Source organism: Melozone crissalis, unplaced genomic scaffold, assembly GCF_028551555.1.
Source record: "Melozone crissalis strain CALT ecotype California unplaced genomic scaffold, PUWL_Pcris_2 ptg000056l_1, whole genome shotgun sequence".
In the NCBI taxonomy this organism is placed as follows: domain Eukaryota; kingdom Metazoa; phylum Chordata; class Aves; order Passeriformes; family Passerellidae; genus Melozone; species Melozone crissalis.
The window spans coordinates 4268489-4556846 of record NW_026535834.1 but is presented as its reverse complement, the minus strand read 5'-3'; the positions used below and the strand labels follow the sequence as shown (position 1 = coordinate 4556846).

Sequence of the window (288358 nt, the reverse complement as noted above, 5' to 3'; positions counted from 1 at the left end):
AGCACAGGGAGAGGGGGAGAGGCCCCAAGTTGTTCTCTGGAAGGCCTTGGGGAGCTTCTCTTGTTGGGAGGGAGCATGGTAGAAGGTGGGGTTTGAAATCATAACCTGACTTCTGGGTAGTTCAGAGCTTTTGATTAACCTGAGAGATAAAAAGGAGAGCAATAATGTGAGTGGCATTGAAACTGAGAAGAGATGATTTAGATTTGGTGAGATTGAGTTGACCTGCACCTAAACTTTTTGTATCAGGTTTTTCCTTAAAAAACAGGCATAATAACACTTTTTTTGTGCTCTTGTCCACCTTTCACTTACCTTTATTTTTAAAGTTTTATGTCAAAACTACCTCACATAAGAATTTCCATTTAGTATAATGGAACATGCATAGCAGTTGAATTTCCTACTGGTGCTGCAATGCCAGGAGTTTATGGCTCACAAAACCATTTTATTTTACATCTCTATAGCAGTATAGAAAAATCAATGAACTTCTAATTAAGACTTAAAAATAAATGTAGGCTAGTACTTTAATCCTAGATCAATTTGCTTTTATTTCGTAACAGCATAAAAATTTATCTTCTGAGACTATTATTAACTACTTCAGCTTTTGGATACCCAGATACAACACTTTGGAAGGAATGCAATCAAATTATTTATTTCACATCCATCCTTCAAAAATTCATTAATAATAATAATATTAAGCAAGAGGACTTAAAACACTGGTTTTGTACTGAAGGAGGGGAAAAAAGGCTCTAGATACAAAAAACATTTGTTGCATGAAGTTGTCTTCTCTGTGGAAATGTAAGTATCACATACTATTGGTGCAAGACTCTGCTCAGGAATGTTGTGAATATTTGTGCAATAACAAATAAATAACAAAAGAGCACCTTTTTGATCATTTAATTTTCAGAACTAAAATCCAGAGATTTATCTAGTGAATATGGACTGGTGACAGACAAATCTCAGTGCTGGTGGTATTTACTCTGGGATGTTCTGTTACAGAAACCAAACTACTGCTTCTCCTCTACTGTACCAAGTTCAGCTCTCAAAAACACAATTAGAAACAACTGCAAAGTGTAGAAATAACACCAATTGTAGAGCTGCAAATGACCTTATCAGGCTTAAAAATACAGCACCTAAAACTGAAAGCAAAACCTTCACATCGCATTCCTGCCAAGTGTTTCTGTGTCTGGTCATTGGACAGAACACACCATGCAGAAGAACCTAGAATTCCCATCCTCTGGTTTCCACCTCTTGCAGGTGCTCATTTCTTCCCCAACCAGAAGACAGGATATGGGATGGCATCTAGAGGGAAAACACCATTCAATGAGTTTCTGTACTCAAAGTCAAGGTTTTGGAACCTTTCCTTTCTATTAGTGAAATGGGTAATTGTTAGAACTATGGGACCCAACGTATTTTGAGATATTGCACTCCTGCAACAAATCGACTGAGGGGCTCAAAACATTTGGAGGAGTTATGTATGTACACACACTGCCAAGTGGCATCTATTGTGCAAGCTTAATTCGGTTTGAAAATGGAGGCAAGAATGGCAATGGTGACAGAAAGATGTTTTTCTTCCAAAAGAGATTGAATGAGGTTTGAATTTGACATAGGAAAATTAAATCACTGCTGGACTAAAGAAGACCTTACTGTCAAGAGCATAAGCTTTGGGACCATGTCTAGAGAAAAATTGGCAGTTTTTGTGAATTCCTGGTTTGTGTTAACAAAGCCAGTCTATAATAGTTGGATTGAACTCCTTTACAAGATGTGCTTTGTGGATGATATAAAACTCTTTGAGATCAGAGAAGGAACAGCACAGGATCCTTGTCCACTCACAAGCAGACAATGTGAGAGCTGCTGTATTCTTAAATTGATTTTCTAGCAAGCAAAAAGTAAAATTATTTCCTTTTTTAATTAGAAACCTATTGAATTATAAAAGAACTTGTGCACTGCATTTAGAGGTGTAATAAGTTTAAATTCCATTGGTGAGAAATTTCCTCCCCTCTTGTTATCTGACATGTCTGGTGATAACCTCTAGTTCTGTGCTGTCTGTGTCAGGATGATGAAATCAGATACTAAACTGCCTGGATCTGCTGTTATTAGGACTGAGAGGATACAGAGTCTGTGAGTAACACAAAGCTTCCATTTGACCTCCAAAGGCAGAGGATCAGATTTAGGAAGGAATCCAATACTCTGCAAACAGGTCCCTTGCAGGGTTGGGGAGGGGATGAAATGGATTCACCTATTGTATTTCCATGCTTGAGCATGGGAGGATCTGGGCTTAAATTCAGCTTTCAAAATCAAAGACTAGAGTTTTACCAGAAAGCTGCTCAGGATCTGATGTGAGCTCACAGTAGGCTCTTTGCTTCACCCATTGCCTTAATGCAGGAATTGTATAATATTTAAGCCACTTCATATGGTTCACATAATAGCAACCACCATGCCAATAATAAAGTCCCTCTGGAATCTGCCAAGCAAAAATGCTATACTTTTTTGTAGGAACTTTCTGTGTTATAAATGATGGTTTATACATCAGAAAAGTAGTTTGAGAGGACTGCTGTCTCCAGCTCTGCTTTAGAGCGCTGGATCCAGAGCTTTTTAAACAATTTATAGTCCACTTTGATTGACTATGCTTCTGGAATGGCCTTTCTGGCATGCCTCAGCATGGGATTGACAGAAGTAAAAACATCCTTTTTTTCCCCCCACAGATTTCAAATGCCTCAGAGCTGCTGATTGCAGCACAGCCTGGACAGCAGACATTTTTTCTGCATGTTGCTTCTGTGCAAGGTTTGTATTTGAAGTGCAAAGAGAAGACAGTAGCTTATACAGGTACAAAAAGCAGAAGTTTGCCCCTGTTTCTCTGCTGTGGGGGAGCAGTTACATTTATGTTTTATTTAACTGGTTCCTAGTAGCACTTCTGACAGAGCCAGAAGTGTAAAAAACATGGTTCAGCAAGTGCAGTGAGCTTTGCTTTGCTGTCTGCCTTGTGCTCCTGCCCAGAGGGTCTCCTGGGAGTCAGCAGAGGTGGCACTAAGGACATTCCAGGTGTTTCTGGGAGGAGAAGCAGTTGCAGCTCCTGGGGTAAGCCAGAGTTAAACAGGGAGAGACAATGCATAGGTGGCTTCAGGACAAGGGAAAGAGCAGTGAAGCTGGGAACTACTGGGAGTGCCCAGAGATGTGTCAGGTCACAAACCTCACTCCAGAGTCCTTGGTATACCCTGCATTCCCATGTTAGCATTGTGTCTGGATTGCAGCTCGGTAGTTGTCAGGATCTCTAGCTGGTCAGAGTGACCCTGAGAAAGGTTAGAAAGTCTCTTTTCCAAGCCTGGTGCTTGAAGACGGAGTCAGAGCTCTTCATTTCTCGGTCTCAAGGTTGTTTATTGTTCCTTATCTATAAAATTCATTCTCCTGTCCAGCCAAGGTCAGCTCAGCAACACAGTCCAGGCACTCTGCCTGCCCCCAGGGCGGTGTTATGTCTTTATACTAAAAACTACGTGTACAATGTTTACAATTACTTCCCAATACCTATCACCTATGTTAGACAGTGAGCTTCTACTCTAAACCAATCTAAAAGTGCCAACATCACAGCAGAAGATGGAGGCCCAGAAGAAGAAGAAGAAAGACTGGACATGCCCAGATTCCTCCATTTTTTTCCCCCCTGAATCCCCATTCTAAAAACCCCAACATCTACTTTTTCACCTCATAATAAATTCACTATCACTCTACTTAATTTGTCACAGCTTGCAGATCTTCATCTAAGGTTGGTAACTTGTTCCATGGGTCATAATCAAAACCACAGGCATTTTGGGCTCTGTGCCAGGGTCTCTGAGCCCCCTGGCAGAGTCTGGGCTGCTCAGGACACCCAGAGGGATGTCCTGGGTCCTGAGAGGTAGTCACATGTATTATCTTCACTTGGGTGCTCGCTGGGGTTGGAAGAGCAGGAGGATTGCTGTTGACAGCCTGACTCAGAGATTATTCCCCTGCAAGATGGCTCAGTCCTGTCAACCACTCCACTGGAGTCCTGCCTTGTCTCTGTGCACAGGGAGCAGGCAGAGGGACTGCAGTTTGTTCAGGAGCGTCTCTGGCCCAGCTGAAAGCCCTGCAGCAAACCTTGGGGATGTACATGCTGCTATTCAACGAGACCAGGCTGCCCCATTTCTGTAAGCCCCATATAAAAAGCAGGTTGCTGAAGGATGTTTCCTCCTCTCACCACTCTCTGCGTGGCTGATCCAGAAAAGGGTAGTTTTGTTGAGACTTGAGTCTTTCTGAAGGTAGGGGTGTGTGTGCATGTGTGGGGAATATAAAAAGAAACATCAGCGCATTCTGACGGAGTCACGTCCCCACTTAACTTAATGACAGACACCCACCCACTTCACAGGGGTCAAGATTTCAGTATCCTGTGTGTGGGGGATCTGTCAGTAATGCTGTCCTTGTTACAGCAGTAGCTGAACTCCTGTTGGCATAGCAGGCTACAGGGAGCTGCCAGTTAGCAGCTCTGTCACTTACTCTCCCTTCATGTGAATGTTCGTGTTTGATTGCTATCTTGATTAGCCAAGAAGGCTTCATGTTCCTGGAATGTCCCTGGAGTTATCTTAGTGCTGAAAGAAAATGAGGGAAGAGTCTCTTAAACTGGACAGTTAAAGTCTTGGGCCACATCTTACATGAAGATCAGCCTTACCTCTGTCACCTCTCCTCTTCCCTCTCCTCTTAAACCCTGTAGGCACAGAGCCACCCCTGACTCATACTGAAATTCAAACCTTTCCAGGCTTGTCTGTGTATTAGGTAGAAGTCTTCTGGGCTCTAGCACACCAGAGGAAAATAAGCATGGGCTGAGAAATTGCTATTGTGACCCTTGGGAAAGAAAGAAAAAGATGGCAACAACCATTTAACACTGACTTCATACCCAATGAATTGAAACTCTAGAGCTGTCAAGGCTCTCTGGTCACTTTACTGTGCTCGAATAATTTTCTGAATATGTCTATTTAAAGAAACCTCTGCAGAGGATGGTTTCACCTGTGCACAGGTGCTCATTTATGACTGTACTCTTCAGAGCTTTGTTGGGTTTATTCCTTCCAGGACCTTCTTTTGCTTGGTGCTATACAGACAAAATTCCCTCTCAGAATTATCCGTAGGGACTGGATCTAGCTCAAGAACAGTTAACCCTCCAAACAACTAGAAAATAAAACATTTTAGAAGCACTGCATCCACTGTGGAAGCATTAGTTCCTCCAGCAGTGGCTCTCTAATTAATGTCTGCATCCCTGTTGTGGTGGGCTGAGTTTGAGTTCTCACAAAAAACAACAAAATCTCTCATGTTTCTCAAATACCTGATCTGTGCACTTGTTTCACAGCCTATTTGAAATACAATGCTGATTTCCTGAGACAATTTGCATCTATTTTCCTACTTTCTGGTCAAGGTCTTGATAAACTTCCAGATAAAATGTGCATGTTGGGACTCAAAGCTGTTCCTTTCCTGCTTACAGGGGGCTCTTGACTAAACTCCTGTGGCACTGCAAGCTTTACATGGACTCTATCCTTTTATTCTCCACACCTGTGCAACTTCTGGCATGGGTAAAATGTTCCCTATTTTACAGCTTCAGTGTGTTGCCAATAAAAAGGTTGTGATTCAAGCTAGAAATAGCAATTTGAAAACTTGCATTTCTTCAGTTGAAAAGTAATGCTGTTTTTGTTGTGAATGCTCTTCAGCTCTATAAATCTGTTTTAAAATCTGGAAAAACTGGAAAAGCTTTTCAGGCAGTGCTTTTTTAGGTCCTACATGCGTTACATTTTGTCTTCCATGTTCTTCTGCATTTCCTGTGGGTTTTTAAACTTTGTATACATAGCAATGCCCCATGTCACTAAATTTGCCAAACATGATGTGCAAGTGCTGCAAAGGTTCCTCACCTCCTACTGAAGCTTTAGATCTACCCTCTAAAGTCACCTTTTCTAGACTCATACAGACCCTTTCCAGCTAAAATCCCTTCCATGTTCTTTCCATTGGGCGTCTCTGGCTGCACCTTGGAGCAGGAGAACACTTCAGATTTCCCCCATCCTGGAGATGTCTGTATTGGCACTGCTGTCTGTGTATATTTGTTGAGGGTTCTCCCTGATCCTCCTTTGTGATATGCAAATGATATGCAAATGATAGGTACTAATAGCAGTGTTTTGATCACAATAGTGTTGAAACTTGGGAGCACATAGCTTTTCTTCATATGAAGAAGGGACCAGAAGCTGATTTTCCAGTTGTAGCTTTGGCTTAATGTAGGGAAGCATGTGAAGAAGAGATTTTTTCTTGAAATTTCATAACGTTAATTTTACTCACTGGAGGTTAGGATTTGTAATTTAAAACTGGCAAAATATTACATGAGCAAACACAGTTGTTTCTCTCAGGAAAGAGATTGATTTATAAGGAGGAATAAGAAGTTGTTCATAGCTCATTATTTTACCCCAAAATCTTGAAGAGGTAAAGAAAAGCAGGGACTTTACATTGGTATGACATGGAATATATGGCAAAAGTAAGTCCCCCTTGATGTAGCTAATGTCTGATAGATTAATTAATGTTAGATTGAGTAATTAGAGAACACAGTAAGAGAGAATATCAAGTGACAGGTCTGGAATTCAGGCATTTCTTCCAAAGGACTAACTTGCTTAATGTGGGATATTTTTAGACTAAATGAAGGATCTTGGTAATATACAAGATATTGTGCAATATTTTTTCATTATAGAATATTGCTGCAATTAAGTAAACATATTTTAATATTACTGTGACACAAACTAATGCACTAATCCTAACCAATTGACTACTCCATATCTGTCAGATTATATGCAAAATACATAGTTAATAAGTAAACATGAAGATGAAAAGGGGATTTTGGAGCTGTTTCTGAAGATGATGTGGCATCTTGCCTGCTGCTAATCATGTTTCTAACACAATGGGGTTTGGGCTTCAGTTAGTTTAAAAACAAATTCTTGTGAGGCTGATTAACTCTGTTTGGTTTATGTGAACACACTTCTGTAACAGCTTTGGTCCAATTTAACAGGCAAGGGGTTATCAGTCTGAGAAATAAGCTAATAAACTGAAGAAATAATTAGATCTTTCTAAGCAGACAGATGGCAGGGTCATGTCCTTTGATACCAAGAATGCCAACAAGCTTGTCTAGTTTTGCAGTTAGATTGTTTCATCTGATAATTAAAAAAAAATACAAAAACAAACGTAAAAATAATAGCTGAAAAAACCCAAACAAAACAGATCACGGTATAAATCTCGGGTTTTTTCCTTTATAGGTGATTTTTATTGTAGCAACATTTTTACCATGATCTAAAGCCCAATAAAGCTATTAGTGGCATCCTAAGTACCAAGCCAGACAGAATACTGGCTTGCTGTTAAAATAAATAAAAATAAAAAGGAAAAAGAAACTTCAGGGTTATGAAAGCTTCCTTCAAAAGCTAAACTGTTTAAGCTTGTCACTTTTAGGAACTAGGTCTGGTGTTGGAAGGCAGGGAGGAGAATATGGACTGGTTGAGAAAACGTGCAAACCACTAGAATAGCAGCAGAAAAACATTTGCATTTGTGCTGGATTTGGGTGTGGGGAGTTCATAAGAGGACACTGGCTGGGAGAGGGCCACAGGAAAATCCAGGGCAGCACTGCTATAAATGAGGAGAGGACAGGAAGGGTCCTGGCCACCTCAGTGTAATCAGAGGTGAGTACAAAGTGGGTTGGAAAGGTCTGAGCAGTACCAAGAAGTGTTACCAATTTGGTTATTGCTGAATGGGTCATATCTTAGCCTTTTAAATGGGATATTGGCCATTTTCTTGCAAGTCATAGAATCATGGAACAGTTTGTGTTGGAAGGAACACCTTAAAGACCTGCTTGTTCCACCCCTCTGCCATGGGCAGGGACACCTTTCACTGCACCAGGTTGCTCTAAGCCCCATCCAACCAGCCTGGAACACAGAGATGGGGCATTCACAGCTTCTCTAGGTAACATCTTCAAGTATCTCACCACCCTCACAGTCAAGAATTTCTTCCTAATCTCTAATGAAAACCTGCCCTCTTTCAGTTTGAAGCCATTCCCCCTCATCCTGTCATTGCATGCCTTTGCCAAAAGTCCCTCTTCTTGTATCCCCTTTAGGTACTGACATGTGCTCTAAGGTCTCCCCAGAGCCTTCTTTTACCCAGAAAAAAAAAACCAACAAAACAAAACCAAACATTAAAAAAGATTCAAAAGAGGAGGTTAAAACTGTAGTACTTAATTTGCAGAGACCTCTTGGTCATTGGACGAGATTCAGAAGGGAGTAAAAGGCTGCCACTGAGAAAGAAACATGGGAATGTTTAATTCTTCATAGCTGCCGTTTATAGCCATAAGAAACAATATTTAGGAGACTTCAAGCTCTTACAGACATGCAATAATGTGATTTTAGAGCTTTATGTACCAAACTGCACCTATTTACAGTCTTTGCCATGCTTTGTTCCCTACATAGCAGTAAATTTCTGTTTGTAGAACAGTTTATCAAACCTTTCAATCATTAAAATAATTCCCTACGTACCTCAGAAATGTTCTATAATGACTTTAAAGAAGCAGAAAATCTTTACTTTCTTAAAATAACTTGGAGTTATTTCAGGAAAGTAAAGAAGGCTTTGAGTTCAGTATTGCAGTCTCTGCCTTACTTTTACTGATTCTGCTATTGACTGGGTGTAATGGATTCACTTGATAGTTTATCCAAATAGATTCAAACAGCAGACTGACTGAAGACTCAGTCTTTTGTTTTACCAGAAATTACATAATTGGATCTCTCATTCTACTTATGGAATATGGGAAGTTATCTTTTTAATTGCTTTGGTCACTACTGTTCTGTGGAAAATTAGTATTTCAATGGATTTCACTCAGTTTAGCACAATGCCTCTTTCCATGTCAGGTTTTGAAATATTAGTGGAGATTCTAAAATCTAGCTTTGGAGGGCTGTGGGTGAGCGCAAAGCCTATTCCCTTTCTGGAAAGGTAGCATTTTTAAGCTCAATTCAGAGTTGATGGTAAGAGATGTGATCCTCTAAGGCTGCATCAGGATGTCTGAACTAGGTCTGTCTCTCTCTCTACAGGAATCTGTTTCTCTTCACTGACTGTGGATGAAGCTTGGGAACCTTTTCTCCTTGTGCTGACACAAGCCTTTGAGTAACTGCTGAAGACTTCATAACTTTTTTCCTCCTAATGAGGTCCATTAGTGCAATTTAAATCTCATTAAGCTAATTGTAGTCTGTTAGACTACACATCTCTGAAAATATGTTTAAAAAACATGAGGGATGTTTAACTCATCAGCGTGTTATATGAAGTACTCAATTAATATTCGAGTAAATTTCCCTTGCAGTTGTGCTTGTATCTGGAGCAGTTGGGCTGAGGGGATACGCACCATAAAACATCAGTGAAGTATTGTGAAGTAATTGCCCTTTTCTATCAAATTTTGCAGTGTTCTTCCTGGAAAATTAACCCCTTAGAGTGGTGGAAAGATTAAATAATGTTCTTGGAATATATTCATTCAGGGGATGGGTCTATATACCCAAGTTTTGCCTTCCATCAAAATACAAATCAAAGTGCCCTGGCTTCTGGGATCCTTCCCAGATGCACTGACATGAATGCTGCTGTCTGCCTGTAAATGAGAGCTTTCCATTTCCATAAAATTGAATTTCTTTAAGAGGTCTCCCAAAGCAGAGGCACCCCAAATCCCTGCTCAGCATAGGAAAAATCTTGGCTGCAGTCTAAGGCTATACCACAGAAATAGAAGTGCTGGCTCTCCTGTGTTAGAAGCTCTTTGACACATTCGTGTTACTGCAAAAGCTTCTCAGATCTTTGTTTCTCCAAAGACATGTCACGCTCGAGCCTTGAGTGAATTCCTGCTGGGAAAGGTTGGATTTGCTGCCTGCAGGCAGCCAGACGTGGTGCAGGACCTGATTCTCACACCAGGGAAGGAAGTGGGGCCCTTCCAGAGATTTTTGCCAGCAATATGCTGGGTTTGGCAGGGCAACCCCAGCCAGCCCTGTTGCTCCTGCGGAATGAAGCAAGCTCTCAGATCTCATTTCATGCAGGTTTTTGTAGGTCAGAGCTCACATGGCTCTGACTGGGAGTGTACTTGGGCTGGGTGTTCACAGCCTTCACCTGGTGAGGAACTGGCTTCTTCCTCCACCACCTTTTTCTTCTGGTGTGTGGCTGTGCTCTGGTCCACTGGGATCAGTACAAAAAATCAATGTCCTCTAGAAATGGCACTGGCTGTAGATCAGGTTAACAAGACACACAAATAAGAATTGATGGGATTTTTTTCCTTGTATAAAACCATTTCATCAGTTTTTCATGTTGAAGTTATCACTTCCCCATCCCAGCTCACCTGCATTGACACAAACCCTTGCAAACACTCATGGAGAACTCAGACCTTAGAAACTTAACTTCTTTCTTCCTTTCTTTTCTCCGTGTTTTGTAGTCACTTGACTTCACAGATCTGAGTCTTGGTCAGGTGTACAAGTCCTCCTTGGGATTGTACCCTATTGAGCTAGTGAAGTCTGTAAGGAATGGAAGCGGTGAGTTACAGGGGAGGATTTTGACATCTGAGAAAGACCTGTGAGAGAAGGCTGTTCTAATTAGTAAAACTTGTGACTAAAGTAAGGATGGAGCAGGGAATGAGAAGAGAGGTTGCTGCAGCAACAAAAGCTGTGCTAGTGCTAAATGTGCTGATTATAAGCTTGAACTCCTTGGAGAAAATGGATCCTAATGGCTTCTTGCTGACAAAAAGGGGTTTTGATGGAGAATTGAAGTGTAACATGTTTGGGTATGTAAGAAGTGTTACTTGTGGCTTTCAAAGTGGGAGAGTCACTCTCCATTCTGCTTAGCAATGGGGGAAATTAATGTTGAATTTGAGGGTTGTAATAGGAGTAGAAATTGGAGAGCAATGAAGCTTCCAAAATCAGGATGATAGATTAGTGTATCACAGCGCCTGAGTGGGATCGCTGCTGGTGAGAGAAACGAGAATCTTGTTTCTTGATCAGAAGGCTGGATTTATTGATATATGATATATTATACATTATAACTATATTAATAAGAATAAAGAGAGAGGCTTGCAGATGCTAGCTAGGCTAAGAATAGAAAAGAAAGAATCTAAAACAAAGTTGTGTCCAGGGACTCGGTCCCCTAGCTTGCACTGGTGATTGGCCCTTAATTATAAACAAGCACATGAGACCACTCACAGAGGCCCCTGTTACATTCCACAGCAGCTGATAACAATTGTTTACATTCATCTTCTGGGGCCCTTTGCTTCCCAGAAGATACAGAAATCTGAAAGAAAGGATTTCTGTGGAAAAATGTCTGCGACATTAGTGCAGTGCTTGGTATCAATTCTTGTAATGATTGGTAAATTTCCAATGGAAAAATGGCTATAAAATAGAGTTGTGTGTTTCCTGTAATGACATAAGACATGTGCAGCTGCTCTCTGAGTTGTGGGAACACTAAGAAATAGGGGTGGGAGGTGACCCCCATCACCACTGATGTGGCTGGAGACCAAAGAGCAGTAACAGGAGGGTTACTGTCAGCCAAAGCTGTTTTCATTTTTAGCACTCCCCCTATTTCAAGAGCAAGGATTTTGTTGTTTTGGTTGTTTATTTAAATCATAAGATGATCCTTGCATCATATCTTTCCAGAGAGGAAGACTGAGAATAAACTATTGACAAAGTCGGTCCGGTTCCTTGGTATGGTACCAGAAAGCATCACAAATGAGCTCCAATAAATGAAAAAAGCAATGAGGGAAAATATGGAGGGCATGGAGAAGAAACACCCTGAAAAGAAGGAGGAGAAACATCAAAGCAGTTCTAATCTGGGAAGACTGCAGGGTAACATGACTAAGATCCAGTAAGAAGATCAGGCAAATATTAGGGAGCATTTTTTGCTCTTTGGGTTTGTTTTCTTGTTTTCTTCTCTTCCATTGAGAAGATGTTTCACCTGAACAAAAATTTTCAGCTTTCATCTTTCAGTCATAATTCAGAGGAGAACTGCATACAGAAGAAATCTTTGTGAAATCTGTTTAAGAACACACTGAGAGAAACATTGAACTATGCCTCTTACAATGCAATCAGGCATATCTTTGAAGCAATAATATTTCCCCATGGAGGTAGGAATTGGTATGCAGATCTGCCTGCTGTCTCTTGACTTCCTGGCACTGAGCAGATGAGTCTCTGTCCTCATTGCTCTTCCTCTGACCTTACAACTCCTAGGTCATTCCCTAGAAAAGGGTTTTTAATTCATGCACTTGTGAAGGCAGAAATCAGGATAGGCATATCAGCTGCTAAGTGCAGAAGGCTTCTCCCTGAATTTTGATTTCCCTGATGCTCTTTTCTGCAATCCCAGGACAGACCTGCGTCCAAGAGGGTGTCAGTTTGATATGTGTCCTCTTGCCTTCAGCAATGGTTGGCTTTGAGCATCGCTCACTCAGCACATCGAGGTGCGAACCTCGCGCAAAGTGTAACTGAGCAGTGAGAATTTTATCCTCTGAACAATGTTTCTATGCACTTGCAGATCTTGCCATCACACGCGTGCTCTTTCAGCTTCTGGCCTCAGAATGCTGGGGCTCTGTCTGATGCAATGTTTGAGCTCAGTTGGGGCATTTCTGAGGCTTTGAAAAATGTGATATGGGTTTTCTCTCAAATATCTTTTGTATTTTATTGGTAGAGTTCTAAAGAAAAATGTCTTATGTAAAAGTTACCCCACTTTGATTGAAAGAACTCAAATGCAGGAGTGAGTTCTGGCATATTTTACCTTGAACTGTGGCTAAACTCACCATACCTTTTGCTCATTTCTTTTTGAACTTCAACTTCCAGTCTTTCCATCTTATTTTGCTCCACTGTCAGGAACTCAGCTGTATCTGAAATCTTGCCCCCAGAAGGATTAGAATAGGTGCAAAGTGCCAGTCTCTAAAGGAGACACTACGTAATGTGGTAAAACACAATAAGCAACCGTTTATTAAAAAAAAAAAAAAACACCAAAAAAGATATGTACATGTGCATCTCACTGCCTGATTTGAAATTTCCAGGTGATAAAAGGACCTGGCACAATGAGGATGTAGTTTTGTTCCTCTATTCCTGTTCTTTAATAATATGAGAATTTGAAAGGCATAAATATGCAAGAATTTTTTTTCCCCAGTTATTTTTATATCACAAGGCACGATAAGAAAAGATACTTTAGGTGAGGTATATTAATAATGGCCCTTTTTCAGTTGTTGATGATTGAAAAACAGCGGCAATAAGGTACAAAACCTGTCCATGAGGCAGCTTCTAAATAATTACTAGGTACAAGCTTTCCAATGCTATATTAAAACATTATTAAAGTTAGGGGAATAAAAACAGCAAGAGTTGTTTATCGGCTTGCTTATGTATCTGGAACAAGTTGAAACAGACTGTTAAGAGGTTTTCACAGCATGTGGGGAAAGGCTACAGTTTTTTCTTTGGGTGGATTGTCCATAGTGGAATTGCTTCAGCATAGCTCTGCAGAACTTTCCCTTCTTCTCTTCTTGTGTACCCTTGTCCCAAAAATCACAAGCAGAATGGGGCAGGCCTTCACAAAAGGGAAAAGGCTTTCTGGTGGGTCCAGCTTTAAAGAACCATTATTCTGCAAAGGTTGCTTCTCTTCTAAGTAAATAAATAAATAATTTTGTCTGGTTGTTTGACTGCAGTAGTCCAGACTTTAATGGATGTGAAAAAGAGAAAGCTCAGCTGGAGAGTGAGGAAATACTGGGAGACAAGGTTTCATGGTTCCTCATGGTTTGGTGCATTTCCTATCCCATGATGAATATTCTATTTATTTAGGTTTAGAAATCTGTAACACATTTAATGTACCTGAATATGTAAGTCAAGCAATCCAAAGCTGAAGTATGGGAGACAGAATTAGATATAATGTGCGGTAGATTTTGTGTATTTCAGTATGTCTTCAATATTCTGTTCACATAATTGTGCTAAATAATCCTTAGAGTGACAGAAATTATACTTTTCGGTTCACATACAGTGAGTAACCTGGTAAGTAACCTCCTGTTTCTCTCCATCTTCCTCCCTTTTCCTTTGGATATCTGGACAGAAAAAAGAACCTGGGAATGCTGCTATAATTAAATATGGGGTATGTAGTGCAGTGGCCTTATCTCCTTGGTTTCTCCCACAAGGAAGGCTCTGGGGTGGGATGTGTTTTTACAGAAAATATTTTACCCTCATGACAGTTAGTTGCTCAGAGATGGCTCTAGACAGCTGATGCTCCCTCAAGAGAGATGGACTGATGTCTCTTATCTCATGTTATTTGCAAAACCAACAGAGTAATTTGTTCATAATGATGTTTTTCTGATTGCTTAGCTGAGAACTAAGCCTTTCCCAATGGGAGCACATAGAATTGATTTGATCAACTGTTCCTTCTGAAATCCTGAGGAAGAGGAGAGGCTCAGTGCAGCACAGGCCAAGAAGGGCCATCCTTATTTGAATGAGTGTTTAGACCTTGCATTACGGGCACAAATGGGAAGGAAATTCTGTTTAAACATATGAAAAGACTTTTGCTGCAAATGTGGTCAAAGAGTGAAACAGATTCCCCACAGGGGTGGTGAAATCTCCATCCTTGGAACTGTTCAAAACCTGACTGGGCACAGTCTGCTCTCCTTGGCTGGGTTCTGAGCAGGGGATTTCAACCAGAGCTTCCTTCCAGCCCCTGCCATGCTGTGATCAGAAACTCCCCCAGACCAGGAGTGGCCAGTCTGCTCTGTGTGCTGTTTCCAGTCTAATGCCCTGTGGATAAAGGAAAGTGGAGTGAGTCAAACACAGTGTGCACAGATAACCTGCAAAATTATATGTACTAAACATTTCTTTCTGCTGAATTCTCCTTTGTCTCTCCTTTAACTATCACTATTCAACCTTGAGTCCTACATCCCAACATCCCAGTATGTTCTGTCTTTTACAGTGGCCCACTCCAAAGCCAGGTGAAGTTTCTATGCTGTTTCCTTCTGATTTTGGCAACCTGGGACTCAGATCCTAATCTAGCTTTGTTCTCTGCTGGTGGCAAATCTGGATTGTAAAGGGGAGGCATTTTCCTCATTAATGACTGAGTCTCGTGCTGCTGCTTGGCTATTCTAAGACAGGATCTGATGGAGACTGCTGTTCTGGGTCTCTCTAAAGGAAAAACCTGGGGGGAAACCTCAGTTTTGAGGCATTGATAGCACTGCTTGGGACACACATATTAATCTGGCTCCAAAGTGATTTGTCTGCAGAAAATACTGCTGTGCTGTGCTCCATGGAGCCTCACTGAGTGTGTGCATGCACACACACTTCCTGCCAGTCCATCCTCTCTGACTGGCAGCTATTTTTGCAGAGCTGCCTTCTGTTTTGTCTCCTGCTTTGCTGCCTTTGCTCACACACGTCTCTCGCTGCTGCCATCCCTCCCTCTCATGGGCAGGGAGCTCTTCCCCCACTTGGAGCTGCTTTGCTTTTCTTCCCACTCCACCATCCTCACCATCATGGGCACTGCTCTGGGAACTCTTTGCCTTTTCATTTGGAAGGACAGATTTCCCGTTTATTATTGCCTATTTATTTTAATTCATACCCATGTGCCACCTGTCTTTTTTTTTTTTTTTTTCCCCACAGAAACTTCCTTTGCTGCAGCCTTTGTCTTGCAGGCACCTGCAAGCTCTTTATTGATTTGTCTTGCCAGCTCTCCCTGCTCAGTCTCCATGCTGTCAGGTCTCTGGCTCTGTTTACTTCCTGCAGCTTTTCTCTCTTCACATAAAGATGAAGGCAGATGCACCTGGGAGGCCTCTATTGTCAGCAAAAATGGACTTCCACTGAGGCCAGAAGTATAAATATCTTTCCTGTGATCTCATACAAAAAAATAAATTTAAACAAAGCCCTTTTATCGGTCTGCACCCACAAAAAGTGCAAAACCACTCTAATAGTGTGTTTTCTATAGCTTTATAAATAGCCAGTTCCTTTCCTTTCCCTGCTTGCTCAGGGCAGCTGAATGAATACCATCCAGGGATATTTAGTGCCCTCCGCCCCCTCAGTAGACATGGCATTAAAAAGGAAACAAAAAAGATAAAAGGGTTTGATGTAAAATGACCATTTGCTTCAAAAGAGCATTGACTGAATAATAGATCAAGCTTCACTTTGGTGCAGTGTTTTTAATAAAGGATGTGCCTTTGCCCACATATTTCTGCTCAGCATTAACTTGAGAGACTGAGATGTTTGAGTATTCTCTCTAATTTAATAATCAGTGGTTAATTCTCCTCTAACCTCTTCTGATCCTTTTGCTAGCATTGGCCACTCAAAATATGAAGCTGAGATTTAAATTGAGCTCAAGCCTCCAAAGCTTTGATCAGCAGACTAGTTTGGGTTTCTTTGGCAGGAACTAAAAGGTGCTGACATTCAAATTCCCATCTAGAGCAAAACCAGAAGGTGCTCCTGCAATCCCTGCAGTGACACGGCCTGGTTTTGGGGACACAGCTGAACTCTGTGGTAGGGGTAGGGCTGACTCAGCCACACTGAAGTTTTAACTTTAGGCTGTTTCATACTTTCCAAGGGGTTTGCCAGTGGTTTAAAATAGAGAATTTGAGGTTGTGCATCTTGGATCTCAGTCCCATGTCGTCACAGGTGACGTGTGACTTGTTCCCAGCCCCACTGCACTGCAGGAGTGCTGCTCCTCCTGTCAGTGCACACAGTGCCACTTTGGCTTTTTCTCTTTGTTCCTGTCCCATGGAAAATTCCTTCTTTCACCCTCCATGTGAGACTTGGTGAAATTCTCAAGCCCCCATCACATAATGACCTCTTCTACTCCTGCCACCATGAGCTGTGCTGCTCCAGGTGCTGTCCCAGCTGAGCTGGATCAATGGCATTTGACCTTCTCAGGCTGAAGGCTGACACTGGTGGCTGCTCTAAACTCAAATTGCACTTCCATGGGCTAATTTCATTCTAAACCTCACTCTGGCTTTGCTGAAAGGAAAAAAATAAGATCATTTGTAACCCATCTTGTGTTGATTTGCTGTGTGTTAGCCTTGACTTTATCAATATTACCTCAAAGACATTGGGGACATTTGTTTGAACCTCTGTGAGATGGGAAAGGATAATTCCAGATTTCCATCTGGTTAATTAAAATCAATCCCTGCTCTTAGGGAAAAACAAAACAAAACAAAAAACAAACAAACAAAAAACCCCAAACAAGCAAACCCAAAACACCAAACTCAACATTTATATTTTTGTAGTTTCCTTGTGACAATCTTCTGTACTTGCTGAGACCCAGATTCTTTAGAACCTAAGATCAGGTTTATTTAAGGTCCCAGCTGCTCTCTATGGAAATTTTGCAATTTACATGAAGGACAGTAAATTCAAATCATCACCATCAGTATAAATAGTTAAACCCTTATTGCTCTCATCCAAATTCAAATTTCTTGCTGATAATTTGAGCAGTACACTGGCTTTGATAAATTCCTTTCCCCACATTATTTTATCATCATAATTATTTGCTGTTCTGCTTTGAATCTGCAAATTATCTCATACAGTCATATTTACATATGCAATAAAACTGGGCACATGATTTATTGTCTTGTCAACAGCAAAATAAATAAAACAGTTTGTCAGAGATTATCCCTGACTTTTGGGCAGAGCTGTAATAAATAAATAAACAAATACCTAGGTGATAGATTTTTAGAAGGGATAAGTATGAAGCAAGTTTGAGGTGCAACACTTTAGCAAATACACATCTGTGGAAGTTTTGTCTGAAGGCTGACTCCGAGGTCCTATTCAGATTAGAGATGGAATTCCAATAGGTTTTTCATTTTGCAACATGTGCTGCTAAAATATTCCTCCGCAAAAGGAGCAAACACAGCCTTTGAGCTGGAGCATTTGTAGCTTAGTCAATAAACCTGTCTGAAAGACACAGTGGATGAAGGTCCATCAATCACATTTTATGATTATGATAGCGATGTGGCAAAGGAGTAATGTACCAAATAAGTGTTGAAATTGATGTCTGTAGCTTTTACAGGTTATAAAGAATAAAAGCTTGGGATATGTATTTTAAGTACTGTTGGTAAATTACTTGGGTATTTTGATTGTAAATATTATAAAATTAGATGTAGAATTATTGGCACGCATTTTCCAAGAATGTGTAAAAAATGCTGATTGAGAAGACCACCAACCACATGCAGAATAAAAATCCATACACAGGCATATTTATACAAAATTGTCTTAGAGCCTTTCTCATGGTTTCTACAATTTTTAAATTATTCTCCTACATTTACTGATAACCCAAACTTTTGGTTAAAAATATTTTAATGAAATCAATTAAGTATCTGAGAGTCTCATCTGAAATTACCAAGGTAAAAATTAACAAAACAAATTTTACTTGCCCTTCATTTTGAAGCTGACCCATGAACCTCCACAGCACCTTCAAGATTTGGTGACAAATCAGTACACTCTATTTATTGAACAATAAATAATGCATGAGCAGTCAGCACCCTGACAGAAGTTGAGAAAGACTGTTGCAGAAATGTAACTGTAAAAAAAACTGAATTAAAATATGATGGTGGAAGTGATTTGTGAAACGGAAATGGGTCAACAATGTCAAATTACCAATTTCTTCTGAATGACTCACCCAGCCATAGTACTTATAGTAGTGTGCAGTCAGCAAGAAGGAATTGGGACAAGAACTGTGGATTTCCTTCCTTTTTCCCTCACATTGACCTAAAATTCAAACTATACCAAGTACCTTGTCCTAAGACAAGGTGTATCTTAATACCTCTCCTAAATTTGTCCATCCTCTCTTCAGTCCCCCAAAATCTAGTAGCAGCCTTCAGGTCAGCAACACCTTTTCTGTAACTTCATGTGAGAACATGAAGATTTCCCTACCTGAGCAGAGCCAGGTTTGGTCCCTGCAGTGGTGAAAGTCTCTTGTGAGGAATTATGGAACAGGCAGGGCCCCTCCTTGCTGGGCTGGAGTTCTGGGTGTGCCAACCCCATGGCCAGGGTGTTTCTGAAGATGCCATCAAACATCAGGTAGGCTGGGAAAGAACTCTGGGATCATTGAGTCCAACCTTTGAGCTTGCCAAGCAGAGAACAGCACCAAGTGCCACATTCAGCATCTCCTTAAACACCTCCAGGGATGAAGACCTTTGGCCATGGACCAAAGGAGGTGGTAAAGTCATCAAGACAAAAATCCTCCTCTAGGCATGTCTCAAACAGACTTTAGATGACCCACCCTGGATATCCAACAGCCTCTGGATGTACTCAGGTGCCATCAAATCTCACCTCACCTTTAGCACTGGCAGGAGCTTGGTCTGCAGAGAGGAAGTTGGGCTCTGTGGAGTCCTGTCTGTCATGGGAAGACCAGACAAAATATACAAAATATCAGTGCTCCTGGAGTCATCTGCTCCAGCCTGCACACTGCTTCCAGCCCAGAGCTGCCCTGTGGCTGAAAGGATGAGGAGATCTGGCTGGTGGCATGCTGTCCCAATGTGTCCTCAGAGCTCCTCAGCTCCCCTCCAGCCTTCTGTGGAATACAAACATCCCTGTCTCTCCCAAACTTGTGGGGTGTTGCTCATGGGGATCTTGGCAGGTCCTGCAACCTTCTGCCTTTCAATGTGAATTAATGATTCTCAGGTACCTGGAATATGGGTGAGTACGAGATTTTTCTCTGTGCTTCTTCTTCTTCTTCTGCTAAGGGTCCTTTGATCTTTCAGGCTAGGAAGCCTTACTCCAATAAGCCAAGGTTTGTTTGTTTTGCTGAAGAAACATCAAAGAAGGTAAAGACCTCTTGGGTTGTGTAAGAACTAACCTGATGATTCTAACCTTGTATATATACAATGGCTGATCTGTTTGTCTGGAAGGAATCAACACAGACTCATCACACTTAGAGAAGTGAACAAAAGCAGAGCAGAATTATTGAAAGCAGCAAACCCCAAGCTGTGTATCAGGTGAATCAATTCAAGGGAGCTGCAGCGAGAAACTCAGAAACTCAGCGTGGGGTTTTTTAAAAGTCTTTATGTGCAAGTTGCTGCATTGTAATGTCTTCTCCCAGCCTGCAATACTTAAAAAATTACTATAGATTTCTTGTAAATCAGCACTAATAACAGTCGTTGAAGGACTCTTTGCCAGCCTTTTTGCTTGGTGTTGGAAGTAATCAACTCTGTGTAAAGTAATTCATGGAATGCAACGTTCCCCTGGGGAATGATTTGTCTTGCCACATTGCCTTGCCCATACCCTGCAGGTATACTTCCCTTAGCTGTGATTGCTTTGCAAATAAGGATATTTGCTTTCACATAACTGCTTAAATGCTGCTGTAAATATGAGCCTGGGGTGGTTGTTCATTCAGCTTTAGTCTGAAAGGGTGTTACAGCACCAAGTGAGCTGCTGGAATAAGTCCTTCTGGCCCTTACCTGCAGTGGCAGGTGTGGGAAACAATTAGAGAATATTAATTGTTTGCTCTTTAACTTGCACATGGGGTGAAAGAGGATATCTGCTTTAGTTTTTAAATGTCTGTGCTGTTGGGCAGAGCTATTTGCACCCTGACTTGCTCTAGTGCACTTCTGGAAGATATCTTGGAGAGTCATGCACTTCCCACCTTTCCAAGCACAGGAATGGGCAGCAGTGAACTGAAGTGAGCTCATGGTAAGCACTTTTGCTTGCTGTGTAAGGTGTGAATGTTCCATGGTCTTTGAATGGCAGCACCTTGCAGTCACCACTGGAGCTGAGCCTTGCTGAGTTCTGCAGAGAAAAAAAAAGTGGAGTCAAAATTTCCATTTACAGCTGCAGAAGCTGAGATCTCTGCCGGATCCAGGTAATTTCTGTGAGGTTGTGTAGCCCATACACAGCTGAACTGTGACTTGAACTAGAGATTCCAGCAGTGTCTGGTTCTCTTTACACAAATGAAGGTCTCTCACCATTCTTGTCAGGAGATTTTCTAATGCACAGAGCAGAACTACTACACTGAAGGCTCTTTCTCCTGGACCACCCACACCTTTTTCCAGGTGTGCATGATCTTTTTCTGAGGAATATGGAGCACAGCTTCTGCCTGCCACCTCTGTGCTCTGCTCTCCCTGCTTGTGAAGGGGTGAGCCTTGACCAGAGCCAAGTCCTTGCTGCTCTTTCTCAGTGTGGCCATCAGTGATGCACAGTGCATGAACAAGGGGAAAACTTGGTGTCTGGTGGTGATTTCCAGAAAAAATGTGGTTTCTGTCCCATTTCTGAAGGGAAGAAACCTGAGGTCAGTCCTTATACAGGTCCTGTGCCAAATTTGCAGGATATCCCAGAGCCACTCCCCTGCCCAAACCTTTTTCAAGGGTTCTGGAGTGTAATAGCATGTCCTGATGACTGTTACACTCAGCAAAACTGCAGCCTGTGTTAGCCTGTGAATAACAACACTTGTCATTATTGGCAATTAATTATGTCCTGGAGTTTTGCTCTGTGTCTTGTGTTTACCAGAATCCCTTACAAACATTGCTCACCTACCTTTGTCAATGCATGTACTATGCTCTAAAAGCCCTGAGTGCATTGAGTAAGTTCAGAGGAGACTGGCTTATATTTCAAGGTGAGGAAATATTGGTTCTGCTCTTTAGAGTTAAAGCCTCCAGGGATCTGAAAACTCTTCCCTTGAGTTTACAGAACTTTATCATTCTCTATCCTCAGCATCCATCCTGCACACCCAATATTCAGAGACTTTCGTGCAAGAATGCCCAGCTCTGCCAGCATATTTGGGCATTCCCTTTCTCTTGGGAAGTTCTACTTTCCTTGAAAAAATTAAATGCACCTGGAAGCATAAAATGACAGCCACGGAAATGGACAGTGTGAGCCAGTAACAGTTTTGTATTTTTTAAATTATAGTATTTATATTCATACATATTTGTATATTCACATATATATTTACATATATATGTGAAAATATATTTTAATCAAATCCAGAAAATGCACTCATTCCCAAAAGCCATTTAAATGCTGCCTGTTCCTGCTGCTGGAAAAGCACCCCAATGTTAATTTACCAGGGATGAGATGGCTGTCTTCCAAATGCTAAAGAAAAGGACTTTATAAACTGGAAATTCTGGGTTTTTAGTAGGAGACACAACCTTGTAGGACTTCTGCTTTGAACATGGTTGTAGGTTTTCAGTGAAATGTCTTTGTTTCTCCACAATACAGGAATTCCACTTGGAGTTTTACCTGGTGTGGAGCTGTACCAGAGCAGGGTTCACACACACACTGAGGGGTCAGGGCAGAGTGGGAAGGAGGTTTCAGCATGGAAATTTGGGGCATTTGTCACCTGAATAGCAAAAACCCTCCCCCAAACCAAAATATCACAGCAGGCTATTGTTAAAAGTTCCAGCCAGTGGCAAACTCATCAAAGCAGAGCAGAGGTGTACACACTGTGTATCTGTTGTGTATCTCAGTTGTATTAAAGATTGATTGAGCTGCACCAGCCTATCTTAGCAGTCATCTGACTTGGTGCACTCTAAAACCAATATAAGCCTGTAAACCTATTTAACCTTCCCATCTGGGAATGCATTTTGTTGAAGATGGCAGCCTGATGTTCATTAAAATTAAAGACAGAAAATAATATTAGATAATGCAGTGCTTTTCCCTTGGCAACATAGGGCTGGCACCTCCTTGATGTTCCAGTTTGACCCTTTGTGTTGTTTTGTGAAGATTTATTTTCATGTTATTTGGGATATTTTCTCTCATTGCTCCCCATACTACTTGTGCATTGCCATCACCCAGTTTGTCTTTCCCCATTCAGATATTTTTAGGGGGACAGAATACCTAAATAGAAGAGTTTTCCAGCTATTGGCCTCTCTTTTAACATATATCAATTTTCAGTAGAGACCACTGGACTTGCTGTAAGACAAAGAAGAAGAAAGGAGATGAAGCTCTCAAGGTATAAAAAAATGTTTCTTTCATGATGGGCATCACTGTGGCTGTTTGGGTCTAAAACAACAACAATAATGCTAATTTTGTAGATATTATATGCTGGTTATAGCTACAGAGGTGTCTTCCCAGTGTTGTGTTGGATCAGTAACTAAAGGATTTTTCAACTTAGCACAAGTCTGGCTTACCTCAAGTTCTGGAATTGGGCTGGTTTCTCTTGAAAAGTAAGAACTGGGAATGAATAGCAGTTTTTAAAATGTTGAAGGTGAAGATAGCGCTCACAAAGCTGTAGCACCAGGACTAGAGCAGCTACAGATTCAGAAAGGCAATATTTCACTATTAACATGTATAGACCCTGTGCAGAACAACAGGATTATGATAATGGAACAAATGTGTGCTGGGTGTTCAGCTGTCTGAGGTCACTGCTGTTCCAGCAATGCTGCTGATGTGCAACATAAAAGAAAGAGGGCTCTGGGTTTTTTGTTCTTTGTGGAGAATTGTTGCTAAGCAATTGGGAAAACAGTAAGGCAAAAGATATGAAAGCGTAATTCACTTTGTAAACAATAAAGATCCTTACAATTTTGGAAGAAACTGCAGCAATAATACATAACATCAGAAAGGAGAAGCTCTACAGAACATCAATAGAACATTATCCAGGCTCTTTTTTTTTTAAGAGTGCCAGAAGACTGACGACTTGATGCTGATGTAGAATTGAGTTACCATCACTGATATCCATCATTTCCCTACCATGGTTCACAGAACCCAAAACCACAATGAAGTTAGAGAGCAATGCACATGCACACACTCACAGTGCAGATATATTTCACCAGTGTAACTTTATCATATCAAAACTCCTGACAAGTTTGAAGGTGAGGGAATTTTTTTCCCATTAATATGGCTTTGTACAGTTATTTCTTTACAGATGGTTTTGCAGTGTTTCATTTTGTTTTTCAAGGATGCCAATAAACATCTGTATTGCAGTGGCTTTTGTGTATGAATTAGTAGAGAAATCACTGATTTCACAAAGACAGCAGAAAATTTCCTGATCCTAGCAAAGGCAATGTCTTGTTTATCACTTTTCCATCAGTGTTGACTCCCTGGTTGGGCATTTCCAGGTCAGCACCTACCTGGGTGTTCTGCAGCACTATTCCCTGTATCAATCCTTGTCTGATTAAACTGATGCTGCCCTTTTGAAATCAATGGAGTTCAGTCATTTTACATTTCCTGAGGATCTGTTCTAATTTGGAAATACGTCCTTTTCTGTCAGCTGGTGTTTTCATCTGGCTTGAAGGTGAGTTTGAAGGCTGCAATGTACTTTTATCTTTTAAATCAGCTGCCAATACATTAAGGAAGGATGGCATAATCTGTTCTCCTGACATCTTTATGAAAAATATCCAGCCTTTTCTTTGAAACTCCCAAAACTGGGAGTCCACAACTGCTCAATGCTCCTGGGTACTTTCTGAGAGCTTGCTCAAGCCAGCTTCATTTCTCTGTGTTTTGCACAGAGAGATGAGGGAAGATCACACATCTTTCATCTGGGCCCGTGAAATTTTGCACAGAAACTTTATTCCTGCCTGTGGTTGCTGTTTTTTACTAGAAATTATTCTCCTTCAGCAAATTTAGGGGAGAAAACCCCAACATTCCTTTTTAAGTGTGGATTCTGGCATCCTCACCTGAGCCAGCCCATGCTGTGCTGCTGCCTTTGCTTTTGCCCTGGTCCTCTGATGGTTTGCTCCAGCCTTTGGGATGGGATGGGATGGGATGCTGGACTTTTCCAAGCTGTGTCCCCTTTGCCTTCACCACAAAGGAGACCTGGAACATGATTGTAAATCCCCAAATGAGTGACATTTAATGCTGCCAGGAAAGCAGCATAAATGGGAGTCTGGTGATAAACCTTTAATTAAAGTTCTGAAATTAAATTCTAACAAGTTGCCATGTAGCTTTATGATCCTTTGAAACCAATGGCCCAAATCCTGTTGATTACAGTGGATCCAGGCTTTCTCCTGAGCTGTTTCTGCTTTACTCACACCCTCAGAAATGCTCAGGGTGTCACAGTGTCTGTTCATTTGGTGAAGAGCCTTCCAAGTTCACAAGGAGACAGAACAAAAAGTACTGTGGGTTTTGGCCACCTACGGACAATGTGAATGTTTGGTTTTTGAAGTTTCACTTTGGGTTTTATATTTTCATTAAACAGTAGCAATTCAGATGTTTTTATTCTACACAACTCTGGTAATATAAAGAGTTTGATACATAGGTGAACTCATCCATAACAAATTACATGGAAACTATGGAAACACTCTGCTTAATGGATTACAAGGTCAGGCTGTCTCATACTAAAAATTTAATCATTCCTCTGGGTTTTTTTCACCAGGATTTCTTGGGAGGTGGGGAAAAGAGATTCAGATCAGTAGGACATGGGAAGACTAAATAGTGGAATTGATTAGACCTAGCTGAATTAATCATTGAGAACAAGTTGACGCACAAATTTAATTTTTTCTTTTATTTTGTTTGCTTCCCCTTGTGTGAGAGGAAGTGTTAATTTCTGCAAGTATTGATCAAATTATTTACCTGAACACATTCTGGAGCACTGACAGATGCCTTTATGTCCTCTGGGATCCTTTGGCCTTTCTTGCTCTTCAGTGGCTTTGCTGGTGGTGGTTTAAACAGGCCTCCCTGCTATAGAATGGCAAAATATTTTCAGGACATGAGACATGGATTTTTCCAGTTTCCATTAAGTCTGACTGCAGGAAGGTTGGTTCTGTACTGGGTGTTTTGATTAATCCCCAAATGAAATTTTATATTTGCCTTTGTGGCAGCAATTTTCTCCTCTTTTCCATGTAGACCTCCTGTCCAAGACAGGTTTGTCCAGCACTGTGAATGCTCAGCAGAACAAAGATAACTTTTCATGGAATTTATCTTAGGATAAATTTCTTATTCCTTATCTTGGAATTTGAGGTTTGAGTATTTGATAAAATCTCCATTTTTTCCCCCCCTTCAGTGTTTTCAGATTGTGATAGAAGTAGAACCATTCTTTTAAAACTGAGACAATTCAAATGTTTGCAATTCCATTTAGTGTGTAAACTCTGTACATTGGGACTCACAGCATATAAAAATTATTTCTGAGGAGAGGTTGCATATCAGTCTGTCCCTGGAGCTGAATGTGACATAGCCAGGCCTGTGCAAAAGAGTGAATCCTGAATTCCAGATGGGGAGGGGGTTCATGGAGTCCAGGAACAGGAGAAATTTGCTGCCAAATATGCAAGACTGCCACCCTTAGTCTAATTTTATTTAATGGAAATACTTCATGAAACTGAACCAGGTAGTTTGACCTCAATGGGATTTTAGCAAATGCTTGAATGTTCTGCTGATTCTGGGCACACAAATCTAGTTAATTTTTATCATTCTGATGAAACAGTGCATTCACAACTGCAGTTTTCTATAGAGGTGAGATGTTTATAATGATATTTTCTTTTGAGAGGAGATAAGGGAAGAAGGGATGGAGGCTCCACTGCCAGTATTTAGGGCTCTGGCTGGGCTGGCAGGAGAAAAATCTCCAGTGCTGTGTCCTGCCTGTTTCAGAAACCTGATGCTTGAGGAGCTTGGCTGTGAACTAGACAGGCTCAGGGTGCTGATCCTCAACCTTTTCCATCCTCCCCATCCGTTTGTCCAGAGGAGGAGAAATAAAATCTCTATTTGTGCAGCTACGTTTCCGTTCATTAAATTTCCCTAAAAACCTTTTTGTGATCTACCTTTCTAGCTTTCTTGGTGATTTTCAACTATTCTTTCTGTAAGATTTGAAGTATTCTGCTTCAAGTTCTTCTAAAACTTGACATTTTTTAGTTTTTCCCTTTTTTTCTTTCATCACATAGAAAAGACTCACACAAACCCAGCTGAGACCTCTGGGCTCATCTCACACCACCACAAATCTGTTGATTTGTAATATTTTCATAGTGCTGAGTGTCCTGCAGCTCTGGGATGTTTTGTTGCTTTGCCTGACACTGAATTCTCAGTTTTGTATCAGAACACTTGTTTACAGTTTAGTATTTTGGACAGTCACAGAAAATGCCACTTTCCTTATCAATTATTGCTTGAATTCACTTTCCTCTTCAAGCTGCTCTTGTTCCCACATGGGCCATAGCTCTGCTTTCCTCAGGTTTATGTTATAGTTGATATTCTCTGAGTGCTGCCTGGCTGAGGGCCCTCCCCTGTCATTTATCTGGGCTGGTATGAGCCAGGAATGCACATCCATTTTCATGAGCATCCCCTCTACTTTGTAAGGCCAGAAAACCTGCAAGGATTTGGTTTCTGCTGACTTTCCTATTTAGGGTTATAGACACAGGCACACCTGAAGCTTTTCTCTCCAAAGCTGCTCATGTGGGGATGAATGATGCATGCAGGGAAAGGACAACTTAAACCTGGGAAGGACTCTTGGGTTGCCATTCAGATTCCTGTGATTAGACCCTCCGGCTTGTATCCTTAGAAGGAGCATGAATCACCCATTTGAAGCTTTTCTGTAGGTGAAATCAGCTTCCCTGCAGGTTGATTCAATATTGCCACAGCCTTGTCAGCTCCCCCAGGGTGAGTTCACCCACCTTTTATTCAAGGAAAATAACTCATGTCGAGCATCATTAATAACTTCCCTGCATGTGGGGATGTGTCCACACCAACTCCACTCCCAAACTTCCACCAAAAGTATTTCTGAAGCGCAGAACATGCTTGTTCTCCTTCTGCCACCTCCTTTACCTCCATCTCAGCAACCTTCTTCTCCAGGCAGATGGCTGCCACCCCCTCCCAGCTCCCCCTGACGCCCTGCCAACACCCTGCCCAACCACCCCTGTCATCTGCCTCTTGTCTCCAACCCAGTTCCCTCACATATGACAGACTACAGTCTCCTCCTTCTCTCTAAAAAGAAACACTGCACCAGCACGCCAGCACGCAGGAGCCCTGGTCAGAGAAATGGCGATGGGGATCAGAGAGAGGGTTCAAGGCCTTCCTATGGACATTTTATGACTTTTCAGCAAATATAACTGATATTTTTGGTATTTCTATTGTATTTGTTGGGAATTTAGGGTATTTGTTGGGTGCTTAGGTTTTTTAGGGTATTTCTACTGTATTTGTTGGGAATGCCCTGACAAAGGCAGGAATGATGCATCTGACTCCATGTTTTCAGAAGGTTAATTCATTATTTTATAATACTGTTATTATTTTATAATGTAATAATTTATTTTATATATATATAATATAATACTATATTATTATATAATTATATATTATTACTATATAATACTAATATAATACTGTAGTATTATTTTATAATACTATATTAAAAATACTATACTATACTAAATTATACTAAAGAATACAGAAAAGATACTTACTGAATGCTAAAAAGATAATAATGAAAACTCGTGACTCTCTCCAGAGTTCCAACACAGCTTGGCCCCAATTGGCCAGAGTCAAAACAACTCACACCAAAATCCAATTAAACAATCACCTGCGGGTAAACAATCTCCAAACACATTCCACACAGAAGAAGCAAATGAGATAAGAATTGTTTTCCTTTTCTCTGAGGCTTCTCAGCTTCCTGGGAGAAAAATCTTGGGTGAAGGGATTTTTTTCAGGGAATGTGAATGCCACATATTTCTTTCTTACTTTTCAAAAAGAAAAAAAAATAAAAAGAAAGCAAGCACACCCTCACTTCTTCCTCCCAGTCTGGCTGGAAATGCTGCTGCAGCACAAGGTGGGAGCTGTAGTTCAACACTTGGGGCATCCATTCTCTCACGAGGCCTCCTGACCACCCCCACACCAGGGCACCTTGCCAGGCCTCCTGTATCCCATCTCCATGCTTCCCACTGGAGACTGGAGAGATGGAAAGAGCAAGTGGCATTTCAGCATCAAGCCAGTCACCTGTCATTCCTTTGGCTTAAATCTGATAAATTTTCAGAGTACACATTTTTTGGTTTTCCATTTTCTCTAGTGCATTGAATTTTTTTTTTAAAAAAAGCAGAATCCCTCTTTTTATAGGAAAAAAAAGTCCCTAACAATCACAAGGTATTTTAATTCCCTCAATTTCTCTTCAAAATGTTTTTTATCAACTTTAGTAACAAGCTGATTTCTGCAACATGTAAAGTAGCCTTAAAAGTGACTTTTCTTGAGACATCTCTCTAAGATATGTTGGCTCCAAGCTCAATAGGGTTTTTTTTGTTTTGTTTTTGGTACTCCTGAAGTTCCCTGATCACAGCACCCTGGTTAAGTTTTCTTTGTGTGTTAAACAACGTTGTGTTCTCATCTCCCAGCACTAGACTTGCACACAAACCTTTGCAAATTGGCCCCAGGAGAACCTGGGGAATTTACAATCAGGATCACAACATAATCTTCAATCAAGTGTCCTCATATAAGATTTCACATTTAAAGTTAGGCACGTCCCTTTCTCATTCAGGGAACAATTTGGGGCTGCTTCTGCCTTTAAACTCATGGCTATAAACTACACAATCCATTGCCTCCCACTGGCACATTGGGCTTCCAGTGATCTGTTAGGCAACATTTCATCCCTTCTTTTCATTGATCTCTTGTTTGTTTAATGTATTTTCCATCCCTGAGTCCTGCAGCAATGTGATTTCTCAGTTGTGTTTGGCTTAGTGGTACTGGAGAAGGCAAGTTCAAGAAACAATCCTTGTTTTCCTTACTTTTTTAATACCTCAACACAGAAGCTCTGTCAAGAGAATAGTGCTAGTACTGCAGAGGGTTCTAAAGTACTTTTAGAGAGACTCTTCAAGATTTCTCAGTGCTTGATGTATATTTCAGAAGACACAACCTCAGGTAAGGGAGCTAAGAAATCAAGGAAAACACTGCAATAATTTGTCACCATTAAATATACATGAATATTATCACATTAATTGATATTTATCTGTACTTTGAAAGGTGCCAGTGGATGTAGAGAGGTGTTCTCATGCTGCATTCCTTGGTGTTGTGGCATCTGGGGCAGGGGACAGCTGTTCTTGGAGTTCTCATTTTGCTTTCATTTGATGCCCATTGAGTTATCAATGAGAAATGTCAGCTTAAATTTTTAAGCTTGAAACTGTGCTAACATTTGAAAACCTCACTAATTCCATTTATAAACCTAAAAGAGGTTAGGGTTACAAATGGAGTTTAGGTTGGACAGGGCTTGGAGCAACCTGGTCTGGTGGAAGGTGTCCCTGCTCATGGCAGGGGTTGGAGCTGGATGATTTTTTTGATTCCAAACCAAACCGTTCTGTGGTTCTGTGATTAGAAGTGGTCACAGGAAGACTGAAGGAGCTGCTTTCTTCTGAGACACTGAGCTGTTATCAAAGAGTCTACAGGACTGAAAATCCCATCATAACAATCATAAACAAGGACTTCATGACTTCGAAAATCAGCTGGGTGTCTTGGGTGACAGCTGATACACTGAAAATCAGTGAGACTTTTGTTCTTTAGCAATTTAGGTAAAAAATTCCCTCCTTTACTTCATCTGAGGCTAAAGCTGAGATAGGCAAAATCCCAGAAGTGAGAGGTGAGTCAGGAAGACAACATCATTGCATCCCCAAAACTGAAGCAATGATGAGCCAGGCTATGGTTCCCAATTTCTCTAAAATTACTGAAGCTCTTGAGGAAAAAATTGCATGAAAGGCCTCAATATTTTTCCTTCTGTCAAATTTTCCCAGGAAGCCTTTATAATATGTTACTGATTTTCAGCGGTTTCTGGCATCAATTCTTCTGTTTTTAGAGTGTTCTTTTAGTTTCAGCTTGGACAATGTAAATTTCATTGACCTATTTTTAGCCACAAAATATTTTTGTTGTTATTTTGCAGCAGCCTAGAAATAGCAGTGGGAATTGAGAAGAAATTTTAATTTACAGGACTCGATAAACCTTACCGAGCACAACTGTTTGTATTTTGTATTTCAATTTACTGAAAGTGCACAAAGCTGTCCTCTGTAACTTTTACACAAAAAAAATGTTACATTCTTAACATAACTGTAAAATGTAGCAGAAATGCAGAATAATAAATTTGGACCTGTGATCAGGGTGTTTTTTTCCCCTAAAGCTTGTTTCTGAAGAGTTAGGTGACAATGCTATTAGAAAGAAAGTGAATAACTAAACACTATCTTCCAGAAACAGCTTTTTCTAGGATTCTATTTTACCAGCTTTGTTTGGAAAGCTTCAGACTGATGTAGTTTTAATGACATTTAAATTTAGCATTCATTTTGCAGGACAAGGAGATGGTTGCCCCTGTACAGCAGGGCCCCCAGTTTCCATACAGGCGTGAAGTCAATAAAGATTCTGCTTGTGGTACCATGGGTAGTAACCATGGAAGGAAAGGAAAACAACACCCTGCTTGCCCCCTCGTTGCTAAAAAAGTGTTTGTGCATTAATAACTGCTCATTTTTTAAAGCATTTGGGTTAGCATAAAAAGGGAGAAAAATAATCACTTTGTGGCTGGGGCAGCAACCCTGCTGACTGCCTGAGTGTGATGAACAGCAAGGGTGGGAGAGGGAGCAGACAGAATATTCATTATTTTCCCGCTGAGAAAGAAGGAGGGCAGCCTGGGAGCCAATATTTGGAGTTTTGGAGTCCATGTAAGCCAAGATTGGTGCCTGTGATCCCCTTCAGCCCCATGCAAAGGACCACTCAGCAGCTCCCTGGGCAATTGGTGCGCCCAGTTCCCCATCCTGGGTCACTTATTTATTGCCAGGGGGAGTTCTGCCTGCTCTGCTCACGTTCCCATGGCCCAAATGTCATCCCCCATTGCCCTGATTTCAAGATGTGACCCTTGGGTGTCAAAGACCAGGTGCTGTTGGCTGGGAGGAGAGGAGAGGTGGCATTAGCAAGCCCATGGCTGGAAGATGGTGAGTTCTGGTAGCCACCCTGAAAACAGATTTGAAAACTTAGAAAAGATCTACAGAAATGTCTGTGGACATAGAACTGTGCCCTGGAGAGGCTGAGCTTGAAGGTAAGTTAGTTTTCCATCTCTGATGATGGATGCCCTCTGAGGCTGGGGAATGGTCATCAAACTAATGAAGACAGAATGTGGTCAAAGAAGTGGAACAGGAAACTCAGACTAATTCATGCTGAAAACAAAGAGTGTGATTTTGATAATGAGGATTATTGAGCACTGAAACTGCTTTTGAGGAAATACATAGGAACATCACCATCCTAGACTTGATGATTTAGCCTTCTAAAACATGGGCATTTTTCAAAGACACTGGGTTTGATGGTGATTTTGGGGTGGAGGATCTTTGATCCCCAGCTGTAGGATCTAAACAATTCTATGCACTTCTTTATAGAAACACTTTCTGGGCCACAACACATTTTTCTTTACACACTTGGGGTATTTCTCTCTGTCCTGGAATAGATAAAATGCTAATCTTAATGCTCTGTTGTTTTTCATTTAAAATTGCAACATTTGAGAGAGATTTTTTTTTTTCTCTTAGAAACTTATGTCTTTTCTCTGTTTTTATGGCCTGGAGGTTTTCTCTCCCTCTTTTATTTATCATCTCATATTGCCATGGTTTGAAGATACCCAGCAGTGATGCAGGCTGCTGTAGGGTTTTGGTCCTTTGACTGGTTTCTATTTTTAGAGTGTTCTTAGTGGCACTGAAAGCAGGCAGCAGCAGCTGGATTGGCCCCTGTATCTGGCATACTTTTTGTCAGAAGCTGCACTGTTAATAACACTTCTTGCCCTATATTTAGGGACTATGAAGAACATGATACTTATAAAGAACACACTTCACCTGTAAAAGAAACAGATCTTGTGGATCTGCCCCTGGACAAAGAGACCAGAATTAACCTGGCTCACACCTCCCCTGAGGCAGGTGCTGTGAGCAGCTCTGTTATCCCACCTGCACAGAGCCAGGTGAGCTCTGCTGCTGCCCAGCTGTGTTATCCCACCTGCACAGAGCCAGGTGAGCTCTGCTGCTGCCCAGTTCTGTTATCCCACCTGCACAGACCCAGGTGAGCTCTGCTGCTGCCCAGCTGTGTTATCCCACCTGCACAGAGCCAGGTGAGCTCTGCTGCTGCCCAGCTGTGTTATCCCACCTGCACAGAGCCAGGTGAGCTCTGCTGCTGCCCAGCTGTGTTATCCCACCTGCACAGAGCCAGGTGAGCTCTGCTGCTGCCCAGCTGGGTTATCCCACCTGCACAGAGCCAGGTGAGCTCTGCTGCTGCCCAGCTGCCCCCCTGGAGCACAGAGTTACTGCTTGGCAGCCCACAGGATCAGCCTGCCTGCTCCTTCTGCCCAAAGTCTGATTAAAAAGTGGAATTTCTCCTCCAAGAGCTGGAACAGCTCCTCATCTCAATCCTCAGAGCAATCAGAGATGACAGAAGAGCCAGGATTAGCTCTTGCTGGCAGAGCAGTGCCTGTCCTTCAGCTTGCCAGAGTCCAGCTGAGCATCCTTCATGCAATCAGCCACGGACTCTTCTCTTTGCCAATGCAAAAAAAAAAAAAAAATGAGGCATAATTTATCCCAATGTATGGCAGGATCACCTGGGCACTCCAAAATTTTCACTGGTCAGAGTAATTTTATTTTTTAATCCATACTCAGTACCTGATACAGCTTTTTATCGGTTTGTGTTTTAGAGGAATGAGAAATTCCCAGTTCTACCCTTTCCTGCAGCCACCTTCTGTCTAAATCAAACACCCCATAGGAGAAACATGCACTTGGGATAAATAAAATGAAGTAATTTTGTTAGCAGTTTCCTGAAGAAGAAACTTTGCCTGTGAAAGATTTCTTGAAAGTGATTTTCCTGGTATGTGTTTTCCCTTTTTTAACTTGAATTTCCTCTGAGGTTTTGTCTCTATATCTTTCCCTGGATTACCTGAAGTAAGAAACTTTTAGCTGAGCTGCATTTGAAGAAGGAATACCAGTATTAAGAAAGAAAGATTCTGTTTGAGATTGTAATTTCTACCATTTAAAAAAATCTCCTTAAGGTTTGTACCAAAAAAGCCCCAAGCTAATAAAAGTGAACAGAGCTAAGTGAAAGAAAATGTGCCTGAGTGGTGGTGTGGGTTTTGAGTCGATTAAAAAGGGTTCTTTTCCCATCCAGTGTGAAAATATTATCCATGCCAGGCATTTAATGCTGTATAAATGCCCTGGCTGAGGGAAGAGGCTTGTACAGGTATTATTTCTCACATTTTCCTGTGACTCTTCTTCCCAGCCGTGTCCCCAGGTCCTGCCCTGTTCCTGTGGATGTTTTGAGCAGAGATGGGCACTGAGCAGACCATGGCCATGTCCATGCTGCAAGGGCAGGTCCAGGCCCTTTCCTGGCTCAGGCTGGTGGCCCAGGACACCCTTGGAGGCACCAGTCAGGCACCAAGAGATTTCTCTGAGGAAAAGCCTCAGCCTAACCCAGGCTCCTTCCTGCTGCACCAGACACAGGCCAGACAGGGAACTGACAGCTCTGTCCCCAGAAATGTCTGTCTTAAGTCAAACCTACTTAAGTCTGCCAAGAGACAATGATGTGCTCTGCAGGGAGTGTGACTCCCAATATGTTGTATTCCACTTTCTCTCCTGGTTTTATCACCCTTTCTCCATCACAGACCAACCCCTTGGGCTGAGACGTACAAGAGAGAACCTCACTGTCTCATTTCCCATCTTGGATCAGGTCTCATAGACCTTTGCCTTGTGACTACTCTTAAATAAATCTGTCTAGCATCTGATTTAAAAATACCTCCAAGTCAAGCTTTGTGCAATATCATCTGTTCAAAGCAACACCCAGACTGAACTGCAACTGTACACTCAGTGCCCCTGCTTGTTTCTGAGGAGGAGTGAACTTGGAATTGAATGGAAGGATTTCTGCAGCTTCTGTATCTCCTCTATGATAAACTTTTAGTTGAGATGTGTGCTGGACTTGCAAAAGGAATGAGGCCTCTTAAATTTTGCATTTTTTTTGTAATTGTCCTTATTTTTTGCTACTTTTGCTTGCTCATCTTAAACCTAAATGTCACATGGCAGTGTATTTTTACCCTAACTAAAGGCATAATAGGAAATTATTGAAAACAGGTTGTTTGTGATTTTTTTAGCTTAATAAGAATTTTATTAGTAATTAATAGGATTAATTAAAATACCCTTCTCTGTATCAATCCTACATCAGGCCTTAAATTTTTTCCCACTATGCAGAATTTTCCACCCTCACATTCACCTGAATTGCTGTTTTTACCCCTCCTGCCCCTCTCTGTGCATCCCTAGTGACTGAACATGATCCTAACGTCAGTCCTAGGGCATGTTCCACTCTCTGCTGCCTGGCACCCCCTTCCCCAATGAAATTCATTGTGAAACCCCAGCAGAGACCCCTGTTGTTGGTGTGTGTGATGAAACAGGCAATGAATGGTGTTAGGTATGGCAGTACCTTGGTAATAAATGAATAATTTGGGTCAGAAGGGATGTCAGGAGCTCTTCTAGTCCAGAGCAGGGAGAGACCCCCAGATGTAGGGCCTGAACAGAGGGGAAGGATGGTTTCCCTTTTCTCAGTGGCTACACTGGGTTGTTGTGTTTTGAACATGAACTAAAGCCAAGTTTGCCCTCCAGGGAGGCTGCCATGGGAAGAAACACCAATATCCCTCTCAGGAAGAAACACCAATATTCCTCTTTTCTCCAGAAATCTGCTGTTGCACAGAGCCCCAGGTGGGAGTGAGAGCCAGGATGGGGTGTGAAAGCAGCAGTGCTGAGGGAGTTTATTTCATGTTTCCCTGGGTGTGGGCTAGAGCTGGGGATGCAGCAGAATATAAAGGGTAAAGGGTCACATCCAGTCTGTCCTCCCCACAGGCTGCAGCCCTTCAGAGCCCTCACATCCTCAGGGTGATGAGTGTTGTACTTCTCTGCACCAGAAAGCCATAATTTAAATAAAAAAGCTGTTTAGTGCTTCATTCCAAACCACTGCCTAAAACATGCCTGAGAATTGCTCCCAGTAATTCCTGCCCTGTGCTTTGCATCCCAGCCTCTGTTTCAGCTGGAACAGACCTCTCAGACACACAGATTTACTCATGTTTTAACAACACTATGAGGTGCAGAATTTGCAGCTTCCCTTGATAATCTTTTTAATCTAAACAAGCCCCTGAGTGGGAGAATAGGCTTCAGACTACTCCAGAATAAATTGGAACTTTAAAATATTCTATGAAACATTTTAAAATATATTTGGTAAGTATTTGGAGCTTAATCTTAGAATTATTCGTCTGGAAAAAGGTGTCTTGACATCAGCAGCAGACTTGGCATGGACTGTAAGACCATTTAATTTCACTAAGAAATGCTATAATTGCTCTACTATCTTAAGGTTATTCTTATAGATATTAGCCTTTACAATAATGCAAATATTTAATAATATATATATAAAATAATTAATTATTTAAATATTAATTTATTAATAAATTTAATATTAATTATTAATAAAATAATACTATTTATTAATTAAATCTCATTTGATAACATGCTGACCCAGCATGCAGATGCCAGTCAGGCAAAAAAAAAAAATCAAAACTTAAACCCAAATGACAAAATCTTGATGTTTTTGTCATGAGCACTCATTGCCTATGCAATTGTTGATAAATCAAATGGTTTTCCTGTATCATTGACCAGCAGCATGAGAGTCCTGTTCTCTCATGTCAGTTGTTTATAAATTGTCATTTGAACATTCCTTTTTTTCCTAAATGCAGCCTGAGATCTGGGTGAGACTCAGATTAGGGCAAGACTTTGGGAATACCTGAGCAACCTGATCTAGTGTAAGGTTGGAATGAGATGGTTTTTAGGGTCCCTTCCAGCTGAAACCTTTCTATGACATTTGTGCATCTATAGCAGCTATTTGGAGACCAGCTGTGCAGCAAACTCTGGTTGCCTCCAAAATTTGAGGAAAACTATATCCTGGACATTATTTTTTCAAAATTGTTGTTGGTATACTTAATAGGGATGTCCTGTATTCCTCAGAGTCTTCAGCAATCACATCAATCCCAGATCTCTTTCTGTCTCAGGGCTGAAGTTCCAGCTCCATGGGGCTGTGGCACGAGGCAGGTGCAAAATCTCAGAAGTGTTTGTGCAATGTGAGCAAACAGAAGAAAAGGAGTAGAAGGAAATTAGGAAATTTCTGCACAAATGTGTTGCTCAAAGCCAGAGAAATAATTGTTCTTTTTGAGATATTATTAAGACCTCTGTTGTGGAGTCATTGCTGTATTTCATTCCCATGACTGGAGCTTCATCAAAACTCCTCTGTGTGGTGACTCCAAGGTGTTCTCTGAGCAGGGGAACAAAAAGAGACAAAATGAGAGCTGTGTCCCCCTGGCAGCAGAGGACTGGGTGGCACAGGCAGGATTCCATCTGGGAATGTGATGTTGGTACCTGCAAGGATCTTTCCACTTGAGTTCATTTATTTGTTGTGAACTCCTGACCTTTACTTCTGGGAATTGCTCACACAATTAAGATGTGCCCTACAAGATTGTTAGTGTGATCACAGCTGAAAAGATTTTGGGTACCAGAATAGGGTCTGAGACGATACCAGAAACTCTGCAGTATCTACTAACAGTTTAAATTGGGCTGGTGATAGTGAGTGCACCTCAGGTAAGTAAAATATTTAAGCACTTTTCCAGCACAGATAGGTGTCATACCTGGTTACAAAGCACACCCCTGCAAACTCCATGTGCAAACACATTTCTGGTCAGTCCCAAGGACAGCACAATCTCTGTTTCACAGTTAACAGTCTCTAGTGATGGGGATACCAGGGCAAAAGGGGTTTTATTATGATAATTCAGAACTGGATTACAGGAGCAGAAATAGTTAAAAGCCATCCCACAAGAGTTTCCCAGAGCCTCTGGCACTCCTGTGAGCCTGGTTTTTTCTCCAGGTTTTTACATTCTGCTCCAATGCTTAGTTGTTGTCACCATTCAAAATGTCTTATTCTGTACTTGGGTTTTGCAGATTTAACCTCCAAGGATTGCTACATTTGCTGGTTTGAAGTGTCCTTTGCATGAAGCCTGTTTCCACTCCTCCTGTCTCTTTAATTCATTCAACTCACATCTTAATTTTATCTCTGATAAATAAAATAGCATAAATGGAAGTCAAAAGTTCTGTTCCATGAAGGAAAATGGGTTGGGATATTTACATTAATTGGGTCAGAGCACAACTTCTATTAAACTATTGCAAAATGCAGGTAACCTGTTGGAGCAACATTAAACTGCAATGTTTTAATGTGACTCAAATATTTCAGTTGGTGTGTTTCTAAGGAAAATTATTTTTGTATTGAAAACTTCTCTTATGAAAAGATAACTTCAGATGTGAGATCATGCTATGGCAAATTGCTGCTTTGCTTGGGCTTCTTCTCTTTTCTTTCAAGATGTGTCTTTAAGACAATGCAGTTTCTTATCATCCTTTCAGAAGATTTTCCCTCAATGGCTTTATAATTCCGTATGTGAAGACGTAAACAGAGTCTATGACACTCCTTTATGAAAACAAAGACCTTGTAGGAGCTCTTTATGTTTTGTTCCACTTAGTTAATTTTCCTCCAACAGCTTCTTTTTCAATAGTTTTCTGTATCTTCTTGGTCAATTACCCAAATGAATTGCCAGGGAAGTAATTTGCTGTCTGCTCGTGTCATTGCTGCGCATAGTTTGACTTGATTAGACTTGCCATGCCACCTTGCTTCGAGTCTTTGTGCCACTTACTCTGCCAAATGAGATGTTAATCCATCTTTCATAAATGCAGCTCAGTGGTTTCATTGTCAGTGATTTTATTAACCAACAAACCACCTCACAGCCACTTGTTGCCCTCAGCTTCACTACATGATCCTCTTGGGATCCAAATAGCTGCTGCTTCGTGAGCAATTCTCCTTTATTTTACAAACTGTGTATCCTTGGTCTCTGCATATTCTCACAAGGTCTTTTCTACCCTTATTGTTTGGTACACAGCTGATTGTCAACACTCCTATAAATTCATGGAAGTTGTTGTGGATGAGCTCCACCCAGCGTGGAACTGCTCAGAATTTGGCCCCAGACAAGTTCTCCTCCAATTTCATACACTTTCTTTTCTATTAGTCTGGTTTTAGCAGTAACTCCATCCCAAAATGGCCAGGAATGAGTTTATTTTGTGGCTACCTCACTGATAAGACACTCATGTGGATGGAAGAGCCCAGTGGGAATGGGATCCCTTAGAGGTTGTGGGTATGATGGAAGATGGGGCCAATGTACAATTTTGGGAAGCTGAGGTGCACACCAAGTCAGTGGGTTAGGATTAGGGACCTAAGGGACCTTCCTGCCAAGGTCCCACAGTCACATTTTCTTTACACACCAGTGCTGCTCTGCATCTTCGGTGAGAAAACTTTAACATTTCTTCTGATTGTCATGTTTTGTTTCTGTATTTATAAGGCAGGGTCTGAAGGCTGGGGCTGTGCTGCCCTAGTTAGTCTGTGATCCTTGCTCCCTGCTGGGTCTCATCCCAGACAGGGTGATGTGCATCTTGTGGGGAAACTCCATTCTAAGGAGATCAGAAGCTTTTGATCTGCCATGGCAGATGGGAGCTGTGAAATGTCTGATCAAAGGAGAAAGGACCTGAGATAAAGCCGTGCCCATGAGATGAGATTCAGCCCAAGTGTGCTTCCAGCTCCAGAATACATTTATCTCTATTTTTATTCCTAGGGTGAATTTGTCCAGTCTCTAAGATAAAAATGGCCACTTCAGCATCATTTCTTGTTTCTTTTGCATATCTGCTGTTCTGCTGATACATAAACTTCTCCCTGTTCTTGGAGAGGGTGTCCTGGATCTGAGTCTCCAGAATTGCTGCTTTGCCCACAACATTTTATGTACAATATAGAAGCTAACACCTCCAACAGAAGAATGTGGAAAGGAGTCAGTCAGAAACCAGCCAAGTGCTTGAATGTAAAGACTTTTCCCCAGATTGCAGGAGGTCTGCAGGTACTGAATCTTTGCTGATAACTTATTAACCTTAAACTGGCACACTCACATTGAGGAAGAATAATTTTGTGTTTGGGTTGAGCAAAAAACTTTGAATTTTGCACTAATATTAACAAACCTTCCATCAAAATCAGTATATTTCCCTGAAAAGGTTTGGTTTCAGTCAGCCAGCAGGTTTTGATGAAACCAATCATAGTAATTTTATTTCCCTCCCTCAAAAAATTCCTGCCATGTTTCCTAATTAAATGTTCAACAAAAGATTGCACAAGATGGTTTAAGACCCAATTGTAGCAGGTGTGGTTTGAATCTTCCAAAGATCATCTGTTCATCCAGGTGTCAGGATGCATAACCCAAGATATTGCATAAGTATGTAGGCTATTGATGACAAAGAGAGCACAAGATTGTGCCTAAAATAAACAGAAAAATATAGAAAATTTTCTGTCATCAAAATCACCTCCAAGCATGTTTCAGAATTTTCCATGAGGCATCAGGAAGGATCTTTGACCCAAGCTGAAAAAAAATTATTCTGTCTTTCGTTATGTATCTTAGTCACAGACTGACACTTTAGGTTCATTTCAGCAGTGTTTGTGCCATCAGAATCCAGTGTGAATTCTCCTGTGACAGCATTAGATCAATCATGTTTTAAAGAATGCAAGTAATTGCATCTACTCCATCTTCTGAGACAGTCCAAACCTGACACTTTGGGTTCACTGCAACCTGAGTTGCTAACACGGGTTGGAAGGTGAGAGATAAGTATCACAAAGCTGTATTTTTAATATTCTTATGTAAAACAAGCTGGTTTCAAGTTAAAAAAAAAGAGAGAGAGAATATGAGAAAAATGTCTAAAATCAGTTTTTGAAAAATGGGATAAAATGATGAAAGTTGGGGACTTCACTGAACTCAAAGCACTGTTAGTACTTATTGAACATACACTGAGGTTATCATTTTAATGGGTAGGTCAGGTTATTTGAAATACTGGTGTCTGCAATAACCTCTGTGATCAAGGTCTTTAAAGGGAATCTTTGCTACAGAGACAGACTTAAATGGAGAGTAGAAAATGCCACTTGGGTCTAATATCTTGGTGAAGGGCTGGTACTTGAGGTCTTTGACAAAAATTGGTTACAAGCCCAGGAAAAGAGCTTTTCCTCATGCTGTAGGTGTTCTAAAAGGTTATCACATTTTGTGCATCTTTGCTAAACCTGCATTTCCCTTTCAGAACCTTGAATGCAGTCACTGGGATTTCCAGAGAAGCCAAAACCAGGCCAGGACCAGAGTGTGCTTTCCATGGCAGTGGCAGATACCAGTGGAGCACATCTGGAATATTCTTGTCAGCTGCTTGTTGGCATGTCTTAAAACGAGATTAGGTGTTTTTCAAAATGAAGCTCAACTCCAAATGGGGAAAAGTCCCAGGAAGTTCTCAGGTGTATATCACACAGAAAGCCAGTCTAGATAATTGCAGTATTTTCTCCTGACCTTGCCATCCAAAGATATATTCTGATCTATTCTACACCACCTGGCAAGGCTGTGCCACAGGAGGGAAAGGGCAGTGGGAATTTAGAGATTTACACTGTGATGAATTTGCATTCAGAGAGATTCTCTCTGGCTTTGCTGCTGCAATGCTGCCAAGAGAAAAGCCCTACCCATTTCTCCTGCCCTTCCCATGTGCCTCAAGGGCCACCCCTGGCTGGGAAGGTTCCCTAAGGGCATCCTGCAGCTGCATCCCCTGAAGCCTTGGCTGAGGGGGATGAGAGACGCTAGAAAAGCTATTCCCTTCCTCTCCCTTTCCTCATATCCAGATGGAGCTTAGACCTGGCATTTTGTTCAGGTGGAGGGAGGGTGAGCATTGAAAGCAGTTGAGATTACATCTTTTCCATTTCTCAGGATTTCTAGTCAGGATGGAACAGTAAAATTCTTCCAGAATGGCACAGGAATTGCACAGGGACTAAACTTTCTCCTTCCCACTTTAATCTTTTCATTAGTCCTTGCAAGGCTTCATCCACAGGTAAAAATGAGTATTTGATAGTCACTGGTTGTTTCTGAGCCATTAGTGTATAAGATCTGTGATGAGGCTCGAGGTAATGAGGACACATCAGGACAGTTTTGTCTCTCCTTGTTGCCTTAAGCTGTTCAGTTTTCTACAAAGAAATGGGAATCAAAAGGTTTTATTGATTACCTTAATCAACTGATTCTGTTTATCATGTTCCCTTGATGCTGTGAAATCAAAGCCCTGCACCCCTGCCAGGCACTCAAAGGTCAGACTCGAGGGTCATTAAAAGCTTAATCAGGAGCCCTTGCAGAGCAGCACAAAGACACCCCTCCCTTCCTGCACATGATTTATTCTTTAATAACAATGGCCAAGGTGGCAGCCCATGTAACAAACACACTGTGCTGTGCTGGCTGCCTGCAGCAGGGCAGGCCCTGTGATTTGCAGACCCTCTCTGCAGTGGTAATGCCTGTGTGAGCATCCTGGAGCAGGCAGTGCTGCCTTGATTGCTCTGAAAGCTCTCCCCAGCCATGTGGGCCTGACTCACTCTGGGTACAGAGAGCAGTTGCAGGGCTCATTATGCAGATATGAATTTTTAAATGGTGTGGTTTTATTACCTTCTGGTTTCCTATACAGACTCCAGTGTTGGGTAACCCAAGGTACAGGAGCTCACTCCCTGGGTGTTTTATGGGCTGTCCAGCCTTTACCAGAAGATACTGCCTGGCTGTTTTGGTAGATTTGGTTTATTAGCTTCAAACAGCAAGGAGTGTGGACGTGTGTGACCGTGTTCACAGGGGTCTGAGGATGAGGGAAGAGACAAGGATCTGACTCCATGTTTCAGAAGGCTTGATTTATTATTTTATGAGATATATTATATTAAAACTATACTAAAAGAATAGAAGAAAGGATTTCATCAGAAGGCTGGCTAAGAATAGAAAAAGAAGGAATGATAACAAAGGCTTGTGTCTCAGACTCTCTGTCCGAGCCAGCTGACTGTGATTGGCCATTAATTAGAAACAACCACGTGAGACCAATCACAGATCTATCTGTTGCATTCCACAGCAGCAGATAATCATTGTTTAAATTTTGTTCCTGAGGCCTCTCAGTTTCTCAAGAGGAAAAATCCTAAGGAAAGGATTTTTCATAAAAGATGTCTGTGACAGATGTGAGACTAGATGAACCTTCAGCTGAGTTTTTGTGAGTGTAAAATGCAACAGGGGGAGTTGGAAGCTGAGCTTTTGTCCCACTTTGTTGTAGCCCCAGGAATCCCCTTGTGTGGGATTCATCACTTGAATTGTGCACAGGGCTTCTTTGATAAGTGGTGTGGCCCTCCCAGTATCATCTTCCTCAGAGAAGTTTGGAAGAAAAACCAAACTTGGTTTTCACACCCTGAAGAGAAACAGCCACCCTGCCCTGCATGCTCTGCTGCCTCTTCCTCACCCTCTCAGATGAGATTCACTGCCCCATCTTCAGCCCCACAGCCTCAGTGGCTCAGGGGCTGTGTGCACCTCACCCTCTCCTCTCTCCAGCTCTGCCAGCTCCACCTGGAGCTCCAGACATGGAGCCAGCAGCAGCTTCTGGCTTGGCTGCAGCAGGCAGAGTCCCAGAGGTGAGGGACCAGTGATTTGCAGTCACAGCCTGTTGGGATCTCTTGTTGGTCAGAGTGACCCCGAGAAATGTTAGAAAGTCTCTTTTCCCAGCCTGGTGCTTGAAGGAGGAGTCAGGGCTCCTCATTTCTTGGTCTCAAGGTTGTTTATTGTATCTTATCTATAAAATTCTTTCTCCTGTCCAGCTCAGGTCCATCCAGCAGGACAGCTCAGGCACTCTGCCTGCCCCCAGGGCAGTGTTATGTCTTTATACTAAAAACTACATGTACATTATTTACCATAACTTCCCAATACCCATCACCTATGTTAGACAGTGAGCTTCTACTCTAAACCAATCCAAAAGTGCCAACATCACAGCAGAAGATGGAGGCCAAGAAGAAGAAGGAGAAAGGCTGGACACAACCAGATCCCTCCATCTTGCCCCCTCAACCCCCATACCAAAACCCCCAAAATCTACTTTTTCACCTTATGATAAATTTACTATTATTCTGCCTAAACTGTCGTGGCTTGCAGATCTTCATCTAAGGTTGGTAACTTGCTCCATGGGCCATAATCAAATGCCCACAGGGGCATCTTGGGCTCTGTGCCAGGGTCTCTGAGCCCCCTGGCAGGGTCCTGGCTGCTCAGGATAGCCAGAGGAATGTCCTGGGAGCTGACAACAGCCCTGGTAATGCAGGTGTGCACCCAGCTTGGCTCCTTTTCCTCAAGCACAAGAGCTGCAATCACACAGAGCACCTCAGAGCACAGAGATCAGGCTGTGAAACAGCAGCAGGTACCAGAGGACTGCACCTCCTCTGTCCTCCCACGTTCCCCCTTTGGGATACAAGACTATTATGGTATTTTTCATAAAAAGGAGAGGGTTTACAGTGGGAGAGGGCAGGCAGAGGGTGATGACAGGTGAACAATACACGAGTGACAGAGGCACCTGCTGTCCTAAAGTGTTTTCAAATGTTAAAAACATATAATTGGGGGCAGTTGAAAGTTGAAAGAGTGCATGGGGAGATTTTAAAGTGGAGGGCTGGTGCTTACATGAAGGATTGCCCTTTCATCTCCCTGATCCCTGCAGCCTCCAGGAGCAGTCATATTCAAATGGTGAAGGATTAGGAAAAGAAGTTCCATGTGGTGGACAAAATAAGAAATACATTTGCCCTTTCCTTTCAAGTCGTCCTTTTTCACTCTGAGACTTTGCTAAATAAATAAATCTTCACACTGAGAGCTACCACTTATTGTCTGCATTTCTGACATAAACCTGCCTCTTTCATGCTCTGTTTTGTGAGCCACAGAGACCATTCCAAACCCCGGGGAAATGCAATTGTGCATCTAATTTCCTACTGGTGAAGGCAAAGGTTTTCAAGCAGATCTGATGACTGTGGGCAACCACTTTGTGAGAAATCCAAAGGGAACCTGCAACTCAGAAAATGCTGAGCCTTCTGAAAGCTGTCTGCTCAGACAGAATTTGATGCGGGGAGGAAAAAAGTTTGCTTGGTTTTATTTTTTTTTCCATTTTTAAGTTTGCAGATGGAGCTCAGCTCATATGGGAATGAGTAGTGTGGAGATGAGGCAGACACAGGGCTGTGGGCTGTGTTGAGACTGCCCCAGATAGATGTGTTGATCCCTTGGTGTGAAGCATCCTCTGCTGTTCCTGATCACAGACTAACAGCTGAGCTGTGGTGCTGCTTATCAAAACTCTCAGGGAAGGTTATAGAGGAGCCTGCTTTTTATTGAAGACTGAATTGGGAGAGTTCATCTCCCTCTAATTAAACCAAAGTTTTCAGATCAGTTGGGTATATTTTACTGATCTTGTTGCACCAACTTATCCCACTTGTGTGGCCCTGAGATAGAAATATTTGAAGATTACACTGTGTTTGCCATGTGTGCACAAGCTGGTTCAAAGAGCAATGAAGGCAGAAACCTCAGATTTCTCTCTTTCATTATAAATACCCTACACCAGTGAAGTGTCACCATTTTTAGTAGTGACACATGAGGTGTAGCTGTGGGTACATGGATAAATATCACAGAATCATGGAATGGTCTGGTTTGGAAGGGGCCTTAAAGATCATCTCATTCCACTCCCTTTGCCATGGACAGGGACACCTTCCACCACACCAGGTTGCTCCAATGTCCCTCTAACCTGGCCTTGAACACTTCCTGAGATGGGGCATCCACAGCTTCTCTGGGTAACCTGTGCCAGAGCCCACCACCCTCACAGGGAGGAATTTCTTCCTAATACCTTGTCTAAATCCACTCTCTTTCAGTTTGAGGCCATTCATTCCTCCTTGTCCAGTCACTCCATGCCCTTGTCAAAAGTCCCTCTCCATCTCTCCTGCAGTCCCTTCAGGTACTGGAAGGTCCTCTAAGGGTCTGAACTGCCCCAGGTCCCTCTGTCTTTGTAGGAGAGGTTCCAAATCATAATGAAATCACATCCTAGGACACAATATTCTGTGAACTTCCTTCAGCACAAGAAGGATTTTGCTCTCATCTGAAGGACCAAGGCTGGTTAAACACTTCTTCTGCATTCAAGAACCCTGAAGTGGTGATTGAACTGTGCCAGGATTTGAACTTCTTCTAAAGATTCACTTATTCACTTCAGACAAAGTGTTATGAAGGCACCATGTGTTCTGCTGGGTGTGCCCTGATGTAACAAGAGAAGGATCTCCTGTTTGCAAACCACAGTAGTTCTTTACCTGCCTCTTGCTTTTTGAGAAGAAACCTGTCCTGCCCCAAAATCAACCCCAGATGTCCAACAGGCAGCACTGCTCACAGCTTATGAAAAGCCCACAAGGGAAATATTTTGAAAATGTTGCAACTTGTTATTGCTAAAATTACTATTCAGTGTGCTTCTGCCATTAATTTATCTGGGGTTTTCTATATTTTTATTATTATCCTGCACTGTAAATATTTCCAGTGAGTGGGGTTTTTTCTGGTAAATCATATTGGTAATGTTTAATAAAATAATTTCAACTGACTGGGTCTCAGGTGGAAAATTTAAATTTTCTTTGGGATTATATTTTCATTTTGTGAACTGGACCACCCATCCTCGGAACAGGAATACACATAAAAGCCAGCAGAGCTGTGATGTGACCACAGAAAAGATTTTCTTTGAATCAAAGCTGTTGCATGGCCTGAAGCAACACGAGCTTTATGTGTGCTTGCATGCTTCAGACATGAAGCATCAGCAGGGAATACAGACAGAGCAGAGTTTGACCTAATGGGCATGGAAGATACACAAATTTCCTGCAAGAAAATCTCCCAGCAGGGCGTGGATATGTATTACAAGTTCTGGCCTTTTGGACAACTGTTCATTTGTCCTAAAAGTAATGCTGCTTTTTAAAGAGCCTTCTTTATAATGCTGAGACCTTCCAAACAGGAGCACACTAGCACAGGCTGGCCCACTTAATGAATATTCATCATTAATGCATAAACCATAATTTGTATTCAGGCAGCTATTGCTTCCCCCCTCTATGGTGGCATCAAAAAGTCCTTACAGGGGTTTTAAATGTGAAGGGCTGATTAGGAGGAGAGGGGAAGGCAAATTTCACACTTCAACTAATGCTTTTGAGTCAGTCCCTCTGGTTGCAGATTGCCTCAACGCAGTCGGCTGCTCCCACAGCTGCTGCTGAGGATGAGAAGCAATCCAACCTGCCCTGAAGTGTCTGGCTAACAGCAGAGGTCATGGGAAAGCAGTGTTGTGGCATTGGACAAGTTAACACTCCAATTAAAAGAGGCTAGGAAATCAACCCTGCTGATGGCTGCCTTGTCAGCATCACATCTCTGCGTGCTGGCTGGTGCTCCAGCCGGCTGCCTCTGGAAAGCAAATGAAATCCATCCCTACTGCACAGCCTGCAGCAGGAGTGTGTCTGTCACACCAGGAAAGGCACAGACAGGACTCAGAACTGCTCAGATTGTCCTGGCAGCGTGCCCCTCTGCTGAAAGCGGCGTTTGGTGCAGTGCAGCCAGCTCTGCAACCTCTCCAGAAAGGCACTGGGCTGTGTGTTGGTTTCTGTTATCCCCAGGTTCATGCTTGTGGCCCCCTTCAGACCCTTTACCTTTATACCCACCTCCTTTTCCTACCTGTTTTAGCTGTTGTGGCTCAGGGAGGAGATGGAAAGCACAGGAAAGAGGGGATGCTTTAGACAACCTACAGAACTTGCTCCCAGTGCAAGGATGTGCAGAAGATCAGGCTGAAGGACCTGGATCCTTGCTGGATGGGAGGGATGGTTTGGTATGGAGGCAGACAGAAGGACACGTGTGTGCTGGTAAAAGTCCGTTTAGCAGCCTCTTGGTCATTAACCACATCTCTGGTCACCCCCAAACTTAGTGTTTTGACTTCATGGCATACAGCTTGCTTGAGGGGCCAGGCAGCAGATTGAGGGGTCTCTCCAGAGTGGCAAAAGTGACCCAACAATAGTTTTTGGCTTTTATACCATGTGGAAGCAGAAAAAGAGGAGCAGCATCCTGGACATCCCTTCTGTACCTCTCTTCTGCAGGGACACTGGGAGCACCCATTTGAGCCCAGTCCAAATGAATCCCAGCTGGTTTTTCCATGTTGCTGGGGTGGAATAGCATGCTATGGTGCTGCCCCAGTGCAGAGCTGTGCATCACAGCCCCTGCATGCACCTGCTGCCTTCTCCCCTTTCTCTTGGGCAAACGTGCTCAAGACTTCTGTGGAATGCAGCGCTCATTGCTGTAACCCTCCATGCTATCCCTCACTGTTTTGAGATGTGAAATATATCAGCAAGTGAAAAAAAATAAACTAGAACATTTAAATGTCTTCAAACTGTGCAAATCCTTGAGCATGTTGGATGGGAAGAGTTGCTTCAATTAAACTCCTCTGTGTGGTTCCTCCAGGGAGCTTCATCTCCACTGCCCACCCATCCAGGTGTGGGGCCTGAGCATGTGCAGGACAGAAGACACCACAGGAACACCTGTCTGGTCTGTTCTCCACAGAAAAAAAAAGCCTTTCCAAAGGGCTTTTTCATGAGGCATTAGCTATCCCAGAAAAGCACAGAGATGCACACCAAGTACATTGGGTAAAGGAAATGCAAACTAAAATTCCTTAGGGCTGTCTCCCTCTACTCTTTCTCAGATACAAATAAGTATAAAAATATAGAATATTGGAAGGTCTGAGTCTGAGTTGTTTATCAAGCCCAGCGATCAAACATTTGCACCCCATTCTATCTCTGCAAATTATGTGAGAGACCCACTGTCAATCCTGTGATGGGTGAATGGGTTCTTTTAACTCTATTTTCTCCCCTTTTCTTCCCTTCTAGTGCTCTCTAAAATGGGTTTACTTTCCCTTGGTTTATTAGATTTGTCTGATTTTGGCTTTGTAATATTTTAAAGTGATGAAGACCCCTCCTGGCTAGTTTTGCAGGCTGATGGGCTGTGTGCAGCTCATTGCTGCTGCCCATGAAATATTATTTGATGCCCTGTGAGAAGAGGAGGAGGTTCTTAGCAGACCAAGAAACAACTGGAACAGTGTCCCATAGCAGTGTGTGGAAATAGACCCATTTTATTCCTCTAAATTACCTTTGAAATATCTTTACTGAACGTGACAGGTCAGAAAATGAAATATTCATTCTGCAGGAAACTTACAATTTTATTTTCAAACAAGCACTAGAAGTCAAAATTAAATACCAAGTGAAGTTGGGGGATTTTTTTGTTCCTGTAACATTGAAATGTCTTGATTGAAATGCTTCGTAATGGTAATTTAGAACATTTTGCTCTTATTTCTGCTTGTCACAATGGTAGCTGAAATTATTCTATTGAAACAAAATGATTGAATCTATCACAGTGAAATGTAATTTCTGGTGAAAGAACTGATGGAATTTGATACCTTCTTGAAGCATTTCCCAATTTTCACACTTCAGTCAAAAAAGCTCTCGTTGTTGTAAAACTTGGTCAAGCAGCTCTTTTGGACTCGTTATTCCACTGTCATCTGTGATATTTTGTGTAAAAACAGTGCCAGTGGATGGAAAGGCAGATCTTGATAACCAGCGTGCAGAAAGGCATCACAAAGATCTAGGTCTCTTTTCCATCTGATTTTCTGTTCAGTTGACCTAAATATTTAATCTCTGAGTTCCTTCATCCTTTCAAGTATTTGTCTTAGCATGGGGATGAATGTCCGGCCTGTGATGACAGGAGAACCCATCAAAGCTCTGAGGTGATCACCTTCCCTCTAACATGGAGTTTCTGCAGCGCCAGGCAGGCACCAGACCTGAGAAGATTTTCTCTCTCCATCCTGACTGGACTGCTAGCCATGTCTGCTAAACTCAGTGGGTTTTGGCAGTCCCTTAGAGCCTGCCTTTGCACAGGATGTGCTCCACTTCTTCTGATGGAGGCTGTGACTTTATTTATTCCTTTGGAACTGAGCTCAGGGGGCTGTGACAGCCAGACAGGGTCGTGTGTATGGGTGGAGGAGGTGACAGCTGTTAGGTGCTGCTTCACAAAGTGCTTCTCTTGCTGCTCAACCTCCTTCTCATCCATGCTTTTCAAAGACCAGCCACTCCTTTGAACCACTTGGGAGCTATAAATGTTGGGTTTTTGCATCAGGTAGGCAGAGGGACACCCAGAGTGCTCACAGGGGAGGAAAACCCTTCCCACAGGGAGCTGCTCACCCACCTGGGCAAGTGTGCCAGCTCTCTGACACCAATACTCCCATCACCCCTAACATCTCAGCTTTGCCAGGCAGGAGCATAAAGCCCGCAATACTAGCATCCAAGATATGTGCCTATTAATAGCTGCTCACCAGTTCTTAATTAGATTGACATATATTGAAGATAAGTAGCTGAATTAAACCAGACTGAATGCAGAGCTTCTATCAGAATTTCTAGACTTTTAACTGTATTTTCCATTGTTGCCTTGTCTTTATGAACACAGTGAAATTTTCCTGAGGATGCTGCCTGGGCAAAATGCAGGGCACCTGTAGAGAGAAAATAAATAACCTGGTGTTCCTTCCCACCCCACTCCCCTCTGCATGATTGAATTCTTCAGCACCTAATAAGAGTTCCTGCCAGCACAGCACCAATTCTAAATCTCAACACACAAGGAAAAAAAAAAAGTAAGTTTAGACAATATTGAAGTGAAGCAACTAAAAGTTGGAATTCAAGTCTTGGCACTGAGTACAAAGTCTGAAATTTATTCTACTTCTGAAACATCCCAGGCTCCACTTTGGAAGAGCCTATTGTGGATATCTTAATTCAATGTCTGAGGACTTCATGACTTCATTCAGGGCCTTTAAAAAGTCTATTAAACGTTCCAATTGCTTTCTCAGAATTCACAATTGTCCTCTGTGACTGACTGGTTTTTTGTTATTGGGTTTGGGTTTTTTTTTTTAACCTCCAGCCTCAATAATTCAGACCTGTTAAGTGCTGTCTGTTTTTTTCCAATGCCTTAAAGAACACTAAAATTTCAGCCAGGTGCTGTAGCTAACTGGTTCGGCTATGAAAATTCAAAAGATTTCCAAAAGACCTGGCTTGTTCCCACTCATGATGCAGCTGTGCCACTTGATTCTAACATTTTTGACAGACTTGCAGTGATTGGTGAAGGCAGGCAAGGGAGAGTAATATATCACCAGAGTATAGGATCAGTCAGCTATAGCAACAACAACAAAAACCAGCAACGCTCTCTCCAAACTGAAATAGAAAGTAATGTCTTCAAACACAGACACTCACTCCTCCAGTGGGAGTCATTGCCCAGGTTGTCAGGCACCCACGCTTTATGTACCCTGTAGGGATATTGTAAAATAACTCCAAAGCCATCAAGTATTTGTGCTTTTATAGCACTTAATGTTATGCAAACTCTCTGCCAGACCATGCCTCAGAAATGCCTGCATGGCCTCCAACTCTGCTTGTGTCAAAGGGGTATGTTTGCTTTTGTTACACAAGCCAGTAGTTAAATTCACCTAAATGTGTCAAATCAGAAATGCTGGGGTGAGTTTTCTGCAAGAATTTCTGATCTCTTTGAGAGGTGGCACAGCAAGTTGGGGTTAGCATGGAGGCTTGATGCACCATCTACCTTAGTGAGGAGGGAAGTGAATAATAAAATGAAATGACTCAATGAATTTACTGATGGATTTAAACACTGTGATCTGAAATTGAAAGTGCTGGAAGTGGAAAGACAGTTCAGGAAATGAGAAAAAGCGTGAAAAGAAAATTTGTCATTTGACCATAGGTATTAACTTTGGGAGAGGCTGGCTAGGGGAGGTAAGGCACGCATTCTAATGATGGATCATCAGACACCTCAGGAGAAGTTCATCTCATACACACCCTCTTCACTCAAGTCTGCAATGAAATGTGGTTTAATTCCTGTTGTTTATCCTTAATAATGCAGCATTTCAGTACCTGAAATCAGCCAACAAGGAAAGGGACTTGTTACAAAAGCACGTAGTGTCAGGACACGGGGGAATGGCTTTGATCTGAGAGTAGATTTAGGTGAGATATTAAGAAAAGATTCTTTACTGTGAGTTTGGTGAGAAAAGATTCTTTACTGTGAGTTTCTGGCCCACACTGTCCAGAGCAGCTGTGGCTGCCCCATCCCTGGAAATGTCCCAGGCCAGGTTGGATGGAGCTTGGAGCAGCCTGGTCTGATGAAAGGTGTCCCTGCCCATGGCAGGGGATTGGGAATAGATGATCTTTGAGGTCCCTTCCAACCCAAACCATTCTGTGATCCGTGTTTCTCTGATAATACAGAGAGGTGGGATCCACAGTGCAGAGCAGAGGAGGCTTGGCTGTCCTTGTGCAGCTGGCAAACATAAGGGAGTGACATGACTTGTTCTGAAACCAGAGAGCAGATCTTGTTTGTGTCTCTAACCATTAGGAACTGATGTCTTCTTTCACTGTTCATGTCTTGGGAGATTGCAAATGAAAATGCTACGAAATAATACCACAACAAATTTACATGTTGCTATTATATGAAATTACACAATGAATATTTTAAGACAATAAAGATGATCATAATTAAAGTGGCATTATAAAGATATTCTATGGCTTTTGGGCTCTCAGTTGCTTTAGTGTCTGTCTGGGTTAATTGACCATATGAGAGAGCTGGCCTCCAATTTTTCCTGTTTTAATCAAGATTGAGAACGTTGCAGTAATGCTGCATCCTTGCCTGAGTCAGAAATACAGAGTTTACCCTGAAATGGACAGCTGCATGCTGGTGGAGATTTAGCAATTTAATAAAAAACCTGCACATTTTCAGTTGGTATGTGCTATCTTTTGAACAAGAAGACACAAACCCAGGAGCTTTGATCTAGTTGTTGTTTTTTGTTAGTCATGCCTTGGTTCATATCCTGATGAAAAGAAAATAGCTCAGGTTGACTGCCCACTCAGGCTATCTCTGAGGACAGCTAACAAATGCTCTTCTTCAGCATATTTTCTTCAAAATCACAGACATGCAATGGTGGAAATTTTTTTTGGGGGGGAAAGCATCTGTGCTTCTATTGTAATAATAGAATTTCTTCAGAAACTGCATTACCTTTATCTAATAGGACCCTCTCTGCTAGGCAACATTTTGCTGATCTTTCAGAGGGATCTAAATATTAATCATAGACATCATATCAAGGTGCTTGGTTTTGTTGGACCTCAACCACTTGTTGTGACAGGACGTCTGTATTGAGGTAGTGATCAAATTCAGGAATGTACAAAACAGTGATGTGGGTGTAGGGGTGTTCATTCAGGCTGTAAAATTTGCAATCTAAATAAATTGATGACTGTTTAATGTGGGGTCAGTTTAAGAAAGGTTTTGTGTTACCCTACACAGACACTAAAATGCCTGGATGTAGAGCAAAATCATTTTATCTCTAAGCTTTGAGATCTTTAGATCCTAATATCTTTAAGATCTTTAGATCTCATAGCACTGAGATACAGTGATGGAATCTTGGGATTTGCTAGAGGAAACCACATGGTGCTGAGGCCTTCACTGATTTTCTGCCTGTGGCAAAATAAAAAACTCTGCAGATGTTATTTCACAAGCAGCAAGCTCACCCCAACACACAGAGATCAGAATCTGCTGGTGAGGGCTGCTGAAGCTCTTAATTTCTTTTCTCCTGGCCTTTGATTAACAGACTGTAAAGGCTGTTCTTTGTTTGCAGCCCTGCAGCACTGGCAGGTGGAAGTGAGAAAAATGTTGTTTTGGATGAACTTGGCTGGGCCAGTGCAGTCAGTGGTGACCCCAAGGACAAAGTGGATGTGTCATTGTCAATGTAGTTGCTCAGAGCACTTCCATCCATCAGGGTGGTGGCCCATATCTAAAGGAAGCAGAGTGCCTTGCCACGGGATATTTCCAAAGACTGGTGCTCAAATACTCTATTTCTTGCTCACTCTGTCTTTGAGACTGGTAATCCTTGAAAACACCTGAGATTTGTCACCAAGTGTGAGGCAAACAAGCTCCTTGCTGACCACAGGGCCAGAGGGTTGCAATGATTTCTGATGGATTTAAACACTGACCTCAGGGCCAGAGGTTTGCAATGATTTCTGGAGTGCTTCACAGTTTCTCAGCTTTGGTTGGAATTCTGTGTCATTTTTTAAAGGAACAAATAATGGACTCTGGTCAAACTGGATGGTCTGCTTGCAGGGCACAGCCTGTGCATGAAAAAATTGTATTATTTGTACTGTATTGTACTGTATTGCATTGTATTATTTGTATTGTAGGGTATTATTTGTATTGTATTGTATTGTATTGTATTGTATTGTATTGTATGATTTGTATTGTATTATTTGGTTTGTCCTTTCCACAGAGCTCGGTACTGCAAGATCAGAAAGGCAGAGGCTGGGGAGCACAAAGGCAGGGAGAGCCCAGCTAGACACAAGGGCTGGTGAGAATGGCCCAAGTGAAAGGAGAAGAAGAAATGGCCTCTAGGAGTAACCAGAGGAAGTTCAGTTTAGATATTAGAAAAAAAAAAATCCTTGAAAGAATTGGAATAAGTTTCCATGGGGGGTGGTGAAGTCACAACCTTTGGAATTGTCCAGGAGCAATCCAGAGGCTCTTGGGGATATGTTTTAGGGGTGATTAGGCTGACAGCTGGACTAAATGATCTTGAAGGTCTCTTCCAACCTTGATTACTCTGTGATTCTGTGAATATTCATGTCCTGCCCTTGTGGGTGCCATATCCTTCAAATATTAACCACAAGCAAATAAAAACGATCAGAAGAGAAAGCCAGCACACTCACTGCTGTGTCTCTTAGGGAAAAACAAGCAAGGTGTTTTTTCCATGCAGTTTTTATTTTCAGAGACTGAAACTGAATTGCCTGTAAATTGTGTTATATAAACTGGCACTGTAACATTAGCCATTGCTCTAGAGAATCTGCAAGGTGGGAGGTGGTAACCAGGATGAGGGGCAAATAAAATCCTCATAGAAGACTGGGGCTCCTAAAAGACTGGCCTTTTTAACTGCATGGTTAAAATGCTGCTTGAAAGAGCTCTTGTACTAAGGGAAGCTAAATGTTGCTGGCATAGCCTGAAGCAACCAATATCTGGATATTTTTAGCAAAAAGTTTGGCCCTCCTCCTCTTTTCTCAAGCCTTTGTGTTCATGACACTGTCAGAATAGAATGATTGCAGGAAGCACAGATATTATGGGAGCACTTTTTTAACCCTTAGAATCCAGTTTTTAGGTAGTTTCAGGTGATATTTTAGAACTTTTAGGCTAATGTAATGCTATAGTACAATTTCAGCAGCCTGGTAATATTTCATCTCATTAATGTGGCTGGTCGTATATTTTGTATTTAATGAAAGGTAAATGAAATAAAAAGGCACAGAGTTGGAAGAGGGACCCCAGGGCATTGATTTTGGTCCTTTGCAAGAGCAGGAGACCAAGAAGTACTCAAAAAAATCCACAGGCTTATCCTCATACCAAGAAGCATTGAAATCATGTCCTATTTGGGCATTAGTAAGAAATAAAATGCCTTAAATGGGTGACCAAAAGAGAACAGAAGGGATTGAAGGAATCAGCAATGTCTTTACACTCCTTTGATACCAGAGAACTAAATAAACAGATTTTTCTTGAGATTATGGAAGAGAGAAAAGGCACATGAAGGGGGCAAGCCATAAATGCCTCAAAATTCTTGCTTATCTTACCTAGGGGGAAAATTCCCTCCTAGGGAGTTCCAAACCTGTTGGAGTGCAAGCCCTGCACACTTCAGAGAATAGAATTTTATTGAGACCCCCAGAAAATCATCCTCCCTCTAATTTTGAAATTTGGCTGCTCTTTGGTGTCCAGAGAAAGCAGAAAAAGAAAATCCATCAACCAGAAATTAAATTATGCAGCAAGATAAGAGAGAAATGTGAGATTCTTACTGTCTGCTGCATGTACCAGCAGCAGCCCTGAAGTCTGAGGTTTCTATCATGTGGCTAAAAAAAGAAGTCCCTGGCTACTGTCTCCCCTTACAAACCTGCCTGGGTGTATAACAGATCATAAAAAATGCTTTATTCTCATGGAAAATCTAGGATGATGAAAATAGAGCATGACAGAGTCTTAGAGGGGGTGTAAGGCAGAGACATTCTGGTCAGTATATCCACAGTGACTCTGCAAATGAGTGCTGATTTTGCTGTCTAAGACAATCAGGTAATTGTCTTAATTGCTCTTAATTTTGCCAAAACCTTGACTCCCTCAGTGCATCTGTAATTATGTAGTTGTTATGCTGCCAGACCAGGAGTGGCTGTCATTTTTAAGGCTTTTTTGTGCTTTTTTTGTTGAAGAGGAATGGGACCAGGTCTTTTTTTTACTTTTATTACATATCCAAGCAAATTCTCTTCTGGACCTGTTATTTTTAAAAATAATTAGTAAAATTCTGGTGATGGTCAACCAGAATTTCTGAAAAAAATCCCTCGGATGGAGTGGAAGCCTTCAAGTAACTGCTTAGAGTTGATTTTAATCTGAATATAGGGTTTTTAACATATCCTGGCAGCTTTGGCCAACAAATGCTATTAAATTCTAGTCAGACTCCCTGGAGAGGATGTCTCCCTTTAGCTGCACTGCAAGAAGTGCTTCTTCTTTGTCTGAGGTTAATGTGGAAAACAGCACTGCAGCATGCGTCCCCTGGACACACAATTCCACTTTCACACCAGAGCAATAAAACTGATGCTGGGATTCTCTTGGAGCCAGGTTCTCCCACTCCTCCAGCAATCCCTCCACAGGGAATGGCTTTGTTTTCTCACCCCTTTGGCCACAAGGGCTGTACAAACTCCTGCTCCTTCAGGCAGAGCAGGGGCTGCATCTGCTGCTCCATCAGCTCCCAGATCCTCAGGGGGCTTGGCAGCTTCTGCATCAGCTGATCCTTGGTTCTGGGGGTAGGTATCAACAACCCTCACTTTCTTCTGGTCTTCCCATTGATGTCTCAGGTTTTAGCTTTTATATTATATTTTAATTGATTTTTAAATATTTTTTTAATTCTGTGCTGCGTTAGTGTGTATTTCTGAGCTTCATGTTAGGGGATGTGGAGCTCTCTGCACAGAGTAGGGAGACAAAACAATTCCTTCTCTAGCTGGGGACCAAGGACAAATGATCCAAATCTCAGACCCAAGAGCATAAACCACAGGGACTGAAGAGAGAAAAACAAGGATGGGACTTCATAAGCTAAAGCTGTAACTGGACAATTAACTCCAATATGCAAATGGACCAGAACTTATGAAAGTGAGAGACCTCATGACTGATTGTCCATTTTGTGACCATTTTGGTTCATCTTGGGTGTAGCCCTGGCTGGGCTCTTTTGCTGCCCAAGGTGGATCCATTGAGGTCTTTTAATAAATCCCTGCTTTATTCATCACCATCTGTAACAAACCTGTTTGAAGCCATTTTTGGTGGGCAGCTGTGGTTTAGTGGTCTGTTTCTGTTTTGGGCATCTGAGGTCACAAATGTTTCCTTCAAGGAAGGCACATTTTGGGGAGAATGGGGCAAGAAATTATCAAAGGGCATCCAGCAGAACTAAGAAACCTGGCAGAGCCTCTGTCTCCAGTATTCCAGTTCTTTCTATGACCTCTCCACACCTTCACAGGTGATTTCTCAGGGGAACTTCCTTGACACCTTTCCCTCCTTGTTTCCCCACAAGAGCCCCCAGTGCTGGGCCCTGTGAAGGATAACATCACTTCTGTCAGCTCTGCCTGTAAGAATGGAGCAAAAACGGGAACAAACCTCCCCATTTGTGCAGTCCCAGCTCTTCCCATGTCAGAGACTGCAGCTGGCAGGCTGAGGGCCAGTCTTACCAGACTGAACACATGGAGAGTTAAAGTCTTCAGGACTATCTTCCCTGTCATCTCCTCACCAGGTGGGTTGTGGAGTTATTCACTTTATTTAGCAAAGTGAAGCAGCTCCCCACTAAACAGGTTTGTTCTCTGCCCTCCAGCCCCTGGGAGCCTGGATTGCCATCTGAAGGAGTTTCCACCTGAGGAAACAGCCCACGGGTACCTCCCTTTGGGATACCCCAAAGGTAGGCCCCAGAAGATGCTGTGTATGGTGACCTTTACACACATTGATTTCAAAAATTCAATATCAAAAACTTGTTCCTAAGACTTTTTTTCCCTTCCAGACCAGGATTAATCCCTGCTAAAAACATTTTAAAACAGCCTGCTTGTTTTAAAATGAAAAATACATCTGCTGGCCTCACCTTATAGAAATTGCTTTGGCAAAGGCCTAAACTCAACGTGGAGGCCTGCAGCCAAATTCATCAGTGTCCAGCCTGACTGTGTGCCCACTACTGGCAGAGAGCCAAGGCAATACAAAAATCTCAGCTCTCCTCATTTTGTGCAAAAGGGCTCAAAAAGGGGCTGATGCTGCACCAAGGACATTAAAATGCTTTCATCTGAGGAGATGCAGCCTGTCAGTGGTGCTCCTACTCCACTGCCTTTCCTTCTCCCTCCCCTCCTCTCCCTGTACCTTGCTGTGAGATCTCACCTCCTCCCACTGTCTCTCTGGTGTCATAATGCACATTTGGCATCAGGTTGAGCCTCCAAAAGTGGCTGCAAGGCAGCAGGGTGGCTGCTGGATCAGACTTTTGCTTGCAAGGTGGATCCCTAGAAGGGAAGATAGCAAGTGGATGGTGCAGGAGGTGGATTTTCCTTAATAAAAATCCAAGTTCTCCATGCTAATTTTTTTAAATGCCTCTTCCATTTACCTAAGAAATGTATGAAGTCCTGCCAGTGGATGATTTTGCTGAAGGTAACAAGAAGAAGCAGCAGCTAAAGTTTGGAAATCACTCTTGGTTCCTGGAAAAGGGGTGGTTGGAAGAAAAATGAGGGATCAGCCTTTGGAGGTTCCATGCCCAGCTCTGATTCTGTTGGTAATGCATGAAAAGTTTCTTACCCTCTTTATGCCTTGGGTTATCATAGTGGTACACAGTGGTGCTTGGTTATCCCCAGGGCATTGAGGAGATTCATGAATATGAGGCTTGAAAAGTACATTGCCATCAGACAATGAGGGATATTACTGTCTACACATGCCAAAAAGCATTTGTAGCCTCAGCACTCCTGGTGAAGGCTGAACACAGAAAATGTTTAGAAATAATAATAATAACAATAATGAAAAAGGAAGCTGTTAGATTTTCCCAAACTTGCAAAAAGTTATGGTGCAGTTATTTTTGAAAGCTTTGGCCATAGTTTAGAACAGTTTAACCACTGCTAATCTTATCCTTGGAGATTAATTTTGCCGCTGCTGGAGAAAAACAACCAAATGTTATTCATTGCTTCTTATATGGCATTTACAACAGAATCACTGTACACAGAGAAGCAATGCAAGGTGAGGTGTCAGGAAAATCCAGGTTTCAGGGCCCAGAAGGTGAAACTGGGGAGCAGCACAGCTTTCTTCATAAGACAAGCTGCTCCCTCAACAAGCTGGGAGAAAAGTGTTCAAGTCTAAAAACCTTCAAGTGGAAAATCATCCCTTTAAATGCTGGAATTGTGGGCTCTAATTTTAGGATTTTTAGGTTTAACTGACTGACTGTAGTCATTACAATGCTCCATTTTTAGGCACTGCAGGTATTGTAAGTCTGATCCTCTTCTAACACCCTGTTGCTAGGAAAGGCTGTGTTTGATTCCTTTTCAGGCAGTTCAGATGGCAGTGAACAAAGTCAAGCAGGCTTACAAAGCAGAACCTATCTGTGAAACATTCCCCAAGTTGAACTTGCGCTCTCTGTCCCTTTTTTTGACTCACAGGAGTGGAGAACAAGCCTGGCTGGGGCTGTGATGGAGGAGTGAAGTGGCAGAGAATAGTTTGTGGCTTTGATTGCTGCTGGCTGAGTGCTACAGATGTTGAGGTCTGACTGTCTGCAGAGTGGCAGGCTGAAAACTGGGAGCAGTTTTTCCTCCAAAGTGAGCAGCAGGATTTACTCACAGGTTTGGAGGCAGGTGGAGGTGTACAGATAAATTCAATGCAGGTTGGGAAGTGTGGCGGTGTTTGCAGGGATCCCAGGATGAGGGAAGAGATGAAAATCTTAACTCCATGTTTCAGAAGGCTGATTTATTATTTTATTATATATATTATATTAAAGAAAACTATATATTAGAACTATACTAAAATAATAGAAGAAAGGATTTCATCAGAAGGCTAGCAAGGAATAGAAAGGAATGGAATGATAATAAAATCTTTTGACTGACCAGAGAGTCCGAGACAGCTGACTGTGATTGGCCATTAATTAAAAACAACTAACATGGACCAATCAAAGATGCTCCTGTTGCATTTCACAGCAGCAGATAATTATTGTTTTTCTTTTCCTTTGAGTCTTCTCAGCTTCTGAGGAGAAAAATCCTGGCAAAGGGATTTTTCAGAAAATATCATGGTGACAGGGAAGACAGGACTGCATGTCCTGTTGGCATCAGTGACACAAGGTTTGGAGCAGCGGGGAAATGCCACAGCACAGTCTGTAAGTCTTACCATCCTTCCTGATTATTCTTCTTTCTGGAAGGCCATCTGAGCTAATTATTCTCTTAGTTTAGATTGACTGCTCAGTGAAAATTTGATGCAGTAGGAAGGGAGCAGGCCAAATGAAGATACAGGAGATGTGAGACTGTGCTGGGGTGTCCTCAGAAGGGACTGCAGCAGGGAGGTTTTTATTTTGAGACTCACACAGCTGAGGCCAGATCCCTTCATGCTGCTGATAATTCCCCAAATCCCACAGGATTCCTCCTGTCCAGGTTCAGACAGGCATCCCAGGAAGCCTGACTGGAAAACAGGCAGGATGCATGCTGCATGAGTTCAATAAGCATGGTGGAGCATCTGCTGGCACTAATAATATAATTCAGACTTGAAATTCAGCATTAAGGGAAGCTTTTGACATATTCGCCTTGTAGGTAGCCACCAGAGACCTGGAAATAAAAACACACATGGAAAAGTCAGAAATTTCTTGTTGCTTTAGGCTTATTTTAATTTATTACTCGGTAGGGAATGTATCAGCCTTCCACTTTGCTGATATAACTAAAATTATTACCTCTTCAACTCTGAGTTTTGGGGTTTTTTTGTGGTGGCTCTAGAGCTAAGAAACTCAAAAGAATGAATGCACCACCTTCCAGCAAGTTTAGCTATTATTGTTTGGTTTATAACCAATAAGTCCATGTGGAAAAAGGGATCAATCTTCCTAAAAAAGAAGGAAAGAGAGGATTTGAGCAGTTTAACAAAGGGAAATGGGACACAGAAGATGAGGATCCTCTGAGCATTGGGAGATGCTGAAGGTTCTAAACAAATGTAGTTTTTGCTTTCTTCATTTCTCGTGGTGTGAGGAATTTGTCCCTGTCCTGTGTGATGGTTTCCTGCAGCTCCCTGTGTGTTGTAGCTCAATCAACATCCCCCTGTGCTTCCCTTTGCAGCCTGTGCAGGGCAAATCAGTGTCTGCATTTCTGCCTTGTGCCATTGGAGTGGGGATTGCTTTGTGTGCTGCAACTGCAGAACATTTCTGGCTAAGTTGCAAAATTCTGAGGGTGGCTTTCTCCAGAGCAAGGTTCAGGCTTTGCCCCAAACTTTACAATCAAAGATTAATTGGTGATTGTGCAGCCTCCTGCCCTCCTATGTGTCCCATCATGGTCAGGACAAGCAAGACATGGTGACACTGACGGAAAGGCCTGGATCAAAGTGTCCTTAGCATGTTGCTGCTGCTCAGGGTCATTCACGAGAAAAATTTTGGTGGGAAGCAGGGATTTGGTGGGCTGGTGTCCAAATCACTGGATGGAAGTTTGGGACCACCTGTCCATGGGTTCTTCCAACAGTAACATCAGAGTCTCAATCCTCGCAGCATCTTTGCAATAGGAAAGAGGGACTTGACCCTGATGCAATTCCATTTGCCTGATGATGTTTTACTTTTGGTAATCCTGGACCAAGAAGTCTGATCTGGCTGCTGTGTTCTGCTCTTAAATGTGTCCCTGAGAAGTCCCATTCCTAAGAGAAGGGAATGTGAGTCTGGAATCAGAAATCAAACAAACCCTAGGCCTGCTTTGGGCCTCCAGCTCACTGAAAACCAGGCTTAGGCTTGTAATCTCTCCTGCTATAACTTCTTGATTTGTAGAAGGAAAGATCAGGGACATTTTATGTGTGCACTTCTCTGTTTATTCCTTTCTAAAGCCTTCCTCAAATGACCATTCATTTTGTATTTGATGTGTTTGAGCATTTCCAGCACACTCACCATGGTTTCTCTTGTCTGAAACAGGATTTTCAAATTCTTCTACCGCTGCAATGATATTTTAGAGTAAAGGCAGGTTTTGTGTCAATATGGTGCATTAGGCACAGGATGCACAATATCCACTCTCATTTCCTCCCTCCAGCAGTGGTCATCCTCTGTTTAGCCTAATGTGCTCCCTTCCCAGGCTGCTGAGGGTCTGCAGTTTTGTATCTGGTTATGGATTTGTGCTGTCACTTCAACACACAGATTTTCCTCTTTTTTTCCTTTTTTTCACTCTACCGATCTACTGATTTTAGCAGCGCTGGGAATCCATCAAAGGAAATTAATTCAGTTTAATATATTCAATGTGTTTGTTAGAAGACCCTTTGTTGAGTTTGAATAATTGGAAATGGTTCATTTTATCACCACTCTCAGGTCCTGACTTCATCATTTTGAATCAGATATAGAGATCTAAAGGTAAGTTGAAGCCAGTAGCTTATTGGACTATATTCCTGATGGAGCCAAAGTGTGGCGATAAATTGTTCATAAACCACATCACAGAATGCTCCTTATTTTGTCTTTGAATCACATTGCTGTCTCCCTAATTGGCTTTGATATTTCTGTGCTTATTTTAGGGCACTTCTGATGAGTGAAGAATTTTCTTTCTTCCACTTCAATATAAATGTACTATCTGTAGTTCTGTTCACTCTGTTCAAATTTTATTCCAATGCTGTGGAAGACATTAAACCAATTCCATTGCATTAGTTTCTGCCTGTCTGATTTCAACCCCAATTCTGGGGGCATGAAGCAAATCATTAGTCAGAAGTAAACTGAAGAAACACAAAATATCTATTAAAATACTTTCCAAAAAGTAAATGTCAGGTCCATGTGAGTGTTTTGCCCTCAGCGGGTTCATTGGGCTCATCTCTCCTGAGCAGCGGTGAAGTTTGTCCTCACACCAACCACAGATGTAGCTCAGCTGTCAGCATCTGACAGGAGCCCTCAAAGCCAGGAGAAAATCCAGCTGGATCAGCTCCAAGCCATACAGCATCATCTGAACATCCAAACTTGGGAGCCATGGTCACTTTTTCTCCAAATTGTTCTTCCACTGCCCTGCAATTCCTGTGCCTCGGGCTGCTCCATGTCCCAGGAAAGGTGTAGGAGCGTCGTGGGGTAGGACATTCAGGATGGACGGACAGAGATGAGAGATCTCTGAAGCCAGGTCATGGAACTTGTGGTTTATTTCAAAGGTTCTGGGTGCTGGGGCCCTGCTTGGAGCTGCCAGCCACAGCTCAGAGCAGGCCCAAGAGAAGAGAAGGGGAGAGAGGATGAGAGGGTGAAAGAGTAAAAAGGTAAAAGAGCCAAAGCATAAGAGAGTAAAAAGGAGTAAGAGAGTAGAAGAGGTAAGAGAGCAAAGTTGCTGTTACAATACAATAAATCTTCTGTGTTGAATATTCTGATTCTCACTAACCAATCTAGTACAATATTCAAATCTTATAGCATTTACATACAGCCTATAAGAATCCCTATATTACCATACTGTGTTACATTTTAAACCCTAAAAACTGCTCTTTGGACCCCTTCTGCTGAGCTAGTACGGTCTGCTCTGACCCTTGGACCTGTCTGCAAGCAGAGAGTCTTGTTTCATCAAAAGGGGATTGCCTTCAGTCAGCCACGCCATTGTTTTCCCCTTGTTCAGTAATTAAGAGGTCTCAAAGCTTGCCTTCATTTCAGTCTCACTTATAGTTTCTATATTCTCAAAATCTTTTGCTAGACAATCATATTTATAAGGCTTTCCTGTATCATCTTCCCCAACAGAAAGGCAGAGAGATGCCATCCTCACCCATCCAGCAGCCCCATCCCACAGTAGCCAGGTGTACAACCCACAGTAGCCAGTAACTGTCACAGACATGTTTTATGAAAAACATAGGATTCCTAAGGATTTTTTCTCTGTGATTGGTCTCATGTGGTTGTTTCTAATTAATGGCCAATCACAGTCCAGCTGTCCAGACTGTCTCAGTCAGTCACAAGCCTTTGTTGTCATTCCTTTTGTATTCTTAGCTAGCCTTCTGAAGAAATCCTTTCTTCTATTCTTTTAATATAGTTTTAGTCTAATATATAACATAAAATAATAAATCAGCCTTCTGAAACACAGAGTCAACATTCTTGTCTCTTCCCTGCTCCTGGGACCCCTGTGAACACCGCCACAAGTAACCAAACACAAGAGTTTAGTCAAGGGAATGTTGCCTTTTCTTTTGGATACACAAGGAACCCTCTGGCCACATCAGAGCACACTGAGATTCAAGGGTTCAGCAGTGCTGGAAAGCAGAAAGCTGCAGCACATCTGGGACCTGAGCAGAATTTAGGCTGCCTGGATGTCACCTGCAGGATCTGATCAAGGAGACAGAAGAAGTGTGCTCCCCATTCATCCTAACTGCTTTCAGGATCAAGTGCCCTCTGTTGGGTCTGGGAAGGGTTTGTCTGAAGTCTCACTCAGTTTCTGCACATTTAGGGATGAACACATCATGAGACAAAAAGATGAAGTATTCAGAAACTAATGTACCAAGCTGTAAGGAAGCATAGTAAAGAAACTATTGTGGGCAAAGAGAGACAGCTGCAGCCAACAACTCCTTAGAAAGTGGTGGTAAAGACAGAAAATTCCCTTTGTGTCTGGCTGAAAATGGGGATTCTGTGAGCTGACCTCATCCTGCTGAGCTTTGCCAACCAACAGGGAGCAAGGAGTCAGGAAACCACTGATCTCCTGGGTTTGTTAGGCATCTCTCCTCTCTCATTGCTTCCACTCCCATTTCCCATGATTTCTGAAGGGCAGGATGCCTGACTTCAGTCTGTGGTGTTCACTGCCCTCACTCTTCCCTCTTCTGATTCACTGCAGGATTTTACATTTGCTTTATGCCTTTTAGGCAACTTGAGTTCCTCATATGGGGAGCAGCCCTATCCTGAGCATGAGACTTCCTTGGCTCAGATGTTTTGTGGAAGGAAAGGAGCAGATTTTTGCATGGTTTCTCACTACCTTTACTACCATGAGCTGCAACATCTGCTCTTGCACTGCAGATGTTGCAGCTCATAAAAGGCCTGAAGAAATGATCAGTCAAGCGTTTTTTAGGGACAAATATGTAGCCCACACATGGTCTTGTGGATATTAAACAAGGTTAAGGAAATCTGAGAAGTATTTGGAGTCCAAGAAGAGGAGCACTGGAAAGGTGAGGAGCAAAGCAGCTACAAAGCAGATTGAATCCAGAGGGACCAGGAAGAATGTGTAATCCTTTTACAAAATAGCAGGTCTGTTACCTTCATAGTGCTTCACTTTAGACTGGTATCCCGGCTTTCAAAAATCATTTGTAAATTGAATCTGCGCAGATGTGTGCCCTGGGAAACCTCTCAGGAAAACAAATAGGTGGCTTTCTGTGCTTTCTGTCCTGTAAATACAGTCAGCCTGCATTTTCCTTCTGAAAATTATGCAGGGTTAAATAGTTCAAATGAATTAGAGTGGCACTCACATTATTTATTTCAGCCCTGTAAGATGAGCTTGACACAAGGTATTAATTACTGATATCTGTCTCCGTGTCAAACACATAATCAACACAGAAATTTGATTCTGACAAGTGAAAAAGGAAACCACTATTTGCAAATTCCTCTCAAAAGCTACCTCTTTCAGGGGTGACTTCTGGAGGTCACCTTCAGCCTGTGCTTGTCACAGAGTGCAGGGATTTATGGCCCAAAGGTCTTGATTATAAAGAGATTTTAGTAAAGCTGTACCTCAGCCCAGAACAATTTGTGAGAGCAGTGTCAGTCTGAGGATGGGAGGAGTCTTGGCTCACACAGAAGCATGGTGAGAGCCACAGGACATTTCAGGGAAGGACAAGGGTGACAGACACCCCACTGCACTGTCAGGTGTGCAGAACATCACAGCACCCTCTGGTCCATTCATTCTTTCACAGACCCAACACATGACTCCTTCACATGTGCAATGTGATGAATATTGTGCAGGTCACCTCTTGAGCTGCAGAGATGGGGAGCACTTGAGTCTTGGGATCTTTTTAGGTCGCTGCTACCCCGAGAATGTTAAAAGTCTCTTTTCCCAGCCTGGCGCTTGAAGAAGGAGTCAGAGCTCTTAATTTCTCAGTCTCAAGGTTGTTTATCTATAAAATTCTTTCTCCTGTCCTGCCAAAGTCCGTCCAGCAAGACAGTTCCAGGCACTCTGCCTCCCCCGGGGTAGTGTTATGTCTTCATTCTAAAAACTACGTGTACAATGTTTACAATTACTTCCCAATACCTATCACCTATGTTAGACAGTGAGCTTCTACTCTAAACCAATCCAAAAGTGCCAACATCACAGCAGAAGATGGAGGCCAAGGAGAAGAAGGAGAAAGGCTGGACATGCCCAGATCCCTCCATCTTGCCTCCTGAGTCCCCATTCTAAAAATCTCAAAATCTACTTTTCCACCCCATGATAACGCCACTATTATTCTCCCTAAATTGTTGTGGCTTTCTGATCTTCATCTAAGGTTGGTAATTTGCTCCATGGGTCATAATCAAACCCACAGGTGTGTTGGGCTCTGTGCCAGGGCTTCTGAGCCCCCTGGCAGGGGTCTTGGCCATCCTGGATAGCCAGAGGGATGTCCTGGGTTCCCACACTTGAGTTAGCTATTTATGTTAGTTTTGCTTTTTAAGTTCCCGTGTCCATGTAGAGACAGTCAAGAGATCTTTGACAAGCCCCTTGTGAGGCACCACCTCCAGCACCCTGCAGGTCTGTGCTGTGCCAGCCCAGGGTGATTAATGTGCCACATCCAATTCTGGAATTCCGGCAGAGTTTTGCCCACAGAGGGGGAATTGTGTGGAGCAACACTCAGTTGAGTTTGATCAATGCAGGGAGAACTCTGGGTGGCATTTCCTGCTCTCCATCTCCAGTAATTGACTGTGTGTGTTGATATGAAGTTTTGGAAGGTTATAAGACGTTATAAGGTTAATGTCTGCAGCTGAGCTGCCATCTATCCTCAAGCCTAATGAGCTACCTGTGTGCCTTCCTGATGCCTTTGGGTGGAAAGCCAGAGTACATCCAGTAAATAAATTGCTTTCCACCACTGCCTTCAAGTCTGCTTCCTTCAAATGAGCACAGACATGAAACACAGCTGTGAACCTGTGCCACAGTCTTTCATTTCAATTTGTGATTTTAACCAAAGCAATAGTCTTCCCAAGGTTTGCTTCATCACAGTTCAAAGGTGCTCAATAGAACATTAACTATTGCTAGTGCAGTTCCTCAGATTTTTGGCTGGCTGGGAGAGCTGCTGGTGGCTGCTTTGCATTCAGAGCTTGCTGTGTGCTGCTTGGGCTCATTCCACTTCCTCACAGATTCATATTTAAGTGTGGTCATCTCTCAGAAGGAAGGCTAAGTTAACTTGCTGAAAAAGCAAAGAGCTTTCTCTGCACAGAGTGAAATTGCAAGTCTCTTCCAATCTCATTTTCGTGGCTGCTATACCACTGTGGACACCTGATTTACAATGCTGGCCTGATTTACAACTCTCCGAGAGCAGATTTAGCCCTAAGAGTTTTTTGAATTAATGCAAGTGGAAACATTGCTGGGAGGAGAAAAAATGGGAAGGAAAATGCACTGTAATGGCTGCTAATGAGAGGAATAATTATGGGTAACTGGTGATCCAATACACAGCATCACTGAGCTGAAGCAGTGACATTTGGATTTATGTTCAGGTTGTTAGGGCACTGCCGCATCTCTTATAGGGAAAGGCTGAGGGAGCTGAAAAACTCATCAGAAAAGTGCCAACCCCTTTCCTTTTGGGTTGCCAACCTGATGGGAAGAAAGAGACCACTGGCATGCTCTGATTCTGCAGATGTTGGCTCCAGCAATACACTGCCTGGATGACTCTTGCTTTTTATTTAATATTAAGATGGCAGTGCATTGTCACCTAACCCATGAAGTCAGGAGTCTCAAGTTAAGTAATAAATAAATTTTAACATCTACTTTTAACAAAAAATATCTGCAAATATGTTTTTCTATGGGAACAGATGGCTTGATAATTTCTGTGTCTGCAGAATGTCTTGTTCTGATAGGATATGGTCATTATCTCTGTTGGTTTTTGTTAAGCTTTTGCTTTCTGTCAGTTTTCACCATTATCACATCTCAGGTTGCATTGGAAACCCAACTCTCTGACTGCAACAAAGTGGCTTTACCAATTATTTTCATGATTTCTTAAAATACTTGCAGCTTTCATTCCAATTTGCAATGAAATAGCAAAATTTCCTGGGCCTAGAAATTGTCATAAGCTCTCATTTTAAAGCAATGGGCCAAGGGACACAGTTTAAAGCACAAGATAAATGACTTGCACGCACTGCCTGCACTGGAAGAAGATGGATTGTGTGTGTTTCCTTGTCTCATCTTTGCCTTGTAGACCATCTTGCTTGATGGACTGCCAAGCAAGGGCTGAAATGTGCTCTGACATCCTTCAGTGGTGCTGCTTTTCTCCTTCCTGACCAGTGGGATTTAACTCACAGTGTTTAGAACAGAACTGCACACTCCATTTGGTACAGCTTCAAGAGCACAGTAATTACAGGAATAAATCATCAATATCTGCACAGTGTTTGTGGAAACTGAGGTTATAAAGCACCAGAGAACTGCAAACACTGGCAGCTAGAGAGGATGGTGCTGGAAGGCAGACTGTGACTAAAGTTACCTCCCTAAGCAAGAGAGTTAATTATGATAATTATACAGTTATTCTTTTAATTCTTTGGGGATCAGAACTTTGGAAACGGGTCTGAGCTGGGGTATAGGCAGAAAAATCTAGAAATTACCCCAAATAGAAAAACTGTGGTGTTCAAAACACCACCAGAGATGAGAGTATGGAGAATACTTTTCCTAATTCTCTCAAACAAAATTATGTCTTGATCTTTGAAAATACTCCAGCTTGTTGTTCCTGTAGAAAGTAAAGGAGGTTAAGATGTCCAAAAAGTGCTTATGTCTGCTATGTAAAGTTCATTTTTATGACCTTGGTCCTCTTGAAGGAGTCACAGCCAGCCCTAATTTACAGACAGATTCAATATACAACAAATTTAGTTTGCTTGAAAATCTGCAAGCTTGGCTCTCTTGCTGACCATCCTCCCCTTGTCCAACCATGGCAATACTCAGTATTATATTATACTCAGTATTATACTCAGTATTATAGAGCAACACATATTTGTGGAAGGTGCCTCCAAGTTGTGGCTCCACTCAGCACCACCAAAGAGCTCTCCAGAAAACTTGATGGTGTGTGTACAGACACCCAGCTTTGGGGATTTTTTTGGCTTGACATGCATTAAAGAAAAGATAACCTCAGCTACTGGATAAAGGTAAATTTGTTGTGGACAGTTATGGACATTACTTGTATGACCTTGAAGTTTTATGGAAAGGTTCTGTATCTCCCTCATCTTTCTTGAAGGAGTTATAGAATCATAGAAAACAAGAATGGTTTAGGAGGCACTTTAAAAGTCATCCAATTCCACTCCCCTGTCTAAGAGAAGGACACCTTCCACCATCCCAGGTTGCTCAAAGCCCCATCCAACCCGGCCTGGAGCACTCTCAGGGATGGAGCAGCCATAGCTTCTCTGAACAACCTGTGCCAGGGCTTCATCACCCTCACAGTAAAGATTTTTTCCCAATATCTAATCCAAACCTACTTACTTTCAATTTGAAGCCATTCCCCCTTGTCCTGTCTCTCCACATTTCTCTCCTAGGCTCCCTTCAGGACATGGAATTCTGTATTTGGGCCACCCCAGAGCCTTCTATTTTCCAGGCTGAGCAATCTCAATGCTCTCAGCCTTCCCTCATAGCAGAGCTGCTCCATTCCACTCATCCTCATCCTCTTAGTGGTCTCCTCTGGACTGGCCCCAGTGTCCCAGGGACCTTCCTGTGCTGGGGGTCCCAGAGCTGGGTGCAGCACTGCTGGTGGCTCTCAGCAGAGGGACAGAGGGACACAGTGCCCTCCCTGTCCCTGCTGCCCACACTGCTGGGGGTGCAGCCCAGGATGGGTGTTCCAGATGGCAAGGCAAGATGTATTCCATTACCATCTGTATGGCAGATTATCTTTTGTCAAGTGGGCAGTTTGCTTTATCTCTCTCTCTGAGTGATCACAATCACTCCTCCCTCGGGAGGGGACATCTGCTGATAACAGCTATTGAATGTCACTGCATGGCTGATAAGAACTACAGCATCCCATTGGGAGATGTGAGCCCAGAGGGAGGAGCCAAGCATTCCTACCTGGATATAATCTGGAGATTCTGGAACACCAGCACGGCTTCTCCACTGGATTTCCCAGAGGAACAGCAGCTGCCTCTTCTTCCACTGGGTCTTCAGAGGAAGAATACACCCTTTTCTACAGGATCCCTGCTCCAGCAGAACCAGCCCTGACACTGCAGGAGGGCTGAGCCACAATTCCAATGGGACTGCCGCCAACACCCTGACCCACAGGGTGTCAGGTTGGGTTCTGACTCTGTCAGTGTTGTTCTAGTGTACTGCAGTGTTTATTTTATCCTTTTATTTTCTTCCTCATTAAAGAACTGTTATTTCCTGCTCCCATATTTTTGCCGGGGAGATCCTTAATTTAAAATTTATAGCAATTTGGAGGAGTGGGGAGGGTTTACATCCTCCATTTCAGGGGAGGCTCCTGCCTTCCTTAGCAGACTCCTGTCTTTCCAAACCAAGACAATGGGATTGGCTTTCTGGGCTGAAAATGCCCTTTGCCAGCTCCTGGGCAGCCTCTCACCCAGCCCAGCTCACAGCAGGATCTGCCACGGCTCATTCTGATTCCAGCCAAGAGGGGAAGGGCAGAGCAGGAGAAGTGATGGCTGATAAAGCACAGCAAATCATAAATGAGATACCTGCAGGGGCTTAGGCAGCCCTCAAGCATAAGGAGTGAATTTCTGCTGTTTTCAGCTGATTGCAGGGAATGAGGAGTGTCACTGGCCTGTTGGTACAGATTTAGGCTGCCTTGCCAAGGAAAAGCTTGTTACCTGGGAGAAATTGTGTAACCTCCAAATAAAACACATCATAAATGAGAACAAGCTCCCAACATTTATATGACCAGGCTGGATATTTTCTTTTTGTGATAAATACCAATGCTGAAAGGCAAACAAGAAACAGAATCTGCTCTGTTCTCCAAAATTTAGGATAACAGAGTTTCCAAACTATTTAAATTTGGAACGACTCAAATACTAAAAAGACATCAAAACCAATATAAAATATTTTTAAAATATAGTTCAATATGGCTTATTCATTTTGCTTTGATTAAAGTAAGGACAAATTTCTCGTGACATTTTCAAAACAAAATGGGACAACCTCAATAAGTCATTTACTTTTTTTTTAAATCTAATAATAGTTCGAAAACAGCACCCAGAGAAACATTTCACTTGCAGTGAAACTTGCAGGGAAAATTTCTTCTGGCTAAAATATTTCAACCAGCTTTGGGATTGAAAAAATTCTGGGTTAACATTTGTTTTACAGACAAATCTATTTTCATCCAAGACCACCTGGATGGTGAATACCAGGAGATAAAACCAACATATACAAAGGACAAAGATTTCTGTCAGAAATAAATCAATGTCCCAGCAGCACATAAATGGAAAGTGGAAAAGGAGAGACCTTAAGCCCCTGATCATGTCACTTTATTAGGATTCAGGTCATGCTGATGTATGAAAAATGTTGTCAGGGGACAATAATTCACTTTCCTTTGGACTAGATAGATGAGGAAATATGGAATCTTGCATTAGTTTTCAGTTGGCATTTCACATGCATGGGAAATGTGAAATTCTCACTGCCAGTCAGGAATGAAGCTGTAGGGGAGAGAAAATCTAAGGTTTAGCCAAAACTTTTTTAAAGGGACTGGTGACACTGGATTGCTGATGGAATCTTATCTGTGCAAGAGTAATCCAGAAACATCTGGCATCAGCAGTCTCTTTGATGCCTCTTCAGAACTGGGCATCCAAAAAGTGAGGAACACATCCCAGTTTAGTAAAATATTGTCTTAGTGATGAATTCTAAATAATTTCTGGAGGTGAAAGTGGGCACCAATACCAAGGTGGGGTTTGGCCTCTTCTCCCAGGCAACCACCAACAGGAGGGGAAGAAATGTCCTCAAGCTGTGCCAGGGGAGGCTGAGCTTGGACATCAGGAAACATTTGTTCATGGAAAACGTTGTTGAGCGTTGGAATGGGCTCTAGTGGAGTCACCATCCCTGGAGCTGTGCAAGAACCAGCTGGATGTGTCACTTAGAGTCATGGTTTAGTTCACAAGGTGGTGATCAGTCAAATGTTGGATTTGTTCATGTTCAATGATCTCTGAGGTCTTTTCTAACCTCAATGATTTCATGATTGTGTGGTTCCCTGGACAAAAGAAATTGTAGATTTGTAAGTAATTTGGCAATGGTCAGTACTGGTTTACAAAACACATAAGCAAAATAAATATGACCTTCTTATAGGACTTTTTTAGCACTTTGCTTTCCCATTTTCAGACACCTTTTTCTAAGAACCTTTAGTTACTGCCCAGAAGTGGCTTTAACAGGATTATTAGCATGGTGTCAAGTGACATCAAGTGGTCATTTGAAGAAATCTTCCCATCAAGGCAGTGGCCTTGGGCTGCCCTGCAGGCCCCCAGAGGCTGAGACTCACTGAGCTGTAGTAAAAGCTCAGCTCTGACCCATGAAACTGAAATAAAAATGAACATTCATAAATGTCTCCACTCTGTGAATGTACTTTGTGCAGTCCATCAAGGACCACCCACTCCCCATGATTCCACTGAGCCAAATATTTGGGAAACAAATCCTTAAAACTACCTAGGATTTCTTTACTCCCTTGGACAGCTGTTGGCATCAGACAAAAAAAAATCCTAAATATATTGAAAAATATATTATATTGTTATTTTATATTTAATAACATAACAATATTAATATAAACATAATATTAATATTGTGTTTAATATTAAGTTTATTAAATTTTATTATATTTAATAAGTTTAAGTTTATCCTTATATTGTTCAGTAAACTTAATACTGTGACTTAAACAAATCCATGGTCCTGACCATCCATGTTTGTTTCAGAAGCATCTGAGGACTTTTTGTAAAATGCAGGTGGATCATTCTGGGGGAATGGGTGAAAAACAAGTTTGTTAGATGAGCAGCCCTGAGCAGCCTGCCCTAGGAGACTCTTCCTGAGCATGGCAGTGTGGGACTAGGTGGCTTCCAGGGATATTTCCAGCCTCATCCATTCCATAAGCTGTGATTCTGTTCAGTTGCAACAATATTGAAATATTTGTTTTGAAAACACTTATGTGTGTTGGTTTGCTGTTGTATTTTTCCCCCTCAGTATGTCCTTATGTGGTTTCAATCTGCTACAGTGCAATTTTTCCTAGTGTAAAAACACTTCCACAAAACTTTCACCTGCTGTAATTCCCAGAGTTGCTGTGTCAAAAGCTTCCACATCCATAATAAACTGCCCAGCTCTGGAGGCAGAGACACCAGTACTTGAAACATTGCTGTCTACACCAGTTCTAGGTTCCTTCCAAGCCTGATGTATTCCTAACTGGACTCTGTGCATGTTTTTCATGGAAGCTTAGGACAAAATAAGTAAGTTCATCTCAGTTACTCTCTATGGAGGTTGTTGCTGTCTCAAAGCCTCAGAGTTCTGGTAACAATTAATTGCAGCAATTTTAAAAGTTTATCTCTATTTTTTGCAAGTACTTTAGATTTAATAAACACAGTAACCAGGCTAATGTCATCTCATCCATTTCCCTGGTTTCCCTTGTGATGCTTTGGTGGGATTCTGCAGCTTCAGATCTTTTATTCAGCTGTTAAGTTTCATTCCTAAGTGTGTAACACAGAAGTGAACAGCATCCTGAAAGTGCTGTTAAAAGTTGTGAATTGAAATCACTTACAGCATTTGTTGTATTTGTATTCCTAATTTGTTCATCATGTTTTTCCTCAGCTTTTCAACTAAGCCATGTTGAAATCATTTGAGGTACAGGTAGAGTAGACATGAGACACCTCTCTCTCTTTAGAGGTTTTAAAAAAAAGCTAGCTTGACTACGAAGTAGGAATATTGGCACATTCTGGCAGTCTTTCTGATGCCACAGTGTTAATTTCTACCAAAGATTCCCTGTGCCACTGATAATATAAAATAAAGAGGTCAGAAGTTTCATATACCTTTGGGAAAAAAATAGTGACAGGGTTTAGTGCTTTGTGGTGATGAGATGGCTTCAGATCCATCTGAGAAATGAACCTCTGTGTTGTTAGACAAGGTCTTCCATGGGACCTTGCTTCCAGCTCCTGTAAGTAGGACTTGCAAATGTGAGGGGCTGGAGAGAAGCTCTGGTGCTCATACAGGACCCCAGGATAGAGTCTGTCTCCATCATACCAAGGGATCTCCTGGATGCTCCCATCACCAGGTGATGGTTGAGTCCATCAAGACATGAAGAAACCTTTTTCTTCCTTTGTAGCATAAATAGCTGTGGCAGCTCTCCTGTCCCTTCTTGTTCCAAAAGGCTGAAACCCTGGAAAATGGAGTCACTTTATTTTTTAAACATCACCAGAAAAGATGCTTTAAGTTTGTTAGGTGTGAGCAGGCATTTCCAGAGAGAGCCACTGCCCTCCTCTCTGATTTCTAGACTTTTAGCCAATCTTTGGTAGGAATGAGAGTCCAGTATTGGGAAGAGTAATTTTGCTTTTGGGCAGAAGAAGAAATGTCAGGAGGCAGCTGGAAGAGAATGATAGCACAGGGTTGCTGTTGGGCAGAATTCCTCTGACTTTTAATTCGGAACTTTGGGTCAATTTTTGATTTGTCTCCTGCTCTGCTCACCTTCTCCCATGGCAATGAAGTAGCTGTAAATGGTACTGTAAAAGTAGCAGACTCACTTAGGGAAAGGTTCCCATTTATACCATGCAAATTCAGATTGAGGGAAGCTTTGGCTCAGTCCCTTCCTGTCATTTTTCAGATATTAGTTCTTTTATTGCAACTCATCCCACTTCAGCTACTGAATCCAGACTTTACAGAGGTTCAGCAGTGCTTCCTGTCCCAGTGCAGTCACATTTCCATGTGTGATTACATTTGTATCAGTCATTGATCAAAATGACTGATACAAATGACACTCAAAATGTCACTTTCCCATTTTTGCAGTTGGCCTCCTGCGAATTTTCCCTTCCCACTTTGAATTTTTTCCAGACATTTCAGTCTCTTTGAAACCTCTGTTTTTACAGGAGCAGCAGTGCTTTTCCCAACATGTAAAATTATTTCCATTGCAGGTATTTGCTGAGCAGTTAATAACTATGTCTTATAACTCAAATGACCCAGCACTTTCTGAAAAGCAATGGAAACTTTTCTATCAGTGGGAATGTGTCAGTATTTTAATTAAATGCAAAATAATACTCATTACATCTAACAGTGCAAGTAGAATAGGCTTACCATTTATCCAAATAAATGAGCAAACAGTCCAAATCCCAAAGCAACAGAATGAAATGGAATTAGGCTGCCTGTGATGGTCTCCCCCCTAAAATAATCATTCCTGGTCACTGTATCACAGGTGCTTCCATTTTTCAATTTATTTCTTAATTACATTTTCCTTTCAGAGTTTTTTCCTCTGACTTCAAATGTCATAATTCATCTATCACTTTTTGTTCCTTGGACTCAGTCAGAAATGCAAGAGGGGGAGCGAGTGGGGTCACTGACTGAAATGGAAAACGACATCGCTGTATTAAGGTATAAAACAACAAAAGTTTCCAAAAGGCAAATAATTAAAAGGGGGAAAAAAACCAAAAGCAGCCATGAGTATAAAATATCAGCAAAGTTCCCTTTGGTTGAGTCAATTTTGTCCTGCACGTTATTAACTACTTCCAGAGAGGAGACCCTGAAGGTTTGGCTTGCAAAGCACAAAAGGACAGGTGACAAGGCACTGCTGCAAGGGGGATTCAGGATCTCAGATGCAGCATCTGGGCACCCATGGGGAGCTGCAGATGGGAGATCCACAGCCAGGAATTCTCTCCTGCCATGGAGTTTTGGAGTGGCTGTGCTGGGTCACTGCCCTGTGCTCCTCTCCTGCATCACGGTTTCAGTGCAGTCCAAGCAGTGCAGTCCAAGCACAGAGTGACATCCCCACCCTTTGCCAGGCTCCCAGAGAATTTCTGTGCTGCTGAATGTAAGGCATGGAACCAGCTTAAGTGCTGGACATCTATTGTCCACCTTACTTAGCTCATAATTCACTTTTCAACTCTGCTGTCGACCCACGCAACTCTCTTCTAGACAAATTCAGGACAGAAGGGGTGAGCTGTAAACAGCAAAGATGTGAGCCAGCTGCTTCCACCTGTGCTTAGTGTCTGAGGCTGTTTCCTTTAGCAGCACAGGCAGGGCTCAAGCAGCTTTCTGGAGGAATTGGGGTTGGTGCTGTACCCCAAAATAATGCTTGCTGTTCTTTAGGGTGGAAAGTTACTGATGAGGATTGAGTTTGGGGTCACTGCTCATTCAGAGGCTTCACAAAGAGACACGTGGAGCAGATTCCAGAATCTCCTGGACTCTTTGAAGGGAGTGGGAGAATTTTCCATGGTTCCAGGGGCTCCATATCTGACCATAGCTGCAGAAGAGCTCCAGGGACTTGGGCTGTGCATGGTCTTCTAGGAAAGTGTCCACAGGGTTTCTCCCCATCAGCAATATCTTCCTGCACATTGCCTGACTGTGTTCTGGCCAGCTGGAGGAGAGCAGAGTTTTTGAGCAGTCCCCCATCACGTGTCACTGCCTTTTCTGTCCTGTCTGCATCCCACAGGCACTGAGCTCCATTGAGGTGTATTTTTACTAACAGAATCTGAAAGCCTAATAGGAGTGACTTCTCTGTCTTTATCAGCAAAAAATGCATGTATAATCTGATATGAAAACTACTAATCCATTAGGACTTGGACATTTCATTAGCATGCAGAGAGGAGCTTTTATTGCCTGCTCAAGCTCATAAACTTGTCTCCAACTGGAAGTGGGATGTAGTTTGAAATCCTGGGGTTGGGCAGTACATGTGCTCAGCTGCCAAGTCAACCTCGTTTGCCCCAGGGGGATGCTTCCAGCACTGTACCAAGCCCACACATAAAGGTCACACGAGGAGAGGCTGCTCCTTGTCATGCTGCTCTGCAGCAGCAGCTTTGCCTCTGCAGGCACTCTGCTGGGAGCTGAAGTCTTGCTTGGTAAAGTGCTGCTTGGGTTGGGATGGTTTCTAACCTGCTGATCAGCTAAGCTGTCCCCAAGAGCATGGAAATGGAGAAAGGAAAAGTAATTTACTGAGAGTCACAGGTGAGAATTTTCCTGGGCTTTCCACTTGACAGCATCAGTTCCTGCCTGAGAGTGATGAACAGTGTGTAATTCACTGGAGAAAATCTTGTGTCCTTTCTTCCCACTGTCCCTCTGTGCTGTCCCAGTCAGGATCTGCTCACAGTCACTTTGGCTCTGTTTCACCCTCCCAGTGCTCTGCCTCCCTGTCTTCTCCTCTCCCCTTCTCCTCACTGGCTCTGCATATGCCTATCTGGGCTTTCCTGCTTCACTGCCCCTTCTCTTACATGCTTCAACCAGATTTATCCTCCTTCCCCTATTCTCCAGGCTTAGGAAGGGTTCTTCTGTGCCAGCTCCTCTTCCTAAACTGGAGAGCCCAAATTTGAGCCTTGAGTGAGGGCATTTCTCAAAGTGCTCCTGGAAAGGACAAGGAGGTTCAGGGCTGGCTCTACTCCTGGATAGAAAAGTTCAGTCCAGTGTTTGCTCCTCCTGAATCTTATATTTTATCCAATGGTAGAAAAGAATATGCATAGTCTATCACTGTCAGTACCATGGTGTAGAACTACTGTAGGAAGACTTACTAGTACTGGGTTTTATCGAGGGTGTTTTGTTGTCCCTCCTCTAACCATAAAGTTGAAACTTTAAGTTTTATCTTAACTTGTTCTGAGCAATCTGATGTACAACTCAGTGACCTGATAAAGCCAAAGCCAGTCCTGATCCACAAGTACATGATCCATTAGGGAAAAGGCAAAATCCTCAGTGTATTTCTCTGATGACTTCAGCTGTTACACAATAACTATATGCAAATCCAGGGTTATTCTCACAGCTGGCACAGCTTGGCTTAGATAAATATAAAACTTGCTTTAAGGGAATAGCTCGTAATTGGGTTAGGCCCGGGGTTTTAATTAGATTTACGTAAATGCACACAATGCATGGCAAAAATCAATAACCTGGAGAGCTTCTTTGGGCTTATTGTTTAAATCAGCAACACCAAGTCAGCTGAATTTAACAGGATATTTGCATACCCCATCCCTCCAAAAATGGCACTTTTTACATGGCATCTTTGAAATGTGCTGTGCTCTCCCATGTTTGTGTCCTTTTTTATCTTTCTGGCCATTTGCAGTTTGGGTGCTTTCAGGCAGAACCCTGAAAGCACAGAAGAAGAGGGTAGGAAGTATTTTAATCAAGGAAAATTTTGAGATTTAAACTAAAACCTGTGCTGTGCAAACAATTCATGTTCACCTTGTAGGCTGACATGAGGTTATCAGTTGCTGAAGTTAAAGCATTTGCCATCCCTGCAAGTGGTAGCAATGGTAAAGAGGGGAGCAAGGTCTTGTTGTGGTTAGGAGTAAAAGCCTGTGAGCTACACATATGTTTCAGAGACAGAATGTGCTGATTTTCTGTGAAGGACTCGAGAAAAAAATAATTGTTTCATTATTTATTTCTACTGAGAAATTGAAATTGTTAAAAAATAATTGCTTTATTATTTACTGATAAAGACTTCCTTGCCTCTATTCATCAACTAAGAGGAAAAAGACAGATAGAAAATGGTATTATCAGCTAATTCTTAAATGGAATAAGTTTAAGTGCAGTGTGAAATGGATTTAAAATACCCTTGGAGTTCCAAATTGCTATACGTTGCATTTTCTAAGGAAAAAAAAAAGCAGATTTTCTCTTTTCTGCTTTGTTTCCCACTTCAGAATGGTCTTGTTGACACTGCTGCTTTTCCACATCTTAAGGAGCCTTTCTTCCCTTAGAAAAAATTACATAAAAGAAGGGTGAGACTTTTAGCACAGTTTGGGATTGAACTCACAGCCAGTGGAAAACCACCACCATGAAGTGATCAAAACCCTTAAACCATCCCTGGACACAGGGAAAAGTGCCACTTCCCAGGAGTTCCATCAGGTGCAGGGTTCTGCACTCACAGGTGACTGCCAGGGTTAAAGAACTCGTGCAAAGTCCATTCTGCAGACATTTTGTGATGTGGTTTTTAACTGACTGATCACCATTTAATCCTCCTGACTCTTCAGCACCTCAGTGGACACAATTTTTGTCTCCTCACTGGGCAAAGTGTGACTTCAAGCTGCTCCAGAGCCCCTCACACACTGGGATTATCCCTGTAGTAGCATAACCAGATTTTGGGGTGTCTGAAGATGTTCAGAGTGTTCTAATGGAAGTTTCCAAACTTTCATTGTTTTTTCTTGGAAATTCCAACTAGATCCTTCTGCTCTTCCATCCATAAACACAAGTTCTTCAGCTCTCCAACCTGGTTTTTCATTCTCTTTTTTCTATTGTGTCATTCAATCTTGGCTTAAATCCTTCTCCTTAATTTAGACCCTGACTCGCCTCTTTGTTCTTTCTCCATTCTGTCCCTTTGATGGCTCCTCCCAAATTCATCTCCCCTTTTCTTTCCTGCCTTCCCTGCCTCACCAGGGCTTCAAGTTTTGTGTGCTTTTCATTTTCTTCACCTTGTCCTTTCTGTCCCTCATTTGAGTGCTGCACAGTGAGACTCAGCAGTGGTGGAAGAAAAATTCCAGCTCCACATCCACCACCCCTGGCTGCAGCAGGTGCTGCCCCATGGACCACACGCATCATAAATGTGCAAATTTTTGAGTGAAAAATGTCACCTTCAAAAGCAGCAACAGCCAAAATGAGAGGGAAAAAAAAAAAAAAACCATTAAACTGAGCCTTATAGCTTGGTGGATTCTCACAGCAGCAGGGAAAGGCAGAGCTGTAACCCCAAAGAACACACCTGCACTAAATCCAAGTGTGCTCACAGTTTCTATTGAAACCAAGCAAAGCAAAGCAAAACAAAACAGAAAGGCTTGCCAATATTATTTTAAGACAGAAAAGGAAAATATGCTTCCTCTTCTCTTTAATTCTTGTTTCAAAGCTCTAAATTTTTTCCTCAACCTTTTTTACCTAAAAAGAAGCGAGAAAAAAGAAAACCCAAACCATAATAATAAAAACAGAAACAAAAAGCCCAAGCGACACCTCCTTATATGAATTCTCAGAGAGGAAAAGTTGGGGTCTCCTGTCCTGGCTGTGTCTCCTCCCAGCCCTCCCTGCACTCCCAACTTCTTTATCAGTGTGGCTGTAGGAAAAGCAGAAAAGGCTTTGTGTGAGCAATAACAAAAACATCTCTGTGTTACCAACCCTGTGTTCAGCACAAATCCAAGACACAGCCCCACACCAGCTGCTGTGAAGAAAATTAACTCTACCCAGCCAAAAGCAGCACACCTCAGCAATGTTTGATGCCAGCACTGATTTATAACATCATAAAGGTTATGTCTAAATCTGATGAAAGAATGGAAATTGCCATTGTTGAGGGCTTACATTTCCATTTTGTCTGCAAAGTAGATAGACTGAACAGCAGTGGCATGTTTGTATTTACACAGGGTGAGAAATAGGCTATCTGAAACCTAGGAAAACAAGCACTTAATAGAAATAAAATCTTTGGACCAGCTAAGGTTTGAGTTTCCATGTTTGCTACTTACTTCAGTTATTTTTCCTTCTTTAGCTTTTTAATTTCTTTTTCCTTGTTTTTTGTTGTTCACAGCAACACTGTAGTTCCAAAGAAAAAAAATAGGCTGGACTGATGAGTCTATTAAGATCTGTCTTCATGGGAAATTTTTGCTAAGTGGACTGATGCTGTAGCCAGAAGTATCCATGTAAATTTAAAAATCCACAATATTTATATCTTTACCCCAATGGTAAAGATAACTGACACTGTTCTGTGCTTGAGCATCTTCATCAGACATTCCTGGAAATTATCTTGGTTGTCTCAATGGGTTGAGATCTGGTGACCAAAGGATGGCTTGCAGGAAGGAAGGTTTAAGGTGCCATTTGTACCAGTGCCATTTGTACCAGTCTTGTGTTACCCAGGAAAACTGAGTCACTGAGCAGACTTAGAACAGAACATCTCAGACTGAAATCAGGGGTTCCTAATTTCAGCTAAAACCCAAGGAGTCATTTTGACTCTGTAAGAAAGAATCAAATCATGACTTGGCCACAGATGCAAAATTTACACAGGTCAAGAAACATGCAAAGATGTCAATAAAGTATTTCACATGAAAACAACAGCCACTAGAATAAACGAAGAAAAAAATTAAATTTTTTCCATTCAGCCTTTGAAAGAGCATGAAAGAAATTCCCTTGCAGAAATTTGAAAGTATGCCCAGGCAAGATATATATGGAAAGAAATCTAAATTTGAGGTAGGAATATGCATCTCATATAAAAATGTTGTGAGAGGGGTTTTTTTGTTTGTTTTTTTGGTTGGGTTTGGGGTTTTTTCAGAATAAAACATTCTTCAATGAATTTTTTAAGACTCAGTTTATGCAGGGAAATGCTAATGTTACTGTGTAGAGGCAGCTGCTGGGCCAACTCAAATCAGGTTTGGACTGCATCCTACAAAGTCTGTCTGGAGGAAGTATATGCATTTTTGGTGCCTGGATTTGAAAAGTAGTCTCTGAAATAACGTGGTTCAATATTTGGCAGACAGGGAACACAGAAGAAAAGCTGAATCTTCAATAAAATTGTCACTCCTATTCACAAGAGTAATATAGACCAAAGTGAGGTGCATTGAAACTGCACAAAGGAACAAACAGGAAGATGGAGCAAAAGACACACAAAACCACAAGAAAAGATAAGTGAGGGTCAATTTTGTGGCAGAATTGACAGACTGCCTAAATGAAAAAGGAAATCAGTTCCACGCAGCAGCTAGGAGCCAATAACAAATGAATGATAAGAACTGGAGACAGTAGAAGAAGATCCTGGGCTAAGAACTTGAAGAAATGGCACGAGGAAATGGTCCTGGACAATATTGCTTACCTTAAAAATAAAGCTGAGTGGCTGTGGCCTGGATCAGCACTCTTTTTGTAATTAGTTTTGTGGTGAGAAGACAATTTTGTGAGGCTGCACAAGCCCATCTCCTCCAAGCCCTTGCTGGTGCACAGAGGTGAGGTGAGCAGTGCAGGGGGAGCTGGGCTGAGCTGTCCCTCCCCCAGCTGGCCACAGTGTGAGCTCTGGTGGTGACAACAGTCTGAGCACTTCAAAACTTCCAAACTCTCAAATAATATCGCTCTCAAATTTAATTACTCAGCCCTGGCTCACTGCAGCTGGAGTTGTTCCGACTGCACAGTAGGGCTGGATTTTTCCATTACATGTCTCATGGAAATCCATAATGCAGAATTTTCAAATTGGACTATTGAGATGCTAAATTAATGGGATGGTAATATTTTTCCTGTGAAATGCTGCAGAGGAAGGAACCTAGATTCCACTGGTTTATTTTTTTTGCTCATTTTTCTCTGTTAAGAATTTGTACAGAAGAAGTCAGGATCTCTGCAGGCATCTGGGTCTTAAGGTTACTCCTGGCACTGGTCAAGTCATCCTGCAATTCTCTCAGAAGGTGTTTTCTCCTGGGTTATCACAACTCCTGACACTGGCCAAATCCTCCTGGAATGCTTTCAGGAATGTTTTCTTCCATGTTACCCCAGGGCCACAGGAAATAGGAGCTGTTGGTGACCCTGTGGCTCATGGCACTTCCCAGGAGATGGTCTGAGCTGTGCTGGTCAGAGGTTGCAAAGCACAAAGAGATCCAAAAAATGGCAGTCAGGGAGTAAAATTTAGAGATCCTTGGCCACAAGGAGTCACTTTGATCAACCAGCCTCATCATTTACATAATGAAACACTTACTGAGGCAGAAATGTATCTATGAAAATCAAAGTCCTTCTTTGAGTAGCTTTGGAAATTTGGCCTTGCACAAACTTCAAGTAAGGTAAATCTTTTAAGTGTCCCATGACAGAAGATTAGGTTGAACATGGTTTGAAAGTAAAATTTTTTAATTAACATCTCCTCTATGTTCATGTAACATTTTAAAGCAAGAATGAAATGCCAAACTTCAAAGATCCTTGAAAAGATCCTTCAAAGATCCTATCTCACACTAGGGTGTGAGATAGCCTGATTTTTTGCTTTTGTTTTCTTACAAAGAAAAAATCCTTGCAGAAAATCAACATGACTTTAATATTGATTCATACTTTTCTTAAGCTATGTTTAGCTACAGTCAGGTAACATTTTTTCAGATAAATTCAAACTTACCTGGATCTGTTGATGGACAAAGCTGACCACACATCTGGGGCTGGCATTTTTACTTAGCAAGAGAAAGAATCTACCATTGTTTCTCCCACGGTTTGCTGTTATACCCTTTAATTATTGCCAGTCATATCAGTGAAGCTGTCTGTGTAGTAAGGTACTTGGAAATGTTCAGAAAAGTGATAGAATCCAGCCCCAGCTCATTACCATGGCTATAGTGAAATGGTAATGGTGGAATAAATTGCCTGGTATAATTATGTATATGCCAGATGCTCTTAATCATTCCACTTCAAGCCTCCTTTGCTAACTGCAATTTTGAGCCTTTTCTGAATCGAAAGGAATTGGTAAACATGAGTAATTAAAAAGAAATTAAATGGATTTTAGAAGTGAATTACTGCAGTTCCTGCAACACTAATATAATTAGCACCTCTACAATCAGTCTGAGCTAGAGGATGTGCACAGAAGATGTTTCATTTGTGGTTTGCACTAAAATCATAGTCACTGTGTTAGTGTGGTTAAACATCTCAATAGAACCTTGCCAGGCTAGTAAGGAGAAACTTATTCTCTCAGCTGATTTATTAAAGTAGAAAGCCACATCTCAGCTGGTGTAAATCACAATATTTTTGCTGACTCTGAGATGCTGAACTGGCTGAGCCTGTGGCTCATCCTCCATTTGGATTAATACAAGCAAAGGTCTGTGGGTATCCCTACCCATAATAATTTTTGGCTCCCTAGCTGGAGCTCCTCTTTCAAATGAGACAAAGTTCGTGTAGTGAAAGCAGAAGATACCCTACTATCAGTTAATTATTTTTTTATGTTAATATTTGAAGTACTTTTCTCTATTTTCAATACTCAGGGGACGCGAAGGACAAAAACAGATTGCCACAAAGAAAACAAATTTATGATCAAAAGTTTTCCTCAGGGGCTCAGAGACACCTGTGCTTTGTCAGAACTTTGAGATATATCACAAAAGTTCCATTTATCCGGGAGAATGAAGGTTTTGCCAGCAGAGGAAGGTGGGTAAGAATGACACATCTGTTGCAGGAACCACCCTGGAGATCTATAGTCTGATTTACCAGTCAGATGTGATTTTGTCTTTCTTGAAAGCCACCAAGAATGAACCTGAAATCACCTGCCTGTGCAGCTTACTTAGCATTGTAGCACCCTCCTGGTGGAAGGTTTTTCCCTGAACCTCCAAAATGGCAATTAGTGAGGATTTTCCCCTGCTATATTGTCTGCTTCTACTTTACCTGCATTTGTAATTCCAGCTGCAGGAATTTCCACCTTTTTTTTAGTACTCCATGAGTTTTTTGTTGTCCCAGTCAAATTTCTCAAAGTCCCCCCAGACCAAAGTGAAGCATCAAGAGATAAAATTCCTTTTCTGTGTATTTTGTGCTAAACACAAGGCACCTCCTTGATTCGATCCCAATAAATTCTTTATTTGCACCTAAATATCTTATCCCAAGTGTATTTCCTACACTGGGATGTTTCTTCCACCCCTAGACTGGGGTGGAAGAAACACTATTTGTGTTCTTAAATACAGATTTCTTGATAGCTGGGGCACACAGCTAGCTTGTAGGAACAGAGATACCTGGGCACCAGAGTACCTTGGCTGCTGCTTGCCTTTGGCTGTGGCACCAAACAGGTGGGGACATAGCCATGGTCATGAGCTGGGGCTGGATTCTATCACTTTTCTCTCCTTTCACCAGCCTGCAAGCTGAAGAGTGAAAAGTTGCTCCAGTATGTTAAGAAGTGTGGAGAAAACATGAAGGAAAGTTTTCTGCTGAGATGCTTCTCTGCCTCCTTAGAAACACAGTGGACCAGATCTTCTGTTCCTGGGTTGGCTTTCACTCCATTGAAGATGTGGAGTTATTCCAGCTGACAGCAGGGCCTGAGCAACAGCACTTTAATGGTTTTTGCCTTATTTAACTATTAACATTTGTTATGGGATCATTCATTAGATGAGGCATAAAGTACAAGTATTTTTATTAGGTTTTCATCTCTCCTCTCCCGTTAGGGAAAGGTTCCACTTTCAAATTAATGTTGGAAGGACTTTAAAGTCTTAGCTATCCCTAATCTTTATGGTTTCATTCGAATTCCTAATATATCATTGGGTTTATCCTGTGAGCTTGGAGCTATATATTTGAGGGACTTAGCCCAAAGATATAGTATAAGCAGATAGTTTGGTTAAGCTGATTTTTTGCAGTTTAAGTGGGTCTAAAGCCCATCATGCCCAGGATTATATTTATACTTGTGGTTAAATTTGACAGAATTTGAGCATTCTTTATGTATTGCAGTTTACAGCTGGGAAAGTAGAAGGCAGCAAGGTTAGTAGTTTATATGTAAAGTAGAGCTTGAAGGAGCACGTAGACAATTTACATTTTCATTCTTTTGTACATCACTCAGGGAGAAAGTAAATATTTTGGCAGCCTAGATCATGTGATAGCGAAACAAGAGACTTCATTAATTCAGGTATTTCAGATTCAGCAACAGCAGAAAGGAGGGATTATCAGTGCCCAATTTGAGCCAGCTGGAAAAAACGAAATCTAGACCAAGGTCAGGTATATCACAAATGAAGGAATGGTATAAAATGCATTTAATTTCCTGAGAGCTGTGATAAAATTAAGATAAAGCCTTGGGAAGAGAGTCTAATACTCCACTCAGCCCTATCAAGACTTACAGGTTTGCTAGGTGTGTCATAGCTGATTTGAAAGGATGATTCCTAAAAAATAAAACCCAACCTACAGAATGTTCTATTTTTGTTCTTTTAAGAGTTCTTGTCTTTCTGAGCACCACCATTCACAGAATTGAATGATATTTTTGTGTAATATTGCTTAGTGAAAACACTGGTGCTCTTTGTGAGTAACTAGGGACAAGGCCAGCCCTTCACTCCTGCAGCCAGCCCCAGTTCTGTGAAAAGCTGTGAAAAATCCCCTCTTTGGCGTTGCAGACCCCAGCACTGCAGTGGGCTTGGCTGCCTTTAGCATTTGCCCTTCACAGGCTGGTGGTGGAAAAGGCTGCTCCTCCCAAGAAAAGCAGAGCCCTGGAGGAGTCCTGCATCACTGAGGCTGGGAAGCATTTCCTTAAGCTTAATTTATTTTGCAGAGGCCAAAAAGGAGGGAGCAGCACTAGCTAGGGGAGAAAGACTGTGGGAACATCACTGCTTTACACTGTTATCTTCTCAGCAAGTATTCTAAACCAGGCTTTGTTCCAGAGGGTGAAAACTTGCCATCTTCCTCTACTTTTTTCCTTCTCTCTTCAGTCCATGCCTTTGTCCTAGGGTGACGTTATTATGCTTGCATCCCCATTTGTGTGGTCCTGTTTATGCTGGATACTATGTTCTGTGCCTTCAAGATTGGCTCTGAAGAGTGAAAGTTTTGTTTGGTTTTGTTATCAGCTGCTCCCCCGTGGCTGGCAGGACACACAGACGGGGCAGTACATGGTGCTGCTTTTGCTTTTTCTTTGCTCTTGCTCTTGCTTCTGCTTTGCTCCTGCTTTTTGCTTCTGCTCATTAACTAGTTTAGCTAAACAGTCCAAATTTTTCCCCGGACTGTTTCTCCAGAACCAACTCGAGCCTGCTCCGGGCTGGGGCCTGGCAAACCCCGAGAGTTTGCACCTTGTGGCCCAGCGGGGCCTACTCTGGGCAGCAGCTGCCCCAGCGCCGGAGGGACTGAGAACAGAGCGAGCACCCCCGAGAGACTTTCTGAATTTGTCATCTTTTTCAGAGCTGTGACAGAGTGGTGTCACCCAGTATTGTTCATTTTGTGCGCTGGGGTGCTGTGCCTGTTAAATAAACAGGTTCTTTCCACTTCTCTCTGAGGAATCCTTCCCGAACCGGTTAGGGGTAAGGGCCGTGTGGGTTTGCTTTCTGGAGCCCCCTTTGGAGGCTTTCTCCCAAATTTGCCCTAAACCAGGACAGCCTTCAATAATTTTATTTGCATGCACATGGGAAAATGGGAGCACACAGGTATACATTCATATGTATAGCACATATTTTTATATAGAAGTGTGTATTGTACATTTTGATTTGAACTGAAATCATGTTGCTCCTTTTCTCTCACAGACTAAGGGCCCTGTTCTAAATGGTAAATTTTCATAAATATTCACTTCTGCTTGAAAATCACACCCAGCATTTTCTTATTAGACCATATCTAGGGGGTCTGGTCTTACTAGACCACATCTACAGGGAGAACGAATTTACATTGTCCCCTAACCCAAACCTGTTTTTAATTCCTGACATGGCGAAGGTTTGATGTGTCTGTGAAAGATTCTGTCTGTGTTCTACCCACTCCTTTGTTCACTCAGGTAACAAAAATCCCCTGACCTCATCCAGAGTGTAACAGCTGGCTCTGCAGCTCAACTAACAGCAGTCAGGAGCAGGAGCATTGAAAGCAACCAGCAGTGGAAGGGGAGGATGGCAAAATACCTGCAGGGCACTGAACATCTCCCTGCACTCAGCAATGGCCAGCTGTGAGTGCTAATTAGAGACACTCATCACTGACCTGCTGCTAAAAGGGAAGGGAAATGGGGCGGTTTACCTTTGCTGTGCTCAGTTCTGCTTCCAAAGGAGTGGCTGCTGCTCCTGGCTTTGCCAAGCGTGCTCCAGGTCTGATGCTGTACCCAGAGCACAGCTCCAGCAGAGCTGAGAGGGTACAGCAGGGCAGGGGAGCAGTGAGGGCTCAGCAGTGAACTGAAAATTCAGCTGGGCTCTGATAAAAAACCTGTATCACTCTGAAATTTGGTTGTGCAGAGTCTCTCTCCATATCACAATTAGATTATATTTATGTTTAAACAGGAAAGAAATCAAAGGTGTTTCAGAGCACCAAGTTTAATGTCAATCCATGTTAACCAGCATGGTGAGCACTGCACAGCCCAAATCCATGAGCCTGGGCCCCTCAGAGATCCAGGTGATGCACACAGCAGTTTGAGGTCATAATTCCTTCTGATCTTTTTATGTTATTCCCAAGGGTTAGTGAGCATTCATTTACCTTGAAAACCTGTAAATGATGGCTCTGGTGTGCTCATACAGCTGTAGGGACTAATGCTTGTACAGCTGCTATGTGTCAAGAAATTTTCCATAAAAATAGTAACAAAAATCCAAGATTATTACTTTCTGTAATGCTCAGCCTAAGCAGACCTTGTGCTAGATTAAACCCCACCTCTCCTCTGGATACCTCTGTGCTACCTGCTTGTGCCTGGTGTGCTGCTCTCCTGATAATCAGCTCCTAGTTACAATTGTCTGCCACACTTCTCTGAAGCCAAGACTTTGCTTCATTTATTTGGGGTTTTATTGCTCAGCGTGAAAAGATGTGATTAGATAAAGGAAACATGAGCTGATTGTTGTAGCCCTGTACCAGCAGCTTGTTTTGGCTTGACACCAGGGTTTAAATGGAACACACAAGTGTGAGCTTGAGAAAGCAAGGCACAGGTCTGGATACTCTCAGCACAGGGTGAGGTGATCATTCTCATCACTGAGGTGTTTCTGCAGGAAGGGCAATGTGCTCCCAGGAGCTGTGCCCAGCTGGGCAGGCAGCTGGAGTGGACCTTCAATTAGCAGAGCCAGCAGGGGTGTGCTAGTGTATCTGCATTCTCCCCAGACCAAGGCAGAATTGATGCATCAGACTCCATATTCTCAGAAGGATAATTTATTACTTTATAATACTATATTATATTAAAGAATACTATACTATAGAATACAGAAAGGATACTTACTGAATGCTTAAAAGCCAGTAATGAAAATTCATGACTCTCTCCAGAGTTCTGACACAGCTTGGTCCTGATTGGCCAAAGAGTCAAAACAACTCACAGCAGAACCCAATGAAACAATCACCTGTGGGTAAACAATCTCCAAACACATTCCACATGAGCAAAACACAGGAGAAGCAAATGAGATAAGAATTGTTTTCCTTTTCTCTGGGGTTCTCAGCTTCCCAGGAGAAAAATCCTGGGTGAAGAGATTTTTCCAGAAAATGTGAATTTCACAGTGTGCAACTGGGTGTGCAGAAGAAGCTCCTCTGGTGATGGAGAACCTCAGACTGGAAAGCTGGGCTGCAATACAGGCTGAAATTGCTTTCTCAGGATAAGGCTGGAGACTTCCAAGGAGGAATTACCTGAATTACCAAGAGGAATTACCAAGGCACCTTAGTCATCTCTAAGGAGAAGTTACACAAGTACTGAGTCCTCAGTGGTTTTGTAATAAACAACCCAACAAGCTCATCTTCCTTTGGTGGATCCCCAGTCACAAGGGGGAGAAGAATTTGCTGTTTGCTACAGCTGAGCACAGAACAACCTGCACCTCTTAGTAATGATAGGGTAATGCTGATTTATGCAGAAAGGATCAGCTGAATGTTGTGTGCTGCCTTTTTGGGAAACAGGTTTTATATGTGCCACGTGGTAAATGAACCCTGGGATTGCCCAGAACCTTGTAGGTGAGTTTTACCCTGCCCTGGGAGAAGAGGAGGGGCTGCACCACCCACCCAGGCTGGCACAGAGTTCTGGCAACATGGCAAACAAACTCCACAGAGACTTTATGCAAACCACTTCAAGATGGGTTAGAAATAGGGGCTGCAAATGCCAAACCAGGGGCTAATCTTGTGAAACACGCCAAGGGAGGAGATGCTCACAAAACAGCAGCACTGAGAAAGTTCTACTGAGCACCCTGTATAAACCCCAATGAGCCCAGCAGAGTTTCAAAGTGATAATCTGAGTAATAAAAGCTCTTGTAGCCAAAATATGGAGCAAAAGCACTAGGGCAATAGCCAGGGTGTTGTAACAAGAGGCCGGGAGCACTGCTGCACTCTGAGGGCCCTGAGACTAAAAGTTTGTAGTTATCTGCTGGTCACAGTGGGATCAGAGCCTCCAAGAACAGATGGGATTTATCCATGCAAAAGCATGTACCTGCCTCTGTGAGGCCTAATTTAAAACAAAAGAGGAAGAGATGCTCATGCAGCATAGCTCATCTGACCTATCTAAATGTTTTATTTTGAGAAAAAGTTTTGCTTAGGGAAATTCTGGGACAGCATCATCATCTTCTCTCTTCTTCTGTCTTTCTACAGGTGTTGCACAAATCTTTTGCCTATTACCCTGGGCATGCAGGGGCTCAAATGGGCAGTACCTGTGTTAATGAGCACTGCTGGGCTCCAGGTGAGCAGGGCAGGGCTGAAGAGCCCTAGGTGGAGTTGGACATGGCCTTAAACAGAAATGGGAGCACAGCAGAGCCTTTTGGGGTGAAACCCCAGTTCAGCAGGTGACCAGCACAGCATCACTGGCAGCATGTTGGGCTTGGGTAGTGTCCTCTCTGTGACTCCAGCCCAAAGGCTTGGCATCGATTTTTAAAGAATTTGAAAGCCCTGAAAGGTTCTCTGCACCTTGCTGCTAATGAGATTTCAATGTAAAATAAAAGGAACATTGTCTAACCCAGATTAAGCTTGCTCCTGAGTTATTTTTAGCTTGCCTAAACTCTTTCAACCCCTTTGGTAACACTCAGCAAAATTCATCTCTACTAAAAGGATGTAACTTCAAAGAAGGCATATGCATTAAATGTCAACATGCTTTACTCATTATAAATTACAGTATCATTAAATCTAACATGAGTTAAATGGGAAAGATTTAATTTCACTATCTTTAAAATGAAGGCATTTTAGCATGGGAATAAAATTTTCTTTAAGAAATATTTTTAAAGTAAAAGGGGGCACAGAAGGTTTATTTTACATGTTATCATATTTGTATGCAAAACCAAAAGCAAAAATGCAACACCCCATTGTTCTGAGGAAGATGTAGCAATAGTAGCTGACTTCTGCTCATTTTACAACCCTCTTTTTTGGATACACTTCTAATTTAAACTGTGGAAACTGAAAACGTTCCTTTAAAACTGGTTGTCATGGTTATAAAATCCCGAAAGAAATTATGTGTGTCTGCATCTGCTGAGGGAAACATTTATGGCATGATTTAGCAGAGGGGGGGCAAGCAGCCACCCACCACAACCCATTTTCAGACTCGCTTATTACATTACTCAAATTAATTTATCACCCTCCCCAAAAAGGCACGGAAAGGATTCTCACACATTTTTCACTGCATGCAGTTCATTAGCAAATATCATATGGTGAGGGGTTAGTTCTGTCAAGTTCTGAGAGGTTGGGGGGTTTTTGTTTGTTTGTTTTCTTTAGTTGTCTTTGTTTCAAGTAAGCTTATCTAGAAATATAGAGTGTGCTAGACTGCCAGCATACAGTTGCTGTCACAATTGATGTCTTGGATCTCTTCCATTCTTTTTCCTTTCCCTGGTACAGCTAGAAAGTCATCTGGCCAGAATAAAAAGCCAAGCTGGATGCTGCAGGTCAGGCTGGCCTGAACAAATGTCTGCATTTCTGCATGGAGCTCAAAAGGATAAAGCAAAGGACAAAGGAAAAGAAAGCTAAAGAAGAAGAAAGAAAAAAAAAAAAGAGAGAGAAAAGGAAAGAATAAAGGAAAAGAGAAGAGAAAAGGGAAATGGAAAGAGGCATCACCTTACTGAAGGAAAACTAAATCTTCTGTGAAGCCACTGCACTTTCCTATACTCCCAGGACAAAGTTGACCAACCTGTTGACACTCTAGGTTTATTAGAAATGAGTCTATGTTGAGTCAGCCCTCCTCTCTCACAGGGATGCAGAAGTCTGCACATGGCTTAGAAACCGTGGTTTGGCACATTTCATTTTTCATTAAGAAAAGCTGACTGCATAGACAATTAAAAAATTGCACTGTGAAAGGCTGAGGTAGCATTCTTTAATCTTTAGGGTGAGTGATCTGTTGACTGCAGGAAATCTGTGCTGTTCCTGGCCCTGTTAATCTAAGTAGCAGATAAGGATGATGAGGGTGTTTTAGATAAACAATACAATTTGTGTTATCAGACTGTGAGCCTCAAATGGGATTCAGAGTCTCCTTATACCCATTGATCCAGGGCTTTTCCCTGTTTTGTTTTTGAAGTTTTTGAAAACTTCTGCTGGAGAAGGAAGTCCCAAGCATAAAGCAGAACCCTTGTGAGAAAGTTTGGAATATAACAACAGGCTGAGCTACTTCTGAAAGGCTGTGGATATTCTCAGACTCTTTGATTTTCTGACCCATGGAATCAGGGTGTCATTCTTCACTGTTCTGTTTCTGTGGAAAATTATTTCATGTGAATATTTTCTACACTCCTGATGGAAGCCCTTAATTTATGGCACCTGAATGGAAGAATATAAGAAACTGGAGAAGAGGGAAATCATCAGAGACAGAATTTTTCTTCTCCAATCCTCCTTGCCTCCTTCCTTTACATCTCAACAAAATAAAACCTTGTCATTTGTGTTCAATCCTTTATGTGACTTCTGAATGTTCATGTGCTGCATGAGCACAGATTTGGATTTTCTCTTGTTAAATGAAATATGTGCTTTCCCATGTCTGCACTGCCTAGCTCCTCACTCTGATGCTTCCTAATGGCTGGAATAAACCTGAGAACAGGCAGGGAGCAGAGCTGCATCCATCCAGCTCCTGCAGCTCTTCCCACTGGCACCTCCTGCCTCACCTGCAGGCTACTGCCAAGCTCGAGTGAATGTTACAACACACACACACACACACACACACACACACACACATATATATGAAAAACAGATAAATATGCCCAAATTCTCCTCCCATGTTGAATAGTGTCTGCTCTGCAGTCCCAGATCTCACACAGAGATGTGCTTTTCTTTGAGTAGTGTCTATATCACTGATCTATAATCCTATAAGTAGATTGCAAGACTGATTAATCCCTCATTTCTCTCTGTCCATCTATTTCTCATCTCAGTTCTTTTCTTTCCCATTATTTATTTTACCCAGCAGGAAATAAATTGATTCAATCTATTTCCTTATCCTATCTTTCTTATTTCTCTGCTAATTATTAGTAGACAGACTCAGCACCCTCTGCCCTTTGGGTGCCTTTGGAGCAGCAGTCTCACCTGCTCTCACTGGGATGGATCACACCTTTTTGCTCTCCCCAGGGGCTGATGACAGCCTGCTCCACTGCAATCAGATTAATTTGGAACCATGTTACTTTCCTGGAGAAAATGCCACAGGATTACCTGGGGAGGGATGGAAGGTTCATTAAATTGGTCAGTCCATCTTGCTGCCAATCAGCAGCAGTTCCTGACAGGGCACACTCCAGCTCTGCTCCAGCAATGTTTCCTGAGTGCCTGCTGATGTGCTGCCAGCCTTGATGATGTTCAGAGCCAGCACCTTCCCAGGTCAGGAGCTCTCAGAGCCACTCCTCCTGCTGCCTGATCCCTTTTCCTCCTGATGTGCTCCCCTCTGTGAGCACCACAGACAGCTCTTGCTGAAGGAGGTGCTGAGCAGCCGTAATCCCTGCAGCAGCACTTGGGAAGGAATCCTCCCTGGGACAGCTTTCCTGCTCTTTGGGAATGTCACCTCAGTGCCTCTGTCCCTGCTGCCCACACACAAACATCACTCTCAGGCTTGCAGGAGCAGCCTGCTCATGCTTGAAAGTAATGATTTATAAATTTCCTTTAGCGCAACCTTCCGAGTGAGCAAGAGGCCTTACCCAGACAGACCTGGCTAGATGGAAATTATTGACCAGGAGAGTGTCTCAAAGTGTCTAGAAAAATAGCTGATACCAGTGGCACACCTGTCTTTATCAATTTCTGAGTTGTGCATTACAAAAGTTCAGGTGGCTCTTAATGCCGGGCTCAATTTGTGCCCTGAACTGAGCAGCTGTTTTATTTCTATGCAGACAGAGAATTTTCAGTGCTGAAGAACTTACTTGGTCCATCTTCATTACTTCACTTAATCAGATGTGTAAGATGATCGTTTTAGCCTCATTCTCTGCCAAATAACAGAATCACAGAATGACAGAATCACAGAATGGTTTGGGCTGGAAGGGACCTTAAAGCTCATTCAGTTCCAGCTCCTGCCATGGGCAGGGACACCTCTCACCATGCCAGGCTGCTCCAAGCCCCATCCAGCCCAGCCAGTGCAACATCACTGTGAATTAGGAAAAGACTTCTGTAAGAAAGGTGCCTGTAAAGAGTGCTCTGATGTGAGGAAGGAGCTGGACTGAACTAAAGCTCTGTCTCTGCCCTGTGCTGGCTTGTGCATGTTGTTTATATCTGGATCCGAAATCAGGGGCAGCATCAGCCATGGAGAATAAATCTTCATCCTGGTGTGTTGGATGATGCTCTCCTAAAGGGATTGAGATGTGCATATATTAACTTGTTTCCCTGGCTCCACCGGGCCTGTTTAGGCAGAGGTTATGAGCACAGGCAAAGCAGTCTGAAAAGCAAAATGGGTGCCTCAGGGCCTCAGAAATTTTTGTGGCTGATCCTGCATTTTGGAGAGCATCCTTTCCACTGCAGGTTTCAATGCAAACCCTGTCTGGGGTTGTGGAAGGAGTCTGGCATCTGGTGAGGGCTCATCCCATGGATAATGACAGGAATTGCCAGCTTGCTCAGGCAGAGCTGCAAGACCACCCAAACCAGGGCTGTCAGCCAAACCAGCTCCTGCAAATAAATCCATTCTTGCTTCATACCCCATCCTGACAGTTCCCTTTCCAGCAAGGCTCCCAGGGCTGGCATGTACAGCCTTGACACTCTCCCAAATGCCCACTTGGAAGAAGCTGCTGCGCTGATGCTGCCAGCTCCCAGTCTGGCAAAAGCCAACCACAATTACAAAGGACAAGCAGCAGGAGCAGTCCCTGACACCGTTTTCTTCAGCAGTGGAAATTATGGCCTGTCCTACCAGGGTTTGAAGGCTTTAGCCTGTTCTCCCTCCTGTGCTGAGCCCAGGGGTCTCCTCACCCCAGCTGAGGATGCTGAGAGGAGGCTCAGAGAGTAAAGAAAATTAAAAGCTCCCCAATTAATATTTTACACCATAAATTGAAGAATTTTCCTGCACCTGTCCCTACAGATGGCAAAACCTATCTGTGGACAACTAGATTTGGGTACTTTATCCTCAAATTGAATTAATGCCACTCTGTCTCTCACAGCTGTGATTACTCCACACCCAGACACCATTCCTGGCTGGGACAAAACCTGTAGGGTCTGGTCAAAGCCACTTGCAAGGGAATAGAAAAAGCTCCACCAATTTCCACATGCTTTGGTTTCTGCACTGAAGGAGCCCCAGAGCAATGGTGGTTTCAAGAACAGGTCAGCAATGTTGTGTGTGTTTATGTCAAAAAATCTCTTGTACCTTGGCACAGGCAGCTCCTTTGGGAATGCATTCATAACCAAGCTAATGATGCAAGAAGCAAAGGGAGCCATGTCTTAGAAATTATTTAAATTTCCAAGTGAAACACTTCTGCCTCTATCCCACTGTCCTTCAAAATCTTCATTTTGTATCTGAAGTGTAATTTTTTGAAGCAAGGTTACCCATTTGCAACAAATAAAATGGAACAATTTATGAACAAAAGGTTGAAAGAAAATACTTCTTTTCTACTTAGATGAAGTATTCCCTCTTCAGCCTGATTTGCTTGAGAGAGGGAATTAGAGGCTACAGAAGTTTTATGGATGAGATATCTGTGACCAGCTCAGCTTGATTTATTTCCTATTGTCTTCAGGCTAACAAGGAGGAGGGTCAAGAACTGTTCCTATTGTCCTGTAGAGAAGCTCCATTGTAACAAGAGATTTATGTATCTCCCTCATCCCCAAACCACCTAAAAATAAGATTATGTTTTGCTCATTAATCTCAACAAATTGTACTCTGCTTTGGTCAGGAAAAGAAGAGCTATGGCTTTTATGGTGCTCAAGAAAAGTAAGGACACAAACACTCAAGGTCAATAAAATGCACTTTTTATTCTGTATCAATGAAAATATAGCCACATGTAAATAAAGACGTGTGGGAAAAAAAAAATCAACATTGATCCTCCCTGAAGAAGTACAGTTCATTGTGCTAAAACCCATTTTCCTTTGGGTTAGAAACAGTTGTCTGCCAATGCTTTAAAGTGACCCACGATTTTCCTTGTTGTTGAATTTTAGCAAACAGAAAAGTGCAACAAGAAGCTTCCTACAGATAAACCAATTTCCCCGAGCACGGGGTGACAGGAGAGTCACAACCAACAAAAGCATCCCCAGCTCCCTCCTGGGCAGCACACAGGTGGCCAAGGGAGCATCCACTCTGCACAAACTGATGTGTGATTTCCAGCAGAAAGATGGTCCTTCCTTGCTGCAATTCCTGATTGCTTTGCAGGTTTCAGATATGGTAGCAGAGATGCATTCCTTTCATAGCTGTTCACTTTCAAACACTTTATTTTATTTTATTTTTTTCTCCTCTAGGTTTTTATAAGCTTCCTGCTGTCAAAACACAGTTCTCAATTGCTTTTGTAGAAATAATCCTGAAAGGCAGAGGCATTTAAAATCCTCCCAAATCCTCAGTAGATTAACAACAGCAAAAAAGATAGCTGGGCTGTTCAAAAATATTGTCAGGAACATGAATGTCATTTGCATTGGCTAGTGTACAAAGAGCAGCAAGTAGTAACAAAAGAAACATCACCCCAGCAATAACCCTTTCCCCCAATTTCTTCCTTGCAAAAAAAAGAGTTTTCTCAAAATACTTTTCCTCCCCACAGTCCCGTGTCTGTGAATCACATACATTCAAAAGCAGCAGTCACTCTGTAGATCAGGTTTTCCAACATGAGCTTTTAAAACCAGTTGTTTTGCCCAACTTCTCCACGAGGGTTGCACAAACACAATTATACCAGCTGGTGCTTTTTCAGCTAATGGGACACCTTGAAACTTGAACACAGAAAATAAGGACCTCAGGGTAAAATAAAATAAATAAAAATAAAAGAGGATTTAAATCTCACCATGCTTGCAAAGTCCTGCTAATGTTTGTGGAAAGATTCCCACAAGCCAGGGATCCAGGGATTAGTCCCTGTTAGGTGCTGGAGGGTGGAGAGAGACACCACAGCACAAAAGCGCCACAAATGTGGGGTGGGGAGTGCTGAGCTGGTGATACAAGGGAAGGAAAAAAATGCACATTACAATTTCAGCAGAAAAATAAATAAATAGAATAAATAGAAGGCAGGTTATGCCAAGGTGGGGTGCTCAGCACAGCCCCATGGGTACCTTGTGAGGGCAGGCTGGTTTTTAGGTCAAACATCTCTGTGCAGGCTTGTACAGCAGCTCCTGCTCAGTTTAGTTTTGTTGTCATTTTGGGTGAGGGGGGGAAAGCCTAAGGAAAAAAACCTAGAAAAACAGTGCAATGTTTTGACTGTAATGAGGTCCCCTGCGATGACAATTCATCAAAAAATAATCTCCCCCTGCCATTAATTGTGATTATTCTGTCAGCATGCTCCTACCAGGGTACTTCTGCAAAGCTGAGGGTGCACAGATCATGCCCACCCCTTGTCCCTCTTTCTTCCCAGTATAAATTCCCTAGATTTTTCTGCATTTAGGAGCCTAGGATGACTAGTTGCCTAAGTGTGTGGGAACTCATAAGCATATCAAAGGGATGGGGGAGGCAGGGGAGGAAGCCTAAAACCCACGTGTCCCTCCCAGAGCCAGGATTTCATCCTTCAAAGCCTGGTCTGGGGATACACCTGAGGAACCCCCCACAAGCTGCCCCTTCCCTTCCCTGCTCTGCTCTGCTCCAGGTGTGGACACAAACAGGACACAAAAGTTGAGCACATCTGCCCACAGCTGGATCAGCAACGCTCAGCTGGAGGGCTGCAAGGCAGGATTCAGCCTCACAGCCTCACCTGGTGCTCAGCCCCTTGTCTTTGTCATCATCTCTCTCTGTGGTGGCAATAATAGCTTTATTTTTAACTGTGCTTCTCCCCAGAGAGAGTTTGCACAGCTTATGTACATATCTGGCTTGTGCAAGGATATTCCAGACAGCCATGAATTTTGAGCAGTTACTTTGGATGGAAATTACTGACAGTTCAGACACCCAGAATGTGTCTTTTGGATTCCAAAATGTGTTAATTAAAAACTGCCCTTTCCCTGATCGGGTCAGCTGATTTTTATGGCAATCCACCTTGCTGTCCCAATCTTCAAAGACATCCTCTACATTTCTGCATGCAGCATGCAGCATTTAGTAGGGCATGAAATCTTGGACCCATTTGCATTAGACAAGGGCCTGAAATTAAAATTCTAGTACCCACAGTTCTCAGTTTTGAGAAAGCTCAGCCCACGCTGGGACTCAGTGTCCTGGTCCCTCTGCACAAACTCTGTTAGAGAAATTAATGGAAAGACTTCCACTGACCTTAGAAGGAATATTTACACAAGATGCTCAAAGCTTGAAAATATTTACCTCCAAAACAGAGAACACAATTTAGAAGATCTGCTGAGACCACTTTACTGAACCACTCAGTCACTGGCTGGTATTTAAGCAGGACATTAAAAAATCTGCTCTTGCTACAATTCTTATTAGCATATTATTTCTCCTGAACACAAACAGCAAAACAGATCATTACCTCATTAAATTTGCTGATGCAACATCACTTAATCAATCTCCCCATTTCTACAGTTTGCTAGCCTAATGATCTAGGCAAGAAAACATAGGAGGAAGGAAGGAGAGAGAAAAAGATATAAACAAACAAATAAGGAAGGAAAACACTGCATTTCATTGTGGAAAATATCCTGCTTCATATTATGTAGCTTTCAAAGCACAGAAATTAACTCAAGATACTCAGCTACACCTGCACATAAAAGCCCAGGCAAGTCTCTGTGCAGCAGAACAGTCAATGGGTATGTAAGGTTTATGAAGCATATCATGTCCTAATTCATGTGAGGGTGGTTGGCAGGACTAATGGGATTTTGTTACATAAACTGTGCTGATAAGGCATTGGAGCTTTAAACTGTTAGCAGGAGTATTTTATGGCTGGCATGTTTTGCAGACAAGATATGGTGAACCTTCCCCTCTGCTTGCAGCCCCACAAGTTGCCCCACATCCCTCACAGGGCTGCAGATCCCTTAGAGGGCAAATAATCAACAATCAGCAAGGAAAGGAGGGAACAAAGCTGCCCTAGGAGAAATGCTGCAGCATTCCCAGCTTCAGGAGCATCTCTGAACCCCTGTGAAACCAGGGGCAGGGAGAGGCTGACACTGAGGTCAGCTGTGAGATATGCCCATGGAAGGGAAATAGTGCCAACTACTACACTGGAGAAAACATGGTTTGTGTGCAAGTTTTCTGGGAAAGCTCGTTAGCCAGTTGTGCCCTGGACAGAAATGAGCCACAGCTCCCCTCGTCTGAGTGCAGGGATTTTATTGGGACAGCTGAAAGGAACATTTACAGACCTGCTTCACACTTCAATGCTAATGAGCTTTTCCACTGGTATCAATAAATTCTCCTGCTCACAAGTTTAGCATTCCTTTGGCATGCATTGCCAGATAAATCCTTTACTGTCTTTCTGGTAGCTTGCCCAATTCCCACCAGGCAGATTTTTAAAACCCAAATCCTGCCTTATTGCTGGCTACTGCCTCTCTCACCCAATAAATTCAATTTACCGCTTGATAGAATTAGGCAGTTGGTGGCCCTCAGCCCTTCCTTTAAACAGAAAAGAGATGTGTCTGGGAACCTACAGACCATCAACAGGCAGCAGGAAGGGTTGGGAGGTGCCATTCCATCCTTGCACCCATAATTCTTTTCTAAAAGTCCCATTGTGGGGGGATCCTGCAGAATAAAACCCCTTCTGTGATTGATTTCAGGAGAAGGATGTCACACTCACCTACTGATGACCTCAAAGGGATGAGCTCTGAACATGCACTGAGTGCAGTGGGGTTGCTGGTATTCAAAAAGCTGGGTATGAACAACTAGTTGAGGTGATATTTCAGCTCTGAAATTTTAAGGTACAACCTGACTGGCTTGTTTGTAATGCCAGGACTCCTAATTACACCTAAAATAAAATCAAATATAAAAAAAAAGAAGCTGTTGCCAAATAGCATTTGATGATTCGAGTGAAGAAGGCAGTAATTAATCCTGCAGGGACAACAGAGGACTAATTAGAAGCAGAGCAGAAATTTTGTTTTCTTTTAGAAAAAAAAATGCCTTTTTCCATGAGAGCTCAGATAAGACACTCAATTTACAAACTGAACTGTGACCTCCAACTAATGGTCCTGGCAGCAGCCTTGGATGCAATTGAATTCCCGATGATTAGTCAGAAAGTGCTTTTTTTCCCCCTTTTTCTAGGAAATAAAAGTGGTGACAGAGAAAAGAGGTGGAACGTGTCAGGAAACTCTGCTGAAAACAAGTCCAGAACAGGAAAGTGCCCACATGTCTTGGCATTGGACACGTGGAGAAGCTGAGCAGAGCCCTAGGTTTGCCTGAAGAAATACAGAGAAATTTTTACTATCACTACACGGCACTGGTTCAAATTGCTGCTGGGGCTGAAGTTCACCCAAAGTGTAACTGGAGTAGGAATGGTCACACACATGGCAGAAGCTGGTGTCTCACTCCTGTTCCCCTTCTCAAAGTGGCTCATTAAAACCCACAAACACCCCCAGCCCTGCCATTCTGTGGAACACTGTGCTGCTCAAGAGTGTACAAAAGGACCACAAAATAAAATAAAATACAATAAAATAAAGTACAATAAAATAAAATAAAATAAAATAAAATAAAATGAAGGTTTGTTTAATAAAATAATGCCCTGAGAGTGGCTCACCCTGTTATTCCTGTTTAATTTGGAGACTTGTTGCTAAGCCACAGATTGGGAAGGATTTTGTGAGTAACAACCCTGTGAGCCATCATAGAGATTGAGGAGGCTACAGAGTCTGGGAAAACATCTAATAACAGGGCCAGGTGTAAACCTTTGAATGTGCCTTGACAAGCAGGCAATAATCCTGGGAATGGGGCTTGGGCAGACCCCATGGATGTGCCCAGACCCCATGGATGTCCCCAGACCTTTTGGACAAGCTCAGGCGTTTTCATCAATGATGTCCACATATTGAGGAGCAGGCTGAGTCCAGAGGGATGAAAATCCAGAGGGATGAAAATCACCTCCAGATCCAGCCACTAATGAGAAACCTGCACATTTCCTACAGCCTTGGATGTGCAGGTCGACCAGGGCAGCACTGAAAACCAGCTCAGATGCTATTGATATTTTGATGGCATTTTCAGACATGTAATCACCTTTCACTGGACTGGGGAAGAGGCTGGAAGAGGGTGTGGGTGTTGTTGATGTATCCATATCTGCCCACTGCTTCCAGAAACTGCATAGTCACCGAGACATTATTCTCAGTGTTTGGCACCAAGTGTGGATTTTAGTTGATGCCTGACTAAATACTTAATTTATTTCTATGCCATAGTTTAGAATATGCCAGATTTCTCTGCTGTCTGTTTGATGAGTATTGGCTCTCACAGCTATTATCTGGAAAATTGGCAACACGCTCCTCCGCATGGTATTTAAACTGAAAACCAGAAAAAATTAGGACATAACTAAAAACCTTCAAATTTTACCTCCTGTTTGTGCTATTAAAATCTACAGAATCACCAAATGATAAAACAGAACTTGTGACTTTCTGGAAATCACTTGGTCCAACCCCCTCTGTTCATTGCAGGGCCAGCTGCAAACACAGAGTCCATACACTGATGCTACATAATTTAGATACTCTGTGCCCCTTTCCAACAGCTTTTTGGGATACTGGAAGAGCTTTAGCTCTCCTGAAGCCCACATTTTCCCCTAACAGCATATTTTTGAATATCCTTTAATGGACTTTCCCTGTCCCAGAGGGGAAATAGTTCTGCCAGCCTCATTCTGTCCTGGAGCAGAGAGGGCTGAGCCCAACCTAGCACAAAATCCTTTTTATAGGGCTTTTAATTAAGGCTAATTGATGTATTCATGGCAGGCAGCCAGACACAGAGTTGGTGCACACCAGTAGTCTCAGATTGTGGGCCAAACAAGCTTGCATCTCCAAGAAGAAAACAACAAAGAAAAGAACATATCTGCTTTATAGAAAACAGATAAAAGGTTTGTGAGAATACTGCCTCAGATCCCTGGTTCCACGTGCCATGCATCAGGGGGCTGATTAGCATAATATAAGAAATAAATACAATTTATTCACCATGGCCTGGTCAAGCCCTTTTTAAATGCTTCTGCTATTTGAGTGTATAAAATCAATATGTGCCTTCTTGTCCCACTGTGCACTACAAGGTCAATTTTCTGCCTGGCTAAATGCACCCTCGGTAAGGATGATTTTAGTTTGTTTGTCATTTGTTAGATGGCACAGCACTGATCTTTGCACAATATTCTTTATGTCAGTAAGAACATTCACTGCTTCTCTGCCAGAAGAAATGTGGACTTTTTGTCAGTTCTAGCTCCATTCAGCACTTTGCTTTAAGAACGTATTTCATTTGAAAATGCACCATTGCATATTAAACCAAATAAAACATGTAGAGATTGTGTTATCTGCACCAAAAAAATTAGGGGAGAGTTATAAAAAATATTCCCAGATGTGGAAATCTAGATGGATCAAACTTTTCCTCCTACAGCCTATTAAGAGAAATGTTAACAAAACCCATTCAAACCCTCCTCTGCAGGAAAATGGTATTTGAAAACCTTTTTTTAAAAAAAATAAATCAGGTATCACTTTGACACCACCTCTCTTAGGGAAAAAAGTATTTATTTTAAAAGACAATCTGTCCAATTTTGACATCCAAAAAGATAGGCTTGAGTTTTCTAAATGCTCAAAATCCAAGTAAAAAAGGCGGAAATTTCTCACAATATATCCTTCTATGTCCTCACTCCCAAATTCCTATTAAAACTTTGGATTATTTTTTTGTTTTTCCTTCCAGTTCAGGACATCTTTTCCCCCTAAAACCCTCTAAGCTATTTCATGAGCACAACATCTGTTTTCTGACCCAGGCAATGATGTGGAACGGTCTCAGTTACTTCCAGGGCAACTGCTCTTGGCTTTGCAAAGAGTACAGCATTATTTCTGCAGCTTCCAGTCCTCTGAAACTGTCCTGGGATCCAAAATACATATTAAAGTCTGGTCTGATTATCAGATTCAGCCTTCACACCTGTGCAACAGGGTTACTCTCCATGTGGTGGTAAATGAAGACTGAACTTGAGTCTGGCAATGAGCCCAAACTCTGGTGCAGCATCAAGCCCCTACAGTTGTGCTTCTTCTGCAGAACACAGAGAAGAAAAATGGACAAAGCTTAAGTTTGTCACTTCCAGAATCAGCTCTGCTCTAACCCCCGTGCCCTGGCAAAGACAGGAAAAAAAATTTATAAATACAAACTCAGAAGAACTGAATCCTCACTACAACAGTATTTTTTTTTCAGTAATTATCCTGAAGTGCTGTTCTATCTCTTATATGCAACATTACACCAAAAAAGCTATTAAAAGTACTCTAGTTCATTTGCTTTGGGAAGTGTTTACTTTTCTGTACACATTTTCTGTACACAATTTATTTCTATTCCAGAGTCCAGAAAGATAAAATCCACTGGTGTGCAGGTAAAATGCTTTGGACACACAAAGCACAGGGTAGCTGCTAAGGATGCTGTTCCCAGCATCTGGCAGGAACATCTGTACAGGTTTTGAGCTCTTACAGGAAAGGAAAGGAAAGCATGCAGCCAAGAGCTCCCTCCCCATGGTGTGTCACTGCTTGAGCACTGGCCTGGGTGGAAGGGACACCTTGGTGTCCTTATTGCACTTAATGACTACAGGGGGTTGCTTTCAGTCCAGCCTGAACTACAGGACTGTGAATCATGCTTTTTAACAGAGAGGGAAAGCCCCAGTCACTCATCACATCATGCACAATGGCATCTCCACGAGGGACAATGACAACCCTGTGGGAGACAAACTGCTGACGACTCCATGAAGCAACATGTAATGCTCCCACACACTGATTTTGGAGGCAAAGTCCTTCAGAATTGCACCAGCCATTGCCAACCCCACAGACTGGGCCTGCCCCAGCACACAGAGGCTGGGACAGCCCATCCACAGGGCACCCATCACTCCACTGCTTTGTGCAAGGTACAAGCTGGTTCCACTGAACTGGCAATGGACAGTGCTGGGATATCAGGGTCAAAGCAGCACTAGAAACAGACCTGGAGACACTGTATTTTTTTCATGAACTTGGTATTTTACACTATTTAGCCACTCACTACACATTTGAACCACTCAAGCTGCACTTGAACTGTAATAGACATTCTGGGCCTGCCCAAATGATTTTCAAGGTCAGACTAATCCTGTTAACACATTCTCTCATTGTAAAGTGGCACAAAGTTACACCTGACTTGCAAGATAAACCTAAACAGAGATCCCTTTGCATGCCATGCAGTTCTACCTAGAATTAATATCAGTCATAGAGAAAGAAAAGCAGTCTGTCACAAAGGCAGAGGAATTAAGGCTAAAGCTTTCTAACAAAGCCAACCCCCATTATCCTGCTGTCTCTTTTACAGTATCATTTCATGGCAGGTTCATGCATTCCAGGAATTTTAACAAAGCCTGGCCCCCAGACTGAGCCTGATGGCTCAGCTATTCACCAGGCAGCCCTGGGCAGTGGCTGTGTGTCTGTCTACACCATCAGACCAAGTCAGGCAAGAACATTCAACACTTGACATCTTGGCACTTGACCTGTACCCACAAGGTCTGTGCAGACTCCTGCAGCAACCCTGTAACTCCCTAACCCACAACCCCCCCATTCTTTCAGGGTTCCAGGATGGGACTTGTCACAGGAATGGGAGGTCCTGTTGTTTTGCAGGTGCAGGTTGTTCTTGCAGTCCAAACCATGGCTGCAGAGTCATGGATTTGCACTTGTGTCAGAACAGCAGCTGCAAAATACAGCTGAAAATTCTGAGAGAGGCAACTGCAGCTGCAGAGAACTAAAATGAGAATGAGCATTTGGCCTGACCACCAGGCTTTGGGAAGGGCTGTGCCCTACTGTGGCTTTTTGTTCTTTCTCCCCCCCACCCCCTTTTTTTTTCTTTAATTTCTCTAAGAAAGAGGCAAAAATAGGACAGAAAACACTGTCATCTCCCCAAAAGCCTCCATGAGTTAACACAACAGAAGCAATGACTTCTCTGGCTTTCTTATGAACTTTTGGAGCTCTATAGATTTGCATTTCACAGTCAAAGATATGTTCACCCCAAGATGTTGATTCCTAATTGCCACTACTGCAAATGATGCTTTGTTTGGGTTTAGGGGTTTTGTTAGTTTTTCAGGATGTGATTTTGTTTAGTCTAGTCTTCTAATGTTAAAAAATGGATCTAATACTGGTGTTTAGAATGCTCACTAATTATAGCCATGTATTTGATATACCTGAATCATAGTGATGCCTTGTGGTACATCCATGTTTTAGTCCAGGCACTTTTGAAAACACAGGATCTTGATACAAGAGGTCATTTCGGCCAGAGCCAGGGGGAACCCTGCTCTGGAGGGGCCACTGTGCTCTGTCCTCAGACTACACCAGGTAACACCTCTGAAGCTGCAATGGCAATTTCTGCTATGCATCTTGTGTACCTGGATTCAAACCAGTGCAAACTGAGAGGCAAAACCCTCACCACACTCAGGGGCAGAGTTGAAAAGTCCAGCTCCAAACAGGAGATCAAACAAGATCCAGTGCAAAGCCTGCCCTGCTGCAGCCCTGCAAAGCCAGCAGCTCCAGCCTAGCAGTGGAGAGGGGGTCTGAGCACAGTCCAAGGCTGGCAGATGCTGAGGGGAGGCAGCTGAGAGGAGGGACAGAGCCTCTGACACAGCCTGAGGGACTCAGTGTGTGGGGGATCTGTGGGCACTGCAAGCCTGCTCCTGAAACAGGGCCCCTCCATGCACTGAAACCTGCAGGAGCCCCAGGCAGGAGCAGCACTCCAGGCAGGGCTCCATCCCCCAGCACACCCACCACCCTCCCAGCATCATCCAAGCACCTTGGACGACACAGAACTACAACCTGACCAGTTATTGTTTCTCTTTCTAAAGGCAGCTGCAGACTGATAAATGTCCTCATGGAAGAGAGTGGAGGTGATTTACTGCAGGCCTTTTAACTTCAGGCTTTCAAATCTGCTCCCGTTGTTCCCAAGAAGCTGAACTGTGAGTGTTCTCTCCCTTGCTCAGACCTCGTGCAAAGTCTTTCTGCCAGGGGCAACAGGGGGGACAGGGGGAGAGCAACCTCAACCCCACAAAAATGGGACATGCTAATGAAGATACTGACAGAACTGGACACCACCACTGAGTGCTGCAAAGAGAATTTACATAATGTTACTCTAACAGTTCAGTAAAAATGGCATCAGTAAAAGGAGGCTTTCAAGAAATAAGTTACCCCCAAACACTCAGGGAGTGCAACTGAGTTTCTGTTAGTTTCATTTTGTTACATAAATCACCATTGTTATTATTCTTATTATTATTATTTCTTACTTACGATGTTAAAAGAGCAGGAGGATACTTGAAATAAAAGGCTGTGCATGCACAATACCCATACAAATAAATTCCAGTGATCCACCCTAGCACCAGGCACGGTGCCCTTCCCTGCCCACTGAGCTGAGCCCTCCCTTTAGGAGGAGTAGGGGAATTCATCACCAAATATACAGTATATTGTCATGGAATGATACCAGGAAACAAACAATACTAACAGGAGTCTGAACGTGTCCTTCACGTCATATTAATCTACTGTTTAACTCGGCAGAAAAGACAGTGAGGAAATAAAAGCTCAATTCACCCAGCCTGAGATCAAAACTGTCATGGCAATATTGGCAGGTTAGACCCTGATTCTTTAAATAGTACATTGCCTTTGTTAAACAAAAGTCATTCTTTTATTACATAATAGAGATTATAAATAAATGTAAAGTGTGCATGCAGTCAACTGCATATTATACAAGCAATATCTATGTTAATAATTGCTTTCTTTGGCAGGCCAGAATCCAGCTGGACATGCAATATTTACATATCAAAATCCTTGGTGTGTTCAAGTCATATTGGATGCAAGTGAAAATATATATGTATATATATTTACCATATACACACACATTTATATATATATATGTATAAAGGTATATATACACCTCTGCATATATACTGTATACATATATACACATAGGTATATGCTAAAAGTGGATTTCATCTTTTTCAGATTCGGGTGATGCAGGCCTCGAAACACTAAAAATATCCTGACAGGATATCTGGGGAGGGGACTGGGGTGATAAATGAGACTTGGGGGAAGAGAGCTGGGACACGTTCTTTTCAGACAATATTTTTAAAATTTCTGCCACCTGCTTCTCAAGGGCAGCCATCCTGCTGCTTAGCAGCTGGATATCTTCTTTGAGTTCGTGCTTGACTTCCTGCAGCGTGGTTTGTAAGGCCTGCTCAGGAATGGGGTAGAAAGGACACCTAGCATCCGCCTGGATGGGGCTGTGCTCCAGGGGGCTGCGAGTCTCACCAGCTTTATCCAAGCGAAGGTCACTTTTTGTGATCCCACTGTCACAAGAGTCTGTTTTCCTCAGTGGGTTTTTATTTACACCGTTCTCCGAGTCATTGGACTTGGGGTCGTCGGACAGCAACCCCATGGACTCGGCCTTTGTGACGTTGTTCCAGTCCTCCTTCTTCTCCTCGTGGGCACCCATGGTGTTCTTCAGCCGGAGCCAGCCCTTCCCGTTCCCGTTCTTCATCCTCATGGGGCTGTTCACCTTGAGGCATTTCTGCTCTCCGTTCCCGTTCGGCTTCAGCTCCATCACGTCGCGGTTGTTCTGCTTCACGGCCTCGCTGCTTTTCATGTAGGCCAGGGTGGTCTGGATGGGCGTGATCTGGGACACGGTGACCACGCTGGTGCCCGTGATGGAGGCCCCGTTCTGCACGCTCCTGCTCTCCACCTGCAGCTGGTTCCGCTCGGGGTCGGCGTGGCTGGAGCCCTGGTTGCGCATCTCCTTCTGCTGCTTGAATTTCTGGAAGAGTTTCCGCACGGGGTGGTCCACGGGGATGCTCAGGGTCACCTCATTCTTCTGGCGCAGGCGCTCCTCTTCCTCCTTCTTGACATCGCTGATCTTCCTGAAGATGATCTGTGAGGGGATAAATCCATGACAGAGTCAGGACCCAAAGGACACCGCATGAAAATATTAATTTGAGGTGGGTAATAAGTCTTGAGAACAGCCATTTCTCTCTTTATTCTTAATTCTGATCTTCCTTTCCATCTTAATTTTTTGTAGTGATTTCAAATGGAGCTGATCAAAACACAGCAACCTCAAGGTTAACCACTATAGATAGGGTACTTATGTCACAGACATCTTTTCTGAAAAATCCTTTCCTTAGGATTTTTCCTCCTGAGAAGCTGGGAGGCCTCAGGAACAAAATGCAAACAATGATTATCTGCTGCTGTGGAATGCAACAGGTGGATCTGTGATTGGTCTCATGTGGTTGTTTCTAATTAATGGCCAATCACAGCTGGCTCGGACTCTGTCTGAGACAAGCTTTTGTTATCATTCCTTCTTTTTCTACTCTTAGCTAGCCTTCTGATGAAATCCTTTCTTCTATTCTTTCAGTATAGTTTTATTTTAATATAAATAATAAAATAATAAATCAAGCCTTCTGAAACATGGAGTCAGATCCTCATCTCTTCCCTCATCCTGGGACCCCTGTGAACACGGTCACATACTTACACACACACACAGACACTTTCTTAACAGGATACATTAAAGGTGGGTTTCACCTTTTTTCTTGATGCAGAAGATACTAATACTTGAAGAACTAAAAATATCCAAACACCAACAGAAGGAAAGGAACGGAACAAAGAGAAGAAAGCCCTTGACAAAGAACCCAAATACTGTGATGCCATTACTCACACTCATACCTGCTCTGTCACTATCTTTAGTACAGATCAAAAGGAAACAGTAATTCAGCAGGGACTACACAGCTGCAAGATAAATTCAATGTACACACCCTTCCAGAGGCTGCAAAATCCCAGCTTGCTCAATACTTTTTGGTTTTGCTGTTAGGGTTAGGGTTTTTAGGAGTGTTGGAGGGTGCAATTAGGTTCCTCGTGGGTCACAAGTGTGGCTTCACACATTATACAAGTGTTTACTGCAGAATTAGTATGCCTAATATGTGTAGGTGAACTGGCAGCACCATGGAGAAGCAGAGTAACAGGGCTGTGTGTGGCTCTAAATCCCAGCAATATCCAACCTCTCATCATGCCATTTAATGCTGAGTTATTTCACCCAGCAGCATGTCTCAGGCTGCTACAGAAAAAGGATTTGAGTCTCAAGCTGAGGGAGGATCTACAGAGCAAAATCTTTTTGTTGATTATCTGCATGTTACTCATATGATTTTTTGTTTTTATTTTTAGGTTCATCCAGTTTTCTTGAATGTGGGACTGGGAATCTGGGAAACTGGTTCTCTGTTTGACAACACTGTGAAAAGCAGCCTGTGATTAAATACAAATATGGACTGTGAAGGGATAGTGTGGTAAGAAAAGGAAAACAAAGCCCTTGAAATACACAAACAAAACCCTGTGTCAGTCAGCTGTAGGCTTTTGAAATATCAACTTGAGTATCCATATTTGAGAATCTATTTACTTTCAAGTCTCACATCTTCAGAAGTCAGCAGAGAAGTGCCATGATGGGTACAGATCTTCCCTGCATGAATCTGGGATGAGCTGGACTTCAAAGCTTCATTAGAGAGCTTTCAAATGCAGTAGATCTCTCCTTGCCTGCTGCTGATAGACACAGCTGCTTAGAATAATTTGGTTAACTTGCTTATTAGAAGCCCAAATATAAACAAAACCAAGGGACAACCATGGAAGTTACTTTAATGCGACTGCTCTGACCTAGATGCAGTGACACATTCCCTCATTTGGAGGCTCCCCTTCATTAGCAGCTGCCCTCATGGAGCTTTTCTCTCTCTCTCTCTCTCTCTCTCTCTCTCTCTCTCTGGCCACTCTCAAGAGCAAATAAGGGCAAGAGAAACTGCCCTTGATTCAAAATTGAGTGATCACATTTAATTGAAGCCACACTCTCTAAAGGCCCATTTGGAAGGTGGGTGGTGTGTGATGTTTAGTTTGTGCCTCTCTTGCCCCAGAGGGCAGCACAGCACCTCTGGCAGAAGATGCAGCAGTGAAAGCAGCCAGCTGCAAGGATGTGTCCCCCAGGATGTGTCCCCAAGGTCTCAGGGGGACATGGCTGGTTCCCCTCCAGGTGTCCCTGTTTGGCTTTGCTTGTGCTGAGTCCCTGAAAACATCTGCAATGGGGGAAACATCCTCTACCCAATGCTTTAAAAGGTTGTGTAGGGACAGGACAAAGGGAGATTGGCTTTAAAATGAGAGTAGGTTTAGACTGGATGCTAGGAAGAAATTATTTACTGTGAGGATGGTGAGGCACTGGTGCAGGCTGCCCAGAGCTGCCCCATCCCTGGCAGTTTTCCAGGTCAGGTTGGATGGGGTTTGGAGCAACCTGGGATAGTAGAAGATGTCCCTGCCCATGGCAGGGGGTTGGAAATGGATGATCTTTAAAGTCCCTTCCAACCCAAACCATTCTGTGTTTCCATGATTTCCCTGCTTTCTGCCATGAATCTGTTTCACAGCTTGAGCCCCCTGCTCCCTGCAGGCTGCCTGTGCCTGGCTGGGCTGTCCAGAGGCAGTGGGGGATGCTGGAAGGGAAGGATGCTGGAAGGGAGGCAGCTCCAGCAGGCACAGGAAGCTGCAGCAAGCACAGCAAGCACAGCAAGCACAGGCCCACGGTGCTTCCCTGGCCAGCGTGGCACTAGATGGGCCATTGGGAAAGGCAGGAGGAACTCTGACAACTCCTATCCTACTGCATGTTTACAATAACCAGAATGACAGCAACAAAGGCCACAGCAGCAGTTTTTGATTCCTCTCCCAAATCTTCCACTTCATTGAAAATTACCCTCACCTCTCTTTCTTCCCCAACCCAATGTTGGTTCTTTTATCCCTCTTCTAGACTCAGTTCAAACCTTTTGCAGACAGAGGTTATCTCCCTGCACAGAATATAATTACCAGCGACTGCTGCTGCTGGGCTTGGCAGAAGAAAAGCCAAAACCTCTCTAATCTGACACCACCTGTACCTCACACCCCTGAAGTGTGTCCTTATAAAAGTCAGGAAATTACTGTGAAGCTTTTTGCCCCAGAACCACTTGGCCAGGTGTCATTTGGATGGGCTGAGCCCAGTGACAGGGGCGTCTGAGCCTGAGTGCTGCTGTGACTCAGAGCAGAGCAAACACTTTGGGAACAGCAGAAAGGGATGGTGGCCAAGGTGGCAAATGCCATCAGATACATCATGCAAATCTGGTCTGCTGTGTGAGGCCAAGGACCCGCTGACCACTCACAGCCATGAGCTTTACCCCATGGCAAAGCTTTATGGCCATGCAGTGAAGACACACACCCAAAGCCCTGCTGTCACCTCCTCAAAACATGTTCTCTCAGCTTCCTGCAGGACACAAGCTGACAGAGATCTTCAATGAGTTATTTCCCTTTTCTTCTCTTGGGACAGAAAATGCTCCAGCCTGGAATGGTTCTGAGCAGCTCCTCTGAAGGAGCAGATCTGCCACAAACTGATTAGTGCAGAAAATGCCCAGGGACTCAGAAATCCGAGGGTTTGCTGAGAGTCAAGGATTCAGGAGTGATCTACCTCAGTGGAGCCCTATTTCCAATGGAGCAAAGGTGGGCTGGAGCACAGCCCTGGACCTACTCCCCTTGGTTTTCTCATGTAACATGTAGGTGTTCATGGCTGTTTTATTTTCTTTTTCACTCAGAACTGCATAACCAAGCAGACCCTCACATCCCAACTCACCCTGTGGGATAATGGCACTTTGAATGGAGACTGAGGTCTTGGTCCTCACTCTCCCACTGAACTACTCTGCCAAGGAAATAATTTCACCCCATGGAGAACTTCCCTCTCTTCCTACCCCTCAGCCAAGGGAGATGCACCCCTAGCACAGCAAGGATCCAGTTTTGGTCAGGAGTACTTGAGAGCAGTAGAATATGTACAAGTAAAAGAAAAGAAAGATCCTACATGGACAAAGAACTGAAGAAAAAAAACCAAGATGTGAATTCTAGCACTAACAGAGCAATAGTTATTTTTCATTACCAATTTTTTCCATATTAGGAGATTTTTCATGTGGCTGGATTTAATCTGCTTCCACAGTGGTTTAAACTAAACCAGAATAGTTAAAATGTGTTTACATTTACAAATGTTTGCATGGAAACTTAATTCTATTAATGTCTAATAACTTTAACCAGCTTTTTTTCTTTATAAATAAGAACTGAAAAACATCTCATGCAATCTGACATTTCTCTGCAGATTGGAAGAGCATTATTTTGAAATCTTAGGCTGGATGAGCTATTTAATTTGTCCCTGACCCTTCTCAGAGAAGTTACACACAGGCCTGCCCAAATGTATGTCCCAGGAACAGTCACAATCTTTAAAGAAGAAGCTGAATTAAGTGTGTATAGTTTATTTCAAGGAGTAAAGTGCCACACTCCTGTCTCACACCAAGTTCTAAATTCATTAATGTAACAGACATTCAGTACAGGACTCCATTTCCTTTATGGATCAGATTGTGAAAGACCCTTCCATGTGGCACAAATTTTGTCCCAGGGGTCCACGTTCCTGGGTTTCTCTTTGTGTCTTTATTTTGGGTAGAAGGGGCAACAGAGATGACATTAATTACTGAGCTGGCAAAGATGAAGCAGAAGTTAACTGACATTCAGCCATGGGGACTGAAATACTCAGGTTATTTATGAGGCAGGCATGGAGGAGAAAACAGCAATTTGAGATTCTCCATCTGATCTCAATCTCAGCCTCCCTTGCACACCAAGAGGTAACTGATGTGAGTGTGAACTCTGTCCCTGTCCCTCCAAAGGGGGACCTTACCCCAGGTCCTAGCAATGGATGTGTCACAGCTCCTGTGAGGTGCCAGCTTGTATAACCAGCCCCAAAGCCAAGTGCAGATGAGGGCACCAGCAATGAGGAGTCAGGGAGGCAGCTCAAAGTTGAGACACACACTGAATTAAAGAGTAAAGCTGTGGCCTTTTCAGGTGCTTTGAAATGCATCTCTTGTCTGCTGTCTTTTTTTTGTAGCAGTACTGTGGAAATAATCCCTGCATGACCTTGCTCCATCCAGGAGATCTGCACAAAGATCCCTTAATAAGTGACTCCAAGGCAGGTACGTGAAGGGATTACAGAGCTGGTAAAAGTCTTGAAGAATTACAACAGTGGCAGCTGTCTGACCAGAGATCACCCTGTCCTGTGCCTGAACATCCCATGCTGTTGTTAGTGGTGTTCGAGGTGTGCCTGCTCCTCTCCACAGAAATGGCCAGAAAGGGACAGCCATGGATCCAAAGGGAGCACAGTTGTCATGGTGATGGATGCAGTGTGTGTGCACTGACTGGGAGGGAGAGAGGGGAGGAGGGAGGGAGAGCCACACAAAGCCACCAAAAAGCAAAGATTGTCACAGACCTTGTCCTGGGAGAATTGGTTTGACTCAGCTCACAGGACGTTTCTGCAGCAGAAATACCACACTTCCGTCCCCACAGCCACATCCACTCAGTAACCACAGGTCACTCTCATTAAAGCACAGACCAGGCTGATGTCAGTGCTGATCATCTCTGAAAAGTTTGTTTCGGGGGTAATTATCTTGTCTGATTCAACGTCTTGTAGGAGCCCCATCTCCCTTGCATCTGATTGTTCACAACCCAATGTGTTTGTCCAGATCCCTGTATTTTTGTTCCTATTTAATACAGCAACTTCTGAGAAGGCATCTGAGATCAGTGAGATAAGAATCATAGAACCACAGAATTATTAAGGTTAGAATCAAGATAATCAAGTTAATGGTTGATGATCTTGATTCATTCCTCAGGTTAATAAATTTGAAGAAATAGAGGGCTCTTTTTAACCTGGACACACCTGGCAGCACAGGTCCAGAGCTGTACTTGAAAACACTGCAGATGGAGCAAGGGAAATGAGCAAACAAGGTGAGTTGGAGCTTTCCAGGTGATGGAGGCAGGATTTCAGGGAAATGCACCCTTCCTTGAACCACACTGCAGAGCTGGCAGCTGGATTGCATTTGGCTTAGACCCACCCAGCAGCTCCTTCACCAGTTTTCAGATTCCACCAGAAGGATTTGGACTGGTCCACCTCCTCCAGGAATGTCTAATTCCCATTCAAAAAGGGAGTTAGAGTGTCCTCACAAGGTGTGCTTGTTGGCCTTGGCTTGATTTTATATAAGCTTTTTTTTTTTTTTTTTGAAACAGGAGAGCTGCCTTCCCTAGCCTTCTTGGCCTGAAATTACACAAGCTTAGCCAAAGCTGGCAAATGGATTTTAAGTTTTAAGTGGTATAACCAATATCCAATACTGCAATAACACAGATCTCATTTTCTTTGGAAATAATGCTACAAGGCTGTACAACATAAATTTCCATAAAGATGTCTGCAAAAAATACTATTAATTTTCACATCTTGGAGTGCACTGTACAAAAGTAATTTACATTTTTGTCATGCTCATGTGGAAGGCAGATTTATGTCAGATCCAGGATTTAGACAGACACAGGATACTCCAGTGCAGACGTGTGTGCTATTTCCTGCTCCTGAAAATACATAATACATAAATACATTTCCTGCCCCATAAAATATACCCAATTTCCAGAGCACAGACACTCAGAACAGGGCTCACCTACAAAGCCTCTGTCTGCATGTGAACTCACCCTCCAGGAGCCCTGCACAGCGGAGGGAGGAAGACAAATGCACTTGGAAGGTGTGAGTCATTTCTTTCACCTGCAGCTGGATGTTAAAGCAGGTCAGACAAGCTGTGCCCTGAGCTGCCTGCTTGTCTCTGGAATCTGCACAGGCAGCTCCGTGCCTGTCGCCTCTGAGCAGACACCCTCCATGGATGGTGGGATGGAGGAATCAAATCTCCACCTCTGGCAGTGAAAATGTCAGGGTTTGGTGCAGAGGGTGTAAAAAAGCCTCCTGTAGTTATTCTGTGTATGTGTGTGTGTTTTGCACCCTTCATCAGATGCTGGTTTTATTTCCACCTCAGGGTGTTGAGGTATTGCCAATTCCTGGCTGGGATGAATTCCCCACAGCCTCAGGGCCCAGCCAGTCCTTACAGACAAACTTTATTCTTCCAAAAGCTGCAGAGGAAGGGCAAGCCACCACTGCCCAGGAAACACTTCTAGTGTGGCTGGTGGCTCTCTTGAGAGCTTGTGGAAAATCAGACGGAGCATCCCAGACCCCCTGAGCCCATCAGAGCAACGGCCTGGGAAGGGTTTGCTGGGTTTGGCAGTGCCAGTGGGGGGAGTGATCCAAGCAGGATCTGTCCTACAACACCTGGAGTGGGATGAGCTTTGCAGTGCACAAGGGTGGGTGTGCAGAACAGACACATCTCAGGTGGTCTCCAATTTCCTGGATGAACCACTGTGACCGTGTTCACAGGGTCTCAGGATGAGGGAAGAGATGAGGATCTGACTCCATGTTTCAGAAGGCTTAATTTATTATTTTATGTTATATATTACATTAAAAAGAATAGAAGAAAGGATTTCATCAGAAGGTTAGCTAAGAATAGAATAGCAAAGAATGATAACAAAGGTTTGTGGCTCAGGCTCTGTGTCTGAGCCAGCTGACTGATTGGCCATTAATTACAAACATCTAACATGGGCCAACCAAAAATCTACCTGTTGCATTCCACAGCAGCAGATAATCAATGGTTAAATTTTGTTCCTGAGGCCTCTCAGCTTCTCAGGATGAAAAATCCTAAGGAAAGGATTTTCCATAAAAGATGTCTCAACAAACCACCAGCAGGGAAAGGAAACCCACCCCTTCCCCCTTATTCTCACTACATTTCCCAGGAAAACCTTCCAGCAGGGGAATGGAGATGCCCTGCCCACAGCCCCTGGGAAATTGGAGACCACCTGAGATGTGTCTGTTCTATCCACCTAAGCTTTTGCACTGCAAAGCCCATCCCACTCCAGGTGCTGTAGGACAGATCCTGCTTGGATCACTCCCTTTTGGATCACTCCCCTTGGATCACTCCCACCCCTGGCACTGCCAAACCCAGCAAACCCTTCCCAGGCCACGGCTCTGATGGGCTCAGGGGGCTCTGGGATGCTGCATCCCTCAGTCCTTGAGGACTGGTCCCCTCTAGAAGCCTTCAGCTGTCAAAACAAGGCGTATCTGGGACCCTCTTTTCTGATATTCTGAAAACTAGGCCAGTCAAACCTAATTCCTAATGTATAACCCTTGGTGAAAAGACTTGCTCCAAAATGAACGTGTTTTTAAAATCTAGGCAGTTCCCAGAGAACTAGACTCACTATTAATACTTGATGTTAAAATGCTTTTAAATCTTATTTTTCAGATTTTCTTGTTCAGAAAGCTCCCAAGACATTACTAATACCTGATACTAAAATGCTTTTAAATCTTATTTTTCAGATGTTATTTTTAAAAAACCAAAAAACTTCCATTATATGAAAAAATCTTCCTTTTTTGTTTACATTAATTAAAAAGTGAATTTAAAAAGTCAAACTATGAAGGACTAGACAGAAATGGATTAATAGGAAATGACTCCACACAAGCCTTTAGGCTGCTTTCGCTAATTCACTCCTGCAAATCTCCATAAACTCTTAGCTCACTTTATTAATCTGCACTCCAAGGATGCAGAGTAGATGGTTTGAAATGATGGCTTTATTGTTCTTCTGCTCTGCACACTCCTCAGATAGCTTCACTTTGATGTGAAATTCAGCCTCAAAAACAAACTGCTCTAACAACTCTTTTAATTGCTCTCCAGTAAATTCCCCTTAATCCTCCTGTCCCAGGAACTGTTTTGTGTTAAACCACTGCTCCATCTGCGTGTGAGAAAGGAATCTCTGTCCTTGGCTGTGCAGTGAAAATGACTGACTGCTGAGCAATTAGTTAATCTCCAGGACAGGGATGTCTCACTAAACAGTCTTTCATGCTGGATTTTGGAGGAAAAGAAGATTTCTGCAGGTTAGTCTTCCAGCTGCTTGAAAGAAACAGTAAATAATAGCCTTTCTGCAAATTTCTATTGATCCTCACTTCACAGACACAGTGACATGCTACAGCAAAAGCTTCCTACCAAGCACATTTTAATTTTGCTTTGGAGAAACTGTATTCACACACATTCCTCCTCAGCAACTATTGAATTGACCTGCAAAAAATGTGAAGATTTCCAATCCAAGTAACAAAGTGATGTCGCTTCAAGGAAATGAGAATTATTTCCATGATGCTGAAAAAGCCCTTTAAAGGGATATTTAGTGGCATTTTATGTGCAAGGAAGAGGTTCATTCTTTTATGATGACTTAATAAAGATCTTTGTCCCCTCAAGTTGCTCATCTAAAGAAAAATCAGGGCATGTAGTGGGGAAGAGACCCTTCAGAAAAGCACAACAACAGCCAATAACTGATTTGCAAAGTCCAGAAATTCCATCATCTCCTTACTGCTTGTCCTACTGTTTAGAAATTGATTACTGTAGGTCAAATTTTAATCTGATTCCATTTCATGTTCACAATCAATTCTCACAGCACCTGAGTACTCTTGCAGAGAGACATCTGTGCATGCTGGCAGCCAATTAGGCTGATCTGCATTTGTGAAAAAACATGAATATGAAGAAGAAAGTGGTTGAGAGTTTGACCCATCCTCTTCATACTGAGTATGGATCTGAAGTCATCCTGGTGTCATTTAAAACACGTCAGGATGGAAGAAGAAAGAGGAGAGAAGGGGGCAGAGATCCAAGTCTCATTTGTCACATCCCTGGAGCATCGTGGCCAAACTCACAGAGCAGCAGGCTGGGATTCACAGGGATGGATTATCCTGCTGGCCTGACCTTCAGCCAAGTGGGAAGTCCTGCACAAATCACTCTTCATGTCTCCATCTCCCCCAGTGTAACACAGGATAATAACACTGCCCTCATTTCCCCAATTAACTGGAAATCCCTCTGTCACTGCTAACTATTTACAACCGAGAGACTAAAACCCATGGCTGACAGCAGAGAGAGGTCACTGTGCTGGCCTCTTGCCAAAACTGAGGCAGTTCATTTAAAAAAAATACAAAACAGGCACAGAAAGAATGCACATAGGTGTGCTCAGGGTTTCAGCTCAAGATGAAAAGCCCAGGGCATGCTGCCCTGAGATGTTCAGGGCAGTGCACAATGGATGTACAGTGCTACATGAAGTCCTGGTCTCATCCCCTGAGACATCAATCTCAGATTGATTAAAGGCACTGACACCTACTGACACCTACTCTGCAAGGAAGGATCAGTCAGATCACTCAGCTGGCCTGATGGATTCTTTAAACAGTGTGATTACACCTTCAGCCAAGTGTGGGCTGAGCTATGGAGTCAGATTTCCAAGAGAAATGCCTAAACCTTCTCCTCCCTTGGCAAAATTATACAGTTTTCCACCAAATACAAGAGCATTATATGAGAGCAGCTCGGTTTCCTCTTCTGTTCTTTGAGTCACTCAGGCCTGAGCACCTCCTGCCCAGAGATGCCTCCACCTTTCCATATCCCAGGGGAAAACAACTCATGGATTTCCTGTGGCTGCAGGTTCAGCTGTTGTCTGATGTCTGCTGGGCTCTGTTTGTCTGCTTGGAAAGGGATGCTGAAGAAGGGCACTGTGCTCCTTTGGAAGTGGGGAGCTTTGCCACTGTTTTTAAATGAGACTGGAATTGGAATTGATTGCTTATTTTTGCTGCTTTTTCACTCAGTATTTTCTGTTTTCTTTGCTGTAACCAAACAGCAGATGCTTTAGCATGTTGCAGAGCAGACAGATTCAGAATGATTTCTGCAATACTATCCAAGTGAGCAAAATGCTCCTTCCACATACAAAATCATTTCAATCAATAAACCAGAAAGGCTACTTTGTTTATGAATTTATGGTTGGTTTCAACCAGGGTCTGTTGCTGCTTGGCCTTGTAAGATCAGCCTGTTGCAGAGTGAAGTATTGATCTGTGTGGCCTCAGAAGGATTGTGACCATGGTCACAGCTCCTCTGGGGCTCCTGTCACAGCTGGGAGCAAAGAAGCCCAGCTTTAGCCTCCTAACTCCTTTTCAGAACCCTAAGTCCTACAATGAACTCAATAAAAAGACAAAACTGGATAGGAGAGCTGAAATAATGCATTGAATCAGACTAATCTGTTTTCTGTATATCACACAGAGTTGGTTAAACATGGGGAAATTGAGCAGAGGACAATTTGAGTCTGACTGCTGCAGTGTAACTATTACTGAGCAGTGTTGTGGGCACCCCTGTTCCCTCTCTCTGGTCAGGGTTATCCACTTTGGGATTTAAACTCATGCCTTCCATCACTCCCTGACAACCTTCCCATGTAAACAAGTCTAATCTGGACTGGGCATTTTGTGGGTGAGCAAACTACTTGCAGATGTGCCCTTGATGCAGAGTATCACATATTCATCTCTCCTTCCCCTTTCTCTTTTCTTCCTTGTGGATGCAATTATTAGAGAGCAAAGGGCAAGGGACATATTTCTCCTATTTCTTTGTCTGGCATTTAGGCAGAGGGAAAAGTAGATTTCTCTTGACAGGATTTCTTGGTTTTTTCCATTTTGCAGATGTTTCTTTCTCCTGCAAGAAGAGAAGCTGAGGTACTTACAGAAGGGGAAAGAGGAGCCCTGCAGATGGCTAAAAACCCAAGCCCATTACTCCCAAGATCTTTCACTGCATGTGGAAGTGAATCCTAGCAAAGACAGCCTCCACCCACCCCAACCAGACCATCTCATGACTTTCAGAGAACCACACTGATGTAAGGAGAGGGTGACATGTGGCACCACGTGGGACACTATGACCACGTTGTCACCACCAACCCTGCCAGCACATGACCATCAGGTACCCCAGGGTTTAGGAGCTTCCCACTGCCTCCCAGCCCAGCTGAGGGGTGCTGTGCTCACTGCCAGACAGCTTCCTCTTCCACAGCACAGCTCCCAACTCCATCAGGCAGCCTGGGTCCTTGCAAACTTATATTGGCTGGCAGCTGGATCAATATCTGCTATTGGCACTGGCCTAATGACATGTCAGTCAGCAGCACTGTCAATTGATCCACACTCATCTCTGCTGCAGATCACTGTCTCTGCATTTTACCAGAGATGATTAAAAGAAGAAAACAGCCTTCAGTTCTCCAGGATCTCCTAAGGGGGCCACGCTCCTGGGCAGGGAGAGGGAAGCACAGTTCAAAGCCTGCAGATGACAGCAGGGTGGTTTGAGCTTGGGGCACACTGCAGAAACAGGGGAAAAGTGCCAAAAGACTTTACAAGTTGCTCTTCAGCCTGATTTAACGTGGAGCAGAAAATCAATCACCAATAATAATACGCAGCACTAATCCAGCCCTCCCCTCTCCCTGCATTGGAGGAATTTGGATTTACGTGGCTGCCATTGGCGCCAGAGGCCAGCACAGGGCACAGAGAGGTCGTGCATCCCTGGCCCAGGGTCACTGAGCTGCTCAGTGCATAAGCTGGGGGGATGGAGCCGAGGTTTCCAAACTAAAGCCCCTAAAGCAGGAAAATCCATACTGCAAAAAGATTAAGCATACAAATATATTTTTTAGAAGTAAAAGAAGATTATTAATATAACAACAACCTTTATTTTCACCACTGTCCTGTCTGGTGTATAGAGTTCTGGATTAGAAATAATTTGAAAAGTCTCACCTTTAATTGCAGTTAATTGCTGAAATTAAATCCAGACCAGGACAAATTACTGCTGCTCAGGTTTTTGTTGGAAGAGGGGTGAGGAGGGAGGCAGAACTATTTCTGTTTATTTAGTGAGAAAGGCTGTGCTTTTATTCCAATGAAAAATATCAAAATCCTCATGTTTGGCTTCTGGCCAGCCCTGTTTGTGCAGTGTTCCTGCACATCCCCAGCACAAAGCCACTCAGAACACGGGCACAGAGGATTTGCAGAATTTGTGTTTTCTTCTCTGCATTTTTGCCTCTTATTGCTTTTTGCCTGAAGACTAAATGGTCTCACTAAATGCCTAAGAGAGTCTCTCCATTTACAAAGTAATACATCAGCAAAAGAATTGCAAATTGTTCCCCAAATATACTACTCTCTGCTGTCTGCTTTAAGTGGAAATTTAAATTAATTGGAATCATTATGGCTTTCTTTTTTAACTTAAATATTACTGTACCAGACTATAAAGTGCCTGAAATTTAATCTGAAGTCTTCAGACCTGAAAAAGTGTTTTGCAACTGAAAGATTTTTGATTTTTTTCCAGCTATATCCACTGGCCCAATAAAAAATAACACCCGTAGCTATCAGCCTTGCTTCTGACATTGAAAACATTCCACCTGGCTTTCAGAAACCTTGGTTTTATAGGAATGTGCCACCAGCTACTCTGTTGACTTCATCACTTTCAAGGTTTTGTTAATTTATTGAAAAGCTTTTACAGCAGGAGCTTCAATTAGAACAATGCACTTCCATTGCCATGCAAGGTAGAATACCCACCATCAGTTTTGTTTGGAAGTGCTAAGTCAGAAATGAAGAAATAACTTTAAAAAACCCAAATGGAAGGGAAAAGGGACAGCCTCTGTACCTAGAAGAGCCAAGACTCCAGCTTGTATTACAAAACAGGGAGATAAAAAATGCTGTTCAGTCACTGTCAGATATCCCTCACCTCAACCAGGGCTAGTAACAGAGACCAGTTTAGGGGAGAGAGCCACTGACTCCACATCCAAGCTAGCTGAAAATCATTCCAGTATTCCTGACTGGAGCAGATTTACACTGCTGGATGGGCAGTCATTTGCTTCTTTCCCATTTGCTTCTAGATTCCAGTCAAGGACCTGACCTTTTGGGGCTAAAAGTGAGGGCCTGCCTATGTCACAGCAGGTGGAAGGGCACCAAGACTCCTTTTGTCCCACAGCACCGTCCCCCTGCAGAAAGGCAGGACCCAGGAGGATGAAGCCAGGCTCTTCTCAGTGGTGCCAAGCAGGAGAAAATGGGCAGAAACTGATGTACAAGAGTTCCACCTGAAGATGAAGGGAAACTTCTTTCCCATGCAGTGACTGAGAACTGGAACAGGTTGCCCAGAGAGGGTGTGGGGTTTCCCTCACTGGAGATATTCCAGAACCATCTGGGCACAATCTTGTGCCCTGTGCTCTGGGATGGCCCTGCTGGAGCAAGGAGGTGGGACCAGATGATCCACTGAGGTCCCATCCTGGGATTCTGTGATTCTCTGATCAGGCTGCACTCAGAACTGATCTCATCTCTCTCTGTTTTCAAGCTCAAACCTTGCACCATGGCTCTTCTCTCAGCCAGCCAATCATGCCAAAATTGCCTCAGTTATTTCTTTACAGCCTATTGACAAATCAGAGAAGACTGAAGCTGTCTGAACCAAACTCAGCCACTGTTCACTCCCTTCCTACAGATCTTTTGGATGAAACCTAAGTTCAAATGACCACTGATCATATCCCAGTGCCCACCTTATCCATGGGATGCCCTGCAAAGGAAGCCACAGGGATGCTGCCATGGAGCATGAGCTGGGGCAATTCAGCAACATCTCTGCTTCTCAACTCAGAGACACAGCACAAAATCCACTGGCAGGGTGACCTGACAATTCTTTTAATTTGAAATCAAGACTTGGAAAGGATTAACACCTCTGAAAGACAGGGTCAGCCCACTGTGCAAGAGATCTGAAATAACTCAGTTGAACCATTGGGAAATCCAAATTTGACAGGAAAAGAAGACCAAAAGGTTATTTAAACTTTTAATATCTACTTCATTTAACTGCAGAAAGCTTGGTGAAATAACCTTAAAAAGCATCCCAGGGATTCTTCAAGTGAAACATCGCACCCAGCAAGAGCAAAGCTTTTCCCAGTTGGGAGCTCTTGGTTGGCAGTGTGTGATTAAGGAGTGCTGGCTGTTGGAACATGCTGAAATTGCCTTTAATATGATGGCAGTCACTGCTTCAGTGGGGAGGAACCACTTGGGGAGAAAAAAAAAAGACCCAATACAAGCATGCAAACATTAAGGAGTATGTTGTCAAGAAGAAATATACCATGAAGAGGATGGGCTACTTTCACCTAAAACTTTTCCCTTTAGCCTTAAATGTCTGGCATAGCTCTGCCACTGAAGGTGCTTTAGCTCAGGAGACTGAAGGAATTACAGCTTTTTAGAGACATTTGTAATTGTCAGCAGAGCAGGGGCCTTCTATTTATAGCCAGATCAAATTAAATTAATTTTTAGAGAGCAAAGACCACATTTCAAAGATTTTGATAATGTTTCCTCATACTTGAATGTGCACCAGAGAAGAGCTCTTCCTTTCTGGTGCAGAGGCAAGGGAAATCTCCCACAGCTGGACAAGCCAGAAGGAAAGCTACCCACCAGCTAGTGAGCTCCCTACCACAGCACAGAAACAAGCACCAGCTATGCGAAAATTCAGAGTGCTGCTCCCTGTGTGAAAATTCAGAGTGCTGCTCCCTGCAGCCACTTGTGCAGAGATGGAGCTGCTGATGACAGTCATGGCACAGCACTCCTGGACAGCACCACGGGGCTGCCTCTGTGACACACACCCCCTGAGGATGAAGTGCTCTTCCTGTCCCAAAGGGAGCACTGCATGCTCTCCCAGATCAGGAGATGCCACTTGAGGCACTTGGCAAGTGGGAACTCTGCAGAGCTTTGCATTTATTTCTGAAGGGCACCCACAGGAGGAAAAGGCAGCCCAGGAGAGTTGCTGGTGGGGTTATGGGGATGGCATGAGCAGATGGTGTGGTGAAGAGCCATTTCCTTCCCACTTGCACACTGACTGCATTAAATCAATCCCTGGATTTTCATGGCAATGAGCTGAGGCTGTGCTGTGAAGGGTTTTAACAATCTGACCATTTCCTGCTTGTGGGTATCATTCTGTTGGGTCTCCACACTTTATTTACTCTCAGGGAAGCTCCTTCCATTTTCCTCATGTGGTTCTTGGTGATCTTCCCTGCCTGTTTGCCAGCTGTGGATCTCTGTAAAGCTCACCAGCACTGTTTTTGTTCCCATCCATGCACTCAGGCACTGACACAGGATGCTCCATAGGGGCTGAGCCTGTTGGTTCTGCAGCCTTTGCTTATCTCATTGCTCCAGACCTAAACAAATTAGTTTGTAATCCTCACTATTGTATGCTCTGGAAAACCTGGCTTTAAAACTGATCAGAAATTACTTCATGTAAAACTGGAGTCAATCCCCTCTTCCTGTCTGGGGCTAGAAGAAAACTCTGTACCTGCACAAATAACAGGTCTTTGCAATCAATAATATCGATGATTCTGTATTTGCCTGTTTTTGGCCATGCTTCACCCTGTTTACACACAGTTTGTATTGCTTTCTACCACTCCCTGTGCACACACAATTAATGAAACACCAGCTGGTGCAAGATAAACACTGCTGCAGGGATGTAAAAAGACACTACACAAAAGTACAGATCTCTGTCTCTGTTATTTTCCATCTCAGATGCTGTCTTGGCCTCCCAGAGCTCCTTCTGAGCTCAGAAACTTTGGCTAAAGCATCTCCCTGGTTTTCTCTTTGGTTTTTTTTTTCTGAGGTCCAAAAAATCCAGCTAACTCCAAGTCTTTCACACAAGACAGCAGTTCTTCAGTCACCTTCTCCCAGGGAAGCCTTGTCCAGGAGCCTGACTCTCCTCAGTGGGGGTTTTCACTCACCTTAGATGCTGTTAGGGGTGTTGGGAAGGATGAAAGTTTGAAAAGAAAGTCTCACAGATATGTATGTTTAGCAGAAAGATTTTTAAATGTAGAGTCTGATGAAGGAATAGAAACAGAAGCAAGTTTTGATATAGAAGAAAAAATTGCTGAGGCAGTTTTACTGGATAACCAAGGAGGCAAAGGGTGTGTTAGTTAGAAGGGGTTTTTATGGCTTAGAGCAAAAGATAAACCCACCTCAAACAAGAAGATGTTTTTACCACGCAGAAAGAGAGCACAGGCAAACAAGTCAGCAAATGTTACAAGTAGAAAAAGGTCTCAGAATTTTCTACTGCAAGAAAACTGAATAACAACTTCTAGCTTAAACTGTAATGTACTGACTTTTAGTGATTGGACAACAGTAACATGGATATGGTAATGATAGTAGTTATGATAGGTTAATATAGAAAATAGTTAAGGTATAGACTGGTTCTACTGTATGAAGATGCTCAGCAGAGTATATAATGCATTGTAACCAAAACCAAAGGGTGTCCAGGCCTGCCTGCAGCTGGAGCTGACAGCTGTAGGCACAGGCTCTGTCACCCACCACCCTGGGCTGCTGTAACCTCTTGGATACAATAAACTGCATTTTGAAGAGCTGCCTGGAGTCCCACATCTCTCATTCAGGCTCTTACATTGGGGACAAATGTGCACCTGTGTTGGATGTCAGCACCATGAAGGTGCTCAGAGGCTGCAGCACCTCACCTGTGATTAAAGGCAGAGAGAGCTGGGCTTGCTCAGCTTGGACAAGGCTCCAGGCAGACAGACCTGAGAGCCCATTCCAGCATCCAAAGGGGCTACAAGAGAGCTGGAGAAGGAATTTTGATGAGGGAATGCAGCAACAGGACAAGAGGAAATGGCTTTATACTGCCAGAGGGCAGGTTTAGATTCAATTTAAGGAAGGAATTTTCCCTGTGAGGAGGATTTGCACATGTTGCCCAGAGAAGCTGTGGATGTTCCACCTCTGGAAGTGTTCTAGGCCTCACTGGATGGGCCTCAGAACAACCTGATGTAGTAAAAGGTGTTTGTGCCCATGGCAGGGGGTGTGGAAATGATCTTTAAAGCCAAACTGACCCAAACTATTCAGTGATTCTGTAATTCTGTGTTCCACATAGGGCAGGGCTGATCCATGGGGCCACGGCATCTTGTGCCCAAGAAGGCCAGCAAGGCTAAAGAAGGCTGTTGGGGTTTTGCAAGCCCACTCTCTGTCCTGGCAGATTCCTGACCATCCCCATCAGCAGCTGCCTGATATGTTGGACTGAATTTGAGCCCAACAGGTCTGGCAGGAAGCTCTTCATGGGACACATACTACAGAATTTCTAACAAATGCTTAAAGTTACAGCTGATGGTTCATCAGGCTCAGCCAGGCATCTGTTTGGGACATTAATGCATGGCTGCACTGAGCTTGTAAATTATTATTCATGTACTTTTGTAGAACATCTTGAGGTTTTTGAATGAGTCCTTCATGAAATGGGAACAGGGACAATTATCCACACATTAAAAACATGCATGATCCAGTTCATCCATTTACATCTCTAGTGTGGCCTTCCTTGGCAGGATGGCCAATGCAGCCTGGGAGAAGGATGGTCATTCATAGCTGAGCTGCTCTGACCAGCAACTGCCCCATTTAAAATGGATTTACCTCAGACAAATGATGGAGATGGAAATTCACTGCAGTGGCACAGAGTCAAGGAAGGCAGAATTGGTGAAAATAGTGAGGTCAGACAAGAAATTAATTATGGAGATGACAGGATGCTCTGTTAGGGTCAGGGACATGGACAGGAAAAGTGAATGTCTGTGCACTGAGAGGGAAGCAGTGGGCATGAATGGAAAAGCAAATTTAATCATAATAAAAAGGCTTCATTTCATCTGATCAGTTAGAAATATCCTGATTAGAAATGGCTGTTCTTTGCTGCTGTCATCTGCTGGTTGCTTAGGTCCCCATTTTCACATTTTTAAGGGAGTATGAAGTGTTTTAGGCTCTCAGAAGAAGCCAGAGCCTGTTCCTGAGGTAACAGGAGTGCTGTTCATAATAAAAAAGAGGACAATGGACTGCTTCCAAAGGGATATGTACTCAGAGAGCACGAAGAGGTAAAGTCCCCCTGCTCTGCAGGTACATGACTGATGGAAATTTAATACAGGAAACAGATATAGAACCTTTTTGGCAGCTGAGACAGCTTTGTAGAGTACTAATAAAAATCTGATATTCACCCAGAAGTCAGAGGGGAGGTCCCAAAGTTCAAAATATCAAAAGATCACTGACAGTTTAATTAAGGAGTTGAGAGAATCAGAGTCTTTTATAACTGCTCACACTGTGCTCCTTTTTTTAACAGTAACCTACAACTAAAACCTATATTATGGTTTTGCTATCTTCAGGAAGGGAAACAAATTAAGAGCTAGGGCTGTAAGCTCTGAGAAATAAAAATATGGGGGGAAAAAACCAAATGAATAATATATATTCCTTCCTAAACACACAGAATATTTTTAGCTTTCAGTAAGTTGCTCAGAAGTGCAATAATAGGGGACTCAGCTTATTTCAGGTGCTTCCCAGAATGTCCCTCTCCCTCCTGACAGCTATGCCCACCTCTGGAATATATTAAAGCATCTCCTGGATTTGTTCCTCCAGAGTTTCTCTGCATGGGACCTAAACTGAGCCAGCTTGCTAATCACAGCCACTGGCAGACAATTAAAAAAGGCACAATCAGCCATCATCAAGTTGGAAGTGACAGGCTGGGTTTTATTTTTAACTAAAACTAGTGGGATTTATGCAAACTTTCCCACAAAGTTCCTCTTGCACTTTGTTTACAATTTAATATTTTCCTACATGTTCTGGAGGAAGCACTGACAGCAAGGTAAATCTGGGATTTGCAGGACTGCAATGATTATTGTGTGCTGAACCAGCACATTTGGGTATTATTGAATCTGTAAAGTGTGAGCTGAAAAATAATAGATTAATGGATTTATACTTGCACTGAAAAGAAAGGTCTTACACAGGGAGTTTTATTTAGCATTTGAGAAGCTATTTGTTTATTTATTTATTTGTTTGAGGAGGTTTTTTGTTCAAGCCAAGGCAAAAAACCTAATAAATAAAATCAGTGCTGTCTCCATTGCAAAACTGCTGTGAAATTATTACTCATCATTTCTAGATGGGTGAAAATGGGTCCCATTTTGGGCAGAGCCAGACAATTCCCACTTGGATGAATGCTCAAGCTCTGCCTGTGCCTTGTGAAGCCCATGGGGAACCACTGATATGATCCCCATGAACAGGCAGAGGTTCTCTTTCCCCAGCCATGGCTTTGGGTGCATTTCTACCTGCATTCCCAGTCTGGCAGAAATAAGGTTTAGGGAATGAGAAGTCTGGGGTAGAAGCTCATTTTATACCTTCAAGTCATATTGTGCTGTTGCTAAAATGTCTGGTGCTCAGCTCCAGGGAGCAATGACAGAATTAATAATCTCAGTTTTTTAACATCTCCCCGTTTTCTTGAAGTTACCAGGTTGAAAAAAATCATAGATCCACACAGGAATTAGACTCAGCAGCCCCTGTAAGAAGAAATCCATTTCTCTGGAATAATTGTTTGGAGGGGTGTGAGGTAACCTCTGTCCTCACTTTCTGTGTGAATCCTGCCTGCTGGTAAAAACTTCCTTAACTGGAAATCAAAAATGAAATGGCAATGTTCCTTCCCATTGCACCATGCACATTCCCTCCCTTTCCTTTACAGTGGGAAGGGATTAAAAGCATAAATTTTAATTGATGAGAGGAGGTAAACACAAAATGTTTATTTTTTAATATTTACAAGATTAAAAATAGCAAACCTTTGATTAATTTTTTTATTAGCAGTCATGTCCTGTGCAAGCAATGCTGCCTTGAACTCTTATCAGCAGACAGCCTGCAGAATGCTTTCTGTGTCAACCAAGGAGAATTTCTTAATTATGAGAGTTTTTTAAACAAGAAAATAGTATTAATTCACAGAAAGCACAATAGCAAATAATCATCAATCTGGATCTTCACTCTAACACAGCCAGTCACATTTTGGTCTCCCTGTGGACCTGACATTCCTGTTTAATGATCTTTCCACACACAAACAAATCACCCAGACTGCACTGCCTGCCTGAGGAGGGGATGCTCACACCTCTCACTGGGGTCCATCAGCTGAGTGCCTTCAGCATCAGTTGCTGAGTCTCTGGGTGCAGAAATCATCACACTAGCACACAGGATTCTTTTTTATCAGCCAGACAATGCTGTTCCAAGATCCTTGAATGAGAAGTATGCAAAATTGCCTTGTATTCCTCAATAAAGACCAGCAGAAAAACAACATAAAATGACCTTTTGATTTAGATTTAGACAGGCAAGTTCCACATACAGGAAAATAATAAGTCTACCTCTGTAATGCCAAAGGATTATCAGAATTGGGTTCAGTCCTGCTTTTAACAGAGCTGGTGATTTGTCTCTTGCTCCTACAGAAGCATGGCCAGGATGTCTGAGGAAGGTATTTAACTCAGAGATTATATCCAGAATAGAATATTGGCCTGCTGCTACTCTGGGGGATTTATGTGGCTCTGAAACACTAGAGATGAGAGTGCACTGGCTGATCTCTGCATCAAGGCAAAATGTGCTAATCCAGACTGTGCTGTGAATCCACAGCACCCCAAACCTCCCAAAGATCCCACAGGATATTCAGGGCCCTGGGTTTGAGGTAAGTACTGAAAGAGGAGAGGAGAGGAGAGGAGAGGAGAGGAGAGGAGAGGAGAGGAGAGGACAGGACAGGACAGGAGAATCTACAACCATCATGTAATTCAGTTGCCTGACCATTTCAGGGCTGATAACAGTTGCAGCTTGATCTTAAGGGCAATGTCCAAATGCCTCTTAAACACTGATGGGCTGAGGCTATCGACCCTCTCTCTAGGAAGCCCATTGCAGTGTTTGGCCATCCTCTCAGTAAATAAATGCTTCCTAATTTCCAGTAAACCTTTCCTGGAGCAGCTCTGAACCATCCCCACACATCCTGCCACTGGACCCCAGGGAGAAGAGATCAGCAGTTCTCTCTCTGCCCTTCCCCTCCTCAGGCAGCTGCAGGGGGAAATGAGGCCACCCTCAGCCTCCTTTTCTCCACACCAGACAAGCCCAAAGTGCTCAGCTGCTCCCCACACTCCTTCCAGCCCTTTCAACAGCTTTGCTGCCCTGGTGCATTCAAGTTTCACACTTAACCACGAGTGCAGCCACAGCCACGCAAGAGAAAACCTCTGTTTTTCTTTTTTCCCTCTGCTCCTGCAGGGAGGGGATTCACTGCACCTCATTTCCCACAGTCAGAATGATCTGAAAAGCACCCAGAGGAGATGACCTGAAGAAGAGATGAGTGTACAGCAGATGAAGAAGTGGCAGAAAGCAGAGGGAAAGGAGTGAGGCTCAGGGAAAAGAGTCCAGCTCTGTCACAGCTACAGAAGTGAGACAGCAAACCCACAGCAGCTCCTGCAGCACTCACTCTGCCCCAGCTGTCCCAACCCATCTGGCAGGGGCTGAACTTGAAGCTGCTGCAGTTCTCCCTTTCAATTTTTATGCTGCTCTTCTACCTAGCAAAGTCACACACAGTCCTCCAAGGACTCACTGCCTTGCTTTGAATGCCTTAAATTCAAATCCCCATGTCCCTGAAGAGGGGCAAAGACACAAGGAATTGCTCAGGGGAGCAGGAGATGGGAAGGAAGAGCTGCAGAAATAACTCTGGTCTCAGATCTGTAATTCTCACTTGGAAGGATCCTTGGGGCTCTCAGTGGCAGAAGGTGGTGGATGGCCTTTGCTGGGCTGTCTGTAACCACACAGCTACAAACACACAAGGAATTGCTGCACTACCTGTACTGATAAATTCCTCACATGGATTTGGATTGCTCAGATCCCTGAGCAGTTTCACCAGAAATTTCCAGCCCAAGAGCACCAATCCACAATTTGGACAAGATCAGTTTATTTGAAGGCTTGGAGTGGGCTCTGCATCTGTGTAGACACCATCAGAGGTAGTGTTAGATATAAATCAGTGGAACAGTCCTTTAGAAAATATTGCAATTGAGTATTAACATATCTGGAGAGAGTGGTGAATGAAATAAAGCTAAACAATAAAAATCTTCAAAATTGTTCCAAAGTGAAAGTCTTTCCAAGCACAATGGCAGCTGCAAAGTCACCTAAGATGTGAACAAAACAAAACCAAATTGACTTTTGAGGGTATAACTTACTTGCTTGGTAATCACACTAAACAGTCACTAAAGATAAACTATATCAATAGTAACTTAATTTTTTTGGGATAGCATGTTCATATAAAAGAAAAACAACCCAACTTAAAACCAGAGAGGGAGAGAAAAGGCCTGAGACAAGGACAATGCTGTGACCCCTTTCCATGTAAGCAAGTCACTCCTCAGGACTGGTGGGGACTGTGTGTGAGCACCAGCTGGTGAAGTGCTAACAGCTCTGACCTCAGCTCCTGCAATTGTGAGCAGCTCAATTCAGAGCTCAAAATGTGTGGAAGCCCTCAGAGTCACCAGAACACAAGTGACCTGCAGGGGCAAGGGCTGATAGCTAAACAATGCTCCCTGCCTCTGCTATTCTGCATCTGTCACTAATACAGCACACCATTGCACCATTGGGAGGGTGTGGAAAATGAAAATAGGGATGGTGATTGAACCTTGGGACAACCTTCACTTTTAGGACACGTGAATGCAGAATTCAACTTAAAATAAAGCTTTTCTAAAAACCACATGACACAGAACTGATGAGTGATTCAGTCAAGAAACCATATGTGATGCATTAAAACCACAAGCAAGAAGAGAAAGGCAATTTAAAAAGAAATTATTCTAATCTGAAAGAAAAAAGGAAAATAGGACGTGTGTGTTAACACAGTCTGATGGCCTCACCCGCTAAAAAGCCCCAGAGATTCCGTGTGCTGGAGGTATTAGATAACATCAGCTGCTCACAGTGTTGTCCCTGGCTTTAAGAGCATCACAGGGAGAAAAAACCCGAGCTCCCCAAATGGGATTTCACTGCCTTAAAGCACTCATCTCTCCTCACATCACCTGGCTGGCTCTCAGCACACCTTCCAGGAGCAAACGCACCAGGGGTCAGACAGGAACAATTGTCCTCTTCCCCTGACTCATTCCTTTAACACAGCTCATTCTGGCCACAGCAGAAAGCAGCAGGATGTGACTGTGTGCCTTAAAAGCTGAAATCTTTGCTGTATGGAAGCACAGGAGAATTTTAGCTGTGATTTCAGCAGGGACAAGGTTTCATCTGGATTTTCCCCCGTGCTTGCACAGGCTGTGCTGGGCTGGCAGTTCAGCAGAGGTGGTACATTAGCAAATGGAAGCAATGATGAGAAAAGGACAAGAAAAAACCCAGAATGTGGCTGGAGCAGGGGCCATATGGAGGTAGGTAGGGCAGCACTTTTCCAGGACAAACATCCTTGTTCTGGCTCCTGGAAATAGCACAGCACAAGCGCAGGAATGAGGTAGAGATGTGGGCATGGACAGCAGCAGGGGATCAAGACCACTCAAGACCCTCAAAGCTTTCTAACCCAATGCCAGGAATGTCTGGAATAACTGACTGTGCATGATAACTAATTTAGAAAAATAGTTAGAAAATGAGAAACTTATCTCCAGGATGGGAAAACCTATTTACAAACAGGTACCCCCCTGGGTAAAGCCTGGGCATGTGTGCATCCCACAGCCCAGGACACCCCAGCTGGAACAACTGGAGCCAGGACTGGTGATCCCTCTTCCTCACCCTTCTTTTGCTTGTTTGCTTGCTTTCATTCATCCCTCTCTTTATCTGCTCCACCCCACTCCTTTATCCAAAACCCACTGCTGTGTGCTTACACAGGGAGAGCAGGGACTAACTCATAAAAATTCCCATGCCAAGTGTGTAATTTACTAATGAAACTCTGCAAACATTTGCAGACCCCCTGACTTCTGTTGTTCTTTCAACCCAAGATTTCCACCCTGGTTGCTCATTTCCCTTTAATGTTAGGATGCCACAGAGCTTCCTAAAAATCCGTCATGACTCCCCTCCTCAAGCCAAACTCCACGGCTCAAGCTTGCAGAGAGGGCCCCCTCCAGCTGTGTGAAATCTTGAGAGGCACTTAATGAATTAGATATTATTAATATTCCCTTCCAGCATCAGAAGGCAGTAATTAACTCTTTGAATACGTATCCCAAACCCTGCTTTATTACTCAATCCTCAGAGGCAGCTATGTAATCTCATTGTGATTTTAAAGAATATCTTTTCAGAGTAATTATTTAACTTGATTGAAAAAAAAGAAGAAAAAAAGAAGTTCAAAGTGCTGGTACTGCCTTGGAGTGTGCATTAGTGATGTCAGACATGCTGTAAAGATATCAGAGCACTAAACATGATATGCTGCAATACTTTTGCTGAGCAGATGCCTTAAGGAGGTCATTCAACATGCCAGGCTCTAAATGCTATTTGGGAGTGAGAAAACATTATTTTCCCACTTCAACAAGACTTTAGCTTCCCTGTCATGTGGAAATAACCTTTTGTGCTCAGTGCTGTTATTAATTTATTAGCCTTTTGAACGTTTAAATGTTTTGCAGTCTGTGGATTGCATCAAAGTGCTGGCTGAGGGACAGGGCAGCACAAACACATGCTGTGTGCACCCAAATCCATGGATATGTGTTTCAAAGAGCAGACCTGGTGCAAGAACACTTCTGCCTATGTATTTTTGTCAGTGAGAACAGCCATTTTCTCAGGCACAAACCCCCAAGGAGTTTATTTAAGTTATAATTAAATGTCAAACCTTATGAGTGATGACTATGTAGAAAAAGTGCTAAGTATATATTTCTATAGAAATCAATTAAAGGAGACAATGATTTTCTTTCCATTTAGGCTCCATGACTCCAGCGCAAGCTGCTGCAGCACAGTGCAGCTGTCAGCCCTGCCTCAGTGCCTGAACAATTGCTTTCTGTTCACCTGATGGACCTGTCCTGGATGGCACCGATTTTCCTCAGGGGTGAACTCACTGCCAAATGCTTCTGTGATTCCCAACAGGGAACCACGTATCCTTCCAGCAGATAGGAGGTTTGAAACAATCCCCTGAATATCTTTATGTAACAGGACTTGGGTTGTGTCCCTGCTGTTGAATGTAGCATGATCTATTTTGTGCCCAGGAACAAAACACAGAATTTCTGCAAATTTCTGCAAGCAGGCTCTGGCTGAGCACATCTGACTGCAATGCCAGGCTGCTTCCCAAACAGTTATTGGCTGGAGCTGCTGGAGAGGGGTGGAGTTCAGCTGATGGACGTGAGGTATTTGAAAGTTAGTGATCATGGACTCTGTGAAATCAAAAGGGGATGGTTTTCCATCCCAAACTGGGAACCCAAACTGGTTCCTCCTAGAGGAACCATCTTTCATGAGCTATGGAGGTGATTGGTGACTCCCCTGGACATCATCACCCAATTTTTAATGAAATGAACTCTACTCTCCATATTCCACATTGACATAACCCTTCTCTGACTCTTCATCCACTCTCACATACTGCCCACACATTCCCCCAAATAGCATTTCCTCTCGTTCTGCAAAATCCAACATTTCTTTAGGAATGCTGTTCCTTACTGGGAGTCCCCATGTCAAAGTCCATGTACCTGACACTGAGCTAAACAACAGCTATACTGGCAACTGGAATTCCATTAGTTTCTCCTGGGTGATTCCCCATGCCAGGGCCCTGTAGGGAAACCAATTTTTCTTAAAAAAAATGAGGAACAAATTCTGAGAAGAAAGAGAGAAAATGAGAAGAAATTCTGTGACAACTCAGGCAGGAGGCTACTCCTCATACACAGCCCTGGACTGCAGAGCTGAACTCCAGCACAGTGCCCTGTCAGGAACAGACATGTCCATGTTTTTCTCAGGAAGCCAGCTGGAGTGACAGGTTCACAGTTTTAAGAAGGAAAGAATACATTTTGGTACAATAAAGTGGCATTATCTTGTCCCATGAAATCACCATCAGCAGTGCCTGAGCAGAGCTGTCATTGCAGGGCTGTAGCTGGTGAGATGGCAAGGGGGGGAATGCTGAAGTCAAGGCTTGGAGCACTTCTCATCAACAGAGAAGTGATAAGCTAGAAATCAGGAACCAGCTTCCAAGCCCCCAAGCCCTCCTTCAGGTCTGAAGTGGAGCTAACAACCTCGAGTCAGAGGTAAGCTGACAAGCTGGAACCAAATCTGATTATAACTCAGCTCCTTCAGGCTCCAGCACAGACAGAGGGGCACTGTAATCCCATTGCATCTGCTTCTTGCCATGGGTATTTTGTGCCACACTTGGGGTATTAATGAGCACAAGTGATGCACAGAAATTGAAACCTCCTCTGAAAGCAGCTACAGTGGCTAGAGAGAAACTAGACCTAAGAAAGTAAAATTGTAGTTGTGTTGAAGTCCTCTTACTGCAGAGAATGAAATGGTCTTGTGAAATACTGAGGTAGCCTTCGTAAATTTTCAGGTGAGATGCCCAAGGTACAGCTGCAGAAAAACATGTTTCAGCAGCTAGAGGATCACAGCTAATGCTCAGCAATCTATAAATCATTGTTATGAGATTTCTCTATGCAAATGAAATTTATATAACCCTCATCAATCATAAAAAAAAAATCATAAAGATGAAATTTTGCAGCCGCAATGTGAATTAAAGGATCCCTTAACCTGTGTTCAAGATACGTCTTTATAGCTAATTAATTTTCAGATGGAGTGTTCTTTGAAAGGACTAATGGATAGTGAGCATTGCTGATTGATTATAAAATGAGCAGGAGGGTTTAAGAAGTGAGCTGTGAATGTAAAATCACTACCCAGCTTTATTAACTTTGCCATATTAAAATTCTAGACTATGCAACTGCGAGAAGCAGGTATTAATACAGTACCTTTGATGAGTGTATTTTATTTATTTAGCATCAACAAATTTCTCTTAGTTGGTCTCTAACATGGACATCTATTAGATTGTCCTCTGAACTGTATCTTAGAGACTTCAACTTTGAGAAATCCAGAATCTGGATTCTATAAAATATAACTTTATACATTTATGTGATGGGGTGGAAAAAAAGCCAAAAAAATGAAAGCCAGCAACTATGAAGAAAAGGAAAAGAAATGCAATCCATATGTCATCCTGCTGGGGCTGCTCTCCAGAGCTGCAAATCTACAGGTAACTTTTATTGAGCCATCATTACCAACAGTGACAAGAGCATTTATCGAAAGGCCACTCAATCTGCCCTGACCTGAAAACATCAGGAGGAAATGGGGGGCTGTTAAACACTGCAAGCACCTGGTGAGAGGAAGGGGAAAATAAGGAGCTTACCCTCTTCCTCAGATTGCAGGTGAGCGTGAGGTTCCTGGAGAAGGAGTTGGCAAAAGCAGTGTAAAAGTCCAGCACTTTCAGCAAGGCTTCTCGCTTGATTATATGCAAATCGCAGTAGGTCAGAGCCCGAACGTTGGCACAGGCATGGGCCAGGCTGGTTTCCTTCCAGAAGATATCACCAAACACATCACCTTTACCTGAAAAACAGCAGGGCAGATTTGTTAAAAGGTAATGCTTAGGCAGAGTTTCTCAGCACACAGATGATTTTTTCACAATCTGTCTTATGCTCCCAATTATCCCAACGCAAGCTCCAAGCCATGAAAACTAACAATGGTAGAAGTTTTAAAATTAGCTGAGGTACTTGAGCATCCTTAGCAGTAGCCCCAGGTTTTAAAGGTATTAATAGATTGCTCTGTGAAGTGTCACAAAGCGTAAGAGCCAGATTGTAAAGGTCTCCTTGTAGCTGAGGATTCAAGTAATGGATTTTTCAAAGGCTACCAAATATAATGAGCACTTAACTAATGTTCAGGTGATTGAATACTTCAGGTGTCTGTTCCCAAGTGATTTAGGAGTCCTGGTCTTACAAAAACCTTCTGACATCTAGGTTCTTTCATCCTCATGGCTCTACAGTGAGGGGCAGGAGCCAGCTTCCAGGGCCCATGGACCACATTTTAGAGGACATTTTAACATTTTTAATTCAGTGTCATTGGTAACACTCCTTCTGGAAAACCAACGAAAAGCCTCACTGAGACTTTTAACATTTAAATAACACCGCTAAATCTTAAACACATCCAAAAGTACAGTTCTAACCCCAATTCATCCATTTAAGTAGAGGCTTAGGCTTAAGTCTGTATTTCAATGTTTGCTGAGTAAGAGTGTTTGACACCTGAGACACCTACATGTATAAATGCCTCAACCACAGGGGAAAATTACACCTAAGGCTACTTCTGCAGTGTAGCAGGACAGATGATTGAGGACTTGGGACTAGCTATATTCCATGGACAGAAGAGTTCCAGTGACTGAGAATTCTTTGACTTAGCCCAGTTTTCTTTCCTCTGCAAGGAATCCACATCCCCACACCTGTGCTAGACACCCAAGCAGGAGAAGAGGATGAGGACACCAGATTCAAAATCACACTTCTGACCCAAGCAGAAGCCCAGCATTGGTGCAGGTTGGAGACATGCTATCTGGTTGTTCTGAGAAGAGGCTACAGAAAATACATTCCAAAGCTGCCTCTTGCCGCCTGGGCTTGGCCAGGACCCTGGTGTGTGGTTTGTGGCTGACACCTCAAATCCTGAAGCAGAAACCATGGTAGAAAGGGTGTTTTTTGTTTCAGACCCCCAGAGATATCCCAGCTCTGTGCTTTAGCTGTTATTTAAAGGGAACTCAGATCAGTCAGCCAGTGGCTATTGATTTCAGGCACCTCAAGCATCCCCTTGGTGAAGGTTAGAGATGTTACAGTTTTGGCATAAAAAAGGTAATGGATTTTAGTATTTACTCTTTTAAGAACTTTTAACATTTTGCTCCACTCTATTGTGGAAACACAGACCAAAGGGGTAATCTATCCAACCTTATTACTTTTAGGGGTCAGAGGCTCTATTTCTCTATTTCCATTTCTGCTTTTGGTATTGTACCCAGTAAAACATATCTAACATCTCTCAGGCAGAGTGAAATAAAATGTGCAAGTCTTTATCTTCCCTTCTCTGTTTTTATTTTCCAAAAAATGTCTCTATAACAGAATCATCCCTTAGAAAGGTTATAACTGCATCTCATTGAGCTGCTTTTGATTCTACATATTTTTATGTAATTAAATTTAACTACAATACATAACACAGCTGGTATAATTTATAAAACAAGGTGCTTTAAAATGTTTTCCTTAATACAGAGCATTTTATAGTAACATAATTTATCCAATGTACTGCTTTGAAATTACCTTTTGCAGTTAATTGTCCTTGTCTCTACTTAGAGTTCAAAACCCAGTTTACAGACATGCTCAGCAGAGTTACATAATTTATAGAAAACAGCCATCTCTGAAATGCAGAAAATTGCTTAATGGATTTGCTCTCTGAGGTGGACACAGGACAGAGCTGAGTCCTACTTTCAGTGCAGAGTGCAGTTAAAAGACAGTGGTTTTACCACTGAAATGTGAGCAAACCACTTGTCTCTTTTCAAATTTAGGCTAATGTGTAGTTAATTTAACCAAGAGGTTGAAAGCAGTGGATGCTCACCCCAAAACTTAGGACAACAGTGTGTTACAAAATCTGTATATAGACCATGGATAAATGAAATAATATTCATAAGCTTGAGAAGATCTTGGTGCCCTTCAGTGTGGCAGGAATGTGGGACTGCACTGGTTGGGACTTAAAGGTTGGGACACAATGAACTGAATTTATTCACCCTTCCATGAGCCATCACTCACTGGATTTGAAGGGTGAAACTCTAAACTCCTCTTACATCGTGGTTTATACTCCTCAGATAGTACAAAATCTTGGAAGCCTTTAAGGGATCTTGAATTTGACATTTCCCACAAACACTTCTGAGCTTGTCTGCTGGTTATAAATGTGCTAAGGAATGTACAGAATGAAAACAAAACCTCCCAGATTCTCCAAAACAACGCCTCTTCTTTCATAAATACAGAGATTAATGCACTATACTTTATCCCTATTAACTGCAGTTCACTGTGCAGAGAGGTAATTTCTCACTCAGGACAAGATCAGAAGTTAGGAAAGGATTAGGAAAGGATTTACTCAGTGGGTGGTGAGGCATTGAACAGGATGCTCAGAGAAGCTCTGGGTGCCCCATCCCTGAAATGCTCAGGGCCAGGCTGGAAGGGAGCTTTGAGCAACTTGGTCTAGTGGAAGGTGTATCAACCCATTCCATGATTCTGAGGGTAATTTTACACATTGCAACTAAATAAAAACAAAAATGTCATGGTTGCAAAACTGCAAACTTAACTGGTTAGGTCTGACACAGCCACCCAGAGACACAGACAAGAATTTTTCACTTGCAGGGAATGTTCAGAGCTCCAGGGGAAGTGCTGCTGGGGCTGAGCTGGGAATGCAGAGGTGGATATTTATGCAGCCTGCATAATTTCCAAAGATTTTCTAGAGATTTATTGAGGCCTTAGGACATTCCCTCCTGAATCTGCCCTGTCCTGAGTCCTGAGCACCTCCTGAATGGAGGCAAACCCCTCCCAAACCCCCTTCCCTCTGGGAAACCCTCCTGCCCCTTCTCACAGTGCCCAAAGCATCACTGGAAGAAGGAATGCTCTAAACTAGAGTGCAAGGGAAATACTTGCATACATTTTACACATCACAGAATCATAAAATCCTTTGGGTTGGAAAAGACCTCTAAGATATGAAGTCCAACCCTTAACCCAGCAATGCCAAATCCACACTAAAACATGCCCCTAAATGCCACATCTACAGAATCATTGAATCATTGGGCTGGAAAAGACCACTAAAATCATAAAAATTCAGATTTTTGCAACAAGAGGACATGTGAAGGGTGTTGGTGGGCAGGCATAATTTTTGCTGAAATACCAACATTGTTATCATTCTAAATACTATGTATGTGTGCCTGTACATAAAATATACATATATATTCATGCATATTCACATAAATATATTCAGGGACAATCAGATGGTATGCAGCTGTCAGGATATTTCTATGCACTGCTCTATCTTCTATATTCTGATGACCTTGCCAAACAGATTTGGGGGGACAGATGTTCTCTGCAGCCTTACACCAGGGACGGACCTGCCAATTTGCCAGACAGGAGTTTATGCCTGGACCTTTCAGGTAGAAAAAATTTTAAAGGCTTTATGGAACCCTCCAGAGCTTGCAGATGGAATGAAACACTCAGAAACACTCTGTTTAAACAACATCTCAGAATCCACATGTGTATTTATGCAGAGACAAAATTTATCCTCCTTCAGATGGGGACAGAAACTGAGCTAATAAATATCCTAGCAGAAATGGAGCTAGGATATTTATTGAGCTTGATGGATCCTTTGGAAGAAAGTTTAGGCAGGCAGTTAAAGAATTAATCCTTGATGGGAAAGAGCACTGGGTAAAAACACATAAAGGGAACCAAGTCTTCTTAAGGAGGTGGTTTTTGTGCACTCTTAGCTAATAAACCAGCTACCCTTTAACCATTTGAAAATATCTCCAAAGCCTCATCAGTCATGCTAGCACGAGCCAGACATGATGAATGATGTTGGCTCTCCATCAGGATGCACTCAAATCTTACACTGCTCATGAAAAGCAGAGGCTGATGTTGTTTGAAGATCAGTAAAACTGAACCACAGAGAGAAAATGTTCATCCAATCAGCTCAAGGGCCAAATACCATCAAGTGATGGCAGCATGCACACAAGTGGAGGTCATAATTACATCTATTGGTGTCTGCATTCATACAAATTCATATTTCTGTGTATCTGCAGTGAAACCTCCTGCTGCAGGACCAAACTGATGTAGAAACCAAATGAGCAGGGAGTGAATCAGCTCCTGTCACCCACAGCAGCTCTGAGATGGGTCAGTGAGCAGTTCTGCATCTCCTCACCATGGCACACTGGGACTGGTAGCACAGGTTAACAAAATGATGCAATATATTCATGGGATAAAATCCATCTGTGGCTACTAAACACAAAAGATCTCCCTCTGGCTGAAATACAGTCCAGTGGAGGGTTGGAAATATTCTGGGGAAGCATCACAGTTTCCTTACTTCACCTTCCTACTTTCTCCTGCACTTCTGCTGTTGACCACTTTTGGAGACAGGCTGCAGGGCTGGCTGGATTTTTGGGTGTCCTGGTTGGAGACAAATTTGGGAGGAAACAAATCTAGGAAAAATAGGGGATACCAGACCGTAAAGTCACTCCAAGACATTTGGCTTAGCTGAAATGGTGGTTTCTGCCTAAAGAGGGTGTCTGGAGAAGGTGATGCAGTGGTGCAAATCCATCAGGTGCACTTCCCATCTGGGACAGCACAGCTAAAGATGTGCAGGGATGATTCTAAACTGTGAAGAGAGGTCTTCTTGCCCCTGGGAATGTTCTAGCCTCAACTTTTTCTGGGGCATCCAGAAGGGCCAGAACTTCCTCGAAAATCAGACCAGAGCTGATCACTGAGCTGCACATAAACCCACCTCTATGGGGCTGCACATGAAAGGGCAGAATGACAGGAGAAAACAGCATTTCAGCCTCTCAGGCATTGTCAAACAGTCACTAAAGCTGCAATGACTGTGCCAAAACCCTGCTCCATGCTGGCAAAGGGACTTTGCATTATTTAACACAGTGCAACCTTCCCCATCTGCACCTGGAAACAAAAAGGAATTACCTTTCTTCCAGCATTCAGGACAGCTGCAAGCTGGGCCCAAAGTCCAGAAAGATTTTGTGCAAGTATCATCACTGCCGCACATCCTTCTAGAAGCCCCAGCTCCTGGAGACAGGTTATTTCCATTTTGATTTTATACAGAAATAGGTTTCTATCTTTCCTGACTGAGGAAATAAACTTGAAAGCATGACCATTCCTACCACCTTGAAAACTTGTAGGGCAAATCAGGTTGCCTCAAACTGTTATTCGGATTTAAAAGAACTGTACCACATGATTTTTAAATTATTTTCCTATTCTTGTGCTGGCAAGACTTTCAAGTTTTGGCAGTGAAGCATGCAGGCCTAATTCAAAAACATATCAATTCAGAGAAAGGAATCTTTCAGACTCTGGAGGCTGTGGATCAAATTTGTAACACACTAGCTGGCACTAAATTAAGACTGATGTTTCTTATCATAATTAACCATCATGCAGAAACACAAAAATATATTAAATTTACAAAACAATATGAAAAATTCAGGTTTGTCAGCAAGAACTAATGACACTTTTGAACAAGCATCAGTAGGACTAAATCTTACAACAGTAATGCAGATGTCAACCCAGACCTGCAAGATCTGACTGCTTCCAAGACACTTAAGGAGAACTGCACAGTGCAAACCAGCAAATCACACTCTTTCTTCAGAACCAGTAACCCTTCATATTTTGCAAAATACTTTCAGATTCAGCACTTAAAACCCAGCCTAAATCACATTAATTATTTCAGTTCTGCTAGCTGAAAAAACCCAACCCTTTTCTCTATGATTCATTTTCCTCTTAGTTAATTTAGAGCTTTAACTCATTGGAACACAGGGGACTTTTCCTATAGATGAAATAGGACACAGCCTGTTCTGAAAATTGCTACCAGGTGCATGCTACTAACCTGAGGAAATGTTCACAATTAGTCTGCCTTGGTCGACTTCACATGGAAAACATCACAAAAGTTCAGTATAAATTAACAAGAGCTGATTTGACACAGGGGCCAATTCTGCCAGCCTCATTCCACTTGAGAAGAAACCCAAGCTGCAACTAAACAAATTAAAATCAGGCAATTAGCCACTAATACTGTGAGATGGAACTGGACTAGCAGGTTTTCATGTCACAAAGTGCACCACATGCACACTCATTCCTGTCCTGAACAAAGCACATGCTCAGCTGCCCTGGCATGGAAATTCAAAGTGCTGCTGCATGGATACCAAATATCATCTTGCTAATGCCATGGATAAGAGCTGTGGAGCTCCTGGGAGTCCTGCTCACCCAAATGGGAGCTGCTACTTGCTCTTCCTCTAAAGAACTTTTCTCTGTGTGATTTGGTGGGAGATCTTTTATCAATCTTTTGATCTTCAAACACAAGTTGCATTAAGAGCAGAAAAAGACTCATCCTGATTTTCACCCGCCATACCAAACTCAAGAAACTTGCTTTACCCCTCTCATACAGCATCATATCCCCTTCCCAGATAAAAAAAAATTGGAAATAATTAATGAAGCAGACCTTTAATGAGGTCTGGTTTGTCTAATAACAATTAACAATGGGTTACTGAAACATGAACTATTACATTTATATTCATTTTGATTTGACTATCATACTGAGTTCACTCAGCAGCAACCCCCACCAGGATTTCACTGCTCAATATATTTTTATTGCTATGCAGCTTGAGCAATATTTTTGATCAATTCCTACAATCAACATCTGAACACAGCAGACCATTATTTTTCTGCTGAAAAAACAACTTCTTTAAACCTTGTTAATCAATATGCCCAGTTTAAGTTACTGCACAACTTAAACAGCCAGCTGTGCAAATAGCAGGAGCTGGGAAGCAACTTTCAGAGCCACTTGGATGGCATTGCCACCGATGTGTAACTCCTCATCAGGAGCAAATTCAGGTTAATGGCAGCAGGGTGAATGATGAGGTGCCCTCTGGTAGCTGATGCCTCTTTTCATTAGCCTGGGGACTCCAAACCCCTGGTCCTCCCCGAGATGCTTTGCTGGTAACACCTCCCTGTGCAGAGCAGTGCCAGTTAAATTGTTTACTCCTGCTTGAGACGGTGGAAAATTACTGACGTGCCTTCTCAGGGTCACCTCGCTTGCTGGGAAAGTTTGGATAATTAGAGACAAGACTGTTTGCCCTTCTCCACTCTGCTGGCAGCTGCAGATGAGTTATGTTAAAATGTCTGTGTCTCCTTTTCCCCAGTGTAGCAGCACCCCAGCTCTGCACATGGAGAACTCCCTGCTCCAGCCAGGACCTGCAAAAGGTGGGACACTGTCCTCGAGAAGGGGAGGTAACTAATGAGGGGAACATAATGGGGCACCTGGATAGCTCCTTTAATGAGTCGTAAAAACTGCAGGTCTGCAATTGGAGTCATTCTCTCACTGTTAGTGTTTCTATAATGCTGATTACTGCAGCGGCTGTGCCTTTAATTATCCACAAATGAGAACAAAATCAAAACTGGGGGGGAACCAAATATCACAGTGCTGCAAGTTGTCCTGTTAATCACCAGGCTCCACCTGATTTCAAGCACAGGGAACACCAAAGCTGGCACTGCTGAGGCAGGAAGAAAGCTGCTGAAAGAAAGGATGGTTGTTCCATGAAGGTAGAAAAAAAGGAAAGCAGCTGGACAGGATGCCAAGTCTCCTGAGGACACTGTTCCTGCAGGCAGGGAGGCTGGACGTGCCAGCTCACCCTGGCTGGAGGCAAGGGAACACGATAAGGGAAGATGGACAGAGGGAAAAAGCAGCAAAACCCATGGAGTGATTCATGCCAGGACCCGAGGGAGGATGAAGCCCTGCACTTTGAATGGAAGCACGAATGTCAGAGATGGGACATGATGGTTCTTAACCTGTTTTAATGTCCCTACCTGACTCACTTCTCTTGGATATTCCACATTTAAAAATACATCAGACCATCCATCTGTGGGTAAGCATGGTTGAAAAATAAACAAAACACCGTGTCCTTCTCCCTCTCCTTCCGTAAGGCAAATCACACACTACTGTATAAAACCACATTGCACTATTATTTCCTCTGTGAGGAGCAGAGGCTGCAGACAGAACGTCCTGTTCATTCCTGCTCTCATAGAGGAAATTAATGAGGACAAGTTTCCAAAGGATACTTATTGCATTTCCTCTACTCTAGGTCAGTGCTGGGAGGAGGAGAAGATGGACAGACTGGCAGCACAACCCTGCAAGTTGACTTTCCCTGGGAAAACCAGAGTGGCAGCAGATGCTTGGAGCATTCAAAGCAGGTACTGAGGTTTTCCCATTAGTCAGTTTTTTTAAACCTGGTCTCCCCCTTAGGCAAATTCATGTTCCTTGTGCTTGAACTTCTCAAGGCAGAAAAGATCAATAAAAATTATGTTTTTCACTGTCAGATCTCAGTTGCTGTTTCAGGTGCCACAGCTGCCACTAGAAATGCCTTTGCAGCTACATCTGGGAGAGATTTTCTTCCACAAGTGAATTTTTAGGACAAAATATCCCATAATTATTCAGTTCACTATTCTGCTAAATAATCTGTCAGAGCATGAAAAAGTTCTTCAATGTGTTCTAGGATCAGAGGAAGCAGTTTATCTTGCTTTAAGTTACATTTACACGTTCTGCCAATCCCTGTAGTACATGATGAACACAGCTCTGAGTCATGGAAGAATTGAAGGCACTTTTGGTAATTAAAGGTAATTCATTTAACCAGATATGGTTAAAATTCTCTCTGGTCAAATGGGAATTAACATAGACACTAGATTTAATACATCTAAAAGGTAGAAACAAAATGTTCTTACTGTCTTGTCATTGCAAACACACAGTATTCATCAATAACTGCAATCAATTTTTGCATGTAATCCAAGAGTGATGGCTCTTAATAAATTACATACTTATTGTTTTCATTGTAAAAACCATTAATTTGTTTAAATACTGCTACTTTTTCTTAAGCCTTTTGTTTTTTAAGTAACTGTAAGCAAATATAAGATATCATCACTGAGATTAATTATAAAAATGAAATGGTCCAGTGAGCTGGAATACAAGGAATAATTTCCTATGGAAATTGTTGATTTAGGAGCTTTCATCATAATGACTTCATGTCTGAACATGGAAACAGATTCATTCTTGCACTAAATCTCTCTTTTTTAAAAACTTAGTGTACAGTAGAATACAGAAAGGTGCAGCAGGTGTTTCCAAAGAGCATGGATGTGAGTTTTCCTGAGCTCCTACTCCAGCTGGGAGAATCTAAGTGATGCCCTGCGGGAGCTGTTCCCATTCAGCCCCATCCACACTGCCCAGTCCCACCCCACTTCCAGGCACACACACATTTTTAGGGAAATTCAGGAGCCCACTGGAGCTACCCTTAGAGGGAAGAAGCAGCACAGAGCTTCAGTGGAGTCTGACAGCTGCTCTAGGACCAGGAACCCGCTGGATTTGCCCTCAGGGAGTGACAGCTCCACCTTAAGAGAAGGCAAATATTCAACAGGATATGAGTTCTACAATAAATGGGCCTATTTGAAATAGGCAAGACAGGCTCTGGGTAGTTTTTTCTGCAGAGCCACCAGTTTTCCTCCACATAGTTCTGCCTCTGAGGAGGATTCCTGCCTCCACAATGGTGCTGACCACTCAGTCCCACCACGTGGCACACCTTTCCCAGTCCCATACAAGCTAATGAGGGTCTGCACTGGGTTATTTCCCAAAACCAGACAGCACAGTGGAGTGACAGGGTGATTTACCTAAATTTCCCCATTACTCAGAGTTCTCATGACTGTGGTTTGATACATGGTGTAACCCATTCCTTTGCAAGGTCAGATCAGACTCAATTTTCTGTAAAGCCAGCTCACTACAAGCAAAAATTGTGCCTCCTTGCAGAGACTGTTTGCAGGTGTTATTCTGGGCTAGAACAAAGAAGAATGAAAATCCCAGTGTGAAGGTTAATGTGGAAATCCTCCTGAGGGAGTAAGATAAAACAATGAGCATTTCCTCTGTGTCAAACATGTCAAGCACACAAATGCCATTCTCCTCTGCTCAGAGACACTGTAGCTGTGCCCAGTGACCCATTCTGGGCAGAAAGAGCACTCCCAATGGCACAAAACATGAAGGATTTGCTTCTAGAGAAGGATCTCTGGAGGCACAGCATCTCCATCTTATGACAACTGCTACCTTCCCACAGTCCCAGCTGATGTTAGGCAAAACTCATTAATATTCAAACCTCAGCAAAAGGAAAACACGCACAGACCACAGCAGAGATCACAGTACCTAAAATAGCCACCACCTCGTCGTCCTGGATGACTTCCAAGGACCCTGAGACCACAAAGCAGAGGGCATCGACGCTTTCCCCAGCGTGGTAGATGAGGTCCCCCGGGGCACAATGGATGGTCTGGAACTCCACGGCCAGGGCTCGCAGGCAGCCGTCGCTGGCCAGCCGGAAGGCAGGGTGCTCGTTGAAAACCTTCCTGTTCAGGTGCACGCAGATGTCTGCTCTCATGTCCTTGGGGCAGATCGACAGGACCTGGGCGAAAGAAAAGATGGAAAAATAATCAGCTGGGCATGGGACACCAAGGCCACCACTGTTTGAAATAAACTGGATGGGTGGGTCTGAAGGTGTGCCGGTGGGGGGTCTTGAAGTCCGTCCATCCATCCATCCATCCATCCATCTATCTCATTCATCCCATCCATCCATCCATCCATCCATCCATCTATCTCATTCATCCCATCCATCCATCCATCCATCCATCCATCTATCTCATTCATCCCATCCATCCATCTATCTCATTCATCCCATCTATCCATCCATCCATCCATCCATCCATCCATCCATCCATCCATCCATCCATCCATCCTATCCATGTATAGCCATGATATTTTCTGAAAAATCCTTTCCTTAGGATTTTTCCTCCTGAGAAGCTGGGAAGCCTCAGGAACAAAATGCAAACAATGGTTATCTGCTGCTGTGGAATGCAACAGGTGAATCTGTGATTGGTCTCATGTTGGTTGTTTCTAATTAATGGCCAATCACAGTCAGCTGGCTCAGACTCTCTGTCCGAGCCACAAGCCTTTGTTATCATTCTTTCTTTTTCTATTCTTAGCTAGCCTTCTGATGAAATCCCTTCTTCTATTCTTTTAGTATAGTTTTAATATATATATATCATAAAATAATAAATCAAGCCTTCTGAAACATGGAGTCAGATCCTAATTTCTTCCCTCATCCTCAGACCCCTGTGAACATGGTCACATCCATCCATCCATCCATCCATCCATCCATCCATCCATCCATCCATCCAATCATTTCTTACAGCTTCTGGTGGGAGTTTTATCCTGATTTGGGGCAGTCTTTTCCCACCCATCTACAGCTTTCACTTTGTCTGAAAGGGTGATGTGGAAGACAGCACTGTTCTGTTACACTCTGCTCACTCCTCACAGCTCTCACACTCATTTCCAGAATCTCACACTCATTTCCAGAGGTGGAAATGCTCTGTCCTGTCTGTGGGTGTCCCCCCACACCTGGTGCCCAGACTATCTGCCTGCTGCTATGCTCAGTCCCTGCAGGAGCACAGAACACAGGACTCACAGAGCTGAAGGAGCTCGAGGACATGCAAAGACAGACCATCCACAAAGAAAACTACCACATTTTGTTCACACTCAGAAAAACCAACTTTCAGTACTCTTGATGCAGTGACCACTTATCAACACATGTCCAAACACACCCAGGGCTCAGTTTCAGTGAGATATACAAGGAATTACCTGCTCAGGGCCTACTAGACCAGAAAATCCAAAGAGATTGAAGGAAAAAGGAAGTATATTGAAACCTCATGAAATGTAAAGTAAAGGTAAGTGAAGAACTGTCCACTATGAAGACATCTTCATTGTAGATCAATTAAATAAGACCTTCAACTAGTTTCTTTACCTTAAATAGCTTTCCCTATTGAAACAGTAACACAAATACACCTGAAGAAAGAAAATTAAAACCTGTGGGTCTTGTTGGGTTTGTAAACTGTGTGTTTAATACCTGCACAGCCTCCTAAAAACACTAATATTCTCATAGCCCCAAAATGCACAGTAGCTAATTGCACTAAGAAACATATAAAGACTCTTAATGTTTTTCTAGAATAAATGATAGAAAAGAGCACGACACTAAGAGCACCCTGGAAGTCTCATATCAAGAAGACTGCAGATCAATAGTACTGATTAATTTCCCATCACATGGAATTAATCTGGCAGCTTGCTCTGCAGACAATGCAGGCTACAGGGACATTGGGTTAATGAGTTGACTATTCTGTAATAATAGCAGAGGGAGACTCTGGTAACCCTGACTAAGCTTTGAGGTAAATGGTCACGTTAATGAACTCAAGCCACGATTTTAATTTCTGTTTAATGCAGGAGAGGTATAAAACAAATTACTGCAAAGCATTACTAAAGCTCTTAGAGCACAGAATGTGAAAAGAATAAATAAATTTTATTTTAATAATAATAATTGGTCCTTTTCTTATTCAGATAGATCAAAGTGCCTTTGGGATCAAAGACATAATGAATGCAGAAAGGTGAAACAGAAGTTATTCTCCCGTTCTCTGTACTATGACAGTGTGTGGTGAGAAGGGGCTGCCGTAATCATCTCCACTAACCTCTTCCACTCCAAATATTCCCATCAATCCCAGAACACCTGGTAAAATTATAGCCTGGAAGTTTGCAAATGATACAGGTCATTTGTTCCAATGGACAGCTACTCTTTCTTTCAAAACACGTGTTGTTTCTGAACTATTTTTTTTTCATTTTCAGCCAACAGTCAGAGAATCTATGATCTTGTTGAGATAAAAGACCTGCAATACTCATAAATCTCTTCCACATGCAGGTGTTCATAGAATATGACCAGGTCACCTCTCAATTTTGAAAAAACAAGAGAGATAGAAGATGTTTTTTCTGTCTAACACTATGAAGCGCAGGCTCTCTTTGGGAACTTCCTCCTTCCTGAGGTTTTCTCACTTACAACCAACTTCCCAGAGCTACCAGATCATTAGTTTTTATTTTAGTTAACACAGAGTAAGTCAATTTGAGTTAATAGTATTTTTCTGTAACAGAATGCTGTACAGAACACATTAAAATCCCCTGCATAAGTATGTTTTATCATAAAAACAGTACTAAACACATTTGACAAGGCATATTCTCTATAAGCCATCATTTGCATTAGTAATAGTATCTTGTCTGAGTCACTGTAGACCACGTTCTGTATCACATTTCCATAATTTAGCAGGGGCAAATGTCAATTTTACAAAAGTCTATTTACCTGAGTCATTCCATTTACCAGTAGAAATATGGGCACACCTAAGTTTCTCAATAAAAAAAAAAAAATATACTTTTGAGAGTGATTGTTTCACCTCAGCCTTACTTGAGGATCAAACAGAAAGTTTGTCTTTATTACAATAAAACAGAAACATGCCATCTTTCTTCATCTCAATAGTAACTTAATGAAAAATTCTGCTTTCCTTTCTACCATGATTGATGATTTTGAACATTTTTATCTACTCTTGGGCCTGAATCATGGTTATAAGTTTTTTAGGTCCCTTTAATACTATCAGAAATGTAAGTGCTTTTGACTTAACAAGGCCACTAGCTAGGAATTCTCAAACATTGCTCTTAAGAAAAATGTCTGTGTTCATACATGACTGATTACCAAACTTTAGCTTTTGAGCTTCCAAACTGCAGAAAAAATTGGTTAAACTGATGCAGAGGTTGTTCCTGTAAGATTCCGAGATATTCCAAGACCCTTTGCTTGTTTGGACTGTGAAATAATTGGACTTGTGAAATAATGCAAAGCAGCATACCATTTCCTCACAAATATAGACTTAAATACAGAGTATTAAAAGTGAACACTCAAAGAATTATTCTTTTTATAGACACAAGCAGCACATCTATCATTACACACTGTAATATGAAGAGAGAGAAAAAAAAATCCATTGCACAGAGAAAAGCCAGTCTTAGAAAGCATAATTCAGGAATTTTCTGATGTCATGAAAAAGTGATTCTCCTAATGGCAAATCACTGTACAGAGATATATGGAGATATCAGTTATCAACATCAGCAGTAAATGAGTAATGATCTAAGAGTTAGCCAGGAACAAATATGCTTAATTTAATTTTTCCTGTCTGCTACATAGGCATTGAGAACAAAGAATGAAACAGATGACAAGTAAAACAAATATTTAATACTAGAAGATTTGGCAAGGCATTTTTGACTGCCATAGATAAATGTAGATACATGTAGAGGGAAAAAGAGAGCAAAGATAGACAATTGCAACACTCAGCTATGTGTTTAATGCATGCTCTTCAAATGAGCACTTCAAATTCAGATGAATATTCATGAAAATGACCTCTTACTGATAATACAAGACTCTGGACATTCTTACAGTGTATTGCTCTCACTGAGATCTCAGCAGCATGCAGCCAAAGAAATACAAACTAATAGCACCATGGCTGTCCCTGAGTTCATATTGTGCACAAACACACACATGTGGGTGCAAAAAAAAAGAAAAAATAGGTATATCCTGCAATGCTCAGTCAATCTTTTCTCTGTGAGGGAAATATCTCCAACATATCCTGGCAACAGAGCCAAAGCTCAGCTGGGACATTGGTTCTGCCCTGTGTGTTCTTCCAACAGCACAGCAAAAACCCACCAAGATAAATTTCTTAAGAGGAGATTTTCTTGGAGATTCAGTGGCCTTTTGCAATGAAACATGCAGTTTGTAAGGCAGGCAGGGTATTCAGGTGCTAACTGAGGGGTTTGGAGCACTTGAGGGGACAGGTGCTTGTGCTGCTACAGAATTTGCTTCGTAATAAATCTGTAGCCACAGACTTTGCAGCCAGCTCTCCCCTATGTGTCCAGGCAGCATGAAAGAACAGAACCTGCTACATATCAGTGCCAAATCAGAGGAGAAAGCTGAATTCTACCTAGAGGAGAATCTTTGCTGGCTGTACCAACTCTGATTTCACCAGGAAAGAAGCAAGGCTCCCTGAACAGCACACTGGTATCCACAAATATCTGACCCACTCCAAAGCTGAGGGAGAAGAAAGCAGAATAAATAAACAGAAAAATATTTAAATGAACAGAATAATATTTATCACTTTCCCTCTTTGCACAGGAAACTGAATCTCCTCCAAGTCAGTGTAAGACAATTGCTGAACTCTGCCATCTCCACCTGGCACCCAGCTGATGCAGACCCCAGCAAGATGAGTCCCAAAGCAAAGACTCAACAGCGCCATCATCTCTAGATCATCTCATATGGAAAATGCTGACAGGGAGAGAATGGCTTGTGGTTGCTGCTAGAGATGGGGAAAGGCAGGAACCAGATCTGGAAGACTCACAGGGAATTAGCACAAAAGGTCTCACAGTCTTTTCAGCTCGAGATCTGTAGGGGTGGGGAATTAAACTCCCCAGGAGGTTCCATCTGATTTTTTAACTCTCTCATCCATTGCCTCAGCATGTGCAGGCAGTTCAAGATAAGCTTCCTGAACAGCTCAAAGAGCTCTACAGGGAGCAGAGATTATAAAAAATTCAAACAAAAGCAAATGAATTAAAACAAAACCTGCACAGATTAAGAGCGCGTCCAAACAATAACTTTTAGGATGGGTTTACAGGTTTAAGTATTTGTTAAAAAAATCTTTCCCAGCTGGAAAACACTACAGAATGACTTAGCAGGGTTACAGAATCTGCTAAGACTTGTCAACAAAAAGGGCAGAGGCCAATGAATAACGAACATTAGGTATCAACCCTCTTTCAGCACACAGGATTCCCACATTTTGGGGGTTGTATGTTGGGAATATATTGACTGATAACCAAGAGCTTTGACATTCTATGGTGCAATAACTAGGAATGCTTCCTGAATGAATAACTGTAACAAATATCAGAGATATTAAAAATGCCAGCTTTGAAAATAAAGAAAATAAACTCCTCCAACCTCAAACCCATTTGAGGCCACAGATAGGTCTTTTTATTTTGAGGAGAAAGGCAACTATGGGTTTTCAGACATATTCAGCAGTCAGAATCAAGGTCAGCTCTTTACAAAAAACCCACAATACTCACTAGGAAGCTGACCAAGTCACTCAGATTTTTTAGAAAGATTTGGCTCATATGAGTATGGAATTCTATTTCAGGCCTGGCCAAAACATTCAGCACTGGATGGAGGCCAAAGAGACAAAGGTAAGAAAACATCTGATTGGCAAATCACAGCCTTTTTCTGTAATAATCAGGTAATTTTGTAAGGATCTCAAAGATGATGTATTGAGCTGAGCAGTAATTAACCCTGCATGCATTAGGGTAGTCTTTAGCACATCACTGAGTATCTTGGCCCTAAGAACAGAATGTCAGCAGCAATGCTGTGCTCTGTTTTAATTGCACTAAGATCCAAGGTCACTTGGATTTAAATGCTCTAAAGTTGAAATCTGAAAATCACATCTAAGTTGAGTTTGGCTTGTTTTCTCATTAATAATATATGAGCTGAAGCAGTGATTCAAATTGATAGATTTAGTGGCATCATAACAAAATTAACTTGTTTTTTAACCAAGTGACTGGTTAGACACATTTAAAAAATCCCTAGAAATTTGCTGTAGAGTCCATTAAATTCTGTTTTGTCAACACACATAGAATCTGGCTGAGGGTTTGAAAATCAGGGCAAGAAGAAAGGCAACAACATGTCCTTTAAGGAATCAAGGGGTTCACCAGCACAGGGACTACTGGTCTGTCTAATGCACTGAAAAGTGGCACGCTAATAACATCCATGGATGACCCCAAGTAGTAGATCCCAGGTTGCCTAAAGATTATACATTTAAAGGTTTTATAGTTTTCAGTTTTATTGTCATAGTTACAGCAAGCAAAATTATTGCACAGCCTTCTAATGGGGCAAGGGATTGCACACTACTGGAAAATCTATCCTCAAAAACCAGCTTTTTAGATAAAACAAGAAAAAGAAATATCAGAAAGCATGTGTCATGCATCAAAGAATTTCTCAAGTCACAACAGTTTCTGACACTTAAGGTCAGCCTTGGAAGAATGGAATTGTTCAGTGCATTATTTCATTTTGTGCTTCTTCTGGAGGTGGCTTCATTTTGTGTAAAGACACTCAGGGAAATGAAGGGTGAAACCAGATGTGGATAGAGCTTCCCTGAGATGTGGTCTGGAACCGAGAGCCCCCTTGTCTGCTCCATCCCTTTGGTGGCAGTGCCCAGGAAATTGCCTGGCCCATCCACTCAGGGACTTACTCCCTCAGGAATTAAACTCATGAGCAACTCCATAGCCCAGGTATCTCCTCAAGCATGCCAAGGTCACCATTTATTCTGTATTAATCCCAAGATATCACATGCAAGAGGCAGAGATAACTGTGAATACTCTCTACTGGTCCTGCAGAGTGCATACAGGAGGCAAACAATCCATAAAGGGGAAACAGAAAGCTCTACCAGTGCACAGGCCCCGCTCACGGACCCATGGGAAGGACAGTGAGATCTTGAGCATCTCTCCTGCCTCCCCCTCTCCAGAGATCTGTGGATTCCAACTGTTCCTGTTCCTAGCTCAGCTCTGGGAGGTGAGCCACAACTCCTTGTTCACCTCATCCCAAACTGCAAGGAACGACCAACAACCTCTGCAGCCTCTACAGCAAAACAAAAATGCTCGTCCAAACAATTTTTACCTGCCCTTCCCAGCAGGGAACTGCGTGCAGCTGTCCCAGGTAATGTTGTGGAAGTTCTCTTTGGCCACAAAGCCTGGCAGGCTTCTACTCCTGGTCATCCACAAGAAAATCCAGCCAGCACTTAGGGACACCTCAGTTGATGGGACATGGCAGGAATGGCAGCCCGATTCCTCAGTTTGTCCCAGGGTATCACTAATTATTTCTACATCTCTTGAAGCTTTTATTAACAACAAACATGAATAAGCTGCATTGTCCTCATGTAGATTCATGTTTAATGAAGTTACAACCTGTGTCTATTTAACATAAACCCATCTCCATTATGAAAGCTTGGCAGTGAATAATTCTAATACTGTGTTATGTTCCTGCGATTTCCATTTCAGCCAGTGCAATGTGGAATTGGCTTTCATTATCCCAATTGCCATTGATGTTCAGGTTGAAACTAAATAAGATTACGTTTTTCTCATTCAACCTATGGCTTTTCTGAAGGAAACTACTGTTAAAACATGACAGACATTTATTTAATTGCCTTCTGAGCAAATTGTAAGCCGTAAAACAGCACAAAGGTCAAGATGAGAAAATCTTTGGGTTTTACAGACATTTCAGTGTTATCATTAGATAAGACCTTGAGACATCTGCATGTTAGTTAATGGTTGTTCTGCTTTCCTGGATAATGACCCATTTCTCACAGAAGAGCTAGTATCTATAAATTTCTCACTTGGTGCCTGGATATTTTCATAAAAACTAAGATATTTGAATTCAGTGTATTTCATACACCAAAATATTTCTGCAAAGACTTTTTTTAATCTACTTTAAAATGGTCACATACACATAAAGCACTGCCTCTTTTACCTCTCACAAAACAACCCCAGGTTCTGATGGATGAGAGATATTGCTTAATATATAAAAGCTTTTCAGTTTTGTCAGGTTTTTAACCCTGCTCGTTATTAGATGAATAACCCCAAAATGTGCATCACTAAATATTAAAAAAAAAAAAATTTAAAAAATCCCATCTTGTTTGAGCCACAGTTACACCAGGAGATAAGTGTCCATGTATTACATCTCTCATCCCAGCTGTCAGAGGAGGGCTCTCATGTTTAAGTGATTTAAGATTATGGATCAGAGGCCAATTTCTTCCCCTTAGGTAATAATAATAAATATGCTAATGCTTTTAGTGTCATTGTTAATTCCTTGTTTGTGAGCACTCAGAGACAGGCTGAAGCAATGTGGTCTGAAGGCAGGATTTGAAGATGAATTGTTCCCAAGGAGATCAGGGAAGCCAAAATTCTGAGCTTAAAGCATCTCCACTTCAGTGTGGGAGACCAAATCCTCGTCCACATACAAGGAAAGCACACTGAGATTTTAAACTCTTTTCAGGACATCCTGCTACACAGACAACAAGGACTAGATCTTAACTTAACCTCCTCCACTCTAATTTCCATTCTGCCTTCAGTTCTCATGTAAGGACTCTTCACTTTTGGCCAAGATCTTCTTTGGGACTGCACACTGAATGTGCTATTCAGGGATAAATAATTGAGACAGCAAATCAACAGATGTGAAGTGGTAGTAATTTCAATCAAGTTTTTAACTTATATTTTGATTTCAAGCACAATAATTTAAAATCTTTAATTATCAAAGAAACACACGTTACCTCTTGTTCCATCAATGCTGGGATTGTCCAACACCACAGAAATCTATTGTAATACTCCTAAAAAACTCATTCTTTCTTCTTTTCTTTAAATTTGGGATTCAAAACACAGTCATTTTAACATGCTGGGTGACTGAATTAAATGTATTACAAATTTGGGGCAAATGATGTCCCAAAACACACTCCAGTGTGACCATGGAGATATATGTGGAACAATTTAGGATGTAATAGAGTATGTTGGGTTGAAAAACATCCTTGGATGATAGAAATTGTCTGATCTCTCTGATGAAAAATTAAAGCTGAAATTCCTCCGTAATTATGCTGTGTCATGACCACATGTGTGTTTTGCAAGATAATAAGAAGCTTAATGAAAAGTTCATAAAAATTAAGGAAAATGGGAAATCATGTGATGCAAATATATGCTCACAACAGACTGCTCAGAATGTCATTGCTGGAGCGAATTGAAAATGAAACTGCAGAAACCTGTAAGGTCAGGTCCAGGCTGCCAGAAGAAGCAGTGCAGAGAAGCAATACAAGACCTGGAAGAAAATCCCCTCTTCCAAGCTGGAGCATTGTCTGGACTCAGCAGCTCAGCTGCAGGTGCAGTGCATCCCATTAGCCACAAAAATTTTTGTGTAGCCACAAAAATAAATCTGATGTGACACTGGGTACCTCGGGGTCCCTCTGCTCCCACCCTCTGGCTGCTCTAGGTTTGGCGCAGATGGATGTAAGTTAAGTGCAGAGGGTCTTACAGCAAGGCTTGACGGGTTAATGAAAGACCTGAGGCAAGAGAAGCCATCCACCCTAGATCACCAATCTCTAGGACTGTACCTCTGTTTCTATGATTTTTCAGCTGGAATTTACAATAGTTTCCCATTTATTTGGGTGATGTACATCATGACACCTTCCTGAGTGGAGATAAATGTAAGACTGGCTGCAACACAGCTTCCCAAGCTTTTGCTAAAGGCAAAGTTTTGCAGAAAGTAGAAAGCAAACTGCCTTGTCCTTGCCCTCATCCAGGCCCTGGGCTGCTCTGTGCAGGCACTACAGGCCACTGGAGCTGCTGCTTTTGCAGATTTGCAGGCTGTAAGGGACACAAAATACCAAAATATCCAACCCAGTGCTCAAGTTCTTACATTTCTCTTGTCTCTGTTCTTCTGTACCATGGGCTTTTCTGGGAAGCTCCATTAGTTCAACTACTGATGTCCAGATGCAGAGGTTCCTGAAATCCTTCCACTGTTTTACATTGAGTTTGCATCCAGGGCTATGTTTGGGCAAATCTTCAACCAAGAGAAAATTGTTAAAAACCTAAGTCACAGATTTTACAGGTAAATTAATTATCTAGCTAAGCAGCCACTCCATCCTACAGACCAGAGAACAATGCTTGCCATGAGTCAGAGATTAGGGCTCTAACTGTGTTTTTATCATCTATAAAACCGGACATGCGGAAACTATGGTAGGAAATTTCAGTAATTAAAGCATAGGTTCTCCTAATTAACTGCAAAGCATCATTAAAATCTAATGAAACTGTAGTGGAGTAACACAGGACTCTGGCTTAATAGCAAGGAGATAAATGCAAATGGCAGTTGAATTTTCATGTAGTTGGAAGTTTATACAGTAGGACTGAATGCATTTACAGGAGTTTAGAATAGAAAAGCTCACTTTTAACACTTGTAAATCAGGATTAGGAAGTTAGGGTATTGGTGTATAAGAAGTTAACATATTAAAGAATGTGGCATACTGAAGCACAAGAATCAAAGAAATAAAGATTTTTGTTACTTAAAGTATTTGTATTTGTAGTGGTAAACTGAATTTCATAGCAGATGATAAATCAGAGAAGTGGTGTTGCAAAAACATGATGTAAGACTAAATTTTTCTGTGCAGGGATTTCATCCTGGAATACCTGAACAATCTGCACCACCCTCCCATATTGCACCAGAGATTCAACTGAAGAAAGAACTTTAAAGCTCTGCAAGCACATTTCAAGAGTCATCTGTCATCTGTCATGACTCTTCCTTAACTCCTTTGGACCCTTGGCCTTTAAGTTCTCAGGAGGGAAATCATGGATACTGAAGTTTGACTGCCTAATTTAAGCTGACGTGTACCAGGTCCACAGGAGCCACAGGAGCATGGCTGATCCTCACTGAACAAAAATCTGACCCCAAAGCTGTTTTATCTTGCCTTATGTTCAAGGCATTGCAGCTGGAACCCTTCCCTCATCTGACTTCAGCTCTCTGAAATGTCCAAGGCTGGACAGGCTCACTGCACATGCAGTGCAGAAAGAGAATTCTTGAGGACAAGCCTTGAGGTCAGTCCTGGCACATGATGAATCGCTCTCCAAAGATGATCTTCTAAAACCAGCTTTTGAAGAAACCTAAATTATCAGTTCCTTCTGAAGGCTAAAGTCCTGCAGGACTTCCACCCTGTCATGGATGCCAAGGGTATCACATTCTCTGTGCCTCCCTACCAAAGGGCCAAAGTGCCATTCCAGAGATTTGAGCTCAGGGAGATCAATCTCTACTGCCATTAAATCTTATACTAATTATGCTGATGGATACGTCTATGGCCTGGGCATCAGCAAAAGGTCCAAGCCAATCAAACTCATTTAATTGCAATGCACAGATGCCAATACTTCTCAGGATAATACAGATGTAGTTTAGACACCAAACTATGTTCTTGGCCTAATTTGAAGACCAATTTCCCATTGATTTCAATAGTTAAGTACATTAAAATTATTTAGTATTTAGAACCAAGACTGGAAGGAAAGCAGAAAACATTTACCACAATGAAAAATAAAGGCATACATTGAAAACAGTATAACAGTCCACTCTAAAAACAACAATTTTTTTTCCAAACACAGACATAATAAAGGTGTAACATGCAGTTAAGAATTTGTTAGTAAATTATAAGCTGCTATACAGAAGAAAGCACACAATGGACACAAACTCTTGCTATCTAAAGTGTTACCTCAGGTACTCATACCTTTTCTGTGTCAATTCCTTTAGACATGGACCAGGTTGAGACAATGTAATCCATGACTCTTTCACTAAGGCCTTTTGGGACTTGATATAATTTTAGGAAATCCCTCACATTGTTCAGCATCTCGTGGTACCGGTTGGTGTTGGCATACATTTGCTGGAAAATGGTGGTGACGTTTCCAAAAATAGTTGCATAAAGAAGAGCTGCAAAAAAAAAAAAAAAAAAGAAAATATATATGTATGCTCCATTAAATGCTAATCATAATTCAAAGATAATGTCAGAGAAGTTTATGGTTTACACTCTAACATTAGACATTACAGACTTTTCAGAAAAGAGAAATATTCTGGTATCTCATAATACCAATGTGCTGCGCTACTTCTGTTTTTGACATTATCAAATACACAGAAATGTGCCTGTCATTTTTAATAATCTTTGCTCAGACATACTTTATAGCAGAATTCAGTTATGCATTTCCATATTGCTTAAAAAAAAAAACCAAAACAACTGCAGCCTACAAATGGTAAGAAATAAACCACTGTGAAAGGAAAAAATGCCTTCTATCACTCAGTGCTTAATGTCTTCCCTCTACACAACCCATTTCTACCTCATTCCAGAAATCTCACTTTGTTTCAAACCAATTTACTATTGTACATCACCCCTACGTGAGAGGTGGCATTTTTAAAGCAACATGGTGTTCTCCTAAAACCTATCTAATAGAAGAACTGTACTCCCATTTCACACTGTGATATTTATGTGTCCAGCTAGAAATCAGATGTCGAAGTTCATCACAAATACAGGATTCAAACCCAACAAAGTCACACAATGTGTAGCACAAATGAACACAAGATTTCTGTTTAAGAAAACAGAGCAGAATAACAGTCTGTGTGATGCTGCAAGGGCAGGTTTTTTCCTTGCTTTTCTGATTGCTGTGTCATATCTGCAAGCTACAGAAAGATTTTTCTATTCCTCTGTATCCATTCAGACATATATCAACACTTAAGAGTACAAGCATATGGATTATAAGAAAGTTTAGATGGATGAATGCCACATGACTTTTTAAACTTCTTTAGCTTTCTCTGCTCTTTTGGACTTCTGCAGCAGGACAAACCTGATGAAATATCACTTCTCTTAAGTGCAACATCCCTCATCCTTTTGAACAGTTGCTGATTTATCATGCACTCATCTCATCAGGTATGTGAGGGCACAATATCCCTGATGTTAGATGTTACTGCAAATCATTATAAATGTATAGAGAAGCCCCAATTGCCCCCAAAATGCTGTTTTTCTGCAGAAGTAGAATTCCTACAACCTCCAACTACAGCTAGACTGCACCTGCAAATCCAATTCCTGCAACCCAGCTGGCCATGCAGACTTACCCAGAGCACACAGGCTGATTGAAAATGTGCCCTGCAAGACTGGCACAGAGAGATGCAACTCTGTCACCTGACAGGCTGGAAACAGCTAAAAATGCCATGGAGAAAACAGCTTGTCTGAAGCAACTGGCACCTATTACCTCCTCTTGGCAGAGAGGATTTGTAGAAAAATATAAAGCCAGAGAAGAAATTCTGGGTTTATGTCTCATAATATAGGGTCCTGGAAAAGTTGTACTTAAAAAAAAAAGTTTCTTCGAGAAATTATGGGTAGAATAAATTATTGAATCAAGCACACAAAATCCCTGTAAACACCAGCCAGCAATACCTCAGGAAGCCAGAATCCACCAGGCTGTGGAGTCTGCACAGGCAAACTCAGCATTGTTTCTCTGTTGGAAACTAAAGCTTTCCTTTCCGATTGGAAATGGTAAAAATTTTTGAGTTCATCCAAATACTTCACTTCTCTCACAGGTTACTGCATGGGGGATCTTTGGCAAAGAGTTGAAGGGAACCTCCTTAGATGTTCACAGTTTTGGAGCTGTGCCTCAAAGGCTCTCCTCACTCGTGGTGCTCCCCCGTGCCCACACCCTGCTGAGGGTGGTTTGCAGGTTTTGGGGGGAGAGAAGATTTTTCATAATTTACCTCTCTCTGTAAGTCCTCTCCCCATTTCTGTTCTCTACATAGTAACTAGAAAAGGAGGTCATTTATAAAAAGCTGATTTTATAATTTTGCAAGCCTTGGTATGAAACAGAAGTTTGGAGATGCTGACAAGCATCTAATGCTGATGGCACCTTCAATGGGTTAAGGCTCTCCATCAATAACCCATATTGTCCATAATTAGCAAGTGAAGATTTGTCAGAGAATCTCTATTTAATGAGAAAATATTGAAGTGACAAGTGTGAGTCTTACCCCTCACCTATAAAAAAAAACCAAAGGCAGATAAGCACTACCAAGGGCATTTCACTTTTGCTGTATTTTAATTATTTTTGGCAGGTGGAATTGGCAGTAAAAAACATGTGCAAAAGGTTCTGAAAGGAAAGAAAATATAATGCTGTGCCTCTCTTTACAGTAAAAGTATTTAAACAACCTCTAAAGAAATCTCTGAAGTTATTCATACACTTAAAACTCAATAGTTTTAATTTAGTCTCTCCATTTACAATAAACAGGAAAGACGAGGTTGAAGGTGAAATTATCCAATTTCATTAAAAAACTGCTTAGGTCAAACTGCATTTATTCACCTTCTCTATAATCACTTGAATTTCTCCAAACATTTCCTGTTATGTTCCTAAAGTCATGCAACACTCATTAACTCAATTGTTCTATGTGTGTAGATCTGGAACAGTCTTCACTAAATTTTATAGAGATAAATTTGATGTAATGATGCAGAAATATTTTTTCTCAGTCCTAAAGGTGAGATAAGTGGTTCAACTATAATTGTAGTTTCTATTTTTACCCTTAAGTGTGGAAAAGCTCCCCAAAATTACATACAAGAACCCAAGTACTATATATTTTTACATATAAAATGTTATTACATTTGTACTTTTATAAAACATTTCTGAATGATTTACCAATGGTGTTACATAAATGTTTTAGCCTATTTAAAAATAAGGAACTTTCTGGAAGAAAAAATGATTCAGACTTACCTAAATAATCCCAAAGCATTTCAGATCTCGTATTATCCTGACTGTATGCTAAATACATCCAGATAGGAACATCTGCCTTAAGGAACTGAAGGTTTAATTGAGAGATCTGATTTTCCTTACATCCTGGAATATTATTAATCCAAGCATATACAATGTTCCTCTAAACTGCAATTGTGAAGAAGATTAGTGAGGTGGTACCAGCCTCTTCTTCCAAATATCAGTCAACAGGACAAGTGGAAATGGCCTCAAGTTGTGCCAAGGGAGAGTTAGATTGGAAATTAGGAAAAATTTCTTCACTGAAGGAGTGTCCAGCATTGGAAGAGGCTGCCCAGGGCAGTGGTGGAGTCACCATCCCTGAAGGGATTTAAGTGACAGCAGATGTGGCACTTGGGGACTTGGTTTAGTGGTGGAGTGGGCAGTGCTGGGTTAATGGTTGGACTCAATGACCATAGAGGTCTTTTCCAACATAAACAACTCTATGAGGCAGTGATCATGGAAAAATATAGATTTTCATTTCTGCACATTGAGGCTAGCTGCAATTTCTTCGACTAATTCTTGACATAAGCTATTCCTGCAAGATTTTAAGGTAAGTATTATTAAATTTCTATCATTCAGGAGAGATTAAATGAGAACTCCAACATATATTTTTTGCGCTAGGTTTGCACAGCCTAATTTTGGTACTGAGAGGGTGGCTTCTGTGTACACAGGGGTGGCTTCTGTGAGAAACTGCTGGAAGCTCCCCCCACGTCCAGCAGACCCAATGCCAGGCAGCTCCAGGACAGATGTGCCACTGGCCAAGGCCAATTAGAAATGATGGTAACACCTCTGTGGTATCATATTTAAGAATAATAAAGAAAAAAAAAAAAAAGAAAAAAAGGTATTGTGCAGATGTAACTGCAGCCACAGAAGAGAAGGGTGAGAAATGGACAGAAAGAAGGTGGGTGTCTGGCATCCAGACAGGGTCAAACCACGACAATTTACTAAATATAAATGGAGAGAAACCCAGTACCCAAATATCTGATTTATGCTTTTAGAAGCTGAGCAGTTTTCTGTTATTTCTTTCCATCTCACCTTAATATATCTGCTCGGACTGCAAAATGTTTGCAGGCTCTGTTTGATGCAACAGCAGGCAGTGGCCATCTCCTACATCTCAAACAGCCTCGCTGAGATGCTGCAGCAGCAGCAAAACGCTGCCACTTTCTTAACAGAAATAGCTTTCCTCAGATCCACCAACACATTTCTACCAAGTTACTACTTGGGAGAAAATAGTCCTGCTAAGCCCCCTCCCCCATCACTGTTTTTTAGCACTTCTTTGATGCCAGCCCCAGCCTCCCACCTCTCCCCCTCAGGGACACTCCTGTCTGCCAGCTGTGCCTGTGAAAGCACCAACACAGCCCGGTGGTTTTACAGCTCTTCAAAAGGCCAACCCTGATTCTAAATCCTTGGCCCTACTAAATATTTTGCTGTTAAAATACTCTCCCCCATCCCAGGAATGTTTTACATCAGTGTTCAACCACTGTTTTTCCCCATTTACAGGCAGATGCCAACACCAGAGCACAGTAACTTTTACATTTTTCTTCTAAAACTACCCAAAGCATTTAAAAAAAAACTTTCTTCCAATTACCCCTGCAGCCCATGACACATCATCCAATGTATTTATCCTCCCATAAGTGTGCATTGTCAAACCCACCTTGCAGAGGAGAAGCTAATGGGCAAAGCTCTGGATTCAGCCATGAAATTCAGCTCTGAACTCCTCACCAAAACCATCTGAAACCAGGGGGGAGTTGCACACAGCTGTGTCTGGTCAAAAGTCCACTATGATTGCAGGTTCCAGTCTGATCCCACCAGCAGCCTGGCCCAGATGTGTGTCCTGCATTGGGTGGCATTCCTACATCCCACTCTGCAGCCACACAAGGTGCACAGCTCCTCTTGGGTCCTGGGTCCAGCTGATATCCACCCCTGCTTTCCTGGCCCAGCAGCTCCATAGAATTCACAGAATCACTGGGTTGGAAGAGACCAATAATGATCATTGAGTCCAACCCACGCCCCAACACCTCAGCTAAACCATGGCACCCAGTGCCACATCCAGGCTTTATTTTAAACCTTCCTGATACTACAGTAGTGCAAATCCTAAATTAAGATAACAGTGGTAATAAAGGATAGGCCTGTAAAATCCCTGTTAACATTGATATTTGCTTGACAAGAACTTAATGAATATGTAAATTAGATGACTATCAGTAGCAAAGTGTAGGAGCTCCCACTGTTCTTCCCCTTGCAGGGACACTGCACAGAAGGGAGGGACAGCTGCTTTGGAGGCAGTTGGGCATTTGGCATTCCTTATGTATAAATTTTTATTAAAATGAAGGCTTTCAACTGCACTTGTATGGTCAGTCACTAATGTTTAAATGGTGAACCTGAAAGCTTTTTGTTCGGTTTTTTTCCATGAGCACACTCAGCTAATGGAACATACTTAGTTTAAAGCTCCAATGCCACACCACCATGTAGACGTGATGACCTGACCACCTGCACTTTTGCACAGAGCTGCAAGACAAGAGTGGCTGACATGGCATTGCAAGACACAGTCTTAAATTAAAGCCACCATTGTCCACAGGTATCAGTGAGATTGGCTTCCAGTCCTGTGGCAGTGATGGACAAGAGCTGGAGTTGGCTAAGCTCATTCAGCAGCACTGACAAGAAAATTCCTTGTTTCAACCCCCTGAGGATGAGGGGCCAAGGGATCCCAGATCTGATGCTAAGCAGCTTCAAATCAGTTTGCACACACATTCCCTGCCCAACATCCCCTTCCACAGCCACCTCACCTCACCTTTGTTCCTTCACCTGAGAAACAGTGCCTGCCATCAGAAAGAGAGCCCTGCACAAGCTCAGGAGGTTCCTGTTGGTATCTGGATTGAATTTCCTGCATTTCTTTCCATCTGAAAACTTTACAGGTCTTGGGACTGCCAGGGTCTGCTTCTTCCTCATCACATTAGTCAAGGGTGTTAAGCAACATATGGGAAGGCACAGACTGAAAAATGGTGGCAATTACACCACAACAGGCAGCAGGGCAACCAGCAGTACCCTGTTAACTGAATGGTAAAAACATCACTTTGCTGGAAAAATCCTTATTTTGCAGTGAAAAGACCTTAATTCTAGAATCTTTCCCTCTAAGAGCTCTGAAGTAAAAGGCTGATTAGGGGTTCTTTTACACATTTCATATGCAATAGATTTTAAGTTTAATGGGTCACAGCTTTTAAGGGTGACAGTTGGGGCAGGAATATTTAACTTACCATTTAGCAGAACAGTATGACACAAACACAGATAATAATTAACTAGTGAAATGAGTGAAACCATTTCTTGTAATAATGCTTCATCATTCCTGTTTCTTCAAAAAGCCATCACCTCCTTTCCAAATGGCATGTCTAGCATTTTACACACTGCACAAAGTCCTGTGCAAATGTAATTAAAACACAATCACTTCCCTAAAGTAATTACAGTGGGTGCAGGAGGAAAGTAGAGAAGCAGAAGTTAACCAAAGTTCATGAGAATTACATTCACCCAAAATTCCAGCAACTTCTGTGCCTCTAGCACACTTTGCTCCATCCTTATTTATCATCTTCTCCATTTTGAATATTATCTCCAACATTGCCTCATTTCCATGCAAATCTCTCCAGTATTTCAGAAAAAGCTGAATTGTGTCTGTCAGACAATCATCCACCTATCACATAAATCTTTCTCTCTCCATTCTCCATCAAAAAAATAATTCCAGAGTGCTGTCCTTACTCTTGTTACTGTCCAGAACTAAGACCTAGGGATCAAAACCATCCTGAGCCTTGCTCTCTGTGCCTCAGTGTGTCAAACCTGTCACCAATAACAAGCAGAGGACACAAAGGGTCTCCAACACTACTGAACTGTAGCACAGGAACCAAAGGGATCATCTCAAAGAAAAAAGTTTCCTGAGCAAAGTTGGCAGCTGTCAGTATCCCTGTGTGAAATGACTTCACAGCTCCTTGCTGGATTTGAGCCTCAAGGCTTTTTTCTCTTGTTGATTTTTTTGCCCACTTTAATACTTTTAAAGGATTTTTTATTTTTTTTTAGTGGGACACCAAGTTCTTGTCACATTAAGATGAACTCAGGATAGCAATGTTGCTGGAGGCAGGATGCCAAAACATCATTTGCACACTGAGAACACCACCTAAATTGCCTGTCTTGTTAAAATATAATGGAAAGTTTGTAAACACACCTTTAAAGTACTGCACTGTATGAAAAGATGCCTCTAGCTCTGTGCTCCTGGGCTCTTTTTTTATGTGTATGCCAGTGCAGAAGTTTGTGCTGTATAAATCTGTGTGCTGGTGTGGTTTAGATACTCATAAATATACATATATATATATATACATATACACATACACAGTGTGAAGGTGAATGTGTAACATCAGTGGACTTGGAATTTTGGCAGGTGCAAATTTTCCTTTGAGTCTTCTAATTTGCTCATTCTTTCTAGTTCTTTAAAATCCAATTTTACTTGTTCATTTACTTCAATGTCGGGTTTATCTCAACACAAATAACAAGAATGATTTGGGACAATTAAAGGAATTATTCCAGCTATAAAATACAGGCCATGTACAGCCATGAGAGATGTGGTAAACATCCCTGTTACCACAAGAGTGAGTATTTATACAATATCTGTCTGAAAATATTAATGAGACAGAGAACAGCTAAAGCAATATTGCTTCCATTCAGTAGAACTCAGCCTGAACTCTGTGTGAAGATGGATTTTTGTGAGTAATTTTAGATTACTTTTAGGAACAAAGTTCAGTACTTAACCCTTAATATTAAAAGCCTCAAATGTGGAGATGATGTTTCCATGCTATTATTTTCAGAGTAATTCTGCTTCATAAAATGACCACAAAACTGCTTCACTGAACTCAAGAATAATATTTCTTACTTATCTAAGTCATCTACAGAAGCACTTTAATTCTCTACCCAGAAAATTCAGCACTTCTAGACAGAGCTTAGCAAACTTGTGTATCCAAAAGTTTCCATCTGATGCTGACAGATTAGCTCTGATTAAATTTCTCTTCCCTGACATGTTTGCACTAAAACCAATGGAAAAAAAAAGTCTTACAAAAAGTTGAAACAATTCACCTCCAGGTTTTATAAAACTAAAACCATCCACAGCAAAACATTTTTTCCTACAGTCTTTTAATTTTAAATATTAGAAACCTGAACAATGGAAGAAAATCACATTTTGATGCAAAAAAAAGAGAGTCTTAACAGCCTAAAAAAAAGTGAAACATTCATTATCTTCACACACACCCTCAGTTTACATTGCAATGGAATATTTTCACAAAACCAAGCCACGAGTTCCTAGCACACTGCTAGCAATAAGGGCCAATCCAAACTCCTTTTTGCCCAATTTATTAGCACCAGATTTCCATTTTATCGGCACATTTGTGCACATGACTGGTGTAAAGCCTGCTCCCCACTTCCACACTTAGGCAGTGCTCAGGGCTGGGCCTCAGCCCCTCTCCTCTTTTGCTGGAATAATGCTGGTTTTGTCTAAAAAATTTCACACCAACGTTTTCAGACTTTCAAGGTGAATTAGCTTTACTCTACTTTGATTATTCACTCTGGGAACCTGTCCTCCATGGCAGTATTGATTTAGCTGTGACAGATGCTGAGCTGTCACCAAGCCTGACAGCTTCTTCAGAGCTTCCTCTGTGGCTGCCTTGTAGAACAGCCAATCGCCAAGCGAAACCCAACAGTGGAAACAAGCACGTTTCCCACTTTTATACTCCATGAAATCACATGTCCTGCTCGGTGCTGCATCCCTCTGGGGTGGAAAGAAGCTGGCCTCTCAATGTGGCACTCAGCACTATCAATTAACCCTTTGTGTACTCAAAGCACGCCCACCCCCCTGCCTGACACGCTGGTGGGACCGCCTGTCACAGACATCTTTTATGAAAAATCCTTTCCTTAGGATTTTTCCTCCTGAGAAGCTGAGAGACCTCAGGAACAAAATGTAAACAATGGTTATCTGCTGCTGTGGAATGCAACAGGTGCATCTGTGATTGGCTCCTGTTGGTTGTTTCTAATTAATGGCCAATCACAGCCCAGCTGGCTTGGACAGAGAGTCCGAGCTACAAGCCTTTGTTATCATTCCTTCTTTTTCTATTCTTAGCTGGCCTTCTGATGAAATCCTTTCTTCTATTCTTTTAGTATAGTTTTAATATAATATATATCATAAAATAATAAATCAAGCCTTCTGAAACATGGAGTCAGATCCTCATCTCTTCCCTCATCCTCAGACCCCTGTGAACACGGTCACAACCACATTTGTCACAGGTCTGTGTCTTGGCAGTCACTCAGAGCTGCCACAAAACCACTTCTTACCAGGGGAGAAGATTCATTGGGGAAGGTGAATGTGCTTAAAGAAAATGTTTCATTCCCTAAATGATGTTGATTTGAATTACAGTATCTTTGGGGAGTTTTTACAGCACTTCAGAGAACACCTATGGTCTGACAGAGACTCTCTCTGTGCTCACCTTTGCCAAGTGACACAAAGCACCCTTGTGAAGGGCAAAATGGCAGACAACACCATAAAAATGTTTTTGCATTGTTCATCAGAGGATCACGAAGCCAGATAGTAAAAGCTATTATTTATTTATTTATTTATTTACAAATTTGTATGTAGAACTGGACATCAGCACTCCAAAGCTATAAAAAGATCTGTTTTTAGTGAAACAAGCTGTTCAAGTACTGTACTATTCACATTACCTCCACTTCTCTCCACCAGTCCCACAGCTCTGCACCATTTCCCTCTCCATAACAGCAAAAATAAAAAATATTCCTGAAACATTGCTAGCACACTGCACAAAGTCCTGTGCAAAGGTAAATGTTTGCACAGGACTAGCTAGCCATCAACACTAAAACATTGCCAGCCATCAATGTTGTCCTGGCAGAAGGGTTTGAGCATATTCAAAAGAACAACAAAAGACTGCATATATCTTCAAACTAAGACAAAAAAATGCCTGGTTTTTCATTTTGGCCTCAGTGCATGTATTGCTGAACTCTCCATGACTATGTGAGACTGGAAAAGTATCTGTATTTCCTGGCAGCAGCTCCTGGAGCTCCTCTCCTCCCTGTCCAACTCCTTCTGATCAGCACTTGTTTCTACCTGATTACCTCTCTGTTCTCTTGCTCACTATTCCAGGAAGGAGATGCTGGAATTAGATTTGCTGCATTTCCATGCCTACATTAACGCTAATTTCACTGAAGTCAATGAAATTACACTGGTGCCTGGAGAGTGTCTGAGGAGAATAATTGAGTGTATTTTATCACTTTCTTTCGACTTCTTTTGATGACTGTTTCATGGCATTTTTAAAAGTCCCATTTCACTAAAATGTACTTGCTCTGGGATGTTGCAGTGAAGTTGCTCTGTAGGACCAAGGAGTTCTTGTTGTAAAGCTCCAGACAGTGCCTGGAAGATTCCAGGGATGGGAACACAGAGATGTGTACAGTGATAAATGTGACAAGCAGCACCACACTAACTGCTCACCCAGCCAAAACCCATCCCATGACTACAACCCCCTCCAGATATTTATGAGAAGAGCTCAAGAAAGAGGTGCAGAGTGCACTCCTGCCCAGTGCACTCCTTTCAGGTTTCCACAAACCCACAGAGCCCAGGGACTGCACTCACACTGACAATCTCCACCCAGAATATCTAATACCGCTCCACAAATCCATTTCTGGGTTTTTTCCTCACCACAACACTATTTTTTTTTTTTTGGTGCTATTCTGCAAGCCTGGCTGCCCCAGCCTTTACACTGACCACCCTCAGCCGCCCTTTGTAGAAAGTGAGTAATTGCTCCTCTCCATCTCCTTTGCTCCACTCTTGATTTTTTAAGCCATCGCCCACTCTGTGTTTGCAGCCCTCATGCCATGCCTCATTCCTGTCACCTTTCAGACACCCTTTTTAATCGTACAGAATCTTGCTGCAGAGCAGTGCAGTGTGGTGCAACAACATTAATTTCAATTGCCTGCCCAGGAATCCTATTTGCCTTTTGTTGACTGGTACTGAATATTGCACCGATATTTTCAAGGGAGTCTCAGCAGCAAGAGTCAGGTGTCATCCCTCAGTGGGAGCTGCTAATTTAGAAAACATTACTGTGTAGGTATAGCTACCTACTCATTTGTGTGCACTGACACTGAATTTCGTCAGTCCTTTTCACAATCCTGTGGTGGGATTGCTGGACCAAACCCTGATTTCAGGATTCAGCAGACCTGCAGCACAAGGGAGTGTTCTCTTTGCTTCTCCTAAGCTGTCTCCTAAGCTACATTTAGATACAACTACGAGTTAAAAATAGAAGTCTGTGCAAAATTTAATAGTTTTAATTTTTTTTTTAAGTTTATGCCAGTATCACAGCTTAGGTCACAATAATTGGGAAGATTTTATCATCTTTCTACTACAAGCAGGACTGACTATTTCCCAGAGCAGGACAAAGCTGTTCTTGGATGTTACCCAAGAGTGACTAAGCCAACCCTGAAAGTCCAGTGAAAATAAACAAGAGATTTGACAGAACAAAAATATCAATATTTGACCCAACAGTTACAACAGTTATGGGATGGGATATCTCTCAAGCATTAACTCTTTAGCAGCAGGAGAAAGCATGAATTTCTAAAAGACACACTCAGCCCTCCAGTCTGGTAGCCTGAATGTGCCATTAACACTGGGCATCTTGCTCTCTTTATTCACACACCAGTCAGATCAGCCACAAATGCAAGAGGGTAATTTCAGTGGCCTTGATGCCTTTGACAAACTTGTTCACATGTTAAGAGCTGAGGCAATGACTGCAGGGTCTCTCCCCAGTTATTTTGCCACCCTCAGTTGTTTCTCAGCTGTTGCAAGGCACTCATAGCTAGTCATGTGTGCCAATAATGTCCTTTTCTAGAGACAACGACATCTGAAATTGCACAAAAAACAAGCTTTGCACATGAAATGAGGAGTTTGACAGTATATTAATGTTTTTTGCATGTTACTAAACATCTGCAAGTATCACTCACGTTGAGCTATCCTACCACCAACTACTTCTGTAAGAAACTACTGCAAGCCCTGCAGGATGGAGTCTTCAAACCCCAGGAAAATGATATCCAACAACCCCTCTATTAGCACATCTCTTCAGGCCTTCCAGCCTGCTTCTCCCCCAGCCTCTGCAGTATAGTACATTAATTTTATACTGAACTATTAATTGCAGTTGACTTTGCAAAGCTCTTTTCTTTACATTTTTTATTCAGTTTCGCAAACCCAATCCCAAAGGAGTTCATCTTATTCCCCACAGTTGTTTGATCAAATTGCAAATATTTCCTTTAATCTTTTCAGGCATTCAGATTTATTAACTATGGAGCAGAGCCTCTTCATCTCCTCTGCTGATGGTCTAGGAGAAACAATCTTTCACATATTTCTCATTTTATGCAAGTGCCTGTTTCTGTGAGCACATATTAGTAAGCATAACATTAAAACACGTCTACCTAACCTAAATAAAAACACTTTGAACCAAATTTGCAAGCTAACCTGCTTTAGTTCCTAATGATATTAATCTGAAGTCATTTTTCCCAGAGGTTGTGGTCCATAATTCACTGAGGTCAATAAAAAGTAGCTGCTGATGTTAGTGAGTTTTAGGGTTGGCAATAAACATGTAGGAGTGTATTTTCCTTTGAGAAGCTGTATGAGAAATTTCCCAAAGGCAGCAGAAAAGGCCTTTGGGACACAATTTTAATTTTCTTCATGCCTATTCATAGTTAGAATTAGGAATAATAACAATCATCATCATCATTTCACAGTCACTTCACATTTCTCATTAATACATACATTTTACAAAGAAAGGTAAATTATTCAATTTTGTTCCATACTTAAACATTTATGATAAAGTTCCACACTTAATCATTTATGTCAATTGTCCCTGTTCTATTTTTCATTAGGAAATTCAGAATGAAATATTTTATAAAATTGAGATGTTCAGTCTTGGTTTTAAAAATTACTATTTCCCACTTCATTATTTTTCTGCTTTTATTCTATGAAATACAATAAGCTTTAGCAGAAAAAGAAAAGTAACACCTTAACCTGAGTCTTAGTCTGAATTTGTAACTGCAGTAAAGTCAAAGTAGAATTCAAATGTCTTATTTTTTTTAATATGTTCTACTTTTCCAACATCCAAGTAAAGTTTTTTTTTAAATAAATTAAGATTTTCTCCCACTTTTCCAGCAGAAAAAACAAGGGAAGGATTTTTTTTCATTTCACTGTAGTGTGAAAAGAAAAATCTGAATAGCAGAGTAAGAGAATGATCAAGAGACGACTTTTCAGTTCTCTGGAAAACAGGGACATATTAGTTTGGATGTTAAAAAAACCCCTTGTGTATATCAATTCTTTTCCTCAAAATGCATAATTAAGAATAAGAATAAATTTTCAACAAAACTAAGGACTTTCCCAAACACTTCTTATTTTATCTGAGTAAGTTTCCACCACAAGATTTTTTTCTCTATCTCATTAACTCTCTTCATTTCTTTCTCTTCTCCACATCTGCCTTCAGCCTCTGCTGAATTCTTCCAGAAGTGATATAGCTTATTTTTTATTTTGTTTAGTAGCTCAGCTGCCTCCCACCTGACATGATTCTAAGCTGTTTTTCTTCATTTCACTCAATGTTGTTTGTAATTATTTAACCTAATTGATAGGATGCCTCCTCTGGGTAGAGCTTGTTGCCATGACACTGTAAGAAATTACTCCATATTTCTCCATTCTTGGATCTTCCTAAAGAATTTATGCAGAACATCTTCACCAGCTCCCTACCTTTGCACACATCCATAAAAAATAATTAATGAGCTAATCCTTGCAGGCAGATTTCATGGAATAATAGGGCTAAAATTGGGGGTGCTTTTTTGTAAAGCCTTCTTCTGCTGATAGTGACCAAGACTGCACAGCTTTATGCAATCACAGAATTGTTTAGGTTGGAGAAGACCTTTGGGAACATTGAGTCCAACTCTTCACCCAACACTGCCAAGGCCACCATTAAACTCCAAGTGCCACTTTCACACTCTTTTTAAATCCTTCCAGGGATGGAGATTCCACCACTGTCAGCTCCCAGGACATCCCTCTGGCTGTGCTGAGCAGCCCAGACCCTGCCAGGGGGCTCAGAGACCCTGGCACAGAGCCCAAGATGCCCCTGTGGGTTTGATTATGGCCCATGGAGCAAGTTACCAACCTTAGATGAAGATCTGCAAGCCATGACAAATTAAGCAGAATGACAGTGAATTTATCAACGGTGGAAAAGTAGATTTTGGGGTTTTTTAGAATGGGGTTCAGGGGTGGCAAGATGGAGGGATCTGGGTGTCTCCTTCTTCTTCTTCTTGGTCTGCATCTTTTGGGTGATTTTGGCACTTTTGGATTGGTTTAGAGTAGAAGCTCACTGTCTAACATAGGTGATAGGTATTGGAAAGTAATTGTAAACATTGTACACATAGCTTTTAGTATAAAGACATAACACTGCCCTGGGGGCAGGCAGAGTGCCTGGAACTGTCCTGCTGAATGGACCTCGGACCTCGGCAGGACAGGAGAAAGAATTTTATAGAGAAGATACAATAAACAACCCTGAGACCAAGAAATGAAGAGCTCTGACTCCTTCTTTGAGCACCGGGCTGGGAAAAGAGACTTTCTAACATTTCTCGGGGTCACTCTGACCAGCGAGAGACCCCGACACACCCCTGCCCTGGGCAACCTGTGCCGCTGCTTGACAAACCCTTCCATGAAGAAATTGTTCCTAATATTCAATTTAAACCTCTCCTGGAGCAACTTGACACCATTTCCTTTTCTCCCATCACCTTTTACCCAGGAGCAGAGCCCGACCCCTCCCTGGCTGCATCCTCCTGTGAGGGAGCTGTACAGAGTGATGAGGTCTTCCCTTGAACCTCCTTTTCTCCAAGCTAAACACCTCCAGCTTCCTCAGCTGCTCCTCATCTAACCCATGCTCTGTTCCCCAGAGACCCTTCCCCAGCTCTGTTCCCTTCTCTGCACACACTCCAGGCCCTCCACATCCATCTTGTCATGCGGGCCCCAAAATTGGACACAGGGTTTGTGGTGCAGCCTCAGCAGTGCCCAGCACAGGGGGACAATCACTGCCTGCTCCTGCTGGCCACACTGCTGCTGGTACAAGCCAGGGTGTGGAGGGACAGAGGCACGCTTGATGTGACAAGCCAAGGGCACCCAGAGGAAGGCAACAAACAGTGAGGTTTGTTCAGCATCCATCAGCATGAGGCAGCTGATGAGGATATATCTTAGGAGACAAGCTGGATGACAGCTGAGTGCTTTTGCCAAGCCCCCCCACCATTCACACCAATAAAAACATGGAAGGAAGTAAATGCAGTTTACACTACACAGATGCCTAAGATGGAGCCTCACCCTAAAGGGTCAGGCAAGCTTCCTGAATTTCCAGCAATGTGATTTAAGACAGTGCATTTCAGAGCAGACATGAATGGCTGAGATGATTTTCAGGGCTCTGCAGCTCTCGAGGAGCTGTACAGCTCCAGAAAAAGGGCCACCTTGAGAGGAGTTCCTGCAAGGAGCAGGGGCACAGCCAGGAGCTCCAGATTAATTTGACATCCTAAATAGAAGGGTGGTCCTTGGTACAAGTTCCTCTCAATTCTGACAACCCCAACCCCTCCTGCCTTGCCCCTATATCACTCCAAACTTTAATCCCAATTTTCTCACAACCTCCCCTACCTCCTGACCCAGACCTTTCCAGCCAGGAAAACATAATTTGAAAATTAATTTAAAAACATGAAATGAAGCCAAAGCATGTTAAGTACACACCAAGCAACATTCACAGCTCAATCCCTTTTGGCCTGGCTTTGGACAGTGCTGATATTACAGCCCTCTGGGCAATTATGAACAATTTAGAGGACCACAGTTTGTATCTGAGGCAGTCAGAAATGCACAGCATGGACACAGTGTATTTGTCCTTGTGAATGTCTCTAGCAAAACAGAATATTAACAATATTCATTATTTTTACTTACACACACCACTGGAGTTGTGGTTCTGCTCTTCAAAACTATGCACTCAATACTGCAGAAATTATACAGATTGGGAATAGCCAAGCTTTGCACAGAAAGAAAAAATCCATTTATTTTCATTTATACATTATTAAGAAACTTGCTGAGCAAAACCTGCTTTTATTGTTGTTGATGAGGATTCATTCACAAGGCTAGGATAAAAAGCTAATGAAAACTTAAGGAAAAAGTCGGATAACAAAACTGCATCTGAAGTCCTTGATGTTTTCTCCCTTTCACACTTCAGAGGCATAAGGCTATTATGAAATTCCATTTTTTTAATTGTTATTTGGGGCAGATTGACACCAGATTCAAGAACTGATTTATTCAGCTAATGTATTTATTTTCATTTGTGAAACATTTCTGAGCTCTGCAACCAAAGTAACAGCAAATTAAAATTCTCAAAAGTTACAATTTACTGATTATAATTACTAAGAGTTTGCCAATCTCCTGTCTCATTTACACAAAATGAATTTACAGTCCATTTCCAGGTTCCTCCCCTATAAGTAGTCAGCCAACAGCAAGCATTTCAAAGAACATAGAGGGACCGTGTGGAAAAATGATCCTTTTGACCCTGCTCAAAGCCCACAGATAATTTAAGCAAACCTGTGCCTACCCCATAAAACTCCTGCCACAAGCAGACACAGAGTCATTAATTGCTCCATAATTTGACAAATAAAATAAATTAATGTCACCAAGACATTAGTGAAACACACATGGCAAAGCATGTCCCCTCATGGTCTCCTACTAACAGGTACCATATATATTTTTATATTTGCCTTTGAAATCTCCCTCAAAAATATGTAGAGATTGATAGGGCTCAGATTTTCTTCTTCTTAGGAAGCTTTGATTTTGAGTCTAAATGGGAAAGAAAGAATAATTTTTAGATTTTAAAACTGTGGGCAGGTGGGGGTGGGTTATGGTGATAGAATTAAAATTAAATCAGTTTTTCACTATTTTATGTTCCACTAGGTAACATGAGACAATAAAAATCTCAAAGCTAAGGATGGTTAATGACAAAATTGATAGATCAGTTTGTCCCATATGGAATTTATTGGCCCATAATGAAGGGGACACTGAGTGCTAACAAGGCTTTAAAAGATATTTTGGCAAGATCAGTTAAATGCCTCCTTTTTTGACAAATTGGCTTCTTCTATTGAAATAATATTCTCCCTCAAAGATTTTAACTGGCTTTAATAATCTCCAATTTTTTTCCCTAGGAAGGGATTTCTGCAATGCTCCAATGGTATTTGCATTCAGGGCATTCAGACTCCCAAGGGCCACACCGAATATCTGTGTATTGAAGCTCATCGGGATGTTCAGGCCAGTTACCACTGAGGCACAGTCCAGTACTAAATTACTACAAGCAATTTGAAAGCAATTGTTCATCCAGTACCTTGATTTTTCTTAATTACTGGAAGAAGAAAACTCTTCTCTTTTTGATCTCATGATCCTCACATGGGCTGAGATGACATCTGGGAAAGGCTACTGAGCACATTTACCATGACTGATCCCCACATGATATTTTTCACTTTCCTTCAGAGAAAAATAAAAAATAGAACTTCTCAGTGGCAACTTCTAAAAATACACAGCACAGTCTTTCAGAAGCAAGTCTATTTCTCACTATGTTTCACCTACTTTATTTCAAATAGAAACTGAATCATTAAAACTCCTCTTTGTTAAAATCATGACAGGGGCAGCACACCTGTCCACAGAGGAGCAGTGGCTTTGTCCTCTGCATGGATCTAAAAGATGACTTAATGCTGTCACTGTCACTGATGAACTGGAGGCTCTGGAGGCTGTTCACCAGCTCTTTGTATCCAGCAGTTGGTCAGAGAAAAGAACATTACCCAGCACTTTCTTTTCTTAACTAAATATAATTTCTAACAGGTTCTAAATTTATGGGCTTTACATTTAAATGACAAAAAGACAAGAAGAATCTGTATTAAGTGTAATGTCTTCTATTCAGAGAAGAGTGACAATAGATGTTCTGGAGGAAAAAAGTTACATAAAACTGGAATCAGAAGAATCAAACTCTAGTGATTGCAGCAGTCCTTCCCTATGAGCTGACAGAATTTTTAAGCAGTCCTGGCTGGGAAGGGAATAGAAAAGGGTGAAAGATGAGGAAGGAGGACTGAGGCTAGACTGAAAATATTTAATATTTTTTCCTGTTGTTGGTAGTAACGGTTTTAGAATCTTTTTACCTTTGCTACATGAACTTTTCATGATCCATTCAAAATCGATACAGAAAAGCTGCCACCTATTTTGAGAACCCAAAAAGTGTCTGTATCCTGACAGTTTGACATTATCTGCATTGTTGGAGGTGCTGAATTAACACCACTCTGACAACAAAACCTCCTGACTGACTCCTTTGCCCCAGGCAACTCCAGAGACGTTTCTGGGAGCTGTGTATTGATTTTAGCACCAGCAGAAGTAAAGAGGAAATGAAAGGGAAAAGGCAAAAGAATTTAGATAGTGCTTTGCTTTGCCGGCCAAGCACTATTTCTGACTGAGGAAAGAAATGACGAACTGGGTGATCAAAGATTTTAAGAAGTCAGCTGCACTGGGATGGCAAACACAGGTGCAATCTTCTCCTTTCTGCCCGAATCCCCAACAAGCACCTGACCGTGGTTATTTTAAGCTGCCTGTTTTCAGCTTTTCTTCTCAAGAATTGTACTATAGCTGCTGCTTTCCCCACAAATAGCAGTAAACATGCAGTGAAAGGCATTTGACAAATAAAAGCCTATTACTTATGCAAAAAGTATACCTGTTTAAAAAAGGCAAAACATTATCTTCATTTTCTCCCTTCTTCGTAAGGAGTATAAAATGGCTGCAGCGTTCTCAGATGTTTTTCAATTGCTTGTTAATGTACTCAACTGTTTTTGCAAAAGTTGAAAAATAAAGCCTTCAAAAGTAGGAAGCATTTGCACAAAAAACACCATCTTGATAATTTGATTTTTTCCAAGAAGCAGGCTTTTTTTTCAAGTCTTTTAAAATACCAATTTTGGAAGAAGCAGTCCATTTTAAAAAATTTACTTTTTCTCCTAATGCAATTATGTAATTGTATTAAATGCTCTTAGTCACAGATATATATTTTTTTTTAAAAGAACCAGGGGCAGGGTACTGCAGGCAAAACTGGTCTGTACAGGCAGCTTTGCTGTGATGCCAGAGCATTTCAGCATAAACATTCAGGATGCAGAATTTCACCTGGATGAGTGCCGTGCAAAGTGAAAACTGAATCATTGTTAGGGTCTTTGGACAGCGTGGAACAGAACCAGAGCAAAAACAGAAGCAGAAAACAAACTTTAGGAGAATTTTCTTAAAATGCCTGCATCATTGTGTTGCAATAAGGACTAACCCTGGAATTACTCAGAACCATCAGCTGCTTCTCTTTTTAATCTAAATATTCCCGAGTCACCTTGAATGCTGCTTTTCTGCAGAGACTGAGACTCAGCAAAGATCTGGGAGGGACCAGGCAGAAGGACCTGCAATCAGTGGAGGTTGCTGAAAACTCAGAGGATGTGGGAAAGGGTTCAGGAGAGTGGCCAGCTCCTAGATGAGTGAGCTCACCTGGGAGGGAACACCTGGGGAAGAAACAGGCAGGAGCCCAGGGCAGGAAGAGGGATAAGCTGGAAAGGTGACCTGGAACCCCTAGAGGGTGAATGATGAGGAACTGAAACCCCTCAGCCCACAAATGGTTCCTCAGAGTGATTTTCCTAGGGAAAGAGATGCCCAGCTTCCCCTCAGGACCCAGGGGAGGGCAGTGACTCTGCCATGGGGAATCACCCCTGGCTCCTGTCAAAGAGCAAACTCTGCATCCAGCTGCCCTTGTGGGGCTGGGTCCCAGATGGGAAGAGCATCCTGGCAGCCACCCTGCCTTACAACCTTCTGTTCATGGGATTCCCAACATTTAAGTACTCACTGTGTTCAACAAGAAATCCTTGGCAAACTCATCTGGCCATTTCCATAGTTGTGCCCCACGCTCCCATGCAGGAAGCAAGGAAAAGGCTCCTTTTCCTGCACAGGATTTATAAGGTTTGTAGCTTCAGCCACTGCTTTGAAGATTTGACATGGTGGGACATTTTTGTAACCTCAGGTGTTCATCCTGCAAAACAAATCCTTGGAGAAAATCCTGTGGATCCAGTTTAGCTGTCCACATTCAGTCACCTTTGAAAGTGGGTATTTATTTTTGTCTTCAGATAACTCTCCAAAGCTAGCTTCCTTTCACTAATACATCTCTATTAAATTTCTCTGCTAATTAAAGAAGCTAAGACCATAGCTAAGGAATTGAAAAGTACTCTAATGGAATTACTGCTCTGAGGTGGCTTGAATGTCATAATTTCCTTCTCCAAACATAGCAAAATCTTGACAATCACCTTAAAGACAAAGAGCAAGAATAAATGCTGCTGGCTTTTTCAGGGGAAATACCATTATGGATATTAACACCTTCTGTGGTAACAGTAATACAGGCATTAAATATAGCAGCCTCAGTGACTGAAATGCCTGTAAAGCATCTGCCACAAGATAAAGCATAAGGAAAACCCTGGGCTGAGAACCACCCTGGAAAACTGCAGTTAAAAATCTCCAGCATAACTAAGCTATGGTTTCCATCAGACTACAAACACAGTCCGTTCCAACTCTTCTTCATATTTAAGAAATTATTATCTAAGCTACTTTAACATCAGCATTATGCAGCATTTGTGGTTTTGTCTTAATATCAAAGCTTCTTTTCACTGCAATATTCCTACAAAATAGGGATTCAGTCTTTGCACTATCACATCATCTTAGGAAAGAGGTTAAATGATCCCTCAGCTTTACCCTGTGAACGAGGACAGGTTAAAGAGCCAGACCTGTCTAACATCAGGTGTCTCTCACACCATCACTGCTTCTGCATTTAACAAATGAAACACAATTAAGACCAACACTAAAATGTAGGGTGCACTGACATTCTTGGTTTTGAGGAGTTTTTCCAAGAATTTTTTGCATTACAACTCTTCCAATGTATCATCTTTGAGAGTCAATGTACTGTCAGGTATTTAATGTTTAAATTGTTGGGGCTGTTAAGTGGATACAGAGCTGGTATTTAATTTTTTTAAAAGAGGAAGGAAACAAAAAAAAAGGAGAAGTGGAGGAATAGCAGACAAAAATCTTCTCTTTAATTAAAACCAGTGGTATTTAAATAATAATTGGGATGATAATTTGCACTGATGAATTTTACCCCAAGTCAGGCATGACTAGGAAACAGAGTCATTGGGATAAAAAGGAAGGAGAGGATGTTCAGAAACAAATTTGACAATCCATTTCCTCCTCTTTTTGTTTGATTCTCTTGATGAACATCTTGTCAGCAGTTTTAATATGTACCTCTAGAGCTGATCAAAAGCTGGGATAAGCAAATGGAGAAGTTGTAAAGCAGTAATCTGTGGGTTTTCCAGCAAAGTGAGAATAAAAAATAAACCAGCATTTGAAAAATGCCTTCCTGCTGTCAGTAGGAATAATTGCTTAGCAGTAGTTGAGCATCAAACCCCAAATTTACTCAGATTAACCTCTTCCCCTCTGCATCTTCTACAGAAGGTGGAAGACAAACCAGATCTTCACAGGGCCCAGAAAACAAATTATTGCAATGCTGAGCTCAAGGCTATCCTGAAAACCAGCTCCAGGCCACAGCTGCACAACAGCACATCCCTGCAAAGCTGCTTGTGTGGAGCCAGTGCCATTCCCAGCCTCCTGCACCCACTCTGCCCTTGGAAAATCCACCCTGAGTATCAAGGGTGTCACAGGACCTCTGAGCCTTGCTGTGCTTGCCAACCACTGGACTCACCACAAACACAGAGCAACTTCCAAATCAAACTTCCAAATATTATTATGATTATTTCCACAAAGACAGAAGGAAACAAAATAAAGAAAGGGATTGAGCACTCAAAGTAACAGAATGTAAACAGCAGATGGTTTTACATAACTGGCAAAAAGGGAAAAGTAAAGGAAAAAACCCAAACCTTCATTAAAGGGGCTAAAATATTGTAGACTGAAGTCTCATTTTAAAAATTGATGCATCATGGGAAGCTGAAAAGCTCAAAAGGAGAGAAATTTTAGGATGCACAGGCTTTCATCTCTCCATCCTCAGCCTCTGCTCAGTACTGGCCAGTAAATCCATATTCCTGGCTGGGTTCAAATACAGGCACAGCACACTCAAACCCAAACCTTCCTAGTACTCTCTGAGCCTCAAAATCCAACTCTTCATTGCAAATCTTCCTAACTCAAATCCTCCCAGAGGACACTGCTGCAATCATATGGTAATCACATTTACCAGACCCACCACAGGAATAGTTCAATGTTCATCTAAGCCAATGATACCCCTGGTAAGGTAACTTGCCACTGCTTGCCAGCATTTCCTGCCCTAAATGTCTCATGATAACTTCTGGAATCAGAAATCACTGGTTGTCCCTTGGAATGTTTTTGGGAATGTGCATAAAAGCATTTTTTTTAATTCTCTTCCCACCATGTCAGCCTTTAATCAGAAACAAGGTAAGAAGGCACTGTACCAGATTCAAAGATGTGCTTACACAAAACTCCGCTCAACCTGGAGCCCTGGAGTGGAATTAGCAAAGGGATTAAAACCACGGGGCTGAGGAACAGAATTTCTGATGGAATTAGGATCCCGAGGTAAAGGAATAAACTTCTCAAGGAGGAGGAAGAGAAAGTGCCTTGAAATTCCCCCCTGCATGCTCCAAGAAGATGCTGTCCCTCTCTTTTCCTTCTTTCCCCACTGCATTTTTTTTTTCAGGCCAATAAAAGACCTGACAGAGTAAAAGCTCAGAACATTTCAATCTATGTTGATTGTTTCACTTATGGAAATTTTAGAACTGAAATGCACTTATTTAATTATAAATAAAATAATGCATTGTCCTTTCCATGAAGGCATTTCCACTGCAAACAAGCCCCTTGCACAGAACAACCATTCCAGTTTCACCCATTTTAACATGAACCCATGTCACTACTGACACTCCAAAGTCTGGGCCCTTCTTCTTCCATGAGGTCTGGATGAGGAAAACCACACTTCTCTGCCATTTTTCCCTTTTCTCTCCTCTCTCTGTAGTTTTGCTCATCCTTTGCTGAGGTGAAATCTCAGGGATTTACATAAAACACACAGAAACAAGCTCTGCCAATGAACCACTGGAAGGAGGAGGCAAACTGAATCCTCCTCCTTGGAGAGTTTAGCACAGCTATTTGGTACCTGTATTTCCTTAAAAGTGGGAGTTCTTTGCTTCTGAAATAAGTTTGCTGTAGTCTTTATTAAGTGCTTGATTAATGGACAGCTCTGTAGGTGCTGACTACAAAAAGGTGGGAGTCTGTCCTTTGTGTGGGAAAAGTGTGCATCAGATTTTCCAGTGAAAAATGGGCAAGATTAAAGCCAAAGCAAACAGAATCGACTGCTACAAAATGGGCCCAAAGTGCCTTTTTAATAATGTTTAAAATGCCTCCAATATTCTGTACTTAAAGACTTTGACAACATAATTCTGTGAAAAAGCTTATTTATCCTGCATAAAGAACACAGAGCACTCACCTCCCAAAGGAAAGAAAATACTTATGGCTGTTGCTGTGATAAATGTTTCAGACAACAGCAGAATCTCTCCTCTGCCAGCACAAAGAAACACAGGGAGGAGACCTCACATCCCAGTTAATTCACATGGATAGGGTTGGAAAGGAGGAAGAAAAATTCCTGACCATAATTAATTTTAACTTTTTCTAATTTCATCATGATTCATGTTCAAAAATATGTTCATTAACTAATCCATACAGTACTGAGCTACATACTTAGCCTAATTAGATTACAGAAATGGTTTTAAATCAGGAAGGTTTAATTAACAGCGATTATTTCCCATGCTTCATGATATTTCCACTGCATGATCGGATCACATGGATTATTTCATAACAAAACCAAAAAAAGTATTTTTCTTGCAATTCCATATTTTACTGTGATGCACAACACAGGCTTATAGAAACAGATCAGCCATAAAAAAATAACTCTGAGTTGAGAGATACTCACTTTTACATCTCAACATCACAAATACACGCTGACTAAAGCCAGCTTGTTGAGAGGGAGATGAGAGACGAGAGACGAGAGACGAGAGACGAGAGACGAGAGACGAGAGACGAGAAGAGAAGAGAAGAGAAGAGAAGAGAAGAGAAGGGAAGAGAAGAGAAGAGAAGGATTGAGGATTTCCTTGCTTTATTGAAAAGATCAGCTCTCCAAGATAACACACTCCATGTTCTACATTGTCATAAAAAGTGAGCTGAAATTACTGCATAGCTGAGCCCATGCAACCTGTAGGTTTTCCCTCATTGTCAAAACAATAGGGGTAAATGGACATCAGGATTTTGCCCTGGGACAACACAGATGGCCTGATCCCAATTATAGCCAAACAGAACTCCATAGTTGTGCCACAACAGCAATTTGGGGAGAAACATTAGGAAAATAAATAATTATCATCTTCACAGAAACCATTTCAAGAAAAACAGTGTATAAGTCTCTGAGGATAACAACAGAATAATTGACAAAACATCTCAGTCTGATCGATGACACACCCAGACTGCTTAAATGGAATGGAGTAAAGTCCATTGTTTAGTACCGGGTTTTGAAATGAACTAACACAATCAAAACCTAAGAAATGGATTTGTCAAAAATTAAATCTGTCCTCATTTTGTGATACTCTCAACCAAATCTGCTGAGTAGGATATTAATTTTCTTGATATTTTTATTTAGGTGTCTTGAATGTGAAGCAAGTATAAAACGAAGGAAAGAGGATATTGCAAATATAAAGCTGATTGCCAAATTTCATTTGGGGCAGGAAATAGAAGTAAGGCAATACTATGTCTCACAAAAGTACAGTCATCATTGGGGTTTTTTTTAATTAAAAAGTAAGAAAGTTAAACTATCATCTGCAGACTGAACACTGCATTCCCCAGCTGAGACAGTTTCACCTCCCACTCTAAACTTCCTTCCTTTCGTCAGACTAATTTGTTTTGGCCTGATATTTTCCAACGTCAAGGTGAATGTTCCCAGGAAATCTGAGGGAAAATTATTTTGGCTGGTTTTGATCTGTTGTAGCTCTACATGAAAAATACAGAGTTTTTCATTAATTTTTGGAAGTATGTCTAAGAGCAGCAGCAGCTATTGGCACACACACCTCAAATTCAATGCAATTTTTGATCACAGCAGGATAAAATGCACATAAAAATTTTGGAAATATCCTTCTAATATGAAAGGCATTCAAAACCAACATTCGTTCATCTACAGAAGAATTGAATTTATTGTGGGTTTTTTTAAACTTAATACAAAATGTTTCAGGCAGAAACAGGTTCAAAGAACAAAAAAACCAAGAAAATCTAATGCAGAAAGTGCAAAGCAATATAAAAACTGAAACCAGCGAGACTGTGGTTTCCTCTTCTTTATGAAACAGAAAAGAAGTGTTTAATATTAATTTACTCTTAAGGCTTAGCACTCCAAGACCGCATGCTCAGAGGTCAGAGGCCTCTGAGTGGTAGCTTCATGGCTTATCTTAACCTTGTTATTATCTCACATTTCCTTTTTGTGATTAATATTTCTGTGTTGTTTTGGAGAGCAAAAGGAGAGCGAGAAGCAGATCCTAAACCAGTTTGAAATGTTCTATATTGATTGCAATGGGAAAGGCTTGCAGAAAACAGGGACAGGATGTTAAAGCCAAGATATCTCTGACAGGGAATGGGACATAAAACTCCCCAAAGCTGTGTTGGCGTTTTCAATATTTGCATATTATCCTATATAACTCCCATTTCCAGTGTCTGTTAGGGGACTTTGGCATATTTATAGTAGATAGCTGTTGTGGCTTTGCAATGTCAGCCAGGTATTTCTTGCCATTCAACTAAATAACATTGGCTCTGCATTAAACACGTTACTCTATCAATTTAAAAGATCAGGATGTATCAGACCATTGCCTTTATGCCTACATATGTTCATCACATTTGTCTGAGAAGCATGAGACAGGGACTAATTTCAGCACAAATCTGTACAGTTCCCATGTACCCTGGCTATAATAATCCTGGAACTATTTACCATGGAACACACTGCTCCTGGTAGGAAGAATTGCCTCCAGCCCTACTTGTTAGGCTCCATCCACTGAAGCAAAACAATGTATGTATTTTATTATTTTTTAAATTAGGATGAACTACAAGGTTCATCTGATTTATTCCCACAAATGTTAGAGCCCAGGCCCATGTGAGCTCTTGGCTATCATGGAATATCCTGACTGCAGACAATTAGGCCAGCCACAGCAATGCACACTATCCTACATTTACCTCTGCCTTTACCTCAGCTTTTGAGCTTAGATTGGCAAAGATTAAATGTCTCCTGCACTCTTTGAACTTAACCCAAAGCCTGAACCAGTTATGTGGAGTCAGCTACAGAAATTCAGATTAATTCAGTGCAGTCAGATGGGGTTTTTTTACTTTTTTTTCTTTTGATTCCTGGAATACTGCAATTCGTTTTACTTTGTTCCCTGTAACTCATAATATGGTTTGGTAGGCACTTTACAAAAACATGTGGAGTTCCTGCCCCCAACCATTTAACATTTAAACCAACAAATCAGAGTTTGGAGAGGAATAAAGCCCCACAATATTTATCAAACGCCAGAGTTCACAATTCTACGAAATGTCAGATCTGGAAATGAAACCAAAAAGTTTCACTTTCCTAGATGAAAGCCTGAACTTTTAGACACCTCTACCCAAAAGCTTTTGTTTCTGTACTGAATGCTGCCAATTAAAAGCAGCCACAGCTGAGTCCTTCTCCTTTTCATGTACACATGAAAACACATCAGTAAACAACCTCCGTGTGTTGCCATTACACCTGAGCATGCCTTGCTGCTGCAATTATAACCTGACAGACAATAAACTTGAGAGAAAGTCTGATTAATTCTGACATTCTCATTGTAGTAACACAAAAACCATTAAAGATATCATGCCACTGCAGAGATGTCTGTGTCACTTTGACACGATGATCTGCCTTCATCCACAGCAGAAATTTGGTTAGAAACAGTAGAGCAGCACACAAAGGAATAAAGGGATAAATGCCTTTTGCAGAGATAAAGAACAGAGGACTCTGTTCCCTTTGAATTTATAATATTTCAGCAAACATCCTCTTTGTTGCCTTCTCAGCTGGCTGAAAATGGATTAGAAGGTGAGGATGCATAACTTCTCTATGGCCCATTATTTCTTATTATCATCCAGATGGAGCGTGGCTATTAGAGCACCACTAAAAACTCTAATGAACTGCAGTGTTGTAGATTACTAATTCTTCAGCAGCATGTTTGTGTATCAATAATAGACTGTAAAAACAACAACAACCTGACTAATTAGGCTGGATCAAATCTGCTCAGCTCGGCTTCCTGTCCCTCCTGTTCTGGGTGTCCGTGTGGGTGTTCAGTACGGCTGCAGCTTCCATTAAACTCCTTCCAAAGCCTCTAATCACCCATGGAATATTGCAACCATTTAGAAACATTTGTTTAAATGCTTATAAGAAGCATTTAAACAAGAGCACATCCATGTTTAAAGCATATGAATAATTTTCTTGCTATTTTGTCTGTAATGCAGAGGAGTTTAAATCTCAGCTGTTCCTAAGACAGGAAGAAGTGGGAGGGCCCCAACATTCATCATTAAATCCTCTGTTTAGCAAAGCACTCAGGATTTTATTCATTAATATTTTCTGCTATTCCTGGACTTGTTTGGGTTTTTAACAGGGTAAACAGAAACTTGTTCTAAGCTTGTGCTTTCATTTGCTTTGCTCCCTTAGCAGTTGGTGAAAAACAAAAAAAGAGCTGCAGCGCTGGGTCCCACTCAGAAGCTTGGGAAAGAAATACTTTCTTCAAAAATATCCAAATCAGCCTTTGGGATCTACAAAGTAAAACTGTAACCCTGCTCCAACCCTGCTCATCAACACACACACAAATAAAGAGCATCTCTTGCAACCCCTGAAAAATATTAAGGAAGTTCAGCCAATGAAGATTTATTATTTTGACACGGAGTAATGTTTCAGATAAATCTCTCCAATTCTGTCATTTTACATCCCATTTAACAGCCAGTGCCACCCCTTGACTTCCCAGAGGAGGCAGAAAGTGGAGGATGTGATGGGGCTCAGCACAGCATCGCTGCCATGGAATCACACACACCCAGCCTGGCTCCTCACTGGACAGGGCTCTGCTGAAATCACCTCCTGCACAGGGCAGGGCAGGGCTGCCCAACAACCTCCAAGGGCTGTGGCCACACCACAGGTTTTGTAGGCATCTCACACACTTGTCTTCCCCCTCTCTCCTCCTTCATTCATCCTGAGACAAGAAGATTTGATTACAAGATCCTTCTTGCATGACCAATCTTCACTCACACTTAATTATTTCAGACTCACAGCCATTAAATAGTTTCCTATTTTGGCACTGCTGCCAGCAGCTTTATCCTGAACTTCTTTCTTACATTACAGACTAGTCTTTTTTTTTTCCCTTTTCAAGATTGTGTTTGATTAACCAGAAAGTTACATTTCCTTTAGGTAAGCTGGATTATCAATTTCAGCAGGAAATGCTTGCATTAATGAAGCTCAGTAGTAACCTTCTTTCTGCCTCCATCTCCTATTCAAAAATAAGGGAGTGGAAGCAGGCATCAGATTTTGTGTTTTGAAATGTTCCTGGATGAGGAGGAAGAAGGAGGAAAATGAAGCTTGTCCTTTCACCATATACAGGAATGATGGTGTTTTCCAATGTCTTTACCAATCCCATTCAAACATATCATGTAAAAAAAAAAAATTTCTCTACATGAGACCTCATTGAAATGGATGCTGAGGTTTTTACAACACACCTACATGGATTTTAGGTGTGAGCCTAAAAATGGGGCTTAACCCCCTAATTCCCTCTTGCCAATACTTGAAAGATTCACCAATAAATGAAGTGTCAGAAATGGTCCTTTCATCATGGTTTGTGGCCAGAGAACACATAAAGGTAAGTTCTCATTGAGCAACAATGAGGTCAGTGGGACTTAAAAACACACCATGAGTTTAAAGTTCCCAGTTCAGGAAGCACTGAAGGACTGGGTAAAATGAATTTAAAAAATAGACAGGAGTTCATCACACCTCATTCTGCCCTCCTAGCCTTTAACCTAACATCCTTTGGTCACATATGAGGCAAGAGAGATGAGGCCTGAGGGATGCAGCACCCACTCACAAGGTGACAGTGTTTGCCTGGGTGACACTGATGCTGAGCTCAGGTTGTTCAATCTTGCCCATACAATGTCAGAATCACAATTTTTCTGTAGCTGCCACCATTACTGTTGGAATGTAAAGGAAAAACCACAAATTTTGTAGGGCCATGGATATGACTGCTCCTCCCAGTGTTCCAAATACAGGAAAAAATCAATTTAAGGGGCTTTTACCTCAGAACTGACCATCATCCACTGAGGAAGAACTGACACAATTCTCCCAACACGATGCCACTGGTACAGAGCTGGGCTTTTCCTGCAGAGGAATGCAGCCTCCACTCCATCTCCCATTGTCACATCACCATGCAGAAACCAGCAGCGGATATTTATAAACCCTTTTCCATCAACTTCATCCTATTTAGATTCTGATTACACTTCACAATGGAGCTTTGAGATGTGTTTTAATTTTCATGAGACACTTTGGAAGAAATTAAATATTCTGCTCTATTAAAAAATCTTTTATGTTGTTATGCAACAAAAATGTGGACAAAGTAAAATAAAAGCTTAATAATCTTTCAAATTTTAAAAATATCTTTTTCTATCTGTTGGTCTTCTTTTTACCTACCTGCTTGGTTTCCCCCAGAAAAACAGAGAAATGGCTGAAAATAAAAAAAATTGCTCCCAAATGTCTCTTTTTTTTTTCTCAGTCTTCAAGGAAAATTTTACTTCCATCCTTCTACTATACTTCCAGCATGTTATACCAAAAGATGCAGCATTTAAAAAAACAAACTTTAAAGAAATAAAGATGGGGGGGTGGGGGAAGGGTGGGAGGAGAACAAAATGTCTTATATAATTTTTTTCTTTCTTTAGTGTAAATATTTACTAATGAAAAAGTCATTATGAAAACACAGAGGTAAGAACTTTTAGCTCAGAATTATATTTCAGTTACAAAAAATTTTAAAGCCAAAAAAAGTCAGAACTCCTGTACTGAAATTAATCAGTAGATGTTTAGGGATGGTCAACCACCTGGAAAAAGTGAGCTTTGCCAGCTTGGCCTTGCTGAGACAAAACAGGGATTTGTAGCTGTGCCTTACTCTACAGCATCAGAGATTTGTAGGCTTTGAGGGACCTCAAGGGAGTGCAATCCTGAGGGAGGAGCAAGGATTACCTGTAGCAATGCTCACCAATTAAATGGAGTCTACCAAATCTGGTGCTTGCTCTGCCCATGATCTGCAAAGTTCTGCCCAAGCTGTAAAATTTTTGGTGGATGGGTGTTGGAAATTCCTGTTTCCAACATCAGTCTTTCACTCCCTCCTAAGTGACCTGACTGCACTCCAGGAAACACAGAAGATCAATTTTTTTTTCCCTTTCAAGCACATTCTTTCCATGTTAGAAGTCAATCTTCATGCTCCCCTTAAGCTTCCATCAGCTTAAGCCAAAGTCAGTTCTTCCAACTGTTCCCTTGAGATCCTGCCTTGTAACACATTTTTATGATCTCCTCTCCCTCCAGCTGGTCTACAGCTCCCTTAAAGTGCTGTTTCCTTTATAAAAAAGAAAGGGAAAAGGTGTCTACCCAGTCCTAGTCCCAGCACAATAAATACCTCTTCAGCTTGTTTGTAGCACTGCTCCTGATACTTTCTGGAGTGAAATTTACAGGTTTCACCCCACTGCTGTGTTGCTACATTCAGTCTGCAGTCACCTATCCCTTTTCTCCTCCAATACCCTCCAAAATTCTCTCCAGCCTCACAGCAGCAGACCCAGTTATTCCATACACTGTGCTAGACTGTGCTTGTGCATTCGATTTGCCCCCTTTGCACGTGGTGCACTGCATTTCCCTCTCTTGACATTCACCTCGCTGGTTTGGGGACGCCTTTCCAATTGATTGGGATGATTATGGATTCTGATGCTGTCATCTGAACTGCTTGCAACCCTTCCCAGAACTCTCCCAATGTGCTCTCTCTGTTCTGTCACTCATCTCTGCTAATGAAAGTGTTGAGCAGAATCACACGCAGGGCAAAAATCTCGCTGGCAATTCCCTCCAAGTTTGACAGCAAAGCCCTTGATTATATTTTGAGAGAGATTGTTCAATCAGTTATCACCAACTTTGTTATGACTGTGTTGACATCATCTTTCACACATTTGCTGTAAGGCCACTAAGTAAAAAACTGTCAGAAAGACTTCTAAAAAGTTCAGATATATTGTATCTGCTCAATTCCTTTTATTCTCTAGGCAGTTATCTTGTCAAAGAGAGAAATCAGATTAATTTGCCATGAACTCCTCTTGACAAATCCATGCTGGCTGCTGGCCAGTGGAAGAAAATTAGCCTTAATCATACATGACCAAAATATTCCTACTGAAACACAACTGGATTTGACTCAGCACTTGCAGGGATGCACAGCAGGTACCCAGGGGAGAGATGCCAGTTTGGATGCTCTCCTGTCCTTCCTCCAAAATGGAAGGGAAAGGAGTAAAGCTCTTTAAGGAGGAAACCCACAACCATACTCCCACACAGAATATGCTTGTTTTTCCTGGTTCTACCAAAGTTCTTGCAGAAAAAGCCACAGGAAAGATGAACGAGGATGAGATTTACATAGGCTGAGTCCTCAGTGCTCAGAATGTTCAAGAGGAATATGACATTGCACCAGTTCAGACCTACAGAAAGAAAGCAACTAGAAAGCAAGAACTGGTATCTGTCATCTTTCATCCAATTATCTGACATCCCCCAGTACCACCTAACGTGTTTCAGCACCACAGGCAGTACTGTGATAATGAAACCTCCCAGAAACTGGGGCTTTTTGTATATTTTACAGAAACAACACAAAATCCCCCAGCTCTGTCAGCATCTCTGGATGTGTGACAATGTCACACGGATTTTCAGTTCTGAAAGTCAGGCTAACAAAATTTAAGCATGGAAATCTATTGCTGGACATGAAAAATGGTATTTTAAGGCCTGATTCAGTGGTATGATTCAAATTTTCTGCAACAGGACGTTTGTTAAAACAACTTGTCTCCTCGCTGAACTGCCCATCCTAACTTCCACTTGAGTTGATAAAACACAGCAGTTATCTGCAAGCAAAACTGGGCCAATATTAATGAGATTTAAGAGAAAATATCTGTTTTTCAGGCAGGACTTACCTGTTCACTGGCCTGACTTACGTGGGTAACTCTCCCTTTTAAATGCCAACCACACAGAGTTATTATCTCCTGGGTACACAAAATTAACCAAGGATCTCTGCAGACACAGACTCAGATCACTCACTTGGCTCTCTGAAACTTCAGAACAGGCAAACACAAAGGGGCTGCCAAGCCCCTTCCATCCAAGCAGTGTGACACCCTGGGGGTTATCTTTTATCTCAGATTTGTTTATCCCTCTAGCACAATATGCTATAAAACTGAGCTGTGTTGTGTTCTTAGCCAGTCAGATATATTTGCTGATCTAGCTGGGCTAATTAAAACTTTCTGTTTCCTGAGAGATACAGTTGTTTTGAGTAATCCAGGACTACTTGATAATCCCTCTGGGACTATCTCAGGTGATTGCTTGCACTCTGTGTGTGAGCATAAAGGTCCATTTTCAACATTTACGTATCATTTATTCAATAACAATTTTCAGTTGTTTTAAATAATATTGCTCAGTAGCATGAAATAACATTTCCCTCTTCATTGTTACCTCTCCCACTCACTGTCCTATCTCTCTTGATACCATAATTTCCTTTAAACACATCAAGCCAATGACAATAAAAGTAAACCTTATATAAACACATGCTAGCTATAACCTTGAGATAAAAAAAATCCCATAAAGCTTCCCAAGGAAGCTGTTTTACAGTTTTAAAGCTCTTTATATAAAGACACATGTTTTTGCTATAAACTAGAACCTGAATATCTAAAAATCTCCTGCTCTGACAGAATTACAGCAAAACAAAGCACATATGGCCCCAATCTGGTGGATACAAGCAGATGATGGAGCCTGTCCTGAGAGGGGAAACAGAGCTGGGGAAGGGTCTGGAGCACAAACCTGATGAGGAGCAGCTGAGGGCGCTGGGTGTGTTTAGCCTGGAGAAAAGAAAGATGGGAGGGATCTCATTGCTCTCTACAACTCCCTGAAAGGAAGGTGTAGCCAGAGGGTGGTGGCATCTTCTCCAGGTAGCAAGTGACAGGACAAGAGGAAACAGCCTCAAGTTGCACCAGGAGAGGTTTAGATTGGATATTAGGAACAGTTTCTTCACAGAAAGGGTGTCAAGCACCAGAACAGGCTGCCCAGGGCAGTGGTAGAGTCACCATCCCTAGAGATATTTAAAAGACATGTAGATGTGTACTTGAGGCCATGGTTTAGTGGTGGGCTTGGCAGCTTACCCCACAGTAATGGTTTGGCTCAATGACATTACAACTCTTTTCCAACCTAAACGATGATTTTACGATCTCACTCTTACACTCAAGTTCCATTAAAAAGTGGATGATGCTACATCTTTCACTCCCCAAGAGTAATTTGATTTTTTTACTGTAGGCTATTGAGATGTGATTATACTCTTAAGGCTTTTCCATACAGCTGCTCAGAGAATATTGAGATTGCCAAGTTCAACTGCTGCACTGACACCAATAACCTGGCTCAAAATACTTCATCTGCCCCAGCTGTGAGACATAAGTAAGATTGGTAACTACTAAAAGATATCACAGAAAGACCCTGATATCCTTTCTTTGTAGAGCTAATAGCACTTGGGCTATGGTTCAGCAATCCAAAAGTGTCAAAATGCTTTTTCAATAGCACTCAAGAGGGGAAATTTTCCCTTGCAAGGCAACTTCTTGTAACTTTCTGTGCCACTTTCTTCTTTTTGTGCTAATGGGTAAATGTGAATGTACAGTTTTACTCTCTCCTGATTTGGATGTTGAAGAACTTTCTCATTGCTTGAGGATTACATCTGTTTGTAGCAGAACAGGTTGCACAGTGAAATTGTGGATGTGACATTCCTGTAAGTGTTCAAGGCCAGGGATGGGACCCTGAGAAACCTGGTAGAAAGTGTCCCTGCCCATGTCAGGGGTTTGCACCCAGATGATCTTTGAGGTCCCTTCCAGCCCAAATAATTTTATCATTTTGTGGTTCTAAGAAAAAATTAAGAGGAAGAGACATTCCCCTCACTGGTCCCAATTTTAAGAAACTTTAGGAACAGCACAAAAATGGCACCAGTCCTCTGCTGCTGAAGAGGTCAAATCCTTCTGCTGTGCCTTGATGCAGAACCACATCTCCCCCACATCCCAGACCTCTGGAAAAGGAAGGAAAAGAAGGAAAGGAAGGAAAAAAGGAAAGAAAGAAAAAGAAGCTGCCTTTCCACAGAACTGGCTCTTGTAGGACACCCTTAGGGGCAGACCTGGATTTCAACCAGAGCTAAACACTCCAGCCTATGAATTCCTACAGGTGTAAAACCTTCTCATATTAGTGTCTGTTGCTAGGAAAAATACAATTCAAACTACATTGCTGGCAGTGATTTTTGCTGGAAGGTGCTATCTTACACACTTTCCCCAGGATCAAAAATTAAATCCTATGGGCTCTTGGGATTGCTTGTCTGGGAGGCTGCCAGGCAAGCGCTTCCCTGCAATGATACACTGTTGTGGCAGCGCGTGGGCTCAGCCACTGCTTAAAAAATTTGCTGGATAAACTTCCATGATTCATCCAAACAGCATTCAAGTGGCTAACTACCAAATATTGGCAGGGAGCTGCTGAACGCTGCTGGAACAATGAGAGAAGGCGCTCAAATCATGAATTTGGTTTGACACATCAATGGAGGCCTGACTGACAGCCCCTGGCACCCCAAATCACAGTTCTGAACGAGCTGAGCAGCAGCAAAGGGGGTGCCATGAGCAGTCAGCAGCTTCTCAGTGTGTTTGCCAAATACAGGAGAGTTTAGGGCCAGAGGTGGCTCAGATGAGAGGATCTGACCGGTTTTAAAAAGGAAAGAGCAAGTCACAGAATCACAGAATCACAGAATAATGAGGTTGGAAGAGACCTCTAAGATCATCAAGTCCAACCTATGCCCTAACATCTCAACCAGACTATAGCACCAAGTGCCATGTCCAGACTTTTTTTAAACAAATCCAGAGATGGTGATTCTACCACCTCCCTGGGAAGAGCATTCCAGTACTTTATTATTCTTTCAGTCAAATTTTTTTTCCTAATATCCAACCTATACCTTCCCTGGCATAGCTTGAGACTGTCCTCTATTTTCTCACTGCTTAATAAAATTAGGAGGGCAGGACATCTGTGTGTTTAATAGAGATAACTGAGATATCAATTATATCTATATTAATGTGTCTAGCAGACACCTTCTGGTGAAACATGCCCCAGCCCATGGCGGGGAGGTTGGTGATGAATGATCTTTAAGGTCCTTTCCAACCAAAGCAATCTGTGATTCTGGGATGTCAAGAGGAACCCACCCACACTCTCCTTCATCATCTCTCGCAAGAGCAATAATAACTTGGGGTCCAAGTGACAGCAATTACATCTGTCTCCTTTTCAAAGTTGAAAATCATGAACCTGGGTATTTTAAGAGGAAAACAAGAAGTTAGCATTTTGAGACATTAAACTAGAAACTCCTGGAAAGAGAAATTTAGAAATTACTCCCATTTTCCAGAGGAGGTTTCCTGTGCAATCACTACAACAAATTCTTCTGCTCATATGCAAAACCAATGTGCAAAACCAGGCTTGTTTTCACCCTAATTTAAAACCAGTCACTGAAAAATATCATCTCTCCCACAACATCTCCCCATAAAACTGGAGTAAATAGAAGTCAAAGTAATTATGTATATAGATAAAAGTATTTCCCTAAAGGAAGAACAACAAAGCACCCTTTGCTCAGCAATTGTGGGTATCAATGGATAACTAAGAGGTTCTTATGACTTTTTCACAGCCTGAGAAACAGTGAATTATTCAATGTTCACTGACACTCCTGCCTTCAGTATCTCATTCTGTCCTTCCCTTGCTGCACAGATCATCAGAGCATTTCAGTGACCAGTGGAATATACTGGATTTCTCCAACTGCCTGGATGTACATGCCAGCTCCACTCAGCTGGACAAATAAACTCCTGCAATTGCTGTTTTTATGGGGCCAGACTGATGCTGCAATCTGCTCTGTGCCACACAGAGCCATTTCACTGGTGCACATGGACAGGGCCAAAGCCATTACTCCAGATTACAGCAGCAGCACGAAATGTGTCAGAGACCCTCTGAGCCCCAGGCTGGGTGCTGTGCTTCAGCCTAGCAGGCAGCTGAAACTCCCCCAGCCACCTGCTCACTCCCTCTCCCCCACTGGAATAGGGGAAAGAATCAGGAAAAAAGGCAAAACTCAACGGTTGAGATGAGCACAGCTTCACAGGACAGAAAAGGAAGTGGGAAAAAATAATGACAATGATAAAAGAATACAAAAAATGAAATGCACAATGCTATTACTCACTGCCTGCTGACCAGCCACCCTCCAGCTCCCCCAGTTTTATTGTTTAACATGATGCCATATGGTGTGCAATGTCCCTTTGGCCAGTTTGGATCACTGTCCCAGCTGTGTCCCCTGATGGCTCCTGTGCCCCCCAGCCTCCTCTCTGGCAGGGAATGAGGAGCTGAAAAGTCCTAGACTTCATGCAAGCACTGCCCAGCAACAGCTGAAACCTCAGTTTAGAATATATTCTCAGATAGAATAATGTTCTATCAACATTATTCTCATTCTAAATCCAACACACAGCACTGTACCAGCTACTGGGAAAACTATTAACTCTATCCCTGCCTAAACAAGGACTTTGGGAAGCTGCCTGCTGCTCTCACAGTGAAAGTACAGGAAGGAAGAAAGCATATGGCTGTACTGGTGTTGTTTAAACATTCACACGTGCTCCTTCAAAAAGCCCCATCTCTCCTGAACTTTTCAAGCTATTTCACCCAACCACACTGCCACCTTCCCCAAAATGCTTTCTCCCTTTCATTTTCTGCTTGCTAAAAGCCTGGCTGGGCTGAGTTGCAAGATAGTGATAGTGGTGTATGCACCAAAAGTTTCTTTCTGTTCTCTTTCTTTACACAATTTGGGGTTTTTTTGGTACTTGGTGGGGGTTTTTTTATTTTTTGGGGTTGGTTGTTTTTTGGGGGTTTTTTTGTTATTGTTGTTGGTTTTTTGGGTTTCTTTTTGTGAAAGACACAAACCCAGTCAGCTTGACCTCTGCATCTATGGCAGTGCTGCAGGAGTCTTAGAGCTGCTTGTGCACAGAAGTAGAGCAACACCGAGCAGCACAGGCTGAGATTTTGTTTGGAGGCTCTGAGCTGACAGAAGATAATGGGGGGTTCACAACAAAGGTCCTTCCTGAATGATAAATGATTCCTGGTGCATTCGAAGGATCTGACAGACCTACCTATTTGTTCTGCTCTGCACAGAGAGGGGATGAAATGAGCCAGATCAACACAAAAGGCGCTACAAAAATCAGATTTTCAATGCATATTCAGCAACTCTAGGCAGCAAACGCACAACAGGTATTTAAACAACAACCCTTGTAAAAACCTTGCTCCCTTGTCATAGGATGCTTTGTTGGCTATTTTTAGCTTTTCAAGTGTCAAGAAACAACGGAAAAAAATACTGCTGAACAGCATTGGACACCATGATAAAACAAGTGAGGCAAAAAGAAATCTGAAGCAAGCTCCACAAGATGAAGTTAAGTTATTCAAAGCTCTCTTTCCTGCAAGACAGGTGATGTATTTCAGCTTGAATATCCCACTCGATCTGTCCTCAGTGAACAAGCAGGTGACAAGCTGCCAATCCAGCTGAAAGCTCCCCATCCATCAGGGCTTCCCCCGCCCCTGCCCCGCACCAAGCAGCGCTTCATCAGCACCTACAGAATCTGAATCTGCCTATTTTTAACAAGAACACCATCCTGCAGTCCTGCCCACCCAGAAGGATTTGCAAATCTCTCCAAATACTCCTCCCAGGTCCTGATAACTTTGCCAGCATGAATAGGAAACTTGGGGCTTTTCAGAACAAGCTGCAGCTCGCTGACAAGGCTGGCAAGATTTCCTTTCCTATCTGCAGTCTGCATGAGTAGGCAGCTGGGATTGTGATGAATTACTATCTCTGATTCCAGTGCTAAGTTTAAAACATTTATTTGGCATAGTCTGTTAGAAAAAAACCCACTGCCAATATCAGCTATTGGTATTAGCAAACTTCTTCAGGAGAACTACCAAAGGTATTTCACTGTCTCTCTCTGCTTATAACAGGAGCGTGTTTGTGGACCAGACATATTTATTGACTGAACTGTAATTGAATTTTACTGAATGTTTATCTCAAAACACTGTTTCAAAAGAGAAACTAAATCATCTTGGTTTGAAAATAACTCAGTTCTTAGTTACACCTTTTCATGAGGCCAAATCTTTCTCCCAAGCTCAGTGGACACTCTGAATGCATGGGAAATTGCATTTTCCCTCGACTATTTGTTGTGCCTCCCTGTTTTATTTTGGAGCTCAGAGTGCCAGGCTTTCAGCAGCTGGCTCTGAAAAGCGTGTCTATACAATCCTGCAGGTCTGATCTATCTGCACAAATATTGCAAATACTAAGCTCATGACCAGAGCCTGTTCCAAAGCTGGTTTATTTTCTAACCACTAGAAAAAGATCAATCAAGGTTTGGATTTCAGTCAGGAGCACTCATCACATTGATGTGCATGGATCAGGAATCTTCAAATCTGCATTGATTTTGTTGCATTTTATGATAATTTAGCACTTTTACTTGTAAAATTTACTTGAAAATAAACCAAAAAGGTTTCTCCTGTCTGTAGCCTTCCTGCCTGCCACAGTGCTTTTCACCCCACAAGGGAAGGCACATTTATTTTGGTGTTATGATTTTGATGCAATAAGCACCTCAGTAATCCTTTTGCCACACTTCTTAAATTTTAGATTTTACTTTTGACTTTGTCTGAAAGCCTATAATCCTACACACAATTTCGCAACTGCTAAATTCACAGTTGCCACTTATAAATTTGATGTGAAATTTAGTAATTTTGTAGGTAACACTTATGGAAATTGTTAGCCAGTGCCACATACACAGGCTTGTTGTCAGCGTCAATTTTGATCCTGCTACTTTGTATTCCCCATTTCAATATGAGTTTCAGAGATGAAAAAGCAAGGAAACAGTCCACCTGGAACAGACACAAAGCAGGTTACAATCTCCCCTTCCTTTTACCCTGCTGAGGCCATGCATGTGTTTTTTTGTTGTTGTTATTATCACAAATAGTATTAGTGGCATTCATCATGTTTTTATGGCTCTCATCACACACTAAGTCATTTACCACTTAGCTTTTTCTGTCAAATACCTCTCAACAGGACAACAGAAGTCCGCCCCCCCCCCCCAAAAAAAAAACCAAAAAACCATAACCAACAAAACAAACAAACAAACAAACAAACCCCAAACCAAAAACAAAACAAGGGAAGCAAGTATTGCAATGTATAAAAATGTTCTACATCCACTTTATTCTTCAAGTCCCCAGGTTCTGTAAATATCACAAATCACTGCCAACAAACAGCACATCAGCTCCTATGGGCTTTTGATGACCTATCTGCAATAGCTCACTAGTGCTCTGGCTTGGGGATTTGCTTTTTATGGACTTGGAAATGTTTTGCAACACATCAACCCATCATGCAGAAATTTAATTGCACCACGCTGCAAGGGTCCTAAAATTGCAACCTCTCTTTTTAAAAAGCATTTTAAAATCTCCAAACAAATGTCTTTAATCTTCCAAAGATCTAGAAAGACTGTGGCAAGAAAACTTCGTTTTTATAGTTCAGTATTTCTCAGAGATGAGCTCAAAGTGTTAGCTGAGATAATTATCAGAGAGATTATGCAGATCTTATTATCAAAAGGTTTTGTTTGCTCTCTTGTTACATAATTGCTTAGTGTTTGCATGGTGCTCAGGAAATGGAAAGCACCAGAGAAATACCATGAGTTATTGATTTAATAGAAAAATAATTCTCCAAATGGTATTAACATTTTAAGTTGTCTCTACTATATTTTGAAGGTTTCTGGTTATCTGTAGAGCCTTTCAGTGATGCAGCCTTGGCAGTGATGAAACCATGAAATGAGAGTTGTGCCTTACCACTCCTGATTTTGGACTATTTCAGCAGAGCTGTGAAACAGCAGGAAGCAGAAAAAAGGTGCAATCTATTATCTCATCATTTCCTTCCCTCCCAGCTTTGCTGGTGACAAAGGCCACCACATTCAGAAGATAAAATCAGGATTTATATCTCAAAGCAGTGTCATAAAGTAAACAATCTATTTATGAAATCACTTAATGTTTCAAGAATTGGATAAAACCACATCAAACAATTCCAGCCCTGTGTAAGTTTATAAGCAAAATTCAGACTACCTGAATTCAAATACACTTTGTAACTTTTAACCAAATTCTAGCAAAGACCTTACAAACATGATAAATGCCATCTTTAAAGTGCAAAGATGAGTCTCCAAGTATAAACTTGCCATTGGGCACACTTATGTACCCAGACCACTTAGCCTTGCTAGCAATTTAAAAGGTACAGCAAGTACATAATTTCAATACCTGTTTTCAAGAATTCCAAGTTCATTTCATTATTATTTACAGGTATTGCAGGTTTTTTAGGATGTTAAGAAATCTTAAAGCAAGTGCACTATATAAGAATCACACAGAATCACAGAATAATGAGGCTGGAAGAGACCTCTAAGATCATCGAGTCCAACCTATGCCCTAACACCTCAACCAGACTATAGCACCAAGTGCCATGTCCAGCCTTTTTTTAAACACATCCAGAGATGGTGATTTTATCACCTCCCTGGGAAGAGCATTCCAGTACTTTATTATTCTTTTGGTGAAAAATTTTTTCCTAACATCCAACCTACACCTTCCCTGATGTAGCTTGAGGCTGTGTCCTCTACAAGCATGGTACCGGCCACGGAACACAAGAAAATCAGATTTTACTTACAGCCAACCATCATCATGGCCACCGAAAAAATCTTCTCCCCATCCGTGGTGGGTGCTATGTTCCCAAATCCTATGGTTGTAAGGCTTGTCATGGTAAAGTAGAGGGAGGATATGTACAAGGAGTCTTTGCTGGGCCCTCCCTCCCACTGGCCCGAGCCCGTGGTGTTGTAGCGATATGGGGTCCCGATGCTCAGGGCCAGCTGGTAGAGCCAGCTGTCTGTTTTGATGGTGTTGGTCAGTTCATCGATCACCTCGTAGTCCCCAATGCTGTACCAGATGCAGGCCAGCCAGTGGGCCACCAGCCCAAAGACACACACCAGGAGCACCAGCACAGCAGCACCATATTCCAGGTAATGGTCCAGCTTCCTGGCCACCCGGCCCAGCCGCAGAAGGCGCACCACTTTTAAGGAGCTGAAGAGGCTACTGATTCCCTGGAAAGGAATAAAAAGCATTATTTGAGCTGAAATACCCTGCTGGTTTTGCACAGAAGGCTATACAGCAATTCCTGCATCTGCTTAAAATCTTTCTATGTAATTTTTCAGGCCTCAGATAACAGAATACAAGATCAAACCCTCCTGTCCCTCCAGTGCTTTTGTCCTCATCAGGCTAAATTGAGTTTGGCACTCACTAGGTGGATAAATTACTTTGTTCAAACTCGGTCTTTCAAAGCAATAGAAGGGTTCTGTAGAATCCAAAGTGGAAACAGCAAGTTTATTACAAAAGGAGTGGTTCAATGCTTCGCCAGTTTGAAGTAAATTGGAGACTCTTTTGACCCCAAGAAGATGAAAGGAAGTGGAAGAGGAGTCACAGATGGAACTACACCAACCCTGTGGAGCCTTCCTGAAGTTTCCCAGAGAACAGCCTTCTATAAAACCCAAGCAGAGGATTTTTATTCTGGCCAAAACGAGGGCCCACCTACTTAAAGAACCCTCAACATTAGGAGATGCTTAAGAGAAGCATCAGAATGTAATCACAGTGGAAAACTCAGAGAAATCTGCCTATTGCTACTCTCACCCACCAAACAGGAGCTGAGTAACTTATCCTTCAAGCATAACTCTAGATATTTTTTTATTTACAAGAAGCCTCTGTGACTGACCATGGAATTAAACAACTGTGGGCACATCATCTTCCTGAGCAAGGGAAACACAGACCACAAGGCCTTTCCATATAGGGTTAATTTCCTTTCAATCAAAAGATATTTTCCTAAAGCAAGTGTTGGTGCAGCGTTGTTGTTTTTTCCTGTCATGCAAGATATATGACATAAAAATAAATGGAAATACAAATATTTAGGGAATAAGAGCACAAGGACTATCAGAAAGTTAATAGAAACATCTGAGAAGGGATGAGAAATGTGTAATGTCCTTCTCAATGCACAAATGGTTTGGGAGTTTAGAGATGCAGAAAGAGAACAAAAATATGCTCTTGATCTACTGCAATCCCATGATATAACTAACTTGTGCATTAAATTAACTAGTGGCTCAAAATAGAAGGTTTGTAAAGGAAGGTTTCTAATATAAAACATTCAGAAGCTGAAGACATTTAATTTAAAGTAGAAATTAAGACATAGAAAGCAATGAGGCAAACATTCCTCGTTACTGTGCCAAGATTAAATTGCCCTTTTCTATGCATCATTATCAAATCAGTCTAGTCAAAACACTGGCTAATTATATTATCAAACAGTAAAAGACTGGAGTTTCTGGAGTTTTCCATACCAGAAAAACATTTGTCTCTTTTGCACCTCTGTTTCTCCTTCTTTTGCATCTTCCCTCCCTTTTCCCAGCATTTGAAGGGTAACATACATCTGATATTTCTAGATGTAATCTGTTTGGCACAGTTCTTGTATGCTTTTCAAATCCTGTTGGAATGTGTTTCAGATCCCCAAATCCTTAATAAATTGAAGCTCTATATTTGCATTCAAGCTCTCATGATGACTAATACCACAGAGGGAAGTGGAATTTTCCCATTTTGATTTCTGCATTTTGCATTTACACAAGACAGAGATCAGAGTATCATCCTTATTTCCATCTAAATGTATATCTATTTATTTGCCTTAGGATTTATGACTGGGAGACACTCTGAGCAACCAACTTTTCCAATAAACTGGGAAGTCCCTTCCAATACTCCTGATACAATGGCCTGTGGCCAATGGACAACTGAACGAAGGTCTAACACCACAGTAACAATATGTACATTAAAAAAAAAAAGAGAGAGAAGTTCAGACTAGTTTCATAGTTATTCTGAAAATATTCATTATATTTTACTGAGTTAACCTTGACTTTGAAAGCTCACAACTTACAAAAGAGGGAGAAGACAGCATGGTGTTTTTCTCTTAGGACACAATCCTGTTGCATTGGTCAAACAGAAACGCATTAATTCTATTTTTATTAAAGTGTCACTGTTCATTTCCACGATTAAGGCTAGGGAAGGAGTTAAAAACCTGGAATTCAAGCTTGGGGGGCCCTTTTTTACACCCAGTAGTTTAAGTTTGTCCCAGTGGCACAGCTTACACTGCACTTTTTACTCACAAACAACCCTTGAACAGAAGAGTTTACAGAGTGACCTCACCTCCATCCCCTACCCACACTTCATCTTCTCTAAGTTACATGGACAATTTAGCTGTTATACAAATAATACAAAAATACTGCATTTATTTCAAAGTCTGGGAGAAAATTTGTGCTGTCTTTTTTTTTTCTCTAAGCACAGGTAACAATCACATCTCTTATGTATAAAACAAAGAGAAATATTTCATTTTAGCTGACATTGAAATGTATTATTTCCAAATAGCAATTAATTTAATTTAACAATTAAATGAATTTAATTGTTAAGTTTCACTGTAAATCTTAAAGCCTGTTTAGTTTGACCCCTTACTTAAGGTCAAAAAAAAAAGAGATATATTGAACATTCATATTTCGTGTCTAATCTTCCAAAATAGAAAAACAATATTGTAAGCTTCAAAAGCCTCTTCCATAAAGCACTATGTAGGAAACAGCAACAAACAAATCCTAAATGAATATATGATTTTTCATGTATAGAGTATATATATATATATATATATATATATATATATATATATATATGTCAATCACATATGCACTAACTACTGAACTACTGTTAGGTCAACCTGGTACCTTCATACTTATAAAATTGCCAACAATTAATGCACAATTGTTAATATGCTAAGCTCTGCCTCAGATTCAGCAACATCTTTGACAGAAGTTATGTGAAAGACTAACTGCCTTGAATTACGTTTGGGCAATTAAGAAATTCAGTTTTCCAAACTCAATTGATTGCAGGCTGCTTTTAATTTCATTTTTCTTTTAACTGTGTTTATGATCCATAATGAATACTTTGGAAACCTCCCTACTCCAGGATGAGCATCTGCTCTGACAGAAGTAACTTCAGCACTCAAGGAACAGAGAGGTGATTAGAAATTGTGAATGGGGCATGTAATCCAGTTTGGATTTATTTATCCTGTGAATAAAGCACATGTTGGATGCTGGAGATCCAACCTTCTGGGAGGAGCATTTGTGACTCCATTGCCATTTCAACTGGGCCAACTGTCTGTAACAGCTGCTGGGCTGTGTTCTCTAATTGAGAATATCTCCTTATGTTATCAACTATCCAATCCAGCCCCTTGGGGTTTGGATTTTATCACATCCCAATCAGATGAGGACACTCAGCTTGCTCATCATCAATCATCTCAGCTGCAGAAATCTTTCCACTGAAAAACCACCCACTCCAAAACTGCCCTTTTGGGTGTTAAGTTTGGAACCAAATTCCCATCTGGCACACATCATCCATTTAACTATTCCAAATGTGAGTCACAGGAGTCCTTCCCAGGGACTTCTAAGGCCACTGGATCAGGAGAGGACAAGAGCAGTGGCTCTGAACCAGCCATTTTTGTACCACCACTTCAATTCAGGAGACAGCTGAGGCTGTACAAAAGACATAGACTCTGTCAAATTTATCCAGAAAGATATTTTTGAGGGATGGATGCTTAACTTTGGAATTAACTTAGACATTCATGATTAAACAAAGCCCAGATTGCTTGATACAAGCACCTTGCAAAGTCTGTGTTCTCAAATCCTCTTGATACACTAAGAAGGGAAATTAAATTTGATAGTGGAGTCACAACTGACAACAGCACTCAGTCTGACATGCAGAGGGACCAGTCCTTCCTTTTGAACTACCTGACTCTTGCCATTTCAGACCCTAGATGTTCCCACACTGTCAAACTGCTGTTCTCCAAAATGAAAGAAGTGTCTAAGCTGTGTGTCTGCATCAAGCTGAACTCTTCCAGACACAGCACTGAGACAGATGTTTCCCAAAATTGCCATGCACAGCGTGGGAACAGATCTCTGCACCTCCAGCAAGAACAGGGAGCAAAGTTCTCTTGCACTTAATGAATCCCTGGTAAGCCAGGCAGCAGGAAGGATGAAGCTGATAAAGTTGTGTTATACAGGGGTCAAGAGCCAAACATGCAAGAGGATGAAGGGAATACTGTCACCAAAGGAAAAGGAAGGTTAACAGGGACAGGAAATCATCTGAGTCCAAAATGACTCTACCTAAAACCTCCTAAACCAGGGAAAAGAGTGGAGTCTGTTCTACACTGAAGCAGCAGCAGAATAGCAGAGCTGCATGTTTGTAAAATCTGAAAAAAATAGCTGGTTACTTGCTAATCTAATTAAGCTTTTCTGAATTTGGAAATTATAGCATAAATTATTTTTTAAAGTAAAATAAAAAACAAAACCAGCCATTAGTTTCAACCATCTAAATATACAACATTCTGCTTAAACCTCAAAATTAAATCCCAGTATACTGGAATGGTAAATCATGCATATCTTTTTCTTTCTACTAGGGAACAATGTGTTTTTAACTCTAGGCACTTTTTCAATTAGATTTCACTCCGTGATTATTTATTTATTTGTTGTTAGCTGTGGGTACACACGCAATGACAACAACAAAAAGAAACTAAATACGCATTTTCAATGTGTTCTAAAACTGAAATACTCTGAGCTTTGGAAATAGGGATCAGTACTGCATCATTTAATAGAAAACACTGTCTCAGAAAAGGTCAGAGGAAAAAAACAACAACTTTTCACTCAATTTTAATGTTCAGCACACTGTGGCTTTGAAGAATTTATGGGGTGGCCAAGAATCAGAGCTATGAAATGTTGGTAGGACGTGTTACAAATGCAGTGAAAGGGGGATTGCACCATATACAGATGTTAAACTAAATTTAAGCTAGTATCTTTATGCTGGACAGAAGCAAGTGCAGCAAAACCTCCATCATAGTGATCAAATCCTCAGGGGATTTTGCAGCCAGGGCTCACCTGTGTGCAAAAGCAAAATGGTTTTTGTGGCCACAGCATGGACTGAGCTGCAAGCACCCTCTGGATCCCACAGAACGCTGCAAGCTGATGGCCAACCACCCTGTCCCTGTGAGCAGCCCATCCTTCCTCCCAGAGAGGAGGAGTGGGGCATGTCAGGGCAGTGATTCACCCCTCCACCTCTGCCAGATGGGGAGGGGATGAATCACCTCCCTCCCCTGCCACTGAGCACACGGGAGCTGAGGGCTATTGCTGGCACTGCTGCTGTGAGGAGAAATCAAACCCACCCCCAGAAACCCAGAAATCAAACCCACCCCCAGAAATCCAGAGAGCTGGATCTGCACACAACCCAGTCTGTGCTGTTCACCAGAGAAACAGAAAATACAGAGCACTGCCTCCCAAGGTGAGACTGATGCTGCTCCAGAGGAGCTTGGGGAATAAATGCTATTAATAACAGGAGGCTGAGAGGCTCTGCAGATGCAGCAGCATGCTCATTTCTTCATTTAACAGCCAATTACTCCACATAATGTGATGCTACACTAGCTACGGTTCTGGCAGGGCTTTGCACAAGTCCCCATTGGCTTGAGGAAGGAATTGAATCAGTTCATAAAAAAGTGAACAATCACAAAGTAAAATGGACTGGGGTTCTTGCTCTCAAAAGGGCAAGAGCTGGTAAATCATAAATATTGAACTGGAGATAGGAATAAGTGAAGACAGGGGGACTATGAGAGGTAGAAGAGTTAGACACCTGGAATGTCCTTACATCAAAAAGTACAAAAAGTTGTAACTCAAATAAATGGAAAAACTTTTAAAGCTGAGCATCAGTTATAAATGAGTAAATAATCACCCAGAGGAAGAAAACACAGAGAACTGACAACATATAAGAAACAAAAAATTGATCAACAGAAAACTACACCTTAGAGAGGAAGTAGAGATAAAGTTAGAATTGCCAAATGCCAGGTTGAACATTTCCTTCCAAAGAATACTAAAACAAATATCCAAAGATCCTTCCAATTCAAAATTGGAAGAAAAAAAAAAAACAACCAAAAAACCCCAAACCAAAACAAAACAAAACAAAAAACCAACTAAAACAACTAAAGTGATCAAGCTGCAATGAAGTAAAAATAATGCAGGCTTGGGCTAAAAATTAAATTTATCCTGAGCATTAGTTTCCAAAAATATGTTGCTATTTCCCAGTAAATCTAATGCATCGAGAAGGAAATAAACAGATACATTACCTGAACAAATGTTAAGGGAAAGAGTAATTAGAATCTTTGAGATAAATCAAAATGCAATCAGTGGAGCAGTAGGTTAGTTGAGCTCAGGCTAGCTGAGATCTATCCAAGGTTTCCTCATAGCTTTCTCTGATAACACAGCCCATTTTCTAAATATAAGAAATGCAGTATTTCAGTAACACAAGAGGTGAAATTCTTATGAAACACGGGGAAAACAGGGACCACCACTGGGATACCAGGGTGACTGAAGAACTTGTGGACAGGGTGGAAAAATGGAAATCCTAAGAAGGAAGTCTAGCAAGGGTTACAAGTGGTGACGCCTGGTGATTTTTCTGGCTTCTTAGTGACATAAACAGAAACAGTGTATGGTCACAGAACCTGCTAATGGCACACTGTCAGAAACAGAGAATAACCATGTGGGAATAAAGGAAAATGTAATAAAGCTCGACAATATAGAGTCCCAAGGCATCCATTATAGCACAAATTAACAAAAATGTCTACTACTACAAGGGTCTTTACCTGAAGATTACTGAGAAAACTAAATATTTGGGTATATGGGCTAATCCCACATACCCATCCCACATGACTCAGAGCAATCAGTGAGCTGCACTCACAGAGAGGCCAATCCAGCCCCAGGACAGATCAGCTGAATGTTTCCACCATCAACAGGAAAAGCCAAACCCCAGTTGCAAAGTGAAGATGAATTCTCCACCTGGAGTAACCTGTAAAGCTCTGCCCTAAAGAGATGTATTTGAACTTCACTTCCTGCAGAGAGAGGCAGCTGGAACAGTCACAAAAATGCTCATAAAATTTCATAAATGAGTTGTCTAGACAAGATCAGTTTGCCTAAACTAAGGAAAGGAAAATAGGGGTGTTTATGCAGTGGAGGGATGACTCTTCTTTCTAAGCACATCGAGGAGACAAACATGAGGGAGGGAAAAGAAATATTTAACCAAGGAGGTTGGCACAGGGAGGAATGCACAGATTGCAAATTAAGAGAGATTTATTAAGACATCATGAAGAAAGGTGGATTTTGACCAGTTTATAGGATGGGTGATACAATGAACCTGCTCACCAAAGCTGATGACTCAGAGACTCAAAAGTGCTTGAGTCTTACACTTGACTACACTTACACTAGTGCCGTGAGTTTTACACTTTTTTTTTCCTGCTTTTGCTTTTATCCTTTGAAAAATCAAAGTGAGGCAAATTCAGTCCCAAGGGGGATATATTTCACCCCAGCCCAAACTAGACCACAGAGAAGTTTGCATCTGAGCTATCACAGCAGTGTCACTACATTCCAGGGTGAGAAATTGAAGTTTTAGGGCAGAATGACTCCTCAAACCTACACTGGAGATGCATCTTAGAACATGAGGAGCCCTGCCCCAAACTGCCTGTACCTCCTTGTGGACAATGCCTGGCCCCGTGTGGTGAATTCATCAGGTGAATCTCATGCTTAGCACATTTTGAAATACAGTCCAAATACCTTCTTTAAAGATGCGTGGGCAAAATTTTCATTACCTTTCTCTCACCAGAAGTAAAAAACAAAACCAAAAAATCTCCAAAATAAATCACATAGCTGATTCTGTGAATTCTGTAATTAAAGTATTGAAGGAGAGAAAGAGGCAGGATTTTTGTAAACCTTGGGCAATCTCCACCAAACAGTTGTTCCACGATGTAAGAGGAAACAAAGTGCTTACAGATTTTGGGAATGACTGAAAGGGTGAGCCCTGCCAACACCAGCAGGTGAGCCTGCAGGCACACAACCAAAACCTTCTATTCTGTGCAGAGCAGGAGGAGTATCCTGGAGGAGGTAAAGGCTGTTTGAAATGCAACCAGCAAATCATTCCCAAAAGAAATTTTCGAGCTTAGCTACTTAAATAGAGCTTAGCTCCAAAATCCCTGGTTAGCTCCTTAATTCTGCTTTACTGGAGTTAATGTTAAAGTAAATCTTCTAACTTGTATCAGAAATCTTTATTTCTTGGTAAACAATTAATATAATAAAGCTGCAGAGCTATAGAGCTACGTGTCAAAATGAGCAAATGACAAAAAAACAAAACAAAAACCAGCAACATTTCTGATTTATCACCACTTTAAAAGCAGAATTTAGAGTTGCATTCAACTATGTAGACACACACAGGAGTAAAGGGCTTTCCTTCTGCACCAGCTACCTAGATCCCAGGTCCAGATATAAGCAGAGCCCAGTTAATACTTGACTCTGCACCACTGGAAGCAATGGGAATAGTGACTTCAGTGAGCAAAAATTTCAGTCCTTGCAGCAAAATGTAAGTAAGCAGGTTTCTTGGTGCATTTTCCAAAAGTACCCTTAAATTTATTGCTTGGGATTTATCTTCTGGTTTTTTACCTGAGGGATGGAGAAACTTTCCTTGTTTTTTCCTCCAACACAAATGTCAATAAGCTGTAACATTATAAATAAAATTCCAGTGAATTGTTTATGGCACAACCATACAGTGCAGCACATGTCAAACAGTAAATAACTGAGGTTATAAAGACAAGGGTGATTGCAAAATATTTTTTCTAGATACAAGGGGGATGTGGCATCTTGAACTGCTTATTTGTTAGTGCGTGAGTGTGCCCAAAAAAAGAGAAAAAAGACAGTATCATGAAATATTATAATGTTCACTCACGTAGAGAAGGTGGGCAGAGGACAAAATAGGAATTTGTGCTACTGCCATCAGCATCACTTCAGTGAGCATCTGATCAGATTGTTTCATTTCCTCATCTCCTTTGTAAACCTTCCCTTCCTTTGTGAGCAATAGGGATCACACAGGACTCCAAGCTTCCCTTGAAAGTGCTCCACAAACCATTTCTTCTGCTGGACTCTGTATCAGCTTACACAGCTCTGACTGAAGACTTGATTTAAATGGCTTGAACCCAACATCTGCTTCCCAGCAATATATACACTACATTGAAATAAAATATTTAAAAAATGGAATAAAAAAAGACCACTGGGAGATCTAATTACAGTTCATGTGCCAGAACCCACATCAGAGAGGTGTATGAGGCTGTCAGGTCACCCACCACCCCCTGCCCTGGCTCTGGCTCAGCTCCTTCCTTTCACAAGTTGCCTCTCACATCATGGAGACTTTCAGGTGTTTCCACAGGGAAACCTGCAGACATATCCCAGACCTTGTACAGCATTAAAGTAGCTGGTTAATTAATTAAGGAAAAAAATTTAAAGCTGCCTAATTAACTGGTGGCAGAACTTTAATAAAACCTTAGAATAAAAGCCAAAGAGAAGAGATGCAATTCTGCAAGTCAGTGCAATGGGGTGACAGAGGTGACTAAGTGAAAGGGGTGAAAATGGTGGAAATTTTACAAAATATATACCTACAGTGGATACTTTTATAACTTAATACCATACCCATGCCACTGTATTATTCTACTGTGGGTTTTCACACACTACAACAGAATGACAGCATTCTCCACATTAAATTTTCTTCTGAGTGCATAACAAGGGGGGAAATGCCAGGTCCCAGGGTTAGTGCTTCTGTCATTTCTTGCTAGGAATTTCCACTGTAGTTTAACACTTGGTTGCAGCCAGGATTTAGTTCTGGGAATTATTTTCTCCATGTCAGCCACCAAGATCTAAAATAGCTAGCTAGCCATAGACTGTACTTCAGAGCCAAAGTCACACTCTTGAAAGACACCAATTTATCTTCACCTTGCATACACCACTCAGCCTGGTGCCCAAAAACTCTCCTTCAAATATCTCCCATAAAGGAAATGTTTGCAGTAAAGCACTGCAGGTGTGAACATGGCTACACCAGCTTAATCAGCTCTTGTTTGCTTTCAATTTACAGACATTGCAATTTTAGTTTCTATTAATTGCAGTGATACAAAGAAGTTCCTGACAGTGCTGAAATAGATCGATAATAGCAATTAAAAGAAAATTACAATTACAAGGAGTCCGTGCTTTATGTGCCCTGTATAGATCACTAAATTTTAAAGGCCACTGGGTCATGTAGTCTTACATTATTAAACAACAGGCACAGAATTTTGGTTTAGGTCATTTAAATTTCTCTGCTCTCATTTCCAGCCATTGCCTTGCAAAAATTAATTTCTGCAAAAAGGATGATCTTTTACACAACTCATCTGAAAACCATCTGGATCCCTCCCTGACTTTGTGGATCCCTTTCTTCACAGTACGTGATCTGTTATTTCAGAACCATGTTTCTGGCACAGAGGAGATCTAGCTTCTAAATATTATTTCATGACAAACTCAGAAATTCATGAATCTCAGTTAAAATTCCCAGAAAAAAAATCATATTTTTCAAAATAGTAAGAAGCTTTTTCAGCTGAATTCAACCCTTAATTTGTGGAAGAATTTTACATTTGGCCAAAAGCTTGTCCATCCATCTAGTTTGGGGAATATTTACTCAAAATACTTATTTGTAGAGGCTCAAATGCATGTGAAGACAAGATCCAAACACCTGCCCAACATTCCTGGTGTCCTGGGATGCCAATCAATGTATTTGGTCCCAAAGGGAGATTTTAGCATGGTTTGACCATACCTGATCAGAATCCTTGGGCACCTGCAAATTTGCTGACATTTTCATCACAATATAGGGCTGATAATTCTGACTTGTATGGAAAAAATGTTTACAAACATTTTTTGGTAGCCCAGACTGAGAGAGGTTGGATATTTCTCTCTCTAATAGGCAGAATACATAAAAAGGCTGTATCTCAAGGTAACATAATTCTCCAGCTTCAAAAGCAGGGAATTGTGATTTTATAAATTTTATCAACTGGGGCATACAGCAGTGGAAGAGTTGTTACATGCAGCTCATTACTCACGGAAAAAAAAAATTAGAATCACTGCAAGCTTCAACATGGAACTTCAAGACAAAAATCCAATTTCCAGTCTCTACACACTTCACATCCTAATACCTACAGGAACTTCATGGGACCAAAACCTTTGGATCCAAACACCACATTCTCCTTTAATCTAAAGTTTAGTGGGTTTGTTGTTGTTGTTGTTGTTGTTATTGTTTCGCATTATGTTAAAGAAGAGACACACAGACACTTTTAGACTAAATCTGAAGTTTTTGAGAACTCTCATACGAAAAAAAATTTCAGCCATGTTTCAGAGACTCTGAGCACAGATACTCTGTTCTGGTTTGTTGCTTGAAAACTGCTTAGATTCCCCACTATGCTGTCCCCTGTCTCACTTCTGTATAGGAAAGGTTTTCTGTAAGGTTTTGGTTTAGCCAGAATGTATATCAGTGCAGGATATGCTGCCCAATTAGAAAAGATATGCATTTTTCTGATTTTCTGGGTCTGGGACTATCATCCTAGCAAGTTTCCTAAATCAAATATCCCACTAAGGATTCTCCATTAGTTCATTTTTCTCCAGCCTATTTTACCTTGTTTTCCTGCCCTTTCAATACCACTTAGCCACTTAATTCCTCATCCATCACATCATCTTAAATGCCAACAAGGTGTTTCTCATTATGTTCCCTTTCCCCCTCCCTCTCACACATCCCAATCCCCCTGAGCAGACTCCAACAGCCTGGCTCTGTAACTCCAGGTTTGGAGTTACCAACACCTCTAATTCTGCCTCAAATCATCTTAATCCCCCCCAGCTCTCAATTTGTGTGTCATAATCCTCTCCATCAAATCCTTCTACCAAGGCTCTACATGTACTCAGCAACAAAATAACTTTGATTTGCAGTCATGCTTGCCTCAGGTGGGAACTCCAGCCTTCACCTAAAGTTGTCTGTGAGGGAAATGACACAGATCCTACCCTGGATACATTTGAAGGACTCAAACCCTTGGTAAGAAAACACACATTTCCTTCTTTCAACCTTATTTTTTTAATCTTTCAATTTATCTCCTCCTTAATTTTGGCATTATAAATAGCACTCTAGTGCTTAAGGCATCTCAGTTCACCTCAAGCACCTGTATCACATAGAGCAGTCTATGGATACAACAGAGAGACAAAATCCCAAACCTCCTTGGCCATATCCTTCTTCATGAGTGAGAGATCTGCCCCCAGGGAGGAAAAGAAACCCCCTCCAATGGTGTTCTCCCTTCTCATCCAGCTCCTTAACAACTAGCAAAAAAGCATTTAATGCTTTATGTGGGACTACAAGGGTCAGATGTGGGAAAAACAAGGGAAGTTTGGGAAGTCACCTTTCACTCAGCTGGCTTTTAGGGCTGTTCACTCTGATTTGGGTCCATCCCTCACCAACACACCAAGAATTCAAAGAGCACCAGGACCTGCACCCAAGGTCATTATTGCTAAGCTCATTTACTGCAACTTTATCTGAAATGCCACAATCATCAACTTTAAGACTTTTATCCAACATCCAAGGCCAAAACAAAGAGCTAAAACCTTTGCTAAAAGAACTCTTCTCTCTCCTGCTTACCTTAAAAAGGAAACACCCATTTTCTAACAAGAAACATTGATTTTATTCAGAGTATCTCTCCCAAATTAAGATTATGGATTTCTGTATTCTTTACCTATGAACAGTGTTTGAACACCCTGCTGCTGGGGGGCCAAAAAGTTAAATTCCAGGCAAGAAGCACCAGTTAAAATAAAAGTTAAAAACCAAATTATGATAAAGAGAATTAATAACTGCAACCACCCAGAACACACCAACCAGCTCAAAAGACTTAAATGTCACAAATGAAGACATATCACAAAAAATAACAAGATCTCCCCTGAAGGACAGGGAAAAGAGAAAATGTAGACCCAGGGAGGAAAGGCTGACTGTTTACATACCTGTTTTCAAAATCACTTCAATTTCTTTTCAGACACTAGGGAAAGCTGGAGATGGAGGGGAGGGAAATCAAGTAAATATAAACCTGCTGGAGGCTCCAGAGCCATAACACATTGCTTCATGACAAGGGAATCTTAGTGTTGTCTCCTTTATTAAAAAGGAGTTAATGTTTCATTTGTTTGAAAGCAAATGACAGCTGCTCTAGGATCACTGGAGTTCATGATACCTTGCTATGGTTATTACATTTTGATTAAAGTTTGTCACTTTAGGTGTGTCTCAATTATAATGCTCTGTCAAGATTCTCTTCCCTGACACAAATATTGTAGGTGGTTTATTTCCCATGCATATGTTAGAGAAAGAGGTTAACCTCATCCTTTAAATTTGTCCTGCTTGGGCACAGAAATTTTCTGTTTGTTTTACATATTAAAGCTCAAAAATCTGGAGATAATGCTGCATGTTTTACAAAAATCAGGCTCCTCTGAGTCTGAAACTGGTTACTTTTAAAAGATGTATTACATCTACAGCCTTGCTAATATCACCTTCTTACACAGCCTGACTGTACAACCTGGTTTCAGATGGGCAGCCCTCATAGGATCTTGAATTTAAGCTGCAAGTATTATCACTTCTGTCATATTTGCTATAAATAAAATGGAACAATGTCAAAAGATGCTACTCAGCACGCAGAGGCAGGGATGGAATTTTAAAGGAGCTCTACAAAATTTGCAGTAAAACCTGCATTAAAAAAAAAAAAAGAATGTAGGTTTCGTATAGTGAGGATATATAAGTGCAGAATTGAGAATTAAAAAACTAACAAACAAAAAACCCCACTAAACGGTGTTCTAAGAAAAAACTGCTAAAATGTTCAAAAATGAACAGAGGCTTTTTCATCTGTTTATGGCCCTGAAGATAAAATGCTCTAGAGAAAAATTAAAACAAGTCCTAAAGCCATTACAGTTCCATTTTAATAATGAATTTCTGTACACTGACTCGTGCATGCATTATTTGTTGTAGTTATTGCTTGTTTTCTGTATTAGCTTAGGCTGCAAGCTCAACTGCATAAATGTTAACACTCTTACAGTTAACAAGCTTTCATTCAGCATCCATCTTTGATATTTATGTTCTCTCTCCTCAAACAGTTTCTCAAATTTTAGCCGTAGTTGAATAATTGTACAAAAAAAATGGAAATAAATCTCTCTCTCAATCAAACATTTAAAATGGTATTAAAAAAATTACAGCCTGGTTCTAAAGGTAGTCCTAGGGCAGGATTTTAAAAAATGCTTATTCAGAGCCATTCCCTGCTTTCATATAAGTGGCAAATTTGTCACCAGCTTCAGCCAGAGCAATAACAGAACCGTAATCAAGGCCTGCAATGGGTCAGAGCTGCCCAAAGGCCGAGCTGAAAAGGGAGGCTGTGACAGGGGACATCCCAACTGGCCCAGCCCACTCTGACAGGGATTTGCACCAATGCTTTTGGATGACACTCAAGCAACTCTAAAACCCCCATCTCTAAAATAAACATCCACACATGGTACTGGAACCCTAAGACACCTCTCCACCAACACAGGAGCATCTTGCCGGTAAATCCCAGCAGCTCAAGGCCAACCCCCTATATTTGCACAGAACTTGAGCTGCCTCACTGGGTGACGCCTCAGGTTTTAGCTTTTCTATTTTTCAGATTCTGTGCTGCTTTAGTGTGTAGTTCTGAGATATATTAAGGGATGGTGAGCTCTCTGCACAGAGTAGGGAGACAAAACAAGTCCTTCTCTAGCTGGGGACCAAGGACAAATTATCCAAGTCTCAGGCCCAAAAGCATAAACAACATTGGACTGAAGAGAGAAAAACAAGAAGGATGGGAATTCAGTTATAGCTGGAGCTATAACTGGACAATTAACTCCAACATGCAAATGAACCAGAACTTATAAAAGTATGAGACCTCCTGACTGATTGCACATTCTGTGACCATTTTAGTTCATCTTGGGTGTAGCCCTGGTTGGGCTCTTGTGCTGCCCAAGGTGGATCCATTGAGCCCTTTTAATAAATCCCTACTTTAACTCTGTCTAGTCTCTGCTCTAGGTCAGCCTACACAAAGCACCAGGGAAGAAGCTTCTAAATGAACCTTTAGTTCAAACAACCCCTTTGAGACAGACTACAGCCACTCACCTCATCCACATTCTCAAAGGCATTGATGATGTCATATGGTAAACAGGACAGAAGATCAATCACAAACCACGTCTTCAGGTAGTTCATCCTTATGAGCTTGGGATCAGATATAACCTCTCCCCCAGGGCCAACAAAGGTGGTGTGAAAGTTCAAAACAATGTCCACCAGAAAAATAACGTCCACCACGCTGTCCAGCACCAGCCAGGCAATGTTGTTCTGCTTTGTCTTGAAGGACACGTTATATGGAACCATGATTGCTGTGTAGAAGGTTAGAATTAGGATGACCCAGTCCCAGGTGGTTTTGAAAGCACAATAGTGGAGTATAATGTGTGGTGGAGTCTTTGGAGCTTCTTGCTTGTACTGAGGAAGAATATCAGATCCCAGCTGGAGAACCTGTAGGAGGCAGAGAGACAAATGTTACAGTTTTCAGTGAACAGGATCCAGTGATGGGTCCTACAGGCTTCTGTGAGGAACAGCAGAGACAGGACTGTGCTCTTTGAACATTGCAAGGCAACCCACATTTTCTAAATAATCTGATTTATTTAGGACGTGTAGAGGCAGCTATCACTCAATGAATGGGAGCAGCATGGCACCTCAGGATGTTCCTGCAAAAAGGAAGGTCTTTGCAGATGGACTGAGGGGAAACCATGCCAACAGCAAGGGAAGAGAGGCTCCATACAGAGGTTTTGGGTACTGCCACACCAGCAGATGCTTTGCAGTTATGAACATAAAATCATAGAATGATTTAGGTTTGGAAGGGACCAAAAGGATGATCTATCTCCAGCCCTCCTGCTATGGGCAGGGAATCTTCCACTACATCAGGTTGTTCCAAGCCCTACACAACCTGGCCTTGAGCACTTTCAGGGATGGGCCAGCCTCAGCTTCTCTGGCAACCTGCTCCCATGCCTCACCAGCCTCAGAAAAAGGAGCTTCTTCCTAATACATAATCTAAACATGAACACTCATTCAGATTTGTAATAGTTACAAGACTAATTCTTTGTGCCTGATCTCTTTTTTAAATCACTCCTGAGCCAGAGCAACACCCTATCAAAGGTGACCCCAGCCTTGCTGGCTGACCTCCTAAAATGAGGCATCATGTGCACAACCTCCGCCTAAAACCCTGCCAATATCACAGTTCCTTCGTATTTTCTTCAAAAAGTTGTTGCTCCCACAAGCTCAGTATCACTAGTGGGTTCTCCTTTATTTCCTGTAATTACTTCTCATTTTTTCTGCATAGGACTATAATCTCCTGCATGCTCACTGCTGTAAAATTGTGGAACTGGAAACACTGCAAAAACCAAGCCAAATTCACTTAAGGCATTCCCAGCTAATCTAATTACCTCTTATCTCAGCCCAACACAAGAGACAAAAGCACAAAGGAACACACACATGGTAATTTATTGCACTGACAACTGAAAGATCCATTTGGGGATCCATCAGGGGATCTGAAGTCTGTATGGGATAAAATAAGTAATTACAGCAACTTTAAAACTCATTCCAGCCTAACAGCTGCCCCATACTGAATGATGCACCATATTTCCAGGATTGAAAACAGCAGCCTCAGATGTGTGAAGCTGATGAAATACAGGATCCTTCCTTCCTCAATGGAGAGGAGTAAATGGCTCTGAATAAACTGTATAATAACTAAGAATATGAACTCAAGCACCACAGATAGGGATTCTCCATTAATTCTTTGCAGTCTTGTCTTTAAGGTGTTTTTAAGAGAAAGCTATTGCTGAGATCAGACAGTAAAAGTCTGGCTCTGCTGAAAATCTGTTCTCCAGGAAACACCAAGGGACAACGACAGCAGCCTTCCTCATTCTGTGATGGGGAATGTGCCTTCCCAAGATGTAGAATCCTGGCCAGTGTCAGGCTGAAGGGATGCAAACCTGCTCCTGCCTACCTGCTCCCACCCTCCCTCAGCCCATATTGAGAAATCAGGATCTGTAGGGAAAGTCAGTGGAGCTGACACAATGAAAAACTAACTTGTTCCATTAATTAGCTATTTCTTTTCTACAGGGTCAGCAGAATTGCACAGAATTATCCCATGGCCAGAAAGGCACTGGACCAGTACACAGGCAGCAGTGGGAGAGCAGCAGAGACCTCCAGGAGTCTGTGGCTGCTCCCTTTGCCAACATCCTCATGTCACACCAGCCCCAGTGTAACCCAGAGCCCTCTGTGGAGTGGTGTGGTACCAATGGCACTTGCCAGAGACAAGCACAGATGCCAAACCCCTGGTGAGACATATAAAATATCAAACTCCAGGTTGTTATCTCCAGATATCTCTTGGGACACATCAGTGCCCAACACTTTGCTGATAAATCAGCTCTGGGACTTCTTGCCCTGGTTTCTTCAGGCCTGTTTGTTCCTTGCCTTGTTCACTGGGGCAGGAGCTGGAAATGTCCACACTAGAGCTGGAAAAATAAACTACTTAGGGCTCAAGCAGAATGTGATTAACATATGCTTGATAGTTCCCTGTGCCTCTGGTGGTGGAGTGCTTGGGAGCTCCCACGATACTGTAAAAGCATAATTATTATTCTTAACATAATCTCATGCTGAGTTTGACATGGTGAGTGGGTGGCAAGTGGCTGTGGAGACCACTGAACTATAATGATTATTTCTTTCATGCTGCATGGATTTTAATCACCAAAGAATACACAATATCTTGTTAGTCAGCTGCATTCACCACAGACTGTCTGAATTATTTCTGTGTACAGCTAATAAAAATGACTGGTAACTGTTAAGTCTGATAAGGTGAGCAGCACATTCTGCAAGGGATGAGCTGTGAAGACAATGCTCCTCCTCAGATACAGAAATATGGAAAATGGGACCTGTATAGCAACAGTGAACCCCCCCTCAGTCTGCCTTCCTCACAGCACTTTGCCTACAAATCACTTTCCAGCCATAAAGTACTTTTAAGAGAGGAGTCTGCATACTATGCAAGCAACTTCTCCTGAGTACAACCTCATCCCAGCTATTCCTGAGCACACCTACTCCCTTACTTGAGGTTTTGCTGCTCCCTGATTTAAATCTCCCTTGCCATTTTTTTTTCCTCTAGCTATAGTGGTCCTGGTGAACAATTTCCAAGAATGGCTGTAACTGGATTTACAGGACAATGAACCATCATGATTTTGAAAAGCATGAGGTGTCAATAATCTATCATTTATCCAAGCTATTGGTATGGGACCATTCAAGGGAAAACGCCACGCTGCCAACACCTGAAAATTGTGGGTTTTCATCACGATAATTTGAGATTTTTATTATCAAAGTTCACTTTGATAAAACCGGAAAGGTAATGAAAACAAAAAAATCAAACATTTAAAGCTGCTATCAGTTCTACCTCAAGCAGAACCTCAAGTAAGGAAGTAGATGTGCTCAGGAATAGCTGGGATGACGCTGTACTTAGGACTAGTTGCTTGCAGGGTGTGCAAACTCCTCTCTTAAAAGTACTTTATGGCTGGAAAGTGCGTTGTAGACAAAGTGCTGTGAGGAAGGCAGACTGAGGGGGGGTTCACCGTTGCTGCACAGGCCCCATTTTCCATATTTCTGTATCTGAGGAGGAGCATTATCTTCACAGCTCATCCCTTGCAGAATGTGCTGCTCACCTTATCAGACTTAACAGTTACCAGTCATTTTTATTAGCTGTACACAGAAATAATTCAGACAGTCTGTGGTGAATGCAGCTGACTAACAAGATATTGTGTATTCTTTGGTGATTTACATGCAGCATGATAGAAATAATCATAGAAATCATTATAGTTCAGTGGTCTCCACAGCCACTTGCCAGGATAAGTTCTCTGGCACAAGGGCTGTCTTTTTCAGTAGCTCATATATTTTGATCCTGTATTTTTGACCAATTTATTTTTCATTACCAGTGGACATGAAGGTGAAGGCAGTATCTCTGTTTCATAAGTTAACCTGAAGGTATTCACTTGTTGCACCACCTGCACTGTTAAGGAGATATTTGCAACCTGCCAAAGAGTTCATTTCATCAGTTCTGAAGATAAAAGTGATGGGGGAAATATTGTAGCAATGGCTTTGCAGGAAAGTCAAGATCAGGGTATTATATGCAGGCCATGGGGACCTAGACAGGGATGCTTCCAAGAGGTTTCTCAAACAATCCCATTTTCCTCGGAGAGAGATTCAAGGACATCAAACCTGGTTCCATGTCCCTGTGAGACAGCACAGCAGAGAAGCACACTCTGCACCCCAAGTTAAGGAACACCCAGGAAGCTGAGGACTGTGTGCACAGAAATAGTGTCATTTAAGTGAAAGTGTTTTATGACCTGTCCTAAACACGTGAGCTTGCCACGTGGAGCTGCTTTACGACGAGTAGAGGCGAGGCTGAAAAAATCAGAGTCAGGAAATATTTTCCTCTAAGAAAATCCTTTCCAAATGGGAATTAGGGTGGATTTTCTTTCCCCCACCTCCCCAGGAAGGGAGCAGGCTGGCGTCCACCCCACTGTCCTGGTTCAGAGCAAATTTTGGAGAGAACCCCCAAAGGGGCCCCTCTAGGAAAGCAGATTCAATCAATTTTTCTCCCTCCCCACAACGGTCCGGGAGAAAAATACCTCCTTGGAGAAAAGTGGAAAAAACCCTGTTTATTAAACAATAAAATCTAAACAATATTAAACAATAAAACCCGTTGCTGCTCCAAAAGAGATGACAAACTGAGAAAGTCCCTCCCCAGGCTGCAATTCAGCTCACTCAGACTCTTGGTGCTGGAAATGTCGCGGCCCAGGCCCGGCCTGGTGGGCCTCAGGTGGAGCTACCGGTGCTCTGCTGAGTGTTCAGGCCAGAGCAGGTTTGAACAGGCCCAAAGAAAAAGGAAAAAACCCACAGTCCAGGGAACTTCTTTGCCTCAGCTAGCTAAACTAACTAAAACAAAGAAGAGCTCTGTCCTGCTGTCTGTCCATCCGCAAACACAGTCCAGGAGGAGGGAAGTGGAGGAGTGAGTGCGGTGTCGGAAAACAAACTGCAGCTTCTTCTCTCCCCCCTTCACACTCTGGAACAAGTCCTAAAGGTGCAAAACTTATTATTCAGAACAAGATGATGGGAGATAAAAGCATCATCTTGTCAACCCAGGACAGGCACTTACTTCGGCCAGGCGGGAGTGCTTGTGCACCACCTCAGCCTTGTTCATGGGCGTCAGCTGCTGCAGCACGCTGCGGCTGTTGGTCAGCGCCCGCGTCAGCCGGGCAAACTTGGTCCAGCCTGCAGGGAAAGAAGGGAACCGTGTCAGAAATCACATCAGAACTACCCAGGCATCATCCAATGCTAGTAAGGATCCTTTCTGCTTAGCGATGTTCAGTCTCAGACATGAATGGTTTCTCTAAATTGCCGCACAGAGCGGCTTAAGGCTCCGTGCTTAAAGAGCTTGCAAAAGAGGGAAAATGCTGCTTCTTCAAGGCAGCACAGGTAAATGTGAAAGGAATCAAAACATTCTCTCCTCTGCCTTCTGGAGACGTTGTGTTAGAGGGATGACATCCCGTTTTCAGCCTTCTGGGGACATTCTCTGCTGCTGAAATCTAATTCTAAGCCACTGAAGTTCAGGCAAAAGCTTCCCAAGCCTGCAAATCCTGCTGACGAAAAATCCTTCCCAGCTACAGAAAGGCTCCTGCTGATTCAGGACCACTGGAGCAGCCCCAGAAGTCTGATCTTAAGTCTTTACTGGTCTTTTGCCCCAGCTAGACTTCAGGGACAAAAATAAACTGGAAAAAATTAAAAAGACTGCACCAGTAGCAATGCTTCAAACTAGAAGAAAAAATACAATTAAGCATTTGAATTCAGATTAAGAACTTGATTTCAAATGGCATTAAGAAATAAATATAGCTATTATACTAATGATAAACATCTGCTTTAATTGTAGCCTGCGACCCACACACTGAGCTGCCCCTGAGGAACATTTTCCTGCAGCACCTGGCAAGGAGCAGTTTGTCACTGACAGCAGCACCAGCCCAGGGACATGTCAGTAAGTCATTCCTGCTGGAAAAACACCCCAGTGTTTGTGATGGTGTGGATGCATCAGTGGATGGGGTAGATGGGTGCAGCAAAGACAACAGCAGGATTTTCAGCAGTGTAGCACCTCAGTATTGAGCAGGAAAATTGAAAATCCAAGTATCTTTAGGAAGGAAACATATTCCCAAGGATATGGAAGGAGATGCTGAACATTCAGTTTAGCCAGGTATAATGTCATTGTTTTATCAGAGAGTTGTGGATAAAATATCAATTATAGACAGGAAAGGAGTTCAGGAGAAGGTTTCACTTTCATTTAATTTGAATGCTGAAAATTAGGGAAAATATTAGTATCTGAGAAAGGGAACATAGCATTTCTACATTAGAATCATCACAGAATCACAAAATGGTTTGGGTTGGAAGAGACCTTAAAGATCCTCTCATTCCAACCTCCTGCCATGGATAGGGACATCTTCTACCAGACCAGATTGCTCCAAGCCCATCCAACCTGGGCCTGAACACTCCCAGGGATGGGGCACCCAGAGCTGCTCTGGGCAACCTGTGCCAGTGCTAGGCTTATTTTAAAATGGTTTATATTTTAAATGCCTTTAAATTCCAAGTCAGGGATTTGGAATGTTAAGGGAAGCCCTGAGGGAGATGAAATAGCAAGCAGGGAACAGAAAAGACAGTAAAACTTCAAGAAAAAAATTATGTACAAACTTGACTTTGCCATTTACCACATACATATCACATTCACACAAATGTAAATCCATTGTTCATCATTTCACAATCAGAACAGCTTAAAATATCATGACATGCCACCAGCACTGCACAAACATTTGTGTCAGGCTATTTATACATGACCTCAAAAATGCACATAAAAAATTCACTGGGAAAAGGTAAAAAATAGAAGCATTTTATTAACTTTTCAAATGTAAACTTTAAATGTGAGCTTTGGATATGTCTCATGCTTCTGGAGCTTACAGGGATATTCAATTAGGAATATGCACTTTCTCTATTTAACAAGGTCAAGGCAGAATACAGTGATCTGTGAACTATTAATTTCTATTTAAAAATCCTTGCACTTTTCCTTCTCCTAATTGTCTCTAAAACTGCAGAAGCTTTAAGACAGAAGTCAGAACTGTTCTTTATTTTTCTAAACCAGCAATTTCAAAGACCAAGTGAGCCTGGGAACAGCATTGTGACAGCTCTGCCCCAGCATTTCTAGTAATTGCTGGAGGCCACATTGCATGCAGGTGATTTATTTTGGGTCACTGCAAACACACAGCAAGAACCAGGGAAAAAGAGCAGCTCTTCTCCAGGAGTCCTCACTCACTTCCAATCCTGGGCAGGTACTCACACACTCATGTACTCAGTCATGGTCCTCTTCCCCTGGAAAAATATTTCCCTGTGGTCCAGAAGGACAAATATGGGCCAGTCCCCAACTTTTATTTTGCCATCCTGCCTCACAGCTGATACAAGAGTGATGGAAAAGTGCTCAGCAAACACAAAACCACCACAGACAAACTGCTGGGTGCAGCCCAAATTACTCTCATTTCTCACATCCCAGTGTTGTCACTACTCCAGCTCCTGACAGGGACATGGGGATGTCCAGCAGGGAGAGGTAAAAGCCCTGTACCTAAGGAGGTACAACCCCATGGACAATACATGCTGGGAAGTGGTTTGGCAGAAAATGGTGTGGGGATTCCCAGAGGACTGAGCTGAATGTGTCCATGGTGGAAATCCTTGGCTGGGTGAGACACAGAACTGCCAGCAGGTCCAGGAGGGAGATCCCTCCCATCTCCTGCTCACTGGTGTGGTCAATTACTGCAGTGAGGAGGATCTGGAGAAGAGTCAGAGGCTGGCAATGACAGGAGATGGCTTCATGTACCCTCTAGAAATCCTGTGTCATGGGGCTTTGCAGGCTGAGAGATCCCTCTCAAAAATACAGGGTTTTAAATGTCTCTCTTATAAAAGCAGAACTGGTGAGAAATCCCTTGTCACTTTTCTAGGTAAGAAAAGCATCTGTCCTGCATTAACCACAAATGCAGAATTCCTGGGGAAGTTAAGGATGATGGAGCAATAAGCTGCACACCAGAAAACACCAACCCTTTAGCTGTAAAAATAAAAAGAAAGGAAAAACTATCATTTTTTTCAATCCTTCTTTACCACCACATGAAATCATCAATATCATGTGAAAGAAAGAAGCCACACATTTTAGCATTCAAAGTTACCACTCTGCTCATCTGCTGTGACCTCTTCTTTTCACAGGACAAACCATTTCATTGTCTCCTTTCTCCACCAAGACCAAAGCTTTGCTTTGTGCCAGAGCAGACCTTCTGCAAAACCCTTCCAGCCTCATTTAGAGAATTCACATTATCACATTTCTTTCAGCCCTGTGAAGCCCATGATTCTGGACACTGGAAGCACAGAATACACTAAAATGACTTTTTTCTCCAACTCAGCACCAAGTCCAGCATTATTTTACCTGCTCCAATCTACTCATCTGCAATAGTGTGAAAAAAAGTACCAAGTTCTTTTGTTTCCTATTTACAACCCAAGAGAACTAAAAACACAGCAACAGCAAGATGCTGGGTTATGAGTGGGAAGGTGAAAATGCACACAGGCTGCCTTGTGTCTGAAATAATCTGCACAGGGTACATTTCTCTCTTTCTTGACCTTGTTGTAGACTAGACAAGTTCAGAATTATATTTAAAACCAATGTGTATGTTTAAATAGACCAGGGAAAATTTGCATAGCTGCCTACTGCTGTCAATGTTTCTTCAAACGAGTCTCTCCTTTCTTTTCCTCTTTAGACAGACACTTGAAAAGAATGATAATTTTATCCCAAGTATTAGTGACCGTCTGTCCTCACAGATATTTTCAGTCTGGAAGGAGTAAAGGAGATGCACAAATAGCAGGTGCAAAAGGGGCAAAACCAAAAGTGTAACTATGAGAAAATGCAACATTTTTGATGCTCTCTTCAGCTCAGCTGGATTGCATCTTTCTTCCACAGCACTGCCTGAAAAAAAGCACCCTGAACTTGCACCACTGCACTCAGAAAAGCATCATCATCAGGTCACACACCAGATCAGGCCAGCAGCTGCTTCTCCTTACAAGCAGTTAAACTGGGTGTTCCACATAAAGATGTGAACCACCTCAAATGGAAAATTCTGGAATAGCTTATACATAAAATGATTGTTTCCCCTGGTTCCTTTTAATTACGTTCTTATCCAAGGACAAAATAAGAAGCATTTGTTCCCCTGCTTTAAAAAAATGCCCTCATGATCTACATTCACTCTCAGGATCCAAAACAATGATCGCCTAAACAGGAACCTAGAAAAATATTTGCCTGTTTCTATCCATTATTCAAAGTAAAATTACTGCATTCTCAGTGAACTGGAGGCTTAACAGTTACAAGAAGAGGACATGAAAAAGGCAAACATGCTGATGGACATGGGCAAAACTATTCTCTGCTTTGGCCCAGCTGTAATGCTGCCCTCCAAAGCAGGAAACTTCCTTCTTCCTCCATGTATTTTAGACACAATTAAATAGTTTACATCCACTATCCCTCTTGCCCTAAACAGGACTGTCAATTTGACAGCCCTCTGACTGTGGGTCTAACTGAGACAGGGATGACTTTGTGATGTCCTTCGCACAACAGCTGAGCCAGAGGTTCCTCTGAAGAGAAATAAAAACAGGAATACCAAATTAATTTTAAAAAAAGGTATTTTTTCTAAACCTTAGATGCTGTGACACTGGTTGAAGGTGTTGATGCTGTGACAGGATTCCTGGGGGAGTGCAGGAGCATGGGGTGGAGGAAGGGAATAGTCAGGTGAAGCAAGTCAGAGCACCCAAACACCTCCTCCTCGGAGGAAAAGCTTTCCAGAAGGATCTGAGGATCTCATTTAGCCACTCAGTGGTTTATGAATGTATAGATTCATACACCACTACAGAAACTTCATGGTGCCTGAGGGGGAGATGGTATTTCAAGGTTAGAAGTTGATCCTTTTGTCCCTCCACCACCCAAAAGTCCAAACTATTCCCTCAATACAGCACGTGCCTTTCCATCAGCTCCTCCTCCAACAACAGCAGCATTATGCCCACACATCTCTCTCCCTGGGATCCCAAATCCATCATTCTGTTTTACACTGGACAGCTGAAATGGGCACATCTGTGCAGCATCTCTGGGATGGGCACAGCTCTGTGGCAGCTGCTCTGCACAAACCTCCCCTCCACTGCTGCACTCGCTGCTTTCTCTGTGTGCAAAATCCTTTCCAGACTCATTTAGAGGCCTCACATTTTCACATTTCTGCCAGCTGCACCCTTGCACTGCCACAGGGACCTCTCTGTGCCCTTCTGGTCACCAGCCTGCTCCCCAACACCACAGCCTGCAGATGGATGCAGCCCACAAACACCCCCAGCAGCTCCAACCCTGCTCCTCATCCCTGCTGCCTTCCCTGGGCAGAGAGAAACATCAGCCAGCTCCAAGATGTTGATGCAGTGTATGGCAGAGCATAAAAAAACCCAAAAAAAACAGAGTAAAAATCTGTTCAAACAAATTGCAGCAAGGGAGGCTTCCCCAAGCAGAATTGATGCTGGAATGGATGAGACAGAATCATTGAATCGCTTAGGTTGGAAAAGGCATCTGAGACTCTTTCCTGAAGGTTATGTGGAGACAAAGCCTTGGAATCAGAAGGATTTCCAAGCTCACAAAGCTACAAAACAGAAAATATTTTCAAATATAACTAAATGCAAGTGATAAAACCTTTAGAGCTCTCACCATAATTTAATTAGGAGTTGAAAATTTGCAGTCTCTCTGACTGGGTTTGTGTACAGTTCCAAATGCACATCTAACCACCCAGCTAGCAGCCACGCTGAAAAAAATATTTAGTTCATAAACTACATTATGTTATTTTAAAGCTAAATTCATACATCAGAGTTTATGAAGAGTTTAAAATCTCAAGGTGAAATGTTAATGTCCTTTATGGTGCACTTGCTCTGAAAAACCTCGACATGACTAGCTGCCCCTAATAAAGCATTAATGCAGCTCTACTGGGTTGCAATTAACCTTTTTGTCAGGGTTTGTCTGGTCTTAAATAATGGTGACTTTTAAATCAGTATAACAGGGAACTATCCCCTACCTTAGATTACAGGGAATACACTTGGGTTAAGAATTATATTCAGTGTGAAAAAACAATTGCAGAGGGCAATTCCAGCAGTGCTGGTGTTGATTCCTGCCTGCAGGAGCACAGGGAACAGATCCCAGCCATGGGAAGATTGTTCTGATGTCATTGAGAAGCACAAAACAGTTAACATGCAGAATGCTTAAATAATACATAATTTATGACTTACCCACAAGAGCAAAAAGCTGGCACTGCTCAGAGTTAGGAAGTGTGGAATTCAACTGGCAACACAGATCATCCTTTGGCATAAATAGTTAGCATGTATAAATCTAAACTCTTTCTAGACTCTCCAGCAGTAAAATCATGACAATGGCTGGCTGCTTGCTCTTTACTGCAGGCAAAGTATGTCTGAAAGAGTTCACTGTCTCTCTGAAAAACTTGATAATCCCAGCATTGGGTTTTTAGAGACAGAGGGGAATAAACAAGATTCCTGAATAAACAGCTTAATAGTCAAACAATGTTCAATCATTCCCGTGTGTAGTAAAAATATTTCTGGACTTAGAGTCTACTAAAATGAAACTCAAAATATTGGGATAAATTTCTGGAATTGAAACTCTGCGTGTTCCACTGTCTGAAAACGCACTGCACTCCTGGGATAATTTTTACATCCAACCTCCTTTCTTGCTCAGTGTTGTCTTCCCAGTTACCATCCACCCACTGCAACTGCTGGGGAGCTCAGTATGGATGAAGAACTAATGGGTAATCTTGGGCATATCATTTTACCTCTCTGAGCTTCAGATTCTCCTCCTTAAAATGAAGATAATGCAAATTACCTAATTTGCAAGCCATTTTGAGATCTACTGATAAGGAGAGCTAAGATTTATATAACTCTAGACTACACTAGGCATACATTTTAAAATTACAAAATATTTTTTAATTTAATTCTCAAATAGCCTTAAATGTACAGTGCCCAACTTCTTACATTTCACTTTTCTGCAAATAAGGCTAAACTTTATACACAAACACAGGGCCACTGGGGTAATAGTTCCCATAAGAGTACAAAACCAGGTGAAATTTTGGGGAAGAAGAAGGGGGGGAAAATACTAATTACTGTAAATATCAGTTAACTGGGTTTTACAAGTTGGTCAGATAAAGTGCTCATCCCATCACATCACCTCATCCTGGTTCTGCATTTGAATCCCCCAGAGACACAGAGTGGCCAAAGCCTCTTGCACAGCAATCTTCACCAAATTGACCCTTGGGTGACACTCTCAACAAGATATTGAGACCACACACTTCAGTAAATTACAGGTTAAATGGGTGAAGAACTTATTACTTGGCAAGTATCAAACAAGGAGCAGTGGGAAATAGTAAAAATTTATTATTGGGATCCTTCATGACACCAGTGGCCAGGCATCCTATTCAGTGCTTATCTCCAGGGTATGAAAGTCCTCATAAAATGACTGATAGAAGTGTCAAATGACAGGAGGATTAGAGGAATGTTAAACAGCACTGAGGACAGTCAGGATGCTGTGCTTGATGCCATTAAAATATGTTTTAAATGGAAAACAGTCATCCAGAGAAAAGCAATGAAAATTTTAACTCCATCACAAGGAGGGGGAAATGTCCCAGGCAAAGAACAGGTCTGAAAAGGATCCAAAGGTCTTGGCAGATGAGCAATACAGCATGTAATTGGCTTTGGCAAAAAGTCACCTGCTCCTTGGATACATAACAGTAAGAACTGGGCTTGGAGGCTGAGCAATGAGCAATAATGAGGAATTAGCTGGAAACCCACCTGGCCACAATAATTGCTGCAGAAACTCACTGGGAACCTGAGAGGATGAAATCCAGGCCACCACAGCTTCATCCCTACTGCTGCCAATGAGCTGGATTAAAGGGCAGCTAAAATATCCACCTATCTGCCATCACCAGACCTCCAAACTCAGTCTAGACAGAGGTTTAAGGAGCTGAACTCATTTACTTTATCAAATGGAGGCACAGTGATGAGCTGATTATATGTCTAAGTGCCTTAGTGGGACTTTCTTAATACAGTGGGAAAGAAGACATAAGAAGATGCCACTTCAAGAAGCTGAAGCCAGGCTAATTTGACACTTCTTTAATGCCAAAAGCCTAATGGAGAAGCACAAAACATAGTGAGTAATGTAGTGGATGCTCAGCCTCTCCTAAATCAATACTGGATGCCTCCCTGGAGGGGATGATTTAGTTACACACAAGTTCATGGGTTCAGCAGAGGAGCAACTCAGTGAAGTGGAATGCCCTGTGTTACACAGATCAGACTTTTAAACCCCACTACATTTATAGTTATTATTTTAGATTTGGCTAATGATGAGTGTTCAGTTTTCTACACACAAAGTGTATCCATCTACAAACAGCTTCTGCTTCAAAGATCAGCTTCCAGTTTAATTCAATCTCTCACAGGGCTAGATTTCATTTCAATGGGATTTCATTTTCATTGCACATTAAACTTCCAGAAATTTGCAGACAGTTGATGTGCATTGATGGGTTGCTGATGGAGCACACAAAGGGCTCCAAAGGCTGTATCAGATTCAGTAAAAAAGAATTTCATTTCTCTGAAAGAAACTAAGCAGCCCTGGAAATGGAAATGGAAATTCCCTTGTCTTCACCATGGTGGGTCTCCAGCAGTAGTAAAGAAAAAAAGGATACAAAGGGGGAAGAGGAAATGGAAATAAGGCCTTGGAGCATCACTCCGGAAAGTGAGGAAGAAAATCTCTCTGTGACTATTTAGCCTGTGCAGTGTCTGCACAAAGTGCCAGCAGCACACCAGTGAAGACATAACAGGGATGAATAACAGGGGTGTTTGTCCTGCAGGAACAGGAAAAAAGCAACCTTGGAAGGTCTTCCAGGTAACTGGCAAGCTGTGCCTATCCCAAATGGGTGGTTTAAAATACTACCTAAAATAGTGTTTTATAAGAATATTATCTTAACTATCTAAATACTAAAAGATATTCTCTCTCAGCATCATTGCACTGAGCTGTCTGCTCTTGGCACTGAAAACCCACCTGGTGTCCCGGCAAATGCCCATTCTTGTCACCCCTCCCAAACCAAAGCCCTTTCTGCTGCACTCTAGACCCAGGGGAGAATGGAGAACTGGAGGTGATCTCTTTGCTGCCTGGAAGGGAGGGAAACTGCAGATCACAGCAGAAGGAAGCAGCATGAGAACAAGTGGGTCTCTATTGTGACCCTTGTTATTACAGCCACAGAAAAGAACAATAAAAACCTGTTAAGGATATCCAAATTGTAACCTATTAAATTACTGTGATGGATTACTGTCAAGGTGATGTACTCAACAGGGTACACTGTGCTTCAGCTAAAGGTAGAAACCTTATTTTCATGCTCTAATCCCTCCACCCACTTCTTCTATTATCACTAGGATGGATACCCCCTCAAGGAAAAAAAAAGGTTCCCATGTGCAACTAGTTATATATGCTTAATAACTTGCACTTATTAAAGATAAAAAAGGATCAGAATTATAGGCTTAGCAAGGATTAGCAAGCCATAAGTGCATATTTCTGCAACTACTACACTTTTTATAGCCCTGTCACACTCTGAGATAGAGTTGTATCATTATATAGAGTTATATAACCATAAAGAGTTATATCACTGGAAGCATTACAGCATTGTCCCAGACAGACTTGATTATCAGAGTCTGGCTCTAGCAAGTGAAAAGGGAAAAGAAAAAAAAAAAGGCAACTTCAGGATCCTGCTGTGCCATTTCCTGATCCCATCTGTTAACAATACACTGTCCTGAGTTGTAGGGGGCTCATTAACACAACTTTGCATCCTGATTCTGCATCCCATCATTATTCACTAGAACTTCCCCATCACTGCAGAAGTGACAAGCCTGATGTTTCACTCCACAGAGACTCCAGATAACCACTGAGAATCCCAGCCAACAAAAAATTCTAAGTTTACATAGAGGCCAGTTTTTTTCTTCACTGATGATAACAAAGGGAATAAAACCATTGCTCAACTAGGTGAAACTCCCCTATTAACAAAAATTGCTGGCTTCTTTTTTTTTTTCTATACTTAAACTTTTTGTTCCATAGACTCTACAGCAATCCTGGCTTCAAATGGTGTTAACATTTTAAGTGGCTCCATTCACCCTTCTAATAGTTAGGGCCCAGAAAAATGGCCTAATTTTTTTCCTGACAAATAAACAGAAGATTATTACCACTGTGTGTCTTTGGAGGAATTGAAAGTCTTCAGATGTTTTTAAAAGGCCATTGGGTAAAGACAGAATAAAAGCTCAGCAAGCTGATAAAAGCATCCAACTGTGACCTGACAATGGTACAAACATTAAAAAAAAAAAAAAAAAAAGATCCTTTGGGTTTTATTCACCTAAAGAAAATACATAATAGGATCTTTCATATGCTTGTAATGGACTTCCAGCTCTGCTGTGCACAGAGAGCTGGGGATCTGGCCCTCTGCCACCACAGGTGGGACCTGCTGCTTGCTGCTGAATCCACATCAGACAAACACTCCCATTAGCAAAGAGGAGCAGGAGAAGGAAAGGAGAGATCAGACAAGCACAGCACAGCTCCTTAACCAGAAAATAAAGCACTGGCCCAGTGACCACCAAGGGCAGCCATCACCTCCTGCCTCAGCACGAATTCTCACAACTCTTCTTCTTCCACACTGCCTCCATCCACAGCTCATCAGCCACTGGCTCAGGAGCTGTGGCACTACAAATCCAAACTCAAACCAATTGAGGGGTTCTCTCTACCCTCCAGACCCCCAAGCTGCTGGTGACACCTTCAGCCAGGAGGGAACACATCAACCAGGAGGCTGATCCTTCCTTCAGCCAGGAGGCTGATCCTTCCTTCCATCATCAATTTTGCTGCTTCTGCTGGAGTTGCTGGGGGGTTTTGACTCTTTTGACTGGTTAGACACTTTTTGAAGTAATTTTCCATTTACAAGGAATGGCTTTACAGCAGGTTTTGGTCACTGTTACATTGCCATACATCATAGGTCTCCCACGCATCACCCAGCAATAACAGATTGGAGCGCAAGTAACAAGAAAAGTCAGTCCAATCTTCAGTCAACTGCCTGCACCCTCTCAGAAAACAAGGGTTTTGAACTCTGTCACTGTATTTTATGAGAGGAAGGTGGCTTTTAAATATCCCTTTTCTCAAGTCTTGCTTACAGTCCAGTAACTTTCAACAGCTTTCTGGTCTGCAGCAAATTCACAGCCCCCTGGGTGAGCCTGGGAAAAATTTTCATTACTTTTACTCCCTCTGGCAAGCAAAGCTCCTTCCTCCTCCCTTCCTCCTCCTCCTCCTCCTTTCAGCATTAACAGAGCAAGTGGTGAGCACACAGGTAAGCAGAGAAAGCAGAGACACACCATCTGTCACAGTGTCCCAGACCTCTCTGACTCCCTCTGCTCACACGGGGCTTGTCCCCATGAAGTCAGCTGCATTTTTTCCACTCAGCAAACACGTTTTTAAACCCACATCAGGAAAAAAAAATCCCACCAAACCCTGGCAATGTGCTTTGTAGTAAGACAACTGTTTCATTTGTGTGTCCTGTTTTCCAAACCCAACAAGCTGCCTGACACTTTTGGGCAGATCTGCATCCTCAGCACCACTCCCTGTCCCTCAAACCTGCTGTTCCCGGGCAAGGGCTCCAAGAGATGCCAACCCCACCAGGTATTTCCACACAGACACTCTGCAGTGTAGATACAACCAATGGCATGATTTAAATGCCTCACATGGCATGATTTACTGAAGCTTCACAACAAAGCAACACACCTTTGAACAGTGCAGAACGTTTTGGTATGGAGAGATTATTGCATAATGGCATCAATATTTTATTCCTGCTGAATTTTTTATCTCGAATTTACTGCTCCCATAAGTAACACACAGTAACTCATCTGCACCATAGTTACTTATGTATTATGTATTGCATGGTCCTGGCAGAATTTCTTAAGAAATATCCTTCTTTTAAAAAGGAAAAAAAAATAGCCTTTTCAATGGCAAATCCCAGCACTCAACAGCAGCATTTTATTGAAACCCTTTCCCACAAGGCTTTAAAAATTCTCTGCTAAATTTTAACGTGTATGTTTACCAATCTCATAATTCAAAAAGGAAGTGGCCTGGCAGCTTCTAAGCACATTGTAATGTTATCTGCAGGGACAATGAATTATGTATCTCCCATAGCACCATGTCTGACACAAAACCACTATGATCCCAGTGCTGTGGGATCCCAGAGACCCACACAGCTGAGACGCACAGGGTGATAAAACAGTGCTGCTTTCCCACCCTGTAGTAAAGTGCTGCAAATATTTGAATATGTTTTCCTTATATCAAGGATGCCAAAGACAAGCTTTAATTTATACAGAAGCAGAAGAAAAATCGAGTCAGTGATTTGTGATGATGAGGTTTGTTGGAGGAACAGATCAATGCTCTTCAATGCTCTAACCAAAGCAGATTCCTAAGGCTCCAATTCTGTGCTTTACAGAAATGTGGGAAATGTGGTTGCACTGCCTCTGCAATGTTCTGTTTGAGTTTTGGGGGTTTTAGAGTATGACTTTGACAGAAGTAAGGCCTCTTTAGACATAGAGCCAAACCTCCTTGGCTGCTGAGGGCAATATTTTGTGATGTACATCATTAATACCTGGCATTTTAATTAATGGTGCTCTCCAATGCAGCACACAAGTCATGCATTTCACTGCTACTGCTCTTTCCCACAGGAACACATATTCCTGTTCTGGATGCCACATGGGCTCTGCTCCTCAGCCACAAGATGGGGAGAGGAAGAGCTCAGCCCCTGGAGCACATCCCTGCCTCTCCAGGGAAGGCAGCAGAGCCTGAATCCCCCAGGCTGAGAACCCAAAGGAGACAACATTCATCATTTCTGCATTTGAGAGCCACCTTCAGTATGTTCTCTCTGTCCTGCTGCAGTCCAACACTTCTCAGTGCAACTCAGTCCTGTGGGAAGTGGGGCAGAGCTGGGAAAAAGGGGGGATCTGGGAGCTGTTCCATGTGAGATTCATCTTGGTTCCCCCAGAAAGCATCAAATAGGGAACCTTACAAGAGGGTTCTTGCAAAGACTGGCTTTTTCCTTTATGAGCTCACATTATGTATTACATACACTGCAGCAAGGAGCCAGCCCCATGCCTTCAGATACCTATAAAGTCCTTTTAATTAACTGACATTTACCCTAAAAAACTCTGATTCTTTCCAGGCAAAAGAATTCCACATTATAGAGCATGAAGTGAAATAAAGAACATTTGCAGGTTGCTAGCTAAATTGTACAGGCAATAAAGTTTATGATGGCTGGGAAGGTATTCCTATATCAGGATCTTATAATTTTATGGATAATACTCTCTAGACAAAAAAACCCCTGTCATATTTAGTGTTAGCTCGGAGGGAACCTTTCATTTTAAGTCTGCCTTTATAAACTGACTTCTCAGTTATCCAAACACTTGCAATAAGTGCTATCTAGATATTAAGAAGCTGTTTGCATTCAAATGACACCAACTTTTTATCCTAAAGAAGATGGCTTAGAGCACAGCAGCTCCAAGTGAGATATCAAACCTTCTCCAAACATGAAGGGAAAAACACAGTAAAGAATTAATCATCAGGAGGCAACTTCCAAGAGATGTGGATAATGTCCTTCTTTATGCAAGCATGCATTGTTTCACCCAAAGCAATACACATGTAAACCTGACACAAGACATGTGTTTTGTAACTAAAGCAGAAGATGATGCTGTCAGATCCTCTGTACCTTTCCCCACAAATTCCTCCTGCAAGGCTGCAGGCCTGGCCAGGAGCTGTTCAGTGACAAGAGCATTCCAACAAAATCCTGCCCTGCAGCTGATAAGTAACAAGCACAATGCCCACTGCCATGCAGTCATCACTCCTCAGCAGCAATAAATGACTCAAGCAGGATGTCTCACATTTCACCTCCAAGAGGGAGAATGGGAAGAAATATCAGCATGTCATCACAAGGAGCTAGAATTATTTTTTCCTGAAAAGATGACACCTGTCCCATAACAGAAAGATCTCCCAAAACAGCACAGCATTCAAATGATTCAAAACTGTGTAATTTTTAGAAAGTGCCTGTTGTAGTGATGAAGAATTGAATTACAAAGAAAAATTAAGGCTTGTGACGCTAGAAAAACATTGGAAGGGAATTTCCACTCATGGTAACTTATTCTATTTTTTTTTTAATAATTTAGGAAAGTGGCATTGAAACTCTGACAGGTCACAAAACATTTCCTCAGTTCAAGACGCAGATCACAGACATGACACATCCCTGGGACAGGTCTGAGCTCAAGCATTTACTTCTATGCTTCACAAAATATAATAATGTATTTCATGTTTACCTTTTGTTGAATCATCTTCAATCGGTTGCTTGAATAAAGTGATATCCTTAAAAGTGCACAAGAACAAAACCACTTTTTCATGTTCATTTCTTATAGGTGCAATTTGCATGTAGAACCAAACTGGGGTTCCTGGAGCAGAGAAAAAAGGAATATTGGAATGTGGTGTAGCACAAACTACCCCCAACCCATAACATTTACACATTATTAACACACACATGTAGTTTAGCTGTGTATCTCAATATTTCCACATCTTCCAGAGTTTTTAATTTTACTTCCTCCAAGGAAAACAACATATTCCCATTTTTACAGCTTCAATAACCTAACTAGATGATAAACAGAGGCAGAAGGCTATATAAAAATTTATTCTGAAATAAAACACATTGTTCTTCCCCTCTTGCTCTTGTTTTTTCCCAGCATGTTGCACAAACTGAGGTCTGAAATGTAGAAAGGTGAGAAAAAAACAGGTGAATGGCATCTTTGATTCCCTCTTTACATAATATGGAGCTATCAAATCCAAAAATGATGGAGTATATTGTGAATTGCTCCAAATTTTATATGACTACATTATTTAAGAGGACCTGAGCTGGACTCTCAATGTCCTACCAGGACAAATCAGATTTGATTTCTTTTTTTGTGTTTCAGGTCACACCTCCACCTCCTCACTGCCCTGCCCAGTGCAGCACTCTCCCAGCACTCTCCCTCCTCTCTACTTAACTTCTGAAATGAAACCAAGGGTTTTTCAAATCCTACCACCCACCAAATAAACAGCCAAAAAGAGCCCTTGGTTTTGGAGTGGCCAGCTTGGCTTTTGGTAAATCCCCCCTGTTTGCAGAGGGCTCCTGCAGGTGCTCAGGAGCTGAAGCTTCCAGGCTGACACACACAAGGCAGTGCCCTACATACATGCAGGTGTGCTCCACAAGGGGTGAAATCCTACAACAGTGGAGCAATTTTCTTAGAAAACCCTGTTCCCCTGCAGGGCTGGGAATGTCAGATGTTCTCCATCCAGCAGAGCTCCGTGTCCCTCCCTCCCAAACGAGCACCTACGCTCGCTGCACCATAAATGCCTTCACAGCCAGATAATTACCTCTGGGATTTGATGTGCTTTCAGCCAGTTGACAGAACGGCTTTTCTCCTGAGCTGCCTGAGAGCTGACACATTGATACAAGCCCCTTGCCCACTGTTATCCCCCATGGGCACTGCTGCCCCCCCCAAATCTCCTCTGATGCACCAGGTCCGGGAGCTGTGCCAGGAGCTGCAGCACAGGTCCCAGAGGGCAGAGAAAACCATTTGGGCTGGGATTACTGTGGGGAAGGTTAAAACCCACAAGGGTTTATTGAAATTCAACCCAGATTAAACCAGTAACTCACTACCAGTAAACTGGAGAAGTGGGAGAGATGTGGGACTGCTTTTTGTGATAATTCCAAAGCTATTATGCTGATTACTTGATTATCTTAATTCCCAGTTGCTAACCCAAGACAAAAGACTTTTCATAACTACTAAAACAGAGTGCTGCAGCTTTCTGGAGAAGTAATTTGCACTTATACCTGGGAATCCATTGGTACCCTTGGAGATGAAAGCAAGTAGGCAAAACACCCCGCACAAGGGTGCTGACAAAAATCAAAGACAGAGGCAAGGTGGCTACTGCTGTAGAAGCAGCAAAATGAGAAAAAGCAGTAAAGATGTTTCCTGAGTATCACCATATAGATATTCATATATAGAGAGGCATGCATATACATATATATATATATATATACACACATATATATATGTAGGCATGCCTAATGTGGTTGATGAATAGCTGTGTGGGCAGAGGTAAGGACTGCATAATAAGGGAATGCAGCAAAGCAGAAGAGGGTTGTAGCAAGCTTTCAAGTCTTGAAGCTGGAAGCTACGAGCTGGGTTAGAACACACCAAGGGGAGTGTTGAAGGCAGCAGTCAAACAGATGCTGCCAGAGAACATCAGCCCTTAAAGATCATCTCTAACACAGCAGAGAAGGATGGGAAAACAACCTGAAAACCTCCAAATCTCCCTCGGCCAGAAGCAAAAGGGAATGGGTAAAGGAAAACAAACAAACAAAAAAAAAAAACACCAAAAAATAACACATTGTGCCACATTATCAAAAATACACACCTGGACCTTCAGTTTAAAAATGTGGGTGGGAGGGTGCTCTGAAGGCATTGCAAGCCTCATGTAGGTGATAAACACAAGCCTTTCCACACCTACACTCTGCAGAAGTACATTTATTCCAAGAGATAACTAATCTTTATTTCCTCCTCTGCTCCAATTTCCAGCCTGGGGGATTAGTAGGCAGTTTCTTCCTAAGGACCATCTTCCACAAGGCTCAGAGAATGACAAATGGAAGGAAATCCTGAGCAGAGCAGCTGCTGAGCTGGAGCCCAGAGTGAGCCTGTTTGCATCAGTGAGGGGTTGAGGTTCTGGGCTCTGGGTGATGGAAAAGAAAGCTGACAACAGATGTTATGGATGGGAAGTGACTCAAACCCAGAGAGAAATACTGAGTAATTTTCCATAAAGTCCTTCTGTAATCCTGCATAATTTATGGAAAGTGTAGGCTCGGAGATCTGGGCAAAGGTGAAGATTTTATTAAGGCAACTGCAGCTCAATAAATCTCTGCAGCATCATCAAGCTCCAGCAGACAATCCACAACCCAAAGCAAAAAGCATCTGCCTTGTTACAGGAAAGTCACCAAGAGAAGACTTTTCTCTTCTTATACATAAATAAAATAGAAAAGCATCTAATTCAGGCCCATTCTAGAGCAAGAGCTAAGAGCAGCATTTACTAAGAGAAGCCAGGGTTGGAGTAAGCACAGGGTTTCTGGGATCCACTTTGGAAATCCCATGGACACAGGGCATGGCAGTGCTGGGCACCACCACTGGCAAAGATACCCAACATGAGCCTGTCCCAGGAGATTCCCCTGAGGTGAGGGGGCATCCAGGTGACCTGGAATGCACAGGAAACAGGAAGAGAAGCAGAAGATCTGTGGAACAGACACATCCATATGCTTAGGAACCAAAAAGAGGTCATTTGGAGGGCTCCCCTGGGCACCTGCAGGAACAGCTGGACTTCAGAGCTGCTCTGGCTTCTCCCTTTAATTAACATGTTGGCTAAAATGCCTTGATGCAGGCAGAACTGAGAACTCTACAAGCATTTCCTGCTATTTTAGTGCCCACACAGGAAGATTGAGTCTAAAAAGGGAAAACAGAGGTAAAGCATAAGAGGAGGTGTCCGGGACGCTCCCTTCAATGTCATGAAAGGTTTGGGTGAGTTTGCAGTGAAATGGGGCAGTCAGGCACAGGGAGCTCTTTCCTAAGGCACAACATTCCCCTCCCTCAGCCACAGCATGCAGGGAAAAGCTCTGGTAATCCCAGGTCAGCATTAAAGGCAAAGCTCTGGCAATCTCATGTCAGCATCAAAGGCAAAGCTCTGGCAATCCCATGTCAACATCAAAGCCCACCCAGGGGAAGCATGGCCTCAGATTCTGGGCTCCAGGCAGGTGAACCAGGGGAAAAGATCCCCAGCCCCACATAGCACCTGCACCCTGTACTGAGAGCCAGACTGAGGAGAGCATCTCCATCAGGATTGGTCTTGGGCTGCTCTTGGCCACCAACCCTGTCACCTGGACTAATTCTGTGCAGAGAGAGGAACCAGATTTTCTGGAGCACTTTTAATCTGAATTTTGCTTTCTATCTTGAAAGATGGTCTGTGCTAGTGAAGGAGACTGCTCATTTCTACTGACAACAACAGGAATCACAACCACCAGCTCAGCAGATCTGCTGATCCACCATGCACAAGTCCAGCAGGAGGCCACACAACAGAATGGGCTGTGCTCAGAATGTGTTCTAAATCAACAAGCCAGTGCTGCCCAGGAGAGAAAATGTGGCTGGAATGGCTCATGGTTAAGAAAAAATGAAGAAAATCTCCAGTTCTGGCAACTTCCTGCAAACCCAATGCCGCCAAGAAGAAGGAACAGAGGCCCTGAATCTCATTGAGCCACCAAGTCCCTGGTGTTCTAACTAATCCCTGGGCTATGTGCCAGGCTTAGTGATCTCCCTAGAGCTGGCACATGTTGGTTTACACTCACAGAGGCATCTCAACAGCACCAGGAGCAGCCACTCCACAACCAGGGCCTGGCTTCTCACTTGTGGAGACATGGGGGAGTTTCCTGAGGATGTGGGGGAGCCTCATTCAGCATTTCTTTTCACTTAGCCCAGTCAGTTTCCCTTCAGGGAAACAATCCTCAAAACTAAATATATTTTTGAAAGAAGGAGTCAGACTAGAGACAGCAGGGAACAACTACTATTCTTGGCAATCTGAATGCTTGGCCTTAAAAGAGAAATCTCTTCCTGAGCTGTGGCAACCAAAATGCCTGTTTCCTCTCCAAATCTTGCCCCAAATTTACCCATATGTCAAAATGAAAATTTCTTTCAGTCTATTGCATGCTTTCAATATGCTTTACCACTCCCAGCACCACACACACATATATACATACTGTTTTTCTTGTAGAGGAGAATTTCAAAGCAGTTTGACTCATAGTTGTCGAAAGTCTGTCTGACTTTTTCAATGGTCTTCTTGTCTGTCAGTTCACCATACATAAAACTGAAAAAGAAAAAAATTCTCTTTTTTTCTAGACAAGCAACAACATTGTTACAGTCACCTTAAATAGCAAAAGCATTAAAGATGCTACGAACTGTCATTTACCAAGGTTTAATTATGATTTACACCCCATCTAAATATTTAGAGTGTCACAAGGACACCTACAATAGCAAGTAACCATGACCACCTCCTTACTGCAAATAAATCCAACATAATGCTTCATTAAGTGCTTTACTGAGTATATCTTTAAGGATATAAGGTTAGAAAAAGTTGACAGCTTATGAAACCATTATCACCACAGCTGCAGGCCATGGCAGTATTCCTGTCAAAACAGAGAAAATTTAACAAAACCTCTAAAAACTCCCAAATTTTGTTCAATCCTCCTGAAAATCCTTCCAGAGGAGGGATGTAAGCTACTAAAGGTAAAGGCTGTTGGCTGAACCAAGGGATGCAAATCTAATCTTGTCAAGATACATCTGGGACAATGCGATAATTGGAATTCTTTTACTAAATACCAATCCAAATAGAGGTAGGATTTAAACAGTGAGGAGCAATGACTGCAATGTGTAGCTATGTCTGCACTACTATCAAACAACCAAATTCATCCTCATTTTCTTTACTGTATACTGCATTTCTTTAATAGTTCAGTGGAAAATACTAGAAAGCTTTTGGAGACTCATCCCTCTCCGGGCTGAGAATGTAAAAATGTAATTTTAACTCTGCTATTTCTTGCCACTTAAGCATCTCATCTTTGCATTCTTTTCCAGGTCAGACCTCCAGCTGGTGTAAGCAAACCCAACCCCCTGACCTTGCTTTTGACAGCCTTTGTAAGGAAACAGCCAGGCTTTTATTGGTCATTCTCCCCTGGATTAAAAATAAGTGAAGGCTGCTCTGTGCAAATTCCCAATTACAGGCCTGAAAGAAAATGGAACATCAGATAAAAGCTTACAGACACTTGGATGAATATAATTTTAATTGATCAGACTTTATTCCCCCACCCCCTTCTCGTAGTTCACAAACAGTTTGAGCCTCAGCTGAAACAGAAACAGAAAACCCTGAGAATAGGAAAGGGAAAAGCTATCAGTGCCTCTGTGGTTTCAGTGCAGCTTCTCTTATTGATCAACAGACCTCCGAAGGTTCAATAAACATTTATTTTATGTCTACTGCTCTGAAAGAAACAATAAAACAACACAGTGGTTAGAGGCTCAGCAAGCATTAAAGTACTCAATGAAGGCCAGACCATGAATCTTTTCCCTTCACAGCCAGCCCAGGGAAGCAATGGAGCTGCTCCCACAACAGGGTGGTGCCTGGTTGTAGCATTCACATTCTCTGAAAAAATCCCTTCACCCAGGATTTTTCTGCTGGGAAGTTGAGAAGCCTCAGAGAAAAGGAAAACAATTCTTATCTCATTTGCTTCTCCTGTGTTTTGCTCATGTGGAATGTGTTTGGAGATTGTTTACCCACAGGTGATTGTTTCAGTGGGTTCTGCTGTGAGTTGTTTTGACTCTTTGGCCAATCAGGGCCAAGCCATGTCGGGACTCTGGAAAGAGTCACCAGTTTTCATTATTATCTTTTTTAGCATTTTAGTAAGTATCTTTTCTGTATCCTTTAGTATAGTAAAGTATTCTTTAATATAATATAGTATTATAAATAATAAATTAGCCTTCTGAGAACATGGAGTCAGATTCATCATTCCTGCCTTCGTCAGGATATTCCCAGCAAATACAACACCCAGTCTGGGTGATGGAGGCATCAGAGTGGCTGCAACATCTGAGTGTCCCTGCAGCTGCCTCTTCACTGGTCACACAGCCACAGGCATTGATTAGATGGGGCATTGGGAAAAACATCACTAAAAGGGTGGCCAGGCATGGAAGCAGGCTGCCCAGGAATGCTGTGGGATCACCAACCCTGGAAGCGCTCAGCAAACACGAGGATGTGGCACTTGGGAACGTGGCTGTGTGGAGAAGGTGGCAGTGCTGGGCTAGTGTCACCTTTGGGACAGCAAAGGAGGTGCCACCAGAGGAGCTGACAGCAGGAAATGGTTTTAGCCAGGCACGAGGCTTCAGTAATGTCCTGTTGTCATCAACATGCACAGGTGTCTGGAGGACATGCAGAACACAGCCTACTGCTGCTTTTCAAATGACCTGCCTTTCCCCATTTCACCTGATAACCTTTCACACATTTATACAGGAGAGGACAGCAAAAAGAGTTTGATATTTTTAATTATTTTTTTAATCTATGCCTTTTTTAATGCTCTGATGGATCTCTTTTTTGTTTTCTTCAGACTTAAAACAATGTTTCTCATAGTCCTGAAGGAAAAAATAGCAAGAATTTGTTGAGTGCTGATTTTACATCATTTATAATACAGAAAGTCATCACTAATTAGTGTTAAAATGACAAATCCTACTTGATGATGAGAGGTGGACGATACCAGTTAGTGCTGCAGAACGTGATCAATCAACTTTATGTTTTAAATTACAAGCAGCTTATTGTTGCAGTAAACCTGTAATGCTCAAATCTCATATTATATTCACACATAAAGAGACATTTTAAAGGCTTCTGGAACAATAAAAACATTTTTCAGAAGGCAATTTTTAACAGCACCAAAGGAACCTCAGAGCCTTTTAGTGCATGAGTTATATAAGATTTTTGCTTATCACAAGTTTAATTTAATTTAGTCTGTCCTATTTTGTACACATGGAGAGACTCCTACTTCTTTAGTCAATCACTCTGTCTTTTTCTGCCTTTTCTTTTTTTTTGTTATTTTGTGCTTGTCAAATGCCTTGAGTGCAAACTGTACAAGACATAAATATCAAAACCACTCTGCTACTGGGAATCTTACTACACAGAAAACACACTTATCAAAGAGAAGCAAGACTTGCTGAGGTACACACAGAGAGAGGCATAATCTTAGATATTTTCTCCACCTCTAAAACAGACCAGTTGTCATTTAGGATGCCTGGGCTCCCACCTTCCTGTTAAAGCACCTCTTGGCACAGAAAAGCCTCAAAGACTTAAGGTTCACATTGTGCAGCTCTGTCCTTTGCCAGGATGCAGAGCAGCAGCATCAGAGCAGCTCTGGGTTTGCAGGGCAGCAGCAAACTGCAAAAATTCCTCCTTCCTTTGAGAGGAATTATCCAGGACAGAGGAAAAGTGAAGCACAGAAGGCATCCAGCCCTACACCAAATTTACAGCTCTCTTCATCCACAAGCAGTCAGGGCATCAATTACAGGAGACAAACATTCACACAGCAGGAACAGCAAATACAGATACACATCTGTACATATTTAGCTTCAAAACTCTGCAAGGTGAAGAGCAGACACCATTGGCACTGCAAGGACACACAAAACTTAGGCCACAGAGGTGCCACCCCAAATCCACCCTTCTTCAAGTCCAGCTGTACCCACCACGCACAATCCCATTTCTTTGAGCACAGTGGGAATTTTGCCTTTAGCTTCACTAGAGCCAGGATTTCCCTTGCAGGCTGGTTTTTAATCCCACCTGTCAGGGCAGTAAATCAAAACAAGGCAGGGCAGAGATGCTGACCAAGTGTTCCAGTGGGAACAGTGGCTGTGGAAATCTCATGTGCAAGGAAAGGCAAGCAGAGCAAAGCCTGGAGTGAATGCCAAGTGCCAAAAGCCAGGGTAGGTCCATTAAAGGATGCCTGCTCTCCCAAAGGCATGATGAAATCACAGAGCTTAGCTGATAAGCAGCAATATTTAGAAAATACTGAAATAACTTGCAACATTAAACTGCATTTCAGTGTTTTACAACTGTTTATTCTTTCATGAAGACACATATGGTCATGTCTGGGGACAATTGGGCACAAATCAGTGATTTTCCTGGATGCTGGCTGACCTACACCTCCAGCAGGTCTTTTTTTGGTTAAATGGAGGTTAGGGGTGTCTCAGTCACATGAACCCCGTTCCTCCTGGACTGTCAGCTCATTTTCACCTGGCACAGCAGCTGAAAAGTTCTTCCACCTAAAAATTCTCTGCATTTTAGCACCCATTTATACCAATTATTCTATATATCAGCCCAAGCTACACATGCAGTTTTGAGTGCCACGTGAGCTCAGAGAGAACACATATCAACTCCCATCACCCAGTATAGGCTGACTCCTATGTATAATGTGCTTTTTATATAGTGCCTGTGAAACTAAGGAGACTGGCACCCATACTGAGGGATTTCTAAGTGATTTTCCTGCCAGTGAGCATACTGTTGCTGATTAAAAAGATGAGAGAAGGACAAATTCAAAGGAATTACCAGCCTGTCACAGGATTAGCTCATTGCTTGAGCTGGAACAAAACTCACTCACACCTCCAGTCCCTTCAGCTGATCCACCTCTCCCTGTGATCTGTATCAGGCAAGACCATCTGAGATTTAAAATCACAGAACCACAGAATTATTTAGGTTGGAAAAGACCTTCAAGATCATCAAATCTAATTGTTAACCCAACACTGCCACATCCATCACTAAACCATGTCCATGAGTGCCACACCTACACAGCACATGAACAGTCCCAATGCAGGGGATGGGGTGGGAAAGGGAATAGAGTGAATTCTCATGGGACTACCAGGAGAAAAGTATGGCTGAAAGATGATTTTGAAACACTTATAGCCTGAGGCCAATTGACCAAACATTGCAATATTTATAAATTGTCCTTTATCACACTCAGGATCAGTAATAAAAACAACTTGGATCAGGGGATAGATATACATTGTTTGTATCTGTTTGGAGATTGTTTACCCACAGGTGATTGTTTCATTGGGTTCTGCTGTCAGTTGTTTTGACTCTTTGGCCATTCAGGGCCAAGCTGTGTCAGGACTTTGGAAAGAGTCACAAGTTTTCATTCTTTTTAGCATTCTGTGAGTATCCTTTCTGTATTCTTTAGTATCATATAGTATTCTTTTATATATTATAGTATCATAAAGTAATAAATTAGTCTTCTGAGAACATGGAGTCAGATGTATCATTCCTGCCTTTGTCAGGGCACCTTGTTTACAATAACCAGCAGGTGTTGCTTTCTGGAGGAAGCAGTGGATCCCTGCCCACCCTGCCCCTGCCAGCTGAAGCATCAGCTGATCACCAGTGTATGGCAGCACCATCTCCCAAAAATCATCACTGCTGATCACAGAATCATCACAGAATCACAGAATGGTTGGGCTTGAAAGGGACTTTAAAGATCCCAACCCCCTGCCATGGGCAGGGACACCTTCCACCAGACCAGGTTTCTCCAAGCTCTGTCCAGCCTGGCCTTGAACACTTCCAAATATTCCATCCCTTGTCCCTAATGCCTGAAACTGGGCACTCCCTGAAGGGAGAAAGGGAAAACCTACACAAACTTGCACCTCAACCCTCCCTCCTTGCCTCTGTCCCTAGTTTGCTTTGCTCACACACACATCAGGGAGCCAGTCCTTCCCCAAAAGCATCCCTTTCTAAAGGAGGCAGCAGGCACAGCTCAAATGCACATCCAGCCACAAATCACAGCTGCTGGCTCCTGAAAGACCACCAGTAAAAGAAAAAAGCCATAAAGCTGCAATGCTTAGAGTAAATATATCAGCAGCCTAATCACTCTCTGGGGAATAAAGATGCACTTTGTGCATTACTGGGCTCTGTGTATGCTTAATAATAGGGGCCAGCGTGGGCTGCAAAAGAGCCCGCTGCCTCCTGGCATGTAACAGCAGAACTCAGAACAATCTAGCAAAAATGCCTTTGAACTATATTGCCTAAAACCCCACTCTCTTTACTGGATCATTAGCTAGAGTATATTCTCACCAATACTAGCCAGGATAAACTTCAAGGTGCCTTACCATGTTCTGTGTCAGTTGTGAGCTGTATAAATTCTGTATCAGTTTCATTTAAATCCCGTTTTAAGACTTCAACACCCACAAAACAATGCCTTTCTCACCTCAATCCTTTCTCCCAAACTCTCACCATTCTTCCCAGCAGATTAAAAGTTTCCAAGTGCACCAAGGGGCAGAAAAAAGGCAATGGGCATACCTGCAGGTGCTGCTCTTCTGCATGACGTCCGCTCGGTGGTACCCAGAGAGTTTGCAAAATCCGTCATTACTGTAAACTACGGGCCAGTCCACAATCTGGGCGTTTCCCAACAAAAAACTGGATTCTGAAAGGACAAAAGCACAAGGGAGAAAGGGCTGCTGTCAGTGGCAAAGTACAATGAAATCCTGCTTGTGTTACACAGCAGATGCAGAGTTATTTGTGACAGGAATTTCTACCTGGGCGTTTCAGAGGGAAATCCAAGTGGACATCTGAAAAGAATTTGTTATCAAACAGAATAACTGTATAATAATAATAATAATAATAATAATAATAATAATAATTATGGTAATGCAAGGAGCCTCCTACACCACAAAATACCAATATAAGCCCCAATTCCTAAACAACTTCAATATAAGCCCCAATTCCTTAACAATTTAGAAAGCATTCATTTATTCACCACATCTGGGCAAGACAGCATCTTTTATTTTTATTTGATACATGTCTTGAAAGCAACATTAAATTAACGTGCAAACTGAGTTTTAAATGCTGAATTGTATGTGTGCCCAAAGCTGATAATGACTCTTTTGCTTGAGAGAAGGAATTTTTTCTTCCTGGCAGGTCTGATTCTGTTTTGCAGGACACAGCCAGCCAGCATCCCTGGAATGAGGGAGAGTGTCAGGTGACACTGGGGAAAGCAGATGTTTTTAAATTGTAGTCCATGGTAATCTTCAATGTTTTCTTTATTTTTACTGTTAGTTTTCAATTTCATTTTGACTACAGCTATGGAACTATATGGTCCCATTCACTGCTGCTAAAAAGCTATTAAAATGTAACTATTAACAATCATTGCTGCATAAAAATTACAGGAAATGTTCTTTTCAGCAGTTCTTGTGGAGGAAAAAAGGGATATTTTTACAAATTTTCCTCATAATAGCCAAAGAATGGTTATGACAACAACAGACATTCACTCAGGTGTGCATAGTGATTTAAACATAAAAGTGACACTGAGTTTGCATGAGCTACACATGCCCTACTCAGAGTGTTTATAACTGTGACTGGATTGCACATTCTGCAAACATTATTCTATTGGATGTGGAACATGTATTTTAAAAAACAGTAATTCTATCTTTTTCCTTTATAAGCATGAATTTTGAAAAAAAAAATAATCTGGAGATTATTGGATTTTCTACAGAAAAGCAGATTTTAAAATATTTAAAAGCCAACCAATGGGAGAAATAGAAGTTTAGATTTTGTGAAATCTACTTTTACACTCAAGGCATTTATTCAGATCCATTACAAATAGTCTTTAAGCCTAAATGTCAACTTTAAAAATTTGTTTTCCTGCCCAGAAAGATGCCCTCTCTACAAACAGCAGAAGACACAGAGTAAAACCTGAGCATTACATAAAATATCCCTGGATTCCACCACCCCTGGGAACAAAGGGTTTGCTGGAGCTCATCCCAGTGTAGTGGCTTTCCCCCCATACCTGCATCTCCACTGATGCCTCAAGATTTTTTTATGTATTTTCATACATTTTCAGCCTTGTAGATTTTTAATATGGGTATACCTTCTAGTGCTTTTCTTGCCCTTTCTCATAATAAACTACCCCTTTTCTATCACATTCTTGAAATTCTGTTTAATCTTATACTTAAGGAGAGAATTTCTCATAAGGACATTTTGTTTTCCACCAGAACTTAAAAGATATAACAAGAAAATAGGGCAAAGAAGCCCCGGGAGCAACTCCAAAGGGCTGGCCCGAGGGTGGGTTACTGGGGTAACTGATTTCCTATTGGCTGTACTGGCCAGATACACTAATTAATTAACCTTAAAAAAAATGGGAAAATAATTTTTCACGTGTGCACAGAGGCGTATTTGTGCACCCTATTTTGCAGCTTTCATTAATGAATTGCTTTTTATCTTACTACTTCAGCAGTGTTGCAGGGCTTTTTTCCTTTTGTCATTAGGCAGCACCTCCAGTTTGGAAAAGGGGAGACACCCCCAGCCCCCCAAACCTGGGCTGTCCCCATGGCTGCCACCCCATCACCACCACACTCCAGAAGCTGGAGATGCTGGGAGCATCAGCAATTCTGAATTTCCCATCCCACAGGGACACAACCCAAGGCTGCAAGTTAAATTTGGGAAGGTTGTCTTTATAGAATCACCTCTGGCCGAAATTCTGCTCACACACTCTCAGGATCTCTCGCTGGTCAGAGTCATCCTGAGAAAAGTCAGAAAGTCTCTTCTCCTACCCTGGCACATGAAGGAGGAGTCAGAGCTCTTCATTTCTCAGTCTAAAGGTTGTTTTTGTTCCTTATCTATAAAATTCTTTCTCCTGTCCTGCCGAAGTCCATCCAGCAGGACAGTTCCAGGCACTCTGCCTGCTCCCAGGGCAGTGTTATGTCTTTATACTAAAAACTACCTGCGCAATGATTACAGTTACTTTCCAATACCCATCACCTATGTTAGACAGTGAGCTTCTACTCTAAACCAATCCAAAAGTGCCAACATCACAGCAGAAGATTGAGGCCAAGAAGAAGAAGAAGAAAGGCTGGACACACCCAGATCCCTCCATCTTGCCCCCTGAATCCCCATACCAAAAACCCCAAAATCTACTTTTTTACCCTGTGATAAATTCTCTATCTACTTAAGCTGTTGTGGCCCGCAGATCTTCATCTAAGGTTGGTAATTTGCTCCATGAGTCATAATCAAACCCACAGGGGCATTTTGGGCTCTGTGCCAGGGTCTGGGCTGCTCAGGACAGCCAGAGGGATGTCCTGGGTTCCAACAACACACCTTGACACAAAGGGCACAGCCTGGGGATGATGCACTCAGGGGAGCTCTGCACATCCCTGTGCTCCCCAGAGGGTCACAGTCCAAAACCAGACAACCCTCCTGCAAAGCCTCCCCAGCCTCAGACATGAACTCAGTTGGGTGTTCCCACCCCATCCCTGTTTCAGGACACAGAGCACACAGCAGAAGATATGTGCTGCAGCCAGATAAATAGCATTTAATGGTTGTTTTCTATGGATTTTATACTTCTTCGCACCTGAGGGTCTCAAAATATTTGATAAGGCATTCAACGAATTGATCAAATCCACAAGAAACTTGAGAGGGACAAAACGTAAAGCCAAGCTATTGACAAATTGTTGTGTGTTTGTTTTTCTTTTAAATCCCATAAAGTCTGAGGTAAAAAAGACGCTAGAAACATCTTGGTAGATATTAGTATTTTTAATTTTTAATGTTAGATCAGATTCATAATATTCATACTAGGAACTTGACCAGGTTTTAGACGACATTTTCTTTTGTCCCCTTGAATTTTCCTTTACTTAACTGACTTCTTTTTTTTACCTTTGTCTTTTAAGCAAGAAAAGCTCATTCATCCATGCTCAGCACAGGAATATGAATCATAGAATCTTTTAGGTTTGGAAAGACCTCCAAGATTATTGAGCCCAATTGCAAATTCAGCACGGCCAGGTCCATTACCAATATCTGTATGTGTGTGTGTGTGTGTGTGTGTGTGTGCAATTCCAGTCAAAGAAAAATCTTAAATCAATCTTTGCCTCTTGTTAGAGACCGATAAATTCAAGTGCAGGCACAAATCCACAGGAATCCACGTTTCATTAATGCTGCTGCTCACTGAGCAACTTGATAAAATTGAAGGAAGAACAGGTCAGTATCTGACCCTTTGGTTTTATTGGGTACCCAAATCTCAGTATTCACAGAACCCTCTGTATTTAACCTACCTTATATTTTACCACAAGTCATTATTTTCTTCAATGAAGACACAATTAATTCTCCCCTATTTCTGCAGTTACAAATCATAACTCCATGCAGATTTAATTCTACATGAGCCAGTCCATCCCCAGCTGTAAAAATCCAACCTGTGTACTGGATGACAGGACATTTTGAGAGAACCTCTGGTTTTGACCATAATTTTATGAAATCATGTTATCACCACTAACTACTCATTGAAAGTTCATTTCTGCAGTTCCTTCCAATGAGGATGGATCCACAGCCAGTTCTGGACTAAATCCTGCATGCCTGACTCTTGTATTCCCACAGTTCAGACTCGTGATTTCCTGGCTAAGAAAGGTCATCACAGTTGTGTCTTTGATCATTATTTCCACAAGTCTATGGCAAATTCCACTCTTTCCAATTTCCAGCTGGCTGCCTGAACCAGGTGTAAGAGACAAAGGCTGGAAAAAACCTCATTTTATCTCCATCTCCATTTGCCACAGGACAGCCAAAAATTGAGGTGTTCAGACTCCCTTCATGGGAGAGGCAACCTCTTTGACAGATAAAAGGGGTCTTTGACAGGTAAAAGGGGTATTTTAGACCCTCTTCAGAAAAAAAAGGAGCCAACAAAATGTCTGGAAATGGCAGGGTGGTGGGCATGGCACCAGCACTGGGATCTCCATAGCCATATTCCTGTCAGATCCAACAGACAAGAACTACATTCTGCAAGCAAGTCTTTTGAGAGAATGTGTTCTGTTGGAGGTATTCTCAATAAAAAGTGTTTCTTAAGAGAGTTTAGTTACTTGCAACTGGGCATCACAGAACACATGAATTTACTTTAATTATGTCACAACTTCATGGAAAGATCACAGCAGGGATTGCCAAGGACAGCCAAAGTTATGAATGGCAGGGCAGAAATACAGCTGATATCATCTGTAAGGTGCTGTAAACCAAAACTTGTGCAATATCCCTGCTGTGGCCAGAAAGGAAAATCTCTCTCTGTGAAGCTTCCCAATCTCACAAATATTTTTCTACAGAAGCTGGGGGGCTTCTCCACTGGTCAGAGAGACACTGGTCACTGCTGAAAGCAAGACAGTAATTCTGACAGCCTCTGGTCTGATCCAGCATGTGGTGAAACCCCAGGAAACTGGGATCCAGATGACCATGGTGTGGTGTCTTGTACTCTGAAAACATTTACATGCAGCTGATTTCAAAACTCATGATTATCACCCCAAAATCCCTGGTGATTTGTTCATCCTTCTTAGATTTCTCCAATGCACTGAAAGTGCACATCTACTTCCCATTTCCTTACAGATAAAAGGCCAATTTTTATTATTGCCAAGCTTGTCTTGATGTCAATTTTTATTATTTCTAAGCTTGTCTTGCTGTCATTGCCTCCACCAACCATCTTCTCCCCTCATTCCCCTTTCTGATGCACTGTAGGGAACCCAAACCCCAGCTCTGTAGGTTGTGCATGCTCCTTGGCTGGACACCTCTGAACACCAGTGTCTGTCTGTCTGTAAGGAAAGCAGGGTCTGACAACAGATTCATCTGTCTCGGAGTTGCCAGATTCCTCTCAGGAAGGCAGCAGGTTTTTTATTAACTAACATAACTCTCCTATTTGCAAGGTTTAATGCTGATGGCAAGGAAACAGGGTATTAGAGGCATTCAGTCAGCAAAACTTCACGTTGGAAAACACAATTGAGAAAAACAATTTTTTAAAAGGCACTGCATTTGCCGTTGCCACGATTTTATTTTGCAAAAAAGGCTCTTTTGTTTAAAGGCAGCCTATGCTGTAGAGCAGCAAGCTTTTAATCTTACTCTATCTTGCAGTAGCTGGCACTCAACACGGTGCTGAGCCTTGTGTTTGTCATTAAAACAAAATAAAAAGACCACAGCGTGCGAGCAATTTTTTTAACTAACAAAATGCCTAAAGCAGTGTAAAATTCATGTTATGTAATGACAGGAGAGCAAGAACAGCTAAATCATTCCAGGAGATATGCTTAACCAAGTGAGAAACGTTGTCTCTAATCATCTTTTCTCAAGAATGCTTGGGTACCACTTGCAACCAAAATTGTTTAAATCACCATTTTTGAGAATTCCCTTTCTCCTCAAGGAAACTGGCAACTGACCTCTTTTAGAAAGGTCACCACTGAAAAGACGTTCTAAAGAAAATAAAGTAGTAGCAGAACACAAACAACAATAATGATTATAATGACAAAAAGCAGCAGCATTTTCATCTAGGAGCAAATTCCTACCTCTGTCAACTTTACACAGAGCTGTCCTTCAGAACTGCCACCCTTCCACTGCACAGCAAAGGCAGCTCAGACCTCATGGGGGCTGGGAAACATCTGGAATTTGCCTTTTTTTTCCCTAATAGAAAAGCCCCAAACCACTTCAACTGCTGTCAGTTGATTCTCCTCAAATCTACACGGGGTCAGCAAATTGCTGCAGATTTGTTTAGAGCATCTTGTAAAGGGTGTCTCAGGAGGGATGTAATAAAAAAGGTCTCTTTTTTAATTTTCTTAGCTTTCCTGAGCAAGTCCTGGCCCTGAAAACCCCTGGTGTTGTCTGTGCTGACTCCAACCATGTGCTCCAGATGTGCTGCATCCCCATGGAATACAGAGGAAGATCCTAAACCCTCCTGGAGGGCACAGCCCTCTGAAATCTGCCTCAACAGGCACCAACACCCCTCCAGCTCTGGGGCTGGCTGCAGACAAACCTCTGCTCTTGAAGCACAACCTCCACCAGCACTCTGTACTCCTGTCTGTAAAACCACAGCGCTGTTTTCTAACAAAGCTGTAATTTCCCCAGTGTCTTTAAAGCATGCAAAACATCACTGTCACCCAATTTACCCAGTACATTAAGTGTTGCTTGCCTGAAAAAAAACCAAAAAAACCTCTCAAAGGACTGACTCTTTATGTCACCTTTCAATGCCAGTGTTGTCTTTATTTAATGCTCATATTATGAAGATGCAGAGGGCTAAAGCCAGAGCAAGGTGTGATCACACTGACTGGGCTGAAATTATCCACTTCCTGCCTCAAAAACATGCTCCTCAAATAAAACAGAGGATGAATAACCCAGCCCTGGCTGAAATATTAAATCCACATGTAAGCCACTCAGCTGGGAACACAGCAGCTTTCAGCAATTTAGCAAGCGAGCTCAAGAAGAAAAATTAGAGCCTGCCTGAAGTTTACCTCCTCGAAAGTCAGAAAATGAACTGCAGTCATTTGGAATGTGAATGGAAGCCCACAAACAGCCCCTGCCTTTCCTGTGGCACATCACTGACCCCAGGAAGAACTCTGAGGCAGTAAGGACATGAGAGCATCTCTATGAATTACCTGAAAAATTGACATTTCATACAATTCTGATCACAGTTTCTCCCCCACACATCCATTTATCCTAGAATTAAACTGACCCTCACCTATCCCACTTATCATCTAGATGCCTCTGCTGAATCTGCTCTCTATTAAAATTATGCAGAACACAACATAGATGTACTGGGACTAAATTCAAACTGGAGCACGCTGCAGCTCTCACTCAAGGCACACAGGCACCCTCAGGGAGAAGCAGAATCCAGACTTCCAGCTTTACACTAATGAAAGTGCTGCTTTCACATTCCCAGAGGAGGAAACTGTGGTACCAGGAGCTCCTCAGACACAGAGCTCTTCTTGCAAACACTGATCCAGCCCTGGCTGCAGCTCCACAGAGCCTGGCTGCTTCTCAAAAAAACCTGTTTGGGCAGAAAATCAGCTGCACCCCCTGTGTCTCCTCTCTGTGTCTACTCTCTGGAGCAAAGCTTTCCACAGGACTGATCCTAAAATCCTCCCAGGTGGGGAGTCAGGCCCTTGGGATAGCCAGGGCTCAGCACTTCCAATAGCCAGTCCCCTGAGTGTGCTGATTAAACAAGTATTGTCCTTTTTTTTATCTGAAAAGCAGATTATTAGAGTACCAACTCCAAAACCTTCTATTATTTAATGTTATCAAATCAGAAAATCCTATTTCCTTCAGCTATCCAAGAGAATAACTTAAAATCCCAGTTTACCACCAGACAGCACTCTATAAAACAGGCTAATTAAATGTATTTCCACTTCCTGACATTATTCCTTGGCTGCAAACTTCTTCCGACTGCAACAAGAAAACTCAAATGTTTCCTCAAAAAAAAACAAAACAATTTAATTATTTTCCTTCTCACAGGTTTCAACATTAACCTGGGAATGCAGCAACTCTTGCAGTGACCTCTTGTGGCAAGTGCTCAGCAGCTCTCATACTTCCCCCAAAAAGAGAGGATGGAAACCTCTTCCACCAAGTACAGAACGAAAGATAAGAAAGAAAAATAAGAAAAAAAATTAAAAAATAAGAAAAAAATTACACAAATAAGAAGAAAATTAAATAAAATAATGGGAAGAAGGAAGGAAGGAAGGAAGGAAGGAAGGAAGGAAGGAAGGAAGGAAGGAAGGAAGGAAGGGCAGAGCCATCATTAGAAATAAGACCACAAAGCAGCTGATCATATCTCAAGAAAATCTAGCTTTTCCTTTCACTAACATGGCATTCTTTAAGTTTCTAAATTAGTAAAACGGCACAGAGCTTCCATAACTATTTTTTAAAAGTAAAAATAAACACTTTAGCCATGCAGAACTCCCCCAATTTCAGCAGCAGCAAACAGAGACGCTTAATCTGTCTGTGCTCAGCGAGCCCACTTGAAAAGCAAGGAAAACAGGGTGTCTGCAATTGCAAACCCCTCACATATGTCACCTAGTAATGCTTGGCAGTGTAAAAATCCACTTTGCATTGATTCATGTGTCAGCAAGCTCCCTGCAGTCACAGAAACTGCAGAAGGAGCCCTGTGCCTTCCAATGCCAAAGAAAACCCCAATGACATGAGCACCTTGGAAATCCCTTCTTTAACTCCTGAGCTGAACTGGAGATGGAAACTTTCACCCCACGGTGCATCCAGCTTTCATGCAGGGATTTAGGGAACTGCTGAGCCCTGCATTTTTCTCTGAGGATCCCAAGTGACAGACATCCACTAAACTCGAAGTACTTTGCTTTAAAGAACTTTCTCTGTGCAACATGTGTGATTTAATTGGTGCCAGATGAAAATTCAGCTTGGTTTAATGTAGGGGAGAGAAGCCCACATGCATCACATCCACATTCCTGCCTGGGAGACAGGAACCCTACACAGCTAGTAAGAACAGAAGAGACACATATTTTATCTGTAATACCAGTGGAATAATAATTTAAAAGGTGCCTTATTGCTACAGATGTGACACTTGTTTTTTCCTCCTTTCCAGGTAACCTGACTCCAAAAATCACCTATGAACAGGGCTGATCCTTCCACCCACCAGTCACAGGGACCCAGCAGGGCATAAAGGTCTGTGTGAAGGAATTGCTTTTTAGAAACACAGCATAAAGCTGAAAAAGGCCAGGAATAAAATGCTAGCTTCATTAAAACTCATGCTGAAATTCCCATGTAAGCCTTAGAGAGCTAAGATTTCATCCCAGTGTCAGAATGCATTTATGAAAGACCACTTTCATGAGGAAGCTTTCAAAGAGTTATTGCAACAGAAACAATATCCAATAATGATGAATGTTATCATATAGATAAGATTATATACAGTTTTTCACTAAATTCATCCCCTCTTCCAAACTGCTAGCAGTCTTTATTGCAGATTGCTGCAAGTCCCAGACTCACCCTTTCCACAAATTCATGCTCTACCATAAAAGCAAATTATGTCATTAACATATACTTAATTTTTCTGCTGATAGAATTTGTGAAGGGAAGAAAAAACTTAAATGTCTCAACTCACTGGATGACTCTGCCCATGGGACAGGTCCATAAATCCCAGCCCTGATCTAGAGACTTGCCCAATTCTGCAGCCTCTGCACTTGCACAGTGCTGAGCACGGGTCAGTATCACTCAGAGCTCTGAATGCACTGAAGAAGTGAACAACAATATCAGTAACAACAGGCACAGCCTGCTGAGAACATCTTGGGAGAGAACATTGCCCTTAGGATGGTCCTTATTAAACATCCCAAATACTAATGGCAGTAAAAGGCAGTCACCTTAATGTGATTTAGCCCAGTGCTCTCACAAAACACCTTTCAGCTCAGCAAAACACCTGGTGCTCTTCAGATCTAGGGCACAGCCAAGGCTGGAGCGAGATCACATCAATCTTTGTGAGCCTCAGATAAGCCTCAGTGTATTCTCACTGTGCTTTAAAAGAAAAAAGAAAAAAAAAAGATTGCAGGGAGTGCACTGAGATTACCCTGAGGACAGGTCTGCTTGTCCCTTTCACCAGGCACAGCAGCCCTAAGGACAGAGCGCTCTCCCCGTGGGCTTTGGCTCTCCTTAAGTGGAGCTCAGCTGTGGAGAGGGCAAAGACCCTGAAAGCAGAGGCTGCCATGCACCCCCCATGCTTTGGGAAGGACCTGCAGCCTGTGATGCTGCCCATAAACCAACCTTCAACACTGACCTAAAACACTTCACAAGCTCCAAGGTGTAAAGCTGTCTCCAAAGGAGATGTTGTTCCCCCAGGGGAACACGGTGGGACCTCTCCATCGCTCTGACAGCAGCTCCATCCTTCACAAACACCCTGGCATGGAGAGGGGCATCCAGCAGGGCATCCAGCAGGGCAGCCCAGCTCTCCCACTCTCCAAGAGAGAGGGCAAAGAGCCTTGGTCACTGTTTTATGTCCACCCTGGTCACAGCCACCCCGTTCCTTTCTCCTCAGCTCCTTGGTGCTTTGCTCTTGGCTGCATACTGTGAGGGCTTCTCCCAAAATTTTAACCTGGTGAGCAGCCAAAGATGAGGTAAAAAAGAAGGGTTCACCACATTCCTAAAGAGAAAGTGCCCAAATAATGCTGAAAATTTAATATATGATTGCTTTTAACACCAGGCTAGACACCACACCAAGCCTGCACACCGTGTTCCCGCTACACTCGCTCCCAGTCCTGACTTTCCACATTTTAAAATTATTACAATTCTGTCTATAAATTTTGTTATTAGGATCCATCTCTGGTAACTCTGAGTAATTTATCTCCATCAACACTTCATTTTGAAGCCATTGCTTCTATTTCACCTGAAGAAGAGCCTATCTGCTGAAATACCTGCCTGATTTTTTCCAGCGGTACCCAAAGCCTAATAGAAGTTATTACCTGTACCTACAAACCTTGTTAAGAAAAGATTTGCGATCAAGAAGTGCAATGAGATTGCATAAATGTGACAAATCTCAAAAGAGAATGTTCCTGAACCAGGAACGGTGACAGAAACGCTTCGGGGGGAATGCTGAAGATGTATTTTAAAAAACAATCATCAGTCTTTCCTTCATCCCATTCCTCAAATTGTCAAGGAAAAATCCCTTGGAACTTGGTGAATTCAAGTCTAAAAACAAACCCAGCAGACCAAATCCTTGTCTTCTTCTGAGCACTGGCAGGAGATACTTGAACCAGATTTGCTCCACTGTATACTATTAAGTTTGGATTAAACAGTACTGAATCCAATGAAAATTACTATTTCTATAAAGGATAAATAAGGCTATGTCCTGAATGACAAAAATAAGAACTAAATCATGTTTCAGCTCACAACTCTGACAATTTACATGAGTTAAATACAAATTCCCAATCTACTTTCCTCTTTGTGTCCAACAGAGAAGATTTACCTCTCTAGTGAACACCATGCTTAGACATCATCAGTGGCACAGAAAAAGCAGAATGAATGACCAGATCAGCATGATTTATGCTCCTAAATTAAACCAGGTTAAAAACTGGAGGGGATACATGCTTTTAAAATATAATGTTGAAAAGCCTTCTGAGCTTTTCCAATTTTTGATGTCTCAAAGCTTTAGTGAGCTTTCACCAAGGAGGATGTGGGATTTAATTAGAGCACGATACAAAACCATGGCATTGCCAAACCATGCTCCCAGCCCAGCCACTGACATGCTGCCTGACCTGGGGAAATCAGCTGTGATGCCCCAAGCCCCCATTCACACCACAATTTGATGAACAGGTTGAGAAAACCTCTGTATGTCCTCTTCCACAAGGAGCCGTGAAGTGTAATTAAATTCCACCCAACACTTTGAAATTGTCAGAGGGAAAGTGCTATATAAATGCCTATTAATTAAGCCTGCATTTAATATTCTGGGAAATAAATACACTATTGTGGGAAAGCAGCTCTTGGAGATCAGGCAGCTACAGGGCTTGACAGGGAGTCAGCTGCTGACCACAGAACTGACAGAGGCAACACAACAACGAGGAAGCCCCCCAAAACCAGCTCAATACAAAGCTGGCATTTTAACACACAACATTTTAAAACAAATTCCAACTCCTCATCCCACTCCTGCTCATGAGGAAAATCCATGAATCACCAGTTCACTACCTGCTGTCCAAATCCACTCCAAGCCAGCGCAACTGACCATGCTGGTGTGACTGAGAGGTACATCCAGCACTCTGCAATAGGGAAAGGTGGAATGGAACATTTTTCAGCATAATTTCAAAGCCCATTGGTGTCTTGATTAATACTAAATGCAGTAATTCTTCTCTACGCTCTGCTCTGCTCACCTTTCCCACTCCTGAGCCCAGGTGTACGCTGGCACAGCAATGCTTCCCCCTGGCAGCATCACCCTAAACCAGGGCTGACCAAGGAGTTATCTTTTAGCAAAACCCAAGCTGAGCTTTCCTACATTTGTGCAAACACTCCTATGTCTCAGTAGCTCTGTGCCAGTGCAAAAACTACATTAAAAAATTAACATAACCAGCACAAGACTTGGCTAAAGCAGCACCTACACCAGCACACCCAAAGAGCTGCAAACACATCGTAACTTTAATGGAGCTGTGTACAGTGCTCTCGATCACTGCTTTGCAATAGAAAGGGTGAAATTAACTCCGGCAGCAAGGAACAGCTGGGTGCCACAGTCCTGAACCAGCCCTGTAAATATTCACCTAACAGAGGAGCCGTAAATGACCAAGTGCAGACAGTTCTTAACCCATTTGCCCAGCCACAGGATTGCCATCATCCAAACCACAGGCACTCCCTCACCGCTTTCCCGGCACCCTCGCCACAGACTTTAAAGTGCCACAGAATCGCAAAAAAACTTTGAACCCCCTGAACGGAAACAGTTACAAGTCCTAATTATTACAAAACTAAAGATAAAGAAAAAAAATATTTAAAAATTTAAAGACCGGATGAGCGAAGAGGATAAATAGATAATCATAAAAGAGAAGAAGGTTGGAACTGGCAGTAGTGACTGCGATGTGAGAAGTGCGGGGAGACAGGGCAAGGACCGCGAGGGGATGCTCGGGAGGGGACGAGCGGATCGCGTTCCTTGAAGGCACCGCTTTGGCACGGACCCACCGGCGCGGCAACGCCGGAGGGACCGAGGGATGGACGGACGGATGGATGGACGGGCGGATGGACGCATGACGGGGGTATCTCTCACCGCTGGAGCGCCGGACGATGTTCTCCAGGAAGGTGTTCTGCGGTGCCACCAGCCCTCTCTTGCCCCCCGGCATCCTGCAGCGCCGGGCTCGGGGGCCGGGGGTGCGCGGCGGCAGCGGCGGCGGCGGCGGCGGCGGGGGGGGGCCGGCGGCGGCGGCGGCGGCGGCAGCGCCCGGTGCCCGTGAGTCGCGCAGGGGCGGCCGCGGCCGCTCATGGTAGTGGCGCCCCCGCGGCGGCTGCAGCGCGGTCTGGGGCCGCGCCGCGCTCCGCGCTCCCAGCGCCGCGCCCGCCCCCCCTGCGCCTGCGCGCCCGCCCCGCCGGCCCGGGGGACGCCCGGGGATGGGGGGGATGCGGGGGGGACACGGCAGGGGATGGGGATGGGGATGGGGATGGGGAAGGACGCCCCGGGATGGGGAGGATGCGGGAGGCACCGCGCGGAGTCCGCGAGCATCCCCCGAGCAGCCCCCCCACCCCGCCTTCGCTGGTCCCCTGCGAAGTTCTGCCCTGAGCGAAACTCAGGTTTTGCATCTAGACATTGTTTTGTTTGTGGTTGTTCTTTAGCTTGTGTAGGGTTGTTTTTTGTTGTTCCCCCCCCCAGCGGTTGGGTTCGAGGGAAAACCCTCGGGAATGCTTGTGTGGCACACGGGAAGGCGGCCGCGCTTTGCCCGCAAAAGATAAACGCAAAGTGCAACGTAACGTGTTAAATGCCACTAGCCTTGCCTGAAGGCATCAAGATATTTCTTGGAGGATTCCCCCCTCTCCGTGCGAGGCAACAGGAGGCGGATTTGGGGTTTCTCTCCTCGTATTTTCTCTTTTCTCCTCGCATTCAGGGAGCAGGCTCTGCCGCGCCGGAGCCCCAGAGGAGCAGGTGAGTCAGTGCAGGAGCCGCCACACCCGAGCTCCCGAGTACGCTCTGCCCTGTTCCTGACCCAGCCGCTCTCCTCCCTCCAGCCCTTCCTTGACTAGGACCGCATTTTTTAAAGCTATGGACAGTAAAATCCTGGAAGGAATTTCTCGACCTACTGCTTCTGCCTCTGCTAATTTAGCATGCTGCTGCAGACAAGCAAGGATGGTAGAAGGAACTAAGACATGGAAAATCAGTGTTTGTTCAGAGCAGGAGCACGCCCTGCAGAGCACAGCCCGCTGTGCCGCGCGCTCCTGCCCTGCTTGGCACAAGCAGCAGTGCATCTCCCAGAGGACATCATTCCACTGTGGAAAAATCAATTTATTTATCTTTTCATTCTGCTTGCAACACCTGCTCCTTCCTGTGCTTGAGTCTTGGTCCAGAGAGGCACACTGAGGTCACCTGCACTCCACGGCTTAAAGTTTAAAATCTCTGCCACACCAGGAGCTGCTGCTGTTGCCAGAGCAGCACTTTCCTGGGTGCCACTGCTGCTGTTCCTGGAAAATGTCTGGTTTTCCTTTCATTTAAACGAATGCAAATCAGGAGCAGCTCAACTGGGAATGCTGACAGAAAACAAGTTTGAGGTGTGAACCAGACCTGATTTGTCAAACATTCCTGTTTTCCTCCCAGGTCTGGCATCTTCAGGGCTTTCCTTAGAGTGGTGTGGTTTAAAAGATGCTCCTGCTGAGCGCTGCCCCGATGTGCAGGGGAATTTTTCTCCTGGTAATTGGATGCTGGAGGGCAACACCTTTGTTTGTTTCAAGTGAGCTGTAGGTCACCTAACCCAGCCGTGCACAGGCAAATACTGTATGACTGATCTGTCTGGACAGTGCTGCCAGGACCTCTTCCTCCCTAGTTCCCTCCCTCCCAACCAATCTGAATTTTTCTACTCATTTCCCAACTTCATTTTGAAACCTAGACTTGCTACTTGTCCTCCCATGCCCCTTTTCATCAGACCCCTTCTTGTTCACCCTTTCCACTAAACTTTTCATCATGCTCAAGAGTCACTCCATCCCCCCTGCTCCATCTCCTCAACTTCAGATCCCTCGTTTTTAAGTCCCCTTGTTGTATTTCCAGTGGCACTAATTAAACAATAGGTTACGGAGAGGGACAAGCTCCAAAAACATATCTTTAAATGTCACAGACGTCAGATATAAATGGCAAGACATGGTGGGATGTTGCTATACTAAGGGTGCAAACAACTCCAGAGGACACTTCCTTCTTTTCCTGGAATGCTGGACGAGGCTAAAGATAACCTTGAAAAGAAGAGTCTGACAAAGAAAGCAAACTGGGAACTGCAAAGAGACTCTTGTCTTCTTTTGGGAATCTTCGAATTGTGCTTTGAAACAGCATCGAACCACCAGGCAGGAAACTGTCAGAAAGGTTTGAGGTCATTGCAAGTAGGAAAAAGACAACTAGGCAGCTTCTTTCTGCATCAAAAATACCCCAGTCTCAACCTGCTGTTCTCAGGTGCAGCAGAAGACCCACTGTGATTCAAAATGCCTTTTTTTTTTTTTTCCAGAATAGATAAGTCAAAACAGTTTCAATTTTAAGGAATTAATTAATTGTTAAAACATTAAAAAGAAAAAAGAAAAGTAGTCTAAGCTAAATGTAACAACATTCCTGATGGATGATCAGAGCATTCCTAGTTCTTCTTTCTTCCTGGCTTGCAAACTTTGTTTCTTAAAGGGAAGAAACGAGTTTTCCTTTCCTAAAAGGAAAAAGGCAGAAAGGGAATGAGCACATTGCTGTACCAGAGTAAAAGTAGTCACGATTCCTTCCTCTTCTGCTCCACCATTTCCTTTCTTCTGAAATTTGAAGCAGCTGCTCAGGGTGACTTCCTTCTTTTCTGGTATTTCTACAAAAGGCACAATACCCCAAATCCACCCAGCAGTGGGCGAGCACGGAGCTCCCACAGCAAGGGGAGGCAGCACACACTGTCAAGTTCAGCTGCACGTGGTGAAGAGCTGACCCTTGGAATCTAAACCTACAGGAGAGGGTTATTTTCCTTCAGGGACTATTAAACATTTCAGAACTGGTTCTTATTCACAGCACAGAGCTTTAAATGTGTCTTCTGTGAATTTATGAATTGAAGAATCATCACTCCCAGGGCTCCTAGGAGAGGAGGGAGACACAGAGCAGCATAAACAGGTCAGGCACTGATCCAATGCAACAGCCTGAGTCATTGGCACATCCCAGCTGCTGAACAGCTCCACATCCCCTTTGCTCTCAGTGCTGTGTGTAACAAGGTGAGTCAGGTTCCCTGGGACCGCCCTGGGGACCCAGTGAGACTCAGTGTAGGGCTAAAAATGTTCAGAGCAGAGCTGAGTCATGGGATACCCTTGGCAAGGCTCAGAGCTGATTGCTAGCCCAGGTGCACACAGAAGACTTCCCATTCTAAAAACCACCATCAAGATGAACGTGGGCTTTGGTTATAAACAATGTGATTTGTACATATAAACTCCAAATTAGCACTATTTGATTTCCAATGAGCTGCATGTATTCCTGTAACAACAGCTCAAGTGGAAAACAAATGCCAGAGACAGACATTTGAAGGATTTAACATCCTTCATTTTAACATCCTTAACATTTAATGGTGGAAAAGCAGGTAGAGTTTTCTCCTTAAAGGCAAAAACATCTACACCAAAGGATGTGACAGAAGAGACTTTTCTCCTAAGAGGCATTAGACAATAAATCTTACTCCATGAGTGAAGAAGAACATCTGTTGTCAGACACTGGGGTGGGACAACAGGGGAGCTCATACTGCAATTTTTTCTCCTCAGTAGGGAGGACCATAAGGCATGGGGTTTTTTTTACTGACTCCAGAAACATTACCCAAGAACTGTGGAGAGGTTTCTCAGAAATCTGCAGGAAGCAAAGCAGCATCTCTGAGCCCACCATCCTGCTCGCCATAAAGGTGGAATCTGAGTCTGAAGGTTGCTGAGGGGATGGCATCAGATCTGAATTTCTGCATTGCCTTCAGACAGTAGCCTTCAAAAAGGAGGAAATACCTCTGCTCATGGCAGCAGCTGATAATACCAGAAAAAATACTTAGGTGACAAAAAATACAGAAGGCGAGGAAATAAATTGCTGTTTCTTTCCTAAAAATAAAAAGTTGCTGTTTCTTTCCTTCCCTGTTTTGAGGGGTTTTGCTTCTTACCCCATTACAAATTTGAAAAAGCACTTTGGCAGACAGGAAATCAATAAAAACTTGACAAAACTCGCTGCTTTTGGTATAAAAATTGATGGAAAGTATTGATGAAACCTCAGACCTAAAGCACTCGCCGGATTCTAATTTGGCACCGATGAGAATTCTTTATTCTCTGTTGTGTTGGGCAAGTTAAGTCTGGACAGCTAGACCTGGAGGTTATGAATGTCCTGTCCCTCAGTCTCTTTGGCAGTGCAAAGCAAAGGAATGAAGAACTTAAGGGAAGCAACAGCATTCAGCTGAGTCAAGCACACAGGAATCAGGAGAATTAAGGCTCCCTGTGTGTCCTGCACCTGGGATGCACTGAGGATAATGGCTAAGCCTCTCCCTTTTACACTTCTCATCCAACATGGCCCTGTGCCACCTTCCTGGGACCCCAGCCAACCTGTGCTCAAGGATGGCATGATTAATTTTTTGTGTGTGTGGTGCTCATCACTAATCTGCTGGTGCTTTGTAGGCACCATTGAATATCTTCTGCATTTTACCTCGTCATACCAGGATCAGACAGGAAACTGGGGCACAGGGAGATTAAGGTCAGAATGGTCAGGGAAATTACAGTGTACAACTTGAGACGTCCAGGATGCCTTAGCAGAGGAGTTCCAGTTCAGCAGAAGTTTGTGCATTCAGTATCTGGAGGCTTTGGTTACAGCTGTGAGAGCAAAGCACTTGTCCACCTCACAACCTCTGCATTCTCCAGGAGCTCATGAAAAATAGAGGAAGAATGGGAGAGCCTGGGCTTGAATGACTTGCACAGCTTCATGGAAGATCCCTGTTTAACAGGAGATTTAACAGTAACACTTCTTGCTTGCTTTTAACATGACACTTTTTATAGCCCTTGCCTTATTATTTCATCTCTTTCATTTTCTCTAGGGGGCACACCAAAGATATTACAGGCCAAAGTTGCACACAAGTCAGAAGTCCATACACACACATACATGAAATATTGTGGGGAGTGGAACTGAAGAGTGCGTTGCAATGCACAGACATAAAGGCAGAAGCAACCCAGCCATTCTATGGCCATTGCCTCCCTTTGGAGTGCCTAGAAACCCAATTTTTCTTTTCCACAGCCTTTTCTTTAGCCAGAATCAGACACTTGGGGAAAGAGCCTTTAACACATTATCATTTTATTAATGTTGTTTTTCATATTCCTTCACCTAGAAGGTCTGTGCTTCAGTTATCCTGAGCCCAGCTGTGCAGACACAGGGAGCCATTAAAGCTTCTGAAATGACCTAAAATAACACCTAGAATTGAACAGCATCTGAACTTTCAAAGTCCATTATCACAGATCAGGCAGGTGCTGCAAGGCCCAAACCAAGGCTCCTGTGTACTTTCTCCCTGGAAAGGAAGGGAGTCCCTCATTTTTAAGGGTAGAGAGCTCATAATTCTAACCCTGAAAGGAAATCCTGACACATGCTGCAGCACATTTGTGGCTAAGGAAGCATACAGTGATAAGAGTGAAAGTTTTCATGTCTTCAGGACCTTTCAGGAGAGAAGAGGTAGAATTCTCAAACTCCAGTTTGGAAAGGAGAGAAGAGTCCTCTGATTTAACCTAAAGCCCCAGGATGACCACAGTGCCATAGGATGGCAGCTTGCAGATGCCCAGGAAGAAATTTTTGGGACAAGTAAATCACAGTCAGAGTCAGATGTGAAAAATAAATGGTTGGTGTTCAGTGGTCAAAAATGTATGTGGAATAAGGGCAGGAAATGTTCTTCCATCATAAGGACAGCAAATATCAGCACCCACATTAATCACTGGGGGCTCTGATGAGCCCATGGCAACTTCCTCTCCTAGGGACTCATCCTGAGAAATAAGTTAATAGCAACCAATAATTTATTGGCAGGCTTTACAGAGATAAATCACTGCATTAATTACAGAGGACCAAGAAAAATGGACTCATGCACTTTTCTTCTTGCTGTTGTTTTGGGTTTTTGCTTTTGTTTTTTATTTTATTTTATTTTTTGTTTGGTTTGGTTTTTCTTTGTGGGGTTAGTTTTTTGGTTTTGGTGAGGTTTTGGGGTTTTTTTGGGTTTTTTTTTTGCAGGGGGAGGTTGTTGTTATTTTTGGTTTTTCTTAAGGGGAAAATATTTTTGCCCTGGACAGGTAATATATTAAATAACAATCATGAAAGATGGGATGACAATGCTTCAATATCATACTCTTCAGCTTATTTTCTGCCAATAGCTGAATCATCACAGAAAAGATTAAGAATTGGAAACAATCCACTGGTTTATCTTAGAAGAAGCATTTTGCATTTAAAGCAGTGTCCATCTAAGAACATGTCACAGAAGCTCGTTCTGCTTCTCTTGACCTTTTTGACTAATCCTGGATTTTTACCCCAAAACCATCCTAGCAGGCATGCTCTAAGGAAATCCATGAAAGAAGCAAGAACTGCAAAGGCTCACAGGTCCTTTCTGGGTACAGTTTGCAATAGACTTAAAAAAAACCTGCTCTTGACTCCAAAGTTCCATATTTTGGGGAATTTTTGGACTACTTGAACCAGCAAGAAATCCTTGGCACCACAGGGGCAGGAAATTCGGAAATAAATGTTCCCCTAGTAGCAGAAAGGGATATTTTCTCAGGCAGGAGTAGATAATAAGGATTAAGTCTGATAGAAGCCTCAAAGAGCATGACACCCCCCATTGCACCCCAAAGGTCACAATCCCATCAGAGGGGAACTGGGGGAGTGTGAAAGGAGCAGCAGCAAATAACCCCACTCTTTGGAGCCATGGCCACATGTGGGAGATGAGAGGAGAGCAAGCACCCTGCTGGAGAATGGAGCCATTTTCTGCATCAGAGCTCTTTTTCAGGCTTCCTGCAGACTCCAAGACAGGAATTGCTTCATAGGCTCTGCTCTGACCAGGCTTTTTGGGGGATTCCAAAGTGAAGATATTTTCTTTGCTAAAGAAGGGCAAGCTGAGAGTCTCTGTTCCTATGACTCAGGGATCTGGGGCTCTAGTTTTCATCATGGCTCTTTTATTTTTTTGGATGGTGAATACTTTTGTCCTTCCACAGGTGGTAGCACACACATGGGGAGCTGCACTGGCAGGAAGGCGGGACAGAGCAGTCAGTCAGTGATCACAGGTGCCTGTGGCAAAGTGAGACACTTCATTTTCCTCCCCAGAGGTGCTACAGGTTATTCCCACATCTGACACCTCTTCTGGACGCTTTTCCATGTGAGAATCATGCCAGTTTTGGGGGTTCTGCTGAAATCAGCAGGAGCTCCAGAAAAAAAAACCTTCCCCAGAAGTGAAAGTCCACTGGGTTCACCCCATTTTATGTTACATGGAAACCTCTGAGATCCTGGGGATTGTGCCTCAAGTACACCAGAAAATCTCAAGACTTTCTGGCAGCTGAAGGATGGACATAAGTGGGTGACATAAAATGTCCTGGAACTTAGGTACCTAAAAACCCAAACACCACAAAAAGGTGTTAAACACAACGTTTGCTTCTAATGTAGGAAATCTAAGTTAAGTGTTTCATATGTTTGGGGGAATATGTTATAATAACAGTGATGCAGTTAAGAACAAGTTGTTGGGTATTTTTTTCCAATTTCAAACTTATTTATATACACTTGTTTATAAAAATTATCTTTGAGAAGGAAATTACTTGCATCAGAGCTTACCTCAATTTCAATTTTTTTTATTTTTTTTTTTTTTAGGAATTGTCATTAGAGCTCAGCGTGGGGCTAATTATGAGTTTAAACATACTTGTTAGAACTTGTGTTACTGGAAAGCCAGAAAGTGTAGCTGTCCAAGTGTAGGATGAGCAGCTGGCTGGCTGCTTTTTCTTTTTTAGATTAATTCAGTGTGAGTTTTCATATTGATTTTCACGGGAGCAGAAAGAAGCCCTTAAATTGGTATGTTTATAACAGTGACTCTACAGAGAAGTTAAAAAAGACTTAGCATGGAATTGCCTCTTCTTAGTGCAGTTAATCTCAACCTATCACCTCACTGGCAATGTTTTCTCACATTAAGTTTTATTAGGATTTGCTGCTGGCTCTGCAGAAAAGCACAACATAGAGGCAGAATCTGCTGACACACAGACCTTTCATAACAAGTCACACAGCTGCTACTCCAGCACTTCTTTGGAAAGCAGGAGCATCTTATGTGACTAATTGATTAGCATGGAAAAGGTGTCCCTAATTTGCTGTTCTGTTGGATACACAGAGTAACACCACTCCTCACTAACACAAACTGGCCCAGCAGATGGGATCCTGCTTAAAATGCTGTTCAGCCTGAGTTCAGTATTGGATGGAGGACACAAAATCAAAATTCTGCTCAGTAAGAAGGAAGGATGTGCCAGGGCATTGACCAAAAAAAAATCTTCCTAGGTGATCTGGTTCCTTCCCTTGTGTTTACAAACAGGGTAAGATAAAACACATTTTTCTGTTTATAGTGGGTGACCAGCCTGAAGCCTACAGACCTTGAACTGCCTGCAGCACATTGGGACTGTGGAAAAAAAGTCTTTGGATGAGGTGTGTCCCTCAGAGTCAAGCCACTGATTAGTTGGATCCAACCCTCCCTCCAAACAACTTCTGTCTGGATAAATATGAACCAAGCTCATCTTGCTTTTTTTTTTTTTTTTTTGGCAGGGGTTTAAAGAGGGCTTAGGGGAAAGGAGTTACTGTGTGCCACTGATCCATTAGAATTTCTCTTCTCTGACAGTGGGGGAACAAGAGTTGCTTACAGTATCCCAGACAAAAAGTCTGCAACTGCTAGAGGTTGATTATTTCTTTATTTCAAAATCCTAACTTTTACTTACTTTGGAAGAAGTTATTAGGTGGTGTAAAACTCATTTTAACATAAGGCAGGTAATTAAATCCACATATTGAAACAGAGCATCTGAACATTTGGGACAGTAATTTGTTTTGACATTGCTTTATGAAAGCAGGTCACAGCTGTATCCCTTAACTGTTTGACATCTAATTTCTTTATCTATTTCCATGTTTCCAAATGCAGCTCAAGTTAACTACAGATTGTAGAAATCACCTAAAAAAGTTTTCCAGCTGCTGGGGTGTGACAGGAGTGCAGAGCAGGCTACAGTTTTCCGCTTCTGTGTGAAGAGGAAAATGTTGCTCCTACAGTCAGTGCTGTGAATACAAAATATAAATACAAAAGGAACATGTATATGAATAATGCCATGTACAGGAGTATGAGTGGTTGTAGCCATAATAATTATCTCTGTAATAAATATTACTTTCATTTCCAAAGACCACAATTTGTGCTTGCACTGTAGCTCCTCACTGGAGTCCTTTGCATTCAGTAATGAAATAATTCAGGGCAAGGATTTCTCCAAAATTAAGGGCAGCAGTTGACTGTGCACTGCTGAATCTCATTTACATCAGAAAGATATAATTGCAGCCTTACATTAATTTCTGGTTAGAAAACTGGGAATTATCAATACAAACAAATTTGTACCAGAAACACTTCTATTTTTCAAGTGCTTTTTGAGCTGCAAATCATGCAAAAATCATCTGATTGTTAATTACATCTATCATCTATCTCTTTGTCTCAGAATAGATACAGGCTAGACCTAAAGAAAAGCAGACTTATACAGTTACTAAATCTTCTGGGGGAAAAAAAAAAAGCAACTAAACAACAGAATCCTGCATCTTTTATAGGGTACAAGATTCACATCCTGCTGTTTTCAATCAAACTACTCGGAGATTTTTCCCTGCTAGGAATAGAAATACACATTTAATAAGCATAAACCTAATGCCCCCTGTTGGTTACACACAGCTTAAACCCTCGCCTGTGCCCACGGGGACTCCTCATCTCCTCCTGCTGACTCAAGCATCCCACTGAACATTTAAGGCTTTGCATGGGCACAGGGATTATGCTCCAGACTCACCTGAATTAATTTCTCTCCTCCCTCACAGGCACAGAGTCACATTCTGGTATATGAATTGTTTCTGTACCTACAAAGCCAGCCCACACCATCAGAGTGCTCTGCAACATCCTGTCCTCAATCTCTGCACATGGAAATTGCAGGAAAATGGATTCATAGAATCATTAGGGTCAAAAACACCTCAAAGATCACTGAGCCCAGCTATTCACCCAGCACTGCCAAGCCCACCATGAAACCCCATCCCCAAATGCCACATCTACACATCTCAAATCCCTCCAGGGATGGTGACTCCATCACTGCCCTGGGCAGCCTGTTCCACTGCTTGACATCCCTTCAGCAACAAAACTATTCCAAAAATCCAATCTAAACCTCTCCTGGCACAGCTTGAGGCCATTTCCACTTGTCCCATCACCTGGGAGAAGAGACCAACTCCCACCTGGCTGCAGCCTCCCTGCAGGGAGTTGCAGAGAATAGCAAAGCCCCCCTGAGTGTCCTGCTCTCCTGACTGAACAATCAGCAGTCACAGCCTGGGGCTTCTGTGCTATCCATTAGAAAAAGGCAAAATGCTAATTGTAGGTCAGGTGTTTAAAGCCAAAATTACTTGGGGTTTTTGGCTTTTCCACAATATATTTCATTGGTTTCTGAGGAGAGCTCCAAACTGAAAACTAACAGCATCTCCAGCTGGGTGTGTATTCTGTAGTCAATCTAACCTAAATTTGGAATTGCCCTTCCTTGAAAAAATCCTTAGGAACAATTAAACAAAAATACACAAAATTAAGTTAAGGGCTTTTTACCAAAAAAGCCCTTGGCCAGCAGCACTTTTTCTCTTGAGTGAATATTGAGCACAGAAGATGCTGAGAGACTCCTGCCTGTGGTCTCAGGAGTAGTAAGAGCCAACATCTTCAGAGGCAGGAATCATTCCTGTGAGTGAAGAGAGGCTGCTTGTACCCCTCTCTGTACCTCTGCCTTTCAGCAAGAGCCTCTGCCAGCCACAGCTGAACATTCCCCGTTGTCACCCTGATTTTTTAAGTTTTTCTCAGCCTTCTGATGTTTACATTCTTGTGGCAAACTTTCTCACACACTTTCTGTAAATAACTTATTGTTTTGCATTCTTTATGGAGGAGGAGAAATTTGATGGACTGTTGGTTTGTTCAGTGTCATTGGAGAGGTGTCACTGTCACTTTTGGAAAACTATTAATGTTGGAGTCAGAAAATAAACTTCCCTTTTTTCTTTACCTTGAGAGCAGCAGTGTGTGCCCTCGTGTTGTTTCGTGTCCTAGAGTGACATCCTGTCCCTCCTACCTGGCAGACACTTCCCCAGAGGAGATGCTGGACCAATCCTCCTGAGCTTGCTGAGCAGTTTGTCCCTCAGAAAGAAACTTCTCAGTATGGAATCACAGAGCCATTCCAGCTGGAAAAGACCTTTAAGGTTATGGAAGCAACAAATAGCTCAGACCTATGCAGCAGAACAAAATGCAAGAATCATCCTCTTGTCCTCAGCTGGAAACAGCATCAGAACTGGAGGCACACAGCAGGAATCACCATCCTCTCACATTTTACTGCAAATGCCACCATTGAGGTTTTCCATTTGTGAAAATTCCTGTGACACCCCCTCTTGTTTGAGCCTGTGATGCAACAAACTCCAGGGTTCCTCAGAGACAGGGAGGCCAGGTCTGGGGATCTGCAGCAGCAGCCTCCCCCTGGGGTGTCCACCACACTGGTGGAGGAACTGTTCAGAGCTGAAGGGACTGTCAGTGTCACAGAATCACAGAATGGTTTGGGTTGGAAGGAACCTTAAAGATTCTCTATTCCAAATCCCATGGGCAGGGACACCTTCCACAAGACCAAGTTGCTCAAAGTCCCATCCAGCCTGGCCTTGAACATTTCCAGGGATGGCGCATCCACACCTGCTCTGGGAAACCTGTGCCAGGGCCGCACCACCCTCACAGTCCAGAAATTCCTCCTAATACCTCATCTAAGCCAGCCCTCTCTCAGTTTGAAACCATTGCCCCTTATTCCCACTCCATTCCCTTAGCTCAGCTCCTGGAGTAGCTCCTCTCCTTGTAGCACAGCCTAATTTCTGTCTTCAGATTAAAAGCTTGCCAGTGAGAGCAGGTTTAGGAGCAAGAGGGACAAACTGAACTCTCTATGAAAAGACAGAGCACTGAAATGCAGGGGAACACAAGGAGATATTTTGTGTCTGATGGCCACATGAACCTCATCTCCCTCAGCCTCAGCAGGCACAGCCAAATCCAGCACCGCTCCTTGGTCTTATTTAAATCACTGCAGAGCTGTTTCTGCATGCCCCAACCCTGCCACTTGGCAAAGCACAGATTTTCGCAGGACCCTGTCCTCACTCCCTGCCAGGCTGTAAGTGGCACTGTCCTAGGGTGACGTTATGATGCTTGTATCCCCATTCATGTGTTCTGTTTATGCTGGATATTATGTTCTGTGCCTTCAACACTGGCTCTGAAGAGTGCAAGTTTTGGTTTGGTTTTGCTACCAGCAAAATAGTCCACGGCTGGCAGGACACAGAGACAGGGCAGTACATGGTGCTGCTTTAGCTTTTTGCTTTAGTTTTTTGCTTTGCTCTTGCTTCTGCTTTGCTCCTGCTTTGCTCCTTCTTTGCTCTTGCTCTTGCTTCTGCTCATTAGTTAGTTTACCTAAGCAGTCCAAATTTCTTCCTGGACTGTTTTTCCTTTCCCTTTTTTGGAACCACTCGAGCCTGCTCCGGGCTGGGCCCTGGCAAACCCCGAGAGTTTGCACCTTGTGGCCCAGCGGGGCCTACTCTGGGCAGCAGCTGCCCCAGCGCCGGAGGGACTGAGAACAGAGCCACCATCCCCAGAGAGACTTTCTGAATTTGTCATCTTTTTCAGAGTGGTGACAGAGGGGTGTCACCCAGTATTGTTCATTTTGTGTGCTGGGGGTGCTGTGCCTGTTAAATAAACAGGTTCTTTCCACTTCTCTCCGAGGAATCCTTCCCAACCTGGTTGTGGGGAGGGGCCCCCTTTGGAGGTTTTCTCCCAAATTTGCCCTAAACCAGGACAGGCACCCAGGCACTACAGGGGTGCTGAAATCCCCAGGGACCCAGAGCGGGAGCCCCCAAGTGCCACCCAGCCCCTTCGTGCCCTGAGGGGCACTGTGTCACTACCAAAACCAGGCTGATTTGTCCCATTTCCATTCTTGGTCCCAGGGAGAGGGAGGGTTGGTGCTAATTCAGTCATCTGAGTCTCATCCAGCAGATCAGGAGGCGGCTCGTGCAGGTTTTGATATTGTACCCTGGGAGCCAAGAGATGGGGTGCCATCCCTCCAGCTATCTCAGTTGTCTCTGGATGTGGGAAAACCTAATATAAAAGACTCAGGTTCCTTAATTGCAGCAGCACATGGAGAAGCAGCGTGGCTGAAATTACAGTAAAAAACACAGGCAATAGAGAACCAAGCTGTAAGCATTTCTCTGAATCAAATCCAGCAAAGCCTGCAACAATTTTCCAATATCCAGTTGCTCCTTCAACAGAAGCAAATGTAATTTCCTCTCTGCCCTTAGTATGAAAACATTCTACATGAGATGATATTTTGGATGTTCATTAATGAAATATAAACCCTATCAGTAGTTAGGCAACAAAATTCCTTTGCTGCTTTTGTCATAAAATATCTTTACTGAGCCACTCTTGTACCAGCATTATATGGATGGAATCAAAATATTATTTCAGGTCCTTTGAAAAAGGTTTGGGGGTATTTTTGCTCTTCCTGGCACTTTCCCCTCCTGTCTTCTTTTAAATAAATTCAAGAAATCTCATCAGTGATAGGAGACAGGGGAGACATTGCAAAGAGTATCTGGATTTATGTGTTAAAGTGTTTTTTGCAATCCAGCCTGACTTTATTCCATGCTGGGAAACCTGATGTTTATCCTCACATGTAGTTCTTTGTGACCTCCAAGGCCATGAAGATAAGAAGAGCAAAGCTTTTAAAATAATGCAGTGTCATATCTCTGAAAGATTCCTGTAAATCTGCCTTTGAGGCTGAAGGGAGGGAAGGGGAATCCAGCTGAACAAAAGCTTTAAAAAACACATGTGATACACTACAAATCTGTGTAACCACTCAAGGAAACCGGGAGAAAAGGAGCAAAGAAACTCCTGCAAAACAGCACTGAAAATGGCATGTGATGCAAGAAAATGATAAAAGAACTCTTGCAGCCTTTAAGGACATCAAGTGAAATGCAAAATGCTCAAAGTTGGCTTGGCTTGATCTCTGCTTGATTTGAATTTCAAGCTCTGATGTACAATAAGCTTTGTCTCTACACAAGGTTTTGAAGTCCTGCAGGACTGCCTGCCTGGATGCTTTTGCTTTGAAGCTGTCTAAAGCTTCCCTTGCCATCACTGTTTTGCATTAAAATATATATTCTCCATTGCAGGACTTAGCAAATAGATTTTCTGCTCTTACATCCCCTTGCTCCATCAGATTGTTTTCTTCAGGCTCAGAGCATATGCAGATTTAATGGGGAGATCTTTAAAAAATAATGCTTTCCTTAGAGAAAAACAATAAGTTAAAAGCCATTTGTTGTCTCATGCTGTCAGATATTTGCCAACAAAACCAGAAAACATAATACAATCAGAATTATCTATGCTGTGAAGCAGAACTGCCTGCCTCTTCTAAACCATTCTTTTGTCCTGGTTACATCAATTCCCGACACTGAAGTGTTTCCATGATTTCAGCCTCCTTCCAGGTGATGCCCAAGCCCAGTCCCATTGTTATAGTAACCTCTTCGAGCTAGGTCTAACGAGTTTTAAGAAGCCTGTAACACACCCAAAATAGCTCAGCTACTCTTAGAGGCACAATAATCAGCAAGATGGCTTCTGTTGCAGTGTTATAAATAAAAAGGTTTAATAAAAGGCAAAATAACAAACAGAAAAACTGAGTCAGGTGCTAGATGTTATTACTCTTGGCAAAAACACCTCACAAAAGCAGTTATTTTCTTTGTTCACTCCTTTTTCTAGTTAATTGCCAAGGCAGGACTTTTTGGCTTCTGTCTAATCGGCTATCCTTAAGTTTGAAGTTAAGTCTCCTAGGACCTATGAGGTGGCTTTTCACCTAATGGATGAGAAAAACTTCCGGGCTTCTTTCCTTTCAAAGAGACAAAGGATTGTTTCACCACTCTGTCAACAGAGAGCACACTCCTCCATCCCATGAGCTGAGCAGAAGATGGTGGGATGCACCTGATGGTTCAGATCACAAGCTCTGCAGATTCCCTGCATTTCAGGCTCAGTGCTGGATCCTCTGCCGGGCTCCAGTGGCTCCCACATCCTCCCAGCTCAGAGTATCTGTGCCTTCCCCTCCTTCTGCAGCCTTTTTTTTCTCCCTCCACTTCATGCTTCTCACTCCTCTCCATTTCCCTCCTTTTGACCCTTATCTCTTGCCTCTTGCACTTTCCTCCTCCCCCTGCCTCTTCCAAGGGTGGAGCAGGTTCAGAACAAATAAACACAGTGGATTCAGAGAGCAGCACTGCAATGGAGTGAACCATCAAACACACCCAAGGATATGATGATTTTGCAAAGGGAAAAGAACATTCTCCTCTTTCATGTTCCAGTAATAGTGATCAGGATCTGAAGATGATCTTTAACCATGGCCAATTCTAAAAGTTTTCAGGCAAAGCATTATGTATTTTAGAAATGTGATATAGTGTGGTGATCTGTGAGCTGGAATAAGCAGACAGAGGAACAAGGAGCTGCATCAGTAAGGAACACCCTTAAAAGAGATAAAAGCAATTTGATCTGCAGCATGAGCAGGTCTGTCTCCAGTTATTCTGCTGTCTTTGCCTAGGAGATTGAAATGCACCTATTAATTGGAAATTAAATAACACAATTCTGATTTTAGTGAATAAGGTTTACTAATCCTCTATTGTGTAGTCTGAACAGAGACTCAGTGTAAAAAGTATTGCCTGAAATTCTTTTTATTCTGATCATCTATGTTTTTTTCTTACTCCATCTACTATTTTATTTCTCAAATCCTGCAGCTTCAGGCTGCCCTTACGTTCTGAATCCTGTTTCAGCCCAAAAAGTAAATAAATAAATAAATAAATAAATCGCAGGATCACCAAAGGGTCTGGGTTGGAAGGGACCTTAAAGATCATCTCATGGGCAGGGACACCTTCCACTAGACCAGCTTGTTCAAAACCCCGTCCAAAATGGCCTTGAACACTTCTAGGGATGAGGCAGCCACAGCTTCTCTGGGCAGCCTGTGCCAGTGCCTCACTACCCTCACAGGGAAGAATTTAATATAAAATTTAAATCTATCTTCCTTCATCTTGAAGCCATTTCCCCTTGTCCATGTCCCTACATGATCCAATCACTCTCCATCCCCTCTGTGCCCTGCAGAGAGGAGCTCTGTGTCACACACAGGAGCTCTGTGTCACACACACCTCCCCCAGAGCATCACCCCTGGCTTCCCTTTGGTGCTGCCAATCCCCCTCCCTCTCCCCAGCACTCCTGAATAACCTGAGATCCCTGTGAAGTGAAACAACCCAACCCCTTGCAGTGTTTACATCTCTCCAGCAGCTCGTGGTGGAAATCACTTGAGCAGCTCTGGTTTATATCCTTGTGAGGTTTCTTAAACTGCTGCCCAGCTCTGATTAATTTGTCAAGCCCCTGGACTTTCTGTATTACTCCCTATTCCCTTGTTAACACAGCTTCCATAATGTTCTTGGCTTTCCACAGCTGCTTTGCATTGTGGAGACGTTTTCCCCAGGTTCACAGGGATTCCTAAAGCTGTTCTTTTCACATAACTCAGACCCCCTGTGCAAGGGTGTCTCTGGTCTACCCTGATTTTCAATTTCCTCCAGCTTTCCTAGCTAAGAGTGTCTCAACTGGCAGATTTTGAGGAATTAATATGAATCTAGAGCAAAAGTAAATTGGAAATTTACTTGGAAATTCACCAAGCTCCAAGGCACATGATATCTTCCACATTCCTGCAGGACATCTCAAATTTCTTCATGTTTTCCAGGCTCTGAGGGACCATCATGTCAAACACAGCACGCAATTCTGCCTGGGCCATCAGAGGCAGAAGCTGAGTCCTGCTTCCTTCTGGGGAGATTTCTATAAAAGAATACAGAAGACCTTAATAAATAATAGAAAAATTGGTAAATTCTCTTGGAGACTGCTGGTGAAAAATAGGCATACCCTTATGTTACATCCTTCTGGGATTCCTCAAGCAGCTGGCCTGTTCAAATTAACTGAAGACATTTGTTAAGGCAACATGTCCTCTTAATTTGTAGTTTCCTTTTTTGAAAGGTGTTTTGATTAAATGGTTTTTCACTTATCAAACTTGAAGTCTTGAGTACAAAATTTAGGGGAAAGGAAAAGAAAAAAAGGGAATGATGTATAGGTTTATTTTTGACAGCTGGGATATTTTCCAGGCAGGCTACCACAAGACAGGGTGCAAATACACCCCTCAAGGGGCATCACTGTGAGCAGAGCTCATCCAAATGGCATCAGGTGACGGCAAGAGGCACTCAGCAACAGTAAACCAGATTATTTAGGAATCTGCAGAAAGGCCTTTTCTTCTCTAACACACAATCAGCAGTTCTTTAACCAAATTGAACCCATCGAGGAATTCCCACTTTGCCCTGATGATGCATTGTGAAGGCTGACCTAGAACAGAGGCTAAACAGAGTTAAAGAATAAAGTAAGGATTTATTAAAAGACCTCAATGGATCCACCTTGGGCAGCACAACAGCCCAGCCAGGGCTACATCCAAGATGAAGCCAAAATGGTCACAAAACGGACAACTGGTCACAGGGTCACACACTTTTATAAGTTCTTGTCCATTTGCATATTGGAGTTAATTGTCCAGTTTCAGCTTTAGCTTATAAAGTCCCATCCTTCTTGGTTTTTTTCTCTTCAGTCCACGTTGTTTATGCTCTTGGGCTTGAGATTTGGATCATTTGTCCTTGGTCCCCAGCTAGAGAAGGAATTGTTTTGTCTCCCTACTCTGTGAAGAGAGCTCACCATTCCCTCATATGAAGCTCAGCACTACACACCAAAATAGTACAGAATCTGAAAAATGCAAAAGCTAAAACCTGAGGATTACTGACAGTGACTGCACCAAGAGGGTGGAGAAGTCACAGCTGGGGCTCACAGCATTTTGGGGGTCCACTGAATATTTCCAGTACAAAGTTCCCCAAGACTTCTACAGCCAGATGACCCCATGTAAGTGCTGCATTGGCCTGAACCACTTATTGAAACTTTCCACTGCACTGCTGCTACCACCTGTTTCTTTCACACTTCCCTGGTCCAAACTCTGTGGATGCCAAAATGACTGGGACTGAGGAGAAGAATATTAGGTTGTTTCTGACTCCCTGGCAGCACTGAAAAATGATAATTTGGGCAATCTGATTAAATCAGGTATATGAAACTAACCCATTGTTTTTCCTGCCTTTGAGAGCAGCTCTCACAAAGAATTTAATCAAGAGAAAGTCAAGCCACAAATGAGCTCATATGACCAGAGTGAACCACAAATAGTTTACTGCTCTGATTGTTATTTAATGAAGTTTGTATTAAGCTTTTAAGGGATTTTCATGAGGTTTTGTCACATGTCTATTTAATTTTTAGTGGTTACTTTCAAAATGTGACAGTTTCCACAGTTACCTGGGTGCACCTCACTGCAGCACTCTGTTTCAATACACTCTATTTATTTTTTTGTTTCATGTTCAAACTTTGCAATGTAGATTACCATATCACCAAGCTGGTTTATCTTCTGCTGTGATATGCAGCCACAGTAGCTCCAAAATCAGGTGTGTTGCTGCTGAGAAACATTTTCAAAGCAACGAAGTTTTTGTGGTTTCATGACAGGGAATAAAAACACAAGGGCAAAAACCTGAGGTGCTGCTGCAGATAAAAGACCCATTGTCCTGTTTCCAGCACTGACAGAGAACAGGTGTATGGGAGGGAATACAAGCACCTGGCAGCCATATGAGGGTACAGTCCATGTACTCCAAAATAGATATTTTGCACTCCAGGAGTTTCCTCAGCCAGAGATGTTTCCTTTGCATTTAACATTGACAGGCAGCTTCTTCCTCTGTGAGCTCATCTAGCTGCTCTTTGAACACTGAGACAAATATCTGAACCAAAAGTTCTCATTTTTTGTTTGTTTGCAATAGGAAATCTGAGGGCAGCAGCTGCCATCATGACTGATTCTGAGAAAAAAAAAAATCTCATAGAAAAGGTATGATAAATCTCACAAAGGTTTATTATTCAACAAGGCCAAGTGCAACATCCTGTACATGGGTCAGGACAATCTGAGGTTTAGAATAGGAATAAATTCTTGATTGTGAGGGTGGTGAGGCCCTGACACAGGGTGCCCAGAGAAGTTGTGGATGCTCCATCCCTGGAAATGTCCAAGGCCAGGTTGGATGGGGCTTGGAGCAACCTGCGATAGTGGAAGGTGTCCCTGCCCATGGCAGGAGATAGAATAAGATGGTCTTTAGGGTCTCTTCCAACCCAAAACATTCTGTGATCCTTCATTCATGGATTTGTCTCCCAGGAAAACAAAACCAAAATGAACAGACCTAAACAACAAGCACATCTCAAAGAGCTAACTTTTACATATACATAGCAAGACAGCTTTTTATAGCTCCTACTGATAATTCCCAATAAAAGCCCTTGAGCCTACTGGGAAAGAAAATACCCAAAAAACTCCACCCCAACTGAAAATTCTAATTGCAGTCAGTATTTGCTTTTTTTAGTATCAACAACAAAAGCACCCTATTTCAATCATCACTACCAGGTTCTGTTTCAGAGGACAAAAATATCCCATGGAAATGCAGGTTGTCAGAGTTAATGTCACTTCATAGGTTTTGATCTTTATTCACTCTTTGCAAAACATGTTTCCCCAAAATGAATTAATTTGGTGTGGTTCCCTAAAACCCAGTTAACCCCAGTTCCTGACTCCTCCCAGGACAGCCACTTTAACACTGAAATAAAGGGAAACAGCCAAGGACAGCCAAGCATCTGCCATTGCTGGGGCCTCCATTTCTTACATCACAAATGCTGCTCAGCCCAAACAAAGCTGATTTATGTCTGGAAACTCCTCTTTCTAATTGTCTGCCCCTGCCAGAAACCAACTGACCAAGAAATCTGCATGGGGTACATTTTCTCTTGGTGTGTACTTAACCACAGGAGCATATTTCTGTGGGAACATCACTGTGTCTCATAGATGAGCTGGTGCTGCCACGAGCTTTGCTCGTTACTGCTTCCAAAACCTTCTGGTCAGAGCCAGGCACAGCTTTTCCTGTCTGAGCACTCACAGCTAGACACAGACATGGTGTGGGGTGTAGCATTCACATTCTCTGAAAAAATCCCTTCACCCAGGGTTTTTCTCCTGGGAAGCTGAGAAACCTCAGAGAAAAGGAAAACAATTCTTAACCTCATTTGCTTCTCCCGTGTTTGTGCTCACATGTGGAATGTGCTTGGATATTGTTTATCCATAGGTGATTGTTTCATTGGATTCTGGTTGTTTGACTCTTTGGCCAATCAGGGCCAAGCTGTGTTGAGGCTCTGGAAAGAGTCATGGGTTTTCATAATTATCTTTTTGAGTAAGTATCCTTTCTGTATTCTTTAGTATAATATAGTATTCTTTAATATAATATAGTATAATAATGTAATGAATTAGCCTTCTGAGAACATGGATTCTTCATTCCTCCCTGCCATGAGGTTCCCTGCAAATACAATAGTGGGGCACATCCTTTCCAGCCTGTGAAGTGTTTGCTTGTGCAAATGCAAGAAGGGATAAACAACTGGCTTCCCCCTTTTCCAGCTGTGTAACTCCAAGCTTTTGCACAGATGCATCCTTTATGTCTTCTTTCAAATGAATTGGCAAACCTTGAAGGAAAAAGATGCTTTTGGCATCTCTGAATCATAATTAAATATGTCTCTGATAGACATGCAGCTTTCTGGTGACTTTAAAGATCGTTGTGGTTTGTTCTTTGATCACACACTCAGTGCAGACACAAGCTTGAGGTAAGGGTTTTCATCTCAATTCCACATAAGGAAAGAGGCCACCCAGAAGGGCCAGATGAGCTTTGGACCCTGGTTTTAAAGAACAGATGCATTTTAAATTTTAAATTTTATATCATTAAATTGTATCACTACATTATGTTATACTCTGTGTTGTGTTATATAATATTCCACAGTAATACAGGAAGATTTATAGACTCAAATTTTGCTCTCAGCTCCCTGAAATCTCAGTTTGTTAAAGGATGGAGCATGTACATAACATTTCAATGAGGCTGTTTTTCTTCCTATTATACGAATGCTGCATTCTTATCCAATGTTTTCTTCAAACTCTCTATTGACTTAGTGGAGCTGTCATTGTTTAAAAGACATGAGGTTATTGGTTCTGCTTGGGAAGGAAGACACACTGAGGGATTAATTGCTTTAATTATGCAATAAGCTGTCTGTTCCCATCTAACTGCTGCTGCTTTTGTTCCTACAGGACCTGTGCCCCTCAGTTTTGGCAAGCAGGAATTGCCACCAGGCTTCCATTTCTATTAAGAAACTTTCTTTTGATTTTTCATCTTTTGTTAGGGTTCATCCATACAGTCTCTTGGAAAACTTTTGATCACCTAGGGGGCTTTGTTCACTCAGAAGTCCTTCTCTTGCCATGGCTGTGGCCAGCAACCTTCCCATGTGTCCCTCTGCAGCTTTTGAGCCACACCAGGGGATGACAGAACATTTGGCACTTTGCAGGTTTGGTGGGTCACACCTGACCTCAGTTTCCCCAGGACTCACAGCTGAGGAAGACCTCAGGGCCAGTGTCCCATGAGAGCCTTTTCTGAGGTCAGGGAGGACAGAAATAGTGAATGCCACCAGCTATGGCATGGAAACCTGCTCCAGACTTCAGCAGAAGGGTAATCAAGATGCCCATGAGTGGTGGGATTTGGGGAATTTTCAGGTTATTTTCTGCTATTCTCCCAAATAATCATTTTGTGATTTTATTTTCTGTGGAATGTTTCTACCACAAACCCTCATCTAAGCACCCAAATTAGGGAATAAATTACACCCCTTGTCTAATTAATATACAAAGTCCAACTGCTCACCACTGAACTGAAGACTTTACCTATGCAGACATAATTCTATTTCAGTGTATTTGAAAACTGCCAAGGGAAAAAGATAAGCAAGCATACATCACAGGATGTGAGAAAAAAATCACACATTTCATCCAAACTGCCTGTTGGGCAGGGTATTGTACCTCATCTTCCTAAGGTAATTTTTTTTTTTAAGTTTTCCCAGACAATCACAATGGAGCTGCCAGTGCAGTTTTACACAGATGCCCAGTAGGTATAAGACAGTGATCTCCAAAAACTCTCTTTGTGTTCATGGAGGATTTGGCCTAAAGTGTTAAAATATTTACTGCAGAGAGATTCATAGATCTATTAGAATTACATTTTATCCACTGATCCCACCTCTGACTGTTCCTAGTGCCTTAATTACTAAACTTGGATTTCTTCCAGGAAGAGATAAACACCAGTAGACAGATAGGGACGAAAAAAAAACAACAAAGGATAATTTAACATTTCCCTGGAGAAACAACAGAGAAGAAAACATTTAACAATAACCAAAATTAAGAATAGATTAAGAAGTTCAGTAGTCATTGTTCAGGAACAAAATCAGACCCACTAGAAAGGGGCGCAAGCCATGGGTACAGCTTTCTGTACCCAGCTGGTCCCTGGTGCCCACTCACCCACCAAGGTTCCTCCTGCCCACCAAATCATCCTTTTTAGTGGACTTTTGGCATTCCTTACATGGATTATTCAAAGCTACAACACACCACTGAGCAATTTTTCTTTTTTTCCACACGGGGTCTTATCTTCTGATCATCACAACTTTGGCTTCCAAGGCTCTGTGACCTGCTGGCTGCAGTTCTGTGACACCTCAGGAGTTCACCAGCTCCCTTGCAATAATTTGTTCTGGTTTTCACCTGGGGATAGGAATTAAACTAGAGGTAACACACAGGTAGCTCACATTAACCATCACAACATGCTGCAGAGGGCGACCACAAGCTTTCCTGTGGACTGAAGTCAGGAGGGCAGAAAAGCAGACAGGAATTGTGCAAGGCAGAGTTCCCAGAGTTCCCACAGAACCCTTCTTTCAGTACAAAGGTGTCTGGCACGAGCAAGAGCTCCAGGAAATCTGTTCCAAGTCCTTTCCTGGATGTGTATCACACACACACTGCTGCTGGCTGTTGGAGAAGGGTTTTCCATGAAGACCTTACATGTGCACATTCAAAAAAACCCCACCTGAACAAAACACTGCTCTGCCTGCACTTTTTCTACCTAAAGATAAGCCAAGAGCACAATCTAAACACCCACAAGAGCTGGTTTATTTGTGTGCTTGTGTGCTGCAAGGTGCTCAGAGGAGGGAAGAACATGCCAAGCTTGCAGACACTGTGTTGGCTGCTTCAAGATGTGCTATGGGATATTTTCCAGCTGGTGGCTTTCAGATTGCTGCCAAAGGCCTGCAGAGTCACTCCTCCCTAATGTTAAATTAAGGGGTCACAAATAGTAGAAAAAGAATAAGATCAGAGCATTTAAATGCACTTTTACAGAAAATAATAGAGGTGCCCGTCTATGAAAAGTGCTGAAAAAAACCTGTTCTTGAAAAACAATGTGGGAGTGTTCCTGTCCCCCTATCAAATCCCATATCCCAGATTTGGTATGAAGAAGGAAGGGAGATGAGGGTGTCTTGCTCTGTAATCTCATCTCTTCTGCTCACCTACCCCCCTTCCCAGGGGGATGAATTATCCAAACTCAGCTGGAAGCAAGTTCAGCCTGAGTCTTACCAAAAACACCATGTGCATGTGGAAGACAGGGAGTGAGAGGGGAAAATCCCACTGTAGGTGGACAGGCAGTGTCAGGAGTTCAGCTCATGCTTTGGGCTGGTTGTTAGAAGAGTTGCCAAACCACATGCAGGGCAGAGATTTCACTTCTGACATGGTCGTTCCTTCAGTGTGAAGTAATTAACCAATCTGGAGCCCATCCCTGCACAGCACCCAAACTTGCCTCTTCCTGACTTAATTTGGATGCTTATTCTGCCATTCCTGTACAGTACAAAACCATAAATCACATTTCCTGGAAGAGTAGAGGAAAATGCATACCTTGCTCATCACACAGGACAAGACAGATATAATTTAAATACAGATGTTCTGAAGATGATGCATCTGAGGCATTTTTCAGAAAATCAGACTTAGCTCTCAAACCATCTGGAACTTGAAAATGAGTACAGATTTCCCAGTTACATCATTAGAGTTTCAAAAAATAGTCCATTACATCAGATACAAACTAATTTACCTGCATTATTAGTCTTCATTAGTTGAATTACTAATCCTCTCAGGAGACTCAGCTGTGAACAGCAACCACCATGAGCAAGGCTAAGTGCAAATAAAATCAACAATTATCTTTTTACCTGGTTTTGACATTTATACAATTTGTGCCAAACTCATCCCAAGAGCAACACAAAATTGACACCATGGGTCAGTTCAGTCCACTCCCCTCAAATCTTCAGTCAATACTCATTTATTTTCTTAGACAGATTTCCTGTTTCCCCTAATTAAGCACATTCTGTCTCAGACACCATACATTAAACATTATTTAACATTTAAATATATCCTAGAATTTCTTTTTAATTTTCTTCCTCCATCCAAGAGTCTCTCTTGGTTTTGCAGCATCATCAGCTCTTTCCAAGGGAGCAGAAATGAAGCAAAACCTTAATCCTAGCAAGATGTTTCTTGCTGTCAGCCTTCAGGAGGGATCTGATGAATTTCTATTCCCTGGCAAAGGAGGAGGCTTCAGCTTTCATGTGTTTTGTAGGTTATTGTGGAGCTGTGCATTTCTTTGTCTCCCCAAATCCAAAGAGAAATATCCCCTGAAATATCCTCAGCAGATTGTCACTGCTTTGTCCTCTGTACCTTCAGAGCCAGCTTCAGAGGGCCAGCAACTCACCAGCCTGGATTATGGATGGCCTGACTGCTCAAACATCACTTAACCAGGTTTTATTTAAAAAGATAACTCCATGAGATAGGGCAAGCCAGCCAATTAACCAGGAGGAAAATAAATGTGTACCTTTCCTTCACATCCCTTTCAGTGATTTAGGGTGTGGGCCCAGGTTCTCTACCATTTTGAAAAGGTTGCAAAGATTCCAGCTTTCTCAACACTCTGTTTCATAAAGTGCAATTTGCTCAGTCTGTGCTCTTTCTGGGTGATCAGTGTCAATTCATCATCTTCAAGTAACACTCTATGGTTGATTTCTGCAATGTATTTATTTAATGTTTCATATTAACAGGGACAGATGCTCTCCTGAGTTGCTTTAGAAGTGTTGCACCACTAAGTCAGTGAGGTTATTACCAAAATAGAGGAGTGTTTGTACTAAAGGCTGTTCAACACCTCCAGGGTATTCCTAAATACCCAATCACGCCAGTGCCATGGGGCTAATGTTGTTGTCACTGCCCACTTTCACCTCAATTTTATTTAGAGATATTCTTAGGATGCAAGATGTTGTTTCCTTAGGGCCATTTTATCAGCCACAAAAGAAATTTAAAAAGTGATTTTGCTTGTCTTGTGAGATGTCTTCCCAGCTATGGTTTGTTAAAATAGGTTTTGCTGTGACCACATGGGGTCCCTGAGGTTTCTCCACCACCAGGGAACACCAGGACACGAGTGCAGAAGCCAGTACCCCTGATCCCACTGAAAGCAGAGGATTCATTTTCCTAACAACCCTTGGGTCACTTCCCCAAGAACCAAGGTGAGTGTGCTTTGCAGCTGATCTCAAGCATTTATTGCACACCACTGTACTGACAGGTTTCCCTGAAGGACTTTCTTTTACACCTCTAAAGACCCTAGAGTCAAATCTTCCTCATTTTATGGAGAGAAGGGGTGTACCTGCATAAGTGAGCTGCAGTCTGTCCTGTGAGCTTCCCATTAACTTGTCCCCAATACTCTGTGAACTTGGCTGCAGTTCCTGTTCATTATGTCTGCAGACACTTGACTGAGAGCTCTCTGTAATGGAAATATTTGGCAACTGGGCTTTGTGACCATTTTTTCTGCTGACTTCATTTCTTCTGACTAAATACTGAAGGAATGAAGAAGAGATCTGTTTTAAATAATGACAATATTTGACTTGGGAACATGATGCAGCTGCTTTAGTATTAATATAAGAAAAAAAGTATTTAGTATAAGAAATATATTTAGTATAATAATATTAATATTAATTATATCATATAAAACATGATGCAGTTGCTATAGTATTAAGAAAAAAAAAATCACTTTTAAATGTTTTTGTCTGTCACATGGGAAGCAAAGCACTGCAGAAAGACACTGGGAAAAGAAAGCTATTTGCCATCAGCAAAGGTTACTGAAAACTAGCGGTGTGAAGGAAAGACCATGGTAGAACTCAAAAGGACCTGAGGTGGCAATCTTTATTATGAGCCAGTTTGTGCCCAGGTGGCCAAGGAGGCCAGTGGCACCTGGCCTGAATCAGCAATGGTGTGGCCAGCAGGACCAGGGAAGGGATACCCTGTGCTGGGCATTGTGAGGCCTCACCTCAAATCCTGGGTTCATTTTTGGGCTAAAATATTGCCTCACCTTCAGTAGTTCAGTCATCCCCTTGCTTCCTTCAGTGTTGACTTGTATGGCCATGCACAGGACTCACATTTCACAACAAGGGGCTAAGGTAGAGGCACCATCCTACATGTAAAGAGAGAACCCCAGGAACCACTGCACAGCATCAAAACTCCTCCTTAATGTTAAATAAAAATATTTCATGTGATGGTGCACATCAAGAGTGTTTGAAACTGAAATTCATTATGACAAAATGATAGTATTTCCCCAAATTTTCATTTTCTAAGCTATGAGGAATATAAATTACAAATTCAGATCCAATATAGCAATGGTACACTTGAATTTAAGCATTTACTTTTCTTAATGGAAAACAGGCAAAGGGAAAATTAAGAAATTATTAATGATAAAAGTGTCTTCTGAATTCTCTGTACTTTAGCCTTGTGTTATGTTCTGAACAATAAAAAGGATGCAGTTGTCAGCAGCAAGAAGATAATAGTTTTCATAAGGGATGTTTGTGTCTAGCACAGCTTATTAAGAAAGTTTATATAAGCATCATGTCCCAGTACCTAATCCACCAAAATAGGTCAATCAAGCATTGCCAGAGAAAGAGAAACTTTTTTTTTAAAATAAACTGTTTGGGAACTTAATTCAGTTTTTATTAAACTACAGGATTCTTTCATTTTTTTCAACACCAGGGATTAATGTGGATATGACAGAAGTCACATGTCTGACTTTGGCCTGTCAATTCTTTCAGTCCATCAATGCATTCTGGAAAAGGCAATTTTGGCTCTTCCACACTGGGAGATGGACAGCAGTGTCCAAAATATCAAAATTCCAGCAGCCAAACACCCAAATATTTGAATTCTGGCGATGCTCCAGGATGTGAAATTCTTGTCTGGCAGATGCTTTTCTCCCTTCAATCCATCCTGACTGAGCCACCACTGCTGCCACCCACCCTGTGCAAAGGTGGGATGCTGCTGCTGGCATAGCCTTTCCCTGCTGCCTTGTTATCTCTCTGAATATTCAGGTCCTAGCACTGGTGTTGTTCCTGTTTAATCCTTGGGATGACTCAGAATAGCTGATACAATGCAATATTAGTTTGCTGTTTCTTGCATAAAATGTTTTGTGTTGCACACCAGGAGAGTAAACAGAGTACTTCTCACTATTAAAGGTGGGAAATGAGGGTCTGGGGAACCAAAAAACCATCAGTCTGGAAAGAGAATAGCTCAAATTATTAAACAATCTGTTTATAAACACCAGGAGAACTATAAAGTGATTTTAAAAAAAGCTAGAGTGAGTGTCAAGAACAAATAGTACCCAGCCCAAACTCATTTCCCTATTTGACAGGCTGAGTGGGAAAGCAGGAGGTGGTAGATGTTGGATGTCTTGATTTCAGTGATGAGAAACAAGGGAAGTGTGGTTTCCAGGAGCTTGCAAAAAGATGTCCCACCAATCTGTCCTCAGGCTGAGAGCACACTGGGCTCCTGATGTGCTCTGTCCTGCTCAGTTGCACTCAATACTTCCATCCATCATGTTAATGACCTCAATTAAAGCTTCAGGAGCATGCAGGTGGCCTCAGCTAGGAGGGTCCTTATAGGAACGTGCCCCCTGTTGATGGAGTGACAAAACTATCCTTTGTCTCCTTAAAAAGGAAAAAAGCCCAGAAGTTTCTTTCCTCAATTAGGCAAAAAGCCACCTCATAGGACCTGGGGGACTTCACTTCAAACTTAAGGATAGCCAATTGGACAGAAGCTAAAAAGTAAATTGCTAAAAAGTAAAAAAGCTCCTGCCTGAGCAATTTACTAGAAAAAGAAGAGAACAAAGAAACTAATCACTTTTGTGAGGTGTTTTACCAGGAGCAAGAACCTCTTGCACCTGGCCCGGTTTTTCTCTGCAAAGAGTTGTCCTAGGGTGACGTTATGATGCTTGTATCCCCATTTGTGTGTTTTGTTTGTGCTGGATATTATGTTCTGTCCTTCAAGACTGATTCTGAAGAGTGAAAATTTTGTTTTGGTTTTATCAGCCGCTCCCTCATGGCTGGCAGGACACACAGACAGGGCAAGACATAGTACTGCTTTTGCTTTTTGCTTGGCTTTTTGCTTTGCTCTTCCTCTTGCTCCTGCTTTGCTCTTGCTTTTTTCTTCTGCTCATTAGTTCGTTTAGCTAAGCAGTCTGAATTTTTCCCTGGACTGTTTCTCCTTTCCCTTTTTTGGCACCACTCGAGCCTGCTCCAGGCTGGGGCCTGGCAAACCCCGAGAGTTTGCACCTTGTGGCCCAGCGGGGCCTACTCTGGGCAGCAGCTGCCCCAGCGCCGGAGGGACTGAGAACAGAGCGAGCACCCCCAGAGAGACTTTCTGAATTTCTCATCTTTTTCAGAGTGGTGACAGAGGGATGTCACCCAGTATTGTTCATTTTGTGTGCTGGGGGTGCTGTGCCTGTTAAATAAACAGGTTCTTTCCACTTCTCTCTGAGGAATCCTTTCTGAACCAGTTGTGGGGAGGCACCATGTGGGTTTGCTTTCTGGAGGGGCCCCTTTGGAGGTTTTCTCCCAAATTTGCCCTAAACCAGGACAAGAGTTTTGTTATTTTGCCTTTTATTAAAACTTTTGTTTCCAACACTACCACAGAAGCCATCCTGTAGATTTTATGCCCTCTAAGGTAACTGAACTATCTAGGGTGTGATACAGATCTCCAAGAGCTTGTGAGACCTGGCTCAAGGAGACCATATACCAGGTCCTACCCACCAAGGAGGGCAGGACATGCCCAGACACAAACCTGAGCCAGGTGTGACCTCTTGGCAGGCCCAAGAGCCAGGATGGTGGGGAAGGGATGCACTCCCCCTCCAGCAAAGCATCATCAGCCCCATACCCCTACAAACACACCCTTTAGGTATTCAAGGTGTAAATTAGGGTTAGCTGTCAACCTAACCTAATTTGAAATTAGTCAGTTAATCTACATTGACAGCTTCTCTGGCACCCTC

At 42.3% G+C, this 288358-nt stretch overlaps 1 protein-coding gene across 1 annotated transcript; it reads right to left on the bottom strand.

Annotated features, from left to right (window-relative positions):
• Positions 1-105676: 105676 nt before the first annotated feature.
• On the bottom strand, positions 105677-258923 carry KCNH5 (potassium voltage-gated channel subfamily H member 5). The gene is made up of 11 exons (XM_054286716.1): positions 258818-258923; positions 245647-245770; positions 239540-239646; positions 235032-235160; positions 220681-220796; positions 215583-215975; positions 200116-200545; positions 158844-159043; positions 146803-147055; positions 136214-136410; positions 105677-108261 (listed from the first exon to the last, which is right to left on the bottom strand). The coding sequence occupies exons 1-11, from the start codon at positions 258888-258890 to the stop codon at positions 107314-107316; spliced, it is 2970 nt and encodes a 989-aa protein (XP_054142691.1). The 5' UTR covers positions 258891-258923; the 3' UTR covers positions 105677-107313.
• Positions 258924-288358: the final 29435 nt, after the last annotated feature.

What these genes read in the sequence shown, in the direction of transcription:
- KCNH5 (XM_054286716.1), bottom strand. Translation starts at nt 258,890, where the DNA reads ATGCCGGGGGGCAAGAGAGGGCTGGTGGCACCGCAGAACACCTTCCTG. An exon ending in CAGAAGAGCAGCACCTGCAG is followed by an intron (nt 239,647 to 245,646) that starts GTATGCCCATTG and finishes TTTCTTTTTCAG; the next exon opens with TTTTATGTATGGTGAACTGA. An exon ending in AGCACTCCCGCCTGGCCGAA is followed by an intron (nt 215,976 to 220,680) that starts GTAAGTGCCTGT and finishes TGCCTCCTACAG; the next exon opens with GTTCTCCAGCTGGGATCTGA.